General features: G+C 44.4%; 2 protein-coding genes across 3 annotated transcripts; one reads left to right on the top strand and one right to left on the bottom strand.

Moving 5' to 3' along the window:
• The first annotated feature begins 25,934 nt into the window (after window positions 1-25,934).
• On the top strand, window positions 25,935-132,672 carry AGPAT4 (1-acylglycerol-3-phosphate O-acyltransferase 4). Its single transcript, XM_082668548.1, has 9 exons — window positions 25,935-26,027; window positions 59,012-59,275; window positions 108,262-108,431; window positions 122,638-122,799; window positions 123,271-123,424; window positions 126,379-126,481; window positions 127,234-127,309; window positions 129,986-130,184; window positions 132,255-132,672. The coding sequence occupies exons 2-9, from the start codon at window positions 59,098-59,100 to the stop codon at window positions 132,347-132,349; spliced, it is 1,137 nt and encodes a 378-aa protein (XP_082524674.1). The 5' UTR covers window positions 25,935-26,027; window positions 59,012-59,097; the 3' UTR covers window positions 132,350-132,672.
• Window positions 132,673-142,316: 9,644 nt separating this feature from the next.
• MAP3K4 (mitogen-activated protein kinase kinase kinase 4) lies at window positions 142,317-254,288 on the bottom strand. 2 transcript variants are annotated; one of them, XM_082668546.1, is made up of 27 exons: window positions 254,007-254,288; window positions 220,941-221,131; window positions 207,955-209,318; window positions 185,714-185,956; window positions 183,005-183,151; window positions 177,262-177,419; window positions 173,753-173,869; window positions 172,191-172,290; window positions 172,007-172,090; window positions 170,290-170,556; window positions 168,782-168,931; window positions 166,611-166,772; window positions 165,986-166,119; window positions 165,370-165,448; window positions 164,485-164,551; window positions 161,144-161,240; window positions 160,187-160,330; window positions 156,849-156,949; window positions 156,086-156,166; window positions 152,876-153,067; window positions 151,343-151,413; window positions 150,432-150,548; window positions 149,387-149,546; window positions 147,395-147,517; window positions 146,649-146,755; window positions 144,582-144,761; window positions 142,317-142,447 (listed from the first exon to the last, which is right to left on the bottom strand). In XM_082668546.1, exons 1-27 carry the CDS (start codon window positions 254,141-254,143, stop codon window positions 142,427-142,429), a joined length of 4,794 nt encoding a protein of 1,597 aa, XP_082524672.1. In that variant the 5' UTR covers window positions 254,144-254,288; the 3' UTR covers window positions 142,317-142,426. The 2 variants fall into 2 exon arrangements, with proteins under 2 accessions (XP_082524672.1, XP_082524673.1); XM_082668547.1 differs by lacking the exon at window positions 160,187-160,330.
• Between the last annotated feature and the right edge of the window lie 11,777 nt (window positions 254,289-266,065).

The raw sequence follows: 266,065 nt of genomic DNA, 5'->3' as shown, positions 1-266,065 counted from the left end.
CAATTTCCGTCAAATATGAGGGGGGAAAGTCTGCCTCACTGAATGCTGTGCCCCGTGGCAATGAATGTGCTGTCAGTTTCCGCAAAAGCCTCTTTGTGACAGATCACCTCTGACACCATGAATGCCATCACAGCAGAAGCTGTGCCCTTCTTTGTTGTCGGATGTGAAATCCTACAATGCAGAGCTCCGTCCTCCTCCTGCTTTCTTTTTACAATGCTCGTTTGCATTCCCAGTAGCTGGAAGTGATGGTGGAGCCTGGGTGCTTGTAGGATGTATGAGGGATGATTAACAGAGATTCTGACATGTTTCACTTTGAGCAGGTTTGCCAAGTTCCGGATGGTGCCTCTAAGCACCAGTAACTTAAATATCACCCAGCTGAGGACAAAAAGCCACAGTTGCAAAATACGTATCCTGTTGGGTGTGGGGTTTCTGCCAAGATCAATGAGAAGAGCTTGAAGGTCGTGTGATTCCCACATGGAGTTCACGAACTGTGCTCAGTCACGCACCTTTTGAAGTCTGAAGACACATCGAAAGAACTTTTCATTCTTCCATGCATCTCTTCATTCATTCAACTAATGTTTATTTAGGGACTTCTGTGTGTGTCATGTTGTGCTAGGTCCTGAGTTGAGTTGGTTAAGCAGGAAGAGGTAAAAATGTATTCGGGGGAAAATTACATAATCTCTGAAAAAAAGATCTACAGAAACATAGTATTAGATCATAACATTGAAGCAATGTTAAATTCCTGAATATTGTCATTATATTGCAATTACGTAGGAGAATGCCATTGTTCATAGGAGGTGTATATTCAGGGCTAAAGTGTCATGATGTGCACAACTATGAGACAGTTTTGGCAAAAAGTATATATGTGCGTGTGTATACATACACACGCACATATACAATGTATCTACAGTGTATATATATTATGTATAATATATATTATGTGTGTATATGTATCTTTATAAAGAGAGAAAGAAACTTGCAAAATAGTAGCAATTGGTGAATCTAGGTGAAGAGTGTAGGGGTGTTCATTATATTTATCTTGCACTTTTTCTATAGTGTTTAAACTTTTCACAACAAATATTTAGAGGAAAATTCATCATCTCTAGCTTTAAGGAGCTTACAATCTGGAGATCAATTTTCTTTTTCTAATAAAAGGGAAAAGAGGGGAAGATTAGATTTAAAACACAGGGTCACAAGTCACTTGAAGGATGTTGAAACTATTAAGTCAAGACTGGGAATCTTCGGTGAGGAGGTCTTGGGGGCCCGTGCCAGCCATACCCAGAGACTTAAGCGTAAAGAAGGAAGCCCCCTGGCAGACGATGTTGGGTCCAGCTTAGCCCCAGCCTCTACCCGGGGGTCCAGCCGGGTTCCAGCCCACAGTGGGTGCCCTCAGGGAAGCAAACACTGCAGGGCTCCACGGAGACCCCCAGCACCTGGAGACGGGCCCCTGCTGTAGACGAGCTCCTCAGAGAAGACGACAGCAATCCAGCGTCTGATCTATCCTATCAGCCCGACCTTCATGCCACAGATGTCTCCAGTCACTACAGAAATGATGGCTGAACAACACCCGAAAGGGTCTTTAGTACTGAGGAAAGCAAAGAGGATGTTTATGAACATAAATCAGAAAGAAGATGGAACAAACACCCTGGCTTTGTCCTTCTTCAGAAGGACTTTACAGAAGGTGATGGAAAAAGACACAGGGATACAGCAGGCAGCCAGGCCTGACCGGACTCCAGGCCCAGGGGCTCTTCCCTGCTGCTGTACAAGGCTCAGCCCCCCTGCGGGGCTAGGAGAGGCCTGAGCTTCTTAAAACGTTCATGAAGTCGACACAAGATGGGGAGGAGAGAATAGCGGCCACGAGGCAGCCTCCTTTCTCCTCTGAGCTTTTCTGAACAGTACCACCACTCATGTCTTCCCCACGTCCTTCCTCTCTAATGGGTTATTTACACTCCCATTTCAGCTTCAGTAGTGTCTCTTGAATTGGTCGCCGCCTTCCCAGGCTCACTGTCACTACCGTGAGGCTTCTAACTGGACGTTCTGAACTCATGCGCCAGCCCCCTTCCCCATCTCTCTCCTATCTGATTCTTAAAGAGCAGCTGTTAGGCCTTCTCACAATGCTGATTCTTGGCTCATGGAAGTACTGTTTTGTGATTTTAAAACATTTAGGGGAATACACACTACTATATATAAAATAGGTAACCAATAAGGACCTACTGTATAGCACAGGGAACTCTACTCAATACTCTGTAATAACCTATAAGGGAAAAGAATCTGAAAAAAAAAAAGATACATATGTAGGCATCACTGAGTCACTGTGCTATACACCTGAAACTAACACAACATTGTAAATCAACTATACTTCAAATTATATATACATATATATTATATATGTAATATATATATTATAAAAATAAAGCACTTAGGGGTTATTCAGTTTGGTTCCCCAATTTACGGCTTACTGTCCAGAGTGAGAGCAGGCAGCGGACCTGTACCTCTTCTGTCTCACTATCTTCCTGCTGGAGCTACAGGCAAGAGCCTCTCTCCTACCCTGTTCTAGAAAACTGCCTGCTCTGTTCTATGGAGCCAGATGGGGTGATCAAAGCTCTTGGCAAACACAGCCCAGCGTTCCTAAAGGAAGACAGAGGAAATGGCCCTGATGTCCCAGCAGGGCTCTTGCGTTTAAAGAGAATAAGCCGATGGGAGACACATCTGAGAACAGAACCTGGACAGCCTGCACCAGAGCCAGAGCTCGTTCAGTAAGAGCCCACTCTCTTCACCTTCCATCCTTCACACCCTTTGTCTGAGTTTATCCCTTTGGTATTTATGCCTTCGGATGTACCTTCACACAAGTACAAAAGCATAGTCTGATTGGCTGGAACAGAATTCTAATACATATGTAATCACAGTAAATGACAAAAATAAAATCAATTCTTTTTCCTTTTTTACTCGATTTTTCATACAATGTGCTAGCTTTCTGAAGGCAATGGAATCTTTTTATGATTTAGACATTTTCTTTTTTTAAAGCACTTATTTATTATTTACTTATTTGTTTGTTTGTTTATCTGGGCCGGGTCTTCATTGCAGCATGTGGGGTCTTCAGTTGTGGCATGCGGGATCTTTTTTTTTTTTTTCAGTTGTGGCTGAAATAAACATTAGTTGAATGAATGAAAAGATGAGTGGGATCTAGTTCCCTGACCAGGGATCAAACCCAGCGGGCCCTCTGCATTGGGAGTGCAGAGTCTTTGCCACTGGACCACCAGGGAAGTCCTATGATTTAGACATTTTCAACACTGAATACCAACAGTGGTTTTCCAGAAATGATAAGTGCAAAGCTATTAGGTTATTTCCAAAAGATTTTTAAACTTGTTTATCCTTTACCTCTCAGACTGTGGATGATGAGCAGATGACCAACATTACGTGACAGGAACAAAAAACACAATGAATAACCTATGAGCGTTCTTCCCCCTTGGCTGGGCAGCTCCTAACGGGGGAGCTTGGGTGTTGTTGGCTGGAGCGATTGGATACATGGGTCAAGGACACAAAAGAACAGCCAACTGGAAAAGCAAAGTGAACTGGATTGACCTTAAGGGCAGAGATCTTTTTCTCTCCCATAACTGTTTATGGGAGAAAAAAAATCTAGAAAGAGGAGAGCAGAGGAAAGTGGGGTGAGATAGACGAACCCCCATACAAGCTGAAGTCTTGGAGAGTCTGGGGGTTTGGGGTGGGGGAGAGGGAATTAGAAGCAATTCCCCTGTGAGCTGTTGAGATTTTGAGAGTAAAGAGAATGGGAAAGAGGACTTTAAGAAGAATTTGAGTGTTTTGAATGTGCCCCTTTAGAGACAACAGTCAAGCCTTAAGTTACTTTGAATTATCGTATTTCTTCTGAACGGGATTTTCGCCAGAGACAGGCCATAAGATGAACAAGGACTGATGACTTTATGCAGATTAAAAGTGCAAGATAAGGGAGATCAGCTCAGTGCTTTGTGACCACCTAGAGGGATGGGATAGGGAGGGTGGGAGGGAGACGCAAGAGGGAGGAGATATGGGGATATATGTATATATATAGCTGATTCACTCTGTTATACAGCAGAAACTAACACACCACTGTAAAGCAATTATACTCCAATAAAGATGTTAAAAAAATACATATATATATATAGAAAAAAAGGAAGAAAAAAGTGCAAGATAAGAGTAAAATTAATTTAGGAAAATTGGCTTAGGCCCCCGTGTTCCCCCAGGGAAGCGTCAATGTCTGACTCCCAGAGGGAACTTTGTTCCTGGGTGTGGAAAGAAAGACCGATTCACCAGGAAATGGCCAGTGTGAAAATTCAGATTCAGGGATCCTTGTAAAAGGTATTTTAATGTGGACCAGAAGATCTTTCTAACATTGCAAACCACTTCCTAACCCATATGTGACCAGGGCCTAAGAGGTCATTCTGATTTCTTAGTTCATGTTTTCCTTGGTATTTCGTCCTACTGTGATTTCTAAAAATGTATCAACTGATTCTCCACCCCGCTTCCCAGCTTTTTTCTTTTTAAGTAACACCCTTCTTAAGCAACACTTCACCTATACAAGATCTGAGAGAAGGAAATCTTAGAGAAGCCAACACAGTCACAGTCACATTCTCTGAAATTCATGTGGGTTAGTCACACTGAGTTGGGCAAGCACTTCTTAGGCCTCAGTTTACGCTGACAAGCTTGGTCATCAGGCTTCTTAAGTAGTCATCTTCAGAAAATAAAGGGTTTTTAAAGGAATAAGAGTGGCCCTTGGTGCTCTGCTCGTGTTCAGGGTTCAAAGGAATAGATGGATAGAAGAGTGGATGGATGGGTGGATACTGGGTGGGGGAGGGGATGGATGTTGGGTGGATGTTGGGTGGGGGAGGGGATGGATGTTGGGTGGATGTTGGGTGGAGTGAATGGATGTTGGGTAGATGTTGGATGGAGTAGTGGATGCATGTTTCCCTCAACAGCCAGTTTTGGGGTGAGGTGAGGGTGGGAGATGGGATGTGGGGACAGAGAGTTCCCCTGGCAGTAAAGAGGACAAGCAGGCAGGCAGGCTAAGGGCTGGGCTCTGTATGAAGGTGGAACGTGGACAGACAGCACTCAGTGTTTCCAGGCCAGACTTGAAAAGCAGCTGCAGGCGCTGAACATTCCATAGACTCTTATGGCCAGATTTCAAGTGTGAGTCCGCTGTACCTACAAAGGACTTTTGTTCCCATCAAAGAATGTACCTCTTACCCAGTTGGTTTTTAATTGCTCCCCAGCACCCAGGTGACCCATGTTTCTCCTGTGGCCTTTTCTCAGCCAGTTGTCAGTGAAGGGGAAAGGCACAGACTGAAAAGGGGTTTGAACCAGTGGTGCTAACCGCCAGCCCCAGGAAGCCCCACCCCCATCCTAGCCTCTGGAGCCATCATTTCTGTTTGGCCTGGGCTCTGTCCTCTCCCGCCCTCTCTGTGTTCTCCCTACTTTGCCGCCCAGAGGCTGCCATCTGGCCTTTCCCATTCCTCCCGCACCTGCAGGACCTGGGAAACAATCCCCAGGGCTCAAGTTTGTGGTATCAGTCACTGCCTTTGTTGGAACATGAAGGGATCCTTCTGGAATGAGTGAATCTGTCAGTCATTCTTCATTTCAATTACCATCTTAGAAGTAATTCTGAAACTATTACTCAGGGACCTTGGCCATAAGAACTTTATAAAATTCTGGAGCCATTACAACTGTCTGTTTCCCTAGAGTGATTCATGGTAACTTTAAAAGTGCAAAGGGCCTGTCATGGGCTAAATTGTGTCCCAACGTCAAATTCATATGACGAAGTCCTAAGCCCCAATACCGCAGAATGTGGCTATATTTGAAGATAGATACTTTAAAGAGGTAATTAAGTTAAAATGAATCACCAGGGTGGGTCCTGATCTGATATGATTGGTGACCTTTTTAGAAGGGGCGATAAGGACACAGACACAGCGGGACAAGCATGTGAAGACGCAGGGAGCAGAGGGCCTTCCACAAGCCAAGGAGAAGCCAGCTCTGCTGACACCTTGATCTCAGACTTACAGCTTTCGATTGTTTAAGTACCACCCCCAGGTCTATGGTGCTTTATGATGGTAGCAAACAAGCACAGGGACTGAATACCCACATGCAGGGGAAAACAGAAGGCTTTTCGCCCTCATCCTATAGGAGCGGGAAGGGGAGGGGAGGAGTGGGGGGCAGGCCAAGAGGAAAGGGAGAGGCCCCGTCCCCAGGAAAGTGACCGGGGCTCACAGCAGAAAGACCCCTGTGAGATCCCGCCTGCAATATTTTACAGCCGAGCGGAAGCCCCAGCTGAAGAGAGTAGGGTAACGTTTAGAGGCAGAACCACGTTTACACACCCACAGCACTACAGACGATAGGTGAATGCAAAGAGGGAAAAAATATAAAAAGTAGACTCCAAAATGCAAAATGCATTGAGTCTGAGCCCATCTTGCAAAGGGGAAGCTGGCTTTTGCCGCATCTACAGGGTCTCATGAGCGTCACCCCACTCCCCAGTCTGGAAGGCACGAGGCCTCGGCAGGTGTGGCGGTCTCAGCCTTGGACCAAGAATCGAAGCCGTGGCTTCTGGATCAACTCCCTTCAAACTGGCAGCACGGTTCTGCTTTCCACTTAACTCCTGTCACACCTCTGCTTGAGCATCTCGAAAAGGAAGAAATGGAGCTAGCTGGTCTCTAAGGACGCTTTTGTACTAAAATTCTATGGTTTTGACTCATAATGATGATTCTTAGTGAGTCAACAAGAAAAAGGCTAAATTATGTTCTGAATATTCTAGTTAAGAAAACAGGCAGGCGTGAACTCTATTGTATAAATGTCTCCATCAGAGTTATTTGAATTTGAAAGCCATTTTGTCGTTTAAAGGTGTAAACATGGAGAAATTTTAGTGGAGCTTCTCATCCTCGGCGATTCTAAATGGGGACTAGCCGTGCCTGTCTTTGTAACATTACTTCTTCAGGACCCTCTTGGCACAAGGAGATTGTGTGTGGCGCATTTCCCAGGTCGGACAGTTCCACTGTCTGAAACAGCAAGTTGTTATATTAGTGTGTTTAATAGTACTTAAAGTTGACCTGCCACACATAGTTCCAGTTTTCTTTCAGAAGTAGGGTTATCCAAGAAAACAAAAACTGGGTATTTATAAGGCGGTTAGCATCTCCCTTCCTAAGAAGTCAGTGGTTTCCAAATATCAAGAACCTATAGTCTTCTACATCCATCTTACATTTATTTTAAAATTGTAGTTACTTCAAAGCTACAGCAAAGGAATTTGAAGGTTGTGTCTCTGTCCATTCCATTTTCTCTTAGCTAAAGACACATTTACTTCTTGTTTAAATATTTACAAAAGTGACCTCTCCATGTCTGCAGAGACCACCAGCTCCATCTGCCCTGCAGGGTGCAGGACAGACCCCAGGATGGGAGGGAGCTGGTCGGGAGTGAAGAAACATCCCCTTCTCTAGGGACTTCCATCCACTTACACCTCACTTCCCATCACTGCTCCGGACCCCAGGCTCTTCTTTCCTATGTTTTGTTGGTTCCAGTTTCGTGTTTTGTTGGTTCCTTTTCATTCCGTGATGAATATTCTCACTTAAAGGAAGAGAATAATTCTCTCAGTCTGGAACCTTGAACCTCTGCATTTCTTTGGGATTTCCTGCAGTAAGGAGACACCCTCAGACATCCTGCTGACCGAGGCAATGCCGGGAGTCATCCAGGTCCCACTCACCCAAAAAGGGAAGCCTCTGACCCTTCCTCTGTTTTCTCTCAGCAGAGCACAAATACTTCTGTTTCCCATTACTCATTCAACAAACGTTCGTCAGAGGTTTATTATGTTTAGGTAGAGTCATAGAAAGTTGGAGTTCCAAGGAATTTTAAAAATAAGCTGGACCAATGCCTTCATTTTGTGGTGAGAAAACCAAAGGTCTGAGACCAGTGACTTGCCCGACATAGAGATCATGAAGTCTTCTAGTGATGGACAAAACTGGAAAGCAGTTGGCTACATCCTGGCCTGAGCGTACTGGGGCTGACGTCTTTTTCTGCTGGCTGTGGCTTCAGGAAGGGCCGAGGGGAGGGTGGTGCTGCCCCAGGCCTCTGTGCTCACCCCGTTCCTACGTCGAATGAATGCCACCTCCCCACCCAGGCTCCCTGGGCCTGGACTGACCTGACATTCCTCCACCTGCATCGTGCTTCCTCAGCTGTAAACAGGGAGCTGGGCTCAGATGCTCCCAATGGCACCTGCACGGTTCAGCATGGAGAACTTCTTTACCTATAGACCGTCCTTCTCCAGCCCAGCAGAATTGGCATCACCTGGGAACTGGGTAGAAAGGTAAGTTCTCAGGCCCCGCCCAAACCTACTGGATCAGAAACTCTGGGGGGTGGGTGCGGCCCAGAACTCTGTGATGTTACCAGCCCTATGGATAATTCTGGTGTACGCTGAAAGTCTGAGAACCGCTGCTCTAATATAAATAAAGGACCGAGTTGGCAGGCTGCGTGGGAATCGGGCCTCATCACTTCACTACGGGGAAGATGATAAACAGGGACCAGGACTTCTTCAAAAATCATTAGAGCAAGTACATTTTCACAGGCAATTTAAAAACATGTCGTGTCTTCCATTTATTTTACTGTGGTTAAATAATCTTGATTTTTTAAAAGAACAGCAGTGTAGTTAACCAGGCCTCTCTCTCTGATTAAATGTACAATACACAAAAAGCTTTCAGAGATAGTCACACAATAATTAACTTACAGAGATCTGTGCAAATTATTTTTCAAAGCCATGTCATGGAGTTTCTCGGGGTGGGTGGTGACTTATAAAAACAAAATGACTTTAGATTTAAGTAGCTAGACTATATACTTAGTCACAGTATTGTGAAAATAAATATTGTCTTTTTTGTAATTTCATTTTTTACTTGAAGTATAGTTGATTTACAGTGTTTCAGGTGTACAGCAAAGTGATTCAGGTATATCTACATACCTATATCTATCTATATAGATAGACAGAGATATGTTCTGTTTTTTCAGATTCTTTTCCATTATAGGTTATTACAAGATACTGAGTAGAGTTCCCTGTGCTGTATAGTAGGTCCTTGTTGTTTATTTCATATATAGTAGTGTGTATCTGTGAATCTCAAATCCCTAATTTCCCCCAACCCTTTGCCCTTTGGTAACCATAAATCTGTTTCCTATGTCTGTGAGTCTATTTCTGTTTTGTAAATAATTTCCTTTGTATCATGTTTTTAGATGCCACCTATAAGTGATATCATACGATATTTGTCCTTCTCTGTCTGACTTCACTTCCTATGGTCATCTGTAGGTCCATCCATGTTGCTGCAAATGGCATTATTTCACTCTTTTTAAAAAATTTTTTATTGAAATGTAGCTGATTTACAATGTTGTGTAAGTTTCAGGTGTATAGCAAAGTGATTCGGTTATACATATATACGTATACATATATATTCTGTTTTTTTCAGATTCTTTTCCGTTATAGCTTATTACAAGGTATTGAGTAGAGTTCCCTGTGCTATACAGTAGGTTCTTATTGGTTATCTATTTTATATATAGTGTTTCATTCTTATCTTTTTTCTTAAAAGGCAAGTCGAACACCCCTAACAGTTTGCAGTTATGTGCAATCATATTCTGTAGCTCATTTTGTAATACAAAAAGCTGACTAAGGTTTCTAGTCGTGATGTTATTTGGACAAAGATGAGCCCTGGGCTATGAAATGTGAGGCGGGATGTCCTTTTGAGCAGCGGCCCTGGGTTATATCAAGGCAGGAGAATGCCTTGTGTCTGGGTGAAAATCACCTCACCTCCCACTTTCAGGGCCATTTTTTATATTTCAGTGTAGTGATAGTCAAGCTATATATTGAAAGTTTGTTTTTGTTTGTTCATTTTGGTTTTTAACTCTAAGAAATAAGTCCTGCTCCGGGGATGTGACCCAGGGCCCACACCTCATTGCTTTCAGGTGAAGAAAAAATGTTGGTTTTTAGTTGAATGAAGGGACTTAGCAAATGTGGGAACAGCCCCGCTGTAAAAGAATTAAAGAATTCAAGTGGTACCACTGTTGCTTTCTTTTTCCGGAGAAAAAAAAGTGTTTGAACTTGGAGCTTTGGAAAGTGGCTACGTGTGCACTGGGCACCGGGCTACCTTCGCCCTTGGATCGTCACGGTTCCCTGCTGAGTCGGCGTCCTGCTTCCCCGAGCTCCTCCCACACGAGGCAGGCTGCGTGGCTCTGCAAGCCCTGCGGTCCCCGCCCTACCCAACCTCCCCGCCCCGCGCCGGGCAGGCAGCCTCCCTGCTCTCAGCAGAAGCATCCCTGCTCATCACTGCGGTTCTGCGTCTGCACTGAGGGACTGAGTCCACATCTGAGGGAGGCGTCCAAGGAACCTGCTGAATAACCCCGCTTCGTGGTCCTCAAGGGCGTCTTCAGGTAGAAGGAGTGCACTGAGCACAAGCTCGATGTCATCACGACGCTTTCATCAGACCAGCGCCCTGAACTACCCGCCTGCGTTCATTCAGGCGCCCGCTGGAGAAACAGCCCCAACCTGGAAAGAGTGGTCACACTCAGCCTCGCAAAGTGCTCCTGCTTGGACTTCCCTGGTGGCGCAGTGGTTGAGAGTCTGCCTGCCGATGCAGGGGACGCGGGTTCGTGCCCCGGTCTGGAAGGATCCCACATGCCGCGGAGCGGCTGGGCCCGTGAGCCATGGCCGCTGAGCCTGCGCGTCCGGAGCCTGTGCTCCGCAGCGGGAGAGGCCACAGCAGTGAGAGGCCCGCGTACCGCAAAAAAAAAAAAAAAAAAAAAAAAAGTGCTCCTGCTCTTGGAGATGCGGCTGCTCTGCCAGGCCACGGGCAGCCTCCTCATCGCCAAATCCAGTGCTCAACTCCCGACCCCGTCTTCCTGGAGGACAGCTGATCGCGCCCCCCCTCCAGGCTCCAGGACACCGTACCCTCGGGCGGTTTTCTTCCTGCCTCGTTCATCTCTCTGTCCTCTTCCCCTGTTCCTTCCCTCCCCCCAGCCTCTTACTGCTGGGGGCCCAGGGCTCAGTTCCCACCCCTGTAACCTCCCTGCTCTCACTCCGCACTGAGCACGGCCAGAATCAGCAAGCCAGAAACTCAGATAAACAACTACTAATTCCGTAGTGTAGGTATGTCCCCAGTATTGCGTGGTGCCCAGTATTTACATGGCTAACAAGTAAGTGTCGCACGAAACGTACCGCTGGAAACTCTTCATCCGCATTCAAGTGTAATTCAGCCTCCCGTGTTTCATCCGCCAACCCTCAGATGATCTCATCCAGTCTCGTGGCTTTCGATGCCACCTAGACGCTGACTACTCCCAGACGTCTATCTTCAGCCTGGATCTTCTCTCCAGAACTTTACACTCCCACTGCCAACGCCCCACTTCCACAAGGATAATTAACAGACGTCTCTACCTCAACATGTCACAAACAATGCTAATCTTTACCGAAATACCTGCTCTACTCACAGGTAATTTCGTCCCCGAATTTGCTCAGCCGAAACCTCAAGCACAAACCTCGATTCCACTCGTTCTTCAGGCCCCACGTCCAGTCCCTCAGGAAGTCCACTGGTTCTGGCTGGTCTGCACCAGCATCTGTTGCTGGATCACTACAAACACCTCCTGCTCATGCGCCTGCTTGGTCCGTGCCCCATACGGCTTCTCCTCAACACACCAGCTAGAGTGATTCTTTAAAACCTCAGTCATGTCATGTCACTTTCCAGCCCACCGCAAGGCTCCCCAAACCACTCAGCATAAAACCCAGAGGTCTTTACACCGTCCTGCAGAGCCCCACGGCCCACCACCCCATGCCCCTCCGACATTATCTCATCTGCGGCCCTCCTTGTTCCTCTAACAAGCCAGCATGTCCTGCCACGGACCCTGGTCCTGGCGTTCACTCCTTCCCCTTGGAAGGCTCTTCACTTGGGGACACATCCGCCTGGACCACCCCTAGATCCCCCAATCTTTGCTCAGTCCCACCTTCCCAGTGAAGCTTGCACTGACCCCCTGCTTCACATTCCCACCACTCACCACCCCCCACACTGCAGACACTCCTTGCCTGACTTTTCATTTTTCCATAAATATCCAGTTCTAGCATATCATAAACATTTATTACAATTATCACTTGTTTTCAGACCCTTCCCCTTAGAAAGTTCCACAACCGCAGGAATCCTTGTTTGGTTCCCTCGTGTACCTGGCACCTGGCGGAGGGCTGGCCTCACAGTGGGCAGACATAGTGTTGAATGAATGAATGGATGGATGAATGAATCACAGAGGTGACTGCAGGAAACACAGATCCAGGTCAGCCCATGTTCCTTCCAGAGCACAATTCACTGGATGGAACAGAAGAGAAATCACTTGCAGAACTTAAATCGCCCTTCGACTCCTTCCTTCCCACTCCCTCTCTGTCCCTCGCAGTTAGATGCGGGCAGGTTAAATGCAAATAAGACGCAGTTGCCCTGCACCTCCAGGTGGGCAGAGTCCCAGGGAAGCCATCCCAGCAGTTTCCTAAGACAGACCTTCTCGAGGCCAATCATTAACTTCCTGGCTGGCAAACAGCTACTTGTTCTCGGGCTCTACTGCCCCACGTTCATGTCTAAGAGACTAACGACCCACAGGGAGCCCCATGAGGTCGACGTGATATGTTGCAATGAGTCTCACTGCAAATGGGGCCATAAGCCGTGCCACTTGGTTACTAATAGTTATTTTCCTGGGTGAGGTTGTCAATTTTAGTTCAGGAGGATCCTGTGAATGCCACGTTTCAGGGGATGAGATAAGGGAAGAAATGATGGGTGTTGCTTGCTGAAGTGACTTATTCATCTTGACAAAAATCACATGCAAGGGAACCAGGTTGGGACTGGTCCCTGACCGCCTCCCACGACAGCCTCAGGGACCCCTGATCCTGGGCACGGTGACAGGGTGCCGAGTCCACGCTTCACGCTAACTGACTTGGATGAAGGTCCAGCTCGACTTCCCTGTGGGAAATTCTCAGCCTCCCTGAGCCTTAGTCTCCTTTTCTGTAAAATAGGGATGCTACGCCAAAGGGGTGCTGGGAAACACACATGAAATATGAATGTAATGTACTTAGCATGGCGCCTTGAGTATAGCGAGTACACAATCCATTGTAGGTACTTTCATTCTTTGGGAAGAAAGTGACAGATGCTGGCTGCTGGGTCCTAAGAAAACAATTTAACTAAAACAGAATTTCCCAAGCAAGGTGAAACTCATTTGCCTGAAGCGTGCAGTTTTGCTTCGATGAAAATTTAGAAATCAGACAGGAGTCTACATGTGAAACATCTTTGGCCAGATACTTGGCTGTTCCCACAATGACAAGGTAGGAGCAGCCTGTAATCTTAAAGCAACACTCTGGCCAATGTACTTTTTAGTCCAAATTATGTGCATGAAAAACACAAACTCTTTCCAGAACCAAACTAGATTCTGTAATTGGTTCTTGGCAATATTTATCAAACCTGTCTTCAAACAGTTGGTATTAAATAGTAGAGGCGTGATATATATATATGTATATAGTTGTTATAAAGAATGCTAAACTATAGGGCACGTCCTTACAATAAAGGAAGGAATCAAAACAGGTCCACGTGGAAAAACAACCAACAATAACACAGAATGATTACAAAGCATATCCCAACAAATACAAACTATTGTAGTTTATACAGATCATCTTCGGCCACGCTTACCTATGATATTCTTGCTGAAGCCCTTTTCATAAACCAAATTAAGAATCAGTTCCATTCCCGGGTACCTTGAGTAGATTAATATTGGGCTGGGAGAGCCTAAAACCTGTTGTTTTTGAGAGGAGATCTTGAGTTTTCTCTTAGATAACAGATGGACAAATTGGTGTAAATAGATTTTCTTTTTGGCTTTTTTAAAAATTGAAACAACATGCATGTGGAGAAGGGCACCAAACCTAAGTGTATACGCATCAGTGAATTTTTCCAAAGTGAATCCACCCATATAATGACTACAGAACAAGAAACAGAATATTTCCAGTACCCCAAAAGCCCCCTACCCTCCTGCACCTCCAAAGGTAACCCATCTTAACTTACAGTGTGTAGACTGGTTTTCCCCGGTTGTGAACTTACTGATGGAATCACGGAGTAGGTAATCTTTGGTGTCTAGCTTCTTTGGTCAAAATTGCCCTTGAGATATCTTTCCACATTTGTTGCATTCGGTTGAGTTCCAGTCATTTCCTTTGCTGAATAGTATCTTAGAGTCTAAATATACCACCCTTTCTACGTATGTTCTTTATATGTGCTATACACGCTCTTTCACTGTGGATCAGGTCGTTGTTTTTTACTGTTACACATAAAGCCGCTATGAAGACTGTTGAACGTTGTGCGTGCATTTCTGTCGGGCGTGCGCCTAAGGGTAGAATTGCTGGATCGTGGGGTATGCACACCTTTGACTTTTTCGGAACATGTGACACCACTTGCCAGAGCGGCTGCATCTCTTTACCTCCCTCTAGGTATATTTCATCCTTTGTACGGTAGTCATTCTGATGGGTGTGTACTAACAAGGTTAATCATCTTTTCAAATGTGTGTTGATTTGAACATTCTCTCTTGTGAGGTGCCTGTTCAAATTTTTCCCATTTTCTATGAGGTTGACTTTTTCTTACTGATTTGAAGGCTGTTTTAACACATTCCAAATAAGGGCTCTTTGTCAGTCATTCATGTAATAATATCTTCTCACTCTCTGTAGCTTGTCTTTCTTTTAAAAAAAATATTTATTTATTTATTGGCTGCGTTGGGTCTTCGTTGCTGTGTGCGGGCTTTTCTCTAGTAGTGGCGAGCAGGGGCTACTCTTTGTTGCGGTGCGTGGGCTTCTCATTGCGGTGGCTTCTCTTTGTTGCGGAGCTGGGGCTCTAGGCACGTGGGCTTCAGTAGTTGTGGCATGAGGGCTCAGTAGTTGTGGCTCACGGGCTCTAGAGTGCAGGCTCAGTAGTTGTGGTGCAGGGGCTTAGTTGTTCCGCAGCATGTGGGATCTTCCCAGACCAGGGCTCGAACGCGTGTCCCCTGCATTGGCAGGCGGATTCTTAACCACCGCGCCACCAGGGAAGTCCTGTAGCTTGTCTTTTGACTCTTTTACTCCTAACTTTTGATGAACGGAACTTTATTTGGTCATCATCCGGTTTCTCAGTCTTTTCCTTTATGGTACTTTTTGAACCCTGTTAAGAAAACTTACCCTATCCCCTATCTGTATGTGTACGGCTGATTCACTTTGTTGTGCAGTGGAGGCTAACACGACTTTGTAAAGCAACCATACTCCAATAAAGATGAATTAAAAAAAAAAAAAGAGAGAGAGAAAGAAAACTTACCCTATCCCAAAGTCCAGAAGATAGTTTCCTATTTTGTCTTCAACATGCCTTAGTGTTTTGCCTTTCACATTTAAATCTAAGCGCACCTGGTAATGACTTGTGTGTGTGGTGTGAGGAAGAGTTAAGTTTTATTTTTTCTGTGTGGCTAATACCTAATTGACTCAGCACTATTTTATCAATTTTCTTACTCACTGTTCTTTCCTAACTGCCCTGTAGTGCCACCATCATCATAACTCAAGTGCCCATAAATACAGAGGTCTGTTTCTGGACTTCCTGTTCGGCTTCATTGGTCTGTTTTCTATTCTTGCCCTGCTTTAATCAGTGTAGCTTTATCATACGTGCCCCAAGCTCTAGGATCTGCACAGTGGGTCCTCCTTACTGTTCTTCTTGGCTCTGCATTTCCATACACGTGTTAGAAACACCCTCACATCTGCTGACTCTGAATGGATTGCATCAGAACTACAGATCAGGTTATAGAAAATTTACACCTTTATATGAATATTTGAATTTGTGTCTGTGGTATATTCCTTGATTCATTTAAACCTTCTCTAATTTCTCTTAGTAGAGTTTTATAGTTTCCTGTGTAAAGGTCTTACACATCTTTCATTAGATCCATCCTTAATTAAGTATTTGAGTTTTTGGATGCTATTGTAAATATTTTTATTTTATTTATTTTTGTTTATTTATTTATTTTTTGCGATATGTGGGCCTCTCACTGCTGTGGCCTCTCCCGTTGCGGAGCACAGGCTCCGGACGCGCAGGCTCAGCGGCCATGGCTCACGGGCCCAGCCGCTCCGCGGCATGTGGGATCCTCCCGGACCGGGGCATGAACCCGTGTCCCCTACATCGGCAGGAGGACTCTCAACCACTGCGCCACCAGGGAAGCCCCAGATCCTCCTTTTCATCTCAGCAAATACTTGATTTTCAAAGCCTGTGGGATATTTCCCTCCACCTTGTTGTTGGGCCAGCTCCGTTGGGGTCACGGGAAGAGCCACCTCCTATGTAGTGAGCACTTGAAGTCTGGAGATCAACCCGGAAGAAATGTACGAAGGTAACTGAACACCAGCTCATGGAAAATATGATGTGAGTAAACCACAGGCCACAGATTTTAGGAAAGGGGCGTGAGCACGTAGAGACCAGCCCTCCCGATGTATCATATGCCATTCAAAGGTGAAACCCAGCCCTCTGAGGGCAAGGACCAAGTTCTATGATTGCAAAGTGGGACGACAGAGCACCACTAAGTCAGTCCCAAGAACTCCAGGGCTTGAGGTGCAGGTGCCCAAGGGGCAGACAGTGGAGGATCCGGAATGAGGGGTAAAGCCGTGCCCCCCGAGTCAAGAGAACAACCTTCTGAGTAGGATTTGGAAAATGCCGGGGCGAAGCACAGCAACTAGAGAAAACATCCCACAGGCCGCTTCTCAGTGGACAGGCCAGGAAAACACATTTGGTGGCAGCGTAACCAAGGCTACCAAGGAGAGAAACAGCAACATCCAGTGCAGGGTCAGATGCTGCCAGGCCCCGTGTCAGTGTGGGAACGGCCCGGCCACAGCACTGTGCCCGCGGCGCGGTGGGACGGATGCTGCGCAGCGAGCGGCAGGGCGATGTCAGCCGCAGCGGGACAGACACGCCAAGGGGGCAGCCCCACGCCCTCATCCCCCTTCCCGGAGGCATGTTTGTTTCTCTTCTGCTACGTCTGCGTCAAGAGCTACCTGCTTGCCTTTCTCCTCTGGCAAAGGTCCCTGCTCAGCCAGCTGCTCCAGATCTGCCTCTGGTCACTGGCCATGTCCAGTGCCCTGGGCCACCAGCTCCTTTGGGAGATGTCTGGCTGGCACGCATGTGTCCTGCAACTTCAACTTGGAGAAAGGCTCATGTCCTCCAGAAGGGGCCGCCCTGGTGTGGGATGAGGGCGGGGCAGGGGGTCCTTCCGTCTTCCCGATTGTCTTGCTTGGGTCCCACACCCCTGAGCCCTGCAGGTGGAGCAGAGGAGAGGGTGAGCAATCCTTCCCGGGAAAGGCTGCACCCCGCTACCACAAGATTGATCTCCTCAGCCAGGGTCCTGACCCAGATCTGTTTTCTCCAAAAGCCCACACTCCTTCCATGTCAGCACACTCAAAACAGCGGAAGATTTACTTACTACACGGCAGGAGAGAATGGCAGTTGGCTAATATCTTAAACACCTTCCACCATACACGATGGGCGAACTCGAGATAAGCAGTTAAATATAGAATGACAGGACAATGCATGGAAAATAGAATTGAGTGTTGAAGCAGTTGAGATCGTAGAAGAAACAATTGACACATTGAAATGTACCTGCAGGGGATTCCCTGGCGACCAGTGGTTAGGACTCCACGCTTTCACTGCCGAAGGTCCGGGTTCCATCCCTGGTCGGGGAACTACGATCCCACAAGCCACACGGTATGACCCGAAAAACAAATGTACCTGCAAATGATAAATACCAAGACGAAAGCATAAACAGTCGATGCATAAGAAGAGATCTCACACAAGAATACACACAAGTGATAAGAGTAAATAAAAGCAAACTCTGAAAGAGATTGAACTTTACACGTAACTTACAAAAATTAAAATTGGTATTATTTAAGATTGTGAAACTCACCCAAACTTTAAGGTATTAATTAATGACAGTGAAGAGCAGCAACATAGTCGCCCATGCAGTGCAGGAATGAGTCACAAAATCCTCTTCTTCCGGGACGTTATCTTAGGGCATCACCCATAAGCGGCAAGCCCTGCTTGTTGTCCTAGCGGCCAGTGGACCTCAGAGGAGAACAGTGTGCTCTGCGGAGCTGGGCACACCTCAGTGGAGATCCTGACTCTGTGCTACTTACCGGCTGTGTAACCTTGAGGCAGTGACTTAACCCAGCTAAGCTTCAGGCTCTTCGATTAACAAATGGAAGCTAATAATATCTGATACAAAGCGCTACGTGGTCAGTAAGTGGAAGCAGGTGAAATTGAGGACTGACCCACGGTAAGTGAAAGCAGGAGGCAGGCCACATTCAACAGGAGGACAGTTCGGAAAATGATCCTATACTAAGTAGACTACTAGCAATGCATTAAAAAGACAGCTATGAAAATTCTGTTAAGGAAATCTGCTTAGGATGTGTGAAATAAAAAGATGATGGAATTTTCTACGCTACTAGGATTATAGGGAAATAAACTATGCCTGCTTATGAGCAAAGAGTGGAAAGGAACAGGATAAGGGAAAATGAGGGAGGTGATTTCATGGAGAGTTAAAATTTTTTCTTAAATGTATCTGCAATATAGGAAAACCAAGGATAAAAAGGTTTCCTGAAAAGAAACTTCTTCAGTTATAAGAGTGGAAACTGAGAGTCCCACCTGCCCCGTGGGAAAAGGTAACACAGAGATGATGTCCACTGATTCAGTTAGTATTTACGGAGCCCTGTGGCATGTCAGATGTTTGAAAACAAAGATCCTGTCCTCACAAGCTAGTCGGGAGTAAACGTATAAAAACAACAACCGATTAGATGCCATTGTGGCAAGTGCATTAACACAAATACGCTCAGACCATTTTTCCTTTTAAAGAATTGAGGGCTTCCTGGAGGAGGTGGTCAGCAAGTCTTAGAGGCTGGGAGAGGTAAGTCAGCTGATGAGAGGTGAAAAAAGGGGGGTCCTTGGAAAAGTATGGAAAGAGGCAAGAGATGAGACTGGAGGGAGAGGTAGGGCCAGATCATAAAAGGGCATTGCATGTTACCCAAAGGAGTTGAAGTTTCAGACTGCAACAAAAAGTTGAAGAGCGTTTTTTGCAGACAACCAAGAGAAAAGCCATGAGGCCTGGAGCAGCAGCAGTGGCAATCAGAGGAGAGGGCTCTTTATAAATATCTTTGAGAAGAGTATTAACAGGCTGGTGTGGGGAGAAAGAGCTGCAAGAGGAACAGGGAAGAATCAAAGATAACTTTGATGTCAACTCTCACCAAAACAGGGAACCAGAAACTTGCAGGATAGGATTGCAGAACGTTGGCTAGGTTGGGGCCAAAACTTTTTGGGCTTGTTCAATTTGAGAAGCCTTTAGGATGTCTCCCTGGAGATATTCATCAGGTAATTAGGTAAACGGGTCTGAGGTTTAGGAGAAGGATGTCAACCAAAAACATCTGAAAGTCATCTGTATTTTAATGAATGGGGTGAGGGCAGGAGAAGAGAATGATCATTTTTTGTGGAGGTTCTACACTATTAAGGAGCTTCACATACGCCGTCTCATTTAAACTTCACAACCACCCCATGAATTTTATGTAGGAGGAAGCTGAAACTCCAAAACTTTACATGAAGAATTAGGACTCTATTGCAAGTAACAAAGGCAGCTCAATGAAAGATCTGTTGTCAGGATACAGGGGACTCTCATGCACTCAAGGGCAGAGATGAGAGAGGGGAGAATCACATTCTCTTGTTTTTTATTTTACAAAGCTCCGTTTTGCAAAGGCTGCCAGGTGAGGAACAAGCAGATTTGAAAGTGGCAAGAGCAGAAACAAGGGGACCTGTGGAGCACATTTTCCTTTCTGTCGCCTCTTGCAAATCAGTCATGAAGCTAAGTGGGCTCCGGACGCGCAGGCTCAGCGGCCATGGCTCACGGGCCCAGCCGCTCCGCGGCATGTGGGATCTTCCCGGACCGGGGCACGAACCCGTCTCCCCTGCATCGGCAGGCGGACTCTCAACCACTGTGCCACCAGGGAAGCCCCTGAAGCTAAGTTTTATTCAACGAGACTTGGCTTTGGCTTGAAACCAAAATAAAATGAGTGATCATGGAGAAAAGATGTCACCTGCTTTTTGCCAATTTTGGTCTGAAAGTTGCCAAATTCCGAGATTCATTTTCTTTGGGTAAAGCTGACTATGTATAAACTCAAATGCACAGAGTGTAGACTTTTAATAACTACACTTAGAATAATAAACATGAGTTTAAGTAGAAATTCTCTTTTTAACATTTTTATGCCAATAGATTTTCTTTCAGACTTGCTTTTCATCTGAAAGCTGGAGGAATACAGTGGAAAGAATTCCGTAGTAGGAATCATTAAAAACTGTGGTTTTGCTTCAGCTCTATTTCCTGTTTGTTGTGTAACCCAGGACAAGCAGACTCACCCTTCCTGGACTCTGAAGTGTCCTCTGTAAAATGAGAGATGTGGACTCAAGCAAGTACTTCTCAAACTTCCATGCACGTGTGAATTTCCTGGGGATATTGTGAAAATAGTTTGATTCACTAGGTCTGGGGTGGGGCCCAAGACTCTGCATTTCTTTTTTCTTTAATTAAAAAAAATTTTTTTTAATTTTTTGGCCGCTGCACAGCAATTGGGTTCTTGGTTCCTCGACCAGGGATTGAACCCGCGCCGCCTGCGGTGGAAGCATGGAGTCTTAACCACTGGACCGCCAGGGAAGTCCCCTCTGCATTTCTAACAAGCTCCCACCCTCATGGTCCATGACGACACTTTAAGTAGATCAACCTCCAAGGTGCCACTAGGCTATAAGCTTGCCAAATAAAGACAAGCATTATGTCAACAATTGAGAACAATAAAGATTTATTTAAAAAACAATGTTTCACATTTCTGTTTATAAGGGTAATCCATCTTATCAAAACTTAAAAAAAATTACCCAACATATAAAGTACAAGGGCTGAAAGTCATCCAGAGTGAAACACCACCTGAAGTGGTGTGCTTTCTTTTTACTTGGTTGCAAAGAATGCGAGGGCTAAGTCTCAGTAATCTTTTGTATGACCTTGTCTTTTAAAACCAGATAGTGAAGCTGGAACCTTTTTCCATTTGTTGCCCATCAGTCGGGCTTTAATTGATTTGAATTCAGTTCCGCCTGTTGGGGTAGATTTCCTCCTGCATTATATGATTTCCAGTTGCTCAGTGCCTGGATGCAAGAGGAGGGAATGAATGACTTTCCAGGGTCAGCTCTGCCAGTCTGAATGAACCTGGAGTGGTCTAGAAGAGAAAGGAGCTGAGTGAACACTGAGAACAATTTGTAACAGGTTTAAAGAAAAATTCTGAGTTAAGATGTGTTGAGAGCTGATCAATGGACATTAATGTTTGGGGAATGGCTTATTGTAATCATTATTGATCAAGGAGGAATCTTGCCTGATTCCTCTGTATTTTCCTCAATGACAGGTAATGTTAAAGCTATTTGAAAGTACTTAAAATGATTGCAATAATAACAATATAGCCATAAGAGATTACTGGTCGTTAAAAACATATATGTGACACAATTGTAAGGCTCTATTAGAAATGATTGAAATATACAACTATTAAATATAAGATGAAACACTCCAAATATCAAATTGAATTTATTATTTACACTTTTTCTTTGTCACCTCAAAGCAGTAACAATTCCGAATTTAGCATACAGTGAGGTTATTATAATTACAAGTCTGTGATATGTTTATATTTTATAACTTGAGGAAAATTTCAAACTGTGTATATAGATTTATACAGATGTATCTATATTCATGTTCATAAAATAAGCCAAATGAAAAGAAAGCAAAACTATTGTCATTGTGTAGCTAACAATGTGTTAAGAGAAAAAGCTGTTGGAAATAATGTCCCTAATAACTCAACCATCTAGCATGGCAGCGAAAAACACAGTATGCAAGTTAACATTTTAGATAAATGATACTTATCATTCTAAGTACCAGAATTTAGGTTAAAAGAAACTCTTCTGAAACACATAGAATTTTACCTTTAATAGAGGATTCTGAAAATATTTCAATCTTTGGGATTGAACATGTTATAATCTCCATCGATTATTCTTTGCTTCTGTCCTAAATCACCTAAGACTTTAGAAACCTTGAGTCTTTTGTTTTTTAATCATGGTCATTTTCTTTTATAAAAGTTACAAATAGGGCTTCCCTGGTGGCGCAGTGGTTAAGAGTCCGCCTGACGATGCAGGGGACGCGGGTTCATGCCCCGGTTCCCGAGGATCCCACATGCCGTGGAGTGGCTGGGCCCGTGAGCCATGGCCGCTGAGCCTGCGCGTCCAGAGCCTGTGCTCCGCAACGGGAGAGGCCACAACAGTGAGATGCCCGCGTACCGCAAAAAAAAAAAAAAAAAAAAGTATGAACATTTTAAAAGCTTGTGATATACCTTGTTTAAATTCCAGAAAGAAGGTACCAATTCATTGTCACCAGGAAGAGAGGAGCCAGCCCATCGTACAGCATCCTCTTCACATTGTACACTATAGTTTTCTGAATGTTTGACAAGCAGACAGACAAAGAAAGAACATCTCTTCCTTTCTACTTTTATTTTATGTGAGGTTGCATCCTTTTTGTTGTTGTTATTTAATGGCTATTTGTGTATCCTTTTTACGAGTTACCACTTTACGCCTCTTAGCTCCAGCTGTCAGCGTTTATTTCTTGCTGTCTCACCGGTGAATATACTGATCATTCTCATCCCTTTTATAGTTTGCTGTGAATTAAGAAACTATGTAGAGGGACTTCCCTGGTGGCGCAGTGGTTCAGAATCCGCCTGCCAATGCAGGGGACAAGGGTTCAATCCCTGGTCTGGGAAGATCCCACATGCCGCAGAGTAACTAAGCCCCTGCACTGTAACTACTGAGCCTGTGCTCTAGAGCCCGCGAGCCACAACTACTGAGCCCATGCGCCACAACTACTGAAGCCCGTGCACTTAGAGCCTGTGCTCTGCAACAAGAGAAGCCACCGCAATGAGAAGCCCACGCACTGCAACGAAGAGTAGCCCCTGCTCGCTGCAAGTAGAGAAAGCCCGTGCACAGCAACGAAGGCACAATGCAGACAAAACTTAATTAATTAATTAATTAATTAAATTTATTTACAAAGAAGAAAGAAAGAAACTATGTAGACATACACCCCTACTTCCCTTTCCCCATTCTTTGGCTCATCTCTGAACCTTGTACAGACTTCAATTACTGCCTTCATATCTTAATTGCTTCCAGGCCTCTTTCTTTCCTAAGACTCTGAGGCCTTTGGGGCAACGTCCATGTCTTACTTGTGTTTTTGTATCTTCAGCAACCAGCACAGATACTCAATACCTATTTGTTGAACTGAATTGTTAGATTTTGATCTGGAAATTTTCACAGTTCCTTGTTTAGATAGAAAGAGCTAAATCAGGATATCTGAAATAAAGGAGAGATTCTAAATGGGACTGAGTAAAGTGCATAGGGTTTAATTCTCAAAGGTTGTATTTCCACTTTAAATTTTTAGAAGTAGTGTTTTTTCCTCCCATATTTCTCAGCTATATTTCTAAGGTAATTGAGACTGTGAGTAACATCATCTAAATAGGCAAAGTGTTACTGTAGCAAAAATAAGCATAATAATAACAATAATCTTAAAAGGGAACCCTCTGGCACTGTTGGTGGGAATGTAAATGGATACAGCCATTATGAAGAACAGTAAGGAAGTTCCTTAAAAAACTAAAAATAGAACTACCATATGACCCAGCAATCCCACTACTGGGCATATACCCTGAGAAAACCATAATTCAAGAAGACACATGCACCCCATTGTTCATTGCAGCACTATTTACAATAGCCAGGACATGGAAGCAACCTAAATGCCCACTGACAGACGAATGGATAAAGAAGATGTGGTACATATATACAATGGAATATTACTCAGCCATAAAAAGGAAGGAAATTGGGTCATTTGTAGAGACGTGGATGGACCTAGAGACTGTCATACCGAGTGAAGTATGTCAGAAAGAGAAAAACAAATACGTATATTAACACATATATGTGGAATCTAGAAAAATGATACAGATGAACTGGTTTGCAAGGCAGAAATAGAGACACAGATGTAGAGAACAAACTTATGGACACCAAAGGGGGAAAGCCGAGTGGGGGGTGGTGGAGGTGGGATGAATTGGGAGATTGGGATTGACATGTATATACTGATGTGCATAAAATGGATAACTAATAAGAAACTGCTGTATAAAAAAATAAATAAAATAAAATTCAAAAAAAGAAACATGTATAAAATAATTAAATTAAATTAAAAAATAATAATGATAATCTTAATGGAATAGACATATAATAGTATTATGATCAGAATAAGACTTGCAAATGTCAAAAATTTTTATTTCATATTGTTTCTGTTGAAATCAGTGGCTCTACTTGTAGTAAATGTAGCACAAATTTATGCAATTTGTAGATTTTGAAGTTAATCCCCATTCAAACTTCAACTATGAAAAAGCATCAGTCTAACTCTACTTTAGAAGTGCTTTGAAAAACTGGAAACAAATGAATTTTAAAACATAATTTGAAAAGTTATGAGAACTCAAAAATTGCCTTGGCTGCAAGAACTTCTTACAAACATCTTTTATAAACGTGTTTACATGGTCAAATTTATTTTCCCATGAATATTAAAATAAACCATTGCCACAAATGGGTTTTCTGTTCTGGTCCTTTTTTATGCCTTAGATGTCCTTCAACCCCATTCATGCTTTTCCCTCTCTCCATCACAGACTATCAAAACGCCGCACACCCTATAGGACCCAGTCCAAACCATGTTTGCTGAATTCTGAATGCCTTTTTTTCGCTCATCGTAACCCAATAGAGCTCTTTCCATCCTTCTATTTTCTCATGGCACGCTGTTTTTAGCACTTTTGTAGCTCTTAGTAATTCTGCAATATGGTCTAGTTATTTGTGAACATTTATTTTTTTCCCCTGTGGATTGTAAACATCTAAAGAACGGCGGTGAACACAGGAGTCATATGTTAATACTCAAATATTATTTGTGGCAATGGCTCTAATAAAGAACATTTGAAGGGCATACATCTTAACTGTTTGGAGGTTGAAAGTGTTTTTTAGAAACGTTGGAGACCTGGCATTTCTGGAGGTTCAACAGCCCGCCCTCTTTTAAAATTATGAGGACTCTATTTTATTATAAAGATCTGCCCAGACCCTCTCTAACACTGCGCGTGAATGCCACGTGCATGTGCTTGCGTGCGCGCCCGCGCGCGCACGGGGAATCCACCCGGTAGCTGCTTTGCGGGGAGAAAATCCATCGACCTCCAAGCCTCTGTTTCCCAGTTCTTAACATCTCAGATCGCTGGAATTTTCAGTAGTATTTTGTCGAAGGTGCTTTGGGGCTCTTCCGAGTGGAATGCAATCTCCTTTCCGCACCGCGTACCAGTGAGAGGTGAGGGGGGATTGCAGAGTGCGGGTATTTTACCAAACAAAATATGAGCCAGTTTAGGGCAATTTCCAGGTCTCAGCACAGACGGGGCTGGATCTGTCCGAGGTGAGGTTGGAGGAGCCATGTCGGCATAGGGATGCAACAGGATTCGGGAGGCGCGGCCGAAAAAGAAAGGCCACCTAGCGGGCTTTGTTCCGATTCTGGCAGGTTCTCCGGCCAGAGATTTCAGACGTGAAGCCAGCTGAAGCACTTCCTTACACTAATTGGAAGGGGAGGGGGAGGGACTCATGTTACACCAGCTCGTATCTCCCTCCCCATAACTGCTAAATTGTAGCTTTAAAAGGAAGTGACATGGGGTGGGGAGAGACGTCAGCTGAGGACCACTTTTTTTTTTTTCCGAAGAGTCCACCCCATGGGTGGAGTCTCGCTTTTTCTTTCCAGTGTTGGCTGACTTACAGCTCCTATAAACTAGTGGCAATTTCTGCACCCCAGCCTGCTCCCTTTCAGTTTCTGATTTCTAAGTCCATGTGTCCAGGGCTTCCAGAAAGGAGGTATGTGCCGTTCGTGCTATTTCCAGGCGACTTCACCTCTGGGCGTGGCGGATGTTTGCACCCCTCTCTCTATCACCCTTATTCTCTCCTGGGCTGGATTTCATTAAAACCTCTGGAAGGGGTAGGTAAGAAAGAGGAGGAGAGGAAGGCGGAGAAGGAAGTGAGGAGACAGTGGGAACGTGGAGGGGCAGCTCTGGAAGGCAGCGGGGGCTTTGCTGCCGCACAAGAACCGTTTCTTTGTGCTCAGCTGGGGGAGCGTGGCCGTCCGCGCTGTGATTTCGAGCTGCCGTGCTGGGGTTCATTTCCCCCTGCCCAGCCCCCGCCGCCTCGGGTGAAATAATTTTCTCTGCAATAGACGAAGCCGGGGAGAAGGTTCCTGTTACCGATCGGTCTCTTTTGTGTCATGCAACATGTTCTTCCGTCTCTGCCGTTTCTATGGCAACCACAAAAATACTACACCCAAGTGCAGCCCCGATATCCATTGCTTTATTTGTGTTTGCTGCGCGTCGGCTGCTTTCCGCGCTGGTTCTCGCCCAGGCTGCTCGGAGGCAACCTGGCTTCGCGGCTACCCCTCCTCACCCCCGTTTTGGTTTTTCCCTATCACCGGAGGGCTGGGGGAGGGGAGTTGTCAAGGAAACGGGCATTTGTAATTACCTCTTTATTTACTGAATTTTCAGCCTATGAATTTCCTCATCATATCTGGGAATTAGAAAAAGGAATGATCTGATGTTTATGTAAGTCTTCAGTTTCTGGTCTTTTTTGAAAACCTAAACTGTTCTCAAGACGTGATATTAATCCTGTGATCAAACTAAGTGGCGGGGGGCGGGGAAGAGCACTTCTTTAGAGGAGGTGAGATCCTTGGAAAAAGTTGTAGAGGGTGTTTGAGAATTCACACTGACGTTATTGTCTGCCCAGGTCTGCCTAAAAGTCTGAATGTTTAAAAGAGGGGTCTTTGCTCTAGTCTGAACTTACTTAGCACACAATCCAAGTTCAACAAGTGTAAATGAGTAACAAATGTTAACTACCAGCAGGATTCTCAGTTTTTCGGGCGTCGTCCTAATATGGATCAGCTGTCCACTCTCCTTAAGCTGATGGTCCATAGACCTTCTCTTTTTTAAAACTGGGAAGAGATTAACCCAGCTGTGATTGTTAGTCAAGCATCCTCAGTTGGGAAAAAAAAAGATCATAAGGAAGAAAGTGTGTGTCTGTGGTGTGTATGTGGATCTGATGTGTGTGATATGTGGTGTGTGTGTGTGTAGTTGGGCAGGGAAACTACTGAATCTTCTAAGTATCCTCTATGGAGAGAAAAAGTTGATTTTCAGGAAAAATATAAAACATGAGAGAAAAATAGTATCATCTACATAGTATTAAGCAAAGTTAAATATAATTAAAATCAAGTGACACAGCTGTTGAACATAGTCCAAATGGGCTTATTAACAGGTAGGAGTCAAATTAATGCTTTTATTCAGTGCATCTGAGGAGATGTTCGATAACAGACACCATTCTTCTAATGGGCATCCTGAATTACCAAATTAGGCTTTATAAGACCAATCGATAGTAATCTCACCCTTGATTCTTAACATTATCTGTAGTTTTGGATAAAGATTTGTGAAGCTGGCTTAGCCTTCACAATGCCTTTCCACTGTGAAGCCAAAAGCATCACTTAGAAAGCTCAGAGTAACCCCTCCTCAGGGAAGCAGGAAGAAGGGGTGATTTAATGAGGTTCTGCTTGCCAAGATCCTTATCTCAACATGCTGTTGTCTCTGACTTATAAAACTTTTTATAGTGCAAGAGGTCTTAAGTATTTCAGATACAAAAGTTATCTAAAAAAGGGGCTAAATAGCGTGGCACAAAACTAACGGGAACTAAGTAAAGACAAGAGAACTAGTTAAAAAGTCATAAAACACAGAAAAGTGTCATTAAAAAATATGACTCTTGTTTTGAAAAGCACATGTTAGTACATATGAACAGTTGTAGGTTTATAGGTTTGCGATGTTTGCAAAGTGTGGAAACTAGTCAGACTAAGTTACGGTTTTTCCAGCCTGAGATGGTCCTCGAGGATGTGGACTTTACTACATGACCCTGCGGAGCAGATGGAAAGTGTGTAAGTCAAGTGTGTGGTAAGAGTGCTCTTGAGTTTCCAAATATAGGAGTTTCACAGCAAAAATCCTTGTAAAATGGAGTTCAAAGGAAAAGTAGCAAGAATTGTTTGGAATTTCAGCCAAAAAAAAAAAGGGAAATCACTGTCCTATGATCAGACCCTGAGTAGAAGTTAAAAACATAATTAACAAGGGCTTCCCTGGTGGCGCAGTGGTTGAGAGTCCACCTGCCGATGCAGGGGACACGGGTTCGTGCCCCGGTCCGGGAGGATCCCACATGCCGCGGAGCGGCTGGGCCCGTGAGCCATGGCCGCTGAGCCTGCGCGTCCGGAACCTGTGCTCTGCAACGGGAGAGGCCACAGCAGTGAGAGGTCCGCGTACCACACACACACTAAAAACAAAAAACCCCATAATTAACAGTCTTGACCCGGAGAAGGTCAGTGGAGCTATAGATGCAAAGCAAATTCTGGGTCCAGTGAAAGAGGCTGGATGGAGATGATGCTGAGGAAATAACTGGTGAAGCTGGAGTCAGTCACCATCGTGTTGGGATTTCATGGCTCTGAACTGTGTGCTGTCAAGTTTGTGAAGAAAACAGAAGTGGTGGTCTGTGCTCTGAAGTTTAAAATCCTCCAAATAGGGGTGACAAAGTGTGTAGATGGGCACAGAGCTGGAGAGGAGGAGGCAGGGCAAGAGGGATATGAGAAGTGAGATGCTGTGAGTCTGGGAAGAAGTAGAGGATGGTGGCATTGAAGGTTTGAAGGGGAGGGGACAGATGATTCAAGGCGAAGAGGCAAAGGTGTCTCAGGTAACAGGGACGGATGGTGAGAGATGGGTCCTGGTTCAAGGTTCTTGTCCAAAGCAGGGAGAAGTCCATCTTTAGCATGGAAATAGCCCAGGAGCAGTCTGTGCTGGTGGAAAGAACTAGTAGGGATTCAGGGACAGAATTTTGTTTAACCCAGAACGAGACTGGTAGAAAAGAAGGACTGTGTAAGTAGGAGGCAGAATCCTTCGTAATTCAGTTATTCTTGAGCTGAAGCTCTAAGAACTGCAATCAGACTTAAATCAGACTTTAAACAAGTCAGAAATTTGAATGCGGGAACTCCACATGCACCCACAACGTCATTCTAATAATACCGACCATTGCTGTTGCTTTAAATTGTGGGATGCTCAGATGAACATTTGGCAAACTTACTATATTTTGTGCAATCTGCTGTATTCTGAAAAGGAGGTCTAATGGGTATGGGAAGACACTGTGTTCACAGTTCTGAAAGGTTTTTGACGCCTAAATGATCATATGTAATCACGCCGGGCTTAAAAACTATCTCACATCACCCAGAACCTGGGCAACTCTAATGCAATAATCTTCGTCTCAGGACAGAATCCATTTGGAAAGTTTTGGAACTCGGAAATTTGGCTTCATGTATGGACCCGAGAGAATCACTGCTAAGGTTCTGGGAAAGAGGAAGCTTAAATCATGAACTTGTTCTTTTAACAGTATTTCTTGTGCATTTATTGTGTGCCGAGTGCTGTGGACACACTGTGAGCAAAACCGCATACAGTGTAAATAGCTAGTTTTCAAATATCCGAAGGGTTTTTAAGGGAGATACTGTGACTGGGTGATCTCCATTCTCTTCTAATGACTGAATAAGAGGAAATATCTTAAAACAAGAGCAATTTTTGGTGAACGTTATCATGGAACAATCTATCTAACCTGTCTTTCTTTATTTTTCAAGACTTGTTCCACAAAGATTTTCTACTTGTGTTCCAGTCTGGTTTGCTTTACTTCTTCCTTTCACCTTTAGTCCTACCTTTCAGTCGCCATTCATTCATTCATTCATTCATATATATATCATCCATCCACCCATCCATTTACTCATTCACTCAACAACTGATATCAGTATTATGTGTCAGGCACTATATATCATGGATCTAGCAATAAATGGGAAACTATTTCTTCCCTAAAAATGCTCAGGAACTAGCAGAGAGACAGATGTAGAAACAGCCCCTTAAACCAGGGCGTATTGTTCTTTTTTTTTTTTTAATTAAACTATAGTTGATTTACAATATTGTGTTAGTTTCAGGTGTACACCTTCAGATTCTTTTCCATTATAGGTTATACAAGGTATTGAATATAGTTCCATGTACTATGCAGGAAGTCCTTGTTTATCTGTTTTATATATAGTTGTGTGTATCTATTAATCCCATGTTTAAAATTTTTTCCTCCCCCTCCCCTTTCCCTTTTGGTAACCATAAATTTGTTTTCTATGTCTGTGAATCTGTTTCTGTTTTGTAAATAAGTTAATTTTTATTATTTTTTTAGATTCCACAAAAAAGTGATGTCATATAATGCTAGTCTTTCTCTGCCTGACTTACTTCATTTAGTATGATAATCTCTAGGTCTGTCTGTTTTGCTGCAAATGGCAATATTTCACTCTTTTGAATGGCTGAGTAATATTCCATTGTGTAATATACAGGGGTAATTGTTTTTGATCGAAGCATCTGTTGGCTAATGGCACCAGATGCTTCTTTCATTGAACAATTTTATACATAGATTGTTCTGGGCAGAGAGGGAGAGAGTGCTTAGCAGTTGACTGTTCATCTTATAACTTTCTTGTCTCTTCCTTCATTGGTTTGCTTGTTTGATGTCAGTAAACATTTGTTAACGATATGCAAGAAGTGAGGATTTGACCCTGGGGTCACAGAGGCACAGAGGGCGGAAGGCTTGTAAATTCTCTTTCTGAAAAATACAAACTGAGTGAGATAATCTCTCAAAGTTCCCTCAGAGTGAGTTCCCTGTAGACTCCGTGGGACTATAGGTCCCTCCAGATGGACTCAAAATATAACATTTTAAAAAGACAGACTCCCAACTGCATCCAAATTATATGCCCATTGGTTTACTAGATAATCCTCTTGCCATTAGATTTCCCATAAGATGTTGCAAGTCTATGTCTTGTTCGACAAAAGCAAGTGGGTGTCAACACTTTAAATCTAAATACCCCGAATAAATAATGTTAAAACCTTGTTGCAACACTTCCTGCTTGTATTTCCTGCTGTCATGCAGCTCCTCTCAGCAGGATTGTCTGACCGCACGTGATTTCTACCTTCAGCCGGAAATGATATGGGCAACCTAACTGAGTTCATCCGGAATGCCCCCCCTCCAGTGCCCGCCTGACCTTTAGAGAAAAAACCGTTTAGCAAATTCCCCCTCTTCTTTGTTATTTTGATTGTGGGTGAGATCAGCTTCTCCCTTCAGCAGGAAGTTGTTCCAATCTCTCCCCTCTGACCTTGGGTCACACATGATGGCTGTTTCATGGTCATTTCTATGTAGGATCCTACGAGAGAAGAGGCATCTTGTGTACCTCATGGTAGTTTGAAACCGGACACTGAAATTCCTGCAGGAGATTATTCCTCAGCCTGGGGGATGACAGGTAACCTGTAGAAGCCATCAGGGACGCTGAGGTGACTGGCCAACCTGTAGGATATATATGATAATGATAGCAGCCCACCTGTGCTGAGAGCACCCTATGGGCAAGTGTTTTACACAGACCTCACATTTATTCATTCCCTTTATCCTCATAACAAACGAGCAAGTTAAACTGTTACCAGTTTGCATTTTAGATAAAGTAAAGTTGAGAGAGAGTAAGTTACTCCCCTAATACCATAATAAGTAACAGAGCTGAGATTGGACCCAAGACCATGGTACCCCACTGCTGATCCCCTATTTCCATGGTATCGTATTTATGCATCTATGCCCGGGCCAGCCCAGTGCCTGGGACATAGACACACAGTATTTCTGCAGTTGTGAACAGCTCTCTACTGTATGGACTTTCCCTTGCATGCCTTCCATCCTACACTTTAGGAGCTTCAGAAATTTTGGAAGAGAGAGTAGTATTTTAGAACTTGGAGAGGTGGAGGGGGGGGACTAATAGCCGTACTTCTAAACAAACTACTCTAATAGTTTTCAGGGGGCTTTGTTATTTTGTTGTGGTTTAGCCAGAAAGGTGTTACGGTGGGGGAAGGGAACAGGTCCTGTGATGAAAACATCTGAGTGACAGTGCAGTTCATACATCAAATTAAATATGAACTGTTCGCAAAACCAATTTATAACCAAGGATTGAACTTTGCCAAGAAGTTGCTCTTAAGGATATCTGCTATGGCGGATCTCAGTGGTTTCCAAGGCCATGGGTAGATGGAGTTAGCGTTTCTTGTCTGTTGTTGGTTGTCAACAGATCAGTTAGCAAGTTTAAAGGCAGAGTGTTATCTGAAAAGATACCACCAGTGCTTATCTTAGACAGACTTTGAAATGAGAATGGGAGAAATGAACTGAGTGAAGTTGGGTCTTCTTCCCATCTCTGTCAGCTCCCTCCTGAGCTGTCACCTCTCTTGGGGCAGAGGTTAACCCAGGCTGATGAAATTTTAAAGAGTCTATCCATACCTGGCGCTTCTTCCCAGGATGCTGCAGCCGTCAACACACAATCAATGCCATCATCTAAAACCTCCCCTTTCCTCTCTCCTTTGCTGTGGGGAAGGGTAGGTTGAAAGGAGACGAGGGGAGTAGCTTCCTTCCCAAATGTGTGTCGCCCTTTGGGCCTCTATCTCCCGAATCTCTGGCCTCTGCTGGCTTGATATTCTTCCTCAATCCCGTTCATTTTTCCTAAAAGTCACTCTTTCCAGATGCTATTACATTATAGACAATCCTTTACAGTTCTAGCCTCGTGACTGCACGGGGGGCTTCTCATGGAAGTTTCTAGCACAGAGCAGCACGCCTGGCACTGAATGGTTGCTGTAGCCTAGACAAAAAGTGGGCACAAGAGATCCAGGGTCAGATGTGCCTGAGCTGATTCCTTCCAGCCAGGTCCTCCAAGGTTGACATTCCTTTTAGGGCAAGTTCTTTTTTTTTTTAATTTAATTTTATTTATTTTTTTATACAGCAGGTTCTTACTAGTCATCAATTTTATGCACATCAGTGTATACACGTCAATCCCAACGGCCCAATTCATCACCACCCCTCACCCCCCCCACCCCGCGCCCTCCCCTTAGGGCAAGTTCTTAATCTCAGCACTGTTGACATTTTGGGCCAGGTAAGTCTTTGTTGTGGAGCCGTCCTGTGCGTTCCTGGCCTCCATCGTCTAGATGCCACCGCTGCCCCAATTGTGACAGCCCAAAATGCCCCAGTCTCTGCCAAATGTCCCCTGGAAGGGCGAAGTCACCTGCACTTGAGAACCACTGCTTTAGGGAATTGCCACGTCTGAGCTCACGTGGTCGGCTCCCCCATCCAAGCAAACGCGTCCCTCAGGATTAACCTGTACTCCCCAGGTTTACAGACATGAGTCCAAACCAAAGGTGCAATTCATTCACTGAAATTAATAAATAGACAGGAATTGGAAAATAATAATAAAATAAGTGAAAGGCAGACCTGTAACTGGAATGTATTCGAAGTTTAGTGCCCTTTCTCTGGCAAACCTGCCGCAGTCACCTTGTAACCCGAGGCTGCAGGGAGGGAGCTGGGCGGGGCTGGGTGGGGGGACCTGACTCAGAACTCTGTTTAGGGAGACCCTGCCCTTGGGCCTGGCCGACAGGGTGGCCTAAACTCTGGGTGGGATGGATTAACATACCTATAGGAAGATTGCGAGCTGCTTGGCATAACTGACCTCGCCTTTGCTGGGATTTGCTGATTCACCCCATTTCCTGGGTCTACACCGGGAACCACGTGCTACAGGCCCAGGTCTCACTAGTAATCACTTGTCTCTGAGCACAGACCTCCAGCTGTGGTGTGTGTTTTCAGCCTCTCCCTCCTGGTCTCTTGTCTCCAGCGCTTCCCACTGGGTTGGAGGCCACCTTCCCTGTTGGTCCTGGACCGCCCTGCTTCAGGTAAGGCCCGCTCCCCAGCCCCATGCCTGGGGCTCACGAGGTGTCTAGTCTCTGCGCTGTCCCTTCCTTTTGTCTGCCCTTCTCCCTCCTCCCTTCCAGGACCTGAAAGATGGGAGTGAGTGGAGTGAGTCTGTTATTCCCACACCCCACACAATTCCAGAATCTTCTTACAGCGTTTCTGAATCCTTGTGTCCAGCCTATTATTGGCTGGGCACTGAGGGTACACAGATGAGCCAGACAGGGTCACTGCCTGGAGGACAGGACAGAAACCTAAGTGGATCATTTTAACACACTGGCGGGAGAGTGCAGAGCGCTGTGGGAGCATAGAAAGGGGAGCCTCGGATCCTCCATCCAGTCTGGGGCTTCAGAAATGCTTCCTAGAAGCGGGGTGCTAACGCTGGAGTGCTCTGTTTACAGAGGAGCAGGATGTGAATCAGGAAGTGATCAGAGATGAGAGTGTGCCAGGTGGTGAAGGGGCCTGGACAGCAGGGACAGCGAGGTGGGGGACACCCCGTCCCTCGGACCCTGTGAACTGATCTGGCTGTCATCGTAGGCAGGGAGAGCCCCGTCAGGCTGGTGCCTCGGGGCAGGAGACGAAGGTGGAGGCCAGGCCTGGGAGGATGACGCAGAAAGAGCTGGGCTGAGAACTCCGGGAGATGGAGCCCCAGGATTTTGTAATGGGTTGTACAGAGGGCCTCTTTGATGCTCTGGGATAGTAAATACAGAAAGAAACCTTTCCTGTAATACTCTTCCCAAAGGGTCACCTCTATTATGCTTTGTAACGTAGTCATTTATGCACATTAATAATATCAACCCCCGTTATTCAGCATCTGCTACTGTACCGTGTGCTCTGCCTGTCCGATCCTATCTTGTCCTTATCCAGCCTTGTGGGTTGTGAATTCTTTTCTCTAGTCTGACTTGAAACTGAGGCACAGAGTGGTTAGCTAGCTTTCCTGAGTCACAGAGCTAGCAATACCTGTTAGAGGAGCAAAGACTGTGACTTTTGATCTATAAAGAATTATACAGGCATCTTATTTACTTGTATGATGTATTCTTGCCCCCAATTTCCCTGGATCTTCTTTTAGGGGGAAAGGATTTCCATAGCTTCAAAATGTGCAGAAATTCATCTTAACCTCCCAAATCATGCAGAAGTTTAAGAAGTTACTTAAGACCAAGCAATATAATAAAGTTTCATGGTGTCTGTAAAATCCTCATTTGACCTCCATTCCTAGAGGAATAATAGAGTTAACGTTTAAGGGAAGCAGAGAGAGAGGACCACAGAGATATTTTCGATGTGCCTGATTATTTTAATTATTTATGTGGGTTCCAATTTTAGCCAGGTTGGCACTGCCTCCTTTCTCCCACTGCTGCTGTCTTCTGAACTGTGATTTGTCTTTAAGACAGTCTGGTTTAAAAAGCTTCCCTCTGGCCTGACTCCCCAGAGAAGACATACTGTCTGTGCTTTGCAAGGCTGGGAGCTCGCCGTGTCCTGTGGGTGCTGGGCGGGCCCTGAGCTGCAATTTGCTAATGAGCACATGACATAACCTTGCCTGCTTCTCTGGGCAGGGAGAGGATCCTCCTGGCGGTCAAGGTGTCCTGCCCTTGTCAGAGGCCACAGGAGCGTTTCATTAATGAGAGTCCGGAGACTACCAGGCCCCCTTCTCTAGCTGCTTTCTGCTGGGCCTAGTAGGCTGGCAGCCTTTAGGTCCACAGGGAGTAGCGTGGCGTAGGTGGAGCAGGGCTGTGCCGCAGAGCCTGGGTTCGGCCCCAGCTGTGGCCACCTGCTTACTCTCTGTGTGACCTTGGGCTCCTTGGTCTGTGCTGTCCCCTGGCACTGGGAAGTGGCCTGGCACATCCTGGGCCCTTGTTTCCTGATCCCATTAAGGAAGGGTCCAGGCTGGATGCAAATTCTTCATCCACCTCATCCTGGGACCATCTGGGGCATGTGCCAGTCGCAGGGTAAACTGGGCCCAGCTCACTCAAGCATCAATTTTGCCAGAAGATCCAAGGGAAAAGAATTTTTAAAAAGAAAACAAACATGGACATGCCATGACGTAATGCAAAATTTACATGATCTTTTAGGACAATACAGAAGACTTTTCAGGCTGCGTTGTTTAGATGGCTTTAGGCCATAGCTCCAGACCCTTCACAGTTAGTCTCCTCTGCAGAAGGCAATATTTCTGTGGACATTTTTGAGAAGAAAAGACTGAGCTGGATAACCTGTAGCTGGCTGTGGGAAGGAACAGTCCTTTCCCTTCCCCTCCTTCCTACTCTCTCCAGTGGTGAGTCTTGGGGATGGGATGGGATGGGATGGGATGGGGCCGGGCCTGAGTAATCCCTGAGTTTACCCACCTTGACTGTTTTCTTCTCTGTGTCTCTCTGCTCCTGAAGGTCTAACTGATGGAAGGTTGCTTGGATCCCTTTCTGTCTCTGGTCACCCACCTTTTGTGCCCTCCCTCCCTTGATAATGGAGTAATAGCTTCTCTAGATGAGCCCAGCCCTTGTTCTTTTCTTTCTGATCTCTCTTCCTCTCCCAATACCTTGACTATCTCTTGGACAAGGAATCAACTCTTATGGCTGGCTGATATCTGTTATCTTATCGTTTTGGGGTGAGTTATCTTCCTGTTCTCATAAAACCTTCCTGCATGGGGTTATCTTTTGAAATCTGAACGGAACAGTCAGACAGGTGAACTTTGCCAATTCAGATACTAACAAGCTATCATAAAGGTACCCCTCACTCGAAGGGTCTCACATTCTGCAGAGTAACCTCACCCAAACCTCCTGTGTGAAACGAAAAGCTTGGATAGAGCTCATTGTAAGAGATGGAAAGAAAGCCCGATACCTAACTACCCCAATAGACCACTTTTTTTTTTCCTTTACAGTAAGACGTTGGATGAAAAAAAAAATCTGACCTATGAACTTTGCCCAGGCACAAGCAAGCTGTTTTTTTTTTAATGTATTAGAGAGTAATAAGGAAGAAGGGTGGGCCTCTTGTGTGTGTGTGTGTGTGTGTGTGTACATGCTCTTTTTAAAATCATGTTATTAAGTGCATTATATGAAGTGTCACTTGACCCAACATTTCATAATTATCTTTTTTTAACTTTTTGGCCACGCCCCTCGGCACGTGAGATCTTAGCTCCCCAGCCAGGAATCGAACCCGTGCTCCCTGCATTGGAAGTGTGGAGTCTTAACCACTGGACCACCAGGGAAGTCCCCATAGTAATCATTTGAAAATGGAAATAGTGCTGTCAGATTATCAAGGTGCTGTGGGGTCTGTGCATTAGAAGTACTGCCATCTATTCCAGGGAAATTCACATTAGAATATTTGTGTGACACAGGCGATGGGATTGGCATTCTGGGGGGAAAGTGGAGAAAAGGTACTCTCTGACAACAGGGAGTTTATCTAATTCAGATTAAACCAAACGTCTGCTGAAACATATCCCATTTAAGAGATGGTAACGTATCCAGCCATGTGGAACGCAGCCCCAGATCTTAAGTATAAAGTGAGAAACGTTATCATCAAAAGCCTGTGTTCTTCATTAGGCCTAATCCGATTTTTCCGGAAACCTACTTAGCACGCCAGACACTGAAATGCTGGCTTAACAAGCTTGGTTCTCCGTTTTCCTGGGTAAATGGTAGAAAAGCAGCAATTGATGGCAGGGCAGGAAAAGAGAGAACGGGGAACTAAAAAGATGACTACTGGTTGAGACTGACTGATGAACAGCAGAGCCATGGTCCTGAGCTGTCCATGTTGGCCCCAGCGGACTTCATTTCCTAAGGCAGGAGAGTCCAGGTGACACTGGAAAGCTCGTCACCGAAACAAAAGTTCTGTCAGTTTTACCTTTTGGCAACTTAGTTATACATTCTAGCTTTCCAGATAGTTCCTTCATTCAGAACATGTCTCTGGCTGACCCAGGTGAGGGACCCAGTGGGGGTCTGACCCAGTGGGGGTCACGGTGGCCTGCAGCCTGGTCCCGGCTTGGCCCTCATTTCAGAAGCTGTGCTCTGAGCTGGCCTTCCAAGCACGAAATGGAGTCTTTGACATTAAAACAGAAGGAGGAGGGGGTTTAATCAAAGGCAGGAGGAGTGAGCCGATGTGGAGCTACCGGTGGAGGCCTTGGTGACCTGCACAAACACTTGGTCTTCGATGCAGAGTCAGGGGACCAGCCACGGATCCTGTGAAGGGAGGAAACGGCTGCTGTGGCGAAGGGGCCGCAACTCACTCCCTGAATTCAGGTCTCACTGGCAGAGTCTCGGCTGTGGGCTCAGCCTTGCCTGTTCGTTAGAATCACCTGCCTTGGACCGGCTAGTCGACTCACTGGTTCCTTGTTTTTGTTTTTAAGTTTTCTAGGTGTTTCCAAGGGGCTGGGAGAACTTGGACCACTGATGGAAGGAGGGTGACTAGCAGGAAAGTGATGGGACAAAAGGAAAGCCAGAGCCATGACAAAGGCGGTGGTGATGGTGATGGTGACGATGATGGTGACGATGGTGATGGTGATGATGGTGATGGTGATGACAGTGACGATGACGGTGATGATGACAGTGATGGTGACGGTGGTGATGGTGATGGTGATGGTGATGAGGATGGTGAAGATGATGCCACATTTAAAATTGCCACGTACCAGGCAGGGCTCTAGAAACAACTAATCCTCACCACAACCCCGTGAAGTAGGAACTATTACTGTCTCCAGTTTACAAGTGAAGAAACTGAGGTTCAGTAATTTGCCCAGGGTCAAGCAGCTGATAAAGGCAAGCCAGCTGCTGGCTCCTGAGCCCCTGCTCAGGCGTGAAGGTTGCTACCTTTACACTGTGGAGCCCTTCAGGTACTCAGCATTCAAGGTCCCCTGTTATAAGAAGGCAGCAGGAAGCTACAGGCCTCCTTCATAACTAAAGACAGATGAGAAATAAGTCCCATTTTCCTCGTCACTTTATCCCTATCCCAGCATCCCGTTTGGGGACACTAATTTCCATAGCAAGAGTTTAGAGGAAAACTGGGGCAGCTGCCCTGACCCCTCCCTGGCCACAGGGGCTCAGTGACACTAGCACAGCGAACGTTTTGAATTTGATGCAGGACGTTGACCAAATTCACCACGCTGACTTTGGGAAAAGAGAAAGTCTTCTGGAGCTAAAATTGGAGCCCAGGGACATAAATTCTTGATTTCTGTCTTGTTGCTTCTTTCGCCTTCCACCATCCAGAAAATGTGAAGATTTCGATGTTGAGGGACGGATGGATCCATTTCTTTCCCTTCAATTACTTATCTCCCCAGGATTTCATTAACCCACTCTTGGCAACTCTCCAGGTTTCATTCATGAACTCTTCGCGTAATGTCTGCCGTGGTGGCCGGGGGGCGGGGGGGCGTGCTGGCTCCTGGGGGGACCGTGTGAGCCCCCAGACACCACGCCTGCCTCATGGAGCTCTGCTCCGGGGAAGCTTTGTCAGCCTCTGCTCCGCTTGGCATTAAAGGGCAGCTGACCTTATAGCTCTAAGTAGCATTTCTTCCGCCTATTTGAGCCTTGAAGTTTCATCCGAATTTAATCATGGTGAGTCCGCTATAGCAAACACGGTCTACTTCCAACTTGAGTGGGTTTGACCAGAAGCAGAGTATTCAGTCTCAGGTATTCAGAGCAGCCTTGCATGAAGGGCAAAACACCTTTGATCCGCTGAAGATTTCCTCTGGACCTTAAGCCAAAGCCTAGATTGTGGCAGTAGCGGCTGTTGGCGTGTGTCTGGGGGTGAGTTCCCTCTGCTCTTTGGGGCTGCCTGGAAAACTCAGAGGTGGTGAAAATCCTTCCAGCCTTTCCCACAGGCTATACTCAGGATCAGAGGTGAGGTCCCCCCTGCCTTATTTGTGGCCCAGCCTCCCAGAAGTCATGCCAGTGTCAGAAGACCCTCTCTACACCCCGGCAGCGCTCAGGCTGGCGCCAGCGTTGCATCAGCAGACCTGGGCCCCGACATCTTGCTCTGTTCCCTGGGTGAGGGGAGAGCCCCTCTTTCCTGCAGGCTGGAACTCCCCTCGGCCTCATTCACTCCTTCATTCAGACAGTGCCAGGACACGTGGTTCTATCACACGTGGCCTGAGAGCTGACTATGCTTAGGTTTTGTCTTCTGTAGGGCCAGGAGTTTGTTTTGTGTTTTTAAACAACTATGAGATATAATTCACGTGCCATAAAGTTCACCCATTTTAAGTGTACAATCAGTGGCTTGTAATATATTGTAATATATACAGAGTTGTGCAACCATCACCACCACTATCTACTTTTAGAACATTTTCATCACCTCAGAAAGAAACCGTTTACCCATGGGCATTTCCCATCCCCCCCTGCCCTCTGGCCCTGGACAGTCACTAGGCTACTTTTTGTCTCTAGATTTGCCTATTTTGGACATTTTGTGTAAACAGAATCATACAATGTGTGGTCTTCTTTAACTGGTTTCTTTCACTTAGTGTAATGTTTTTGAAGTTAATCCATGTTGTAGCATGTATCGGTAATTCATTCTTTTTTGTGGCTGAATAATATTCCACTGTGGGGCTATCCGTGGGTCAGTTTTTTGTTTATGCATGTGTCAGTTGATAGACTTTGGGGCTGTTTCCATCTTTTAGCTCTTATGAATAATGCTGCTGTAAACGTCTGTGTACAGGGTTTTGTGAGGACTTATTGTTTTCATTTCTTTTGGGTAGACACCTACGAGTGTTAATTTCTGGGTCATACATATGGCAAATCTGTTTAATATCTGAGGAACCTAGAGCTAGGTGTTTTTCATTCACTTCTTTCTCCAAGTCTTCTCTGAGGCTAAGGAAGCATAATATTTTGCATAAATGTCTCAGGTTTTCAAATCCAATACCCTTTGGTATTCAGACCGATATCAAAATGTTGTTATAGAATTAATGCAGGAGAATTTGATCTGTGAGATACCACAGGCAAGGAATGAAGAAGTGACTGTCAGAAGCGTTGTTGGTTCAACTCAAATAGTGGCGATTTTATTGGGTTTTATCAGGGAACCAAGGCTATGTCCCTTTCAACCTAGAGTATTCTTGGACTGGAAGCGCTGTGCAGGTTAGCTGGCTCTGTACCGCCCTCACAACAGTACAAACGGTTTGCTGCGTGTGTGCAGCAGTTTGTGCTTTTCCTTAACAGTTTTCGGGCACCAGCTTTTCTGCGTCCAGGCGTTGTATTTCCAGAGCTCTCCACTCTGCCAGGGTTTGCTTTCTTAGAAACAGGAAGGAAGTCGTGTGAAGAGCATTATCTGAAACCAAAAAGCACTTGCTTTTAGTACTGAATCCATTTTTTTTTGTTCTGTCATTTGAGTCTGTATTTACTCATCTCTAAGAATTAAATTACCGTTAGAATGAAGCTTCGAACAAGGACTAAGGAGTAAATCTCCCGGCAGTAAACCATTGGCTAACGAATACTTCTTTCCTTGGGAAGGAACAGTTGAAATGGTACCCGAGGTTTTGTAAGAATGTACCTTTTCCCATATTCCTCCATACTTAGTTATTTCTCACTGTGTACAGAGCAGGGACAGAGATGTAAAGAACATAATCGTGAAAAAAGATAACCAGTGGATTATATATTTATAAGTCACTTTAAAATTTTTTGGTGTTTCAAGTCAGTTGTCTTATTTTTCACCCTCAATAGTTTTGTGAGGTAGGCTGATGGAAATAATAAAGAGGAGACTGAGACTCAGAGAAGGTACGGGACCAGTTTACTGACCAAACTAAATAAGTCATAGAACTTCCCTAAGCCTCCATTTGCTTATCTGTAGCATGGGTCCACTAATAAATCAGAGAGCGATATCAAGCAATATATGTTAACATACATAAGTAATCTGGATAATGTAGTGTAAAAATTTGAGCTTTTTTTTTTTAACTTAAATATATTACCAGAGTGGCAAATACTCTTGGTTGAATAATTAGAATATACAGGGAAGCATAAAGAAGAAAAGTATTATTGCCCATTATCTCTCTAACCCAGGGGTCCCCAACCCCCGGGCCACGGACCAGTATTGGTCATGGCCTGTTAGGAACCGAGCCGCACAGTAGGAGGCAAGTGGTGGGCAAGTGAAGCTTCATCTGTATTTACAGCCGCTCCCCATCGCTCGCATTACCGCCTGAGCTCCATCTCCTGTCACCATTATAGTGAGTTGTATAATTATTTCATCATATATTACAATACAATATTTCTGTTATACAATATAATAATAGAAATTAGAGTAAATGTAATGTGCTTGAATCATCCCAAAACTATCCCCCCCCCCACAATCCATGGAAAAATTGTCTTCCACAAAACCAGTCCCTGGTGCCAAAAGCGTTGGGGATCATTGCTCTAACCCCAAACATCTTCCGAGCGTGTTAAATTTTGAAAAGAAGTTTGTTAATATCTAGTAAAGCTGGAGGATGTCACGTCAGAATGACGCAGCAATTCCAGTGCTCATTAGTGCACCATCTATAATAGAGAAAAAAGTGGAAATACTCCACACGTCCATCGGTATGGTGATAGATTAAGTTTTGGTGCAGCCATACAAAAGAATGCTCTTCCAAAATTACAACGACTAAACTAGATGCATAAAATTTCAAAAATTTATTGTTGAATGTAGAAAGGAAATCCCAGAAGGATTCGAATATTATTTACACACATCGTTACAACATAAAAAGTATATGTTTGTGACTACATATAGAGTAAAAGAACAAAAACATTGAAGGAAACACACCAATTTCAAGCTCAAATAGCAGAAGTGGCTTCAATATCTATATATTTTATTTCCTAAAAAAATGAAGTAAACGTGACTAGATATCAATGTGGTAAAATGTTTTGTGTATTTTACATATTTTTGATATTAAAAAAAAAGTTTGACTTACCAACCAACTACTTCCTAAGCATGGAGGAAGAAGTAAATGCTGGGGCTTCCTGTTAATATCTTATAATTATTTTTTACTCATTCATTTGTAATTGTTCGTAATTATTTCTGGTTCGTTTATGATATATTTGTTCTCCGACACTGGAGGAGCTCATAACCTAAAAGCAGAGGCAAAATTAAAGTCTGGTTTAGTCAACATACAAAGAATCCATTAGGAGTTAGGAACTCCTCAAAGTTTGGGAATTCACATTGTAGCTTTTATATACTATTACGAAAAATACCAATTAAGCAAATGTCTGGCTTGGCAAGGATTCTCTCGTCCCTGTTTCCAGACCTCAGACATTGGCTACTGCTCACAACTCCCTTCATTTTCCCCGTGTCCCGGGCCTCCCTTCATTTTCCCCGTGCCCCGGGCCTCCCTTCAGTGTGTCTGTGTCTCAGGCCTCCCCTCAGTGTCTCTGTGTTCTAGGCTGTTGGTCCCTTAGCAGAAAGTGGTACAGGGGCCTCGTGAGGCTTTGGCGTCCTCTCTATTCCTGAGAAATTCTTTTTGTTTGTTCGGTTTTTTTTATTAATAGTAATCTTTTATTTAAGTATTTATTTTTGGCTGTGTCGGGTCTTTGTTTCTGTGCGAGGGATTTTTCTAGTTGTGGCAAACGGGGGCCACTCTTCATCGCGGTGCGCGGGCCTCTCACTGTCGCGGCCTCTCTTGTTGCGGAGCGCAGGCTCCAGACACGCAGGTTCAGTAGTTGTGGCTCACAGGCCTAGTTGCTCCGCAGCATGTGGGATCTTCCCAGACCAGGGCTCGAACCCGTGTCGCCTGCATTAGCAGGCAGATTCTCAACCACTGCGCCACCGGTGAAGCCCCCTGCGGAATTCTTGTTCTGGGTTCTTGAGATGCACCGTTGACGAAGACAGCCTAAAACTCCCTGTCTTGCTATGGCTTCCATTCCCTAATCACACATCGGTAAGGAATCCCTTTTAAAAACGTGAGGTACTTTTCCTGTCTGCTTTTCTTTTTTCTCCTGCAGAAACCCTCCCATAGGTAGATTGGTACAACATTAGAGAATCCTTCTGGTCTTTGAATGGGAAAAATAAGGCCCAGCAAGTGGCTTCTGTGTCCACCTTGGTTTCCCTCATTCCCATCTGAGATTATGTTGGCTTGAATGTAGTTCTAAGGTACAGCTTCCTGATTTCCTGCAGATCTTTAACCAGTGATTGGGGAAGGCTGTAATGCACAGTAATATTTTACTCCCTCTAAGAGAGTAAATGTCAGGTGGGCGGGAGCACGAGGGACAAGGGGAAGAAAGAATCCTCAGAGCTTTGTCCCTCCCGTCGGAGGGATCGAGCTGCTCGCTGACTCAGGAGGTACCAGTTTTTCATCTGTTAAATGAGTGGTTAGTATATTGATCTCTACAGTTCATTTCTTCTCTGTTTATTGGTATTTAATGTATGATTATAGTATGAATTAATGGAGGAGGGAAAGAACTTCCAATAAACGCCTTGGATACAGCTCGTTAAATATTTGGAAATAAACCCATTTAGATTGTCGTGGAGCACCATAGCCAAAAAATAAATGTCAGATCTAAGAGTTAAAAATATATAAAATTAATCATGGAAAAAGGAGATGAAATAAGTGAATGTGTACCAGTTTTCTGCAGGACAAGAATTAAGGGTAGAAGGAAGGACTTTCTAAGCCTAAACTTCCTGAAAGAAATCACAGCTTTTACTCCATAATAATTTAAGGCTTTAATGAGCTAAAAATACTGGAAAAATTGGTCACTCTAAATGGAATAGTTAAGATGTTATTCTATTTAATATATGGAGAGCTCGTGCAAATCAATATACAAGAGATAAGCGGGCAGCAGATACAATAGACAAGTCGTGACAGAAAGCAGTAGTTTAATAAATGTTAACACTTATAACCCCCAAAATGCAGATTAAAACAGAGACACAACTTTTAATGTATGAAGCGTTAATCGGGTTTTTGTTGCTTTTAGATGAGAATTCTTATCGCCGACTAACGTGGTGGAATGTCTATTTTTGTAAATTGCTGGTAAGAACATAAATAGCTATAAACTTTTTGGACATCAATTTTGCAAAATTCACTAGATGCCTTAAAATGTTTGTTCCTTGAACCCAGAAATCCTGCATGTAGGAATTTATTCTAAAGATACTACCCAAAATTAAGGGGGAAAAAGGGCTTTATACCCTGAATTGTTAATTGTTGCATTACTAATTATTTTTAAAAAATAAATTTATTTTTGGCTGTGTTGGATCTTTGTTGCTGTGCGTGGGCTTTCTCTAGTTGTGGCGAGTGGGGGCTACTCTTCATTGCTGTGCGCGGGCTTCTCATTGCGGTGGCTTCTCTCGTGGCAGAGCACGGGCTCTAGGCTCACGGACTCAGTAGTTGTGGCATGTGGGCTCAGTAGTTGTGGCTCGCGGGCTCTAGAGTGCAGGCTCAGTAGTTGTGGTACATGCGGTTAGTTGCTCTGCGACATGTGGGATCTTCCCAGACCAGGGATCAAACCCATGTCCCCAGCACTGGTAAGTGGATTCTTAACTACTGAGCCACCCAGGAAGTTCCCTGCGTTACTTGTTATTAAAAAGACAAAAGAAGCCTAAATAATACAATGATGAGGCAATAAGATAACAATTATGATATGTCCAGTGTAACTACTAGAGTATTTATATTGGGATAAGGACATTGAAAATGATCTCACTAAAGGTTAAGGAAAGGTCATGTAAAATTGATTTAACAGAAGATCGCAACTATATTTGAAAACGAAAAGCCTCTGCAATGGTTATTTATTTATTTTTGGCTGTGTTGGGTCTTCGTTGCTGCATGCGGGCTTTCTCTAGTTGCAGCGAGCGGGGGCTACTCTTCATTGCGGTGCCCGGACTTCTCATTGCGGTGGCTTCTCTTGTTGAAGAGCATGGGTGCTATGCACACGGGCTCCAGTAGTTGTGGCTCACGGGCTTAGTTGCTCCGTAGCATGTGGGATCTTCCTGGACCAGGGCTCAAACCCGTGTTCCCTGCATTGGCAGGCAGATTCTTAACCACTGCGCCACCAGGGAAGTCCCTGCAATGGTTTTATCTAGCAAAGAAAAAAGAAAAAAAAAAAAAGCCAGTGTCTTCACTGAAGACTAGAAGAAAATAAACCAAAGTGTCAGTGGTCATATAGGTGGTAAAATTTCTACATTTTAGACTACAAAATTTTTGTAATGAATGTGAATTACTGTTATAATGAGGGAAATTACCTTTAAAAGAATTCATGACTTTGGTTCACTAAGTGACTTACTCTATGAGAGTAATTTCCTTTACTTTTACCAGATTTTATTTTAATAGAAGATTCTTTGTTTAAAGAAAAGTCAACTCTGTTCCCCAACCAACATCTGAACTCCCCTACTGTGGTTTAAGTAGGTAATTTGCTTTCATTTTAGTTATTTTCATGTCAGTTTGATATATTGCCTCATGCAATTTCATGAGGTAGAAGAGGATTCTCTGCTTGGTTACAGGATATAACGGTTTAGAAAGAAATCGTGTGGGTTTATCTGCATGGCTTCTGTAGGGAGAGTAAATTGTTGGGTCATCTGCTCTGTCCTTATTATAATGGGAAAGAAACCTAGGACTTTCTCAGTTCATGTTATCCCTTTGTACGTTGTTTTTGACAATTCAGGGTTATTGGTATGGAGACTAAATTAGGTCGTCTAGAAATTTGGATTGAATCAACATGTATTGAGCATCTATTTATTCTGTAAGAAGTGGAAGGGGTTGGGGGTTCATCTCGGGCCTGGAAATAATTACTCAAATACTTTGGTTTATTGGGCATGATACTCACCCACATAAAACACAGAGAGGGACTCTGTAAGAATCCCCTGTGCTTACTTTCAGCAGACTAATGCAATGGTATAAATAGAGCTGCAACAATAAATATGAATCAGTGAATTTTTGACTTAATGGATGAATGGGTAGCTTGGTGGACAGACGACCTAATGAATGAATAAAGTTGTCAGTGGATTAATGAATGTTTGCATGAATCCCAGAATACCTGTTCCAGATTCTACTTAACAGAAATTGGAAGGAACATCACTGCTTTCACCAAGCATCCTGTATTCCTGAGCTTTGTGACTCAGGAAAGTAGAAAAAGAAAAGGAGAGAGAGAGAAGGCCCTGTTTTGTGTTTTATCACTGCTGTTCTTAATGAAACTTTTCGAGGAATAGCCAGTCCATAATGACCCCAAAAGCATCGTTCATAGCTGAGTACGTCAATATTCTGTGATCGTATTTCAGATCTATCTAGAAACAAGGATACTGTAAGTCAACTTATTTTGAGCGCTCACAGCCAGCAATTCTGTCTTCAATAAATGATTCATGTCAGGAAAGCATTTAAGTGCATTTGTTTTCTAGTAAGTCTCTCTTCGGGTCCATTATGCATGGATCAAGTTGGGGAAATTGCCTGGGTTCATTGGCATCCCTTTATGAAAATCAAAGAAATGAAAGATTTGAAATCTAGTCTTATCGATCTCCCACTGTCCCCTACCCTCCTTACCAGAACATGAGGATGGGCAACAGCAGGGTCTCCGAGAACTCGAGGGTCAAGGGCGCTTAACGAGCAGTGAGGACAATGGAGAGGGACCCACTGGAGAGAAAAGAGCCTGGTTACTGGTGTCTGTGATGCAGAAGAAAAAGAAAGATCACTTGTTGGGGCTTCCCTGGTGGCGCAGTGGTTAAGAATCCACCTGCCAGCACAGGGGACATAGGTTCGATAGTTTGAGCCCTGGTCCGGGAAGATCCCACATGCCGCGGAGCAACTAAGCCCGTGCGCCACAACTACTGAGCCTGCGCTCTAGAGACCGCGAGCCACAACTACTGAGCCCGTGTGCCACAACTACTGAGCTTGTGCTCTAGAGCCTGCGAGCCACAACTACTGAAGCCCACACACCTAGAGCCCGTGCTCCACAACAAGAGAAGCCATCGCAATGAGAAGCCCCCACACCGCAGTGAAGAGTAGCCCCCGCTCGCCACAACTACAGAAAGTCCATGCGCAGCAACAAAGACCCAATGCAGCCAAAAATAATAAATTAAAATAAAAAAGATCACTTGCTGTCCCCACCCAAATTAGCTCCTCTGAGCAGACCCTCAGGGACCCACCCCACCTACAGTGAACTCTTGATCATGACAGAGCCAGCAGGGTGCTTCCTCCAAATCCTACTCCCTGGTAAGTACCCCAGGGTACTAAGGCCATGTTAGTTTCCATGAATCAGAAGCATTCTAGTTGAGGACATCTGGACAAGTGGCCCCATTTTCCATTTTCTGAGCCATAGAACTGAGAGTGGTTACAGGTGCCTAAGCGTCCGCCCAGCAGAGCCTTTGCACATTCTTTTCTTACCTCACTGACCTCTCCCACCACCCTTGTGGGGTCAGTGTATCTGGCAGAGCCTCCCACTGACAGATGAGGAAGCTGAGATTTCTAGAGGCCAGGTAACCAAGGTGATACGGACACACGGATAGATGATCAGTAGTCAAACCCAGCCCCCGACTCAATACTGGTGCCTCCGCTTCTGCATTTATTTCTTCAGCCACTAGTAGAGTCATGATTTCTGGGTTCCCAAGGAGGGCTGTAGTCCAGTTGACACGTCCCGGTGCAAAATCAGTTCCCAGTCATGATGCCTCCTGACTTGTATTTGCACCAGTTAGCTGCTGTGTAGAGCTTCCCACGTCCACATGGTTTTGTGACATATGCTTTTCAAGCTTTGGTTACTGTCACTTCACGTCTGCTTGGCTTTCTGAGATGGCCTGTCTCTGATGCTTGGAGCCCCCCCCAAGAGCTAGCAGTTTGGCCATTTGTCCAAGGCTGGTGACCTCTGCGGGTTACGTGCCCTGCTCACGTGGCCACAGGCAGTGTGTCATCCTCAGAATAATGGTGAGAGTCATCACTCCTGATGGAGCTGGCGACCCAGACAGACTAGGTGGGCCAGGCCAGAAGGAGTGGAGAGATTTGGGCGATCTTCTCAACTTTACTGCAAAACGATGCCGGAGGATGTGCTTGGCTGACTCTGTTCGGTGGTATCCCCACGGTGTCCTGGCTTGGCCACTCACAGACCACGTGCAGTTGTTTGTCCATAGGGGAGCCTGCTTAAAGGTTAGAGCTCCTCAATACTGAAAAGGTTAGGGTTGTACCCCTTCCCCCAATGGGTACTGAAAATGAAAATATTGAATTATAAAATGAGTTTAAGGAAATTTCCAACAATGTTTTGAATTTTGCCATAAGTCTTAATTTTTTTTTTATTTTTATTTTTTTGCGGTACGCGGGCCTCTCACTGCTGTGGCCTCTCCCGTTGCGGGGCACAGGCTCCAGATGCGCAGGCTCAGCGGCCATGGCTCACGGGCCCAGCCGCTCCGCGGCATATGGGATCCTCCCGGACCGGGGCACGAACCCGCGTCCCCTGCATCGGCAGGCAGACTCTCAACCACTGCGCCACCAGGGAAGCCCCATAAGTCTTAATTTTAAAGGCTTTTTATTATTATTGGTTTTCGGTTTATTTTGAAATATCAAAGAGCAGCTTTTATGAAAACAATTAGGTGCCGTGCTTTGCTGGGGACCCGAGCACACGTCTGTCTGCGCTGGTAACTGGCCCCGGCTCCACACTACTCAGAAGCCTGCCCACTCCAACTGCCCCCTTGTGATGCAGACACATCTTTTATCTGCTCGTCCTTTACATATAACATCTGGCGAGAATTGCGTCCTCAGCTCCTTATCGTAAGGCTCCGTGAGGTCAGGGCAATACTGGCATAGTCACAGGGCACCAGAGTGCTGAGAGTCTGCGTCTTGTCAATACCAGTTTTTATTGCTCCTCCATGAAGTCAGAACAAGGTTCATATTTATTGTATTATGTTCAGCTCTTTTCTTTTTTTAAAATTTATTTTGTTGAAGTATAGTTGATCTACAATGAAGTGTTAATTTCTGCTGTACGGCAGCAAAGTGATCCAGTTATACATATATACATTCTTTTTCATATTCTTTTCCATCATGGTTTATCACAGGATACTGAATAGAGTTCCCTGTGCTCTACAGTAGGACCTTGTTGTTTGTTTATCCATTTTATATATAATAGTTGGCATCTGCTAATCCCAAACCCCCAGTCCATCCCTCTCCCACCCCTCTCCCCCTTGGCAACCACAAGTCTGTTCTCTATGTCTGTGAGTCTGTTTCTGTTTCATAGATAAGTTCATTTGTGTCATATTTTAGATTCCACATATAAGTGATATCACATGATATTTGTCTTTCTCTTTCTGACTGACTTCGCTTAGTATGATCATCTCTAGGTCCATCCATGTTGCTGCAAATGGCATTATTTCATTCCTTTTTATGGCTGAGTAGTATTCCATTGTATATATGTACCACAACTTCTCTGTTCATTCATCTGTTGGTGGACATTTAGGTAGTTTCCATGTCTTGGCTATTGTAAATAGTGCTGCTGTGAACATAGGGGTGCATGTATATTTTCAAATTATAGTTTTCCCCGAACATATGCCCAGGAGTGGGATTGCAGGATCACATGGCAGCTCTATTTTTGGTGTTTTGAGGCACCTTCATACTGTTTTCTTCAACTCATTTCTTTAATATAATTTCTATGGGAACTAACAGGTATTACCCATCATTATAAAGAGGGCCTCAGAACAGATGACTGTGAACTGTCTTCCTTTAGGTTGGGAATGGAGACGTGGTCCCTTCGTTAAAACTCGTGAGTGGACTTCGGGGCAGCCTCACAAGGCACTTTGGGCTCAGAGGCATTCTGGATTGTGCGGATGTCCGAAAAGACATGTTCCAATGAGAAAAATTTTACGAAAACAAACAAAAGAAATGGATCATGAGAGCCACAGGCGGAAAGTTTAGTAAAAAAAAGGTGGTAGCTGGTTTTGGGGTGGGGGCACGTGGGAGAAGCAGCTGAAGGAGGGGCATGTCCCAGGCAGTCTGGGAGCCCCGGTGGACCCTGGTACCCAGGAGTGCCCTCCTGAGGCCTGAGCTGGCTGCTGCAGCTCATCAGCGCAACATCCCTGGGGACCGGATTATTGCCTCCATTAAACGGATGCAGAAACCGAGGCTCAGAGAAGACAAGTTCGTCGCCCAGCGTCACACGGTAGGTAGATGGGCTTGACACCAGCGGCCACCTGCCGAGGTTCCCCTTAGGCGGCGTGCCTTGGCCACACGGCTTTGTCACGACCCACGTGGGAAGGAGAGAGGTGGGCAGTGTGATGAGACCGCTGTCCTGACCGTGTTGCCGTGGTGACGGTAGAACTGGAGTAGGAGGTGGATTCTACACTGAATAAAGCTCTCCTTTTTGTTGCGGGTGCCAGCTGGCGATGCACGTACCTCACGCCTGCTCCTGGAGGCCCTGAGCTGGTCGCAGGCCATCTCCCTGCTTGGATGGGAGGGGAGGCGAGAGCGGCCCCTTCCTCTTCCTCAGCCTCCATAGATTTTCAGCCTTCACAGGTGTGTGACTGAGTTGATGGCCGTGCCACGTGGCAGCAATAATGGTGCGAAGATTATAAAAGTCTCCATGCAACCTCCATCAGTCTTCCATTTTTGAAAAGGTTTCAAGATTAATTGGAATAGACTCATTTAAAGCAGAAATGTGTCTGCTTCCCCACTTGGAAGATTAATTTTCATTTCAGTTTTGGGTTTCATGATTTCATGATATTCGAGTTTTATCAGGACTTCATAAAAGTCCTTCATAAAATTTTTTGGAAACTTCCAGAGATCGAACATAATTTAAAAATATATTTTCCACTGAGTATCTTATAAAAGAGTTCACACACTCTTGGTTGTTGGAGATGCAGCTAGGCACCAGCTCGCTCCGACTGCACCAACTCTGTGAGGTCAGAGCCCTCCAATCCCAGGGACCGTGGGAGAGCTGGATTGGGGTTTGGGGATGGCAGACCTTCTACCTGGAAGGAGGGCATGACTGGGTCTCTGCAGGACTGACCGCTGGGGCAGTGACTCAAAAACTCACGATCACCCCAACAGTCAGACAGGGAACCGGGAGGTGAAATATGGAACCAAGTTCATGAAATAAGGCCACGTTCCTGTGGAGTCTAGCTGCCTTGGGCTTCCTGTCTTAAAGGCAGCCTAACCTGAGCTTAGTTTACTCTCTATTTGACTTTTGCATGTTCCCTGGTCTCACTAAACCTCAGTTTCCTCATCTGTAAAATGGGGATAACAATACCTTCCATAGTAGGTTTTTGTGACAGTTAATGAGACAATGTGCGTGTAAAACATTCAGTGGACTTATTCTGCTGCACTGGGTACCATTCAGAAGACCTGATGTTTAACTCTAGATATTTTAATCTTGTAGCTGTCAGAGCTACAAAAGGCCTTGGAGGATACCTCATTTAATTTCCTTTATCTTTGTTTTTTCTTATGACAGGAAAAGTTACCTAGGTTATCCATCTGGGTTTACCTGATCCTGGTTTCCTTGGATTAGATTTAAAACTCTTTAGGATTTCTTTTTCTCTTATAAGCTGCTCAGAAGCAACTGTTAAACATAAACTTAGAAACCTCAGTTTTCTATAGACTTACATTTTTATTATCCTAAAATTAGATTTTGGAGAGAGACTGAGTGAGGGTTATTTATTATTGGATGTAATGAAATAGTTGAGTATGATTTATGACTTCTTTGGAGTTTTTGTTTTAATGGACTTCATATATGGTACAGGGGTATTAGACAAAGGAGTGTTCCATCAATCTTTAAAAAAGCTAATTTTATAGAGGCTTCTGCCAACCCATTAGACAATGATAATTTTTTAATTGAGGAATATTTTAGTAAGAGATGGTCCCAGAGACAGTTAAATTCAGTCTAGAACACTTTCTCTCGTGTTTTGTTTTGGGCCTTGGGCCAGTGTAACTCCCGGGAATCCAAAACTAAATTTATCCATGTTTCTCAGGAGGAAGTGCTAAGTGGCTGCCTCGGGCTGCCACGAGTTCGTTGCTGCCCTCTTGGAGATCTTGCTAAATTTATTTAACTTAAAGTAGAATTCGAGATCTGAAAGTTGGACCCCCGGAACAGTCCGCCACTCATTTCCCCTGGGACCGCATCCATGTCCCTTTCCTGCAGGGCACCATTGTGCCTGGGCATTCTCTGCCTTACAGACCAAAAGTATTCGTCCGGAAACAAAGTCCACCAGCCAGCCCTGCTTGCGTTGTGTGCGCACACACAGAAAGATAACTACTGGTAGTGTTTTTAGAGTTGCGATTATTCTCTCTCTATATAATTCGGTGACATTTATCTCCCAATATCATAATGAAAATGTTTCCATCTTCCTACAAACCTATTACAGTGATACTTTCTTCATTCGATTGTGTGGGTTTCCCATAATTCACTTGATTGTTTGCTCATGTCAGAAAGGTAAGTGGTTTCTAATTTTGGGTGCTTATAAATAATACTGGTTGAATATCTTGGTGCAGAGAGAATTTTCTAAAAGCTAGTTTTATCCTTGAGAGAGATGGTCAGAGGTTGGCCTACGAAATCAAGTGGTGTGAAGATGTTGAGGTCTTTCTGTGTATGCCACGTTGCTTTCTAAAAAGATCGTGTGGTGGTTCTCATTGTGAGAATGAGTCCGTTTCACCCCAACTCTTTTAAAATGGCGTATTATCAGTTTTAGTTTGCAATATAAAAAGTAGCATCGTTTCAATTAGCATTTGTTAGATATCTCTTCTGTTTTGTGAACACTCTTCTGGTGTTTGGGATTAAAAGAGCCTAAATAATGGGTCGTATAGATTTCAGTGATGGTACTAAATTGATCATGGGCATTATCTTAGCAATTCCACCTGGAGTGATTTCTTTGGAAGGAAGCTTTGGCTTCTTCTAAAACCCTGACCTGGTTTAATTCCGTCATGTAAATGTACAAAAAACAAAACAAAAAAAAACCCCCACCAAAATCTTTAGAAACAAGCTAGTGAAAGAGTTCATCCCGTTTCAGGTTTAGTCTCTTCCTGAGTGTGTCTGAAGCTCGTGCTTATTTAATAGTTGCAGCATAGTGACTAGGGCAGAAGACCCAAGTCTTAACTCAGGTCCTCCCGTTGGTTCTCTAATTTGATGCTTTACGTTGAAGCCGCGTCTTTAGAGAAGGATGCACCTTGAATTCTCTCATGGGGAGATTCTGGGCTGCTTTTATTTGTTTATGTTTCCGCTGATGCCATCTGCGTTCCCACCCCTCACCCTGCAGGAGTCCCAGGTAGCAAAGCTCCACCGGTGTGTGCACGCCAGCTTCTCTGCATCTGCCCAGTTTCAGGGTAGAAATCTGCGTGGGAAACACAAGGGTAATGAAAGCATCCTGCTGGCTGGTGCTTTCCCTTATTCCGAAGTCCCTTTGTCATCTCCATGCTTTGCCAAGGTTATTACCTAGTTAAAAGGGTACCATCCATGTGAGTTTTGGTGAACGCATCACTTCCCATTTCAGAGTCACTAGCAGTAAAGGACAGATTAGAATGAAAACAAATGGGGGAGGCAATGTTTTAACACACTTCAAGGTAAATTAAAGAAAACATCAGGCTCTATCAGTAGATAGGGAGTGAGAAGGAAAACTGATTTATATCTCACTGGCTTTCCCAGGGATGCCAAAGTCATACATCTTAGCTGCTCCTTCTTTCTTTTCTTGAAATGAGAGAAAAATTCTCCCATTATTGTGAGCTCCCTGTGTTCCAGGCATCGTGTTAAGTGTTTCAGATGCTTTATTATACGTGAGCCTTGCGGCAACCTTGTGTTGGCGGTCTTGTTCTGGTTTCGCAGAGGAGGAAGCTGGGGGCTGTGGAAGTTCAGTAAGGGATGGAGCTAGGCAGCGGCCGAGCCTGGATTTCTAGCCAGGACTGCCAGATTCGAACGTTCCTGCAACGTCCCTTACCCCCTAGCATCTGGCCTGTATCACCCTCACCGTCAGCTGTGCTTGGATTCAAGGTGGTCTCAGGTTGCCTTCACGTTCCAGAATTTCTCTGGTCCGTTGCTGATCGGCTGGATTTCCACCTTTCCGCTCACCTGACAGGGTGAGCCCACCCCGTGGTTCTTCCTCATCAAGTTTGCAAGCAGCCTGCAGGGACCACCTTCATCATCCCGTGTGCTCCACCCTCTGACCACATCTGACCAATGGCAGGGATGCTGGGAAACGCGTCCATCCAGCTCTGTGCCCAGGAAGGGGGAGAATCTCATTCTCATTATAGAAAAGAACAATAAAACACGGGCAAGAAAAGAGAAACCACCTGTAATCCTTCCACCAAAAATTAGAGGAAAAGGCAAGAATTTTAAAATGCTTTCTCTCTACCTGTTTTTGTCACTGGTCAGATCTTTACACCATCTTTCCTCAGTATGGTACCGAATTGGCAAATCACCACATTAGAGAGAAAGCTTGCCTTTAGTCAAGAAGGGTAGGATGGTCCCCCCAAACTTCTATCTGGAATAAACTTAAGACATGCAACACGTATTCACCCACTAGACACCCCCCCTAAAAAGTTTAGCCTTGTCTCTCTTTTAATAATCAGTTAAATTGTTTCATAAACTCACAGCACTTCTTACCTTATTGTTCATCATGCATTTCCTTTGCTGTTCTTGTCGTTTTTGCTCTTGAATATAAATTTGAGAATCAACTAAAGTTTTGCAAAAAACAATAGCCTCCTTGGAATTTTGATTGCAATCTATTAGCCCTTTTTGTAGATAAAGAATCCGAGATTCAGAAAAGTTAATTCACCTGAGGATACGCAACCCAGAGCTTCAAACCCAGACAGTTGAACTCCAAACCCACACCAGTCTAGGAAGGGGATCTGGGGCAAAACAAAGCCAGCCAAGGCTCGCCTGTCTGTGACCCCCCTCGTGACTCCTGAAGCTCACCAACGTTGTGTTAGACCCCTGGTTCATGCAGTACTAGCGAAGGTTTTACTAAAGGGCATGCTGGTCCCTGGACTTATACAAGGAAAAAAAGAAAAGCTGACTTTTTCTTCGTCATGCCCTACTTCTGACAGGAAACCGAGGAAGGCGGCATTCGATCCCCTGCGTTTCCAGTACCAGCTGACTTCCATTTCTTAGTGTTAAGTCAGCAAAGCAAAGGACTTGGCAAATACCTTCCAAACACTAGGTCCCAGAAACCTAGTGAAGAATCACACTTCCTCTGGCCCAGAGTGTCTGGAAGCTTTTAGAGGCCAATCCAAGGACAAATGAATACAGTCCACCTCGGACTCTAGCCGCTGCTGAATCGTCACCGACGTGCGTCACTTCTATTCATGTAGCTCCTGAAAGCCAAGTGCATTGAGGTGAGCTACCAGCTTAGCGTCTGTGCCTTCGAGAGAGACTGGGTGTGTTGAAACTAAGTAAAGAGTTTGACAACTTGGAGGTGTCCCAGGGCAGTGCTTTCTGAAAAACATTGAAGAAGGGCTGCTTCAGCCCCTGCAGCGTCCTGGCTTTGTGCCAGAGAGCAGGGCTTCTGGGGAGACAGATGGTCTCAGCTGAGCTGAGCTGACTTCAGAGAAATCAGGCCAAAGGTACTTTCTATTCCCCTCGTCTCAGAAACACATAGGAATCACAGGTGCCTTCCAGTTAGTCTAAGCGAGGGTCATGTTTTACAGGAATGCACCTTGTGACTGTCCTTATGCCCAAGACTGTCCTCAGAACCAGCCTAGGAGTCCCAGAAGCGAGTCCCGTGTCCCCAGCTCCGCGCCTAGTTTGGGACTGTGAACCTCACTGAACGCTGCGCTGCTTTTGCCCTGGGCTCCTTTCTGGGCTGCTCTGTGGAGGGGAGTTCTGAGCCCAGGAGAAGCCCCACCTCACACCCCAGGGGTAAAGTCGCCCAGAGAGCTGGAGGAGAAAGAGCTCGGACGTCAGACTGAATCCTTTTAAGCACTTTTAAAATAATTAATTAATTAATTATGGCTGCGTTGGGTCTGTTGCTGCGCGCGGGCTTTCTCTAGTTGCGGCGAGCGGGGGCTGCTCTTTGTTGTGGTGCATGGGCTTCTCATTGCGGTGGCTTCTCTTGTTGCAGAGCACGGACTGTAGGCGAGTGGCCTTCAGTGGTTGTGGTGTGCAGGCTTCAGTAGTTGTGGTGCACGGGCTTAGTTGCTCCGCGGCATGTGAGATCTTCCCGGACCAGGGCTCGAACCCATGTCCCCTGCATTGGCAGGCGGATTCTTAACCACTGTGCCACCAGGGAAGCCCCGTCAGACTGAATCTTAAGGTCAGTTACTGATGGTGGCGACCTCAGGCAAATCGCCCAACCTATGGGGCATCTCAGTTTCTTACTCCGAAAAATGGGATAATAATAATACTCATGGGATTCATCTGAGGCTTAAAATGAGATCATATATGTGATACTGTCGTACAGATTTTTTGCGGGACAGTATTATCCATAAAGATTGTAATGACGCCTAGGGTCTCTTCACTATTACTGTTAGAAAGTTCGTCCTGCCGTTGGAGCTGTTCCTGAGGTCGTTTGCAATGACGTTCTGCTTCTGGGAGAAGCTAGCCTGCTACGCATCATGCTCTCAGACATATGTTTTCTCCAGCAGAGTATTTGAACCTCCTGCCTCCAGGCTGTTCCTCAAAGGCTTAATCTGCCAAACTGGACAGTTATTTCATTATTCCATTCTGGGGTTGGAGACTGATGACAGGGCCGTGAGTCTGGCCGCTGTGCATGTTTTGAGTTTCTGTTCAATCTTAGAACTCTTAAGGGTGCATGTGTGCGTGCACATGTGTGTGTGTGTGTGTGTGTGTGTGTCAGGAGTGTGGTGGCATGTTCCTCTTGCCTTCATAGTTGGTTATTTGTGTTTACTGATATCTCAAAGTTCATCCCTTGTTTCCCTTCATTAAATCATTCCACAAATATATATGTATTTTTTTAAATTCTTATTCATTCATTTATTTAGTTTTTGGCTGCATTGGGTCTTCGTTGCTGCTGGTGGGCTTTCTCTAGTTGCGGTGAGCGGGGGCTACTCTTCGTTGCGGTGCGGTGGCTTCTCTTACTGTGGAGCACGGGCTCTAGGTGCACAGGCTTCAGTAGTTATGGGGCACAGGCTCAGTAGTTGTGGTTTGTGGGCTCTAGAGCGCAGGCTCAGTAGTTGTGGCACACGGGCTTCGTTGCTCCGCCGCATGTGGGATCTTCCCAGACCAGGGCTCGAACCTGTGTCCCCTGCATTGGCAGGCGGATTCTTAACCATTGCGCCACCAGGGAAGTCCCATATATGTATTTTTAATTAAGTTCCAACTCTGTGCCAGTGATTGCTTCAAGGCTGGGGGAGACAGGGATGATCTTCAGAATAGTCGTGTGCCCCGGAGGAGGGACAGTCCAGTGTAGGAAGGCGAACAGGCAAAGCAGTAACACAGTAACGGCAGAGGGTGCCGCCTGGGCGCCCCCCTCCAAACACCACCCCAGGGGTGGCCCCCAGCCTCCCCCGGGCAGGCATGCATTCGGGGAGGTCTTGCCAGAAGAGGTGCCGTTTGGACTGAGATCTGGAGATGACGAGTGGAGGGAGGTGTGGAGGGGTCGCTCGGGGGCAGTAGGCAGGCAGGAGGGAAGGTCTAGAGATGCGGACTCTGGCCACCAGCCTCTTCTTAGCAGTGAGGCCTGTGGAACCCTGACCAAGTTGCTTAACCTCTGTGGGCCTCATTCCCTCCTCTGTAATAACAGTGCCCGCCTCGCAGGCATTAGTGCAGTTAAAGGAACTATTCTTTTTAAAGGACTGAAACTGTGCCCAACCTTAAGGAAGCGCTATTATAAATGCTTGCTGGAATTCCCGGGCGGTCCAGTGGTTAGGACTTCGCGCTGAGGGCCTGGCTTCAGTCCCTGGTCGGGGAGTTAAGATCCCACAAGCTGCACGGCTTGGCCAAAAAAAAAAAAAGAAAAAAAAAAGTTTTTGAAATAAAAATAAATCAACGAATGTACAACGTGTTTAAAATTTTTTAATTTTTGGCCACTTGGCTTGCGGGGACCTTAGTTCCCTGACCAGGGATCAAACCCGTGCCCCTTGCAGTGAAAGCTTGGAATCCTAACCACGGGACCACCAGAGAATTCCTTGTAGAATGTGTTTAATCTCGAGAGTATATTTTTCTTCTAAGAGTTTTTTTCCCCTGCCTGTAAGAGCAGATAATATTTTTTCTCACATTTGACATCGGTGTGTGTTTCAGGCGTATTCCTGAGTCCCGGCCGTCCTGTCCTCTGGACGTGTTCTACGGTGGGCGTTTGTGGTTTGGCGGAGGAGCGCCCACCCAGCATGGACCTCATCGCATTGCTGAAGTCTCAGTTCCTGTGCCATCTCATCTTCTGTTACGTGTTTATCGCCTCGGGGCTCATCATCAACACCATTCAGCTCTTCACTCTCCTCCTCTGGCCAATTAACAAGCAACTTTTCCGGAAGATCAACTGCCGGCTGTCCTACTGCATCTCCAGCCGTAAGAGACTTTCTCTTGTTTCTCTATTTGCATCTTCACTGCCAGTGTGTGTGTGTGTGTCACAGTTAGGACTTCTTACATGGGTTCACTAAGGCTTTTAGTGTATGCTAAGATTCTTTGGTTTGTTTCTGTTTGTTTTAGGTTTGAAATGTCTATTTTGTCCTCACTCTTAAAGAATTATTTTTTGAATGAGTAATGCCAATAGCACAAAATTCAACATGCACAGAGGGGTATCCTGTGAAAAGCAAATAAGCATTCTGTTTCTTTAGTTTTCCTCCTCGGAAACAACAGCATTAGTGATTTCTTAGGTATCCTTACAGAAGTAGCATATATATACACACATATTTAGAAAGACATGTACACACATACAGAGACATATGTATGCATGGCTCTTATGTTTGTACATGTATGCAGGTAAGTCTGTATATGTATAGATACATAAGACATATACATATTTTTAAAAACTAAATGGTGATATAATGTATTGTTGTCTTCCTTGCTTCTTTTCTTTAAATTTTTGAGATAATTGATGCACATGCAATTGTAAGAAATAATAGAGAGATCCCATGTACCTTTCAGCCAGTTTTCCCCAGTGGTGATTTCTTGCATGGCTACAGTGTTATACCCCAATAAGAAAACTGACATTGACATAATCCACCAACCTTTTTCAGCTTTCTCCAGTTTTATATACATTCATGTGTGTGTGTGTGTCTGTGTGTGTGTGTGATTATACTAGACTATTTTAAACATGACTAATTCAACTGGCCTGAATTTCAAAAATGAAAATGATACAAGATGAATCTGAGTATTGGGATGTCTAGAGATGAGTTTGGTGTTGATTGACCAGAAATCTATACCTATTCTCAACAGCACAGAATGCAGTGTACAGCATTACCAGTTACATATAGGAGTGTGAATATATTTTGAAAAATGAGCTCTTTCAAATTAAGCAATTTAAAAACCTCGGCTACCTTAGATTATGCCAAGAGTCCAAAATTATAGATATCTTTTTGAAACCCCTACAATGAAGCAATCAGATTTAAATTTGAATTAAAATAATGCAAGCTGCATACAGTTATCCAAATGGATTACTACTGATTCAGTGAGTTGTTTCTGAAACTTCAAAGGACGATCTCGTGAGGAACAAATGATAAAAACAAGCTTATTCGTAATTTCTGTCACCAGCTCAGAACTGGCAGATGTGTGTGATACTGTTTAAGATGTGGTGTGTGTGCTCGACCTACTATTGTCTTGGATTGTAGTGTTTTACATAAATGTCTTGAGACCGTTCATGAGATCATAAAGCCCCAGTTACAAAAAATGTATCTTTAATCCATGTATCTATGGCCTATTGGGTGCAGCCACTCCTTCAACGCAATCGTGGGTAATGCAAATTTCTTTGTCATACATTTTACCATAACATTGTTTCTAGTATTTAGACATCTTCCATGGTATAGAAAAGGAAACAATCTCTCAGCGCAGGGCAGAAGCAGTAGGAGATGGCCAGAACCTGGATTGTAGCTGTTTGAGGAGAAAAGAGTTTGTATAATCAAGAGAAGGAGATAATAGCCTGAGATTTACTTTATAATTTTAAGTGTCTTTCTACATTTAAGTGTCTATTTAAAGAAAACTTAAATTTAACAAAGCAATGCTGATTGCACATTTCATCAAAACCTGCACTTGTATGATTTGTACACACCTATGGAGATTCCCAAATCTGTCAGTTTGCAATTTGAAATCATGTGTATTTGCACTGTCGTAACCTCTATTTAAATCTCAAAGAGGTGGTTAAGCACTGACTTTCTCATTTGGAGTCAAGAAATAAGAGACAGGATTTAGGACTAGAGTTCCTAAGAGTACTCTGTTTCGCTTTTGGTAGATGGTGAAGACATACCAAGGTTACAGCAAGGCCGAGTCAATATTCTTCTAAGGGCACCGTAGCCTATGTGCCTCTGGTGGAAATTAAGATGGGGAACAGATTCAGAAAGCAAGGTGGATTTTTCAACATGATAAATTAATTAAACTATTTAGAATGATTCCAAATGAAACATAACCATCCAAGCCACTGGCATTTCCCCACCCAGGGTGAAATGGAGGGCAGGCAGTTGAATTTCACAAAAGATTCAGAAGCACATCCATCCAGGCACATCCTATCTCGGGACGTCCCACAGTACTGTGTGCCTACTGCCCCAGATGAAAGCTTCCAGGGGCTTGGGCTGAGCAGAAGCAGAAGCGACCTGAAGAGGGAAGGGAGGGCTTCTCTCTGGAGGAGAAGGACAAGGCAGTGCATCCTGGGTTTGGCCGTGGCACTCACTGCAGTGAGGAAAGCTCCCCCGTGCCTTCCCCGGCTTCTCTACTTCTGGTATCCCAGCATGTGTTAGATACAAAGCTGTTCTCCTCTCTCTCTCTCGGAACTTGTCCTCTGTAGTTAATAGATTTCCTTATACCCTGAGTGTTTCACAGCAACAACCAAAGACACGTAAGAGACAATGATCCACTGAGCTGTTGACCATCAGAGGCTGCAGCGCGTGGGCTATCGAACAGCTTGGAATAAGAGATGGTCAGACCTCTTCTGTTTGCTTTCACTGTCTTCCCCTTCCCTCTGAGTTAAGATAAAAACTCTTCATGGGGTTTAATGAGTCACTGTAAAGCTTAGAAAATCAGTAGCATTCATCATTTGCAGCTGACTTTTAAGAAAAAAATTATTTCCTAGAGACTTGGATCCCCTCCATCACCTGCCCACTTTTTACTAATAGAGCCGTGACGTCACCCTTTTTAAAAACATGTTAAGAGCGGGGCTTCCCTGGTGGCGCAGTGGTTGAGAGTCCGCCTGCCGATGCAGGGACACGGGTTCGTGCCCAGGTCCGGGAAGATCCCACGTGCCGCGGAGCGGCTGGGCCCGTGAGCCATGGCCGCTGAGCCTGCGCGTCCGGAGCCTGTGCTCCGCAGCGGGAGAGGCCACGGCAGTGAGAGGCCCGCGTACCGCAAAAAAAAAAAAAAGTAAAAAAAATGTTAAGAGCTTGCTGTTGCACCAGGTGAGTCCAAAGTAGTCACCAGCCCTGGTGTGTAAAAGGCCACTTGGATGTAAATGACAAATAGAGACGGTTTCCAGCGTGACACACACAGCAGAGAATCTTAGTCTGGTGGCCAGGACCGCCATCAGGAATAACAATTTGAAAGTTTATTTGACCTAAGTGGCTGACTTTGGGAGGGTTGTTGTATTTCCTTTTCGCCTAGCTTTGTGGGCCCAGGAGGCTAAGACAGGCTGGCTTAGCATGCTGGATGAGGAAGGGGGCATGGAGCGAGCTTTTGCAAGGTGTGGAGAAGGAAGAAAGTTACGAGAAGCCGAGTAGCATTGTATTACCTTCCCTCGCGCAGCATGTGTCCTTTAATCTCTTGGGAAAGGTGGCCAAGACCAGCTGCCTTGTTTTCCTTCCCCTCTGACACTGTGGGTTTTAGAAAGCAGGGAAGAATTCGGAGAATCTATTAATGGCAGAGTTTTTTAAAAGGGGAGGGTGCTGGGGAGGAATGCAACTGACCTTACTGTTCCGCGGAGGACCTGGGACACAGAAATGCATGGAGACACCACTGCCCATCCACCCACCAGCCCTGGTGCCTTGCTTCCAAATTCCATGCTGTTGCTAACCAGCTCCATGCGTTAAGCCTGCCGCTTACTGTTTCTGGACCGTGATGCTCATGGGTTCTATGGCCGTCCAATCCACAGGTCCACTAGGTGCCTCTAATGGGCAAGGCCGTGTGGTGGCGAGGACGGGTCAGAATCAGGAGTGCTGAGACGCAACATAGGACATCCTGCCCTCCTGTTTACAGGCTGTCCCCTTGGACGAGCCTCGCGAACCCTATGAGTTCAGCATAGAGTAGCGGGACGGGTCACCGTGACCGGTTGAAAAAGCAGGGTGAGATGCCGTGGACAGAAGGGCCTTGTGAACTGTTTAAAGCACATCAGATTTAGGATGAAAACCGGAATTTGTGTCTATGGAGGGAAGGAGCGTTGCGGGGGGTTGGGGGAAGGGATGGGAGGTGGGAGACAGGCAAGGGTGTCTTCTCATTATGGCAGTTAACCTTGTTAGGTAACCTTAAAAAATGAACTACATTTGAATAAAGGAGAGGAAGTGGAATTGACCAAGATGCCAATCTTTTTCTGATAAAGACTTTAGTTCTTTTCGGTTCTGCCCTTGGGAGATACTTACTTCTCTTTTCAGCACCTCTCTCTTCCGTGTCCCCCCCGCCCTGACCTGAAGGTTATTGGCTGCTTACTTTGTAGTAGGTAGTGGTTGAGCATGAACGGAGCAAGCTCCGTTTCACCGCCTATGACACCGCCCCCGGGTCCTCCCTTGAAACAGATGTCAGTTTTCCTGCTGTGACAGTAACGGACCCCAGCATGTAGAAATCCCTTCCGAGTTGTGACCCAAGGGCGCGCTCGGTAGCGTGACTGACAGACGCCCTCCCCGGAGCCCCAGTGGGAACTGGACTTCACTGAAGATGCTTCCGCGTCCCCCTCGTCCTTGGGGCAGCCCCCTGCTCCCCGCAACTGCGACCACACCATCAATCTGACTCTCCTGGGCTACAGGCTGGTCCCCGGGGCCGTCTGGCCGGCTCTGCTTTAGTACAAGGCCATCTCCCATAGTGTGAATTTGGCTGTTTTTGCGTATTTCTCTCTTTTGTCTCACGTGAAATTGAAGAACGCTTCTCCTACCGTAGCCCCTCCTGAAGCAGGATGAGAATTGCTTTTTAAAGGTCCTGATATGAGTTCCCGATTCTTGGCGCGTATTGGTTTCCTTTCTTTGAGATTAGCTGGTGCTGGTGTGGCAGGGGAGACCGCAGCTGTTGGGAGGCAGTAGGACGGGGGCCGGGATCCCCGGATGGGAGACGGAGAGCGGGAGAGGTGAGGGGGGCATCAGGTGTCCTCAGTGCCTCCCCGCCCAGACTTGGTCCCCGGTCAGTCACCCTGAAGAGGGGGACAGCACTGGAGCAGCTGAAGTGGAAGTGGAGATGGAAGGGGGTCCCCTCGCCGGGGAGGATGGAGGGAACTCCAGATGAGCGAACACCGCCAGGAGCCCCCCGGGATCTGTTGCTGGACTTCCTCCGTGAACTGCTTTCCAGACGGAAGTTGTTGATCCACTTGGCGGGGGATTTCTCAGAGGCACCTGGCTCCCCGGGGAGCAGGCCCTGGGGAAGCAATCCCCCCCTTTTACCCAGAGTATCCACATAGCGATAGATCCTGGCCGGGGTTGGGGGAAAGGGGGAGGGGGTGTCTAAGACAAGGGAGGAGGGATGGGTGTTCCTGAGGTTTCTGTTTCTCAGCAGGACTAGGAGAAGCGGGGATTAGACACGTCGCTGTGTGTGTCATGAGGCGAGGGCCACAGCTGCGTGTCCCCCTGTGCCAGGAACATACAAGGCCAGTCCAGGGTGTCTTTGGTAAGAAAGTGATCCGCCAAGGAGGGGGTCGCTGTGGCGTTTTCCAGAGCGACCTTGGGAGAAATAACACGAGCTGTTCACTTGGCGGCCGGCTCTTCCATATCTTCCCAGCGTGATTAATGGCACGGCTGCTTTTTCTTATTTTAGTCCAAGCTGACTTTTCACTCTTTTCTGTTATGAGCATGTTTGACTCCTTCACTTGTCACAATAGTTATCACCCCCAAGATGTCAGAAAAGGTCTTTGGTAGCTTGTCCCCAGGCCCCTGGTTCTGACCCTTCCCATGGCTATCTTTGATCCCGCTGAAGTGTGGACCTCCTGGTACCTTTGCTGGGGAGTCGCGACCCAGGACCTGGGTATTCTCTCTGAAGGTCTGCAGATTCACCCTTATCAGTACCAGGTGGGGATCACCTGCCAGAGGGAGTGCAGGTAACTGGCTGTCAATTGACCAAAGCAGAAACCCTGGGACTTCCCTGGTGGCGCAGTGGTTAAGAATCCACCTGCCAATGCAGGGGACACGTGTTCGAGCCCTGGTCCAGGAAGATCCCACATGTCGCGGAGCAACTGGGCCTGTGTGTGACAACTACTGAGCCTGCGCTCTAGGGCCCGTGAGCCACAACTACTGAGCCCGTGTGCCACAACTACTGAAGCCCGCATGCCTAGAGCCCGTGATCCCCAACAAGAGAAGCCACTGCAATGAGAAGCCCACGCACCGCAACGAAGAGTAGCCCCCACTCACCGCAACTAAAGAAAAACCCGTGCGCAGCAATGAAGACCCAACACAGCCCAAAATAAATAAATAAATTTATATATATATAAATCGGGTGGCCCCGATCCATGGTGACTGTGTCTTTGTAAAAGGGGGAAACGTGGACACAGGCAGCAGACACAGAAGAAGACGATGTGAAGACACTGAGACCAGAAACCAGGGGGGAGGCCAGAGTGGATCCTCCTGCAGCCTCAGAGGCAAGCAGCCCTGCCCACACCGTGATCTCGGGTTCTGGCCTCCAGAACCCTGGAGGGTTCCCTTCATAAGCCCCCAGTTTGGGGTACTTTGTTACAGCAGCTCCAGAAAACCAATGCAGTCTGCGTTCTAAGTCTTTTTTCTCCCACTGTGCCTGTGAAGTGCAGAGTGAAGGCCATTGCATGGCACCGACACGAGTGATGCTGTTTATTTCTCCCTTCTCCCTCCTCCCCTCCTCGCCTGGCTTCTGCTCCGCTTCCCCCCATTGTTTTACTGGCAATACAGGGAATGAGAGATTATACAGACTGAAGACCTTGCTTTTTATTTATGGACCAAGCCAGAGAATCCCTCTTTCCTGCTTCTTAAAGTCAGGGGTCTCCCATGAGTGAAGTGGGGCTGGTGACACTGGACGTGGAGGAAGGTGGCCAAGTGTAGAAGCCTCATCTGGAGGCAGCAGTCCCACTGGTCCAGCCAGTGACCAGCACGTGTGTGTCCAGGCTGGCCCATGGGGCAGGTCTTCTGATGGATGGAGACGAAGGCTTGTAGGTTTCTGTCATCCTGGGTTCCGTATATTTTCAACTGGCATTTATTTTTATCTCTCTGCATACTCTCTCTCTAAGTCCAGAACTGCTTTGGCTAATCACCAAAGCATTCTGCCTAGGAAAACTCGAATGAAACTGTCCTTCGAACCTGGAAGAAGTTCTCCAAGGTGAATGAATGGGGTAAGGGAATTGCCTGCCCGTAATGCAATGCTCAGGTCTGTCTTAGTAACAACCTCTCCGGCCATAAAGGGGTCACAAATCTTTTCTTCCTCTCCTTGCTTTGCGTAAAGAAGTAACAGGAATGAAGTCATCTGGCCCAGGCGGTGTGCTCCGTTGGCCTGCACACACCTGGATCTTTCATTCTGAAGGATCCCGGCAGCCGACTCCCCGGCTCCCTTCAGATCCAGCGTCTTTTCTTCCAGATCAGTGTTACACTCCGGCTCAGTTCTTAGTGGAACGCTTTTGTTTAGAAATTGGGTGTTTACTTTGCTGACCTTCTCCACGCAAAGCTTGTTACAAAATTAGCCTTTTGTGTCAACACCCTTTTGTTTATATAGGGGAAAAAATCTTGGCATTGAGAGCTGATTATTACATCAGTGTGTTAGTAGCTCAATTCATCAATAAATATCACAGCTGTGTAGTTGATACGCCTGGAGATTGGAAGCATGGTAAATACACAAATGGCCTCATTTTATGCAACTGATTCAGTGAAAGGAGAGCGATAGGTGAGGATGCTGGATTTTTTTTAAGTTTTAAAAACGAGTAATGTGACTATGCTATAGCGTGCCTCGTTTATTTTGAGTAACAGTCCATTTCTGTATCTTAAATATACGTGTGTGTGTACATGTAAATATATATGTTTTACTCATAGTACAGGATATATGTGTGATTCTTCCTAAGAAAAAGTGACCTTGTATTTTAAATAGAGAGCTTAATCACTCAATTTCAAATAGATGTATTAAGACGTATTAAAGAAACAGCAGGTTTAGGAACACAAATGTGATACTGAGTTGTGTGAGCAGATGCTTACCTTAGAGCAAGGTGTCTTCGCCGTTGATGTGGTTTATAAATAAATTAGTTCTCAGCCAAGGTGCCCATTTGTTTTTGCAGGCATTAAATTGCACTTGTGACTTAGGTTACAGCTTTCAAATTAGGTTATAAGTTTGACTTTGGTGTCTTGTAACTTCATGAGACAGCTGGGTGTGATCTTCAAAGTGGGCTGGGTATTCCCTAGGAGGAAAACAAGACGAGCCATTAGGATATAAAAAGAAAACCTTGGGCTTCCCTGGTGGCGCAGTGGTTGAGAGTCCACCGATGCAGGGGACACGGGTTCATGCCCCGGTCCAGGAGGATCCCACATGCCGCGGAGCGGCTGGGCCCGTGAGCCATGGCCGCTGAGCCTGTGCATCCGGAGCCTGTGCTCCGCAATGGGAGAGGCCACAGCAGTGAGATGCTCACATACCGCAAAACCTCAGAGCTTCCAATTTATGGTTTTTTACCATACATATAGATAAGATTTAAAAATTGTATATAAAACAAATATTTATTGTGTTTAAAATTTGCATATGCTAATTGTGCATATTTTTTAAAAATTTAAACAGTCAAAATCATTTGAAGACCACTGCCTTAGCCTATGGGTTTGGGTGTCAGCATACCGGAGATAGAATTTAAATAGCACAGTTAGAAGCAAGGGGGAAACAGCCTTCATAGAAATAAGCTCCAAAGCAAAGGGAACACTGATGGCCAAAAGAATGTCCATATTTTCCTCTGTTTCAGTGTATCTTGGGTACAGGTGGCAGTGGAGGCTTTTCAGACACTTTCGAGCATCCCTTCTCTGGTCCTATCCCAGTTCTCCAGAAAGGAGGGCAGATATTAGATTAAAAGTCTTCCCCACTTCCACATTTTGTTTTGAAGAAAAAACTCCTAGAAATGCTTTGGTGTTCTATCACAATATTTTAAAATATACCCTATCCCACTCTCCCATCTCAGAATACCTGGCTACCTCCTGTGGAAAGCACTGTGCAGAGTAAGTCTTCTCGGACATTCTTAGGCCCCCTGGTGGTTCCCATGTAGCTGTTCTGGAGGTTTGATATGAGCATCCTGTGTCTAGGGCCATGGAGGGGTAACCTGCTCAGGTGTCCCCTAACATAACTGCACTGGCCTGGCCACTTTGGTGACTGGGGCTTCATTTTTTCATTTGTAAAAGGAGGGAAGTAAATTTTACTGTGCTATAAAAATCTAAGGTGAAGGTATTCCTGCCTTAATCCCCACTTAGTCAGCCAAGAGTGGGACGGCTGGGATTCAGCGTGCTTTCAACGGAGCTCTGATACCCGGAATGCGTGAGGATGATGCGCTTGGGACGCGGGACGATCGTGGGAGGAGACACTGGGGGCTGCGGGGAGACGGGCGTGAGAGGCTGCGTGGCTGTCGGTGCTTGAAGAGGGCCCAGGTGTATCTCATAACCTGTGAAGGTAGGAGTTGAGCATCTGGGGAAAGTGACCAGAAACACACGCAAAGACCGCTAATGACAGGAACCATCCAGGAACAGAGCAGGAGCCTTGGGAAGCTGGGAGTCCCTTCTGCGAACTCGGTGGAGACTGGGACTGACGTTCAGGGAGGGGAAGGCGCTCAAACCACTGACCTTCCGGGGGAGCTGCTCAGAGGACCTCTAGGATCCCTTCCAGCTTTAGGACTCGGGTTGGGAACAGTCACGTGGTAGGTAGGGTGCGGGGGGCCTGCCACAGTCTGGGTGCCGAGGGGAGTGTGGCCACGGCTTCCTGATGAGGCCACCCTCAGAGTTTCAAAAAGAATATGAGGATTTGTCTCAGACAAAGTGAGCACAGAGTAGAGAAAGCACTGACCGAGGTACAGGTGTGCTTAGGCAGGGATGGAAGGAGAGGCTGGTGTGGCATCACTTAGACGCTGGAGAGGCATAACACACTGTGTTTAAGACAACAGAATTAAAAACTTTCGGCGATAAAAATGTTCTGAACTGGCCAGAAGGTTAGGAACGTGAGTTAGAAACGAGGCCTGCTTTGGCGACCACTTCACCTGATATGTGTCCGTAGAGCAGGGGCTGGGCAGGGGCCGTGGGAGGCGAGGGCTCAGTGCATTGGGGAAGCTCTCCCCCATCTGCCTCTTCCTCCTGTGTGGCACCCGTTGGCCCCAGGTGGTCTGGAGGGTGACTGGCCTTCCCAGCTTGCCTCCCGCTGACAAGATTGGGACGCCCCAGGCAGACTGACAGGTCGGTCACCTTACTGGTCCAAGTGCGGGTGCCCAGACCTAGACCGTCCCCAGAACAAGTCACCCAGCTCGTGTTCATTTCCTGCTCCTTGTGGGGGATCTTAAGCCACGGGCAACACGTATTAAGGTGCTGTTCGCTCCCAGGCATTAGTTTTAGACTTAACCTGCCTTTTATCCTAAGAATTCACCACTTTGTGTTTTACAAGGAGCTTTTTTGACAGACACTCTAATGGGACGTGTAGTTGGAATGTTCTCTGGGCAAACACTGCAGCCATTCATCCTGTGTTGTGTAAATACAACGCGCGCGCGCGCGCGTGTGTGTGCGCGTGTGCGCGTGTGCGTGTGTGTTTAGCTCGTCGTCTTTCTCAGGGAAGAAGAGCTGCATCAGTTCGGCAATAATGACAACAAGTGAGGTTTGTTTGGCGGGCTCCCATGTCTGCTGACATTGCATTTGAGGTCACGTTCGCGCCGTTCACACTCATTTTGGCTACGCCTCACTGGACAGGACATGTGAAAGGAGAGACTCTCTTTCATGTCGTTTACATCAGAGTAATGTGTGTGTGATGCTTATGATTATTCTCTTGGCGTTAAAGGAGGGGTGACCACATTCAGGGAGTAAAGTGACACCCTCCACAGAAGGCCCCTGGCAGGTGTACTTGGCTAGAGACCTGAGGTCTGACTTGACGAACCCCCATCCAGTCCGGTCACAAAACTGCCTTCGCTGCTTATAGAGCCTGTGCCTGCTCCGTCCCCTCCAGCCCTGGAAAGATGAGTCCCCCTCTCCCCATGCTTCCTGGCTCTTCCCTCCTCGCTGAAAGGAGTGAGCCAGGCGCCTGCACTGTTGCTGCCTAGAGCATGAGCCCCATTGAATGCGCGAGTGGGGTGACCGCTTGGGGCCTGGAGTGAGCCGTCGTACCGCGAACTGTCCAACTTGACCCTGGCAAGAGGTTTATGGAACCTGCAGGATGTCGTTGATTGGAAGACCCAGACGGACGTATTGCATTTTTCTGTTTCTAAGTCATAATTAAGTAATGAGCCCAAACCTGTTTATTGAGTACTAACCTAGATTCAGCCATGAAACCGAATTAACACACTTAACGGGAGACACAAGACGGTAGCTCATTCCTAAGTAATATGGTAGAGACCCAAGGACTGCAGGCTTTCAGAGGGGAGAGAAGAGTTTACAGGGGCTGGACCAGTCAGGGAGGCTTCAGAAAGGGGGTGTCATCAGCTGGACCTCAGAGCACAGAAGTCCTTGCGTGAAGGGTGAGACGGCACAGGAGGGACGTTTGCCAGAGCTCTCGGTGCTGGGGTGCTGAGCACGGATCAGGACCTCATTAGCTCGCAGCGCCAACCACAGGGAGGAAGTGAACACCGGAGTGTCCACTGGACGCAGGAGCTGGCATGCTGTGACGCCCCCTCCCCCGCTTAGCATGTCTATGGTGGTGGCCCTGGTTCTTCACTCCCGCTGGTGGGCTTTCTGCACAAAGCACAGCTGCCTGCAGCTTCGAGCTCTCCTTCCCGTCACTTCTGCCACCAAGGAGGACGGGGCTTCCCCCTCGGCTCCAGCACCTGGCCCAGTCTGAGTCACGATGCTATCGCTACAGCCGGTAGTGTCACCAGAGCCAGCTTCTAGAATGTCAGGACTTCTCCAAGTCAGTTATTATTATTTTTTTTTTAAGAAGATGTTGTGGGTAGGAGTTTATTAATTAATTTGTTTTTGTTGTGTTGCGTCTTCGTTTCTGTGCGTGGGCCTTCTCTAGTTGTGGCAGGCGGGGGCCACTCTTCATCGCGGTACACGGGCCTCTCACTATCGCGGCCTCTCTTGTTGCGGAGCACAGGCTCCAGACGTGCAGGCTCAGTAGTTGTGGCGCACGGGCTTAGTTGCTCCGTGGCATGTGGGATCCTCCCAGACCAGGGCTCGAAGCTGTATCCGCTGCATTAGCAGGCAGATTCTCAACCACTGCACCACCAGGAAAGCCCTCCAAGTCAGTTATTAAACACCATTAGAAACTCACAATAAATTATCTTATGAAACAAAGGCAATAGGTGCTCAATGCTGGCTTTTCTCTCTCCCTAGTCGGTTTACTGCATTTGACTCTTACTCTGGAGGTTATGTTGATTGTGTGTGTGCAGTAGAAATGCTACACAGCTCCGCAGTCAGTGATCACAATTGGCAGCCTGACATCAACCTGGTGAGAGTCTTTACACCATGGAAATTGACAAAGCTGTGAGTCAGGGCTAGGATTTCCCAGCACACCACTTGGTTCTTCAGCATGAGTGTGTCTCTCACACAGTATGGGTAAAAAATTATATTCTAAACCCATGATCAACGTTTGAACCTCAGACGTTCTAGTCTTTATATCCAGGAGCCAAGCACACACATGATTACTGAGACGCTTGCCAGAGCTAAGAGGCCCACTCACTGGAACCATCAGTACAATGACCACCACCCCCCCTCCGCCAAAAAAAAGTTCCCAAGGTTCCCACTGGTGGCTTGAACTCTGAAAGTCCCAATGTACAGTCACCAATCCACTCTAACGTCTCGTTTTTAGGTATATGTGCCCACTCCTGTGTTATTAATACAGCATTACCACTCCATATGCATCTCAAATTGGATGGAGTAGACAAAAGTGAGTCAATCTATGTCTACAGGTAAAACTTTTGTATGTGCATCCTTCCGAGAAGGGCCGCCAGCCTTTCTCTGCCCCCAGAGATGGATGGCTGTTCTGTGTTCTGGTTCAGACCCACTTTCTTCCCTCTTGCTCCATGGCCTGTTGACGGGGATTGCAGAAAACTAACATAAAATGACATTCAGCTAAAGCCAAATTCGTGAGGCTGCCGAGAGCTCACTTCCCTCCAGATCTGACAAGTCTCCTTCATCGTCTGACAAAGGCGACTGGGATGCATTTGGACCCAAAGACACGTTGGTGCTGCCTCTGTTTGAGGAAGAGTCCTGCCCCCATGTTGGGGGTGTGGGCTGAGGTGGGAATAAATTAACAGTTGCCGGGGGAGCCGGGGCCATGCTCTCAGGGCTCCGGGGGGGAAAGCTATAGGAGGACGGGTGGCACCCGGGTGCCCAGTCTCTCCTGCCCTGAGGCAGATAGCTCTCCAGCTGCCTTCCTGCAACCTTGGGCTCGGTTTCATCTGTGCAGTGCAGTGGCTTTCACAGCACCCTTCCCTCCCTGTGCTGCACCAGGGAAAGCTCCAGAAATGCTCAGGCACCGTCTGGTCCCCCAGCTCTCTTTTAGGATGACGCTCCTCCGTGTTTCCATCCTGGGTCTTCGCCTCCGCCCTCACTTCCTAGAGGGGCTGGTCTGGATCTTCTCCCCCACCTGCTGAATGTGCTGTTCTCGTGTTGTGCTTTCCTTGCCTTCAGGCTTTCTTGTCCTAAGTTCCTTGTCACGGTTTCATCTTGGGCATCTCATGGCTGTGGCCTGACTCATAACATTTCCACAATGAAAGATGGGAAGAGTATAAATCAGGAAAAAGAGGAAGAAAGAAAGAAAGAAGGAAGGAAAGAAAGACGGGAAGGAAGGAAGGAAGGAAGGAAGGCAGACGGATGAGCAAGAGAACGTGGAAGCGCAGGGGTGGTGATACGAAAGCACAGGCAGTGAGTCCCCAAGGAGCACGCGGTCCTTCCACCTGAAGCTGAGGGTGGGAAGTGCAGCTGAGGAGAGACATTGGTTGGGGGGTGGGGGGTGGAGGGTGGAGGGGAGGACGGTGCTCAGTACCTGAGGTCAGAAGCTGGGGCTTCTTGTCACTGTGTGCCCCACCCCAAGAGCACAGCGCCTGGGATGTGCTCAACAGAAGGTGCTCAATAAATGCTTGCTGAATTGAATTAAAGGGCATTCCACTGTTGGAGTGTGTGCTTTTAAAAATGTATCGGGTGTCAGATGGAGGATGCACTGGGGCAGGGCTGAGGGGGAGACCTGTTAAAAGCTTCCTGCAACCTTCCAAACCACAGCCAAGCCCAAGATGGAAGCCTTGCCCTGCAGCTGTTGCTACATGAGCATCCAGCCGGGCAGACGCTAACCCGGTGCGAAGGGGCTGGACTCCGTTCCTACGTTTTGTCCCGCCCAGCCTGCCTCTAGTGGGAGAAATGGGAATGTGATCTGTTCCGTTCTGCTTGAAGAAGCTGGCTGCTGGGATAAAAACTGTACATGAATCATCACATATTTAGGAGCAACCTGATTATCCTGGTGGGAGCGACCTACCCAATTCGGCACATGAGGGTCTCTCGCGAGAAGTGACTCAGCCCTGGGAGAGGATGAAAGAGCCCGGCTAGAAACCTCCCTTCCAGCCCGTGCCGGCTCTTCTCTGGCCAGGGGCTGCACCAGCCCGCGTCGACCAGTCCCCACAGCCAGGTTGCAGTCAACGCTGCCCTCTCCCCGCGTGACCCGCGCTCCTACCACGCGGCTCCTCCCTGCTGTCACTCGCACAGTCTCTCTCCCGCTAAGTTGCGGTTGGGTTTTAGGACACGACTCGGTTAATAGTGAGTATTACAATTGTAACTCAGGTCTGTAGAAATGAGAAGACTCTAGATATTCCCCTTGGGGGATTTAGATCAGTATTTAAAATATTATATAAAGAGCATAGCTACAGCCTCACCAAGGAAACACTTGTTGGCTTCAAGCTGGATGTGAACTCTTTACAAAACTGCAGCGGCCGGTCCTGTTGCCTTGATCATAGCCCTGTCTAAGGAGCGCTAGCAGAATAGGTTTGGGAGGCAACAAGGGCATACTTTGGAAAGACTACAACTAGAAACACAATACAATATAGTTTGAAATACTGTCCTTTTCGCAGGCGCTATCCCAGGAGGGATTCTGACGGCCGAGTGCAGGCACCAGGCACATCACTGCTGGCCTGAGGATTAAATCAGCCCTTGGCAGCTCCTCTGAGGCCAGAAATGATGCTGATGGACTTCTTCCAACGCATAAATAGGGAAACGTAGAGTAGATCAGAGAAGTGACTTTCCCCGTATTCAGCTCAGCTCAGGCAGTTGCAAGGCTGGGATTGGTTTCCGCCTTCACAGGATTGCTCCGACGCCCCAGGGCTGTTACCTGGGCCTCTGGTCTCATCTTCCCTCAGCGATGGTCTCAGTGCCCTCCTGCCCTGTCTAGATTTTTTTGCAGTACGCAGGCCTCTCACTGCCGTGGCCTCTCCCGTTGCGGAGCACAGGCTCCGGACGCGCAGGCTCAGCGGCCATGGCTCACGGACCCAGCCGCTCCGCGGCATGTGGGATCTTCCCGGACCGGGGCATGAACCCGTGTCCCCTGCATCGGCAGGCGGACTCTCAACCACTGCGCCACCCGGGAAGCCCTGCCCTGTCTAGTTCTGACTCTTGTTCTCAGTCTCTCCTGGCCTGTGCCTTCAGATTCCCCCGGTTCTGCTGGTCCCAGCTCCTCCGTTTGTAAGGTTGGGTGCAGGCTGTCAGGATGAGTAACAAAGGGGACAGCAAAAACCCCCTCCTCTTTCTGCCTCTGTCACCACCATACACATTTTACAGTTAAATTTGCAAAAACTTTTTCTAGTGGCTCGGCAACACTTTCCTCATAAGCGAGTGGTCATTAAACCCTTTTATCCAGACCCGTGACACATACTGTATCGCACGCTGTCGGAGAAATTGTTGTGAGCTCGCGGATTAATTCCCGCAGTAGAGGAAAAAGTAGCCGATCCCCTTTGAGCCAGGCTCTGGGATTTGGTCTGTCCTCTGGAGGGAGGGGACTCCTTTCACACATCAGGTTTCCAATTTGATGAGGAATCTCCCTCATTCCGGCCCCATTCTGATCTCTTATCACCAGGTTTCAAGCTGATTTATGTGCACCCCAGCTTTTCCCATTTGGTTTGCATTTCTGTGTCCTTGACAAAGCCAGCCTTCCCTGTTGGATGTGATGCGTTTTCCCAGGAATTGACACACAAGATCATGGTGATGTTTGCAGGGCTTTCTTCCAGCGCGTACTCACCCTTTTTGTTTACGTTCTCCGCGGTGGTTCTGATTATATTGCTTCATCTGATTATTAACAGTTTTTTCCTGTTGGGCAGCTATACATTTCATCCAGGCTTCTGTTTGAATTGTTACCAATTATGAATTGATGGAATTCAAGTTAAGTATTTTTGTACCTTATGTAAATACTTGGGAAAGAATTCTTTATTTAAATCCATTGGCGCTCAGTAGTTTTCTTTTGAGCATCTCTAATTATTTTCTGTTTCTTCTAATTTTTTTCCTGTAGCTATGAATCTTGAAAATCTGAGTGATGAATGATAGTTACTTTTTCAGTCAAGTTGCCCATTGCAAGCATTTTTGTTATTGCTGTTTTGAGTGAACTCAAATTGGCCTCTAGAGATAGGAGTTGTTGCATGCCCTATTGGATTCTGTCTTAAATTTTGAGTGTTGTGTGTTCAGGGGAACCCTCAAATCTGCAGATGTTAATACTGTCTGGCGTGTGTGCGTGTGTGTGCACATTTGTATAAGGGGTGTGTATATGTGTGTTGTGTTGAGCTATTAAGAACAAGGGACTTTCAATGACATAATGCCATTTGCAGCAACATGAAGGGACCTAGAGATGATTATCCTAAGTGAAGTAAGTCAGACAGAGAAAGACAAATATCATTTTGTATCACTTACATGTGGAATCTAAAATATGATACAAATGAACTTATTTACAAAACAGAAACAAACTCACAGACATAGGAAACAAACTTATGGTTACCAAAGGGGAAAGGGGGGTGGGGGGGGAGGGATAAGTTAGGAGTTTGGGATTAACAGATACACAGTAATATTATATGAAAGAGACAAACAACAAGGTCCTACTGTATGGCACAGGGAACTGTATTCAATATCTTGTAATAACCTCTAATGGAAAAGAATATGAAAAAGAATATATATGTATATACTTAACTGAATCACTTTGCCGTGCAACAGAAGCTAACACAACATTGTAAATCAACTATACTTCGATAAAAAAAGTTTTTTTAAAGAACAAAGGGCTTTAATGTGGGAATAAAAAAGAAGGGTTGCCAACACTGCAGGGATGACAGACATATAAGCATGTATGTTGGGAGGGTAATTCCACGCAGAAACATCTTGAGAGACTTATCTGAATATCACGTAGCTTACTTTTTAGTACTACAGTGTTTTTCTTGGTAGCTAATTTCATATTAAAAAAACACTGAAATGTAAAATTGGTTTTCAGAAAAATCTGTTTTTTAAACTAACCGACAGTGTCTTTTGTCTTAGAATGTGAACCCAACCCAGCCTCGTTTTGAGCGACACTGACAGGGTCATGAGCTGGGGAAAGTAGTAAGTCCTCAGAAATGATCTCTCCTTCAGTTCTCATTATTCTGCCTCTTCTAAGAACACAAAAGATAAAAATCCTCAGGACATCCCTTGGATCATGCTAAATCTACGTCTCAGTGTTGAGCTCTCACTCAGGCCACGGGCTGCATTTCCCTCACCTGGCGGGGGCACTGCTGACAGACAGCACATGGTGTGGCGCTCAGCATTCCCCCCTGCCCCCTGAACCGCTGCTCGCACTTGCCCTGCTCTGCCGGTGGGTCACACACGCGCAGTCACTATTCATCTCCCTTGCCCAGTAACCAACCTCCACCCATCCCCATCCTCCGTACACTATTCTATCATTTCTTTTTTGTAGCAGGGGAATGTCACTTGCTACTATACTAATTCATTTTTTATATTGATTGTTTATCGTCATCTCTCTCCACCCCTCCCTGCCCCCACTTCACTGGAATTTGAGCTTATTTCAGGGATCTCTGCCCCGAGGTCCTGTGTCTCAGCTGTGTAGAACAGTGCTTGGCACCCAGCGGCACTAATAAGTATTTGCTGAAAGAGTGAATTCATTGCAAGATACTTGTTTTATCAGACATGTTTACCCAGCTTTATAGCATCTCATAGAATAGGCTGGTGCCCTGAATAACAGTTGGTACCAAAACAAAAAACAAAAAGACCCGGGGTACTGATCACGTGACCTGGGAGGTTTGTTTTCCCTGAGAACTGGCCTCAGTGCCGGGGGGAGGGGAGAGGTCCTGGTACTCACCAGAGAACAGGTGGGCACAAGCCAGTCCACTAGGAGAAGGAGGGGCTCTTAGCTCTTCAGTGATTCCATTGCTACTTTTTTTTTCTAATAATTTCATTAAGGTATAATTCACATACTGTACAAATCAGCCATTTAAAAGTGTACATTTTAATGACTTTTAATACAGTCACAGAGGTGTGCATCCTTCCCCATAATATGTCAGTGCTACTCTCTCACTTCAGCCCAGCTTCCCCTTCCCCTTCCCCTTCCCCCTCCCTGTGTCCTCAAGTCCATTCTCTACGTCTGCGTCTTTATTCCTGCCCTGCCACTAGGTTCGTCAGTACCGCTTTTTAAAATCCCTATATATGCATTGGGATACGGTATTTGTTTTTCTCTTTCTGACTTACTTCACTCTGTACGACAGACTCTAGGTCCGTCCACCTCACTACAAATAACTCAATTTCATTCCTTTTTACGGCTGAGTAATATTCCACTGTATATATGTGCCACATCTTCTTTATCCATTCATCTGTTAATAGACATTTAGGTTGCTTCCATGTCCTGGCTATTGTAAATAGTGTTCCATTGCTACTTTTAAAGTGGCAAAGGACGTTTTAGCAATTGTACTTCCAGAGGATTAGTAGAATCACTGATTGAGTGCCCACTCTTTTTTGCAGGAGAGATCAACTCAGCCTACAAAGATGTGGGGAAATGTAAGACTCTTAAATTCACATCTGAAAATAGTGCCCAGAGATAATAGCTTTATACTTTCTAAGAATGCTGGAATTCCTTGGGCTATTCCATTGAGTGACTAGAAGGACTACCTTAGTCTGTCTTTCAGCCTCATTTCTCTCTGTTGTTCAGACTGGTTACTTTCTACTGTTCATCTTCGAGTTCACCGATGCTTTCCTCTTTTGAGTCCATCCATTGTGTTTCTTATTTTGGTTGTTGCTTTTTCAGTTCCTGAATTGCCCTTTGGTTCTTCTTTGCATTTTCTGTTTATTTGCCAAGACTTTCGGCTCTTCATTTACTGCAAGCGTGTTCATAATTGCTGTTGAAGCATTTTTACGACGGCCCCTTTAAAATTCTTGTTACATAATTCCAATGTCGGTTTTGTCTCAGTGTTGGTCTGTGTCAGTTGTCTTTTCTCATTAAAGTTGAGACTCCTTTGGTTCTTGGTATGCACAGTGATTTTTCATTGTATCCTGGATGTTTGGGCCATTCTGTTTTGAGACTCTGCATCTTATTTCAGTCTATTTTAGCAGGCTTCCTCAGACACTGCGTTAGAGGGGAAAAGGGGTATTGCTTTGCTACTGCGTGGCAGGGGTGGAAGTCTAGGTTCCCCACTATACCTCCATGAACACCCTGGATGGGTGAAGGGTTCCTCGTTACTGCTGGGCAAGGTGGGCGTCTGGACTCGACGCCAGGCCTCCACTGACACCACCCTGGTGGGGTGGGGCAGACCCCTCTGCCTTATTATGTCCGAGGCAGGGGGCCTTGTTCCCACTGGAGGATGGGGAAAGTTCCAGCTCCCCAGTCAGCCTTCTCGGACACCACCCGGCAGGTGGGGGAGTTGTAGGGGTGCCTCATTAAAGCCCGAAAATGGTTCCCCACCGGGGCCTTTGCTGATGGGGCTCAGGGTGTGGCCACGGTTTTTTCCGTGATGTTCGGTGGGAGTAGGGCAGTTACCATCTAGAAGTTTTCTGTCTTGCTGGACTGCCTTTTGCCTGGTCTCTCAGGTAGAGAGAGCAGGCTTTTCCGGTCACTGCCACTTCCAGCATCTACAGCGCAGCCTGGCGTACATGAAGAGGTGTAAGTGAGTGCCAGGGACTCACCAGCGTGTCTTCACTCAGATCCTCAGCTGATCCTCACCTTCTCTCCACCGTCAGAGGCTTCTTATGTATGTAATGCCCTCTAGTTAGCAGAATAGGAAGAAGTGTGTCTACTCCGTCTTGCCCAGGAACTAGAAGTGCAGAAGGGCTATTTCAATGTCCTGTGTTAGTAGCAGCTACTTTGAAAAGGAGGCCAAAAAAGAATAGAAGGTTTTCTGTTAGCATGTTTGTTGTTGTTATTGTAATTTCAACTCTTACAATGGCTTTTTTCCTCTACTATTTCTCAAAATTGGTTTACCTTAACTCGATGTTTTGTTTTTTGCCAATAGCGAATTTCATGTTGCCTTTTTCTTTTTCTTCCTTCCTTCCTCCCTTCCTTCCTTCTTTCTGTCTTCCTTCCTTTCTTTCTTTCTTTCTCTCTCTTTCTCCCTTCCTTCCTTCCTTCTTTTCTTCCTTTTCTTCCCCCCCTGAAACTGTTACTGCTTCTTGCTTTAAAACCAGGTATTTATCTAGTTAAACTTCCATGCAAGTTGGGGACATCTTGAGTAGAAATAACAGGATTCCTTTATACTTGAGATGCACTTCAGGGCCTCTGCCCCCTCTGGCTGGGGAGTGTTGCTCTTTCAGGTGTCTTTCAGGACACCTTAAAGTGTCCCTCTGGGTCATCCTTGATATTGCCTGAATTATTGCCCAGAGTTGATGCAGGAAGAGAATGCTCAAGCCTCAGCATCAGGAGGTAGAGGTGAAAGGAACTCGGGTTGGTTCTGGCCGTTTAGCTCCACGGTCTCAGTTTCCCTGGCCGAGCCTGGAGAGCAGCTTGCACGGGACCCTGAGGTCAGGGGGGCGTGCATGCCCCCTGTGTGTGGGGGGGCAGCCTGGAGGGAGGCGGGGTGGACTAGGGGTGGGAGGTATGTGTTTGGGGATCAGTCGTGCCAGTAAATCATGTATCTGTTTGACCCTGGGCGAGTCAGCATTTCTTTACAACATAGAGTGTCCACAGATGGACCGTCACGCTCTCCTGTTCAGTCGCTGGTGGTGAGGCTGAGGCCTGCTGCATCTTGCAATTCTCCCCAGTGCTTTTTAATCAGCAGTGTCATGTAGGCATTCACAGCAGGTGTATTTTTAAACTTGATAATCTTTCAGATTTGGGGGTGATTCTGCTTTTTTTTTTTAAACTACAACTGTAATTAGCTGACTCTAATATTTCCAAGGTAGTACAACAGGGAGGAAAGGAAGGAAAAAATCATTCAAAGTTTTTCTTCACTGCAAACACGCATTTAATTCGGGGAAAAAATTATTCCCGCCTCTTTTGTCAAGCACAGCACAGCATGTATCTACTACTATGCTTGACACCAAAGCATATACATTTTTTGAATTTGAGAAAACACTTTTTTTTTTTTTAAGCAGCTGCTGATGACAAACAACTATAGGTCAGTTTTGACTGACATTTTGTTTGCTTTTTTAGATTTAATTAGCGTTTGTAAAATTTGGGAGAGTTAAACTTAATCATGAGGTAATGCGATGATGCGAGCTGAGTACAGTTTCTAGATAATTGTCTGTGCCTGCGGGGTATATATAGACGGAAAGGGAGACTTGGTGGGGGATTAGTAGTAACTGGAGTATTTACCTTCAGGGCTGGAGCTGGTTATAAAATTGGTTATTTAACTATTAAATTGGAGGTATTTGTTATTAAATCCAATACAATAATTTAAAAAGGCACTGGAGCAAGTGAAAGACATTTTGAAAATGCAGTGGTTGAAACTTCCATCCAGACTAACGTAGAGACCATTTTCTCAAACTTCAGGCATGTTTACAATATATTCCCCCACAAAGAAAAGAAAAATATAATAAAATATATTCCACATTTATGTAAAGATATACAAAGTGTTAACAAACACGCTATTAATCCCCTTTGTATGCATTTATTAATATGGAGAGTAAATGCATTCAACTCCTGGATGCAACTGAGAAAAATTTTAATTTTTCAAACACAACTTCTGGCCTGTATATCTAAATATCTAAAATTAAGAAGGTAAAATCAACTCAAGAGTTTGAAATTGTTTTCCAAACATTTAACAACCTAGCATCAAAATTAAACATAAATATCTTTTTGGCTTTGTGGTCACAACCGTGTTTGTAATCATGATTTGTTTATGTATGTTAACGATATGCATCTTTGCACGAGCAGAGAGAGTCCCTGATTAAATGCTTTCAGGGTGAATTTCAAAGGTCACAAGAAAGGCAGGATGAAACTACAACAAACAACTCTACAAGGGCTGGGAAGATGGGTATCTCAGCTGGACAGGCGCAGTTCTGTTCCAACCGTGGTTCTTCTGAATTCCAGCCAAAGAGAACTATCCTGGCAAAACTCCACAAACTCTTATTCATTCATTATTCACTTAACAAACATTTGTTTAACACATATTACATGCCAGGCACTGTTCTGAGTGCTGGCTTCATAAGAAGGAGTAAGGCACAGCCCTGTGCCCTAGAAGAGCTTGCAGTCTAACGACCTAAGGGGGGAGAGAGAATAAACAGACAGTTATAATGCAGTGTGTGTTCCAGTTACTGATTGCTGTGTAACAAATTACCCCCAAATTTAGTGGCTTGAAGCAACCATTTTATGCCTGTGGATTCTGTGGGCCAGGAATCTGAACAGGGCCCAGTGGGAACGCCTAGACTCTGCTCCAGGACGTCTGGTTCTCAGTGGAAAGACCTCAGAGCTGGGAGCCGGAACCCTGAGGGTGTCATTATTCTCAGGTCTGGTGGGCTGTTGGCTGGGACGTCAGCTGAGGTTGTTAATTGAACACTCTCTCCATGTGGTCTGGGCTTCCTTATGGTGTGGCAGCCTCAAGATAGCAGGTTTTCTTAGCTGATAGTTCAGGGCTCCCAAAGTGAGCGTCCTAACTCATGGGGCGACACGTGCTCTGGGTTTTATGACCTGGCCTTGAAAGCCAGCCGTTTAACTTCCACCACATCCTGTTGGTTACAGCACATTAGTGGCCCTCCCAGAATCAAGGGGAGGGGAACTCCATTCTGCCTCTTGATGGGGCGGTTGCCTCACTCTAGAGGAGCATGCGGGATACAGCTATCTTTGGGAAACACAGTCTGTTGCGGGACGGTTAATTCTAAAGGTATCTAACAATCCTTCTTGCAAAAAGCAGAGCCTAATTCCTGTAACTCTTGGAAGTGGGCAGGGCTTAGTGACTCTCTTCTAGTGACCTGAGCACAGAGACGAGTCTGTGACTTCCAGGGCGAGGCCATGAAAATCTCATCTGCCTGGCTGACCCTCTGTCACCACCATGTCGTGAGGACATTGAAGCCACCCTGGAAGAGGAACGGAGGTCTCCACCCACAGCGGCACCAGCCGACCAGCCCCGTGAGTGGCTGCCTTGGCGCCAGATCCTCTACCCCAGTCAAATTTCTTCTTGATATTTCTTTCTTTTTTAAAAAGTTGAAGCGTAATTAATATACAATGTTGTTTTAGTTTCACGTGTGTGGCAAAGTGATTCATACATAGGATTCATACATACGTATAGAGCTATATATTCTTTTTCAGATTCTTTTTCATTATAGGTTATTACAAGATATTGAGTAGAGTTCCCTGTGCTATACAATAGGTCCTTGCTGTTTACCTATTTTATTTTTATTTTTGGCTGCATTGGGTCTTCGTTGTTGCACGCAGGCTTTCTCTAGTTGTGGTGAGTGGGGTCTACTCTTTGTTGCAGTGTGCTGGCTTCTCATTGCGGCGGCTTCTCTTGTTGCGGAGCTCTAGGCGCACAGGCTTCAGTAGTTGTGGCTCGCGGGCTCTAGAGCACAGGCTCAGTAGTTGTGGCGCACAGGCTTAGTTGCTCCGTGGCATGTGGGATCTTCTCGGACCAGGGATCAAACCCCTGTCCCCTGCATTGGCAGACGGATTCTTAACCACTGCGCCACCAGGGAAGTCTCTGTTTTATGTATAGTAGTGTGTATCTGTTAATCCCAACCTCCCAATTTGTCTCTCCTCTCCACCCACCCATTCCCTTTGGTAAGCATAAGTTTGTCTTCTATATCTGTGAGTCTATTTCTGTTTTGTAAACAAGTTCACCTGTATCATTTTTTTTAGGTCCCACATATCAGTGATATGATGTTTATCTTTCTCTGTCTGACTTACTTCGCTTAGTATGATAATCTCTAGGTCCATCCATGTTGCTGCTAATGGCACTATTTCATTCTTTTTCATGGCTGAGTAATATTCCTGTGTGTGTGTGTGTGTGTGTGTGTGTGTGTGTGTGTGTGTGTATGTGTGTTGTGTATATATGCATACATGCATACACACACCCCACATCTTCTTAAACCAGTCGTCTGTTGATGGGCACACCTCTTGAGAGACTCTAAGCCAGAACCGCTCAGCCATGTCAGTCCTGAATTCCTGACCCCAGAAATTGTCAGAGATAATAAATGTTTATTGCTGTTCTGAGGCATTAAGTTTTGGGGTACTTGTTACAAAGTAATAGATAACCATGCATCCAGTACAGGATATAGGAGTGTGTATTGGGTGTATATAGGAAAGCCAGCTTATCTAGGCTTGCCAGGCCTGGAAGGCTTCCTGGAGGAGGAGACACATGTGATGAGCCTTCAAAGGCTCAGATAGGGAATGACAGGCTGAGGCATGTGCACTTAGATATGCCACTGAAGAACACTGGAAAAGGCATGAATTATGGGTGAATAGTGACCAAAGTGTAATTGATTACCTGTAAAGTGGGGACATCCCCTTGGACCGTTCAGAGACTGAATACAGCTGATGTATTTACAGAGTTAAGAGCAGGACTGGCTTTGTTGGGGCGCATTAATTCACTTACCCCTGTCCCCGAGGTCAGCCTTAGCATCACCCTGGAGTAGTTAAAAGGCAGATTCAAGACCCTCAGACCTAAGAGTCTGCATGGCTAGGTGCGGCCGATGCCTGAGGGAGTTTGAGAAGCTCTGCTTCAGAGTCCGGGCTGGGTACCTGCTGTGGAATTCCTTGCACCTCTTAGGTAGATAGAGCTCGTGGTGGAGAATTCAGATGACAGCCTTGAAAACCAACCAGTGTGACTAATACAAGAAACAGAAGACCATCTTCCCTGGTTGTTACAAATGACTTTCTAACTGCTGTGTTCTATTTTTAACCCAAAGTACTCTTTGAATAAAAATAAGATGTAAAAAAAAAAGTAAATTAATTCCTGTACTTTCCTTTTCTTTTGGTACTTTGACATCTCCCTTGGGACCATGGCGCTCATTAATCTCATCCGGAGGAAAATGGTCCTTTTTCATTAATGACTTCTTAACCTTCGCCTTATCTGATTAGGTGGAGAATTAAGTCTCCTTTGAAAAGCCTCCAATCCCCACTTCCCTGCCAGCTCATTTTCTCCAGGAAGGACCTGGCAGATCAATATTGCAGAGGAAGCTGAGTTGATCAATGGGACAAGGTTTCCTTTGTAACACTGCTGGATGGGTGATGACTTCCTCGGCTCAGCGGTTATCTCTGCGGCGGGCTAGAGGGCAAGGTGCCTCCGCAGGGGGCTGCAGTTCTGCTTCTGCTCTTGGGAAGGGGCGGCTGGCTGGCTTAGCCTTGCCTGTGTCAGCTTCCCAGGCTGGAATGTGTTTCAGCTCGAGCAGTAGGATCTCTCTGTTTATGAGTTTGGGTAGATCAGAAAATGGGGACACATAAAGAATACGCTTCTTAGAGACTAGAGCCATGGGTTGGCGACACTCCGAATGGCCCAGGGACAGATGGGTCTTGGACTGAATGCAGAGTTGCAACCTGCTTGTCCCTGATTCCTTACAGAGGGTGAAGGAGGGACCCCTGGTGAACCCAGTCAGCATAATGGATGTGATTATTGAAGAGGGCAAGTGGCACAGATAATTCCCTCCAAAGTATTCCTGAGCAAACAGAAAATGAGATTATGCTGCACTGTGACATATGCTGAAGGACACACATTTTTTTTTCTTCTTGTCCAGCCCAGTTGAGGCTAGACTCAGGGCAGAGATGGACAGGGAGGAAGAGAATGCAGCTTTTCCCACAGATCATGAGCGTAAGTTTTATATCAGTTATTAGGGGATGAAACGGAGTATTATTTAAGATAAAGCTCTCTGAATTCAGACAGCCCACACCATTTATTCGCTGGCCTGTAAATCCTTTAGGATAGTGCTTGGCACATAGACCTAAATTTAAAATAGTAATAACACTTATTGAATGCCTTCCAGGTGAGCAGTAAATAGTCCAGTGTTAACTATCATTAGCATTTTGCTCCTGTGCTTTTTCCATAGAAGTGATGCACAAGTTTGCACTTTTCACTGGGGGCCGATCGAAGGACTAGTGCAGAATTTAATTTTTTCCTTTTTCCTTCTTTCCTTATTTCTTCCTTCCACTTTATGCCCTGATTCATCCCAATTCGAAGGTGGGTTCCCTAGAAACACTCTTAATAGCTTTCCGTCTCCCCCGTCTTTGTTTCCACGTCACTCTGGTAGTGCTCGAAGGAATCTGTGGCGATTGTACAGGGCAAGCTGGTGTTCTTGGGAGCCATGAGGCATATCTTCTTTATGCAAGAATTCACATCGTGCAGTGGCACATGACCCCAGGCGATGTCCCCAGAGATGGTGGTGAATGTGGCCACTGTTCCCTTGGCCGGTCACCATCATCAAGGGGCTGGCGGGCTAGCTGTATCGATCAGGTTCTCCAGAGGAACAATATACGGATATATATTGATACACGTAGCCACATCTACAAAGTACCTTCACGGCAACCCCTAGGTTAGTGTTTGATGAAATAAGTGGGTTGGTATCACCTAGCCGAGTCGACATATAAAACTAGTCATCACCCCAGCCATGGCCGGAACCAAGCCAAGGTGCCCACCTGTGGTTGGAGCCCTTAACCTTGGCCTCCTTACGCCCTGAGCTTTGCACAGTGAATGAGCTGTAGGAGAGGCGAGCATGACCCGAAGGTACGTGGAGGAGGTGATATCAGATGCCCGCCAAAGATGTCTGCAGTCCTGTAGAAAGGTTTTTATAGGTTTCTGCAAGTCTGATGCACAGTGTTGTAGCGTGCTGTTTAGGCAGAAGAGGCTGAGAGGCCAATGAATGATTTTTGTAATTTCTCTAGAATTACCAGGCTAGAATCCTTTAAAACCTGCATTGGTAGGCATGTCATATCCAGATGTTCTGTACCAGGCCAGTGAAAAATGTTTAGAACATAGATAGTCTATCCCAAAGGCTTACTGCATCGTGGATTTCAAAAACAAACCCTATGACGTTAGAGAATGAATCAGTATTAGCAGTAATTCTGGTATAGATTGGTTTGAGGATTTTCTAGAGTTTAAAATATAGAATCTAGGATAATATAAACAGGGTGTTTTCCCCTCAGCAGGCTATGTAACCTTGTGTTCATTTGAAAACACCTACAAGCTCTAGGTCAGTTTCTCTGTTGGTGTTGACACTTACACACAGCCCAAGTAAAGGGCAAATGAGCAATAGTGCATAAAATGTTTCCAGCACTATCGCAGGCCTTTTCACATGTTCGCTTATTTCAACCTCAGAACGACCATTACAGGTGAGGAGAACCAGGCACAGTGAGGTCAAGTAACTGGGCCGAAGTCTCACAACTAGCCAGTGTTGAGCCAGGATTCAGCCCAGACTGAGCAAGTCTGTATCTAAGTCCAACCCTAACACTGTACAAAGCTGCTTTATCTTCCTCAGTGTTGGTGGCCATAAAGCAAGTTTCTCAACCTCAACACCGTTGACACTTGGGGTTGGAAAGTTCTTTGTTATGGGGACTGTTCTGTGCATTGTAGAAGGTTTAGCTGCATCCCTGGCCCCGACCCTCTGATGCCAGTAACAGCCCTCCTCCAAGTTGTAACCACTAAAAATGTCTCTAAATATGGAAAAAAGGTCCTGTGGATGGGGGAGGAGACAAAGAACCACCTCCAGCCGAGAACCGTGGCCATGGAGGGAAAAATTATTTAAAGATTACAATCAGGTATAAAATAAGCAGTGTAAGTTAGAGGCTTTTATTATATTTTGGAAAGAATATATAAATCATTTTACTTATCCACTTTAAAAATTGAGAAACATAAAACTTGGGACTCCCCTGGTGGTCCAGTGGTTAAGACTTCGTGCTTCCACTGCAGGGGGCACGGGTTCGATCCCTGGTCGGGGAACTAAGATCCCACATGCTGCGCGGTGCAGCCAAAAAAATAAATTAACTTAAAAATAAATTAATTAATTAGAAAAGAAAGAAACACAAAACTCTTCCATAAGCATATGAGTAAGTACAACAGAAGTGTATTCCCATCCTTTATTATAGAAGAGTTAAGGGAAAGATGTAAAAATATAAAAGAAGAGTGAGGCAAGAAAGAAATATGGGACACCGAGGAAGACTGGGGGTAAAAACAGACATGACAGTTACATACACACCGAAGAGAGAAAATATTAAGCTAGAACTAACAAGTTGCTAGCCCTGAGGAGTGTGCGTAAATGCTGTACGCAGTTTATCAGGGCTGTTGATGGTGAGGCCAAGACCATATTGCAGTCAATCAACAGTGAATATCGATTGATGGGGACGTTTCCTCTGAAGCCCGGATAAGCAGTTTTATTCCCAGAACTCGAACGCCCACGGGCACTTAACCCTCCTGGCCCAGTGGCCTCTGCCATGACCTCACTGGGAGGAGGAGGGGCTGGGTCAGCAGGTCTCCTTCAGAGACTCTTCTCTTCCCCCACTCCCCATCCTTCTAGAAGCTTCTACAAGTTGACGGCTCTGGTTAGGAGCAGCGCAGTCCCTGAGGCAGGAGGGGAGCCAGCCTGGTGCTGATTTGCCCGGCTCAGCCCTTGGGAGCATTGGGAGTTGGAAAAGAGAGCCACTGTTATGGAAGATTTTCCAGAAGAGGGACCGACTAGGCTTAGACTGTGAGAATGTTTACCAAGATTACATGGAAAAAAACGTCGAGGACAAAGAGAAGCAGGTGCACTTACTTCATTGGGAGCCCCTGACTGTTTCCTGGAAGGCTAGATCCTTATTAATATCCCTGTGTGTAGGGGCAGGAGGTGTGGTGCTGGGGCCCCTCTCGGAAAAGTCTCATGAGCACACAACGTTCTGAGAAGTCCAGAGGTGAAGAGATTGGCTGGTGTCCTTTTCTCCAAAGGACCGATCTCCCAAAACACTTGCTAGCATCACCTAATAGTTTGTTACTGCATCGGGGCTCCGTGGAACAGAGTCTGGGAAAGTGGTTTGGGGGAATATAGGTAAAGTCTGCGTATGTTTGACCAGCTCTGATAAACTGAAATCCTGCAGACAGGGCTTCCCAGCTCTGATGCTTTCCGCACCCCATTGAAAGAGTCACACAGACGCCTTTGCCATTTCCTGGTTCCCACAAAGTGCACACCACTGTGTGCTTGTCTGTCATTGCCTCCTCCGTTCATCTACAGGTCCTTTGAGGACAGAGATTTGTTTCTCTTGTTCACTGAGTTCCCAGCACCTGGAATGGTGCCCCCTGAATGTTTGCTCAGGAATCTGTCCCGAGGTAACTCTCCCGGCCATCACGCTGCTACTCATTCTTCCACATTTTCTTCTCCCTGTTTCCAGGATTAAACACATTAAATTGAACGATGACCCTTCAGTCTAGCCTTCACCCTAACGCTGTGGCTTCAGGCCTACTTGAGGTGCTAGGTGGCCCCGCACCCAGCCCAGCTCCTCGCAGAGTTAACCCGGTCACATGCTACTGGATGGGAGTTCTCTGTTGCATTTGGCACTGACTGTCTGCTTCTTTCTTTCTGAAACATTCTCTTCTCCTAGTTCCAAGACCCTTTCTCCTGCTTTTCTCCCACCTCCCAGACTCTCCAGTTCCTGAATTTTTATTACTGTTGCTTTAAATGTTGGTAAAAGTGCAACGTTCAGGATCCCACATGTAACTTAGCCATGTTCCCAACTGCTGCATTTCCCAGTCTCTTGGCAAGAGGGCGCTCTAAGGGGATGAACCCAATCGTTCAAGGAAGAGGTCAGCATTACTTTTCTTTCTTGTGACTTGTGGTATCCATCAAGCAATGTTCATCCTAAACTTCTGACATCTTTAAGGGCTCTAGAATATCAAGACGTGCAGCAACATATGAATATGAAACCTGTGAGACAGAGGGAGATGCTCGGGTCACTGTGCAAGAGTTGGGGGGAGCTTTAACAAGATCAGAATGCTTTGGAAGGAAATAGGATTGGAGTGGACCTTGAGAACTTCATATTCAAGACTTGCCTTAAACGCTGAGCCGAGGGAGTTGGGCTGCCCACCAGCCACCGCAGCTGCCAAAGAGAGTTAGGATAATAGCATGTGTAGCACGAGCCCGGGGGAGTGTTAAGCTTCCCTGTGTAAAGTATCTGTGCACGTAGTTTTGGATCTGAGATAAAGGATGGCTTTCCTAGGGTTCTCTCCCGTTCAGAGGAGTTGAAGATGAGTGATGCCTGGCACAGCCTGATGCGTTAGATCTCTCTTTTCTCCCTCTGAGTCTTGACAACTTGATGAAGGTCTACTAAGTATGCTTTTACTGCATACACTGTGGACGTGCTGAGTGAGCTATGACATTAAGTGCCCTCTAGGAAGCTGCTTTAGGCTTTTAAAGATGACTGGCTACTGCATGAGCTGCCAATTCTAAGGATCATGAAATCCCTTGTTGGCTTTAAGCTTCGAATGACTGTATTCATTGCAGGACACGCCACACAATAAATGTTCTCTTAAAAAGTGTGTATAATCCAGGTTTTTTTCCAGTTCCGTTGTTATCCTACTGTGCTTGTCTCCTCTGAATAGTTGCCTTTTCCCCCTTTATTTGGGAAGACTTGCCATTGGAAAGAGAGAGCTGGAAACTCACCCTGAAAACAGTAGCCAATTTCTTGTCTTGAGTTACCCTTCAACTTGATTTGGAGTTCAACGGGACATCTGCTTTAAATTGTGAATAGTGTTTCTGAAGTGGTTAAATTAAATTGAATTTTTTTGAGAAAACAATATATGGAATTTTGTATAATAATTTTGGACATAGATGATACTGACATCTCCAAGAGGACCCCAAAGAATAGTACCCTTCTCGGTTATTTCTCTAAACAGTTTGAGAAATTAAGCAAAGGCATGGAAGATGGTGACCAAAGTATTTTCTTTACCGCTGATAGAGCCTGTTTCGGAAGTTATAGCTGTGTGTGAGAGCCAAATGCGTCTGCTGGCTGAACCCCCTTATTGGGAGATTTACCCAAGCAGCCCAGACACCTCCTAAGGTCCAAGAGAGCACTTCCTGGGGAGGGGCAGGGTGCACAGCTGGGGAGGAGGTGCAGGGCGAAGCCAAGAATGTCCGTTCAACCTTCCCAAACTCACCAGTCATGTGAACTGCTCTACCTCCGGGGTGGGAGAGTAAAGGCGTGCTGGGAGGACAGGCATTTCCCTAGAGAAAGGTCTCTACTCATGAAACCAGAAGTAAGGAGAGGTGCTCCCTGCTGACAGGTCAGTGTATCAGACCATCCATGGGAAGTATTTTAGGGTAACTACTTAGAGGGTAGTAAGACTGTATAACCTCTACACTAGGAAAATGATTTAAAATACTTATTCCAAAAGAAGGCAAGAAAGGAGAGAGAAGAAAGAAAGTGTGGGACAAATAAAATGCACAAAATAGGACGGTGACTATAAGTCCAGGAAGGAGAGCAATTCACGTCCTCATACACTGTACAGTTCTGGTCATCAAGGCGGGGGTGTGAATTAAGAGTTGAAAGCACCATTTCTGTCTTCAAGATTGAAAGAACAATTAAACAACTTGTCAAAGGTCATCACCTAGAAAAACTGGAGTCACTAATCAAACGCAGTGTGTCTTGACTTCAGAGTTTCAGCTTACTAAGGCAACGGCAACGGCCCTCCAGTTTAACTTTGTCCGCGTTAACTGTATCTTGTGCAACCACATCTTTACCATCTGGATGGATGTGGACGCCGTCTCTCAGCTCATATAAACTGTATCTGACAGAATCTTTGTTATTGATATTTTAAAGCTCAATCTACGAAAGTCTAATGGCTGCAATGTAACCTTGATTGTGTTCTTAATTACTCAATCAGTGTCTCCAGGACCATGACAGGTGGGAAAAAAATACACACATCTTTATTTTTGTCTGGCTGTAACTTCGTCAGCCATTGGAACTGCTGGGAGTGGAACATCTCTCCACTTTTATCTAAGATGTTTGGTCCATTTTCTTTCTGCTACTTGGCATCCTTGTCCTGCATACGTCGTCACTATGCAGAGCCCATAATAAGCACTTAGTAAACGTGTCATCATATTTGGAATCTGATTGTTAGCCTCCTTAATATTATATGCTTCCTTTTTAAAAAATAAATAAATTTATTTATTATTTTTGGCTGCGTTGGGTCCTCGTTGCTGTGCGTGGGCTTTCTCTAGTTGTGGCGAGCGGGGGTTACTCTTGGTTGCAGTGCATGGGCTTCTCATTGCAGTGGCTTCTCTTGTTGCAGGGCACGGGCTCTAGGCATGCAGGCTTCAGTAGCTGTGGCTCGTGGGCTCAGTAGTTGTGGCTTGCGGGCTCTAGAACGCAGGCTCAGTAGTTGTGGCACACGGGCTTAGTTGCTCCATGGCATGCGGGATCTTCCCGGACCAGGGCTCAAACCCGTGTCCCCTGCATTGGCAGGCGGATTCTTAACCACTGCGCCACCAAGGAAGTCCCTTAATATTGTATTCTTAAAGGATTCAGAAACCAGTGGAGAGATGCTTGGGAGATTTGAACACCAAGGGTGGCAGTGAGCCAAAGCCATTGACTTTTCTAGTAATTTCCTTTCTGCTTGTCTTTAGAGCTGGGTGTTTCAGGTTGTGTTTAAATCGTTCCTCTTCCCTTCAGCCCTCTTGGGACTAGGCACATTGCTGATCTTCGTTTGTCATCCACGTGATTGGAGAGTGAGATTGGGGTGTTCGGAGGTTGAGGCCCAGCGGGGATCTTTCTACTCCCTTGAACACTATCTTAAGGCCTGAGGGTCTGATAGCACTTCCTTTTACTTTCTTCTAGGTAAAACTCCTGTCACTCCTCCATTGATGGGTCACAGGTAACTGAAACTAGCTGAAAATCTGCCAAAGACAGAAACGTAAAACAAAACTTTGTGTTTTCTGTAACATTTTTTTATGGAAGAAATATAAAATGATCAACTCACCTTCTTGTGTTTTCTTAAAATCAATAAACTTTATTTTTTATGAGCAGTTTTAGGTTTCCAGAAAAATTGTACAGAACGTACAGATAGCTCCCATACACTGGCCACCCCTTGCCTCAGCGCGCGCGCACACACACACGTTTCCCCTAGTTTAACATCTTGCACTAATGTGGTTCCCTTTATACAATTGATGAACCAGTGTTGATACACTGATATTCTCAAGGTCCATAGTTTACAACAGGTTCCCTCTTCGTGTTGTACATTCTGTGAGTCTTGATCAATGCATAGTATCATGTATCCACCGTGAGTGTCTTACGGAATAGTTACCTGCCCTAAAAATCCCACGTGTTCCACCTATTCATCCTTCCTTTCCAACCCCCAACCCCTGGCCCTTTCCAAACGCATGGCCACATACGAGATACATCCCATCTAAGACCCAGCTTGATAAGGTCACCCTGTATTTTAAATTTCTGTATTTCATAGAATCTAAGATGTCATTGATTGTAAGGTGCATCCTTATTTTATAGATCTCTAAGAAAAAGAAATTAAACTAGGCACACCCTGGATAGTAAGAGGCGCTCGACTTCAGGCATGTTAACGTGAGAACAGTATGCATCTCAGAACTGGTAAAATGTGGCCTAGAGCCCAGGGCCTGCCCAAGTACAGCACTTTATTGAAACTAAAACAAATATGCAAAAGAACTGCACCACAGTTCCTGTTTGGCCTCTTCTGGGGCGGCAATGAGGGGGCTGGGGGATGGTAGGTGGAGAAGGGGTGATGGAAAGAGTAAAGCAGAAGGAAGTTGAGCGACAGTGCAAGGCTGGGCCCTCCCACTGACCCCAATGGCCTGGGTCCTGGGGCTGCACAAACCAGAGAGAAACCTTTCCTCTCTTTGTGACCCTGGGCAAGTTACTAGAACTTTCGGAGCCTCAGTCTCTGCATCAGTATGGAGTAATACTAATCCTACCACGTGACTCTGGGGTCAGATAAATGAGCTGCAGTAGGTGACAGGCTCACTGCCCGCCTCCAGTGTGTGCTCAGTAGATACTGGTTCTCACTTCCGCCCTGGATCCTTGACTCCCCCTCTCCCTTACTTCCACCTCCATCTCACTTATGTCCTTCCACTGTCCCCCCAGCAGTCAGCTTGGGCTGGGTGACCCCACCCTCATTCTCGCTGCCTTGCCAGCGCTCTGGGTGCTGGAGACGTCGCATCAGCCTTGGGCTCGGCCTGCGTTAATTAGCCTTGGTAACGAGACGGGATGGGGATTACCTGGGACAGTTCACAGATGGCAGAGCCCCGAAACGCTTGGCCTTGGTGTTCCCAGGGCTGCCAAGCAATTAGGGTTTAGTGGCTGGTTGTTGTGCCCACTCACTGGCTTCACGACTCGATTAGATACAGCTCAGACAAACCCCAGTAAAATGATTTCCCAGGGACCTTGAAGAATTAGACTGAGATATAATTGAAGCACAGGTTCATCTGAAAATTGCTACGATTCTCAGAAACACGTGCTCTGCATATTCATGAGACCGCAGGACGACAGAAATGTGCCCCCGGCTTCCGGGAATTCCAGGTCGCCGAGTGCAGTGGCCCTGCTCCCCCAAATCTGTGTGACCTTGGGAAAGCCCTGTGGCTTCCATTTTGTCATTTGTCAAACGGGGAGTAAACGCCCACGTCACCAGACGACCGCTCTGGCTGTACGAGGTGGTGCTGGTGAGAGCCCCGTGGGGCTGTGGATGGCTGTTCAACGCTGACCGTTAGCTTCCAGCTTGTTCCTAGAGCCCAGCAGTGCTTGTTGCCATGGTTACTGCTGGGTTGATAAGGACTCCGACTGCCAGATTCATAAAATAAAAATTCAGGACTTCCGGTTCAATTAGAATTTCAGATAAACAACGAATAATTTTCATTGTGAGTTACGTTCCAGACATTGCACAGCTCATACGCTAGTATATCTTTCACCAAGTATTGCAGGAGACATACTTATGCTAAAAAATAATTTGAAGTTTATCTGATATTCAGATTTCACTGGGCACGGTGCATTCTATCTGGCAACCTTTAACAGGGACAGAATATTACCTTACTGAAACACGAGAGGTTTCTCGGGAAATAACTGATGTTAGGATAGATCCAGAACTCTCTGGACCTCATTTATTACAAGTCAGGGAAGAATAAACAATCTGCACATTGTCCTCAATAATGAAAAGCTACTCTGGCCAAGAAGTTGGTCCCGTATTGGAAAAGGCCAAAGGGGCAAAGTCTCCACGGCCTCCTAGGCTGAGAGAAGGAAGTGAAGTCTCACGTGGAGAAAAAGTTTTTAAGAAACAATTCCGGCATAGTGTCTCTTTCACACTTCTGGCCCTAAAATTTATTTTGTGAATTGTGTATATTTCAGCATCTCAATTTCTTTTTTTTTTTTTTTTTTTTGCGGTACGCGGGCCTCTCACTGTTGTGGCCTCTCCCGTTGCAGAGCGCAGGTCCATTTCTTTTTATCCTGTTAAAAAATCACAATATATGTATTTCTCTGAGTAATGAATCTGAATTATGAACAGAAGCCTCACTATATTTCGATGAGGGGAAGGTGAGAGAAGACATTCAGTGGATGAACATTTAGAGTAGGTGTTTATCTTCAGTAGATTTTAAACTCTGCTTAAAGTGTTCCTGAGGAGATTAGTCACTTCTTGCTTTAAAAAAATGGTTTTTAAGTGTTTAAACGGGTCCGAGGACTCTGCCATCCTTCACTGATTCTTGACATGATTGGGACCCTTGTGAAGCGTCTCTTAGCTACAAGTCATGCCATCACCAGCTGTGAAGCGTCTCTTAGCTACAAGTCATGCCATCACCAGTCATGCCATCACCAGATATTCGTGGATATCTGTGCCGGTCCTATTCTGCATTCTGTGGGCAGCACGACAACAAATTGGATGAGACGAAACCCTCCCCGAGGGACTGGTCCATGTGGAAGGAAAACCAACCCAAAGCAAACAGCACTGAACATGTGAGAAAGAACATAAGGTCCAAGGAAGGAAGGTGATTGCCCAGCACCGCTGTCAGCTGTAGTTCTTACGCAGACATTGGTCAAACATTAGTCTCATTAAGTGTTCATAATCATTTTGTGAGTGATATTTTATTATTCCTTTTTTATAGATAAAACGGAAGGCCAGAGAGGTTAAGGAATCGTGCTCATGTCATGGAGCTAGTAAGTGATGGAATGGGAATTCAGATCAGGTCTGTCTGACTTCAAAGTGTCATGGGCACAGTGTCCCTAAGGGGGGATTTAGAAGAAAGACAAATTACTTCTAATGGAGGTTGAGGGGTGGTCAAGAGAAACTCCATGGGCAAGATCTCGTTTGAGCTGAAGCTTGGAAGACAGATAAGGTTTGGAAGTTCTATGGAAAAGAAGGGCCTTTCTGGCCAAGAGAAGGGCTTGGCAAGAGGCCAAGGATAGGTACACAGAGTTCCATCTAGCTAGTTCCGGGAGCAGCATGTAGTTCAACTTGACCTTAGCTCAAGTATGTGGCAGAAAGAGGGTGCGCCAAGCAGTAGGGCCTGGTTAAGGAGTCTCAGTTCCTGTGTGGGTGGTGAGGACTCAGTGAGGGTGCGGGCGGGGTTAAGCTGGCACTGGGCACAGACTGGACGAGAGGAGCAGGTGACACTGGAGGCAGAGAGACCAGATAGAAGGTCATCAAGGGATGATGGAGACAACTGTGAAAATGGAAAAGGGATGATGGCCCTAGACACGGAACAGGTGGGCCTGGTGGACTGACGGACTGGCGTAGTAGGCAGGGGTCACTAGAGGTGTGAGCAGATGGCCTGTGAATTTGCTATAAGTTAAAATTTTGGCAACATACACCATGGCTGTTTGTAGAGGAGCTCCAAGCCGTGCGGGGAGGTGGACAGAGTCCCCCGAAGCTGCTTGTACCCTTAAGAGTACCACATTCCAGAGTCTGGGCCCCAGATTTTTAGGCTGAGACGTTTGCTCTACTATTATTTTAATCAGGTTCTGTTGAACTCATACTAAGCAATCTTATGAAACACTGAGGTGTAAAATTAGAATGCAGGTAATAATCTGCTTCTCAGTGGAGAGAATGAGACGGAGTGAAGGCTTCTGTTTGCTGATCAACACACTCTTGCCCCAAGGGCTGATCTGCATGTGAGCTCGGGTCACATCCAGGACGTGGATGGGTAACTTTGCACTGGGTGGCTGTGCAGTGACCCCACCAGGGACTGGGTGTGCAGTGTGAGAAGCGTGTCGGGCTGGCATTGCTCCTGGCGGGGAGCACAGCCTTTCCTCCTGAAGTACCAGTGTGCCCTCTGGTTGGTTTTTTTCTTTCCACCACGTGCCGATGTCTTGAAATAAAGCTGGTGTCTGAGTCTTGGCCTGGAATCCATGTGTTCTCGTTAAGGTTCCTCTTGCATATCTCTGGTCTGTGCCTTGGTGTTTGTTTTTACAGTTTTACTTTGAGAAAACCATCTTACACATCATTTCCAGGTTCACTGGTGGAGTGTGTGTTCGCCCACACAGCTGTAGTGCACACCCTGGCCTCAGAAGGGTAACTTGCATTCTGTGACGTAGGGCAAGGCCTTCCATCTTCAAGTGGAACATTTGGACCCGAGGCTTCACCAGGTTGTAACATCCTTGCGCACATGGGAAGGGAAACACCGCAGAATACGCCCACGGCCTTCACGCTTCTTGGCTTCGAGAGGTCTTTCTTTCCTTAAAACAACTTACTAGTAATCCTGGGTGGACCACTCTGACTGGGACCTTAGGGGGAGGGAGCTTCCAGAAGCTTCTGGGAATTTGAATGACCCCACATTTCAGTCACAACTCAAGAGTGTGAACAAGTCCTGAGGCCTATACCCGCCCTCTCTAAGTAGGAGGCACCGATGAGACCAGAAGGAAGGACCCTGCAGAACTTGGGGTCTGGGCCGCTTTCCAAAGGAGGGCATTTGACGTGTGTCTTGAGGGGCACTGGGATTTGGACCAGGGCAACAGGAGCAGTGTCGGTGTGTGAAGGGTTGGAGGGAGCAGAGGGGTAGGGGTCCCTTGAGTGTCTGCTCTCAGCCAGATCCTTTGCAATGTGTTGAAAAATTCCCCTTTACCATGGACGTTGCTGACGTCAGGTCCTGTAGGAGCCTGGCAGCTTACACGCGCGCCATCTCTCCCCTGTGATGCTGAGACCTGGCAGAGAAAGCGCTAAGTACCGGCTCATTTGACTAAGGTCAGAGACATCGCCCAAAGGCAGTAACTTAAAGAGCAGAGTCACCGCCGGGCACTGACACAGGAGCCTCAGCACAGCCCGCGCGGTGGGCACTGGCTCCACCTTAGCCATCAGGATGCTGAGGCAGGGCGGGGGGGTGCTGCAATTCCTCAGCGTCACTCTGAGAAGGGCTGGGCGCAGGGGTCCAAGCCCTGCGGCCTGAGTCCTCTGTGGCCTGGACTTTACCTGGTGACCGCGGGGACAGTGGAACACTGCCAGCTTCCAAGAATTTCTTACTTCTCCACGTGGCGAGCAGAGAAGTGAACACCTTCGCACTCTGGGGACTTTAGACCTTTTAACTGCTTAATAGAGTGGCAGTGAGGTGCAAGGCATTTTACACATGGGTATGTTCTTAGGGTTTCCGTCTGTGTCTCTCCCACGGTTGCCCCTAGAGACGTGGCAGCGAGTGGTTGAGGCAGGACTGACGTGTCTGGGGGCTGCCTTTGACCCTGGACTCACTCTTCTGAGTAAAGAGGGAACTTGCCTCCTTTCACTTTCCTTTTACGAAACATTTAAATACATGTAAGCGTAAAGACAATAGCAGAAGGATTCCCCATACTCACAGCACTTGGATTTAAATATTGTAAATACTTTGTTATACTGAATTCTTATTCATTGATCAATTGCTGAAAATTTATAAAGCGAATCCCAGATACTTTATGTCATGAATGACCACCCCAAATTATCATGAGGTGTGTTTTATAGAGAATGAGGGCTTGTTTTTAAGATTAAAAACAAGCACATTGTTATCACAACTGTCGAAGTTAGTCATTTTTTTTAGTTATCATGTAATACTGTCTATATTCAGATTTCTCCAGTTGTTTCCAAACTTTTTGTTTTTGTTTTTTTTTAAACATTTGGAGTGTTAAGTTCAGCTTTCAGTAGGGTCCATACATTGCATTTGGTTGTTTCGTCTTTTAAGTCTTTCTTAGCTTAGAACGCCCCTGACCTGTGGAGTGTCCCACCTTCTGGGTGTGTGTGAGTGCTCACTGGAGTGGAGTTTACCCTGGTCCTCCCTCCCTGGATGATAAACTAGGAGTTAGACATAAATGCTGGGTGGGTCCAGGTTCAGATGGGTCCACAAGAACAGTCTATGCACTGCTGCTTTCCCTCATGGTGGGTAGTGTGCCCTGGACGGGAAAGGCGGTGGGGAAGTGGATTCTAGATCCGGGTGCTGACGGTGCTTGCTACTCCCAAGCTTCGGGTGCCTCTAGGCATGGTGACGCCGGATTTCTCGCCTTGCCGAGGGCTGGACGGTGTGGGAGCCTGACCAGTAACTCTCACCGGTGACGAGTGAGTGGGAAGGTGTTGTGAGGAGAATGATTGGCCGGGTCTGGGAGAGAAATAGAAGTGGCCACAGAGAAGGGGAGTGGACAGGGAAGGAACGGTCAAAGGCTGGGGCAGAGCGAGGCCAGGGCAGGGCAGAACCGGTCCCCGTACACCTCCTCTGAGCCAGGATGCTGGCCCCGCACTAGGCTCACATGTCCCAACCCAAGCCCAGTTCCTCTGCCACCTGGCCCTCCCTCCCAGTGCATCCCAGCTCTCTCAACAGCAGGTGCATCCCCAGCCGTTCAGTGCAAACATCTTAGAATCACCCCTCAACCTTCCCTTCTACCACATTCAGCCCGACAGCCAGCCCTGTGCTCCCCACCTTCAGCATCACTCTGAACCTGACCCCTCTTCCACACGACCACCACCACCGAGCCCAGGTCCCCCCTCTCCTGGCTGATTGCAGCAGCCCGCTCCCTGTGGCCAGCCTCCACCCGAGCCTGCTGACGTCATTCTCTACGCAGCAGCCGAAGCCACCCTCTCAGTGGGTCCCCAGCTCTCAGCACTGGAAACACACCCGTGAACAAAACAAGTCCCGTATGTGGGAAAGGCTCCCTTCTAGCAGGTCACATTTCAATTAGATCACGGCAGCTTCATGCTAAACTTCAGAGACTTCTGGGAGACATCCTCTGGGCCATGTGTGAAAGATCAGCCCTCCCCCCAGACCCTGTCCCCCAGCCCTTCCCCTTCCTGCTGCCCTCACAGCACTTGTAGCCGTCCAGCTACCACGTTATGTACATCTATGTGCTGTTTGCTTCTTCACTGCCTGTCTCCCCTGCTAGAGTGTGCTTGTTCACTGCCACGTCCAGGCCCCTGCACTGGTGCTGGGCATCTGGTGGACTCTGCCTCGATATATTTTTTTTAATGTTTTTTATTGTGGTAAAAGTCACAATATAAAACACACTACTTTAACCGTATTTAACTGTACAGTTCAGTGGCACTAAGTACATTCACGTTGTTGTGCAACTCTCACCGTCGTCCATCTCCCCAGTTTTTCACCTTCCTCAACTGAACTCTGTCCCCATGAAACACTAACTCCCCATTCTCCCTCCCCAACGCCCCCCTACCCTCCAGCCCCTGCCATCTACCAACATACTGCCTCGATATTTGATTACTGGGTGAACAAGGAGGGACTGGAAATCGGATGGCACAGGCGTCAGGGCTCAGTGATTTCTGAGCTGCTCTCTTGGAAGGGAATTGTGAGAAGCCAGAGTATCGGGGCACCAGAGTGGGGGGGTGGAGGTGGGGTTCTAGACCCTTCCTTTCCCTGTCCTCCCACCTCAGGGTTTTGATTGAGGGTGGGAAGCAGAGGGCTTCAACCTGGCTTTTATAAGCGTCACTCAGGACAGTCGTACTTTTTGATGTTTTGCCTGGTCCTGAAAGTGAGACCCAGTAATTGGCAGCCGAGTATTGGCTCCACTTAGTGGAAAAAGCTGCTTTTCTGCTCCTAATGTTACCACTCCCTGTGCATAATGTAAACGCCTGTAGCATTCATACCGGCGGCTCTCGGTCCAGTTCTGTCTCAGCGCCAGTTACCCGGTTCCTGTCTCCTTCACTGCAGGGTGTACGTCGGGATAGGAGCAGGCAAGTGTTTTCACGGCCCCTCATCACCCTGACCTGCCGTCTCAAGGCTCAGAGAGAAAGGTTACAGCGTGGCAGCGTTAACTCTTTAAGACTTGAGCTCCAAGAACACAGCAAGCAGGTCAAGTCCATTCCCTCCGTGCCCTGCCAAGGGCAAAGCCTGCCTAGAAACAGGCGCTTCCGCTGGGCTGGGAGGACGTGATGGAGATGCTGCAGGGTTCAGAGGAGTTGGCTTCTTGCGTGGCCAGCTTGTAGCAGGTCCGTCTCTCTCAGAGGTCCTGCAGGGCTTCCCAAACTTCCCTGCGTTCTCTGAGAGGCCCTGCAGGGCCTCCCAAACTTCCCTGCGTTCTAAGGAGCCTTTTTAGGCATTGTTTTTCTAATCATCCTATGAAATGTTAATAGCCCTATAGATACACTGTGCATCTGTTTATAGGCTTCTCGCCTCAGCGTCATTCAATGACCTGGGCACCTAAGTGGGAAAAGCAGCTGCTTGGATGCCTGGGATGTGGACTGAAATGTTGCAGGTACAGCTGGGTCCCTAGTTCAGTGTCATGGAAAGGAAGTACTGAAATCTGGTTGTGGCCAAAAGGTATATGCTGGGGAATTAACTAGAAATAATGCAGAACAAAATACAGGTAAGTGCCCAACTGCGTGGAGCACAGATAGAGGCAGGAAGTTAGGAAGCCCTGTGTCTGGGTGGCCTGGGACCTGCGGTTTCGTGGAAATATGGGCATGTGTTGAGCCTGGAAGGATGGGTAAGGTGAGGTAGGGAAAACAGGCATGAGGAAAAGAGAGGAAGTGATGAGCATGGTCCACGGGGTATAGCTAGGCAGGGAGGAACGACTTCACCCGTGTTTGGAGCCGGTTATGGGGCTGTGAGTTGGTTGGTAAGGCTGGGAGTCTCCACAATAGACCGGCTAGGCAGACGCGGACCGGTTGGCAGCTGGTCTCGCATCAGAAGTCCCGGATTCTGTATCGAGCACCATAGTGTGAAAGTGCGTTTGCTCATTGAACTCCATCCTCTTTTCAGGGTCTCCGTGGGCTCCCTCGGGGCTGGCGAGGTCAGAGCTGGCCCCAAACCTCCCTGTTGACTCGGCTCCACTAACCGTTCAAGTTCATGTTTTTATCCCCACTTTTGAACATGGCCCAGAGAGTGCAGAGACCAAGGCCAGGGCAGGGCGTGTTCCTCCCCGGGGGTGTAGGAGGGGGCGGTCTCACGTCAAACCCCAGAAACTTTCTTCGATTTTGCATTTTGGAAGCTTTTGAGGTAGAGAGGTTTCATGTTTAACCTAAATTATTATCAGCTAAATTATTATCAAAACTATTATGAGTACATAATTATAGATACTTAGCTTATAGATTACATATAATTATGCATGTGATTATGTAATTATTAAAGTTAGATCAAGTTGATTATAAAAATACCATTTTCCTTGGTCACATGTCGCCCGCATCTGCAACGCGGGGAATTCTGGCTGTTTGAACAGTGAACTCCGATCATCAGTCTGGATTCCGAGGCCTTTTCTGCAGGAACTTTGCCCCCTTCTGTTATTAGAATTCTCAGCACTTCTTCCAGAAAGGGCTGGAGAGAGGAGAGGAATGTCATTCGTGGCAGGTGCGAGCAGGAAGCGGGGGGGAGAGGTTTGGTGGAGGAGGAGGGGCCCTCAGCCCTCCACCCACGTGGGCTGCAGAGGATTCGGCGGTGGGCTTGGAGGATCGTTGGGTTTCCAGGGCGCGTGTCGACCCCTGGGACCCAGCACAGAAGGAGCCGGGTCTCACAGCTGCTCAGCATCTGGACTGCAGTGAAAGGAGGGACGTCAGAGCTGAGGACAGGGACATCTGGGGGTGACAGCAGGGCCGCCCAGAAGTCGGCACCCGCCCGTGTGCTGCTCGTTCTTTCCTGGCTGTACTCTCTGTCCCTTCATTATTTCTTCTGTCGTTATTGCTGTACTATCCTTGGTGGTCCTGGTATTGAGGGGAAGAAAAGCACTGGTTCTAGGGCGGGCAGGCGTTACCTGCTTTAATCACTTTAGCAGACTGAACCTTCACAGCAGCCTTTGATTTGGGCATCTTCCTCTCCCAGAGAAGGGCTGCCCAAGGTCAAGGGTGTGACCCTTGTACTCTGAACATCCTCTGATCTCTTCCCTCCCTAAATGCTCTTTCTGTCCCCTCCGCCATATAATCATGGCTTTTGGTGTCCTCGTGGACCCTCTGAATCCCCCTGTCTGGGTTTAGGGCCCAGCACTCCCACCTCCTAGCGGTGGGAGCTGGACCGGCTCCCTGGCCTCAGTGTTTCCATGCCGTCAGCTGTGAAATGGGGACAGTGATGTGTGAGCTGACTCAGCGAATGTTAGTTGTTACCATTTCCTCCTTCTTTACAAATATGAACCAGGTGCCTCTCCCCTCTCCCCCCACTTTCCCTTTTGTCCATCTACTTCTTTTTTCCTATCTGTAATCGAGCTGCACAGCGCAATAGCAAATCGAACAAAAACAAACCTGTCCTTCGGACCGTGTGCTCTTACAGCCCCCTGGGTTTGGTCCTTCCATCAGCCCCTGAAATTGGAGGCAGCAGATTGGGATTTTACAGTCACTTCCTGTGCTTCACAACCCTCCCTGGCCATTACCTCGCCGGCCCCACCTGTCTCCAAGTGGAGTTTGCCAAACAGGCGTCAGTAACTGGCCAGAGCCAGGCATGGCCCCAGATCGCAGGGTCCAGAGGTGGCCGAGCTTTGGGAAGACGCCTGCGCCTGCGCTGGGCTCCCGCCAGCGCCTCCGGCCACCCTGCCCTCGGGGAGTAGCAAAAATAAAGACTGCAAAATCTAGCAAACTGAACATCTTTAAATGGGACAAGAGGCTTCAAAATTGCTGCGTTATACGGAAGAAACCTTGGCCGCAGATCTCGTCTGTAACGAGTGTTTGACAGCCACCGGGGCCCTGCTGGCTCTGCCCACACCTCTGGTGAGAATGGGGTGAGCAGGGTGTCCCCTCTCTCCTACAAGGCCCAGGGATTAATGGACAGGTTGAGATCGCGGTGGGCGGGAGGACCGTGATGATATGAGGCGTCAGCTCCTACCAGGGCCTCGGGAGGGGAGGGCAGGGGAGGGACGAGGGAGGCGCTCCTTTCGGTGATGAGGCGATGCGACCCTGGGGCCCAGAGGTCCTCCCTCTTGAACTAGGATTTCACTTCTGTGTGCAGCAGCCCCTCCCTTTCCCTCCTGTATCCCCTGCCTCTGCTCTAGCTTCTGCTTTGAACAAATACTGACATGTCCATTTAGAGCTTTTTGGAAGGCAATTTAGAAATATATGTAAAATTTTAAAGTATGCATACTCTTATTATGCATACCATATTTTTATGGTTTTTATGGAATTATGCATACCATAATTCTACTTTTTGGTATACCTATATTGGAGAAATACTTTCACAATTTTTTTTAAACATTCATTTTCAAGGATGTTTACCACAGTATTTGTAACGATAAAAAACAAGGGGAAGAAGTGCTAATCGATGGCAGAATGGCTGAATAAATCATACTATAACTGTAGCAGGACCTGCCACGCAGCTAGTTACCCCTCATGACATTGCCATTCTGACTATTTTTGACCTAGAAAATGGCGGTTTCGTAGAGTGAGAGATATCCCTGTGCCTCTATTTCTTCATCTTTAAAATGGGGACAATCATCGTGCCTCTCACAGGGCTAATGTGAGGATTTACTGCCATACCGTGTGGCCAAGGCTGTGGCCCACGGCCAGAGCCCGGTAACTATTTGCTGATACTTCTGTGTATCTGTGTTAACATGGAGAGAGCCCCAAATACACCATTTGGAGAAAATAGCTATACGTATATGTTTTCAAATATCGATGAAGTATGAACCCATTCATGGGGGGAAAACACGTGTGTGTGTGTGTGTGTGTGTGTGTGTGTGTGTGTGTGTGTGTGAACTCCGACGAACAGGACGAGAAAGCCACTCTCCAAGCCGTTCCTAATGGCTAACCCTGGAGAAGGGAGCTGGGATTGGGGGAGGGTGGGGCACGGGCAGAGGACGTGCCCCGCAGAGTTCACCCAGAGGAGCAGAGCTGCTGGCAGACGCACACACCTGTAAAGGGAGCGGCCCTTCGTCGTGTGTGGGGCCGTTTTGGCTGGCCTGGGAGGGCTCTCGTCTCTGCAGCTCCTGCTGGAGCTTGAAGTCCCAGGGAGAGTCGTCAGGAAGGGGTGATGGATGAAAATGGATGGATGATTAAGAGGTCAGGACCCCCAAAAGGAGTATCCGCAGCCCCGTGAGGACACACCGAAACCTCTGTGGGTTCCTGCTGCACCTGGCGTGGGTGACCTGGGTGACCTGGGTGGCCTGGGGTCCTGCAGCAGCCGGGCCCTCCCAGGAGCAGACACAGCCAGGCCCAGGACTCAGAGGGGCTGGAGGGGCTGGAGCTGTTGCAGGTCTAGCTTCTGCTTCATACCGAGGAGGTGAATCAGCACGTCAGCCGCGATGCGTGTGACCTGCAAAACCCGTCAGACCTCCCAAGAGTGTCCCTTGTGGTCCCTTAACTGGAAACAAACAAGAAAGAGGATTCTGCCGGGCACGCCGCAGGGCCATCGAGGGGAATTACACGTTTTCCTCTAAATACTTCTGGATTAATTGAACTGTTTTACATTGTGACTATAAATGTAAATACTGCTTGTGAATTAAAAAAAAAGAAACCTTGGTGAAAAAAAAGGGGGGAAAAAAGAAAGAAGACTCTTTTATCCAGTGAGATTCGGTGTTCAGTTGTGTAGCTAACAGCCTGTTGAGATGAGGGAGAAATCAGGCGTCTCTGCACTGTCACCACCTGGTCCCGCTGCCATCACCTCTCACTGGGCTGCTGCAGTCACCCCCTGACGGGCCTCCCTGCTTCTGATCTGTTCCCACTTCAGCCAGAGTGACCATTTCAAAATGCAAATTAGGTGCTGCTGTGGCCTCTTTAAAAATGTTCCAGTGACGTCTCATTGCCTTTATTGTGAAATCGTAAATCATAAGTGCTTACTCTGGTGCTGAAGTCGCTGTAACTCTCTCTCTCTCTCTCTCTCTCTCTCTCTCTCTCTGTCTCTCCCCTCCCCCGGTCACAGAGCCAGGACTGCTACAGAATTAGTGTGTATAATAGTAGTAAGAAGCTTACTGATCCCCTACTATGTGCAGCGTCATGCTAGGTGCCTTGACTACATGACCTGATTTAATACCCACAGCATCTCTAGAAGCTTTTCCTATCTTTTTTTTTTTTTTTTTTTTTTGTGGTACGCGGGCCTCTCACTGCTGTGGCCTCTCCCGTTGCGGAGCACAGGCTCCGGACGTGCAGGCTCAGCGGCCATGGCTCACGGGCCCAGCCGCTCCGCGGCATGTGGGATCTTCCCAGACGGGGACACAAACCCGCGTCCCCTGCATCGGCAGGCGGACTCCCAACCACTGCGCCACCAGGGAAGCCCTGCTTTTCCTATCTTTATTCACAGACGAGGATGCGGAGATTTAGGGGACATTGAGAAACAGACCAGAAGTCTTACAACCGTTGCGTGGCAGCCGCAGGCCTGGAGCCTGACTGGGTCTGACCCCAAGTCCATGAGCATGGTATTCAGCAGCCGTCCATCCTGTGACGAGCTTCTGCTCTCCTGGCCACACCACCTCTTGAGGGCGCGACTGCCTTCCCTCTGGGCTGCAGGCTCCGGGAGGGTGGGAGCCCGGGAGCAGCTGTGGGTTCGCTACTACACCTCCAGCCCCTCCCATCCTGCTTGCACACATCAGGTCACCAAACAGTGTTTGCTGGAAGCGTAGATGTGCTGGCACAGTGCTGGGTTCTGGAGTGATGGCTGGGGTCAGGGTGTACCAAGCAAGGTGATCTGTGCCTGGCGGGGCCTGTGGTCAGTAGGGGCCGGGGTGTCATCTCACTGTGACACAAGCTGTGATAAGTGCCACGAAGGGCGCTGGGGAAAGTGGAAGGGGGGCCCGGCCTGCCCTGGGCAGGGAGCAGCGTGGCACAGCGAGGCATTCAGGAGGTGTTTGCGGGATGCGTCACAGGGAACGACAGTTCAGCCTGATCTCGCTGCTTCCACGCGCCTCTGCTCAGGGCTTCTCTGGGCTCCGTGGCCAGTAATGGGATAGGTGGGTACCGCCCACCCGTCTCTTGGAACAAATCAGTGCAGCAGTAGAAGCATCTTCCTACACGGTGGGAACTGTCCCGCCGGCCGGGCTGCCCTGCGCCCTCCCCTCCCTGATGGCCACCTCTAGGTCCCACCAGTGTCGCTGCCCGTGGGACAGCTGCCTGGGGGCTAGGAATAGGCAGACTCTTCAGTGTCAAGTAAGGGGTGTGTTCTGGTTCGGTTCTGATGACACTGGTAGATGCTGAAGCCTGGGTTTGTTGGGAGCTTGGCATGTACATTGCACAGAGTGCCTGTTGCGTGTCATGCCCGTTGCTTTTCACAAAAGCCAGTGAGGCCGCCCCTCCAAAGATGAGGAGGCTGCAGTGCCATGCGGTCCATCTGTCCACAGCCCCACAGTGCTCGCGTTTAGAAACTAGACTGTAGCGCCTTCTAGAGAGTTCTGGCTCCAGTCCCTAAGCACAGTCTCCAGCTCAAGGAGAGAGGTTTCCAAGGGCAGCCGCCCAAGCCTTTCACACGTGACACTTGGCTGGAGTCAAGACCACACCTGCTGGGCTGTGTGCGTGTGTGTAGGGGCGGGTGATGAGTGAGTCCTCTGCCTAACATGCACCCCTCTAAGTGGTGATACAAAGGGGTGTGTCCTTCGCAGAGGGCTCACCCACCTACCCACGCATCTGCTGAACAGGCTTAGCTCTAAAATTCCTTTTCAAAGTCACTCTGTAGCTGTAGATCTGATCGCCAAGTTTCGGCTGGTTTTCTGGACAACTTCCACCATAAAGGTTTGTCCTGAGGCCCGTGGGTTGGATGTTGGTGACCTAGGTTAGAAGTATCACTGAAGCATAAAGGCAAGTTGGTCATTGTTGCCCAAAAAAGGACTTTCCTATTTCACAAGCTCCTACAAGAGTGTTTTAATAGTTGCGTTGAGGCCCGCAAGGTAACGGACCTAATTTTCCTTGCCCTTCAGGTGCTGATGTTTCACCGCAGTGCTGCATTATTCCTCGTGCACTCCAGTGTCATAAATGGGAGAGAAAAATTGGGCATTTAGTTCTTTGATGGAGTTTATAAGTATCCCAATTAGTCATTTCCAAGGACGTTAAGAATTCTGTACATCACCTCACACTGCCTTTCAGGGCTCTGGAAACACAAGGGCGTGGATTCTTGATGGATTCAGGCTTTCTGATTTATTTTTTCCCAAGGTACTTAATCAGGGAATGCAAGTCATTTGCCTTCTCGAAGCTTCCTCTCCTCCCCTGGAGACTCGTGGAGTTTTCCCGATCTTTTTTTCCTTCTGCTTCGAAACCCCTTCAAGAACTGGGGTCTGGGCCGAAATGGTCCAGAACCTGACCCCTCAAAGTTGCTTTCCGTTCCAGCCAGGGCGGCAGAGCCTTGCTGCCACCTGGCCCAGCAGACCAGACCCCTAGTCATAGAGGGTGCGTGAAATAAAGGTCCGTCTGTTGTGGTGGTTTGTTCCAGAGCTGGTGATGCTGCTGGAATGGTGGTCGGGCACGGAGTGCATCATCCACACGGACCCCCGGGCCTACCCCAAGTACGGGAAGGAAAACGCCATCGTTGTTCTGAACCACAAGTTTGAGATCGACTTTCTCTGCGGTTGGAGCCTGGCCGAGCGCTTCGGGGTCTTAGGGGTAAGTCGGACGTGCATTTCCCATCTCACACGTCTCTCTCCTTCAACCCTGTAACTTGTCTTTTCGCTCTCGGTCGTTCAGAGTTTGCAGCAGCATCAACAGACTTGTTGAAATGTTCTTAACCAACTGCTTTTCCTCCTTGCTCAGAATCAAGTGAACATCTGCTTATGAGTAAGGATCGTGTTTATTCAGCAGTTATGATGCACTGGGCATTTGACGTGCGATTAATGTATTTAATCCTTACAGAAACATTTGGGAGTCAGGAACTGACACCTGTCCTTTTTGAAAAGCTGCGGTTAAATACCCTGCCAGTGGTCGCACAGCTGTTACGCAGGTTTGCATTTGAACTTGTCCAGCATCGTATTCTTAATCTCTGTGCTCTGCTCCCTCCCTGGCTGACGGGCAGAATTCACCTCTGAATGTTCATCCTCATGGACGTGAGAAAGCTGAGTGCCTAGGCAACAGCGTTTGACCTGCAGAATTCAGAATAAATACAAAATCCTGTTTTTCTCCAACTAGTTTGACTTCTTGCATACCTTTGGGACTGGGACTCCCCAGTTGACTTTTGTCATGGTTAACACATTGAGCTGTGCTGGTTGAGCCCGGAGCAAGTACCAGAGTCCTCGGGCTCAGGTATCCCGACAGGAATCACGGCGTGGACCAGCCCGGGGCTGGGAAAGTCGGAGACCCCTCGCACCGGAACCTGGAGATCCTGTGTTGCCCCCGGGAACGGTCCCCCGCAGACAGGCGGGGCCCGCGCACGTCGCACTTGCTTTTGGTGGCCCATGTAGACAGAATCATAGTGTGTAGAAGGTAGGAGTTTGAAGTCCAGGCAGAGTAGATGTGACAAGAGTCCTGGGTCAGATTCCCTGGGGATGGTCTCAGTGTGTCCAGTCCCAGACGTGCCTGGGAGTCCCAGAGTTGGAAACGGAACTTTGGGTCCTGCTGGCCTCTGCCTGTTGGGAAGAGCCTTGGCTAAGAGACTAAATAGCCTTGGGACACATTTTGTATTTGCTTTTTTAAACTTTTTTTTAAAATTTATTTATTCATTTATTTATTTTGGCTGCATTGGGTCTTTGTTGCTGCACGCGGGCTTTCTCTAGTTGTGGCAAGTGGAGGCTACTCTTCATTGCGGTCCGCGGGCTTCTCATTGCGGTGGCTTCTCTTGTTGCGGAGCATGGGCTCCAGGCGTGCGGGCTTCTGCAGTTGTGGCTCATGGGCTCAGTAGTTGTGGCTCACAGGCTCTAGAGCGCAGGCTCAGTAGCTGTGGCGCACAGGCCCAGTTGCTCGTGGCATGTGGGATCCTCCCAGACCAGGGGATCCTCAAACCTGTGTCCCCTGCACTGGCAGGTGGATTCTCAACCACTGCGCCACCAAGGAAGTCCTAAACATTTTTTTAAAATTTGGGGCCAAAGGTGAGAGAAGGAAATATGCTTAGAAACAGGTTCCAATAATGTCTTTAGGACAAATGATGGTCGTTGTACAGTTAAACTATCAAAAGGCAACTAAGATCGTTAGCAGTTTTTCAAGAGATGGAAACAGTGTGTTAAATCACTGTTGCTACCTTAAGGCTTCTAGAAAACTGGAATGCCTGGGGGTGAGTGCACTGAAAGGATTTCTAGGAATGGACAGGCCGCCCTCCCAACAGTTTTCTCCTTTGCTTTCCTATTTCTTCTTCCAGTACTGACGTGATGTCTGTGCAGGCACACGTGTGTGTGTGTGTGTGTGTGTGTGTGTGTGTGTGTGTGTGTGTGTTCAAACATATTTTCAGGAACAAAACCAGAAATTCTATTATCTACGTTTCTCTGTCGTAGAGGCCTCGGACAGAGATCTTAGCTACAGTTCTGTGGCTTTATTTATTTTTTAATTTTTTTGCGGTACGCGGGCCTCTCACTGTTGTGGCCTCTCCCATTGCGGAGCACAGGCTCTGGACGCGCAGGCTCAGCGGCCATAGCTCATGGGCCCAGCCGCTCTGCAGCATGTGGGATCCTCCCGGACCGGGGCACGAACCCGTGTCCCCTGCATCGGCAGGCGGACTCTCAACCACTGCGCCACCAGGGAAACCCCTGTGGCTTTATTGTCGCTGAGAGGAGAGAAAAATGTCATAATCTGAACCCCATCGTGGATACAGATGATCGACGACCGGATCCTTCTTCCCTTACGGGAGAAAGCGTACGGGGTGTCTTTGCCTCCTGACCGGAACTAGTGCTAATCCCGCCTAAGCTAGCCTTCCTGGAGCGCTGGTTCTTCACGCGCACTTCGGGGGCAGCTGCTGACTTTCTGGGCTTCGCAGGCAGCTTGGGTATGTTCATGCTCAGGATGTGAAACGTGTAATTTGGGGCAACAGAAGGTGTGTTGGACTTAGAGGCACTTTCCAGTGGCCATGGTCCCCCTGGTGGCTTTGTGACCACGGGCTTCTTCTATGCACGTCTTTCACCTTATTTGTGCTATTTTCAATCTCTATGGTATGGTTGTTGTTTACTTTTTATATAGATAAAGGGGCAGAGCCTCCGTTTGGGTGAAGAATTTGCCCCAGGGTATGAACTAGTAACTCTGATTTCCCAGTTGCTGCTCTTTCCTCCTGGAGGGTGTTGAGAGGAAAGGCTGGGGGAGTGCCTTGTGTCAGAGAATGACCAGGGTGATGGCTGGAGGGACCAAGTTTCCAGTCCTGCCACAGCACACCCCCCCCCCCCCCCGGTCTGTGCGGGGCTCGTTCTGAGGAAAGAAAACCCTCAGCACCACCATGGGGTCAGGGATGGAGCGACGGGACCAAGGACGCAGGGGCACAGACAGGGAGGGGGGACCTTGGACCGGACAGGAGACCCGGGACTGAGCAGGGCAGGCTTTCGTGGACTCATGAGTGTCAGCGCCCTTTAGCATTTTCCAGGCAGAGGCTCTGACGCCGATCACTTTACAACGCGGCACACAAGGGTGCAGAGGCATGGAAGTTCTTAAGCAGAATGGCCACCCGCCCACGGCACGGGGACTGCTCGTCTCCAGCCGTGACTGCCTCGATGAGTACCGTACCTACTGGATTTCATTTCTTCCTCTTGAAAACCAAACAGCTAATGTCGTGTGCAAGGGCACGAGCCTTGCCTCTTGGTCTGGAGTTCTAGGAACTCCACCCAGCGGGGGGTGGGCAGGTCTCACCCCCTTAGGACGACACCGCTCCCCTTCTCACTGGAGCCTGGGTAGCCCTGCTCAGGGCGCCGCCAGATGGTCTGGCCCCCAAGTTCCCTCCAGCAGTGGAGGGACAGTGGGGAGCAGGCAGCAGGTGAGCACTGAGCTCCCTACCCCCCAGCACTGGGGGAGCAGCCGGTGCTGGGGCCGTGGCCGTCTGTGCACGGTCTGATGCAGCCGTGAGCTGGCAGAGGCACTGGGAGGGAAGGGAGAGGGCGTCGTGACCTTGCGGGGTTGAGCCAGCTCAGGGGGAAGCTCCAGACTGTGTTCTCACGGGGGATGTTCTCCCTACATGGCAGGGCATGATTTACCCCCCACGTGTGTCTCCTGGAGCACCTGAGGTTTACCTGGAGGGCGTGAGGCCAGGGGAGCTGCCTGACCCCTTCCTAAAGCAGCCCATACATTCCTACTGCCCTTGAAAGGAACCAAGGAGCATCTTGTTATATGAATTGTTTAGCAGTACTTTTGTCTTAATTGACCTTCAAAAAAACTCACCTGATTCACCTCTTTTGTTTGTTTATTTATTTATTTATTTATTTATTTATTATTTTTGGCTGCGTTGGGTCTTCGTTGCTGGGTGCAGGCTTTCTCTAGTTGTGGTGTGCGGGCTACTCTTCGTTGCGGTGCGCGGGCTTCTCATTGCGGTGGCTTCTCTTGTTGTGGAGCACGAGCTCTAGGTGCACGGGCTTCAGTAGTTGTGGCACGCGGGCTCAGTAGTTGTGGCTCGTGGGCTCTAGAGTGCAGGCTCAGTAGTTGTGGCGCACAGGCTTAGTTGCTCCGTAGCATGTGGGATCTTCCCGGACCAGGGCTCGAACCTGTGTCCCCTGCGTTGGCAGGCAGATTCTTAACCACTGCGCCACCAGGGAAGCCCCCATCTCTTTTTTTAATTTTTTTGCGGTACGCGGGCCTCTCACTGCTGTGGCCTCTCCCGTTGCGGAGCACAGGCTCCGGACGCGCAGGCTCAGCGGCCATGGCTCACGGGCCCAGCCGCTCTGCGGCATGTGGGATCCTCCCGGACCGGGGCACGAACCCGTGTCCCCTGCATCGGCAGGCGGACTCTCAACCACTGCGCCACCAGGGAAGCCCCCATCTCTTTTTTTTAAGTAACACATTTTGAGATCCTTCTGGAGTCTGAGGAGTTTGGTTTTTAGAGAAGAGTTATAAAGGTTCCTGACGGGGCATTTTTCATCTTAACATGTAACAACCCAAGAGGAAGTGAGTTGAAATTGAAGCAAGTGAAATTTGCAGAAATCCTTGAGAGGAGGGTTATTAAATGTGAAATTGGATTTGTGGAGAAAGTGATGGGATTCTTTTACAAAGAAAAAAGGGGGAGGGTTTTTAGTCTTTTATAAGCTTTTACCCTGTGTGGTCATTCTGGTGGCCTGTCCCCCAGGCTCTGGTCCCCTCGGAGCTGGCCTTGCCCGGCATGGGCCGGGCACCAAAGGCTCTGGTTATGGTCTTTAAGGGGTTCACTGACTCATTCCTCCTTGGGGTGAGTGTGACCAGTGGACAGGCCAAGGCGTGCAATGCAAAAGGTCACGGCTTCCGAAGCTTCGAGTCTGTTTACTTTTCTCTCTGCCCCAGTAAAATACGCACGTCCTCCTTCACAGTGGCCCCGAAAGGTTACCTGAGATCACGTTTGTTGGGTCTCTGAGCAGTATCAGGGCCTGGTAAGCGCTCCATAGCAGCAGCTGTTCTTGTCCATTTTTATCTGCTGGGTACGTGTGGCCTGGCAGTTACCCCGGAGGCCAACTGGGATGTTCTCTTCGGGTCTTTAAAGAAGCCCTATGTGTTAGTTATCTACAGCAGGTGACAAGCCCCAAACGTAGTGGCTCAAAACAAACTCGAGTTATCACCGGTTGTGTGGTCTGAGATCAAAGCTCAGCTCCGCGGGGCTCCTGGCAGGGGTCCCTCCGAGGCTGGATGGTGGCCTCATCTGAAGGCCGGCCGCGCAGTGATCTGCCTCCAGGCTCACCCCTGTCTGTTGCCAGCCTGATTCTCGCGCCTGGGCCTCTGCTCGGGTGTCAGCCGGTCCCCACGGGGAGCCATGCAAGAGTGAGTGGGAGAAAAAAGCACCTGAAGCAGAAGCCACGGCCTTGTTGCACCTGAAACTTCTGCTGTATTCCATTTGTTGGAGATGAGTTGAGGAGCCCACCCCCTACTCCGGGAAGCAGGGAGGTACCAAGAGGAGAGGCCAGCGTGGAGGCTGCCTGCCACCCACAGCATGACGTTTAGCCTCACACCTCACGTTTCCATTTAGTTGACAATTATTTAGGGGATCCATCACAGCTCCGCCTGAAAATAGATCGAATTCCTGTCGCATGTCTGCGTACATCGAGGTGCAGAGGAGAATGGAATTCTTATTCCTAAGCAGAGGGCGCTCACGAACTCCCTAGTGCCTTCTGGGCACGAGGCCTCAGTTGATGACGAGGGCAGCTGATGCATCTTCAAAATACTTACCCAGCAAGCGTGTTGGGTGTATTTTCTGTGGAAGACACTGCTCTGGGTGCTGTGGAGATACAAGGACAGACTGAAAGGTCCAGCCGTTGCTCTCAGTGACTTTCTAACATATAGAGAGAGGCAACGAAGGGGCATATAAGCCGGTCACACAACACAGGGCTTGAACAATAATGGGAGGTGGGGCACACGTCCATTGGGGGCACCCTGTGCGTGTCCACAGACCACTCAGCCATACAGCAGCTTCCTGGGGGTCCTTTGCTTGCTGGGGAGGGCCCAGAGGTCCCGGCTAGGAGCTGGGGCCACCGTGGTCAAGGCAGAATACGGGGGGGCGAGTTTTGGTGTCTGGGGCAGCTCTGTTTATACCAGCCTGTGGGGAAGGACTTCAGTATTTCAGCAACTGGAGAATGACGTTTCAGTGCTGTTAGCACACTGACTGCTGCACCCAGCGATGCAGAAATTTCCCAGAAGGCGTTGACACAGGGCTGAGGCCTTGAAGAACGGGGGTGGTTTTAGGAGGGGATGAGAGAGAGGTGTAGGTAAAGGGAGAATTATGAGACGAGGGACAGGGGTGCCTGGAGGGAGATCATGAGTGATGTGGCCACCCAGCGAGTATGTGGCCAGCTGCCGTGGTCCTGGGCTCTGCTGACCAGTTCTTCTCCATCTGCCAAGCGTACATTTCAGCCCTCCCACTGCCTCGTTCGCTGGCTGCCACCTCAGGGTCACCGTGGGGTGCTTTTGGACTTCTTAACCCGAATCAGAAAGAAGGTGTCATGAAACCCAAGAAAATCAAGAACTGAACCCAAACCTGTCAATGTTCGGTTTGATTTCGCCAGGCTGCTTCTGGTTATGAACAGGCAATGGGGTTCTTTCTGTGCGAGGTCACACATATCTAAAAACCAGCATTTCTTAAAGTTTGATTATACAAGGACCAGTTTTCTAACTACAGATTCCTGAAAGGAATGTCGATGCAGACTTGTTTACAAAGGCTGCACGAATGTTATTTCCTATAAACCTCCCATCAATGATCACGTTCTCCCAAATTGTAGGTTTCCTGTGTTTTATTTTCAAACGTGTAAAACTACCCAATAAAGTGGATGCCCTGAAAGATGAATGTGTGCTCAGGTCTCCAGAACAGATCTTTCTGTTTCCCTCTGAGGATAGCAGGGGAGAGACAGATGTGTAGGCAAAACTCCCAAGTGGTTTCGAGACCCACACGTGTGACTTGTACCCTGGCTCCTGCGCTTACCAGCTCTGGGACCGTGGGGAGGTTATCTGACTTTTCTGAGCCTCAGTTAACCGTTCTCATTTCGTGCTGTTTAAGGGTTTCGTGAATATAAGTAAAATACCTCATCAATCGCCTAGCACAAAGTAGGCGTGCCCTAATTGTTAGCTCCTTCCACCCTAATTCGTTTCCCTTCATTCAGTGTTTTCTCATGAAAAGTAGGATAAAGTGTAGAGGGTGGAAGAGAGATGGAATGTTTTCAAAATGCCATTTGACCAGCGGTTCTGGCACTGGATCCCGTGCGGCTGAAATCCCCCATCACTTTTACGAACTGCGAGGTATCGTGGCATTTGTTTACCTTCATCCCGGCTTCTTCATAGGTGCCTGTCAGGCTCTCTCTTTGGCTACAGAGAGATTAGAAGTTTCTAGATGTGGAGAAGTGGTGTTTTCCTTACCAGTGGCTACACCTGCAGCCATGGTTTTGTCAGCCCCGTTAAGTTGGGTTCCGGCATCCTCAGGTGGGTCTGCAGGGGACTCCTGCACCTCCCACTCCCACCCCGGTTAATCGGTTAACGGTTAATCCGCAGCTCTGTCGGCATTGCTGCCAGGCGCCGCCAGCTCGGGGAGGAAGCAGGGGGGCCGCCGTTTGCCTCTGTGTGTTCACCAGTTGGGCCAGGCAGGCTCTGGCATGTGACACAGGTAAGAACCCTGAGAGAATGGAGATGACGTGAAAGCCCTTACAATCCCGGGAGCTGGGAGAAGCGTTGGCCACGGAAAGGAGTCTCTGGAAGTACAGATGCATCTTGAGCTCATAACCAAGTGTATTCCTGGAAGTGGTAGCGCGCACTTTATTTTTAAGAGCGTAGCCCCAAGTTAGATGCGCCAAGTCTTCCTTTTATTGCACAAGATCCTCTGGCTTGCCTTTAACAAGCCGAAGTCGGATCACACCGACCGGCGGTAAATCCAGGCTGGCTTGCAGCTGTGGTGCCGCTGGGCGTCCTCCCTCCTCTTCCTGCAACTTGGCAAAGGCCTGTGACGTTTGCTCTGGGAGCCGACTATGCACCCATTGCCCCGTCCGCTGCTGCCTCTGTTACACCCGTCTGCCATCTGCCCAGGGGGCCCCGTGCCCCCGTGTTCCTGAGCTTCCGTTGACTGTTCCTCAAACACCCCCTGGCTGGAGGTACTGAGCACAGGGAAGCGACTCCATGATCTTCTGCCCCCTCCCTGGAAGGCTCTGTCTCCCTGTCTGCCCCGGCCCAGGCCCACCCAGGATGGACTCAGGCTGGCCTTTCAGATCAGAGGCCAGGCAGCACCACAAGATCCGTGCCCAGGAAGCGGGGCAGAGCATCCTGCCAGGAATTCCTCCGGAGCCCTGATCCCACAGACCACAGTCAGCTGTGACTTACTCTGAACCTAAGAGCTGCCTCGTTTGTCCCCAGATGCCCTTCTTTTTCACTCCACGTCTGCACTCTGGTCAAACCAAGAGCAGTTTGGGGCTTGGAAGCCCGTAAGCTGGGGTCCGGGGGAGACGTTATCGAGATCCAAAGAGCTGCAAGCATTTTGCTGGACTTTGACATGTGTGATGGTCTGTTTCCAGCAGATGAATTCTCACACTGCTTTTGCTCTGTGTTTGTTTTCTGCCTTTCCCCTGTGGCTGTGACTCATGGTGGGACAGTGTTCATTTTTCTTTGGGACTCTCTTGAGATTTTTCTGGTGGTTTAAGGTCCCCAGCATTTTCCTCCTTAGCATCAGAGAAGGGAGAAAGCAAGAGAAAGAAATTCAGTGTACGTGAGTTAGGTCACGTGCAGTACCCTAGTTGGCACAGGTTGAGTCTCTCACCTTTCCTCTTTCTCTCTCTCTCTCTCTCACACACACACACCCCTCTGGTTTATTATTTTGAGCTCCAGTCTTTTCCTCTGTGTTTTACTATGGCCAGGGACTTATATCTCAGAGACATATTCTAATCTCATCTTTTCCTGCATCCATTTCTTTTGCTGGGAACCATATCTGTCCAATAACTTATCTGCAGAATTTAGTGGCAGAAGTAACACTGAAATTGCCAGATTTCTTTTTCTTTTTACAAATTTATTTATTTATTTATTTTTGGCTGCATTGGGTCTTCGTTGCTGTGCGTGGGCTTCTCCCTAGTTGTGGAGAGCGGGAGCTACTCTTTGTTGCGGTGTGCGGGCTTCTCATTGCAGTGGCCTCTCTTGTTGGGGAGCGTGGGTTCTAGGTGCATGGGCTTCAGTAGTTGTGGCACGCGGGCTCAGTAATTGTGGCTCGCGGGCTCTAGAGTGCAGGCTCAGTAGTTGTGGTGCACGGGCTTAGTTGCTCCACAGCATGTGGGATCTTCCCGGACCGGGGATCGAACCCGTGACCCCTGCATTGGCAGGCAGATTCTTAACCCCTGCGCCACCAGCGAAGCCCAATTGCTAGATTTCTGTTTCTCTCTTCCCACTATACTTTGGACACCTGAAGGCCGTGGACAGTCCTAGCCATCTTTGTGTTCCCAGCACCAAGGAGGTTTTTGGCAAATACCTGCTGCACGACCAGAGTGGCTTTGAGGTTCAGGTTCACATATCACACGTCATGATGGTGGCTGAGCTGTTGGTTGACTTGCTGGTCCTCTATGGTGATGGGCCTACACAGCTTGGCTGGTCTCCACTAATCTTAAACATTTGCGACTGTGTTTTTAGCTCACAGGCAAGAAAAAGTTCAGAGTGTTAAAGTGTGGGTGCCGTAGCCTGTTTATTATTGAAGTCTCACCTGTTTTCAAAGTTCCACTTAAGATACCCCATTCGGGTATTTTATATATTTAGTGGAAATAAGTGACCTTGGGTGAACCCAACTGGTAACCATGATGGTGGACCTTCAGGAGGGAAGCCAGGAAGAGATATTTATGCAAACAACCCCTTGACCAGGTACCATCTTGCTGACTAGTCTCAGTCCCTACTCGTGTTCTCTGCTGTTCCCTGCAGAGTGGTTGGAGGAGGACGGGACATTGTGGAAAGGTGACTGCAGAGGATGCCCTACTGTTCCCAGCTATCCTACAAACCCAGCATCAACACTTAACATTTTCATCTTATCAGTTGGCATGTGGCCGTGTTGGAGAAAAACCTTAACTAGGAAGTTCTGACTCTGCGCCTTTTTTTTTTTTTTTTTTGCGGTACGTGGGCCTCTCACTGTTGTGGCCTCTCCCGTTGCGGAGCACAGGCTCCGGACGCGCAGGCTCAGCGGCCATGGCTCACGGGCCCAGCCGCTCTGCGGCATGTGGGATCCTCCCGGACCGGGGCACAAACCCGTGTCCCCTGCATCGGCAGGCGGACTCTCAACCACTGCGCCACCAGGGAAGCCCCTCTGCTCATTTTTTAACCACAGAGGCTGTAGAGCGGAGAGAGGTGAGGCGAGAGCCAGCTAATCTCAGGTTGGAATGCACCAGATCTTACTGCATCCTTAGAACAGGCTTTTGTAGCACCTTGTGGTCTCTGCCCAGGGGTCGACCAGTTGGCTGGAGGTGCTGAATTTGGGACTCCTGGGGGTGGCTGCTTCCCTGAGCAACTGGCTGGTCCTGAAAATGGTTGTGGGCTGCTTAATTAGATTGCTTGGGCAGCTGTGGTAAGACAATTCTCAATCTCTCTCTCTCTCTCTCTCACACACACACAGGCTAGAAAGTTTCATAAACTTTTCACCATAGGATGTGATAGGATGACAATGACTCCCTACAGCAGCTAGAAAGTGGCCAGGGGTACATTTCGGCCCCTGTAGTTGTGGATTGCTGTGCTGCCTGGGAACATTTTTTGTTTTTTAGATATGCTTGTGCCTAGATGGCTCTATTGATAAATCTAACTCATCAGTAAATCCCCTCAGATCTACCTTCAAAATTACTCTAGGATCAATGAAACTGGTATATTTTCTTGTACGTTCTCTCTTAAAGGCACTACTACCATCCACACACAGAGACCTTTGCTTGACCTGGGGGAGTCATGGCATTGTTGGCATGTTAAGTTTCCTGGAGGACTGTATGCATATTTGAATAGTACGTTTCTAGTTTTTGGTCATAAATGAGTTAACTCCTGTAAATCTCCCAGCCCAGTGCCTATCACGGAGTGCTTTACTACGTGTAACTATTGTTATTACTACATTCTAAAGCTGGCTTAGGAAATGGGTTGAATTAAAAGGGACATTCCGCTGCTGTGGCTACTTTGTGGTAATAATAATAGCTACACATTACTGAACACCTGTGTGTCCTGTTCTCAGCTAGGAGCTTTGGCATATGTTTCCATGTGTTCCTAGATCTTTACAGCAACACTTTCAGCTAAGTATTACTTTGCTCATAAGAATACAGACAGGAAAGTTGAGGCTCACCATGTAAACATAATCAACAACAAGGCCTAGGCCTAATCATAACATCCAGAATTTGAAGGTTGAAAGATGGATTAATTCAGCATAAAAACAGAAATGGCTCCTCTGTTCCTTTTCCTCATTAAAAACAGATAGGCTGTTTTTGATCCAGGGACTCATGTTCCAGAAGCAAACGGTTGAAAATGTGCTGATATCAACCGCTTCTTAAAAAGGGCGTTGTTAGAGGGACACCAGCAAAATAGTTTTCTGAAAAGTTCAGCGTGTTAGAGTGTGGGTGCCCTAGCCTGTTTGTTATTGAAGTCTTAGCTGTTTTCAAGGTTCCACTTAAGATACCCCATTCAGGTATTTTATATATTTAGTAGGAAAAAAAAACAACAACAGGAAAATCTAACAAAATTGAAGAAGCACTTCTAATCTCACCATCCAGCTATAGCTACTGTTATTTTTCGCCGTTTTACCATTTTCCATATAGTTAGTCATACTATAAACTCAGCTTTGATTACAGATTAAAAAAAAAATTTAGTCTTAACATAAAGCATTTCCCCAGCCATTAAATATTCATAGAAAACAAATTTTACTGGCTGTAAATCAAGCAGTTGACAAAGTTTGTGTGTAATTGTGCAAATAGTGAATATTTTAGGCTTCATGGACCATATAGCCTCTGTCACGACTTTTCAACTCAACTGCTGGAGCGTGGAAGCAGCCATGCTACTAGCAGCCTACTAGCAGTAGGCAACGTGTATGTAAAAGAGAGTGGCTGTGTCCCAGTAAAACTTTATTTATAAAAACAGGTGGCAGAGCAGATTCGGCCCGCCGGCTACGTTTGTATGATATCGTATACGACATAATTCATAGAACTCTTTTTTTAAATTTAATTTTTAAAAATTGAAGTATAGTTAATTTGCAATGTTGTGGTAATTCATAGAACTCTTCACTGTGGGACATTTAGATGGTTTTCAGTGCTGTGACACAGTATGACAGGGATGACACACAGACTGTTGCGGTCACGTCTTTTGGTTTACGTGTACATCCCACATCAGTGTCAAAGTCGCCATTTCCTTTTAGCGGCAGGTCATCAGGGGCCAACCACTAAGACCCACTTGGGTCTTGTGGGATGGATCCATTAATAGGAAGCACCCCTGAGAGGACTTTTCCCCAGCAGACAGCCGTGACTGACTGCACTGGACCATTCACCTTCCAGACCCAACAGCTGCTACTTTGGAGTATAGGATCCTTCTCTTGGCTGTACAATCGATCACCATTCATAGCTCCTTCAAATGGCCACAGATTAATTTTGGAAGGAGTTCAGGAGCAGGTAATTTTTAAAATAATCCTAACCTGCTGAGAAAGTAAGTTTAGTTCTTTGGTGAAGAGTTTTTGTTTTGTTCTCATCCTCAAGGCTGTGATCAGGGAGGTGACTGAAGGGCAGGGAGCAGGGACCATGAAAACATCCCAGCTGACAAGAGGGGACGGCTGAGGAGAGGGCCAGGAGGCCTCCCACAGCCTGAAACCCACCCGTGGACTCAGCGCGTGGCCTTAAATGGCTCCAGTGGGGGAGTGGTGATGCGTAGAAAGTGTAGCCTGTGCCGGGCACTCGTGGGCCCACACCCCTCCCTTGGAGAGCACTCTGATCTTTGGGGACCTGCCTCTGGGCCCTCTGGGGCAGGTCGTCGGATTTTATGGCTTTGGTTCTTTTATTTCTTTTCTTTTTTGTTTTGTTTTTCGTTTGGGTTTTTTTGTTCGTTTGTTGGGTTTTTTTTTGGCCACGCTGCACAGCAAGCAGGATCTTGGTTCCCTGACCGGGGATCGAACCTGTGTCCCCTGCAGTGGAAGCTCGGAGTCCTAACTAATGGACCAGCAGGGAATTCCCCAGGCTTGGTTCTGTCTGAAGGAATTTGCATGTTGGAAATTGGTGTGTGGGAAAAGCAAAACCAAAACCCGCCAAAACGTGGAGACGCTACTCCTGAAAGGTATCTGTGCTTTTCCTTCTCCCAGTGGGGAAGATGCTTGTGGATTTTTTAAGGTCAAGGGAACAAGTGGCTGTTCGCACCTTTCTCTGGCCTGCGTGGGTGGGTCGGGGGATATGGCCTGTTGCCCCTCTGCTGAGCTTTGTAGTTCTTGTGGGAGTGACAGGGAAAAGAGACAGGGCAATGCTGAAGTACGGCTCTTGCTCCCGGGCCTCGTGGGCTCAGGGGCGTGGCCGGACAGCTGCCGCCAGGAGCACAGCTGAGGCTGCCACTTGTCCGCATCACCGCCTCCATCATCTGTGCCATTGATGGATGACGGCTATTTCTAGGAGCCTCTTGGCCAGTTCCAAAATTAGGGGCGAAAAATATAGAACCCAATCCACTAGATCAAAAGCTGGTTCTTGTGTCTCCCCTGCTCCCTCGCCCCACTGGATCCCTGCTTGTCGTTCCCCCCCGCCTCCCCGTTCAGGGCTTGCAGCACCTGCAGCCTTGGGGCTGCGCTGGCCAGCAGACGGGTGGGGCTCTCCCAGCACCTCTGCTGATCCCGGTTCGCCTCTCGGCACCACCATTTCCCAGCTGTCGAACCCGGAGAACCCGCTGGGCCACGTTTCCTGGCCTGTAAGGAGGGTAGGGTCCGCCCACCCGCAGAGCCAGCAGGGTTGCTGCGGACCGGGTGAGGTCTGCGTGGTGGGCTTAGCGAGCACTCCGGGGTGGGCACCTACCTGTGTGAGCGGGTGGAGGGTGATGCAGCATCCCATGGCCCCCAGAGGTTCCCGACTGCTCCGCTGCCCGCCCTCCCCTCGGAGAGCCAGGCCCCCTTGCCCCCTGCCCCCGGGGCAGGGTTTGCACGACCTTGACCTCCAACTGACCGGTGTCGGAGGCTCCCCGCCTCTGCATGCTCGGGAACTGTCCCCGTGCCTGGAGTGCACGTTCACTCCTCCTAGAGATCTCCGGCGGCCGTCGGGGAGGACCCCACGCCCCCTTTCACGGACGCCCCGGGCCCCCTCTGTTTCAGGGCTCCAAGGTCCTGGCCAAGAAGGAGCTGGCCTACGTCCCCATAATCGGCTGGATGTGGTACTTCACGGAGATGGTCTTCTGCACGCGCAAGTGGGAGCAGGACCGCAAGACCGTCTCTGAGAGCCTGCTGCACCTGCGGGACTACCCCGAGAAGTACTTTGTAAGTGCACCCAGCCCTCGGGCGCCCCGTCACACTCACACTCGGGGTGCCCCGTCGCATATGAACTCAGGGTTCCCCGGTCACACACTCACACTCGCTCACGCCTCTGCTTCCTGAGCCTCCACAAATGTAGACCCTCTCTCTGAAGCTCACAGACCCTTGAACACAGTTAGACCGGGGGTGGAGGTCCTGCCTGAGGGGAGAGCAGGCACAGCTGCCAGGCCATCCCTGTTCGGGCCACTTCCTAAGGCTCCTGTGGGACCGTGTGCGGCATTTGACGGGGGATGGTGCGTGGGACCCCGGGACCTCGTGTGATCCCTGGGCTGTGTGTGTGACCTGGGAGCTGTCTATGTGACCTCAGGACTGTGTGTGTGACCTCGAGGCTGTGTGTGTGACCTCAGCTGTCTGAGTGACCATGGGGTGTGTAAGTGGCCTCGGGGACGTGTGTGACGGCCACCCTGTCCCTTCCAGTTCCTGATTCACTGCGAGGGCACGCGGTTCACAGAGAAGAAGCACCAGATAAGCATGCAGGTGGCCCAGGCCAAGGGGCTGCCCAGCCTCAAGCACCACCTGCTGCCTCGCACCAAGGGCTTCGCCATCACCGTGAGGAGTTTGAGAAATGTAGGTAAGGACGACCCTGCGGGGCCCCGTGCAGCGAGGGAAGGGGGCCCTGGCGCCCATAGGAGTAGCTTCCTCCCTGTGCCCCCACCCCCGCCCCTACGACGGAGAGGAGCCAGGGACGGAGGCTGGCACATCATCCCTGCGTAACCTGGGTCCGGGCACCCAGCGTTGGCCGAGTGGCCACTGCCTGCACAAGGGCGCACACGCACCACGCCCACACGTGTAGGCACACGCACGCTAGGCCAACACTGCCCTCTGCTGCTCGGCGCAGGTACTGCAGGCGGCGGGTGGTGCTGCGTGCCTGGGGCCCACGCCCGGTCAGCCCAGGTTTTTGTTGCGGTTTTGCTTTATTTGGCATTTCTTGCCCGTCTTGGCATCAGCTGCCTCCAGGCGATGACCTCTGTGACCTTGCCGTCTGTCGGGCTGGCCTTGAGTCCGGAGCCCTAAATTACTGTAGGTGAGGACGAGAAGCAAGTAGCAACAAGACCAGCCTGCCGCAGTCTCTTTGTCTCCTGTTGAATTCTGGTCCCTTTAGTTTGGAAACAGGTGCTTTACCCTTTCCTGCCCTGCGGGTGCCGGAAGCCCCGCTGCCCTGTCCCTCGTCTCCCAGGAGACGGGAGGGCGGAGCTGGGGGACCTCCCCGCGTCCCTGGCGCCGGTCTGCGCCCGCGGAGGCCCCGAGGCCAAGCATTCTGCGGGGAGAGCCGGCGGGGGCCCAACGCGGTCTCCGCGGCCCCGGTCCCTGGTCCTCTCTGCCCCGTGAGGCCGAGACCCCCAGCTCCTCCCCGGCCTGCACAGGGGATTGGGGTCGGTGCGTGTGGACCGTGCGGTGTTTCCGGTGCTGTCCCCACACCAGGGGGCGGCGGCCCCACCAGGAGCTTTGTCTTTGTGATCGCGCAGACCGGCCACCCGGCTCCTGTGGACGGAGCGAAGGCGGCACCGAGTCTGACTTTAACACGTGGGGACCCTGAAGGTCCCCGACTGCTCCAGGCGGCTCTGGGTCCCTCCCGCAGATTCTTCCCCCTGCCTGAGCTTTGCCTACAGGCCGAAGGGGCAAAGACTGCCCAGCTCTGCAGGCTGTCCCACCCCCGCGAATAGTGACGATGATGACGATGATGACGATGATGATGATGATAGCAGGGCGATTCTAATACGCCAGGCAGCACAAGCACCTCACGCATAGCGTGGCCGCAGCACGTGCCCGCCAGATGCAGTGAAGGAAACTTTTTTTACTTCCAATTTACAGATGAGGAAGCTGGGGCTGAAGGGTGAGGAACTTATCCCAAGTGACTCTACTATTGCACAGCAGGCTGGGGTCACACCCAGGGCGGCCTGGCTGGCGGGGCTGGCAGGGGCGTACCCGTCCTTCTGCTGGGCTTTGCAGGCAGATGGATCTAGTGCCGGGCCCCGTTCTATCACTTCAAGACCTTGGGGCTTCTTCTCTGGAAAAGGAGGGAACGGTGCAAATTTAGGCTGTTCTCTGGGGAAGCCCCATCCTTGATTAATCGAAGTAACACCACCTGTGTTGGAAGCATCAGGCTGCTGTGTAAGGGCAGGCTGAAGAAAGGAGGTGTGAGACCCATTGACGGACATGGGCTCTCACACCCTGGGGCTCTGCAGCCTCACCCCATGCAGCCTGAGGCCTTTCACTCTACGTAATTCTTTGCTTAAAATGGCTGGACGATGTACTAAACGTGAAGGTTATTCTCCTCCAGCCTCACTCTTCCTAGGGAGGGGGACACCTCTTCCCGCGGGGAGGACAGGGGAGTGGTCTCGATTGCTTCGGTGGAGGGGTGGGAAGCTACCTGCCGGCACTCCTGCAGGTCAGCGAGAGGGACCCTCTCCCTTTGGCTAAGACGTGCTCTAGCTGCCAGAGCACCCCCTGTGGACCCCACGTGGTGGGCAGGCGGCAGGTAGAAGCAAATGGACAGTGGTTTTGAACCTTGGTTCTCCACGTTCCCAGCCAGAGCAAGCGACTCTCTACCCGCCCATCACCCCACTCACTTGATTGGTAGTAATTGCAGGTATGCAGAGCTCTCAGTGAAGTCTACTGAGCACAAACGATGTGCTGGGGCCTTTGGGAAGGGCTGACATTCAGCATCCCGAGTCCCATTCCCCGGGAGAACTAGGCTCAGGGAGACGGAGCGGGCTGTTCAAGAGAAGATCCCGCATCTGGGAAAAGGCGGCCCTGGGATTCGCACCCAGACTGACCGCAAAACTTCTGTTCTTTCCACCGTCCAGTCCTGCCTTACTGACTCTGCGGGCGGGGCCATCTGTTTCCACTGCGTATTTCTACCCTGCTCTTCCCTCACTGTTCCTTCACACATGCTGTCCTCCTGCCATCCTGCCATCCAAGAAGCATTCATGGAGCCTGGGCCAGGCCCCGGGGCTGCAGCAGTGAATGTTGACATAACTTTCAATATGCTGACAGGTTAACTCACCAGCTGGCAGACTGGTTAAAAATCACACATTCTTGTTTGTTTCTCAGCTACGTGTCAACTGACTAAACCAGGTTTCAGTCCCTTAGGAAGTTTCCAGTATCTTATTCTAGTTTTATAGCTACCTTATTTTTCTAGGGGAAAAATGCACATAGAATGGTTATGCTGCCGTAACTGAGAAACCTCCTTAGATAGTATTCTTTGGATTGATTTACCTTGCTATTGGTATTTGTTTAAATATTGACATCTGTTGTAATACATCATCTAGATGGGCCATCTGACCTCAGTAGTAACTGTATTCTGTTACTAAGCTGTGTGCTTTTCTGATGATGGAACGTGGTACGTACTCAACGTAGAACATTTGGACAATATAGAAAAGCATGAAGAAGAAATTAGTAGTCCCTTCATTGCAAGATAATCGGCTAGCAACTCAATTATTGTTTTTCCGATATGTGTATCTACAAAGTGAAACTGGGTTCACACGCTATATACTGCTTTGTATTTGTTTTATTTTTTTATAGTTTCAGCTGTATATGACTGTACACTCAATTTCAGAAATAATGAAAATCCAACACTGCTGGGAGTCCTAAATGGAAAGAAATATCACGCAGATTTATACGTTAGGTAAGCTGGCTTCGTTTCCTTTCCAGAAAATAGGGCGCCCATCCCAAAATAGATAAACCACGAACGACCCGCAGACCTTCCCCCAGGGGAATGTATGAACATAGTAATAATTTCTTGTCTGCAGTCTGTACTAAATGGAATGTGTTCACAGTCACGTTTATATTAATGGAGACGCGTGCACTGATGTAAATAAGGAGGTGAAGCCTCTTGTCTTCCCAGACACTTCGTGACTCTCTCACCAACTTGTTCTCATCAAAGAGCTCAGGTCCGACAAATGAAAGACAATTATTTCACAGCCATTTTTGAGACTGAGTGTGAGAGTTTATTTTATCGACCCCCTTTCTTGGAGGATGTGTCTGCTCCGTAGAAACAGACACAGATAAGAGCATCTGTAATTTACAAAGAGGCCTCGAAGCAAATGGAGAACATTTCAGCAGCATCTCACTTGTGTGTTACATTCCAAGCTAGGGAGCACAGAGAGGCAGGTGTCCTCCTTGACAGGTCTTTGTCTGAGTCATTGAATCAGGCTCTGGGCCATTCCCTCGTGGGCCGTGACTGCATTTGGGCCTGTATTTCCCCCCATATGGATGTGGATTTCCCCCTTTTCAGTCAACTGAATTACCCTCTCACTTCCACATTACCTAGACTACTACCTAAACAGAAGCCGAAGGATGGCGAGCATTGTTAGTTTGAACCTGTGTTTGGGGCACCCGGCTGGGCCGCCTCCTTGCTAGCTGCTCTCTGCTTGGCAGGCGGATCCCTTTAGGAGAAGTCCCAGAAGATGAGGACAGGTGCGCGGCCTGGCTGCACAAGCTCTACCAGGAGAAGGTCGGTGCTACGGGGTGGGCTCTGCACCATCTAAGGGTCCTTTTCAAGCGGCAGCTGTGGTGCTTTGGGACCTCCGGGAGTTGATGGTGGAGCGCGAGCCTCTCCCACCGGGCGAGACCTCACGCCCTGGATGTTGACCCCAGGGCCGCGCTCTACTTGGTGACAGGGGAAAAAAAGTCGCAAAATGTTTTTAAAGGGGCCTTCACAGAAAGAATGGAAGACTATTTCATGCGTGTAGTGGACAAAAGAGGGAGTTATGGCCCCAAGAGCCCTTTGTCCATTTTCCCGCCGCTGGTCTGAAGGCAAAATATTCTTGGGGGGTGTGGGCGCTCTCTTTGGCAGTGATGGCTCTGGGTCCACAGTGTGGTTGCCTGTCTGGTCTCTAAAACATCACCAGCGTGAGCAGGACGAAGGCCCACAAGGGTCCACCTGGGCCGCGTCTGACTCCTTCAGGAGTCGGAATTAAGAGGTTTTCAAGCTGGCGGTGGGTTTTCCGCTTACACTGAGGGAAAAGTGTAACACTTACACGCCTTGGAAGGGTGGTGGGCTCGGCCCCAAGGCACGGTCCTCTTCAAACAACACACTCCCAGGCCTGAGCCCTGGCTGATGCCTGGGAGGGTTCCCAGAAAGCGCCCCCTGCCTGGATTTGTTGACACAAGGAGGCGCCAGCCCTCTCTCTGTCCCCCCTTTCGTTTTCCTCTCCTTTTCTTCCCTTTCTACCCAGGGTCATAAGAGAAATTTTATTTTGCTGAGCTGAACGCTGGGAAAGCCCAGTCGGTCCAGCTGTGCGTGGGTCGCTCAGCCTCTGTGCCCTCCTGTCCAGTGCATGGGCGGCAGCTGCACACAGCGTGGACTCAGGGCACTTGTCCTCTGTCAGCAGGTTCTCCTGCTCCTGTAGACTTTTGGGGTGCTGTTTCTTTCTAGGAAATACAGTTCCCAGTTCCAATGTATAACATGCCACAGGATGATAACATGTGGAGACCAAAAAATGGAGGCATCATGAACGAAGTCCCCCTCCCTGACAGGCGGACTTTATTACAAAAGAACACAGCCCAGAGAGGCCGTAAACATTCTGCTGCTGGAGCTGACGTCTGGCCCTGAGCCAGGCGTCTGTGTCCCACCCGGCAAAGTCACAAAGTCACACGGACAGAGCCCGCGAGGCTGGCAGGAGTCACAGTGGCCACCACGTCACTGGAGAGCAGTGGGGGTCTTGGGTGAGGTTTAGTTTTCTAATGAAACCAGAGAAAAAGAAAACTCTGGAGTGAATACAAAGTTCAGAATCCTGCTGACTCCTAGAAAAGGGAGTCCTTTTTCCTCTTGTTAGAGGTTACAGATAAAAGATCTTGGCTTAGCGAATGTCTCACTGGAAACGAGACAGAAAAAGCATCCTCAGTTCCCCATTGTAACATTACAATAGAAAAGCACTATCAAGGCTATTAAGGAAAAGAATTCAAGAAAACTTGCCCATTTTTTAAATGGGTGAATTTTATGGTATGTAAATGACACCCCAATAAAGCTGGTGGTTTTTTTTAAGGCACAAAAGTATCACCTCCTGTTTTAGTCCAGTCAGGCTTCTGTAACAAAGTGCCACCCACAGGCATGGTGGCTTATAAGCCACAGAAACTTACTGCTGACATGTCTGGAGGTTGGATAATCAGGAGTCAGAGATGAGGGTGCCAGCATGGTCAGTCAGATTCTGGTCCCAGCCTGCCATGTTGCTGTGTCCTCATGGTGGGAGGGCTGAGAGAGCTCTCTGAGGTCCCTTTTATAAGGGCACTAATCCCATTCATGGGGGCTCCACCCTCATGACCTAGTCACCCCCCAAAGGCACCTCCTCCTAATACCACCATCTTCAGGGGTTAAGATTTCAGTGTGGGAATTCAGGGAGGCAGGTGCAAATATCCAGTCCACCGCACCCCAGTTACCTAGTTACCAGGCTCCTGATGGCCCTGCTGGGATAAGAAAAGTCACCCAAGTTCTGGCCAGGAGGCGGAATGGGAGGCCTTGGCAGGTTAGCTGCCATCTCTCTGGGCATCCACACGTCACTGTCACTTCCTGGGAAGTCCTGTGTTTGGCCGACTGGCTGTGTCTCCCTCACCTCTTGAGGCTGGGAGCCCCCCGCACGTGATACCTTGTCCAACAATTGCTTGATCGTGTGATTTCCCTGAGACCCGCCAGGCTGGAGGGGCAGCTGGGAAGGGGCTGCAGGGCAGAGCCCCTGAAGTGCCCAGGAAGGGCCAGGGGCTCTCCTTCCAAAGCGGCCCTTTGAGGACTCATTTTAATCATGACCTTGAGTGGTCAGATATTCGCATCATTTAGTACATCCTGATTGGGAAAGAGGACAAGTAAGACAAGTACTTTAGACATCTCTATCTCAAGTTGTTAAAGGGAAAATTAAGCACTTAAGGTAACTCAACTAACTCCCTGCAGAACTGGGCCACGACGGGGTGAGCCAGCCAAGCAGGGCCGCAGATGCTCTTTGTTCGGCCTGCGCGCTGTCGGCCCTGGGAGGATGTTGGGGTATTTGAGTCGAGCTGGGAGACCCCCTCACCCACCCCTTGGCCGTTTACTGGGTTCAGGAGGTTCTGGCCCAGCGGGCCGCCCGGCCTCATCACGGGGAAGGGGTGGGGGGCCCAGGGGCGGGCGGCGGGAGGTCAGGCGGCCCTCTGCCCACAGGACGCCCTCCAGGAGGAGTACTCCCGCACGGGCACCTTCCCCGGGACGCCCATGGTGCCCCCGCGGCGGCCCTGGACGCTCGTCAACTGGCTGTTCTGGGCCTCGCTGCTGCTCTACCCGTTCTTCCGCTTCCTCGTCAACATGGTCCGCAGCGGCTCCTCCCTGACGTTGGCCAGCTTCGTCCTCGTCTTCTTCGTGGGTGAGTACGGGGCCAGCGGGGCCTGGGCAGGGGGGGGAGCATCGCGGGAGGGGCAGGGAGGAGGGAGCACCGCGCTGTCTGTGAGGACAAGGCCCGGCTGCAGATCCCGCAGGTGGACAGGCAGAAGCTCGAGCCGAGCCCAGAAACCCCAGCCTGGAGGGCTTGCGCTCGGGCGCCCCGTCCCCGTGCGCCTGCACCCCTTGTGCCTACAAGCCCCGCCAGGGACCAGGGACGAGCTCCGTCCTCCCCGGGCTCTGCTCATCAGCAAGAAAACTATTTCCTGGGTCCTAGCAGGAACCAACAAAGGCTCTTTGCTATTCAAAGTGGGTCCAGGCCTTTTTGGGGAAGTAAGTGTGGTGCGTCTCCTCGGTTGCCACCTGCATTGAGTGGAGATGTTGGGTGACTCAGTCTTTTCACTCATCCCTACGGGCTTTATTTGACCCATATGTGGTTTCAAACGACTGACGTTTCTCCATAGCCCCAAGCTTCCCTGGGCACTGCCACTTGTTTTTGAAGTGGGGCAGCCAGTTACCACTGTACATGGCCAGTGTGCAGCTTGGCTGGCCGGATGTCCGGGGGAGCTGTGGTTGCCAGGCCCCCAGTGGGATGGGGATAGAGGGTTGGACCCAGCATTTCTGCATGCAGTAGCAGGAAGGCGAAGATGCAGACCACACCCTCTGAAGGAAGCTGGGGCTCCTTGCAGATGATGGCTGGGGAGGGCTGCCCGGGTGTGTGGTGAGCAGAGGCCCAGCACTCTCCCTGGGAGACATGGGGCGTCTCCAGCTTTGGAGGAAGTGACTGCTGTCTCCCCAAGACCTCATCACCCGTGAGCCCGAGCCTTGCTACGCTTTGCCCGGAATTACTCTGTGTCTTGGTCCTCTCACGAAGCCTTTCTGCACTGGAGTCCGAGGTTCACTCTCCACAACGTCATCAACTCCACTGCACGAAGTTCTAATGCTGGGGCAGGGGCTCGTGTCCCAGCCTGTTTGGAGTTGGCCCCAGGCTGGAGGCAGCCCACTGTAACTGACCCATGGGCTCCATGAGCCCCATACGCTGGGCGGACGCTCCATCCCAGTCGGCTCCCTGGTCTGACGGTTCAGTTTCAGCCGCTCCCCATCTTTTGCATGCGTACTGTAAACAGACTGTTGCCAGGCCCCGTGTTCGGTGCTCGGCACACCAAGGTGACTGAGACAGACGTGGGCCCTGCGCCCAAGGAGCTCACCGTGTCTGTCGTCTCCAGAGGGAGCGCTTAAACTGCAGCTTCTGCGCTCTAGACCGTATTTTCCAGCCTCCTAGTGGTTAAACCAGGCTCTGGTGTGCGTCCTACACTTTCTCTGTTTGGGCCAAATCCTGCTGTCGGAGAAAAGGCAGGCAGGGACTTTGCTTGTCTGCTGCTCTAAAACTTGCACCAAAAGCAGTGCTGAGACATGCTGGGCGCTAAACGGGAATTGAGCTGCTGCACTGTCCAGGGCCTGGTATGTCCTTCTTTAAGCCTTGCTGAAGGGTGCTCGTAAGTTACTGCACTGCGTTCACCAAAGAGTCCTCTTTGCCTTAGGGATCGGCACGGGAAGCAGAGGAATTCTGCAAGCCCCTGGGCACAGCGGGGTACGGCTCACCACGTTCTGTTCACCTCCAGTGCCGAAGGATTAAAACGTGCCACCGGAACAGCCTTGCTCTGTTCTAATGTCCCCTAGTCCAGTTAGAGCCCGGCACCCATGCTCACGGGTAACTGAGGCAGGGATTATGAAGTGCACCCAAGTCAGCCGGCTCTCAGCTGATGCCTGAGCTTTACACAGCTCCCTTCTTTGGTTCCCGTCGGGCAGGTCACGCCGGGGTCCCTGCGGGCCTCTCCTAGCCTGCCCTCCCACGCCGGGGCCCCTGCAGGCTTCTCCTCACCTGCCCTCCTATTTCCACCAGCTCTCAGCTGATGCCTGAGCTTTACACAGCTCCCTTCTTTGGGTCCCGTCGGGCAGGTCACGCCGGGGTCCCTGCGGGCTTCTTGGTCCTCGTCGGGCAGGTCACGCCGGGGCCCCCGCGGGCCTCTCCTCACCTGCCCTCCTATTTCCGCAGCTTCCGTGGGGGTCCGATGGATGATTGGTGTCACAGAAATCGACAAGGGCTCCGCCTACGGCAACATGGACAGCAAGCAGAAACACGGCGACTGACCCAGGACGCACCACCGTCCACAGGGGACCTTGGAGGACTGGTGGATGCTGCCATCATCCTTGGAGGGACCCAGTGATGAAGCTGGGTGAGCCCCTGCTGGGGAGGCAGGGGCAGGGTCTCAGCGCCAGATGGGGAGGAAATGTGCTTAAATCCTTCCCCCCGTGCTTCAGTGGGCTTCGGGTCTCTTTCTTTCCGTGTGAGTCTGTGTGAGCGTGTGTATGTGTGATGGGAAAGAACACGTGTGAGCGAGAACGAGGTGCGGGTGAGTGTGCTCATTCGGAGGGTACTTGAGGTGCAGGGGGAGGGCAGAAATGGGGAACACTCGGGGAGTTCCCGTCCATCCTTTGGTGCTGAGTTTTCTGTAACCCTGGATTGCCACAGAGTGCAAGTCACTTTAGGGAAGATGACTAAATTATGCCTCCAAAAAAGAGAAAATTAAAGCGCTTGGCTCCTGTGTGGTGTGTTCACACAGCCCGCTCCCTCCTTCCATTCAGCCCCTGCCTTGCGTTTTGGAGTCTGGACCACAGTGCTCTGGAGGGTGCTCACAGGAGGGGTCTGGCGGGGGAGAGGGCCCGCGGGCCGGGGTGGCTAGACGAGGTGGGTTTGCAAACGCAGGAGCCTGCGAGTGTCTGCGTGGAGACGGCAGGAGCCAGGAGGCTAGCTGAGCCGTGTCCGCAGGACACGGTGACGGGGCCCCTGGGAGGCGGCGATGGTTCCCCGGTCTCCCTGCAGTGGAGTCTCCGGCCGAAGTCCTGAAGATGTGCCCAACTTCCTGAAGAACCTCGTCTTGAAGCCGAACATTAAAATAAAGCCCGGGCGTTCTGCAGCGATTTGAGAGATGACTTTACAACCTCTGCTCATCTCGGTAGCAAGCAGAAATTGGTCCCCAAACAAATGCAGGCTCACTTTAACAGAGGACCACGCCGGAGCCCAGGAGCTCCTCTGAGCAGGGTCAGGCTGAGCAGACACTGTGGTACGTGGTCCCCCCCGGGCTTTTGCTTTCCTTCTGGAAGCCCAGACTGCCATGACGCGGAAGAGCCCTGCTCCTCGGCATCTAGGACGGTCTTTGGAGTCATGGTCCACGTGCAGGATTGCGGCAAACTGCTGCCAGTCAGCAGACGCCAGATGCAGAAGAAGAACAGAGAAAAGCAGTAACGTTTCCGGAGGAGAACGAGTAGACACCACACAGCACGTGTCTCGGGCCAAGCCGCCGCAGCGCTGGGTGGGCCTGATGGGAACGTGCGCCCAGCTGGAGCAGCCTTTCTCCCTGGACTGCCCCATGCCACCCGGTACTTACCTCCTATTTTGCTGCGATTATGGAAGAAGGGATGAACGGTCCCATATAAAAGTTGGCCAAATACCATTTAAAGGCTTATTCTATTCCGAATCATGTCCCACGTTTGCTCTTAGTCACTGAGCACTTACCAAGCACAAGTGAAGTTACGAGAGGGTTTAAGAGAAGCTCTCTGCTTACAGGACCATTGATACAAATCAGCAGAAGTGAAAAGGGGAACTTCCTGGCGTAGTTGTGGGAAGAGAATGTCCGTGAGGCTGGGGTGAGTGGACTCCTACTGGAGTCCCTGAGGGCAGGGTGGGGCCTTTTCTGCCCTGCCTAAGGCGACGTGCATGAGGCCATGTGCATAAGGCCACGTGCCAGTTCCAAACGCTGCCTCCCCTCAAGAGCAGAGCTCTGTGGGCAGCAGCCTGGGGATAAGCACCTCAGGTGCTTAACACGACACCGTGTTCCCGCGTGTCGGCTCACACCTGGGCCGTTCTACCCTGGGGTCTCCTAGCTCCGTGGGAGAAGACAGAGAAGAGCAGTCAGAAGCGCTGGAGATGCTCTGAGCTACAAGGTTCACCCTTACGAAACCCTGCAGCTAAGTCCCTGTAAGACCTTGTGCGAGCCATTTTACCTCTGTTTTCCCAACTGTAAAATGGGGGTGATAACACCTGCCTCTTTGGTTGTCTCAAGGGTGAAATGAAGCAGTATATGTGATCACATTTTAAGACTCCTAAAGCATTACATAAATAAGGGGGACAGCTTAGAAAGTTGCCTCCACGCTGCTACTTCTCAAAAATGCTCAGACATTACCTTGGAGTGTCCAAAAATGTGTCCTTTTCCTCCGTGTCATCTTCCCATTCAACAGCAGTAATCTAAGTTCTAATAACATACACCCACTCCTTCTTCCTGGAACATAAAAGGGACCCATAGACATTTAACCTGAATTGGCTCTGGGACCAAACACAAAACATAAGAAGCAAAACAAAGCTGCTCACCAGTGCAGACGTGAGGGTCCAGGTTGGAGGAAGGCGGGCAAGACATTCTCCTTAGGAGACCAGAGAGTGTGGGCTGCTGGGGAGAGATCCTAACGGCGTTTCAGTTGTTCGGCTCCCTCCATGAAAACACATTGCGTTTGGCGGTACAGGGACATGGTGTTCCTCCTGCCTGTTACCGTAACGGCAGAGACAAGCACCCCTCCCCGAATCCCTTCACCCTGTCCAGGTCTTGCCGATGCCACAATCTCTTCAGCAGAGAACGGTGCTGGCTCCCAGGGCGTTTACTTTTCTAAGAATTAAAAACCTGTGGATGTGAAGCTGGCTCTCTGTCCCCAAGCAGTGCGGGATGAAATACGAGCATCACGTCCTGTCTGACATCTCCATCCCATGGCAGCTTAGGTCAGCCCTGCTCAGAGGCTGCTCTAAACCCAATGTGGAAGAGAAAGATGCAAAGTTTCCTGCAGACTGGAGATCGGTGCAGGGTCCTCCCAGGTGTTAAGGGCCATGTCCGAGACCTGCAGCTTTGAGGCAGGGAGTTTAATGCACTTCTTCTAGGAACCAAGCCCATAAAGGGACTTTCTTTATTTAGAAAACACCAACCATCTGAGATGAGTTTAAGGAAGGTGGACTGATTCTGTGACTGACATGGAGGAAAAGCGGATGCACGTTCTGAGCTAGTCGGCCACCTTGTTTACCTTTTTCCTAGGATCACACAGTCGTACTGGAGTATCTCCTGACTGCTGTATTCTCTAAAGAAACCCTTGTTAAAAAAAAAAAAAAAGTAGCTACTGATGAATGTGTTTTTCTAATATATGCTGAGTGGGTCTGAAAGACAGTGATTTAGATGTAATACCCAGTAACTGCAGCCAAAACGTAGAAATAGCTGATGTGACAGACACACACCAGACCCCGCTGGTTTCCGGTTTCTCTCCTGGTGGAGTGGAACAGTGGCCTGGCTGGTCCCCAAGCCAAACAGATTAGGCTTTCAGAGGCTTTAAGAACTTACCTGTAAACATGGACAGAAGCGAGAAGGCATCCGTGGAGGGACCTGTTCAAAACAAGAGGTTTCATCCAGCACTGTCTAAAGCGCTAGTCAGACTTTGCTCAGGGTTGCCGGGTTAGAGCGGGAAGAACAAACCCTCTGGCGACCGCCAGTCTGCCGGGTGACACAGGAGGGTTGCCAGTGCCACTCTTTCCTGCCGCGGAAGCAGCATGGGCTCCGACTGTGCCTGCAGCTGGCCGTGTACCGCCCCTCCTGCCCTAGAGCTTCTCGGAAGGGCACCCACCAGTGTGACCCTCCTGTTTACTCTGTGACACGTCACTCAGGTTGTCCTGTTCAGTGTCACCTCCTTCAGCAACAGTGTTTCCAACGCCTTAACCGTGCAGTTCCAGCGCGCTGTTTACAGAGCACAAAATAAAGAAGCTGGAACGCATGTGTTCACTGACACGCTGGCCCTGCCTTCCTGCTACGGTGGGTGGGACGGGGCTGAGGTGCCAGGAGCTGCAGATTGGGCAGCCGGTCTTTCTCCAAACAAACAAGCAAGCGGTCTTCCCAGGGCCAGTCCCTCTGCCCTCCGAAACGACCCCGACCCCCTACAGAAGGCTGAGGGCCTCGGCTCTCACTGGGTCACCTGAGCCGCAGCGCCGGACCTGGAACCTACGAGCGGGTGCCCCGAGCTCTCCGAGGCTGCATCTCACACTCCTGCATCCCTGGCATGGGCTTTGAGTATCCAGAGCTTCCAATAAATTTAAATGAAAACCAAGCATTTCGGATGCCCCGAGGCTTCCTGTCCTGCCACACTGGCCTCCAAGGCACCGGGCGGACACCTGACGGGAGGCGACTGAGCACATACTCCTGTTTCTCTTGATCTGTGACATCTGAGACCATTCACAGCATTTGCCACCAACTGGTATCTGTTTATGACATTCAGCTGTTGGAAATGACCATTATTTTGGTCAGAAAGAGCAGAATATCAGAACTTCACCTCAACAGCTAATGTATGTCCCCTCAGTGTCACCTCTGCGGGGGCAGGGCGGGCTCCTGGGCCCCTCACACAGGGTCACAGTGAGCAGCCATGAAGGGACACTGGTTCAGAGGCTTTAAGAATCGACTTTCAATCGTCTTCTTTTGACTCCCTTTCCTAAAGTAAAAATAAAAATCTTTCTCAAGCACAATTAGGCCAAAGTAAAACTGGTCAACCCTCTGAACTTCAGCTGTCAGTGAAGAAAGCACAGCGTTTCTCCAGTGAAGGATAAGCAGTTCCAAAGCAGGCATTCCTCAGCCCCTGCAGCCTTGTCCTATTTGAATATTACGGTTATGAACTGATTAAAAAAACGACAGTAAGCCCTTACTTAGATCTTCGCAGTAGCTAGAAAATATCTCCTGGGGCTGTACTGGTGAAGCTTTTCACTGAGTGAGACTCGTACAATTTTTACCTTTAATATTTTTTTTATACAGTCTTGTTTCACATGCTGGAGTGACTAAAGAGTTTTGAAATTTCTGGCAACTATGTTCTTTTGAATTTTAAGGAGGTAAGCAGTATGAACAAAAAGTTAGGGTTGCTGAATAATAATAATTTCCTTTGGAAGGCGGGCCGGAAACCACTAAAGCTGCACATGTGTTAGGAAGAAGTCACTCTCAAACAGGAATGATTTAAATGGATAAGAAAAAAATCACCTAATATAGGGAAAGAGCTGTGCCTCTAGAATGTATAATAGTTGACTCAAGAAGAAAAAAAGTGATGTGATGAAATGGCAGGCTGCTGGAGCATGTGACTAGAGGACCCATCCCAGAGTAGAAGATTGGTGACCCTTTTGATGTTAAATCAGGATGAGGCTGGGAATTTAACAGGCTGTTGGGCTACAGGGAGGGTGAAAAATTCCAAGCAGCACAGAAGTTTCTATCATGCCATTAAATGAGTGATTTGCAAGGCAGTGACTTTAGACACTGCAGCTAATAAGGGAGTTACCTGCTTCAACACGCTGGTAGGAACAAGCTCATTGATTTTGGAAAAATATGCGATCCTCCACTTACTAGGGGAAAAGGCATGTGCTTCAAGGGCCAGAGCTGCCCTTGTGTAGGCAGACGTGCACTGTTGGGCAGCCACAGCTCAGACTCCTCCTGGAGCTGCCTTCAGCACCTGTGTACAAGCCCACGGGAGCCAGCCCTGTTAGCGCACAGCCACCCGGCCTCAGTTTTGACCTGATGAGTGAATAATTCACCTTTTCAGGGCAGTATATAGACATATGAATAAGGTAGCATTACACATGGCCTTTGAAAGCTTATACTCTTTTGTGTAAGTTCTACTGGCCTAGGAAAATGATGTTTCTTAATTTTGCTTAGTGATCTAGAGCAGCATTAAGCAAACTAAGACCCACTTGCTGCTTGTTTTGTAAATAAAGTTTTATTGGAACACAGCCACATCTAGTCATATACGTGTTGCTATGGCTGCTTTTATGCTACATCAGCAGGGTTGAGTAGTTGCAACCAAGATCCTACAGCCTGCAAAGCCAAGAATATTCAGTCTCTGGCCCTTTACAGAAAAGGTTTGCTGACCTCACTCTAGAGAATATAATGTCAGTAGTTGAGGCTGCTATTTTAGAAGAAAAAGAAAATCTACCCCCTGCTTTTACATTACATTTTTTAAACTATCCTTACAATATGTTCAAGATACATGCTCTATTTGTAAACTATATATATAAAAGGAAATGGTCTTGTGGATTATTTTTACAATAATTTTTACCTTCACCATCTTCTATCTTAAGAAACAAAACAAAACGAAACAAAAGGCAAATTAAACCCAAACCATGCAGAAAGAAGGAAATAATAAAGATTAGTGTGAGGGAAAAAAATGAAATGGAACCCAGAAAAATAATAAAGGATATTAATGAAATAAGAATTGATTCTCTGAAAAGATCTGAGTAAGAAAACACAAAATACTAAAATCAGGACTAAAGAAGTAGACATCACAGAACTTAAAAGTATTACTGAATTATTAATTAATGCCCACAAAGACACCCAGGCACAGTTGGTTTCACTAGTGAATTCTACCAAACATTTAAAGAAGTATGGTAAATAATACCAGTTCTTCACAATCTCTAAGAGGAAAACATCCGACTCATTGTATGAGGCCAGCATTATCCTGATACCAGAGCCAGACAATCACAAGAAATGAAAACTACACAGCAATATCCCTCATGTAATACAGAGGCAAAAGTCCTCAACAAAACATTACAAATTGCAATAGCAATACAAAGACGGGATTATAAAGAATGATCAACTAGGATGCATCCCAGGAATGCAAGGTTGGCTTAATATCCAAAAAGCAACTGATGTAGTACACCATATTAATAAAGCACAAAAATCATCTGATCATCTCAATAGATCAGAAGAACATTTGACAAAATCAAACATCTAGTCATGATAAAAACTCTCAGTAAACCAGGAAAAGAAGGAAACATCTTCAACCTCATAAAGGGCATTTACCAAAACCCCACAACGAACACCATAAATTAAAAGAATGAATGTTGCCCCCTGAGGTCAAAATCATGACAAGAATGTTATTCTCACCAGTGCTGTTCAACATTGTACTGGACGGAGGATCTAGCCAGTGCAATTAGTCAAGAAAAAATATATAAGGCATCCAGATTGTAACGGAAGAAGAAACACTGTCTTTATTCTTGGATGATATGATCTTATATGTAGAGAATTCTATGGAGTCTACAAAACAACTACTAGAGCTATTAAGCAAGTTCAGCAAGGCCATGGGATAAAAGACCAATATACAAAAATCAACTGTACTGATATACTAGCAATGAACAATCTGAAAAGAAATTCAGAAAATACTTTCATTCACAATAGCATGAAACGAATAAAATACTTAGACTTAAAAAGTTCAAGAATTGTACACTGAATTACAAAGCACTGCTGAGAGAAATTAAAGATCCAAATAAATGGAGAGCTGTCCTGTTCATGAATTGGGAAACATAATATTGTTAAGATAACAATACTCCCCACATTGTTCTATATTTTCAATGCAATCTATCAAAATCCCAGCTGATTTTTTTTTGGTGGGGGTTGGGGGGAGAACAGAAATTGACAAGCTGATCCTAAAGTTCACAGGGAAATACAAATGACCCAGAATAGCCAAAACAATCTTGAAAAAGCAGAACCAAATTGAAGAACTCACACTTCCCAACTTCAAGATTTACTATAAAGCTATGTTAGTCAAGGCAGTGTGGTTCTACAGAAGACAGCTATATAGATCAACGGAACAGAATTGAGAGTCCAGAAATAAACCCCTAGATTTATAGTCAACTGATTTCAACAAGGATGCCAAAACAATTCAATGGAGAAAGAACAGTCTTTTCCACAAATGAATGCTGGGTCTAATAAATATCGACATGCAAAAGTATGAACCTGGACCCTTATCTGATGTGATGCACAAACATTAACTAAAAATAGATGATAGACCTAAATATAAGAGCTAAAACTATAAGACTCTTAGAAGAAACTATAGGTGTAAATCTTCATGATCTTGAGTCAAGTCATGATTTCTTAGATAGGATATCAAGAGCACATGCAATAAAGAACAAGTTGATAAACCAGACTTCAAAGTTTTAAACTTCTGTACTTCAGAAGAAACCATTAAAAATGTGAAAAGACAAGCCACAGACTGGGGGAAAAAACAAACATTTGCAAATCAAATATCTAGTAAAGACTTGTATCCAGAATATATAAAAATCTCTCACAACTCAATAAGAAGACAAATAACCCAATATAAAAATGGGCAAAAGATTCACATAGACACTTCACCAAAGAAGATATATGAATGGCCAACAAGCACAAGAAATGCTCACCATGGTCAGAGAAATGCAGATCAAAAGTACAATGAGATAACACTTGACATCTACTAGAATGGCTATTACAAAAAGAAAGACAATATTAAGTGTTGGCAAAGGTATGGAGAAGCTAGAACTCTCTTGTGTTGCTGGTTGGGAATTAAGACAATGCAGCCACTTTGGAAGCAGTTTGACAGTTTGTTAAAAAAATTGAACATGGATTTACCATATGAGCCAGCAGTTCCACTCTCAAGAGAAAGGAAAATATAGGTCCACACAAAGACTTGTATGCAAGTGTTCAGAGCAGCATCATTCATAATAACCAAAAAGTAGAAGTAGTAAATGAATAAATAAATCATGTGGCATATCCATACAGCGGAATAATATTCAGCAATGAAAAGGAATGAAGTATTAACACAATGCTGTAACATGCATAAACCTTAGAATTATCATACTAAGTGAAAGAAGCCAGACACAAAAGACCATTATATTAAATGTCCAGAACAGGCAAATCTATAGAGACAGTAAGTGGCTCAGTGGCTGCCTAAGGCTGGGGGTAGGAGTGACGAGTGACTGCAAATGGACAAGAGCTTTCTTTCTGTGGTAATGGAATTGTTCTAAGGTGGATTATGATGAAGGCTATACACTATATAACTATCCTAAAAATCACTGAACTGTATACTTTAAATATTACATATTGGTAAATTATACCTCAAAAAGCCATTTAAAAACACTTAAAAAAAATTTTACTGAAAAAAAAAAACCTAAGTGTCTGTACAAATCCTTCCGTGATGCCAGCTTTCTCAAGGACATTAATTTCTATGTGAGGGGACCTACTACTCTGGAAGGAAGGTGAATACAGAACCTGCCTGAGAAATTACCTGTCCAGAGTCAGCTGCTATGTGTAAGGAATGAGTCAGATATCTTCTAAAAAGATTTCAGGAAGCTTTAAGGTCAATCTTTAAAAAAATTTAATAGCAGAAAGAAAGAAAAGAACACCATCAATGACATATAATTTGGGCTATTTTAGAAAACTAACTGCTGAAATATTTACATTCTGAAAAAGATGCTTTCTTGTCAAGAGATTATTCAGCAGTATTTACATTGACCCAGTACCTATATATCTTGATATGAAAATAAACTGAGCCGCCAACATGTGATAACAAGGCTTAAACTTTTATCTGTTATAAACTTGCAGTTAATATACAAAGATTTAAAAGGGCCTCTTACATCCTTAGTGTTGTTTCATTTCTCTCTTTCCCTTTGCAGCAAGGCGATTCTAGACCCTAAAGGAACTCCTAACCCAGCGCCCACCTTCAGCACACTTGATTGTACCCCTTCTGTTGAGGAACACATGAGTGACAAGGACAGACCTCTGTATCAGATAATGTGTTGGCTCTGAAGCTGATAACCATTAAAAGACAATATAACTGAGCTTTCCTAAAATAAACCATTTATTGAAAAAAGAACCTTTTTCTTAAATTTCATTAATCAGCCTTTTGCATAACAAACCTGTGGCTTGCCAACAACAACAACAACAGGTAAGGTTTCACAGTCAGTGCACTCGACAAACAAGAGATTAACAAGGCCCAGGACGCCTGATAACACTACAACTGCTTTTGAACCTAGAAAGGTCAAAAATACTACACTGATGTCACGGTTCTCAGTCACCCGAGAAACGGAGGTGACGGAGGTGATGGTCCGTGTACAGTAGTAATGGCACTTAACATGCAGCTTCTTTACCTCGTGGACACCATCACTCAGGAGGGCCCCGTGCCACGTCGAACAAACAGGAGCAGCAGGAGAAGTGACGCTTGTCACCTGTGCAGTCTTCAGTCTTGGAAGGTTAAAAAGGCTTATACTGCTTCTCAGCACAGTCTTTATGTAAATATTACATACAGTAGTGATTAGGAGAATTTTCCGAGTACACACACTACTAGGCCACAGACTGATTAGCTTCATTCTTCATCTGTGCAAACCTGTGAGGAAGGCAGGAGAGAGCTGAACCCTATTCACGCCACATGTAAGATTTACAGGTAAGTCATAATCAGTGCATCCTGATGCTCCCAGCACTGTGCCTGGCACAGAGCAAAGCCGTAATCAATGCAATGAAATGTCAGTGCTAAGTTACTGCTCTATGAATTGACTATTGAAAGCATTTTTAAGAATGTATTTGTGGGGCTTCCCTGGTGGCGCAGTGGTTGAGAGTCCGCCTGCCGATGCAGGGGACACGGGTTCGAGCCCTGGTCTGGGAAGATCCCACATGCCACAGAGCAACTAGGCCCGTGAGCCACGACTGAGCCTGTGCTCCTCAACAAGAGAGGCCGCGATAGTGAGAGGCCCGCGCACCGCAATGAAGAGTGGCCCCCGCTCGCCGCAACTAGAGAAAGCCCTCACACAGAAACGAAGACCCAACACAGCCAAAAATAAATAAATAAAATTTTTTTTAAAAAAGGGCTTAATACATTAAAAAAAGAACATATTTGTACAATGTCAATAAAAATTGCTTATATACTTTATAAAGAATACATTTTTATTTAATTACAAATCCCTAATATCTATGCAGCATATCCAGCTATTGATTACTTAATTTCACTCACCCAGAAATAATGTGACCCCTCTCTTGAATCTTCCTTTCCTGTATCAGGAGCTCCTCTGCAGGACCCTGTAAATGTTTTCTCCAGGTTTCCACTCTCATTCCATGTCTCCTCTAAATGCTCTCCCAGCAATATTTCTCTCTCTCAAATCCGTATCCTATCCCAGTTCTCTCAAGTGCCAGTCCAAAATACCCAAATGCCTGTCTAAAATCCCCCAACAGATACTCCAAATACGCCTCGAACTCAATCTACCAAAGAGGAGACCATCATCTCCCGACGCAACCCTCAACCAGATGCCCTCTTTACCTATCTTGGCAAATGGAATCTCGATAACCTGGTGACACAAGCCAGAGCCCGGGAGCCGTCCTGGACTCCTCCCCGTCACGCACCCTTCACATCCCATCAGTTACTCACTCACGGCCACTCTCACTCCTATATACGGCTGGTGACTCACCCCTGACCTCCCACTCCCAGCCCAGCAGCTGTGTCAGCAGCTTCCCAACTAGCCTCTCACCTCCAGAGTGACTGTTCTAAAACACAATTTAAGCATGTCATGCTTACAATAAAACTGAAATCCCTTCATGTGGTCCCTGCTTACTTTCCCAGCCTTATGTTTTGCCACTTTCCACATCCTGTGCTCCATCAGTATGTCCCGATACACAGTTCTTTGGGTGCTTCACCCTCTTAGCAGTGAGCCTTTCCATGTCTCTTCCATTCTGTCCGCCATACTCCTCCCTGCGTTTCCTGACCTGGCTAAACCCTCCCAAACAGCTCAGGCATCTCACTCTAAAGGAAGTTAATAGGGACTTTCTTAACCACTGCGCCACCAGGGAAGAATCCGCCTGCCAATGCAGGGGACCCGGGTTCGAGCCCTGGTCCGAGAAGATCCCACATGTCGAGGAGCAACTAAGCCTGTGCGCCACAACTACTGAAGCCCACGCGCCTAGAGCCCAGGCTCCGCAACGAGAAAAGCCACCGCAATGAGAAGCCCGCGCACCTCAACAAAGAGTAGCCCCCGCTCACCACAAGGAAGACCCAACACAGCCAAAAATAAAAAGAGTAAAAAGAAAAAGAAGAGTAATAGCTGGGATTACCCGACTGGATTAAATTCCTCTTTTCAGTGACCCTACAACATGGCATATATACCATTATCACAGCTCTTAACATAATGCTTAGTCATTACTCCCCTGTCTCTACTCTCCCAGTAGAGGTTTGTTGTTACTAACCTGTGTACTCTAAAAGAGGGAAAATTGTGCCTTTCATCCAGCCCCATTTAAAATTCCATTTAATAGTCCCAAGTGCACCTCAAACCATCCAAATGGATCAAGGAGGAGAACCTCGACGAACATTTTCCAAAAGAAAAAACATACAAAATTCCCCAGCATAATACATTTAGTTTCTTCCCATTTCAGATACAGATATTTTATATTTAAGTCTCCAAATTTCCTTAAGTGCCAGATGCGATCAAAACTCAAATACTTAAACAAGGAGAGGGCTACACAACAATCTGCCAAACCTTGACGAAGGAATGGTCGAGGAGCTGGCTGGCCGTCCACCTCATCCTGGGCTCGCTTTCTAGGCAGTGAGAAAGGAAGTCCTTTCCTTCTGGGCTTAATCTTTCAGGGATTGGTGGCTTATGCCCCATTCCCACTTTGTACATAATCTGAAAGTTGTGCTCATATTCATGCCAAGGTCTCTAAAAACAGAAAAAAAAAATCAGGTTTCAATACTACATGGCCATACAGAAATGCAACTGCCCAATCTCTTTTTAGGCATCTCAACGTTGATACATATTGAGGCCGGCAAACTTTTACTTAAAGGGCCAAACAGTAACTATTTTAGGCTTGCAGGCCATATGGTCTCTGTCACACCTATTCAATTCTCCCACTGTAGCGTGAAAGCAGCCTTAGGCTATAATATAATAAAGGAATGGGTATGACCATGTGCCAATAAAACTTTATTTACAAAAACAGGTGGTGAGCATAGTCTGCCTACCCCATTTAGGTGTCCAATTAGTCCAGTATTATCTAGATGCCATCATCATGTAAATAAAAAATGTAACATAAAATAATATAAAAATGTCAAACAAAATTCAACAGCTATCATACAGGGATGTTTAATATGCCACACTGTTGAATAATCGGCATCCAATTATTGATAATTTGCAAAGCTTAGATTATTTTATTATGATTACAGGGAAATGAGATTCATGGGGGAAAGGACTGAGTTTGTACGGCATTCTAATTTGTGGACCATCGTTTAGTTATTGAGATATATGTTCTTCAATGTGAGAACTTGTTCTTTTTCTAATGCATGGCTTGACTGAAATAACAGATATCATGGGCATCTTTCTATGTTAACGCTAATAGAAATAATATTAGCTAATAGTTACTAAGCACTTATTTTCAGCAGCTGCGAGGTATAGCTATATAATAATTTCCTACTAGTAACACTTAAGAGGTTTCTAACTTTTTTGCTTTATGAGTAATGGCTACACCCCCACACACGCTGTGCCTCTATATATTTGTAGAATTTTTCATTAGTGGTGTCTTCATCAGAAGATCAATTTTCAGATACTGTGTCATACACAACAGTTTCACTGCCCTGCAAACGCTTGTGCTCTACCTATCTGTCCTTCCCTCCCTCTCCCAGAGGCCCTGGCAACCACTGATCTTTTACTGCCTTTATCGTTTTGCCTCTTCTGGAATGTCATATAGTTGGAATCATACGGTACGTGGTGTTTTCAGATTGGCTTGTTTCTTTTTTTGGCCATGCCTCGAGTCTTGCAGAATCTTAGTTCCCCGACCAGGTATCGAACCCGCACCCTCAGCAATGAAAGTGCCGAGTCCTAACCACTGCACCAGCAGGGAATTCCCCAGATTGGTTTCTTTCACTTAGCAATATGCTTTTTTTTTTTTTTGCGGTACGCGGGCCTCTCACTGTTGTGGCCTCTCCCGTTGCGGAGCACAGGCTCCGCACGCGCAGGCTCAGCAGGCATGGCTCACGGGCCCAGCCGCTCCGCGGCATGTGGGATCTTCCCGGACCAGGGCACGAACCCGTGTCCCCTGCATCGGCAGGCGGGCTCTCAACCACTGCACCACCAGGGAAGCCCAGCAATGTGCTTTTAAGGTTTCTCCATGTCATTTCACGGCCCAATTTCTTTTGGTTGCTGTACAGTATTCCCTCACGTAGATTACCACAGTTTATCCATTTGAAAGATATCTTGGTGGCTTCCAAGTTTTGGCTATTATGAATAAAGCTGATACGGGCATTCTTGTGCCAGTCTTTGTGGAGACATAAGTTTTCAACTTCCTGTTTCTTTTCACAGCTGCTTAATTCTGTGTTTTGAGAATTATGCTTTTTTTGGTTCCTCTGAGGAATTCTCTAAGTCATGTATGTTATAAATATTTGGTCCCTAGTTTGTCACTTGTCTTAACTTACTTATCTTTTGACGGGTCATGTTCTCTATTTTGCAGGAAATGTGTCCACAGTATTCATAATGATAGTAAGACCACAGTTACTGCTCTGTTAACGTAAAGTGCCCTCCTCAGGTCCCCCTGCCCCCGGTGCAGGCTCTGCTCACCTTGCCAGTCACCATCTCTATGACGACACACCCCAGACTCCAGATGTCGGCCGCACGCCCGTGGCCTTCTCCTTTGGCGCGAGTGATGACTTCTGGGGCCATGTATGCTTTAAAAGTCACAGATATGGTGATAAGAATGGGTTATAAATATAGCACCACGTAGTACGAGAGCCAAGCAATACACTAATATCGCTTAATATTCCACATAGAAGAAACAACTAATTTGTTCGGGGGTGGGGGGGGGAGGAACTTTCTCTGAATTACATACTAAGAAACATCAAAACTTGAAAATAAATATTTCAAATCAATTTCTCGGATGGACATTTTAGGAGCCAAAATATCTTCTAAAAGACAATTCTGAATATGCAAATATTCAGGTAAATTGTATCTGCAATGAGAATATGAAATTTAACCTGCAAAGGAGGATGTAGAATTTTATGACGTGTTTCTAAACAGTCAAATAATCACCATTTAAACATGTTGTTTTGACTAGAATAGTTTTAATAAACCCAACGTGAATGACAAGGTTTTTCTGGGAAGAAAAGAGGCCTTTCTTCCCTCCTTTAAGTCTGAGGGAGAAAAGTGATTTCCCAATCTGACAAGCGCTTTCAGGGGTGGCTCCTCCCCCGTCTGGTTAGATGCCCTCACCTGCTCTCCACGTCTGCTGACCAGGAGGAAAAGGGAAAGCCGAGGTCCCAGCACACTGGAGTAAGCCCCGATGCAAAGACAGATCTAGCCGGACCCACCTGCTGTCCCCAGCGTGCTATTCACCTCCCCAGGCATGGTCTGAGCATTGTTTTTAAGCTTTACTGAACATCCAAAATCTCCCAGCTTGATCAGTCCAGATGAGGTAAGGAAGATGTTGGCACCTAACAAGAAATAAGGAGTTGTGAGCCTCTACAACACAACGCAGGCACTTTAAAGTTTACACGGTAACCTGAACCATCAGGAACTTGATTCACAGAAGTTATAAAGACTTACGAAACTTCACTTGCAAAGTGTAATCATAGAAAGATTTTAAGCCTTACTCACAAATGTTAAAACACAGCGAAGATACTTTAGTATCAGTGCAGATAGCTCTGACCAATACATTCTGAACTGAAATACACGCATAAATTCTAACATTAAAAACCCAGGGAGATACTTAAAGAGAAAGTACACATAAAACACAAATGCTTGTGGCCACAGTCCCTGAAAATTAAGTTTATATACGATCAGCAGCGCCTGCAACAGAAAGCAACGTGTAGACAAGACCTGGCACACACGATGCTGGTCTGCAGAGCTGTACCCGAGGCCACCACTGGACTGATTTCAGACTGCCTGAAAAGCACGTTCTGTGACTGTCTCACATCTCCTCAAGCGGTACACAGGCCCGGCCTGTACTCCAGTTGGAACCCGGGGTTACCGCTCATCTCCCAGGGCGGCTCTGCCTCCTCCAGAGGCTACCGGCCGCAGCCACTCCAACCGAGTGGCACGGCTCAGCGCTACGTGTCGACGGCACCTCCTTCCAAAAGCGACACGGAGCCCCTCACTTTAGACAGCAAGCCACGCGATGAGCTGCGATCTCCTGGTCCTCACAGCCTGAGGAGCGCACGGCGCTAACTGCGTGATTCCGGAGCCAGCTCCCAGGCCCACACTCTCAGACACGAGGAGCTATAAAGAATGTCCCAAGGATGCACGTGGGCGGACTTGACTCAGGGACTCTGAGGGATTCTCTTTATGGCCGTGGCCAACGACATGAAGGTACCATTCCATGAGCATGGAATCTGTGTCAGAACAACTGGAAACAGGCAATGCCATGGCCTGACCCAGAGCCATTGAAGCAAATGCCCAGAATGATCCCAGACAGCAAAGCAATGCGGCGGACGGGCGGGCAGGCAGCATGACTGGGGCATGCTGGGGATTCAGGAGGAGCCGCCTTAGAGAGCGCGGACAATCCTTCCACCCAGCAGAGCAGGTGAGGGGTAACCCAGCCCGCTCTGAGGCGAATGCCTGGTCTGAAGTCCGGCCATTCTAGAATCAACCTGTTTAGGCCTCAGATTATGGGACAGAGTGGAATCCTTCAGTCTAGGGCCATTAGAGACAAAGCTAATTTGTCACTTTAATTATCCCCAAGACTCCCAAATACAGAGGTCAGGGGCACGGTGTGGTTAAGGTAAACGCAAGAGGGACAGTTCTGGGACAGAAGCATGGCTACTCACCACACGTGAGAAGGGAACAGAACTTTTAGTCAGTCAGCGTGACCAAATCGATCTTTAGCAGAACTCTACACTGGAGGAGGGTGCTGTAAATAAACCCCGTCCACGTCTCCCCAAGCTCAGCTGCACATCGTAACTTACACCGGCATTCCTGATTCACCGTCACTTTACATATTCACGACGTTTATATATAAATACACGAGGTTCTTGACACAAGGAAAAGAAAGGATGCTCTGAGCACGAATGTCTAGTAAATACACAGGGCAGGCGAAATCAGCCTACAAAACAGCAAGTTTCATTTCGGGGGTAATAGATTTGGCTAAAAGCAGTGCTGAACAGAACAGCGGACTTATACCCTCCTAGACAGAGACATGTGTCCTGCACAGTTTCTTAACGCTGGGTTCTTTACAGAAGACTACTTCAAGTAAAGGTATTTCTTTGTAGAGAAGTGATGTGCGGGCGCGGGAAGAAGCGACATGGGGGCAGCCGCCGTGTGCTGGGCACAGCTGGCTCTGGCGGGGAGCCGAATGTGGGCATTACCTTTAACGTCACGGTGAACTATGCCATGCTCGTGGAGGACATTGATTGCGACGGTGATCTGCTTAGAATACAGCCTGATGACGTGCTCCTGAAGTCCCAGCCTCGACACCTCCTCTAGGGTGCCCTCGTCACAGTACTCCATGAAGATGTACATCTCTTCCTGCGGGAGGAATCAAATGCAGCCTGTGTTTACGTGGACACTAAGTGAAGAACCTGGAACGCTTCACTGGCCACACCCCAGAGGACTCTCCTTTCTAATGGTATGCTACACTTGCCATCCTGAATACTGAATTCGTCTTAAAACGGTCATTTCTAACTCCCCTACAGCCGTGTCTCTGCCTGCCTCCTCTGTCTGGAATTATACAGCTAGTTGGGATAAGAACATCTCCAACTCACAGGTGATAAATGTCTATAATCCTCTGAAATTCAGTCCGCTATATAATCTCAGACAGGGACAACAGGGCTGTCCCTATAAATATATTATTAAGTACTGAAACACATCCTTTTCAGATATGAATTTATCTGTGAAAAACGTAAAAAATCACCAATATCCAAATTCCCCAGAAGCTCATATTCCACCAAGACGCTCCAAGTTATCCTCTTTCCCTCAAAGTGTTTATGTCTAAACACAAGGGGGAAAAGAATCTGAGGTCTTAATTTTCTCTCATTTCACAATGGTTCCTTAAATACATGTAAGAGAAAAAACGTTACCGAACAATGTACTCAACAGTGGTTCAGTAACAAATGGCAGAAAAAAAAAGCGACCCACAGCTGTGTAAGGGGCATTAGAGAAATCTTCTGGTTGGCAGGATGGGTTTCAGTGCTTTATAATGTCGGGTTAATGACTACAGTCTACAACTTACATTTTAGGAAGAACTCCTCTAGTTTCAGAGAGAAGGCAGAAATGATGTAACTCATGGAGATTTCCTGATAATTAGGCAAAGTTACTGTGCTCTGAAATGAGAAGACCTGTGATGTAGGACAGGACTCCATCTGTGCCCTCACTGACCGCTCACACCAAACAGTGTGATCAAAGCTGGCTTACCCTATGCAGCTCCACACCAAAATACCGAACCAGATTGGGGTGCTTGATGCCTTCGAAGATTTTCAGTTCGTCTGCCGTTTCCTTGATAGTTTTGTGGTCATTAGGTTGAAAGCGAATCTGGAAAAGGAAAACTGTTGATTACTGTTGGCAATGTCACAAGCTAGAAAGACGCCGACTTTGAATGCAAGGGCTGGGATGCTGACATGTCCGCTGTCCAGCCCCACGGCACCATGGTCAGTGTGTTTGTGACTTCACTGCCAGGCTTTCTCCTCCTTGTTGAATTAAACACGCCTGCTTTAGAATATGTGGGCAGATAACAGCTAGTGGGATCATTTTCATAACTACAGACTGAATTAACCAAAACATGAAACATTCCTGTGATTCAGGAAGCAATCACAGGTGTTTAGGTTCTGGGCAAGATAAAAAGAGGAGATAAGGTTCTGCCCTCACGAAGTTTACAGCCACGTGGGAATGAGGCCATAAAGCAGCGCGGGTAAGTGCCGCACAGGGAAGATGGGAGATGCCGCAGGGGTTGAGGAGGGGCCACATGTGCCCGCTGCCCCTCACAGCCACTCGGGGACCAACGGTCGCGCGGCTCTAGCCTCACCCTCCACGGCCCTCGGTGCCCCCCCGCCGGGGCCTTCTTCAGGCGCTCCCTGCTCCTGCTTTCTACCTCCAGCAGATAAAAAGCTGTTCGTTTCTGAACCTTATCACAAATCCCACCCCCAACCCCGCTCAAGTCCCCTCTTGGTCCCAATGGTGTAAATGCTAAGAAGCAGACCTCAGGCCTAGACGACTCACTATGGAAGCACTTAGGCCAGCTCTAACCTCATAAACACAAGTTTCGCTTCCAAATCTCTACCACACGGAGGCCTCAGACAACAAGGCCCCCAGAGGGCTGCAGCACCCACCTCCTTCATGGCCATCAGTTCACCGGTGTCCACGTTGATACAGGTATAGACCTTCCCATACTGCCCTTCCCCTGTGAACAGGAACAAACGAGCTGCTCTCAGCCACCAGAGCCAGGCCACTGCAACTCACTGAAACGTACAATAACCTCTTCCAATTCCAAATCTGTATTCATGTATCTATAACCATGCTTACTATAGTCTACTACTTCAAGATCTAAACGGTTTCTGAATGTTCCCTAATAACCGTAATAACTGAAGTCTTAAGCAATCTTTTCACTATGTCTTACCTGTCAATGCCTGTGAATAGAGTAGAACTGACTGGCAAACCCCAGAAGAGGCATGAAGGTGAGTACTAAGTCCCCTAGTGCACACCTCTGAGCCCCTGTGGCCCTCAAGGAGGTCTGGGCGAGGTGGGCGGGCAAGGCTAGTGGCCAGGAGTAAGCCTGACTGTCGTCTCAATGCACCTCATTGCTGTATGGCCAGGCGTGTGGGATATTAGTGGGATATTCTACTAACACACCTTTTGGGACATTAAACTAAGGGGATATATGGCTGAATAAGACTGAAAACAAGAATTAATACAATTTATAAAGGACTTGATTCTTTTCAGTGTGTCTTCCCTGATAGCTCTACGAAAACTTCAATGTCCTGAGGCTCCCAGAGTCTTGTATTACAACTTTGTTTGCTTCTTCAGACCTAAATGCTCAAAAGATAAATGCATTTATTTATTTTTAAATGAGAGTTTTGTTTTTTTTTTAATTTATTTTTGGCTGCGTTGGGTCTTCATGGCTGCACGCGGACTTTCTCTAGTTACGGCGAGCGGGGGCTACTCTTCATTGCACTGCGCGGGCTTCTCTTGTTGCAGAGCACGGGCTTAGGTAAGCAGGCTTCAGAAGTTGTGGCACGCAGGCTCAGTAGTTGTGGTACATGGGCTTAGTTGCTCCGCAGCATGTGGGATCTTCCCAGACCTGGGCTCAAACCTGTGTCCCCCGCATTGGCAGGTGGATTCTTAACCACTGCGCCACCAGGGAAGTCCAGATAAATGCATTTAAATGGGGGAAAGATCTGAAACATAATCATCTCCTTCTCTCACACAATCTTATCACTAGTTATTTTACAAGAAACTGTTTCACTTGGAAATTAATTGATGTTTTAGAAAAGACTGTCCCGTCTTAATTTGTATCCAGTCTCGCTTCAATAATAATCTTGTGGGAATAAGATAAAAAGAATACAAACTAGAACAAATGGGTAAAAGTTGTGTGGTTCTCCACTGGCAACTTCTGGAGTTACCAGGCAAAACCATTCCATTGAATGAACCACTGAAAACTCTCTTTCTAAAGTCTCTTTTGTATTGTTCTTAGAAAACACTTTACAAATGAAACAAAAACCAAACCCCTCTGCAAAAGATACAATGTATATTTGCCACCTCCCTAAGAGAAAAGGACCAACCATGTAAGATTTAACCTAAAGAAGTGTAACTATTGCTATTTCTAACAGAGACAATCTTTGTGTTATGTTCTTTAGTTTCCTTACCAATTTTGTTTCCTCTTTGCCACTTAAAGGTCACCTTCCTCAAGCCAACGTGCATAACATTGTCATAAGACTTAGGGGTATCACAAACTTGACCAATGATATTCTTTCTCCTCATTTCTCGATATCTCTTTTCTTCGAACAGTCGGACTGACTTCTGAATAGCTTCTATGGGTCCTTGCCTAGAAGCAGTATCTGCAGGGAGAAGTGCAAACTCAGTCGTCCCAACCACTATAATCAAGTCAATTTCCAGCAAATAATAATAAAAACAGAGCAACAGACATTAGCACTCCAGCACAGCATTATCTATTCAGATACACAGCAGGTGAATTAAAGTCCATCAAAACCTAGCAACTTCAGAGTATACCACCCACTACAGTAATATGCACATAAAACAGAAGCTACTCAGACACAATCAATGATTTCCTGTAGCAAGAGTGTTGGTTAGACTCTGCAGGAACCACCCGCCTGTCTCCTCTCTCCAATCCGCTCTCAGTGACCAGAATTCTCTTACTAAAACGTAAAATCGGATTGTGTTCTTTTCCCGCATAATTTATTTCACAGTTCATCATGACTTGTTTACCGGAAGTCCGAGGCCACTGTGCATGCAGGCTCCCTTCTCGGTTCCCTTCTCCTACAACCGGCTCTGGACCAGCCCAGCTGAAAAGCCTCTGTGGGTCACCCCAAACCGCTTCTCACCCCATCCCCTTGCTCACACTCTCCTGTCTTCTCGCTGTCAGAGCTCTGCAGAAGTACTACACCTCTTCCAGGAAGCGTCTCTGTTGGGAAGGAAATTAAGTTTTCCTTTCTCTAGAGTAAGGGCTCTGGAATCAGAATCCCTGGAATAAAACCCTGGCTTCACCATTTTCTAGGTGTTTGACAATCAGCAAGTTAGTTAACTTCTTTATACATCAAATTCCTAATCTGTGAAATGAAGGTAATAATATACCTCATTCAGAGATACTGTGAGAATTTAATGAAATCACGCACATAAAGCATTTAGCCCAGTGCCCGGAATATTAAAATATTTAGTAAATTTTAGCGATTGTTATTATTATTCCTTATTTTCCCATCAAGCTATCTCTATTTCTCCAACATATTTTCTCATGATTTACAGTAAGAAATATCTTTTACACAAATAGATATCTAAAACGACAGTTTCGTGAAACACTATTACTCTTTCTACATGTGACTAGGATTCTGTCCAGTTTTTTTGCTTGTTTGTTTGTTTGTTTGCGGTACGCGGGCCTCTCACTGTTGTGGCCTCTTCCGCTGCAGAACACAGGCTCCGGACGCGCAGGCTCAGCGGCCATGGCTCACGGGCCCAGCCGCTCCGCGGCATGTGGGATCCTCCCGGATCGGGGCACGAACCCACGTCCCTGCATCGGCAGGCGGACTCTCAACCACTGCGCCGCCAGGGAAGCCCTGTTTCTTTTTTAGTGCTGATTTTACAACCCACTAAAGGGTCAAAACCCATAATGTGAAAAGCACTGCTTTCTTTACACACATCTCCACTACCACATTTCTCATCCTGTCCCTAACGGGCCATCTGAGAGCCTGAATCTTCTGTCTAAGAGATCACTGAGGACTGTGACGGCTGAACGGTTACTTTGAGAAGAGAAGTTCCCAGAGCTTTATAACGGCCCAATTACAGTGTCTGACTACAATCATTTCTTAAAAACACGGATCCTTGTTTCCCTTACCTCAGTACATGACACATCGCGTCTACTCAGCATTGAATAAGATTTCATAGCTGTGAGGTCGTGGGCTCCACTGTCAAATATTTCTGGGAAAGGCCTATTTTTTTTTAACAGTAAACATTTCTCAAGATTTCCCAGTGTTTAATAGGTCAGTGTCAACTGTAACTCTCCCAAGAGTTCCCAAATTCACTTGACAACAAAGTATTTGTTTTGCAAATTATCACAAAGACCTGGTATCCGTGGGACCTATCGGTTATGTGAGAGCCCCTGGAGGGACCCTCTGCCCTGTCCCCAGGCTCAAGCCGAGGAAACCTCCGCCCAACTCGTAACCCTCCACCGCACCTAAGCTGCCCAGGCCTGTCCAATGTGGCATCACAGCTGTGTTTGCTTCCATGGCTTTTTTAAAATCCCCTTAGTCCAGCATCTTATTTTCCACTGTATCACTACAACGGCGTTCTAGCCCTTCTCCCTACCTTCCTCCCCAATTCAGGCGAGCAGGTTAAAGCTTCCTCAGTGTCCTCCTAACCCCACCCTCGCACTCCCTGAACGTAAGAGGCTTTCCAGCTCAAGAGACTTCAGGGGCTGCCCACCATCGCTGGGTAAGGCCTTGATCACCTAGCCCATCGCTGAAGACTGGCCGTGATCAGGTCTCCCCTACCCTTTCAGTTCCACCTCCATTTACATCTACACTATCCAGGCCGGGCCGGGCCAGGCCAGGCCGGCTGGTCTGTTCTTCAGTCACTGGGCCTCCAGATGTGTTTCTCATTGGGTACTTCTCCTCTTGGCCTGAGGCAGGCCTCTTTCCTTCAGGGGCCAGCCCAAGCCTCAGCCCTCCCTGGAACCCCTCCTGACTGCTCCAGGCCCGGTGATGGCTCTTCTGCTGCTCAGTTTCACACTTTCTGAAGGGGAGCTGTGGTGGGAAGAGCCCGGCCTGAAGGCAGAAGGAGTGCAGTCTGGTCCCAGCTCTGACTTACGACGACCTTGGCCAAATTATCTAGCCCCTCAGAAACTTTTATCATTTACAGCAAGAGAACAGGTTCTATCCTGCCCATGACTCAACACTGTTGTGACGAAGAGTACGTGAGAGCGTCCTGTGCTAGACCACGGACTTTCCTGCTGTTTATTCTTCGGGTTCACACTGATGGACTGCTTTATAAGACGAATGCTTTCTCCCGCCTCTTAGCATAAGAAATACACGGCTACTCACTTCACAGATATTTATCATATTCCTACCATGTATAAAGAATTATGCTAAGGGCCCACCCAGGTGACATATAAAATGAACCATCGCACGGCTTAAAGAATGCAAAACTGAGTGAGACGTGTTCCTGCTCCAAAGGAGTTTGTAAGAAATAGGAAATGCACACAAACACATCAAAGTGATGTCAGAGTTCTAAAAAAGATCACAAAACATTAACGTAGAAGGTCTAATAATTCACAAGCTAAAGCGTATTTCAGCTGAAACTGCTCACCTTATGCTTAAACGTGTTAAGTTCAACATTCTTTCTCTTACCCTTAGTCTGACTGATAAGTGTCCGAAGTTCCCAACTTCTTCGAGTTGACCCACTTGAATCACCTTTTGGATACGCTGGTTCTGCAGAAAGTATTTTTCCATACAAATTAAGACTTATAAAACAAATAAGCTTATTTAATTCAGAGCAAGACTGAAACAGTGAGTAGCGATGATTAGTTACCATCAACCTGTCATTCCTGGTGGTTACTTTCTCTTTGAGGTGAGTGTGAAAAGCTGTTTCTACAATCATTTATAGCAAATTTCACCAAGCTAAAAACTTGTTAATGGAGTTACAGGACTGTAACCACAAAAACTTTCCACAAGGAACAGACCTTAGAATACTGAGCAGAAACTGGATTCTTTGGGGCCCCCCTCCCGAGGCCCTGCCCAGGAGCCCAGCAGAGCTACCGCAGGAGCAACCATGTGGTTTCTGAGCAAAGACTCCTAGTTCTGCATTATAATAAAACTTCAGCATATCATCGACAAGCACAGTGCCAATTTATATTTTTAAAGTGAATAAGCGTGCTCAACAATTAAAATATCAGGAATAATAACTTTTTAAAATTATTTAGCAACAAAAAGAAAAAATGCAAATATAGCTAAAAAGACATTAAAAAGCCAATGTATTCAGCACTAATCCTTCTCACAGGGCTCTGTCACTCCTTTACTTCGTTTCTTTTAAAAGGCCTTAACAGCAGAAGCTGGTGGACTGAGACAAACGGTTAGGCTGACTGGAGATGCAGGTGACACCTTATACACTCACCATCTCGCTCCTCGGTGGGGCTCGAGTGACGACTCAGGGACCTAAACTGCAATTCGGCCGCTATGGAAGCCAATCGATCATTCTCAGGGACGCTGGAACCCCTGTTTTAATATTATTAAAAATTAAGCTATCAATTCAATGGAACTCAAAATGAATGATCTGTGAGATTCTTCCAGAGCAGTGATTCTAAGCTGGGGGTAACTCCCCCCCCCAAGAACACCTGGCATCTAGTGGGTAAAGGACAACACAAAGGACAGTCCCAAACCAAGAATTATTCTCCCGAAGTAGCCGTGCTCCTACTGAGACACCTGTCCCTGGAGTTTGGAAGGAGAACGCATGAGAACCTGACTGCATCCTATATCGTTTTATGTTAAAAACAGCAACAAAAATAAAAACAGTATTTACTGAAGTGTTACTGACATGTGCTGAAAGTGCCATAATTTAAGCCCAGGATGGATAAAAATTATGAGCCAAATCTGGCTAATATTTAAAATCATCACATTCTATTTATGTACTTAATTCTATTTGAAGTGCTAAAATCATTACATGATTCAAAGAGCTCAAATCTCTTAACGAGCAAATGTAAGGGAATACCTAGCAATTTCTCAAGCAGTAGGCAAGCAAAAGTGCAGAAGAGCAGGAAGCTTAACATATAAAGGGCAAAGTGACTTTGCTGCTTTTCCAGAAAAAGTGTTCAGCAATCCAGAATGAATCCATAAAGATTAAATAAAGCCCAGAATTAAATAAGGGAAAGTGTTAAAATTATAATTCAAATCATCCAAAATAAATACAGTGTTAGTCTATTAACAAGTTTAGTGCATATTATTTTTAAATGAATGATATAATGAAGTATGGTAGCATTTATGCTCTTTTTTATTATAGACTGAGTAGGTTTAAAGCAACATGGTCTACTGGACAGACATCCACAAATTATGAAGTATGCACTGCTTTGTCATTTCCCTAAACTCTCAAATCTGGTATAGTACTTGCTAAGTCTGAAGTGAGGGGGACACCTTCCACTGCCATTAGTTCATCAAAGAGTCTTGGCACTGTTTCCTGGAAAAACCACTGATGCTGAAGTGAAGAAACACATCCCACTCCTAAGCTGTGCCAAAGCCTGGGACCACGGAGAAGCCACTCAACATTTCTAGTTTCCTGATTTCCCAGAGAGAAGATTAGCCAATTCGACATCCTCACATTTTTGCCAGTGTAACAGGCAAGAAAACACACTTAGATGAAGTGATGCACGGGTGAACGTTTAACAACCAGTTGCAGGGGGAGCGGCAGGGTATAGACTTCAACAATTTCCGTGGCGTAACAACTGGCTTGCAGGATTCCTGAAAAATGAACAATCAGCTCTTGCAGACCAGTAAGAGGCAGCTCCAGTGAGGAGAACACTGCAAAAATGTTTTCTAAACAACGGTAAAATAACTGAAGCCCAGACTATTTCCTAAGTCAAACTGTATCGAATCAAAATATTTATCAGAAGCTGTGGGGCAAAGTAACATTTCACCGTGGCTGACGTATCTCTAAGACAGGCAAGGGCTGCACACACGCCTGCCGACGTCAGAAAGCGCAGGTACCACCCTGCCTCCTCACAGCCTGTTCACGGCCCAGGGCTGCTCGGAGACCCCGGCTGAGGGGCACGTGTGGCCCCTGCACAGGCGCGGGAGGCTGGGCCACAGGGTTAAGGCTGGAGGCGGCCGGGAGGCTGACAACCCGCGGCTCTGCACGCCCTCACGGCTCTGCTGTTCTGTACCTACGGCCCCACACACCGCCAGGAAGGACAGATCACTTTATTCCTCTGTGAACAAAGGCCTTCAAGATGGCATGTTACAATGGACGTAAAATTTCTAAATCTCAAGGATTGTCCTAAAGCGTAAACGAAGAGCACTTCTGAAATGCTGCTCAAAACATGCTGAGAAACTACGTAATGCAAAGCCTGGGGGACAAAACGCGGGGAGAGGCCGACTGCAGGTATTTTAACTTCTATACTCAAGTACATTCAACGCACACACCACCAACGTATAAAAGCCTCAACCAGAGTTCACGAAACCTCCTGCTGGGGAGAAACTGCGTGTGAACCACAGTCCCGGCTGACTGTTCTCCTCAACTATGACTGCGTTTTAGGGCACATCGCTTCCCTTACTGCATTAAGAATAAAGACAGTTTCAACCCCCTGCAGGGACATGAAGCACATGTGGAAATGTCTGCCGTGAAATGTTCTAAACGTGAGAAGCAGAGGGTAAGTGGGAATCTGTTCAACGTTAATTGTTAATTTTTTTAGTGGACTGCTTAAGCTGTAAAGTACTTCAGCATTTTTTTAGGTTATAGACAGTTGTCGCTAAAAATTAGGAATATTAATTATTTTAGTGAATGAGAAAAATGGAACTATCTGTAGAAATTTTAGACTTATAAACTGTCTAAAAATATTTTAGTCTATTTGAAATTCTAAAAGCATGTGTCATGTTTCTGCCAACATACTAGGATTTTTTCTTAGGAGCAGGATACAGAGCACTGAGTTCTCTCAAGATTGCATCTGTTTTGGTCAGTTTTGTTCGACTCTATCATCACCCTTATGGGAAGATGAGAATAGTGACGGTGCCCATTCTACCAGGCACAAGGGGGGAATTAAGGGCCACCAAATGTCCTTTCTCCATTAAGCATATGAGACCTTGATGAAATCCTCTACCCTCCCTGCCCCCCCCCCCCCAAAAAAAACCCAGCCAGAATGGGAAGAACTGCCACAGCCTCCGTACTTCTACAAAAGACTTCATGCCAGAGACTTAAATTTTTCCGGAGCCTGCCAGACATCTGACGGCTCTCTCCAGTAATGATCTAGTCTCCATATGAGATACAAACCACATGAGCTCATTTTTCCACTACTATAAACCACTTCTCATCAACAACTGTATAAATTAGGAAACCGAGTGAGAAAAGTAATCCTCTTAGAAAAACAAATCACCACCTCATGGTATTACCTAGAAGTCACCTTTGAGCGACTCCTCAGAAACTCCTCAGGAAAGGCGCTATTTGCCAACTCTCCTATCGGTGGACCGGGTCCTGGGCCCTTCCCCTGACACTCTCTTCATGGTTATTATGAGCAGAGACTCTGGCCACTGTGGTTAACATTTGTGCCAAAGAAATGTAAACATCAGGCAGATTACCGACTTGTGCTGGAGCCTTGGGACCACGACCCCCCACGGAGGGCCCCTGAGCGTCACACACCGCGGGGAAGCAGGCCCCACGTGTCCCGGGACACATCCCCAAAGCTGAGCTCACGGCGGCCGCGCACCCGGGGGCGGGGGGAGGAGACGTGACGCTGGTCGGGAGACTACCTGGTCTCATGGGCACTGCTGATGGGTTTGGGCGGCGCAGAGTCGCTGCCGGAGGGGCCGGGGCGACCGCTGGCGGCGGTGGCAGTGACAGTGGCAGCGGCGGGGCTGCTGAGGCTCCGCGTGTCCGCAGGCACGCTCCGGGTGCTGGGAGGAGAAGAAGAGCTTCAGGAACACAGGTGAGACAGCGGATGGGCTCTCACGTGGTTTCCATTAAAAATAAAGTCAGGTGAGGAAGCCAAAAATAATTTTCAAATATAAAATGCAAACTGTTCTTTGAGATTCAGGTCTAGGTATGAAAAAGAAAAATAACTAATTTCGAACTAATTATTTTCAACAATAATTGTGGTCCTTTCCTAGCAAGTAATGTAAAAAAAAATAAACTTTTAAAAACTGATTATACAGGGGAGAAAAGATGCTCACTACTTCAAGATGCAGAAATGCCACCACATTCAAAGTAAGTATTTTGAATGTACTAGAGTTTCCGAACTCCCTTTAGAATTTAATTTGCTTCGTAGTTACATACACACATAAAAGTCAAGACTGGAAGGATCACTCCAGTTTTTTCTCCACTTTTAAAATGACATTTAGTTCCTTTTTTCAAATGTTTACCATGCTATGCACACTCAAATTTGTTTTGCTAAAGTTATTTTTCAAAGAAAGGAAAAGAAAGAATTATTCCAAAGCTGGAAAGCATTTAGTAGCTTGAGGTTATAAATAAGCTGAGAAACTAAGTTATCTTGAAAGGTGCAAGTCTGTTTTAAACTTGCAGGTCTTCTTTTGTAACTAAGGCACTGTGGTACGTCTTCAAGATAACGAAAATAAGAGCTTTTGAAAATGTATAAACAAGAACACAGAAAACAGTATTTGGTATCAGAGCAAGCATCAGCAGCTCTTGAGCGTCAGCACGCACATCAGAGAAGAACCCAGAAAGCAAACAACTAGACAAGCACCAAATACCTGAATCCCTCTGGAGTTGGGATAATCAGATGTGGGTTAGGAGGGTCGCTATGGCATCGCGGTACCTTCACAGGACGGGGGCTGTTCCGATGAATGGCTGCCAGTGAAAAGAGCGACAAACGCAACTTGTTAAGGGGTCAGCAGAAGACTGGAAAACCAGGCAATTCAGTGGAAATGGGAGGTGGCTTACTTTTGCTGGTGATCAAAATAAAACCATTTATATAAGTAAGAAAATCGTACTACATACACAAATGCTGGGAAAATGTCACTTTTTGAAAGTTAATAAAATTATATTACACATTTTAGAGACAGATGAAAATGTGGTTTCTGTGGCATTTCTCCACTAAAAAGTTCCTTATGTTGTCTGAACTTTTAAAAAGATTCTGGTCAGGGGTGATACTTCAATAGGTTCTGAGTTGGGGAGAGGTCACTGTCATTTTCCTGAGTACTGGGAGTTTTATTTAATTCCTTTAAAGCAAATCAGGAGGATGGACACGGGTTTAAATTGATTATTCTTTTCAGAACATGTTTTCTTCTCTTCTTCTTTTAAATATTCTGGTCGAAGGTAAATATGGATAAGATTTAAAACAAAATTTAAAAACTAGATAAAATTTTAACCAAAATTTAAAAAGAGACCTTACCTAGCAATTACAAAAATGCTGACAATTCTACTTCCCCAATGACTAAATGTAACTAGTCATGAATATGATATATTTTGTCTATTTCTCCCTAACATGTTTTCCTCTGATTTTTAACTTTGTTTTAACCCTCCCTAGTTTTTTTTTAAATGTCATATTTTCTCTTCACGTTAATAATTTTAGTCTACATATATATGTTTTATTCTAAATATGTTTATCCTAAATGAAAATACTTCTTCATGGTTTTTGTTTACTTTTAATAACACTACACAGGAGAGAGAGGAGTACCAAAAACGCAGAGATCTGAAGGGAAAACTTGCAAAACAAAAATCAAGTAATTGTTATGAAGAAACCCAGGCAATTTGTATCTCTGGCTCATTATCTCAACTATCACAACCTTAAATGGAAGTAATTCAATAGGCAAATTCAAAGGCAAAAAGAAAAAACAAAAACGATTTGGTGAGAATGCTGATGTCTCTAATGCAGCAAACGTACTGAGAACTACTGAGTCCAAAATTACTACAAAATTTTCCCATGAAGGTATAAAAATAAAGACATTCTGTTAAAACACACACACCCAAGTTTAACATTCTTCATTCATGAAACAGAACATTTCTTTTAAGTGTATGTATATCTAACTGTTACAAAACTGTGCTACTTCATTGAAAAGAAAATCCAAATGGCCAATAAACATCAAATAGATGCTCAAATTTCACTAGTGGTGAACATTTATCATAAAGATGTTTTTCATGGCAAAACTAACCATACAAATAAGGAAATGGTGGAAAGAATTGTAGAATAACCACAATGGACACAATGTAGCCACTAAAGAGAATGAATTGGATCTATACTTGTTGACATGGAGGGATTTCTACAATTGTCAGAGATTAATATCCAATGTGATCCAATTTTTATACAGTAAATGGCAGGAAAAAAAACAATGGCATCTGTGCTTGCGTGATTATATGGGCATAAAGGAAGGTGCAGTAGAATGCGTCCGTGTAACTATATGAGTATACAGAACATATAGAAGGTTCTATACCAGACTCTTACCATCTGCTTACAATGACAGAGTGTCTATCTACCCATCCTTATGAGGGTAGAGCAGGGGGAGAGAAAAGAGTAAGCAGCAACAACGACAACAACGTGCTCTCACTGTCATTAATTCCTCTTGTAAGGAAAGAGCACAAAACCAAATGATGACTCCTGCCATGTGCAGAACGCTACAATTTACAAAATGTCATTACAGTATTGAACCCTCATTAGCATCTGATTTTAAGCATTAGTAGGGGAGGCGCAAAGATGTTCAGTGAGCAGCCCCAGGTCACTCAACTGCCAGGCAACCTGGCTCTCCGTCCAGTGCAGTTTCCACCATCCCAGTGGCTGAGAGGACGAAGGCCAAGTCGTGCCCACAGAGAGTGCTGCGAACCGACTGTCCCGCCCGCAGTGTGGGGCCAGGCAGAGTCAGCGGCTCACACGCTAGCAGTGACGACCTGTGGACTATGTGGGTATGAGGTTTTTTTCCCTTTGTAATATTTTTCTACATTTATGTTTACTACATACGTTTTCTACGTTGTAATGTTTTTCTACAATGAAAATCATTCCTTATGTAATAAAATACTTCAAAGAAGTAATTTTTACTGAATTATTTATCATGTATTCTGAGAGAAATATTTTGGGAAATCAGAAACTCAAAGTATTTATGATAATACGCTTAATCAAAAGATTGATGAGAATATAGCACGTTTTATATAAAATGTTCAAATAGTTTTATAAATGATAACTTTCATTTCATAGCAGCCTTGGGAGAAAAAGAGGTATAAACTGGGTGAATTTTAAAGATTAAAGAAATCAAGCATTAAGACCTGGTCTACTAAACTTTCAGTAGCTAGCAAGTACCCTTTAAGATATAGCTGCTGCTCAATAAATTTACCATTCATGAATTATTTTCTTTTGTGTAAATGAAATGTTTAAGATTTCTAAGTTTTCAGTTTTGGTTGTTTATTACATATAAATATAGTTTTGCTTTGGTTTACTATCTCAAGAATAGGGTAAGACAGCTGTTTTCTGATACATATTTTGTTTTAAAGTTTCAACATACACTGTAAAGCTACATATCGACTGGAACTGAAAACAGTAATTTAAGTATATTATAGCAGAACTTAACTTTTTTCTTTTTCAAGTAACACCAAATAGGAATGGGGGGGAGCAATTAGGAATTTCCTACATTAGTGAGGAATGGGTACTTTGGAAAGCTGTGAAGAAAACAGACTCATTCTCCTTCAAAAGGTGAGAAAGGAAGGGCAGAACAATTATACTCACCCACCTGCAGCAAGAAAGGCCTTGCTTCTTACCAGACAACTATTTCTCTAAGTCTCTCCTCCCCAGGGGAAAAGAATTTAGGGGGGAGAACAGAATGAGAGTGTTGGTGTAACAAGAAAAAACCTGTAGCTAACTAAATACTGTGGGCAAGCATAGACCACCTTGTGCTTGCATTTTAATCTTCCTGTTAAATTCAGAAAGACTACTGTGGAGTTCTCTATGTATATACCTCATTCCTGTAACTTTCATTGTCATTTTCCTGAATATTCTCAGAGAACCTCTATAGCATTTTAAATAACTGCAATGATGAGACAATGTGCTCACCCAAACCAGTAGGTTCTAGGAGAGACACTCTAACTGTTTTCTTACCAAGGTACAAACCTGTAATAGGACTGTGTGGCTTTCCTATTACATGGCCAATGCATTCATTCATCAGGGCTTGTAAACTCTAGAAACCAAAGGAAATGGAAAAGGAAAAGAGAAAAAATGTACACTCAATTATATAAGTCGCACAAATTAGGCTTTCGGTATATTTAAAAGAAAACAGGCTATCCTTAAGTAAATATTTTCAAAGTTAGTTTAAAAGAAAATAGGTATAAACATAAATCGTACATAATTTAAGATAATATACAATTCCATTTTTTATCAGCTCCCCATAATGCCATGATGTACACAAGCGAAGGACTCCTGTAATCTCCTCTACTATTTGGAGGCTAAAATGAGTGAATTCACATTTGAAAAACATCTTTCTGATCTGATGGAATTTATCTGGATACTGGTGATAATACTTAACATTTGCCATTATGCTCTATAATGACGCACACTGGACTTGCCTGGCGGTCCAGTGGCTAAAACTCTGTGCTTCCACTGCAGCGGGCGTGGGTTCAACTCCTGGTTGGGGAACTAATATCCCGCGTGCTGCACGGCGACTAACACTGAAGTGAAACAGCTATTCCTTGCTCGTCATGGAGCTGCTAAAAAGCAGCGGCACTTTACAAAATACAAAACCGACACGTGTTTTGTAAGTGCCAGGCTGCACGAACAACCGTACACTGACGTGGTCAGCTGGACAACATTGTTATAAAAAGAGCACTGAACGTCCTACTCTGCTATTAGTGCTTTAACCTCTCGGCATTATCATGACAATTATGTGAAAATATTTCAGAACCGCTTTTAAATTAATAAAAAGATACACCATCAGAAATAGAGAGTGATCAACTTATTTGGGTTTTTTTTTAAGGAAAAACACTTCAGAATATCCCATACCAGGAAGTCATCTTCTGGTAAAGCTGAAATGAAAGCAGGTTCAATGGCTTGCAGGAAGTCAAAACCTTGAGTTGCCCACCTGTCACGAGGAAAAGTTCAAGAGTCACAAAACCATCAAGCAAACACCATAGTCATTTTAGTCTATACAACCCTGAAAAGTAATCTGATTGGAAAATTACCATCTAGGACAAAACGCATTTGTGTCTCTGTCATCTGCCTCGTGTTGAGTAAGTTTACATCATGTTTTGAGAAAGACAAATAGCTTTTTAGTAAAGGAACAGGTTACCAATTTCTTTTCCATTTACACTAAATAAGAGGCATAAATTTCATGAAGGAGAAAAGAAGATTAGCAATCAGGAAGACCTGTCCAGGGAGAATGTGAACTGCTTAAAGATAACTCATTTTGGAACAATTACAGAAGAAAAAGTTTTCCAAGAGTTATGGGGGTTTCTATGTAAATAGGTTTGTTTTTTAAAAAAAGGAAGAAAAACACTGATCACCAAAGAGTTCAAAATGCTTTTTGTGTCATCTGCTCAGAAATCCCACATAAAACGTAAGAATGAAGTATCAGCAACCCCACATGGCTCATGAAGGAGCCACCCTATGTGGTCATTACCTGGGTCTCGTCCCTCTACCACTCTCACATTTAGTCAGGACGTAATTCATCCATTTCCGGGCAAAGCTTATATACTTGTCTCCTATCTTCTGTCTAAACTCGCCAGACATCAAACGAACGACTTCTTTATGATACTGTAAGAAGGTTTCACGTATATCAAGATTAAGAAGAAAACCATTATACAAATACCTAAACACTATAATGCTGTTTAAATGCCATTTTTCTAAAAACGAAAAGCAAAAGCCAATGAACTTCACATATTCTAAAAAGAGTGTGAAGAGTTATAGAGAAAATAATGTCTTAAAATGCAATTTCACAAATGTCTTCCTCATAAGTTGAAATTAAGAATATGCTTTTATGATATTAAACATCTCTTAAAGAAGGTTTTTAAATGTAAGTGGATAGCTGTTAACACAAAATAAAAACTGAGTAAATATCTGACAGTTTAAAAGTAACCCAGCATTTCTGATATTCAACAGGGATGTAAGATGACATTCTTGACTAAGCTGTGATTACAATAATGAGATCATGAGATTTGCTGTACAAGATTCCTAATGCTTTCTGTAAGTAAGTTACAAAGCAATCGCAAAATTGTACTGTGTTTTTCCTCTTATTTTGTACCTACCTCGAACCCAAAATTGTACCCTTGAATCATGGCTTCTCGATAATACTGCTGCAACGTAGCAGATTCAGATTCATCAACTTCAGCGTCAAATTCTGAAGTGAACATGTGGTCCACTCGGTCAATGGCATCACTTATTCTGTTGCAAAGCTCTAATGCATCGTTCTAAAGAATCCCAAACCACAATTAATCCGAAGTGAAACAAATCACACAATACTTATTGTATTTTAGAGGAAGATTTCTTTCATCATCACACAGACATTGACCATTGTAATATATTCCAGTCATATTTATTTTGGTTATTCAAAAGGAATGACCAAAAATAGAAAAAAAATTAGTATTTTCATTTTTATTTGTATTAGGTATTCTTAAAAACTTAAGAAATACAAGAGGAAAACAGTCCATTTAAAATATGATGCCTAATTACAAGGTGGTCTTTGAATAGATGCTTACAGCTTCGATATTCTGCCTATCAACCACCAGTTGTTTTCTCCCCTCGGTGGTTGCTCAAGTGTAAGTACGGTTTCAATTCCACAGAGTGAACTATGACTTCTAAATGACCTCCACAGTGTTATCAGTCGTACTGTCCTTCTTATCCCCCTGCTCAGGGGTTCTCAACCGAGACCAATGTTACCACCCCAGGGGACACTGGCAACGTCTGGAGATATTTCTGGTTGTCCAAACATGGGGTGGGGGGGTGCTGTGAAATCTACTGGCATCTACTGTGCAGAGGCCAGGGATGCTGCCAGACATCTTACAACACACAGGGCAGCTCCCCCAAACTAAGAATTATTGACTGACCTAAAATGTCACCAGTATGGGGGTTGAGAAACCCTGCCCTAGCTCAAGCTTTTTTCTCTTCCCTAATTAATAGTACAACAGCTCCAAACTGGGTTCCCTTTCCACCCACCCTTAAACACACACATATGTACACGTGTCTATCAGGTAGTTCCTCCACATAGTATTGCAAAATATTCTTCCAAAATCTTTGACAATTCTCTGGGGCTTAGAAGATGACATCCAAAATCTCTCAACAGCCTGATTTTTGCCCACCTGATTTTACTAACCTCCTCTCTCACTACTTTCCACTGTATACACCAAGATCCAAGCAAATCAGACCGCCTGATATTCAGCGAGCCTTCTCATAACCCTGATCCTCACACACCGATGCCCAAATGTTTCTCTTATTGGTCCCTTCCCAATTTGCATCTTCTGAAATACTCCCAAGCTGAAATGCCTCCATGGCAGCAATTCCCAGATGCTACTAGGAGGATCTCATCTCTCCCTCCTCTGTACTTTAGTGTGACAGTTTAGATCCTTAAGGCTACAAGTTCCTTAAGCTCAAGAATAATCAATATCTTATATAATTTTGTACTCTCCAGAATTCATTAACTCAAACTAAAAGAAAAAACAGAAGTCCCCTGCCCTGGTATCTGAGTGGGGTGACAATCTGTAAGAAAGAATGTTTATAGAAAAAAAAAAAAAAGAAAGAAAGAATGTTTATAGATAAATAAGACAAATCAGATTGACAAAAGGAAAACAAACGTTTATCAAAACTACTTGTAATTTCAAGAAGTCCTTCTTCTTCAAGAAGTCAAGCCTTAATGTGACTGAGAAGACTGATGGGCTGCGGGAAAGTGTGCATGAGACCAAGACTGATAAATGGAGTGCAAAATAGGAAGCGGGTGAAAATGGGAAATAATGGCAGAGAAGGCAAGGCTCTGCCTTGTCATGAACCTGAAGGCCTTTCTGCCTGTCTGCAACTAGCTTTCTCAATTAATTTGACTGAATGAAAGAATAACTCACTCTTCTTTTAAATTACACATTTTTGACTTAGGTGCCTCTAGTAAGTACTGGTAATTGCTAAAGGAGAAATAAACTTGGATTAGGAACGAGGAGATCTAAAAGGCCAATCCCAACCAACCACGGGACCATTAAGAAGTCATGTGACGATTCAAATTTTTAGCCTCTCCAATTCTAATGTTACACAGTTCCAAGAAAGATCCAGGAAATTTTTAACTTAGACACATGGGAAAATGGAAGAGAGGGAGAGTGGGGAGGACACTGTAAGAGTTCAAGTCCCTGGAGTGACTTAAGTTATAACAAACTGATTCTTCCCTAGCATTACACCAAACGTAAATAAATTAGTTACGGTAGAGTTGATGGTGAAATACCTTCAGCTGCTGCAAAGCTCTGGCGATGACGGGCTGACTGGATGTCTGCTCCTGGCGTAGAGTCATGAGTCCTTCAGTGGACTGCTGGAAAGTTTTTCTATGAATTATGAGATGCGCAGACTCCATGACAACTAGTAAAAGATTATCCACCTGGGAGGAAAAGCAAGCACAGGGCTTAAACACAGACCCACTTAGTTTTCCACTCTAGTTCAACCCCCAGTCTCAAAACAAGACCAACCTCAGGGCCACCAGGCCAGCAACCATCTGATCAGAAAGTAGTTGTCAAGCATAGCTGCTCCCATGGAGCAGCACACTGCAGGGGGCACTGACGGTTCTGATCTCCAGCGCAATGGGGAGGAGTCCCACGGAATTATGTGGGCATGAAGTCTTTGAAGTATGCTAGAACTCCAAGAGATTCATTACTCCTGGAGCAGAGTGTGTGTTTGTGTGTGTGTTGAAGCCGCATGTGGAGATAGAAAATGCAGGAATAGGAGTGGGATGAGATGAGGGGCCTTGCATGAAACAGAAACCAAGACTTTACTATTTGTCTTCCTGAAGTGATGGTCATTGCAGTATTTTGAGTAGACCTGTGACGAGATGTATGAATTATAAGGATCATTCTGGAAGTACCAAAACAAGCGAACAAATACAGAATTGGAGGGAGGGAAGGCGAGGGTTGAAGCAAGGAGGGCCCTGCAACAGTCCAGGAAAGGGGTGATAAGGTCTGACCACGGCAGCTGCTCTGGGGATGCAGAGAAAGGCTCGTTTACTAGAAAGGCTTCGGTGCTGGGCTAGTGACTAAGTGGAAGTGGGGGGAGGCTGAAATTATATGAACTGTCACATCCTGGTTTAAACAACTGAGTGGACAGAGCACCAGTCACTGAGACAGGGAATACAAGAGAGAAGGCAGATTCGTAGAGCTGAGGGGACAGTTGGCCAGGGTGCCCAGCTCTGGTCTGGCTGAGTTCGAGGTGCACATGTGCACTCACCACCGCTGTTCCAGAGCTGAACACAGAGGCATGAGGAGGCTTCTTACAGTTTGAATTACTGAGTTACCCAGATTGTCATGGGATCCCTGTTAGGTAGGCAGGTGAAAACCTTGACTACAAAAATGAAAACTTAAGTAGCCAGCAAATCAGAGTACTCGGAGAACTGGGATTTCTGCAACTACAAGTTAAAGGAGCAGATAACTCCTTTCAGATCAGGGGTGGTTGGATCTAACTACATACATGGCTGGAGTAAGGAAAGATATAAATAAAACTTTTCAAATATTTTGGTATAATTGAACATACTTAAAGAATTTGCCCGAATATTTTAGTACAATAATGCTACAAAACTATCTATCAACACATCAAGGTCTATTTTGGGGAAGTGGATACTTGAGACTGCTTAAACCAATCATTCACGAGCTGCTAACAATTCCTTTTTCCTAAAAGTATTTTAAGTAAGCAATACTGCTTCCAGGCAGGGTGGGGAACGGTGGGGCAGGGACTGGGAGTGAGACAGACCTGCATGCTTCTCAAGGTATCGACAGTCTCCACCTGAGGCACAATTTTGACAGGCTGTGCCTCCCACGTGGCCCAGCTGCCATCTGAGTCCTGAGTGCGGTCACTATGTTTCGTTAGAAGCAGATAGGCGTCAATTAGTAGTTCGTATGAGTCTTTCGAGCAGTCCTTTCCTGCGGCTGCATTGAGTAACTGCAAAATAATACTCTTCTCCTCAGCAAGGGTGTCTGGAACAAACACCTGCAAGTTTTCTAAGCCAGGAATTTGTACCTGGAAAAGAAACAATCCAAAATCTTGAATTAAAGAACATAGTATATTATAGAAATGTTATTTAAAAAACAAAACAAAAAAAACCTAGAAAAAGTCAAGTGGGTTTGGGCAAGGAGATGTGGGAAAGGCATTAATTAGAGCTATGAAGGGAACGGCAAGTCCCGTTGTCCCTGGGCATCCACAGAGGCCTGGTTCCGGGACCCCCTCGGATACCAAAATCTGTGGATGCTCGAGTCCCTTATATCAAGTGGCGTAGTATTTGCAAGTAACCTATACACAACCTCCCGTATACTTCAAATCATCTCTGGATTACTTATGATACCAAATACAATGTGAATGCTAGGTAAACAGTTGCCAGCATGTTGCAAATTCAAGTTTTGCTTTTTGAAACTTTCAGGAATGTTTTTTTCCTAACTGTTTTCAATTTGCAGTTAGTTGAATCAGCGACTGCAGAACCCGCAGATACGGAGAGCCGACTGTAACTCAGTTCAGTGTGACTGGAGGAGGGAGAGTGTGACTATACTGGGGGAGAGGCTTGGTAAAGTTTCTCCGCATACAAGGAATCCTCCAATCTCTTTATTTTCAACAACAAAGAGAACACTCATCAGGGGAAGAATGTCAGCCTGAAACAACCTCAGTGAATGCCACTGCAGTGCAGTTTTTATGCAAAACTGCTCCCGCAGAGCAACGCCCTGCAGTGGGCACTGGTGACTAGGGTCTTCAGCACCAGGAGCAGAATCCCAGGGGAGCATAGGCCGCACGACGTCTTTGAAAGAGAAAGTCACCTGACTCAGTGAAAGGCAAAAGATGTTAATACAGATCCACTAATTATCCTTGACAGGGGCACCGTAAATAGCCTTTTAAAGATCACTGGAACAAGGTGCATATGTGATTACGTTGTGCGAGTCACACATAAACACATGTGGGATATAACTTCCCGTGACATCATACACATATTCTGAAAGTACTAAGCTCAAACAGCTTAAATGGGAGCAAACATGGTGACTCAAAAAGTGGGTCTAGTGATGGCCAGGACACTGACGTGTCAAAACGTGGGTCTAGTGATGGCCAGGACACTGACGTCAAAGATTCACGTAGAAAATCTGAATTGTTTCAGGAAATGTGAGGGTGAAAAAGCAATTACTTAAAAGCAACACATGACTTTATAGACATTATTATAAATATATATGTGTAACTAATTTGATAAATTATATTGTATGAGTAAATGTTTGGGGTTTTTCTTCTGTATTCTTAAAACAAGTTAGTAAGTCAAGTATGAAAAACTTTTTCTAATTGTTGCATTGGGAAATTATGGAACAGCCTTAAAACTGGGGTCCACATATGGACTGCAAAGCCTAAAATATTTACTCTCTAGACCTTTAAGAAAAAGTCTGTCTGTTTTAGAGTAAAGTAAGAAAGGTAAAATAATTATGCCACCTTAAATACATACCTTAACGTACTGTTTTGATTTCAGGACATCCAGAAGGTCTCTAACTGGGGCTGAAAGTATGAACTCTGCAGCTATTTCCAGGTCCTAGGATCACAGTTACAAAGAAACTTCTTTAGGGTTAGCTTTTTAAAAAATAAAAGAAAAATAAGAAAAAAATAATAACTAATCAGGATTGCTAACTCACCTTTCTCAGCATTTTAGCAAATCCAAGTGCTTTGGAGGCTCTTTCTCTAGCCTCGTGAAAGAGCTCCTTCAGTGCTCGACTGATCTCTATAACAGATCTCCTGCCAAGTTGATTGAAATCCAGTTAGAATACATTACGGTATGCCAAGAAATACACAATACAGATGAAGCAAATTCCAAATCACGTTAATAAAGAACGAAGATTTTAGAAGCTAGCAATTGTTGGGAATGGATTCAAAATATTCAGAACCTTGCTCCCCACAGCCTTCTAGAAAGTACTTGTATTTTTTAAATAAGGAAGGCACACTTAACCTCCAAACAGGAGTATGCTCAATCTTCTAAAGGCTTCATTAGGATAATTCTTGGAGTTTGAAATAAGTTCTTGACTCCCAGCTCATAATCTAACTAAAAAGGAATATATGTATATAATAGTAGTGAACCAGCAAACGTGTAACAACCTGCTCCCCCCAAGATATTGTCTTGTGTGGTGTTTGCCAATTTTCATGGTGGGAATACTCCCATCACAGCTGTTTTCAATCCACCAACAGGCCATCACTGAGCTATGACTCGGGAAGGGATGTGCACAAGGCCCGTGGCCTCTCTGCAGCCAGGACAAGTCAGCCCCACAAATCACTGCACGTGGACCCACGTCTAGATCCATCCCTAGTAAACAATCAGGGCATTATCAGACCCATTCTCTACTTCACCATCTTAATTCTTGAATTCTCGTATTTTGAATCTTCCATGTTTGCGTTCAAAATTGCAAGACCTTCTACAAACTAATTCACCCCATTTCTCAGCTATTAGGTATTTTACCAGGTGAGAGCCTATGTGGTCACTTCTTTCTCTAATCCTGGCATAAAGACATCCCAGTGTTCTGAAACCCAAAAATGTGTTTTTTTATCAAATTTTGGAAAGTGAGAGAAAACATCTCTAGAGAAGTTAGTTCTGTCTGAGCACTTCCTAATGTTGACTCATAGGATATTGCTGATAATTGGCCACTAAATAGCTATATGAGTATTACATATGCCACAAAAACAGCACTTTAACATGGTTCATCCTCAATGCCATCTGCATAGAATTGGAGGAAATGCAGTAGGTGTGCAAGCCATGGTTTCGGGTTCTCAAGCTTAAAGTTCAACAGAAGGGATAAGCTTAGTATAAAAACAATAAAAATGTACCAAATATCAATTAAATGTATTCATGGACTGCTACAGAGTCTTTAAAGGACAGAAACAATTATTTAATTAAAGACATTCCAGAACATGTGAACGAATTCTACCCTACTCATTTTTAGTCAACTTAAATAACATTTTCTCGAAGGACACTGTTTTTATTAGGCTAAATAAAAGTCACCTTCAAAGACAATTTTACATAAAACCATAACTAAGGGATCATATAAAAAGACAATACAGTAGTAAGAAATAAATCCCTTTATGTCTACTACCCAAGTTCTTCAAGTCTAACATGATTTGGTTTCAACAAGGCTCATTTCAGGCTCATTACCAAGAATAAAACTATATGAAATAAAAAATGGGAGAGGAAAGAAAATGCAACTTCAACCTTATTTCATCTGAAGCACTACTATCATCGGCACTGGTCCAAAACTCTGCACAGCTCTCCTGTAAGCCAGATTCTAGAAAACTTCCTGTAGATTTCAGCAGCATTCCTGCAATGTCACTAAGGGAACAAAAACAACAAAAGTAAACCAGAGAAGAAAAACTGTCCTCACTCATTCTAATTCTTGAATGAGAAACTCAAAAGATTCCGCTATTATTTTAGTAGTTTAAAAATCAATGACAGTGAGAATTTTCTTTTAATATAAAATCACGATTAATGTGAAACAAGTAGAAATCTCTATTATGGAATGTATGTACCTTTGTTCAACAACCAGTTTTTCATTATAAACCTTAAAATCTTAAATTACATTCACAGTAGCTATGTAATTATCACACAAATGTTATTTTCATCTTAAACAAATGTTCAAAATGGTGTAAAATGGCCTCAAACATATATCTACAACAAAATATTTTTTAAAAGCTTAATGAACTAAACGATGGCATAAGAAATAAAGTGAATTCCTTAAATGCAATTGTTTTTAAAAACTTCCCTCACAGCTTTCATAGTCAATAAACATGAACGACTCTAATCAGCTGATGCTTCTCATCAAGTATACAATCTAAATACTAGGGTTAAAATGCAAACCCAAGCATATAAAATCCATCTAAATGAGTTTAGTAAAAACTCAACAGCAGCTTACTGGCTTCTATGATGAAAAGGAGCTTATAACCTAGTAAAACAGAGCAGGTAAGTCTACAACCAACATCGGATGGGGCAGACGGTAACTGCTACGGGAGCTGTCTGAGGAGCGAGATCAAACCCAGCTGAAGGTATGAGTTCAATGGGCCTTGCAGGCAATGCAGAACTGTAGCAACTACCACAGTGGGAAGAGTGGCTCCGACAGGAAGAGAATGGAGGAGGGGGAAGGAAAGTCCAGGAAGAACAATAAATATGATCAAAGGGCATGATGATGTGTTAAGCAAGAGGCATGTTTGTGAAAAGAAACTGTCAACCTGGAAAGAGCAGAGGAGGGGGAAATGAGACCAGGAAGGTAACCGGGCCGTGCTGTGGAAGGCCCTGGATGTCATGTAACTGTGTGAGTGTCCTTCGGTAGGCAAAGAGGGTGGGCTTTAAAAATAACCGAGTGGGAAAATGTCCTGATTGGAAACATGCTTTTAAGAGCAGTAGTATACAAGGATATTCAGGATCAATTTATTCAACAAATATTCAGTATCTGTTATGGAGTAAGCAGTACTGAACAAAACAGATAAAATCCCTCCAGTGAATGGAGAAAAATAAATAAATAAAATTTAAAAAAATATATATATAGTATTTCAGATACTGATAAGTTCTATGGAGAGAAATAAAATAGGGAAGAAAGCTAAGGTGTACTTGCAGGTAGGAATTTCAACTTTTAATATGCAGAAGGTAACACGTGGCCAAAGACCTACAGGAAGTGGGGAAATGAGTCACGGAAATAACTGGTGAAGAGCAGTCCCAGTAGAGGGACCAGCAAGTGCAAAGAGCCTGAGGACGGAGCAGGCCCAGCCTACGAAAAACAGGAAGGAATCGCCTGTGGCTGCAGAGTAAGCACAGGAGAATCTAGGAGGTGAGGACAAAGATTAACTGAGAAGTCAGACTGTACCAGGCCTTATGGGCCATTGTTTAGGCATTCTCACTTTAATTTGAGTAAGGAGGAGAGCCACTGGCATATTTGGAGCAGAGGTAAAAATGGTCTGATGTACATTTTAACAAGATCACTGAGAATAAACCATAGAAGATGAAGGGCAGAAGCAGAGAGACTACTTAAGAGAGCTACTACAGCAACACAAGAAATAACAGTCTGGGAAGAGGGGAAATAGGCAGTGGTGAGCAGAGGTCAGATTCTGGATGTATTCTGAAGGGACAGCCACATGGAATTAGAGGTGGTGTATGAGAGAAAGAAAGGAGTCAGGGTTAATGTCAAGACTGACCGAACCTGGGAGAAATAGTGTATGAAGCAGAATGTTGCACGAACACAACAAACGCCCAGAACTAGAACAGTGCAGGTGGACAGTCCCAAAGCAGAGGCAATGGAAAAGCTCTGGAGCTTCTCAGAACACGAATATGAAGTTGAAGGCCAGACACTGCACTGAAAGGAACCTGAAGGACAAGCAAAAGATAAAAACAAAAAGACTGACAGGGTACAAAGAAATTATATAACAAGAATTGGTAGTGAAATGAAACAGTAACCTTGTAAAAAAATTTCCTTAACAAAGCTTGACAGTCTGAGAACAGAAGATGCAAACAGAAGAAATTACAGGCAAAGCAGAACAATGGAAAATTAAGAGGGGGAGAGATGCTCAAAATGGTAGTGAATGCATTTCTTCATAAGGCTGACTATGAGAACCAATCTGAATAGGAAAACAGGACAGACTGGGAACCTCGGCCTGAAGGACTGGATGAGTCCTGAGACAAGAGCAAGTTCACTGTTCACTCAAAATAAAGACAGAGGAAAACATAAAAAGAACTGGTGGTTAGGGCGGAAAAGTAAATACAACATCCTGAGATGCTGAGCATGGAACAAAGACCATCCGAGTGAGGACAATGAGGTTCTGAAGTGAGAAGAGAACTCTGTAAAGGGTGAAGTCCTAAAGAGTGCACATAAAGGGAGGGGAGGGAAACACGAGCTGGGTATAAAAGAACTCATAAAATGGAAATGAAGAAATAAAATGGCTGACGGGGCAAGTGAGAGAAGGCAGCACCAAAGAACTGCAGCAGAGTGTAGAGCCAAGGAAAGGCCCGGTCCTCAGTCAGTCGGCAGGGGAGTGGCCCCCAGCAAACACCACGCACCCCACATTCAACATTCAGGTGCCTGTACTCGAGAAGATACATTCATTTCCTAGAACAGACAGACCAGTGAGCACTCCCCCCTCCCTAATGCTTTTCCTTGGTTTACGTTTCAATTCTTTCACCATATGTAAATACCCAGTTTATAAAGAGATTCTGTGATTAGTATTACATTCCCAAAACAGTATCAGTGAAAATACGTACTTGTTAGGCTTTGGAAGTGCCCACCAAGACTGATACAAAAGGTCTACAGGTCTACTCCACTTGTCAGAGGCCTTAAATTCTCCTTCTTTTGTATAACCAAGAGGGTGTATTCTAAGGCAGGATTTCTCAACTTCAAAATTGACATTTTGGGTGGATCATCTTTGTTTGGGGGGGCTGTCCTGTGTCCCGCGCACTGTAGTATGTTTGGCAGCATCCCTGGCCTGTTCCCACTAGATGACAGTAGTCCCTCCCAGTCAGTACAATCAGAACTGTTTCCAGACACTGCCACATGTCCCCAGGGGGCAAATCACCCCTGGCTGAAAACCACTGCTCTAAGGATAACAACACTTGGGAGAGGGGCACACAAAAGATATGATTATCATTTTCATGTAACTAAACATTCAAACATGTAGAATAGAACTGGTGAGCAAACCAGGAGTACAAGTGAGAAAGGAAGACAGGCGTATAAGGATTCCTACCAGAAAAGTTTTCCAGCCTGTGCTTCTCCTCCCCGGATGTAATGGATTATTTCTTTGGTGAAATTCCATTCTTCTTCTAACAGATTCTTTAAACTATGAGATGCCTGAGGTAATTGCTGTAGCATTTGGATCCAGCTTCTCATGTAATCAAAATATACCTTAAAATACAAAAATGTAAAAGGAGATATTTGAGAATAGAATTCAACAACCCACAACTTTCATCTCTGTTAACAGGAAAGCTATATATCAGAAGGGCGAGTGGAAGAGGGACCACTGAGGCATGAAGCTGAGAGAAGCGAGATTCTGCATCGCTGCTAATTGATGTCTAAAATAGCATTTTTCTTTAATTGTATAACTCAGCTCCTCAGCAATTTAACACAGTATTCACAATTGCTGCAAGTTACTAAGAAAATAACTACAATATTTGCACTGTATAGAAAAGTACGATCAAGTTAAAAAAATCAAAATAGCATACAGAAATTTTCATTATTAATATATTGTGAATAACATTCCTTTAAGAGGCTGGGACCTTTATTTCTTTAATTACTTATTTTAACTTTAGATGGTATCTTATGTGTTAAGAGGAGGAAATGAGCACACTTCTCCCCACTATACCTTCCCAACATCCAGATTTTCGTGATATAATTTTTCAAGGTTTATGACATATAGATTATGATCTATAACCAAAATACCCAATCTTTCTAAGGTGGGGTTTATGCCCACCACAAGTCCTCTACAACAGCTTTCCCAGTCCTAAATTCTTATCTTGACTTATCTGTCGCTTAGCAGGGTTTTACTATCAAGGAGATTTTCTCAAGACAGGTTAACAATTGTTATATTATGAAACATCACTGTTTGTGGATTCTTTTACTGAAAGGATAACTTGACTGGGTATAAAATACTTAAGCTACACATTCTCTCCCTCAGAACCTTGAAGACATTACTCTACTGCCTTCTAACACAGTGTGTCCTGTTAGCATAAAGAAAACTGATGCCACTAATCACCACTCTCCCGGCTCCCTGAAGGTGGCTTCCTTTCCCTGCGTAGATGTTTACAGGACCCTTTCTCTAGTCTTGGATTTCAATTATTTCACCAGGCTACATCTTAGGGTTCACTGAAATGAATATTTTCTGAGACCCAACAATAACTTTCAGCAGGCAAAAATCTGGGGTCTTTATTTTAAGAAAACTGCCAATTATCTTTGGATAATTCCGGGTCCTCCTCCATCCAGGCTGTGCAGCGTGAATCTCCAGTCCTGGGTCCACTATGAATACAGCTGTGTGTGTGGAACCTGCAACTTATGGGTCTATGACCATCTCATCCAAATGAAACAAGTCTTTTGTACAGCGGGCCCAGGACCTCCCTTTCCATTCCTGGAATGCTCCTTCACCTCCTTGGCTTCCCTGAAACCTGGCTGTCCTGAGAGCTGCACTTCTCCCTGACAGCCCTCTCAAGGGACAACTATCTTACAGTATATCTCAAGGGTTGCAAACAGTCGGCATCCTCGTGCACCCCACTGCTACTTTCAAACCATCACTCTTACACAGTCTTACTTAAAAACAAAACAAAAGAAATACCCTACCCCTTTAAGACTGATGTCGTCAGATAGACCATCGACGATGCCCCCTCTGCACACCATCATCTACTGATTTTCAACTACCCGTCAGTTGTCAGACTCCAGCCTGTGACTCAGTCTTCTCTCCATCCCAGGCTCAGCCACCAGCTGTGTGACTTAACATCAGGTGCACGACGCCCTAACACCATTTCAGTTCCGTTCCCCCATGGCCTCCAGTTCCAACCACCTTTTCTCCTCTCTGACAAGGTTTTGTTTCTGATCCTGCCAATACCAGAACCGCCCAAAGCCCAATTCAAACACACTGATGTTAAAACCTCCTCTCCTCGCTCCAGTTTGCCCAACTCCCCCCTCTACACTGTTCTCTTCACTTTATCTGGAACTCCAGTCCCCTGGTTCCTCTTCTTCCTCCAACTCACTCCTCTCTTCCCTGGGTCCCTGTCCCCCTTATTCAGCACTCCTGTCCGTACGCTCATGTCCCTGCCACCGCCCTCCACCTTGCCATTCCTGGAATGCTCACACTGCCTTTTCCCACCTGCCTCTTCTCACCTGCCTGTCAAGCCGAGCCCAGCTCCCTTCCCCGTCCGCACAGCCCAGAAGCTGAGGGCCACGAGTCACACGACAGGGGGGAGTCGCTCTTCTACACAGTCACATTCACCAACCACACGGCACACATTTCTGGTAATACTTGTACCTCTGCTCAGCTCACTTTCCTTCTCTCTACAACCACAAGTTTGAAACTTCTCCATTTTCCTCAAACTGCCAAAACCCATCCCAACCCACTCTCAGCAGATGATCTCGTCTCTCTTCACAAAAAAACTTTAAGTCATTAGATATAAAAGCTCTCATCGTCATGAAACAAGTAACAGAAACCTACATGCTGTTACCTGCCATCCTTCCCTTTTTCACAGTAGAGGAGCTGTGCTTCCTGCTAAGCCCAGCACTTGTGTTTTGAGACCCGTTTCCTCGTGATACCCGAGGAACCTGACACCATCAGTCTTCTCCTTTCTCTTATATATATATACACGTATGAAATTTTCTTTCATCTCTTACCCTTAACAAAATCAATGCCAAAGGCTTTCCAGTGGTCTCAGGTATCTTCCATTTAAAGAACTCTCACTGGACCTACCATCTTCACTATTCATCTTGCTGCACAAACTGGACAGCCAGCAATCACTCTCGATACCTCCCCCATATCCAGTCCAACCCTGAGTCCTGCCAACTTCACTTCCTTCTCTTCTTTCGAATGCTTATGCTTTGTCCTAAATTTATGCTATTCCACTGCAATCCAGGGACTAGCGTGTGCACCACTAGGCTAGTCTCTGCCTGGTCTTCTCCCATTGACTCTGGATCCCCCCAGGCTGTTCCTCTAACTGCAGCCACAGTGGTCCCTTCCCAAGGCTTTCCTGGGAACTTTCATTCCAAAGCTGCTTCCCTTATCCTGCATCATCACAGAAACTTTGCATCTGCTCCCTTCTCTGTCAGCAAAGTGTTCCTTTCAATCTCTCTCGCGCGCTTTTTTTTTAACTAAAAAGTAAAGTGGCTTTAAAATATTTTTACAAATAATATCCAGAATGAACAAATGTTAATATTTGGTCATAATGGCTTTAGATATTTTTTCGATGAGAAATAATACATCACAAAGTTAATTTCTCCTTGGGTTCTTTCTTCACTTCTCTTTCCTCCCTCCTCAGAGGTAACAATTATGCATTTAGTATGTCCCCTTCTGGTTTATATGTTTTTTTAAATAATCTGTTATTACACAAATTACAAGATACAGTATTGCTTTGTGTAAGCTTTCAAATTATTACTACATAAATTGGATTATAACACACACAGCAACTTTCAGATAAATTCCAACTGTCCCTTCCTGAGAGACTTGCCTCACCGCCACGTGAACTCAGACCTTACTGTGAGAGTCCATAAAGGACCCGTGTCTCTCCTTTGATGTTTTTCACCGTTGTAATGTTATGTCTGTACAATTATTTAACAGTCATTTTCCCCAACGTTCTTAAACTCCAAGAGGGCGTTTATGCTCCTTACCGAGCCTGCAGGACCCGGCACGATGCCTGCCTGGTACACAGCAGACACCCAATAACATCTCTAGAATGGAAAATTGAGTCTTCTCTGCTCCTCTGTCCTTTATTCTTCTATAGGAACACTAACTGTGCAAGTCTGAGCTCTCCCTTGTGTGTCTCCTACAACTCTCACATCTTGTTCATCATTTTCATATTTTCACTCCTTTTAAGTTCTTTTTATGTGATTTCCTTCAATCTGTCTATCACATATTCCTACATCACATACTATGTTTATTGTTTTGGTTGTTTCTAAAAGCCAGGACCAGGGAAATGACCTAAGAAAGCTCACAGCTTCCATCTGGTTTTGCTGGCTCAAACCAGTACTCACCAGTTACTTCCTCGGAAGCAACTGCATGCATAAGTTCCTCCGTGTTTCGAGTCAGAAGGATGATGCAGCACAGAGTAAAGACCCCTCAGTCACAGATATCCTGCATCGTAATTTGCTGATCACTGCTTCCCCTCGCCCTTTTAACCCATCTCTCACTCGGCGGTCTTCCCCGGCTTACAGGACAGGATACTGTCTGGCAGTATGTCCTCTATGGGGACATGCCCTGCTGCCTACTGACCATTCACACCCCAAGAGACCACAGCTCTCACTCGCCGTGGACGGGCCCTCCGCATCTAAAGGAGGGCAGGTGGAGCAGCAAACAAGGTGACCGCCTCTCCGAAGGCCACACGCTCCTCCCTTCCTGACAAAAACACTGACTTTGTTTGGGCTCCACCAGTTTGCAAACTATGCCCCTGCACTAATCCATCTAGCACACTTCGGGGCACAATTTTAAAACTATCGATAATTTCTAGTTCTTCATCTGTGAAATTATGGAGATGAACTAAGGCACATGATGCCTCACACAGAAAATTGGCAGCAGAGTCAAAACTAAATCCTAAGCATTTCTAGCTCTAACCAGCTGAGAATTTCGGTACTTCCCTTAACTGAGCCTTCTGACATCTCACAGGCACACCAAGGGCTGGAGGTGGATGACCTGGAAGGCACAGCCTAATTCTCACCCTTCCTGCCTCAGCGATTACGTGGTAAAAGGTGTGGCGTGCGCCTGTAAAGCCATCTAAGACAGTTTGGAAAGCAAAGCACATTTTGTCTTTTTAAACTTCTGGTTTAATCAACCACAGAGAGAAAAATTAATTTCCTTGCTGTTTTTTACCATTAACTCTTCAACGATAAAGACTTTTCTGACATAAGCAATATATACAGTATTTCAAAATGTAGCTACATTTTACACATTCTGGTCTTTTATGTATTCTCCCAAACGATTAGGAAATCATTTCAGACTCAAAATTATTTCTTGTAAGATGCCAAATATAAGTCCCTCCCCAGCCACACTCTTCTTTCTCTCCTTCTACTACAGAGGCTGAAAAGCTAAATCTTTGCATTCCCAGCCTCCATTACAGTGAAGGGGCCACACAAAGGTCTGGTCAGTAGGATGTAGGGGACATCTGTTGGGTGGGGCTTCCAGGAGAGCTTTCGCTGTTCTGGACTTAGCTGGCAAGGAGACTTTTCCCCTCTGCCTTTCTCTTTAGAAAGTGAGGGTGGTGTCTGGAGGTGCTGCAGCCATCCTGAGGCAGGACACAGTGAGATGTCAAGCAAGGGTGAAAGCATTCCAAAAACGATATGCCTACAAGCTTTGCTGTTTTCTGTATTATTTCATCAACCTGCCACATTAATCGTCTGTGCACATACCCTAATGACTCTAACATGGATTTACTATGTACTAACACTCTACCAAACCTTACAGAAACAAAAGCACTTCATTCACAGCCCCTGGCTTGTGCAGCCTTCAGCCTAATTAGGGAAACCTGAGGACAGAGAGGTGGTACATCGCTAAGTATTAAATAGTGTGGTTATGATTAGAACCCTGTAAGAGTTCAGAGAAGGTATAGATAGATGCACATGAAAGGTGAAAAGTGTCAGACAAAACTTGAAAGTAAATCTTCAGTGGGCAGATAAGGAGGAGAGAAGACATCGTGAGCAGGAAGGAATAACCGGGGCAGAAGTACAGAGGCTAGAAGAGCACAGGGAAGCACGGCGCGTGTGAGAAGAGACACAAGTCAGACATCTCTCCCCACTGTCCTGACCATCAGCATTTTGTGCAGATCCTCCTCGAAGGCGTCGATGTTGCAGTCGGTCTCCACCAGGTGGTCCAGGACCTCGTGCAGCATGAACTGGTAGTACTGCTTCATCAGAAGGCCACCCTTCAGCACCTCCTTACACTCTCTCACCAGCTGCAAGACAACAGGCACAAGTTCGACCATTTCACACACTCTGACCAGATTATTTGTCGGTTTTCACACATTTTCCACGTAAATCCTCAAAAAGCTCAGGAAAGAGAAACTTGCCTCTGAAAACCCTAAAATATTTTCCAGATTCTTTGTCAGTTCATTTCACATAAATATCTCAGTGATCTCAACTGAATAATTAAAATAAAACAAATCAGTGAAAACAAAAGTATTTAACAGTACAGCATGAATACACAAAGAAAAACATACAGGCAGAAAACTGAGTTGCTAAAATACGTTGTTCTACAAGTAAATTTTTATAGAAAATAAATTCTACAGAAAAAGATCTATTTTTCTACTAGTTTACATTACAAGACAAGGGATACAAGAGAAAAACTTCCTCATGCGACTGGTCATTTTTAACCAAAAACATAATAAAGATTCAAATATACTTACATACCACAGAGCCTGGTGGCCTTTGTAATAATTTAGCAAAGTTTACCTACCGTCATTTGTGGCTTTTACCATCAAAAAACTCAATCACAAAAACAAACAAACCTAAGATTAATCTGATAAAATTAAATGGAGGTCAAGGGGGGAAAAATGAAAGAAAACAAAAGGATGAGTGAAACCGCCATGTGTAGGCCCAGGAGGTACTGTGAGAAGGGAGGGAAGGTGCAATGAGAGGACCTTTACTGTCCTTCTATCAATAACACGCTGGTCACACGCCCTCGAATTCTAACCAGCAGGGACTGTGAGACAAGATCACAGTTGCACTAGTTTTAAGATACATTATCAAGACACGAAAGGATCCACGGTGCTGCTACAGGGAAAGTAAACTGGTACAAACTTTCTAGAATCTAAAAATGTATGACTCACTAGTTAATTTTTACGTTTTATACTCAAGCAATAATCAGAGAGGCAGACTAAAACTTACATACAAATATATTTATCACAATATTATTCAAAACAACAATGGGGATTAAATAAGTTATGATGCACTTATATGGTAGAACACTAATGCAGCCACTTAAAATCTTATTTCTGAAAAAAATTTAAGGATGAAAACACATATTCTTTTCTTTTTTATTTTAAATTATATGTGCAGAAAGTATGTACATACAGAAAAATAAATGGATAGAAATACACCAAAATGTTACAGTGCTTATCTCTGAATGGCAGAATAATAGGATAACTTTCATTTTTATCTATCATTTTCCGTACTTTTCAAATTTTCTAAAATAAACATGGACTGCTTTTACAACAAGATCCCCTTCAAAATGTTTTTAAAATAATTACCCACAGTAAGAGAGTAACGGCTAGAGTTAAATCCATTAAAAAGTGTTAACATAAATTTCTGTTAAAGATGTCACTTAGGTGCTTACAACTCAATCTGAATGCATTAAAGCCAAAATTTCTATTTTATTTTTACTCTAGTAATGCTATCTTAATCTAAGTATTGGTTTTTTACTTTGCAAAATGTTTTAACATAAATTACTGTTTAATCCTCACAACAGCCCCTTTAGTAAAACGTAAACTCCCCCTTGTTTCAGCAGCTTATGTTCCTGAAGTATGTATTTGTTTTGTGGGGAGGAGAGGTAAGCATTTTACCAAAACTTCCTAAATAACCGCTACAACATGTAGGACAAGTGAAAAGTGTCGCCCAAGTGGACAGAAGGAAAGTAACTAGAACCAAGATGGTGAGAAGGGAGTAGTGCGCCAGTGGACGCAGAGCTCGGGCTGTGCTCGATAAGAACTGAAGCGACGACGGTGAGGTGCAGGACTCCACCTCCAGTTCCATCAGTCGCCCGGCTCCACACCTAACTTAACCAACAGCGTCAAGTCCTCTTTCGTACTTCTCGCACCGCCCGTCCTTCAACTTGCACTCATCCCCTCTGCCCATCCTGCCATTCAGAGCCAAGGAGCTCCTGGCCCTTCAAACTCCACGGGGACGGACAAGCACAGTCCACACAAAACATAGTAACTGTTTTTCATCAAAATTTGAAATGGTTATTTTAGATAGTGAATGTCAATACGGTAATATCATAAGGCATAAATATAAACGCTCTTCAGCACACACTGTGGTAGATACAACTGCTTCTAGCCATTTCTCTGTTACCCTTGGAGTAGCAAACTCACTAGAAAATCCCGCTCCAAATTGATAATAATTAAGAAAGCAGAAGCTGTCATTGTGGCTTAAACCATACGGGTGCCTAAGCCAGCAAAATGGCCAAACACATCCCACCCCTGCGTACTGCAGGCATCTACCTGCTTACGTAACAACAACAACAAGAATTTAAGAATTTAAACTATCTCTTATGAGTGAATTTTAAGTTTCCAGTCCCCAAAGACTGATGCTAATAGGATATGGAGGGTCATATCAGCACCACACTTTCATAACCTTTTCGAATGAGGAAGTGGAAGATAGAGAGGTGGAATCATCATCTCATCTTTGAAGAATGCATGGAGAAAAGAACAATTAGGGGGAAAATCCTAAAAATAAAAGTGCTGAGCCTGTAGGAAAATGTCATAAATGCTCAATATTTTTAAACAGTCTTTGAAACAAACCTGCTTAATACTCAAGAGAGATGGTTCTCCAGCAGGTCTCTGTTCCAACCTTAACTTGAGACATTCGTGTATGACATTCAGAAGGACTCGACAGAGGACCAGGAAGGCAGGTTCGAATGAGGGTAAATCCATGGACTTCAGCTCATCCCACGAGACAGCGCTGCATTTCTGCTCCGAGGAAGGCGGCGTCCTGGACAGCTGCACGTAATCAGAACCCCACATGGGATCCGGAAATTCAGAAAACTGTAATACAAATTCAACAGAGCTGAAAAGAGCATCCAGGAGAACTTGCTACAGTTGTAGTTATAAACTAGGATTCTCTATAGTTTGCTGACAAACCCATAAAAATCGTAATTTTACAGGAAAAATAATCTTTAGAATAATTCACCATTTTCAACGAAGACCTAAAAAGCTCTAAAAGTATTAGAAAACCGTAACAAGAACTAAAATGAAATTGTAATATCTTTATCAAAAAAGTATAGTAGGAAAAGAACCAAGTTCACCTTTTTCATCATACATTTTGTTTATCATACCTAAAATAATCGGAGCATTTAGTTTTAAGGCTATACACAGTATTATCCACAACTATCTCTAGACTGACAAAACCAGAGAATTATTAAATTTGAGAAAAGATTACAAAACCAGGTAGTCATTTGTGTAAACATAAAAACTAGTGGGTTTAACTAAGTCTTTTGTCCACTTGTTCTCCTGACCTATACCAAAGGAGGCTGAAAGAGAAAAATTCATAAAATTAACCTGGCTGGTCCCACTCAAATATATGTTATTTGGTGTTTTCTAGGAATCCTACTGTTGCTCACCCATTCATACAGTTCTCCCCATCAAACTCCTATGCTTTTCCCCATAAAACAGAAGATTTGGAGATTTCTCAGTGTTCTTAAACCTCTGGCAACATCATCCTGACCAATCATTCAAAGGTCTTGCCTTCTCCTTCTATTGAGAAAACTGAAGCCATCCAAAATCTCAACTTTTCTTCAATTTAAAACATCACCAATTTAGTTATTGTGCCTCCAAATGTCAGTCATATCTGTGCTCCCTGACATTTAGTGAACACTTAACTGGTCTCCCCGACTCACATTCTTTTATGTTCAACACATATTTTGGCATTTAAATTAATACATACTTTAGTTTCCCATAACAGGCAAGAATTTCTAAAATAGCTGCATAATTTGAGAAATGATTACTTGTGATAAATGTGGTCAGGGTTAAGACATATCTGTTTAAAAGCTTTAGGCAGTATAAATGCTTGTTTCTTCTGGTGTGGAGAATGACATCAGATAAAATATTTATTTAGAGCTCTACAAAATTCAGCAAGCTTTCTAGGATAAAATTCTAAAGAATTCTTTCGGCATTCTCTGTAGTTCCAGCCTGTTGACCCATCTGCTTCAGGCTAACTGGGAAGGGACAATCCCTCCTTCTCAACAACTGCAAGACAACACCGCCCGGAGAAGCAGCAGCCTGGCAGGCCTACACAGCTGCTGAGGAAACACATTCCTGCTGGTGTTGCCTGGGGCGTCAAGCCCCATCCAGACAAAGAGGAACAGACATTAAAAAACTCCTGAGCGTGGAAGAGGGGATGGCAGTTTTAACCAGGGACACCAACGTGAAGAATCAGAAAAGCTGACAGTGACTGAATGTAGGACACAGGAGAGAACAACAAAAATACTCTAATGCAAGATCTCATTAAAGTCCTCTGGAAAAAAAAAAAAAGACCAAGATTTCTGAAATAAATTCCATAAAGGGAGTGAAAATAGAATGAATGCTGTCAAAGTCTGAATCAATAATTTAGAAATTAACTGCAGAAATGATCACTATAACCCAGAGCAAAAGAAAAAGGAATAGAAATTTTGAGTGAAAAGTAAGAGAAATGGAGGACAGATCTAGGAGCTATAACGTAAGAATAATAGGAGTTCCAGAAAGAACAAAAGGAAGAGGTGGAGGAGGGCTTTCTGCACAGTCAAGATATCACTAATATGTACAGAAGAAGGGAAAAATACTCTTTGAACAGGGAAGAACCCAAAGTACAATTCATTTACCTTCTCTAAAAAACTACCTGAGGAAGAACAGGAGAGTCTGGTCAAATGAAAATTGGATCAGAATAAAGATCTCCAGGTAGAAAAAGAAAAATGCCCAAGGAAATGAGAAGCCATGAATCTCGAAGAATGTATACAGGCAGATATAACTCCATGATGATCACTTGGTTAAGGACTATAATTCAAGTTTTAGTAAGGAATACTGGAAACTGAAAAAAATAAAACAGCATACTGTGAGGAAAAACCTGGATCTTAAATGCCCAATTATTTAAATAAAACACAGGGAGAGAGGAAAGGGGTAATAAGGTGCAAGAATGGCCTATTTGTTATTCTTTCATTCCAGTGAGAAATATAGTATTAAATGTAGTATAAAATCCCTGAACAATCCAATCAAACTGAAAAGACTCGATAATGTAGGGACATTAATAAAAACTCAATGTAATTACAATCATAATCACAATGGCATTTTGTGTGGGTTAATAAATTCATTAAATAAAGTTCAGGTGTAAGAAAGTAATGTACAAAAATAAAAACAGCCCAGAAACTTTTGAAAAGAAAGAATGTATGGGAAGAACTGCCCTACACAATGCCAAATCTTACTAATAAACCTACTGTATTTAAAACAGAAAGGTTCTGGCACAGTAATAAACAGAGCAACAGAACAGAGAAACATATCCAATTACCTATGACAATTCAGAATATAAAAAAGGCAGTTCAAGAAGTTGAAAAATAACAGATAATCCAATGAGTATTTTAGGGAATTAAATAAAGAATAGCTACATCCTTCCCTTACCCTACACACTTATGCCTCACATTATTTTTTTTAATTAATTAATTTATTTTTTTTGGCTGCGTTGGGTCTTCGTTGCTGCGCGTGGGCTTTCTCTAGTTGCGGCGGGTGGGGGGCTACTCTTCGTTGCGGTGTGCAGGCTTCTCATTGTGGTGGCTTCTCTTGTTGCGAAGCATGGGCTCTAAGCATGTGGGCTTCAGTAGTTATGGCACGTGGGCTCAGCAGTTGTAGCTTGCGGGCTCTAGAGCGCAGGCTCAGTTGTTGTGGCGCATGGGCTTAGTTACTCCGCGGCATGTGGGATCTTCCCGGACCAGGACTCGAACCCGCGTCTCCTGCATCGGCAGGCAGATTCTTAACCACTGTGCCACCAGGGAATCCCAACCTCACATTATTAAAATTAATCATTTTTTTAATTATATGGCTATTTTAGAAATTTTTGCCTGTTATGAGCAACTAAACTACAGTCATCCCTCAACATCCATGGGGGATTAGTTTCAGGACCCCCTGCTGATACCAAAACCCCTTATATAAAATGGCACAGTATAGCCGGCCCTCATTATCTGTGGGGTCGCATCCACGGATTTCAATTTGATCTGTGGTTGACTGAATCCACAAGTGAGGAGCCAGTGGATATGGAGGGTCGACTCTAAGTATTAACGTAAATACAAAACTGTATGTTGAACCTATACATTTTGAAAAAGAGATTCCAAATGTTTTAGAACCTAAACACAGAGCTATACCTTAGGTTAAACCATATAAAATTACCATTTTAGTCAATCAAAAATGATCAAGTAGTGGCAATTTGACAGGTCAACATGACAAAAAGATTTCTGAAAAGACAGTGATGACAGTAGGATTTCAATTTCCCTTAGTTCCCCCAAAAGGACAGAACAACTAAGACAACAAAATCAAAACTCCATGAGACACATTTACAATAAAACTAGGTGAAAGGTAACTTCATGAACCCCAAAATAGAAAGGGGGAGGGAAACAGTCCCTGGACCCATGTGATACCTCATACCCACACCCCACCCCCAACCAGTATCCCAGATCCCTATGAGCATTTGTGCAGGGGAAGCAGAGGGGATTAACGGAGTGTCTGATGGGGCTAAAGGGCCAAATTCCAAAATTACCAATGAATACTCAATAGAAAGCTCACTGCTTCTATTTGAGGGCTTCCTGACATTGGGGATGATTGTGGCACCGGTTCCTGAGTGAAGTCAATGGGTGGGCAATAAGGTCTGAAGGGGCTAAAGTGGTTTACACCCCCAAAACTCTTGAAAGTCTCAGCCAAACTTTCCTTCTAGGACAAAGCTCCACACCCAGAAGAAACTGCTGGGGTGAAATCCAACTGACCAGTAAAGGACAACAGAGGTAAAGGAAAGAGAAGGGCCAGAAAAAGGGGGAGAGGAACACAGCCAGGAGACCTCAAAAAATAAGAGATGTATTACTTATCAATTCAGAAGAGAGAGCTTAAAGCATAAACCTAAATGCTTTCCTAACTCTCTCTTTTCTTAAAGTTCATAAAAACAAATATCATGTTTAAAAATGAACAAGAAAAAAGGATTGTGTTAGAATCCAATACATGGTTATTTTAAGGAAATAACCGTGAGAGAGAATAAGCGAGAGAATTGAGAGAGAATAAGGAGCTGAATAACCCTACAGACAATGAACGCTTGCCAGAGACATGCCCACTAAGCAGGTGATACAGGGACCTGATTCTCAAAGTATGCTAAAAGACATCTTAAAAATCTCAGAAAATATAAAAGAACGACACAAATTTAAATTAGAAACACTCACAAACCAAGTGAAAGAACTCAGAAAATAATTCTTCAAAAATTGTACATCATTTCAAAAATAAAAAGCTAGATGGAACACAAGAGCAAATAAAAAGAGATAATGCCTTCATAGAAATACGAGGAAGAAAATTTTACTTAAAAAAAGGAAAAGATTTGAAATGAAGTGAAAGAGAAGATAGGCAAAGTAGATCCAGAATACATACAGTAGTGGTTCCCAGAGAAGAAAACCAAACCAATGAAACAGAAAAAACTAAAACATAAAGACATTCACTTGAATCAAAAAAAATAAAAACAAAACAAAACCCTGAAACTATACGTTGAAAGGACATCATGTATTCAAAAATATCAATGTGGAAAAACCAGCACCAAGTAAAACTAGTGGAATTTAAAGAAAGACAATCTTTTAGGTATCCAGCTTATAAGTAAATTAATTAAATAAATAAACCAAGGTTCTTTTAAGCGGAAACAAAAAAATCATATTGTCATCAGACTTTGCAATCTCAATGCTTCATGGCAAAAGACAATGAATAACATATACTAAATTTATTCGGGGAAAAAAATATAAGCCAAATATATTATGGCCAGCCAAACAGACTTTCAGGTATACATGTTGCAACTGTTAGGAAAATCCAAGAACTCATGAAACATAGTTTTCATGAGCCCTTACTGAGGAATCTGCTAGGGAACTAGTGTCACCCCACCACAATGACCCAAGGGACTCTGATATGAGATCTAAAAAGGAGCCTTAAAACAAAAGACCAAAACTATGTGTCTAAATCTAAATCTCTACCTATCCACCCACCCGCCCTCCACCATCCACCCGCCCTCCATCCACCATCCACCCGCCCTCCATCCACCATCCACCCGCCCTCCACCATCCACCCGCCCTCCACCACCCACCCACCCTCCACCATCCACCCTCCACCACCCACCCGCCCTCCACCACCCACCCGCCCTCCATCCACCATCCACCCGCCCTCCATCCACCATCCACCCGCCCTCCACCACCCGCCCGCCCTCCATCCACCATCCGCCCTCCACCACCCACCCGCCCTCCACCACCCACCCGCCCTCCATCCACCATCCACCCACCCTCCACCATCCACCCACCCTCCACCATCCACCCACCCTCCACCATCCACCCTCCATCCACCATCCACCCGCCCTCCACCATCCACCCGCCCTCCACCATCCACCCGCCCTCCACCATCCACCCACCCTCCATCCACCATCCACCCACCCTCCACCACCCACCCACCCTCCACCACCCACCCACCCACCCACCCTCCACCATCCACCCACCCTCCACCATCCACCCACCCTCCACCATCCACCCACCCACACGCTACTGCAGAACTAAGACTAGGTTAAGTGATAACTGTAAGGGAGAAAGTACTGTCAATAATGGTTACATGACCTAACAAGGTAGATATACCACAATTATCAAAATCTGGGGAGGAAGTGGAGGGCATATGAAATGTCGTAGCATTTCACTGGAAATAAAAGAAAATTACTTCAAATGAGAACCTGGGTTAAAAAAAGAAAAGGATAATTATAATATACCTCACAGCTGGGAACCAACAAATAACAACCAAAAAATGGAGGGGTGGGAGAGACACTAAGTGCATTACATAAAGACAATGAAACAATGATAACCTTAAGGGGTAAAAGTAAGCCTGTCATATATTAAAAATAAATAAGGAAAGAAGATTGCATACACAAGCTTTATATTAAAAACATTTTAGAATAAAACAATTTTTTTAAAGCTTAACTATCCGTACCAGAGAAACCAGGCTTCTTTAAAAATATATTATTCCAGGCTTCCCTGGTGGCACAGTGGTTGAGGGTCCGCCTGCAGATTCAGGGGACACGGGTTCGTGCCCTGGTCCGGGAAGATCCCACATGCCGCGGAGTGGCTGGGCCCGTGAGCCATGGCCGCTGAGCCTGCCCGTCTGGGGCCTGTGCTCCGCAACGGGAGAGGCCACAACAGTGAGAGGCCCGTGTACCGCAAAAAAAATAATTAAAAAATTTAAAAATAAAATAAAAAATATATATATTATTCCACAGATTTTTCTCTTAAAACCAAGTATTTTACATAATTTTTGCAAAAATTAAAAAGCAACATCTAAAAATAAAAAATTAAATTAAAAAAATCTATGAGTGGATAAACAAAATGCATGGTATTTCCATACAATGTAATATTATTCAGCCATAAAAAGGAATGAAGCACTAATACATATGATAATAAAGATGAACCTTGAATACATTATGCTAAATGAAAGAAGCCAGGCACAAAAGACCACATGTATGATTCCATTTATATGAAATGTCCAGAATAGGCAATACAAAGAAACAGAAAGTAGATAAGCAGTTGCTTAGGGCTGAAGGTGATAGAGGGATTGTGGAGGTGACAGCTAAAGGGTACAGGGCTTATTTTAGGGGTTATGAAAATGTTCTAGAATTGACACCAGCAATGGTTGCACAACTCTGAATATAGTGTAAAAACTTCTGAACCGAACACTTTAAAAATCATGAATTTCATGGTATGTGAATTGTCTCATAAAGCTGTTATTTCAAATATACAACAACAAAAAAGAAGAGGATCTAACTGTATGTCTAATTAGTGGCATAACCATGAGAAGAATCATTCGAGTGTCTTTAAAACACTGTAATTCAGGCTTCCCTGGTGGCGCAGTGGTTGAGAGTCCGCCTGCCGATGCAGGGGACACGGGTTCGTGCCCCGGTCCGGGAAGATCCCATGCGCCGCGGAGCAGCTGGGCCCGTGAGCCATGGCCGCTGAGCCTGCACCTCCGGAGCCTGTGCTCCGCAACGGGAGAGGCCACAGCAGTGAGAGGCCCGTGTACCGCAAAAAACAAAAACAAAAACAAAAACACTGTAATTTGATGTTATATCCCTAAAGGGTTGTACCACCTTAAGGATGGGGAAAAAAATCTTAAACTGTTTTCCAGTAACCACATTGTTGATGGTGTTATTCTGAGATTACTGTGAGTGTACTTTGGAATGTGTATGACACTCGAATGCTATCATTCCTGGTAATTTTCAGTGTAAAAGAAAAGTCAGAAGAGATTAAGTAAAAATCTGAAATCCTGAATTTGAATTGTTACTATAGTATTCACTTATTATATATATTGTGTGTGTGTTCTTCTGACTACTGAAGAGAAGTAAAACAAGGACCATTTCAGTTAGAATGAGCAATGCTGGTGCCCAGACTGTAGTCCTGAAATACTATTTCCCAGTAAAAGGAATGAGGGTTCCTTGAAGATACACCAGATTCCCAACCTGGAGTAAATGTACAATACAAGCCTAAAACAGCTTGTTATATCAGATATCAAAGACTATTCACTAGGGTCGTGAAATAAGGACTTAAGCCAACTTGAATATGTTCCCATTGGCCAAAGATGGGACAATGTGAATATCAGTTACCATAATTACTTCAATGGATTACAATAATGAAGTCAGTGAATTGAAACATATAAAATATGTTTCAATTCGTGAGTTCAAATATTAATAAAAAACATTAGTTGGTCACCAATAAATCAACTCATTACTTTGAAAAATGATAAATAAAAGGGAAAGAATCAAGCATATTCATCCTGCCATTTCTGTTCAGTTATTTCACTGGGTTACCAACTAATGGATGAGGACATCTTCTCTTTAAAGCAATATCTAATTAATAAAGCTACTAGTAAAGAAGAAGAAATGAGAGAATTAGAATATCATCACTTTTCAATCTTTAATGAATTAAGAGATCTAGGCAATGATCATCAACCACTACTGTCTCAAATAGACAGACATTACATGTGTCCTAATGAAGTAGTGTTAACCAATTAACAAGTCAATCAAGATCCTGACTCTGATTAGGCCACTAGATCCCACAGTTAATTCACAGAGAACACAGAGAAAAAAGAAACATTGGAAAAGATCACTTGGAGGTACAGTCATCAAAATTCAGGCTGGGGGAGACTCTACAGAACAAAGGACCCAACTTCTTCAATAAATATCAACATATGGCAAAAAAGGGAGGGGGACCTACATAGTTAAAAAGACTTAAAAAATATAATGAACAATTACCATGTGTAGACATTACTCGCAAACTGATTCAAGCTGTAAAATATTTTTTAAAAAAACCATCACAGTTATGTACAATAGAAATATGAACATGAGCTTAAAAGCTGATGATATAAAGAAGTTTCTGCTATTTCTTGAGGTGTGATAATGGTATTGTGGTGCATTTACAAAACATGCCCTCGTCTTTCAGAGAAATACATTGAAATATTTAAGGACAAAATATGATGATATCTGAGATTTTCTTCAAAGTGATAGAGGAAGGTGCCACATGGTAGTAGGTACCGGCCATGAATTAATAACCATGATGCTGGAATACAGATCTGAGGAGGTTCATAGTATTACTGTTTGTTCGGCATATGTTTAATATTTTCCGTAACAAAATTGTTTTAACTATGTAAAAAGAATAAGCAAAATATATAGGAGAAATTTTTTATAATCTTGGAGTACACATAAAATAAGGTGACCATAAAACAGTATGACTACATAAAAAGTTTTTAAATCCTTTCCAGTGAAAAGCATTGTTAAGTTAAAAGACAGTTTGGAAGAAAATATTTACAGCCATAATAGAAAAATGAATCATATACATAAAACATAAATAGTTCCAACAGATCAATAATTTAAAAAAACAGAAAATGAACAAAACAAATGAAAGAAAATTCAAAGAAATGTCAGTGGGCAATAAACATGACAACCACCTCAATGTCACTAAAAATGAGGGAAGTTAAAGATAAAAATGAAATTATAGATTTCCCTGATTATGGCTCTGCAAAAATGAGGGAAAATGGGGTTTCTCCTACACTGTGGGGGAAAGCATACATTAGTACTACAACCTCTTTGGGGAGCAATCTGGCACTATCTAGGAAAGATTTAAATGTGCATACCCTATAACCTAACAATTCCATTTTAACTAACCATTCTTACAAGAAGAACAGACTATGTTCATAAAGGGGTATGTACAAGATTATTTGTGGTTTTATTTTTTATAACCATATAAGTGTCCATTCAGAGTGAAATGGTTATAATCATGGGGGAAATGCAAATCAAAACCACAATGACATATCACCTCACACCTGTTAAAATGGTTATGATCAAAAAAACAAGAAATAACAAGTGTTAAAGAGGATACAGAGAAAAAGGAACCCTTGTGCACTCTTGGTAGGAATGTAAACTGGTACTGCCACTATGGAAAACAGTATGGCAGTTCCTTAAAAAATTAAAAAATAGAATTACCATATGATCTAGCAATCCCACTCTTGGTTATTTATCTGAAGGAAATGAAAACACTAACTCGAAAAGTTACGTGCACCCCCATGTTCACTGCAGCGCTATTTACAACAGCCAAGACACGGAAGCAACCTAAGTGTCCAATGAGGAATGAATGGATAAAGAAAATGTGGTACGCAAACACACACACACGAATATTATTCAGCCATAAAAAAGAAGGAAATCTTGCCATTTGTGACAACATGGATGGACCCGAAGGGCGTCATGCTAAGTGAAATAAGTCAGAAAGAGAAAGATAAATACTGTATGATCTCACTTATATATGAAATAAAAAACAAAAAATGAACTCATAGATACAGAAAACAGATTGATGGTTGCCAGAGGCAGAAGGTAGAATTAAAAAAAAAAGAGTGAAATAGTTAAATAGGTGATGTTAACACTCATGTAATGAAATAGCATGTAGCTCTCAAAGGGAACCGAGGTAGAGTGACACACACCAACATAGACAGACCCAAGGCAGGGAACGTGGGGGGGGTACCCACCAGTCATGGGGTAAATGTAGCATTATCACATGGGGCGTTTGGAAAAAAATTACCTGCATTATATACCAAAGATATACATAAGCACAAAAAGGTTTAGAAGATATAAACCAAATGATTACTCTGAGCAGAGGTACAGGATAAACAGCAACTTTGTTTCCTTATATACTTCAAGAAATGAGTAAAACAAAAGAAAGCAAATTGTTTTATAAAATGAAGGATGAGATCAAAACAGTCTTTACGTTACCCTTCAAAAGTTAGTTTCTATACTGGGGGTCATGTCACCTACAGGGCCTGGTGGGGCTGTAAATGAGTGCGCAAGGGCGGGTGACGGGAAGAGAGTAAGACACCGCGGGCACTGTGCAAAGCTGGAGCGAGCACACCAGGTGCTACCACGTGGGGATGGGGTCCACTGTGAACAGACCTCCCAGTATCTCAAGGAAAACAAAAATCAGGATTTTCATGTGAAATCTTCTATTTTTTTAAATGCTAGCTACTAAGTCAAAAAATATTTAAAGCACTGTGTGGGACAAAATATAACTTGGGGAGGCAGTATACCGTAATGATGAAGAGCAGGCTTTACAGCAAGTTCTGGTTTCACATCCTGGCCCTGCCGCTTACTGGATGTGCGACCTTGACCAAGCTACCTGACCAACCCCACTCCATATATGAGTATTCAACACCAGCTACTAGTCTTGTTGTTGCTGTCGTCTTGGGATCCAGTTCCCCACGGCAAGCCGAAGAGTTCTGCTCTACCTTTCATCTTTTTACATCAAGTTTGATTCAGCTGGCTCACTGCAGTCAAAAATAATACAGTACAACTTCCTATTTTGCCTCACGTAAGTATGCTTCCTTTAAGAAAACAAAAAACCTATAGGCAAATGAGGAAGCATGTGCCTGTTATCTTGCCACTTATTCAGTTAAAAAGTTCATGTATGTTGGTGGGAATGTAAACTGGTACAGCTACCATGGAAAACAGTATGGAGGTTTCTCAAAAAACTAAAAATAGAACCACCATATGACCCAGTGATATATATTGTATATATATACAATATATCTGAAACAAAAACAAAAACACTAATTTGAAAGATACATGCACCCCAATGTTCACAGCAGCACTATTTACAATTGCCAAGATATGGAAGCAACCTAAGCGTCCATCAACAGGTGAATGGATAAAAAAGATGTGGTGTATACATATATATACAATGGAATACTATCCAGCCACCAAAAAAGTGAAATTTGGCCATTTGCAGCAACATGGATGGACTTGGAAGGTACTATGCTAAGTGAAATAAGTCAGACAGAGAAAGACAAATACTGTATGATATCACTTATATAAGAATCTAAAAAATACAACAAATAGTGAATATAACAAAAAAGCAGACTCGCAGATATAGAGAACAAACTATGTAGTGGCTACCGGTGGGGAGAATGGAGGGGGCAAGGACAACGTGGGGGAAGGGGATTAAGAGATATAAACTACTATGTATAAAATAAATAAGCTACAAGGATATATTGTACAACACAGGGAATATAGTCAATATTTTATAATAACTATAAATGGAGTATAACCTTTGAAATTGTGAATCACTATACTGTACATGTGTAACAAATAATATTATACATCAACTATACTTCAATAAAAAATAATTCCCTCTACATACTGTAAAAAATAAATAATAAAAGTGAGTTAGGGCAGCTTTTTAAAAAAAGTTTATGTAACTTTACTAATGAAATCAGACAGGTGATGACTGAAGCAAATGAAAATTAACGATGACAACTGTATTAATGAACAATGACCTTGAAGAGGGGGTAGGGCAGTACTGTAGCCTACTTCAGGTGTTTCCAATGGGCTGACTCTCAACTGCACTGGTGCTGGTCTGGATTCATATAAAGCACCCTGGAGGTTAAAAATGTCAGTACTTACGTCCTACCTTGAGAGATTCTGACCTGCCCTATATCCAAGAAAGGCAAAGGTATGTGTATTTTTAAAAGCTCCCTGAGTAATTCCCTGAGTAATTCTCATTCCAAACCTGCAGCCAGGTTTGGAAACCATTCGCGTCAAGTCTGGTATCCCCAAATACTGGGCTTGAATCCCTGCAACAATCTATAGCTTCTGTGATTTGGGGCAAGTTATCTACTCTCCTTATCTGTAAAATATCGAAAAAACAAACAATGCCACTTCATTTGGTTGTTGTATCTAGCACATGGTAAGACAATAAATGATAGTTGTTATTATCTATCTATCTATATATATATATATATCTCCTAGTTTCTACATGCTTTACCGATTCTGAACATAAGACAACCTCTTCAAGGTTTCTTGTGCTTATGGGAAAAAACAGCATAATTATTGTTAGATCCAAAGACAAACAATATTTCATTGGCTGTTAAACTTATAATAATTACATGATCATTCTTAATTCAAAAAAAGTATTTAATAAAGTAAGCAAAAATCTTCCTAGAATTTGGAGTAATATGCATGGTAATATGTAGTCAAAGTCAGTTAAGTTTTTTGGATATTACATAAAATATAATTTTTCATTTTATCTTTCCCTTCCTCTAAAGATATATAAATTTCATGAGGTAAAGCAAAAATGGAGGAGCATAAAATAACCATATCACAATCTATGGCTCAGATATTTTATGGGTATTTAACATTTTAAATGCACAAAACCCAAAGAACTAACACAAAAAGTGACCTTTATAGTATATAAATTTTAAATGATCAACTAGGGCACCCGGAGACCCCAGGACAGAATGTAGACTGAGATAAATGAACCTAACTATGTTACAAACTCATGTTATAACCTCACTGAAGAGGGTGAAGGAAAAGGTGCCGGCCTAACTAACTGTGGGAACCTGTGTTCTGTCTACATACTCTAAGGCTAAAGACAAAAAGAACTGTACTTAACAATTCAACACCGTACTCTAGTTGGTAAATTTAGTCCTCACAGGGGTACTGGTTAGCAATTCTGAAACTACTTTACATGTCAATTAGGGTTGCACAAATATATAAATACACTGTGGGAATGGGAGCCAGGTTTCTCAGTGCAAGAGAAGTAAGTCACAATCAAGGCTAGGATGAAACCTGTGGTGCCGGATTAGCACCAGAGACCTCAGTATGAACTCACGTTTATTTTTAACAGATAGGTAGAAAGACAGATATAGAAGTAACTGCAGGTCTGTATGTATACATGGGTTAGAAGACATACCTGTATTTTCTAACTCTATCACTGAGAAGGCCTAGAAGCAATTGACACCCCAAGGGTAATGAACACATTCCGTGCCCAGATCTCCATTCCCCAAAACGATTCTCCAATAAAAGGAACCAGAACTCCTTAGAGAAACGGCTGATTTCAGGATTGGAACAGGGAAAATACAAGATGATGCCAAAAAGTACGAAACTGCTCAAAAAGCAAAACCACACACACACACACACACACACACACACACACACACACACACACACACGATGGGAGCATATCACAAGGATACAGAATTCACCTGAAAGAGCTCCAATGGCTAAAGCAGGAACAATCTGAGCAACAACAAAAAATAGCATTGGACTATAACCCAAAATAAAAAATAGACATCTATGAGTCCATACCGAGATAAATAAACGACTGAATAAGAAAATGGGAAAGAAGAGGCAAATCTTCTTTACAGAAGAATTCCAAGTAATACATGCAGATACTCCCCACTCCCGGAGGTGGAGATTAATCCCCGTCTCCTTGAATATGACTCACTTCTGAAGAACAGAGCGTGGACAGGAAAAACTAGTCACTTGTGGAAGAACCCGGCAGACACCACGTTAACCAAGTGATCAAGGTTAACATCAGCAGTGATGCTATAAAGCCATGAGGGCGCTTTAACGCTGTGATTCTCATAACCAAGGCCAGGATTCCAGTCTGATCATGAGAAAACATCAGACAAATCCAAATTCACGAACATTCTACAAGCCATCCAGGTCATGAAAAATAAGGAGAAACAGAAACTATCACAGATCAGAGGAGACTAGGAAGACAGGTCGATCCTGGAACAGAAAAGGGACATGAGTAGAAAAACAGAAACCCAAATAACATCTATAGTTTAGTTAACAGTATTTTGTACCAATGTTAGTATATTAATTTTGACAAACATATCAGAGTCGAGTAAGATGTCAATATTAGAGGAAGCTGGATGAAGGGCATATGAAAACACTGTACTATCTTTGCAAGTTCCCTAAAAAATCTAAAATTATTCATGATTACAAGTGTACTAAAAAAAAAAGAATGCAATTGCATGGAGGTAGTTTTGGCATGAAGGATAAATCTTTTATATATGTTTACGTGGTTTCTTGTTTTAATCTTTAACCTAAAATTGAACTGTAAATAACATAACTAAACCCACAGCTACAGTAACTGTTGGGAAGGACACCTAGGAACTACTGGACTGAGATGATTCTTACTAATTTTTAAGGAAGGTTGGGAAAGGTACTCTACAAGTAGTATCTGATGGAGAAGGAGTAGAAATCGGAGGCAAGAAAATCTCTATCATAGAGGGACACCAGCACATACTATTATGAAATGGCTATCAGACACATTCATTCCTAAGACCTGAGATCAACCATGCTTAGATTAGAGGAATGTATATTATAGCCAAGTGGGAGAAATAAGTAGGAACAACAAGATCCTGGGATGCTCTAAATATCAAGGAAATAAGAAAACCAGGAAATAAATGAGTAAGCATGAGAAAGAACCAGGATCTTCTCTGGGTCCAAAAACAAAGAGGGAAAAAAGGAAAAAAAAAAAACAAAAAACAAAAACGCTTGCTCTCATTTTTGACTCTTACATTATGTTGTCCTTGCTGCCACGAATAAAATTTTGGCTGGCCTTGTTAGTTCAGTTGCTTAGATTTTCCTAAGTTTTATTTGATGGCCTGAGATTCATTTACAGCAGTTTCTCTAGGTAATTATTTTCGAGATCAAAACACCTGTCTTAAAAAGTGAACTTCAGAAACCAACCCATTTGTTATTCAGAGACTGCGTATGTAATTAGAAAAATGTCCTGGGACTTCCTTGGTGGCGCACTAGATAAGAATTTCAAGAAAAATCTCAAATAAACAATCCAACCTTACACCTAAAGGAACCAGAGAAAGAACAAACAAAAGCCAAAGTTAGTAGAAGGAAAGAAATGATAAAGATCAGAGCAGAAATAAATGAAATAGAAACAAAGAAAACAATAGTAAAGATCAATAAAAGTAAAAGCTTGTTCTTTGAGAAGATAATCAAAATTGATAAACCTTTAGCCAGACTCATCAAGAAAAAAGAGGGAGAGGATTCAAATCAATAAAATTAGAAATGAAAAAGGAGAAGTTACAATGGACACCACAGAAATACAAAGCATGCTAAGAGACTACTACAAGCAACTCTATGCCAATAAAATGGACAACCTGGAAGAAATGGACAAATTCTTAGAAAGGTATAACCTTCCAAGACTGAAGCAGGAAGAAATAGAAAATATGAACAGACCAATCAAAAGTAATGAAACTGAAAAAGTAATGAAATTGAAACTGTGATTAAAAATCTTCCAACAAACAAAAGCCCAGGACCAGATGGCTTTACAGGTGAATTCTATCAAACATTTAGAGAAGGGCTAACACCCATCCTTCTCAAACTCTTCCAAAAAACTGCAGAGGAAGGAACACGCCCAAACTCATTCTACGAGGCCACCATCACCCTGATACCCAAACCAGACAAAGATACTACAAAAAAAGAAAATTACAGATGAATATCACTCATGAATATAGATGCAAAAATCCTCAACAAAATACCAGCAAACAGAATCCAACAACACATTAAAAGGATCATATGCCATGATCAAGTGGGATTTATCCCAGAGATGCAAGGATTCTTCAATATGTGTGAATCATCAATGTGATACACCATATTAACAAATTGAAGAATAAAAACCATTTGATTATCTCAACAGATGCATAAAAAGCTTTTGACAAAATTAAACACCCATTTATGATAAAAACGCTCCAGAAAGTGGGCATAGAGGGAACCTACCTCAACATAATAAAGGCCATATATGACAAACCCACAGCAAACATCATTCTCGCAATGGTGAAAAACTGAAAGCATTTCCTCTAAAATCAGGAACAAGGATGTCCACTCTTGCCACTATTATTCAACATAGTTTTGGAAGTCCTACCCACGGCTATCAGAGAAGAGAAAGAAATAAAAGGAATACAAATTGGAAAAGAAGAAGTAAAACTGTCACTGTTTGCAGATGACATGATACTATACATAGAGAATCCTAAAGATGCCACCAGAAAACTACTAGAGCTAATCAATGAATTTGGCAAAGTTGCAGGATACAAAATTAATGCACAGAAATCTCTTGCATTCCTATACACTGACAACAAAAGATCAGAAAGAGAAATTGAGGAAACAATCCCATTCACCACTGCAACAAAAAGAATAAAATACCTAGGAATAAACCTACCTAAGGAGGTAAAAGACCTGTACTCAGAAAACTATAAGACACTGATGAAAGAAATCAAAGATGACACAAACAAATAGAGAGATATACCATGTTCTTGGATTGGAAGTATCAATATTGTGAAAATGACTGTACTATCCAAAGCAATCTACAGATTCAGTGCAATCCCTATCAAATTACCAATGGCATTTTTTTTTTACAGAACTAGAAGAAAAAGTCTTAAAATTTGTATGGAGACACAAAAGACGCCGAATAGCCAAAGCAATCTTGAGAGAAAAAAACGGAGCTGGAGGAATCATACTCCCTGACTTCACACTATACTACAAAGCTACAGTAATCAACACAGTATGGTACTGGCACAAAAACAGAAATACAGATCAATGGAACAGGGTAGAAAGCCCAGAGATAAACCCATGCACCTATGGTCAACTAACCTACAACAAAGGAGGCAAGAAATACAATGGAGAAATGGAGAAAAGACAGTCTCTTCAATAAGTGGTGCTGGGAAAACTGGACAGCTACATGTAAAAGAATGAAATTAGAATACTCCCTAACACCACAGACAAAAATAAACTCAAAATGGATTAAATACCTAAATGTAAAGCCAGACACTATAAAACTCTTAGAGGAAAACACAGGAAGAACACTCTTTGATATAAATCACAGCAAGATCTTTTTTGACCCACCTCCTAGAGTAATGGAAATAAAAACAAAAATAAACAAATGGGACCTAATGAAACTTAAAAGCTTTTGCACAGCAAAGGAAACCATAAACAAGACGAAAAGACAACCCTCAGAATGGGAGAAAACATTTGCAAACGAGTTAATGGACAAAGGATTAATCTCCAAAATCTATAAACAGCTCATGCAGCTCAATATTAAAGAGACAAAAAACCCATTTGAAAAATGGGCAGAAGACCTAAATAGACCTTTCTCCAAAGAAGACATACAGATGGCCAAGAAGCACATGAAAAGCTGCTCAACATCACTAATTATTAAAGAAATGCAAATCAAAACTACAGTGAGGTATCACCTCACACCAGTTAGAATGGGCATCATCAGAAAATCTACAAACAACAAATGCTGGAGACGGCGTGGAGAAAAGGGAACCCTCTTGCACTGTTGGTGGGATGTACATTGATACAGCCACTATGGAGAACAGCATGGAGGTTCCTTAAAAAACTAAAAACAGAATTACCCTATGACCCAGCAATCCCACTACTGGGCATATACCCAGAGAAAACCATAATTCAAAAAGACACATGCGCCCCAATGTTCACGGCAGCACTATATACAATAGCCAGGTCGTGGAAGCAACCTAAATGCCCAGCGACAGACGAATGGATAAAGAAGATGTGGTACATATATACAATGGAATATTACTCAGCCATAAAAAGGAATGAAACGGGGTCATTTGCAGAGACGTGGATGGACCTAGAGACTGTCATACAGAGTGAAGTAAGCCAGAAAGAGAAAAAACAAATATCGTATATTAACGCATATATGTGGAATCTAGAAAAATGGTACAGATGAACTGGTTTGCAAGGCAAAAATAGAGACACAGATGTAGAGAACAAACATATGGACACTCACGGGGAAAGCAGTGGGTGGTGGGGTATGAACTGGGAGATTGGGATTGACATTATACACTAGTATGCATAAAATAGATAACTAATAAACCTGCTGTATAAAAAAATTGAATTAGAAAAGAATCCACCTGCCAATGCAGGGGACACAGGTTCAATCCCTGGTCCAGGAAGATCTCACATGCCGCAGAGCAACTAAGCCCATGCGCCACAACTACTGAGCCTGCGCTCTAGAGCCTGTGAGCCACAACTACTGAGCCCGTGTGCTGTAACTACTGAAGACAGTGTGCTCTGCTGCCTGCATGCCAGAACTACTGAGCCTGCACGCTCCAACTACTGAAGCCTGTGCACCTAGAGCCCGTGCTCCGCAACAAGAGAAGCCACCGCAATGAGAAGCCCGCGTACTGCAATGAACAGTAGCCCCTGCTCGCCGCAACTAGAGAAAGCCCGCGCGCAGCAACGAAGACCCAATGCAGCCAAAAAGAAAAAAAGAAACATGTCCTGAGAAAATGAATTTACAGAAGCTAGGGAGCTATAACGTTATCTAATTTTTAACAAACTATTAAGGCTGTTTATGATATTCATATTATTAAAACAATTTGCAAACAGATTTTTTTTAGTATCACTAGTTGCATTTTTAAATTTAAAGATATTGAAATATAATAATAATTTTTACAGGAAAACTGTTTTATAAAGCATGTTTACAAGCTAAGGAGAATTAAATATTAGATATGTTACTTATGAACACAAGTTGTAAGTAACTTAATCATAAGAAATAAAAATATAGTCATAGATAAGAACAATCAAATATCATGAGTATAATTCTTCTTCTCTACAAAATCCTTCAACTATCTTCATTAGTATTATCACATAAGCCATAAAAACTGTGCACAACAGAAGATATGTATTGGGCACAATCTACAGTACCAGCTGGTCAAGATGTTTCTAACAATTAAGAATGAAAATTGTCCTCAAACCTAAAAGGTTATCCACTGCTTAAAATGTATGCCCTTAAAAATGTACGATTATTTGGCAGAGATTATAAAGTAAAATACATTTAAAAAATAAAAATATAGACTTGTCTAGCCCCTACTGACTTACAGTTAGCTTCAAGGGAGGAACAAAAAGTGTTAACAACACTTCTTAAAAAAAATAGTTTATACTTGACTTCTATAGCATTTTACTATTTATACAAGTGTCTTTTCAAGCCTCACAACAACCCTGAGAGGTAGGTAGGGAAGTATTGTTATACCCATTTTACAGATGTGAAGACTTACGGTCAGAAAGATTAAGTCATTGACATTAAGATATGTGGTGAGAAAGAGCAGCATCAAGGAATGGAATCCAGTTATTTGACTTCAAAATTGTGGCTCTTTCCCAGACACAGATAGTAAAGAGACTAAAACAAAACAAACCCAGAAGGGGAGTGTACATATATTCATTTACATTTGTATACATACACTTCGCCTTATAGAAATTATGTCCCTGAAATAGGAATAAAAATAAAGTCTTACTTTCCCATTGAGTTAATTATAATTTTGGAGCTTATCTTTTATTAGTTTGGATTAGTCTCCAATACAGAAGGATTTTCGTTCTTGGTTACTCTTTCATTATTTTAGAAACACAACATTTTATAAACCAAAATTTAAAACAAGAGGGGCTTCTATACTGCATTTTTTTGGAAAAGTAAACCATCTCAAATAATTCTAATAAACATGTTTAATTCACACACTTTGAATGTGTATGTATTTCTTTTCTTCTATAACAAGGATAACTTTCTCATTCAGTTAAATCTCAACTGGTCAAACCAAAGGCGTACAACTTTGATAGGAATTCAAAGCTAGGGGCTACCTCATTATCTTTTTTCAGCAAGGGTTCTAATAGAAAATGCAGCGCGCTCATTCTCAGTCTCTTTCTTGTTCCAACACATCTAATGGATGCAAAGCTCAGCAGCAGTGGTTCACTGCCACAGAGGGTCCTCAGGGGAGAGGACCAGTCTGGGAGAGCGAGCGTGACGCAGTTTTAAGAAGCCCTGACACGTCTCCCTGAGCTCTCACCATGAGCCCCTCTCTCCTAGGAGAACCAGTGAATCAAAGATGAGGTAATAATGCCAGGACTTTTTCACTGATATTACTTCAAAAACAGTCCTTCGTAACAACCATTAATCAACCCTGTCCTGTCCATACGTGTCCTTGTTAGAACCTAACCACTCTCCAGCCAAAAACCTAAACTAAAGTATGCTATTCAACATCTGAAGCATATTCCAAATCTTTACTACATATCTAGTTCTGCTCTACTATATTATTGCACTATAATAAATTCTTATTATAAAATAGTTATTCATGGACTAAGAGGGGAAAACATCACTTGCCCTAATAAAAGGTGTACATAAAAAATCATTCACAGAGTCAAAACACTGCTCAAAGAAAATTCATTTTTGAGATTTCTAATCAAAATAATACTCAAAGTAAACTAACCGCTTAACAGCTACAAAGTATTGATTCATTCTGCAAACATCCTGCTATATTATGTGAACACCTGACCCCTTCTCCTAAGGGTTCATAATCTGGCCATCAGATTAAAATTTCAAATACCGCAAATTCGGGTTCTCTTCCGATGTTTCACATCTTAAGGAATACCTTCAGTTTTATCATCTGACTCCATAGCAAGCCAGATTGTGTAATAAACCCAAGTTTAAAAAAAGAAAAAGTATATACATATGTATGTATTTAGCTATTAAAATTTAGAATCACAGCCCTACTCAGGTAATTAGGGATCTCAAAGATCTGGGTGCTTTTGCTTTTAGCCAGATGAACATGCAAACTCACCACAACAGAAAAATTGCTTACACTCTTTCACTCTCAAGAACAATATCCAACCACATGCCCCTTTCTAGTTTTACCACCCTTAATGGTAAAGAATTTCTGAGATATAAAGCTATTAAAACCAAGTCTGTACTATTTTCAAATCAACTCCTCTACTAGACATATTCCTCTCACAAAAATCTTCTCATATCAAAACGTGTCTTTGATAATAATACTTCCCTTAAACTTCCAGCAACTACACTAAACACTGTAACCTTACCAAATAGTGTATACTTTTCCCCTTTGATCATTCTTGGCCTTCTCTGTAATTCTTCTCTCCTTAAAATCCAGTGACCAAAGCTGGACATGCAACTCAAAAGGAAGTAAGCTATTGCAAAGAATAGAGAAAGAACTATATCCATGACCTTGGATGCCATACTCATTTAAAAATATTTTAGCATCATGCTGACTTTTTACTGACTCATATTCAGCTTGTGGTCACCCATGATTATGGCTTTCTTCCCTCTTTATTTATACCGAGCCTGTCCTTCTCCATCCTATATTTAATCGTTGGATTTTTTTCCCTCCACACATTTAATTCACTCAGTTTCATACAGTTTTCACAGATCCACTTTCCCTTTCATCACAATGCTTTATAGAAACGTTTAAATCCTCAATTTATAATAACTACCATTTATGCCTGAAAAATATCAAGATTATGAACACAACTTTGTAAATCCGCTATACTTCAATTAAAAAAAAATCGAGACCATGAAAGTACATGTTACATATGACACAACATACATTGTAATTTACAAGTAATAGTGGAACTAAGAACAAGATCATACTATTGCCTACCGGAAACCTACCTCCACTGGACGGTCACTCTTTACCAGTGCTATACGTGCCCTTTGCAAGGAACCATCCATCAGCTTGTGAAGTCTTAAAATTAACTTTCTTAACCCCATCTGCTTCAGTGCTTTGTCTACAAATGGTCTATAAATAGAAGTCAGACAATGTCTACTAAAGCCTGCTTCTGTGCTGCAGTCTGGTGTTCCCCAGCCAACAGAATCGTCCTCAGATTCAAGCCTCTCGAGCTTCTTAGTTACGCAATCCGGTGACTGGATGTTGAAACTGTTGTCAGTGGGCTGCCTGGTTTCTGGTACCCTTGGATCAGAGATTTGTTCTCCTTCACTCTCGTCCGTACTGCTTTCCAACTCTTTCAATTCTCTTTCTGTGTCCTCACCCTCATCTTCGGGCTCATTGCCTTTGGACGGTCGTGGGGAAGGGATTTCAAACACTGGCCAGCCAATGTCGGATAAATTCTTGATGCCCAAAACAGTGCCCATAATCCTTAATTTCTGATTTAAGTCTTTTGTGATGTTTAACCACAAACAGAGTGCCTGCACCCTGTCCTGGAAGTCTTTTGCAGCGTATTTTTCATAGTCCTTTTGAAGAGCCTGCAACGATGGATAAAGTGCCTCTATGTACTCCAGCAGCTCCATTATCCGTTTGACCTGCTCAAATGACACCCTCTGGCGTTGGAGGTGCTCATGATATGTTGGGTAACCCACCACCTTTGTCCCATGAGGGGCTCTGCACTGCCCTTCTACCAAAGTACCATTAAAACTAGCTCCATTTCTAACAAAGGCAAAGCTCCCATAATTAACTTTGAAAGTAAGGATTTCATTGATAATATCTGGGATGGCTTGACGGGCTGTATATAAAAAGAGGTCCTGGTCGTTAATGGTCCGTCCTGCATGCCAGGCTTGTAGCTCTAACCAGATCAGTTCATTAGATCGGTTAAACCAGAAAGCAGACGTATTTTCCTGTCCTCTTTGCTCCCTGTCCTTCTTCTTTGAGACTGAGGTAAGCTTTAGTAGAAGTCGTAGAGTTTCAAAAAATTTTAAGCGATCTGCTGGACAGTCAGTCCTAGAAGTCTGGCGTGCAGTTCTGGCTATCGGCATGGGCACAGACACCGGAAGCTTAGCATTGCTGCAGCCAAGACTGAGGTAAGGCTTATTGAGATCCACATCTGGAATTGATTTTTTGGGCAAAGACCCACCCACTGGGTCCAACATGAACGAGCACTGCACGTTCTTCTTATGATCCGGCTCCGTCGTTCTAAGAGCTGCTCGGACCTTTTTCTCCTGCTTATAGCTGTATTCTTCCACATTCTCCACAGTTTTTCCAGTGTCTTTATGTGGAGGTTGGTTTGGTGCATTCATTTTTTCTATTAAAAAAATAAGCAGAACATTATGTTACTCTAAAATATAAAGTTACTCTCAATATTTCAATGACTGATATTCACATGTATTTATATTTTCAGACTGTTATTGAAGAAAATAATCATATCATATGCTGAAAATTAAGAGAATACACACACACACACACACAAAACATTTCTCTCTAAATCTTTACAAAGGTTTTACCCATTTTCCCTGTTACATAATACTTGCTATATTCTCTAATATTCTCCATTACTAACTTAAAACCATTTGCTTACCTCTCTACTACAAAGTGCAGTCATCCAGCTAGTCAAATCTTCACAAGTCATCACCTTAAACTTAAGAAGGGAGAAACAGTATGGCAGATCGGACAGAAACCTGATTTAGAGAACACATCCAATTCCTGCCTTTGCCATGAACTGAAGTATCAACTTAGAGCAAATCAGTTAAGTTTTCTGGGTTACTTTTCTCATTCGTAAAATCAAGTAGATTGAGGAAAGACCACTTAAGGCACCTTAAGATTATTCTCATAAAACACTGAAAGACAGATAAGCAAAAATGTTTGCCTTAATTTATTCTATTCCTTGATTTCTTCTTTGCCACAAGCAGGTGAACAATAACATTTTAAATTTAACATTAAGAAAACTGAAGACGTAGAGCCTAATTTAGGATAATTTGCCTAGTTTATTATACTGGCACATAAAGTCATTCAAAATTAATGCAAAGGAAGTAGACATCACACTTTCCCTTCACGTAACTGTAAAAGGTTCTATTAACTTAATTCCCAAGCTTTGAGATGAACACACATCTTCCTTCCTGTTTGGCATTTCTGACACTAGGAACCACCCTACCTCACTGAAACCCCTTCAGTCTCTTGCTTTCTACACACAGCACTCTCAGGGTTCTCTTCTACCTTCTGAGTCCCTCCTCTTCAAATTCTCTCCTGGGAACTTGGCTCACTCCATTAAAAAGTTAATGCTTCTCAAAGCCCTTCTCTTAGGTCTCTTCTGTCTCACCTTCCCTCTCCCTGGGTGACCTCCTTCACACCCACGTCATACACTGATGATGCCCAAGCCTATAGCACTGTCCCCACGTCCCCTCTACACTCCAGGTATACTGTCTCACTGAATCTAGGACACACATTTTGTATTTTAACTTCTCTGAAATTAGAATATGTTTTATAATTATGGTGATATAAATAACTTTTAGGAATATATTCACTAATACATTTCATTTACATTTTCCTTTATATATATGCACAATAGTAATAAATGGTTTTTAAAAATCTATTATCTAAATATCAAGAAGTATAAAAGAGTTCTTTAAATAAAAATTAAAAATTCTAAGTGTAAGAACACACTGTCATCAATTATAAGCATTTTTTTCTTAGTATATAATATTATAGTATGCCTTTAGATTTGATGAAATAGAGTATATTTATACGGTTACAGACTAACATACCCAAAATCAATTCACCAAAGAAAATTTGTTTAAAACCAATGTATTTCCAAATCAATTTAAATTAAATTACTTTTAAAATAAGAATTTAAAACAAGTATTTCCAAGAGCACTTCCAACCTGATTTACATTATATTCAATTTCTTTTATGATCCATCAAAAAGGATTTTACTGTCTGTAAGGATTTGTGTTATTTTAATATAAAACTATTATTACTATTATCTTTTAAATTAGCAATACTTTTTAAACAACAGAACTTTTATCTGTAGTTTTAATCTACTTTACTTCTAAATGTCTTAAAACGTTTTACACAGTCCATTCAGGAAATTTCTTCACTCAGAATGGCTATCATCAGAAACAGGACACGTAACAAGTGTTGGCAAGGAGGTGGAGAGAAAGGAATCCTCATACACGCTGGTGGGAATGTAAATTGGTACAGCCACTATAGACGGTTTCTCAAAGAACTAAAAATAGAACTACCACTTGACCCAATAATTCCACTCCTGGATATACATATCCGAAAAAAAACCCAAAACACTAATTCAAAATGATACATGCACCCCGATATTCACAGCAGCATTATTTACAATTGCCGAGATACAGAATCAACCTCACTGTCCATCAACAGATAAATGGATAAAGAAGATGTAAAGAGTGTGTGTGTGTGTATGTGTGTGTGTGTATGTGTATGTGTGTGTATACATACATATCAATACATACAATGGAATACTACTCAGCCATAAAAAAAATGAAATTTCACCATTTGCAGTAACATGGATAGAGGTGGAGGGTATTATGCTAAGTGAAATAAGTCAGACAGAGAAAGACAAATACTGTGTGATATCACTTACATGTGGAATCTAAAAAGGACAACAAACTAGTGAATATAACAAAAAAGAAGCAGACTCACAGATATAGAGAACTAATGGTTACCAGTGGGGAGAAGGAAGCGGGGAGGGACAAGATAGGGTTAGGGGATGAGATACTAATTACTAGGTGTAAAATAAATAAGCTAGGGCTTCCCTGGTGGTGCAGTGGTTGAGAGTCCGCCTGCAGATGCAGGGGACACGGGTTCGTGCCCCGGTCCGGGAGGATCCCACATGCCGCGGAGCAGCTGGGCCCGTGAGCCATGGCCGCTGAGCCTGTGCTCCGCAACAGGAGAGGCCACAACAGTTAGGGGCCCGCATACCGAAAAAAATAAAAAAATAAAATAAATAAGCTACAACAATATACTATACAACACAGGGAATATAGCCAATATTTTACAATAATTATAAATGAAATGTAACCTTTAAAAATTGTGAATCATTATGTCATACATCTGAAACTTATATAATATTGTACATAAATTATACCTCAATAAAAATTTTTAAAAAGTCGAATTTTTTAAAAAAGAAATTTTTTCACAGTTTTATTGTTTCTAGCTACAAATACTTATCAATCCTCATTTATAAAAAAGGTGTCCAGGCCAGCCCTTTGCCTCCTCTTTGCTGTTTTGTTTAACTGTGTTCTTTACACTTTTATTAATATAGCACATATATATCACTCATTTCTACTTAGTAAAGCAATGGTTATTTGAAAGCAAAGCTAACAAGTACTTCCAAATTTAACTCCATTATATTTTATGTTTCAAGATATCAAATCATACTATACTTTCTTACTATGAAACGCAAAATGATATATACATGGTATCAGGGAGTAAGATTGGAGATAAAGATAATGAGTTTGTTTTGTAATATATTGAATTGGAGGTGCCTATGGGACATTCATGTAGAGATGTCTGTGGGTAACTAATATATGAGTCTTGAGCTCAGGAGAGAAATCCAGAGATATCAATTTGGAAATTATCAGTATATACAGATGTTGTTTAATACCAGGAGAGTACACAAGAATATCCAAGAAAAGTGTGCAGAAGAGAGGCAACGCAGGCCTAGGAAAGAATGCTATATTAACTAATACGTGCATCCACGTGGTTCTGAGTCAGAGAAATCAAAAACTTATGTAACAAAAAACTATTTTGTTATCTTAGGGTTTAGGATTCTAAGAAGACTTTACAAAATGAATGTAGGGTAGCATTAGTGACCAAGGCCAAAGAACGTCTGCATATAATTTTTAACTTAAATGTAAGTGAACAGTGAAAAAGTATTACTTGCCTTATATGAATTATAAATGTTCTTCTAACCCATGATTTAAAGGCCCTAAGGGAAACAAAGGGTGAACTAAGAGTAGCTGGGATGACCTGAACAACACAGAAGACAGAGCTACGAACTTTAAGTCCAAATCTATGCTAAATTTACCACACAGCTAATAGTCAAAGCATGAAAATATCAAGAGATGAAGCTTCTGAGCCTTGATCTTTATTCCAACAATTAAAAGGACTTAAGGGGGGAAATGCCACAATCCCACTTTTCTGTATAAACAGAATCGAATTTTAGCAAGCTTAGAAACCTAATTTTTGTAGATTATACACAAATATTGTGAAGCCTATCTTACAGCATAAAAAATGGTATATTACACAATTTTCTGAAATTCTGTATTCAAAATTTTGGTTCAGTCTTTGGACCTACAATGTGTGTAAAGGAAAGCAAATGGGGAAAGGAGGAAGACGGGACAAAGAAGCTATTTTTTTTTTTTCCAAAACAAAAAACCAAGTTGGTTTTTAAAAAAACACACAAATGGAAATAGGTACATCATTAAAATGACATAATTTAAATTTAAAATAGACTTAAGCCCCAGTCTAGCTACTGTGCAAAAAGAAAATACCAATCTTTGTTTGTTTAGTTTTCTGTTAATACTAAATCCCTCTGCAATGAACAGAAAGTCAAATACAGAGTTTCTGTAAAGGAGAATGGATCAAAAGTATAGAGAATGTTTTATACAAGTTCTAATTACAGTACTACAAAACTAGTTCATAATGACTTAAGACTAATGAACATCTGAGCTCTCAAGTGGCTATAAATTAAGTGGTACGACTTTGTAGTACTGTTAAAACAAACCTTCCAAGAAGTTACTGTTTCCTTTGGCCAATCACCAATAACTCCTGCCAAATCAGAGAAACATGAAAGGAAAAGAACAAAAAAATGTATAATGAAACTGAACGCAAACAAATGACAAGCAATATGGTTCACTTGTTTAAACAGATATAAGACAGTCAACTGACTTCCCCACAATTCACACCTAGAAACAGCTCTTTAGAATATGTATAAAATGTATTTTTTATCAAGTCCTCGCAACTCTTATGTTCTTCCATACATGTATGTCAAACTCAAAACACTGGCCCTCCTCGATCTCTCAAATGAGAAAGCAGAAACAGGTATCTGCGCTTTACTTTAAATGTGAGATGATCTTTAGAGCAGTGATGTGCCAGGCTATCAATGTCAGCAATCTGAAGGGACTTAGAGATCTTCTAATTCAAGGTTCTCAAACTTTAGTAAACATTGAGAATCACTCAGATTCTTGCTACAACGCAGATTCCTGGGCCCACTCCCAGTGTCTCGGATTCAACCTGGCTAGAATGACACCACATTTGGGAAAATCCTGCTGTATTCAATCACTGCTTTACCCACTTACGAGGTAAGGGCCTACAGAAACTGTCATCGTCTTTACAACAACACTGTGATGGAGATTCCCGCAGAACATGGACGGCCAGACACATGAGACATGTCGGGACAGGGATCCTAACCCGTGTTTGTGCCGTCAACCACCTTTACGCCTGTCGAGCTGCTCACAGGGCAGGGCTGTCTGACTAAGGAAAGGTTAAGATGCTGAGTGCCATGAAAGACAGATTACAGTGGGCTAACTGATATGCGGAAGCTTTAACTAAGACCAGGTACTCGACTGAATGCCTTGAAGAATGGATTCATCTTAAATAAGGGTAGCAAGGAAGGCAAGAGAATAAACATACAAAAAGACACAAAAGCAGAAAAGAAGAGAGCCTGGCTGGAACAGTGAGTCTGCATGTAGATGGGTAGGCTGGAGATATAAATTAGAACCTTGAAAGTCAGGCTGAGTTTGGATTAAAGAGCTGAAATATAGATTTAAGTCCACTCTAGTTCACAAAGAACATTTCTCTTACTATACAGATTGAATCTGATTTATAACCATTTTACCAGATCAATTTTATAGCAGTATTATATTAAAAAAAATAAAACTTGCTAATCTCACTATGTTAGCAAAAAATCACACACATTTACACACACACACACACACACCTTGAGATATTTGCTAACGACAGGGAGATTAATGTGTACATGTATATGCACACGTGTATATGCACACATGTATATGTCAGATTACACATGACTGTCTCTGTGATCTGGCTCTTGCAGTATTACATTACTCCTGCAAAACGGGGCTGATAATGATTACGAGGCCGATTCACCCTGAAAAGGGCTTTGGCCTGGGTGTCTTCACTCTTGTTCAACCTACTGAAAACTATGAGATGGACTGGATTTACTTCCTTCTGCTAATTAAAAAGAACAAAAATTTAAGGATGAGGTAGTTTGCCTCTTCTTAAACCAGGCTTAAAGAGAAACAGCTACACATGGGTAGCTACACATTATGGTCCAAAATTTATCAAAATCTTAACTGCTGTAGTTTGGTAGTTATTTACCATTATCAAAAAAACATGATCTGAAGTAACACCATAGTTAAGTTCTGTTACTCATCGAAGTATGAAATCAAGCCCGGTCAGTGGGTTAATTTAAGAGCTGAATGGTAGGTTACATCTGTCAGGGTGTCACACAGCTGGCACTTTTTAGGTAATAAAGAGCTAACTATCTTTACCTAGATATCATAACATTGTTATATATTTAATATTTAGCACAGCTTCTAAAAGCAGAAGTTAATATTCTGAAAACAAAAATATCTTTAACATTCCCAGGGAAACAAAATCAGAAAAAGGCAAAAGTCAAATAAAATAATTTTAAACACATCTAAAGTCCATCAGTACAAAGAAATAAAACATCGCGGGCAGTGGTGACCTCACCTTTGTCCTACATCCCTAGGCCCCCTCCTCAGGCCTCCCCTATCTCAGACAACCACTAGGATACAGATTGTTTTGAACTTTCCCGTCTGTGGTTACCCACTTGCGTATTATGAAAGGAAATCACAATGAGTGACACGAGTCTTTCTGCAGAACTTCTCGTGTTTATTTGCAGGAACTTCTCTAAAGTCTAGTCCCAAAAGTGCATTTACTTGGGTCAAGGATATAACCAAGCTCAGTCTGAGTGTATTAACAAATTACTTCCACACAGGGATTGAGACAATTTACACTCACACCAGCCTTGTAAGAAAGCTGCCATCTCCTCATATCTTTGCTAGTATTTGATAATGCTCATCAGGGTGTAGTAAGTATTAGAAAGAAAACCACAGGCCCCAAATGGTGTCAGTCGCATGCTAAAAGCCCATGATGGCAAACCTATATTTTATACGTTACTTCACTGCAGTTCCAACCTCTCCCAGAAATGTAGTTTTAATTGAACAGTCTAGAATTTTCTGGTCAATACCAATAAAGTAACCCAACAAGTAGGCCCTCTACAATCCCCCAGAGGAAGAGGTAATCTGCATGATAAAACCCCTGTCATCCCTCCCCACGCCCATAAAAAAAGATGTCTGGTCAAAAAAGAATCCTTTCTTTTTTTTTTTTTTGCTAATAGCTCCCTTACTCCACCCTTCCATTTTTATAGGAAAATCCATAGGGATTTTCCTATAAAATCCCTTCCATTTTTGCACAACCACTCAGAGCACCCTTCTAGTTGCTGGATGTAATGCTGCCTGATTCATAAATAAAGCCAATCAAATCTTCAAATTTACTTGGTTGAATTTTGCTTTTTAACATAAGAAATATATTTGGGTTTTGTCCAGGTTCCTGACACAGAGCTCCTAAAACCCTTGGAATTTTCTGACAGAAGTGTCTTTTTTATTCATAAGGAGCCCCTGTCAATCACACCTCAATTTACACTAATGAGGCAACTTAAGTGATAAACGTAAGTCAAGTGTGTTCCTGAGTTCTGTGAGCAGTTCTCTCACGGGAACCGTCAATTTATTACCAGTTGGTCAGAAGGTTGCCTGGTACTAAATTTCCAATTATAAAAAATAAGCCAATAACAACAGTCGTTGGTTATTTTGAGCCTAGGATAATAAGAATATTTAAAGAATCATATCCATATAATAGCTCATGACAATGGCTACCATCACTAAAGACAACAGTGTTAGCGGTTACTCTACCCACAGAACCGTGAGCACAATAAAATGGACGCTTTCATAACACTAAGCTTTGGGTGGTTGTCACACAGCAAAAGATAAGCAGAAAAACGAAAATATTATCGGTGATGTTAACTAAAAAGATGAGCTCAACTTTCACTGCAGTTCTAAAGTGAATCGTATGATTCAGGCAGCCTTTGCTTGTTGCAGAGAGAAAGAAATAATCCGTCAGTTCATATTTCCTTGGAAAGCTTTTAAAATAAATCTGGCCAATCTAATTAATTTTAAAAATCTCTTGAAAATACTGAGAGACCAATACACTATTATGATTGACAAATGAGTTTGAAATACTGGTCTCCCTGACTCAGCCTTCAGGCCATAGCACAAAGGTCACTTGTTCCAGCAGTCTTCCCAAGCCCAGGTCTGCTCGATCCCCTCCTGTGGGCACCCACAGAAGCCCCCCCTCTCTCCCCTTCACCCCAGCTCTACCACACAAGATGGGACTGCCTGCTCATCTCTGTGGTTCCTGCTGGAGACGAGCAAGGGCTTATCGATCATCTAACGCAATACCCGCCTATGGAGTCACTGAAGTTGCGAGTCAAGGGAAAGAATGAAGGAGAAATAAGGGAGGAATGGAAGGGAGGAAGGAAAAAGGGGATGCGAAGAGGAGGCAGAAGAAAGGAAAGAGAGGTAAAGGCAAAAGGAAAGGGAGGGAGGTGAGGAAAGAAAGACCCAGAGAAAAAGTAACTATGATGGCAACATACAGAGTGAGAAGAAGAAAGGGGGCTAGGAAGAGCTACAAGAAACGGATAAGCCAGACAGGACTGACCCAGGCTGCAGTCCCAACTCCATACCTTGGTAACTATGTGACTCAAGACTCAGTGTCCTGAAAGGAGGGGCACCAATTAATAAGGGTACAGTCAATGATATAATTATTTAATTCTACTTTGAAATTTAAGGCAAGTGGTGAGAAAGAAACCTTTAGCTCACAATAATAATGACAGCTAGTAGTTACTGAACATAAAACCCTCACAACACCGTAAGGCAGATTACCTCACAGATAAAGAAAATGAGACACGGAGGCGGCACATACAGAAGGTGGTAGAACCAGGATGGGAATCCAGGCAATCCGGCAACCAAGTGTGTGCTCCGGTCCACCATGCTCTGCTGCTGCAGCCGGCGAGTTCTCGAGTACTGTTTGTTCCACCAGCTCAACACAAACACGCCATCCCCAAAACAGTAACATGACCCACTGCCCAACACGGTTGCTTCATTTCCGTCGTTTTTTGGTGTTCATGAACAAGAATGTTGACAAAAACAGTTCACCAGACAGCAAACACACTGCTTTCTAGTATATGCATGACTGCGACAGTTAAAACTACAAGCCCTAGAAACTCTCTGTGTCGTGTCCTCAACCATAAATTGAATAATAATATATAGAACCTACATCTCATTGGGCTATTACTATATTTAAAAGATAACTCTTTTGACGAGCTCAGCACAGTGCTTAGGTAAAGCACTCAAGAACTGTGAGTGAGAACCGGGCAGATGTTGCTACAAATGATTCAGCAGCCATTAAAATGAACAGCACAGGTTATTCTATGGCACAGAAAGTTCATGAGTCATTAAAATGAAAAAGGAAGCCAGCTATAAAATAGTAAAAATAGTATGATATCATATCACAACACAAATATATGCAAGTAAAGAGACCACAAGGCAAAGATGGTAAAAGCTGTTATTTCTGCATATTGGGTTTATGGGTATTTTTCTTTCTTTTTGTCAGTATTTTCTAAACTCCCTACGACAAACATGTAATCTTTTGCAATAAGAAAAAACATAAGTTGTTAGGAACTTTGGTGCCCTAGGTCTGCTGATAGATAGCTACAAATCCAAAGGTTTATGAGCACTCTTTCTTTACCTGCAAAATGGCAGGAATTAACGTGGTCTCTGAGACCCCTTCCAGATCTAAAATTCTGTAATTTTATGAAATAAACAACTGAAAGAAGTTGAGGAGGAAAAGAAACAACCTTCCCTCTTCCTTCTATTTCTGACACAGCCCAGAAGGACAGCAGAGCTCAACAAGTATCCAGCGACGGGTTTTCTGACTGATTACTAAAGACATACAGTCATGTCAAGTACCACATTCAGAGAAGCTTAACCCCTGCTGCTTGCACTGGGAAAAAAGTCCAAACTGAGGACCAGGAGAACTAGTTCTAAAATTAGTCCTGGGAGTTCCCGGTGGTCCAGTGGTTAGGACTCTGCGTTCTCACTGCCGAGGGCCCAGGTTCAATCCCTGGTCAGGGAAGTAAGATCCCACAAGCTGTGTGGCATGGCCAAAAAATAAAAATAGTACCTAAAATTAGTCCTGCCACTATCTCAAGCCTTCTGGCCTTGAGAAGTTGCTTTGAAACCCTGGGCCTCACCTTCTCAATCTATAAAATGGGGGGACTGTGTTCTCAACTCTGGTTCTAAAATAGTATGAACAAGTGAAGACAAAGCAGATATCCTACTGGCACCACCGCATTTCACCACCACGAAGCAAATATGTAGTAACTAACATTGGTTCAGTAGATGCTGCTTCAAAAGGAACTTCTGTAGGCATTTGAGAAATTTCTTTGAGAAAATGGAAAAGGATTGATTTTAAAGATAATATATTGCAATGGAAAGCTATTACTTTCCAACAGGGGTAAATACAGATCATAGGTTAACATCTTACTACAAATACAGTTTTAAAAGAAAGTAAAAAAAATCATCTTCCCTGTGGGAAAGAAGGACTATTTATTACTTAGGAATTCCTCCTTGGATAAGACTTCACTCAAGCAAATAAGTTCAATAAAGTCCATTTCTCTTACCCTTCTTCTTTCTTGAGGAAGGGCTATGATAGGGACACAGAATGAACTTGCCGACATTAACCATGAGAGATCAATGTGTGGAAGAGATGTGTGGGAGAGGGAAAGAGAGGAAGAAAGTGAGCTAAAGAAAGGGAGCAATGGAAATGAGTCTCTTCAGTAGGGAGAACATGTGATAAGGGGAAATCTCTCAGAGGAGGTAAAGAATGATACCCCTATCTTGCACAGCAATAGGTAGCTGAATTCTAGGAAGCTATGCGATCAGTTTCAGGACAAGTGGTTTGCTGAAATTAACAGAGAAATTCTAAAACCGTGAGGCTTCGGTGACCTGAGGTTCCATGCCAGAAAGCAGGCACAAGGAAGCAGGTCAGCACGATTCAGTTCCTCTGCCTCAGAACAGAACAGCTGTGACGCGCTCAGAGGAAGGAAGAAATGAAAACAGAGAACAGTCTCAGGAGCAGGAACAGCTTCTAGGAGCAGAACACTATCTGGGCTTTGGGATTCCAAACAGAAAGAAAAGTACAACACAGATTCTGTGCGTGATTATAAGGTGGGACACCATCCAGGCCCTGTGCTTAGTGGGAACGAGGGCCCTGTACATGAGGGCAGCATCATGGTCACCGGCAGAGCACAGGTCTCAGGCCGCCTGGGGAATCCTGGGGAAGAAAGCCTGGCCCTGCCTCTCCCAAAGTGCCCAATACATCATGTCAGGAAGAGAGAATCTAGAAGTTTCAGCCTAAGAGATTCAAAGAATAAAAGAAGGCCACCTATCCCGTACACCAGCAGCCATCCTGGACAGGCACGCTGATTCATCCACGTTTGTCCTCTTCCACGTCCTAAAAGGAATGCAAAGGCCTCACACACTGACTTTAACAATTACAATTACAAACCTTTCTATCTCTGGAGAATTATTTTCTCTTTTATTAACAATATTGCTAATGGTGATAATTCAAATATTTAAAAATAAAACTTTAAGGCAGCATAAAATCAAATTTAAAAAAAGAGGAATAACATTATTGTAGAAAAAGCATCTATCAGTAGTTACATGTTACATAAAGATTACATACCAACCATGCCACGCCCCCTCAAATGTATCGTTTTACGCACAAGACTTACCTTTCACATTAGCTCGACTGGTGGGCCGCCCTACATTATTCCTCTGGTGTTTGGTTGACAGACGCTTCCTCTGCCGAGGCGTGCTGGGGGGAGAGGGACCGTAAAGGTTCTCTGTATTTGTTTCATCTGAAAAGTCCTCAGGATCAGACTCAGAATTCTTACAAGCTGAATCTCCCAATGCGCACTCTTGTCTACGGAGCACAACAAGCAGAGAAAACATTCAGGAACGTATGAAGGGAATTCAAACTTCAATGACTTAAAATTTCTTTTAAAAACTCTCCATAACACTTCTCTGTGGATATGTCTCTTCCTCAGCCTTGTAATCTTTCTCCTCTATCTGTACTTGTAGAAACTCATGAAGAGAACATAACGACCGTGTTCCTGCTCTCACCACGAATAAAGAGAACTGATGTGCAGTTCCTGTTGTTTAGAGAATTCTTTCTAACATAAATGAAGTTTAAAACTAAAAACTTAAGGATCGGGGAAAAAGAGCAAAGGACTAGAAGATACAAATCAACAGAACTAAGCATCACTTACGTGATAGTTGGTGACAAGCTTAACTGCTGAGTGGGCAACTCTTGCCCTGACGTCAGAGTCCCACTGCTTTTGCTTTGTGAAGCACACAGAATAGAAAGCATGACCTGAGCAGCAAAGCAGAGAGCACTGATGACATGTGGTAGGTCAGGGTTTCTGTGTTCTCTGATAAACACTTCAGGGCAGCACTCAGGTTAGGGAAGTTGAAAACTTCCCTAATATGGGAAAGGAAATAGTCAATCAAGTCCAGGAAGCACAGAGAGTCCCATACAGGATAAATCCAAGGAGAAACACGCCAAGACACATATTAATCAAACTATCAAACATTAAATTCAAAGAAAAAATGTTAAAAGCAGCAAGGGAAAAGTAACAAATAACATGCAAGGGAATCCCCATAAGGTTAACAGCTGATCTTTCGGCAGAAACTCTGCAAGCCAGAAGCGAGTGGCAGGACATTATTTAAAGTGATGAAAGGGAAAAACCTACAACCAAGATTACTCTACCCAGCAAGAATCTCATTCAGATTCGACGGAGAAATTAAAACATTTACAGACAAGCAAAAGCTAAGGAAATTCAGCACCACCAAACCAGCTTTACAACAAATGCTAAAGGAACAACAAATGCTAGGCAGGAAACACAAGAGAAGGAAAAGACCTACAATAAGAAACCCAAAACAATTAAGAAAATGGTAATAGGAATATACATATTGATAACTACCTTAAATGTAAATGGATTAAATGCTCCAACCTAAAGACACAGACTGGCTGAATGGATAAAAAAACAAGACCCGTATATATGCTGTCTACAAGAGACACACTTCAGTCCTAGAGACACATACAGACAGAAAGTGAGGAGATGGAAAAAGATATTCCATGCAAATGGAAATCAAAAGAAAGCTGGAGTAGCAATTCTCATATCACACAAAATAGACTTTAAAATAAAGACTGTTACAAGAGACAAAGAAGGACGCCACATAATGATCAATCCAAGAAGAAGATATAACAATCGTAAATATTTATGCACCCAACATAGGAGCACCTCAATACATAAGGCAAATGCTAACAGCCATTAAAGGGGAAATCGACACAATCGTAGCAGGGGACTTTAACACCCCACTTTCTCCAACGGACAGATCATCCAAAATGAAAATAAATAAGGAAACACAAGCTTTAAATGATACATTAAACAAGATGGACTTAACTGATATTTTTAGGACTTTCCACCCAAAAACAACAGAATACACTTTCTTCTCAAGTGCTCATGGAACATTCTCCAGGACAGATCATATCTTGGGTCACAAATCAAGCCCTGGTAAATTTAAGAAAACTAAAATCGTATCAAGTATCTTTTTGGACCACAACACTATGAGACTAGATATCAATTATAGGAATAAATCTGTAAAAAATACGAACACGGACTTCCCTGGTGGTCCAGTGGCTAAGACTCTGCGCTCCCAATGCAGGGGGCCCGGGTTCAATCCCTGGTCCAGGAACTAGATCCCACATGCCTCAACTAAGACCCGGTGCAACCCAAAAAAAAAAAAAAAAATACAAACACATGGAAGCTAAACAATACACTACTAAGTAACCAAGAGATAGCTGAAGAAATCAAAGAGGAAATCAAAAAATACCCAGAAAAAAATGACAATGAAAACACAACGACCCAAAACCTATGGGATACAGTAAAAGCAGTTCTAAGAGGGAAGTTTACAGCAATACAATCCTACCTCAAGAAACAGGAAACAATGCAAATAAACAACCTAACCTTATACCTAAAGCAATTAGAGAAAGAAGAACAAAAAAACCCCAAAGTTAGCAGAAGGAAAGAAATCACAAAGATCAGATCAGAAATAAATGAAAAAGAAATGAAGGAAAGGATAGCAAAGATCAATAAAACTAAAAGCTGGTTCTTTGAGAAGATAAACAAAATTGATAAACCTTTAGCCAGACTCATCAAGAGGGAGAAGACTCAAGTCAATAGAATTAGAAATGAAAAAGGAGAAGTAACAACTGACACTGAAGAAATACAAATGCTCATGAGAGATGACTACAAGCAGCTATATACCAATAAAATGGACAACCTGGAAGAAATGGACAAATTCTTATAAAAGCACAACCTTCCAAGAGTGAACTGGGAAGAAATAGAAAATATAAACAGACCAATCACAAGCAATGAAATTGAAACTCTGATTAAAAATCTTCCAACAGGGCTTCCCTGGTGGCACAGTGGTTGAGAGTCCCCCTGCCGGTGCAGGGGACACGGGTTCATGCCCCGGTCCGGGAAGATCCCACATGCCACAGAGCGGCTGGGCCCGTGAGCCATGGCCACTGAGCCTGCGTATCCGGAGTCTGTGCTCCACAATGGGAGAGGCCACAACAGTGAGAGGACCTCGTACAGCAAAAAAAAAAAAATCTTCCAACAAACAAAAGCCCAGGACCACATGGCTTCACAGGTGAATTCTATCAAACATTTAAAGAAGAGCTCACACCCATCCTCTCAAACTCTTCCAAAATATAGCAGAGGAAGGAACACTCCCAAACTCATTCTATGAGGCCACCATCACCCTGATACCCAAACCAGACAAAGATGTCACAAAAAAAGAAAACTACAGGCCAATATCACTGATGAACATAGATGCAAAAATCCTCAACAAAATACTACCAAACAGAATCCAACAGCACATTAAAAGGATCATACACCATGATCAAGTGGGGTGTATCCCAGGAATGCAAGGATTCTTCAGTATACACAAATCAATGTGATAAACCATATTAACAAATTGAAGAATAAAAACCATATGATCAACTTAATAGATACAGAAAAAGCTTTTGACAAAATTCAACACCCATTTATGGTTAAAAACCCTCCAGAAAGTAGGCATAGAGGGAACTTACCTCAACATAATAAAGGCTATATATGACAAACCCACAGCCAACATCATTCTCAATGGTGAAAAACTGAAACCATTTCCACTAAGATCAGGAAAAAGACAAGATTGCCCGCTCTCACCACTATTATACAAACTAGTTTTGGAAGTTTTAGCCACAGCAATCAGAGAAGAAAAAGAAATAAAAGGAATCCAAATCGGAAAAGAAGAAGTAAAACTGTCACTGTTTGCAGATGACATGATACTATACCTAGAGAATCCTAAAGATGCTACCAGAAAACTACTAGAGCTAATCAATCAATTTGCTAAAGTAGCAGGATACAAAATTAATGCACAGAAATCTCTTGCATGCCTATACACTAATGATGAAAAATCTGAAACAGAAATTATGGAACCTCTCCCATTTACCACTGCAACAAGAGGAATAAAATACCTAGGAATAAATCTACCTAAGGAGACAAAAGACCTGTATGCAGAAAACTATAAGACACTGATGAAAGAAATTAAAGATGACACAAACAGATGGAGAGATATACCATGTTCTTGGATTGGAAGAATCAACATTGTGAAAATGACTGCACTACCCAAAGCAATCTACAGATTCATTGCAATCACTATCAAACTACCAATGGCAACTTTCACAGAACTAGAACAAAAAATTTCACTATTTGTATGGAAACACAAAAGACCCTGAATAGCCAAAGCAATGTGGAGAAAGAAAAATGGAGCTGGAGGAATCAGGCTCCCTGACTACAGACTACACTCCAAAGCTACAGTAATCAAGACAGTATGATACTGGCACAAAAACAGAAATACAGATCAATGGAACAGGATAGAAAGCCCAGAGGTAAACCCACACACATAGGTCACCTTATTTTTGACAAAAGGAGGCAAGAATATACAATGGAGAAAAGACAGCCTCTTCAATAAGTGATGCTGGGAAAACTGGACAGCTACATGTAAAAGAATGAAATTAGAACGTTCCTTAACACCACACACAAAAATAAACCCAAAATGGGTTAAAGACCGAAATGTAAGGCCAGACACTATAAAACTCTTAGAGGAAAACACAGGAAGAACACTTCATGACATAAATCACAGCAATATCCTTTTTGACCCACCTCCTAGAGAAATGGAAATAAAAACAAAAATAAACAAATGGGACCTAATGAAACTTAAAAGCTTTTGCACAGCAAAGGAAAGCATAAATAAGATGAAAAGACAACCCTCAGAATGGGAGAAAATATTTGCAAATGAAGCAACTGACAAAAGATTAATCTCCAAAATACATAAGCAGCTCATGCAGCTGAATATCAAAAAAACAAACAACCCAATCCAAAAATGGGTGGAAAACCTAAATAGACATTTCTCCAAAGAAGATATACAGATTGCCAACAAACACATGAAAGGATGCTCAATATCACTAATTAGTAGAGAAATGCAAATCAAAACTACAATGAGGTATCACCTCAAACTGGTCAGAATGGCCAGCATCAAAAAATCTGCAAACAATAAATGCTGGAGAGGGTGTAGAGAAAAGGGAACCCTCTTGCACTGTTGGTGGAAATTTAAATTGATACACCCACTGTGGAGAACAGTATGGAGTTTCCTTAAAAAACTAAAAATAGAACTACCATATGACCCAGCAATCCCACTACCAGACATATACCCTGAGAAAACCATAATTCAAAAAGAGTCATGTACCACAATGTTCACTGAAGCTCTATTTACAATAGCCAGGACACGGAAACAACCTAAGTGTCCACTGACAGATGAATGGATAAAGAAGATGTGGCACATATATACAATGGAATATTACTCAGCCATAAAAAGAAACGAAATTGAGTTATCTGTAGTGAGGTGGATGGACCTAGAGACTGTCATACAGAGTGAAGTAAGTCCGAAAGAGAAAAACAAATACCGTATACTAGCACATATATATGGAATCTAAAAAAAAAAAAAAAAAAAAAAAGATTCTGAAGAACCTCGGGGCAGGACAGGAAAAAAGATGCAGACGTGGAGAATGGACTTGAGGACATGGCGGGGGGAAGGGTAAGCTGGGATGAAGTGAGAGAGTGGCATGGACATATATACACTACCAAATGTAAAACAGATAGCTAGTGGGAAGCTGCTGCATAGCACAGGGAGATCAGCTCGGTGCTTAGTGACCAACTAGAGGGGTGGGATAGGGAGGGTGGGAGGGAGAGGCAAGAGGGAGGGGATATGGGGATATATGTATACATATAGCTGATTCACTTTGTTATACAGCAGAAACTAACACAACATTGTAAAGCAAATATACTCCAATAAAGTTGTTTTAAAAAAAAAAAAGCAGCCTGAGAAAAACAACTTAGTTTGGAAGCTTTAGCTAAGAAACAATACATAATGGGGGGAGGGGTAGGAAGAGAAATCAAGCTAAAGTTTATTCCTTTAAAAAAAAACCATTTAGACACAAAATCTAGGAAAATAAATACTAGTTCTAAGCTCAAGAGAACTTCCATCATTTCAATTAACTAACCAAAAGCATCCAAAACCTCATTCTGTATCAGCTCATGTGAGATGAGCTAATGTGGTCAGTTGACTGGTTCAGAATGTTCCCATGGATACCAATTATTTTGGATGGGGAAAGTAGTACAAGGTCTACATCAGCTGCCCTGAAACATTTTTCTTGTGTTTGAAAACATACAAATGTGAAATGTCTTTCTGGTACTAAACTTCTGACAGTCACAGAAAACAATGTTGCATTCTTTTAAAATAAAACTTTGCTCAAGTACCCTTCACTTGACACAGAATCCGGTCTAAGAAAAGCATGTCTTAAACTCAACCCACGGGGGGTTTAGTGTAGTTTTTAAATGAAACATGTGAAAGACAAAAATTCAAATAACTTGGGGTTAAATAGTTCTGCTCTGACATAGTAGGTGAAACCACATGGTGCCTGAAATAGCTCAAAAATGATGAAGCTGGATTAGATGAGCTTGAGAACATCGGTGGTTTTGCAAAAGCCCTAAAACACAAACAAACAAAATAGTTCATTAAAAGTTCTTTAGCAAAGCCCTTAAACATAAAATATTTCATTCCAGGGCTTCCCTCGTGGCGCAGTGGTTGAGAGTCCGCCTGCCGATGCAGGGGACACGGGTTCGTGCCCCGGTCCGGGAAGATCCCACATGCCACGGACCGGCTGGGCCCGTGAGCCATGGCCACTGAGCCTGCACGTCCGGAGCCTGTGCTCTGCCACAACGGGAAAGGCCGCAGCGGTGAGAGGCCCGCGTACCGCAAAGAAAAAAAAAAAAAATTTCATTCCACATAAGCGCAGTTCTCAGCCGTGTGGCGCTGTCTCCGCCACCTCCACCTCCCCATTAACCTATTCCCTATTAAGTAATAATTAAAGGCAGGCATTTGCCACTGTGGGAAAGGGAGGAGGGGTAGGCAGAGGGGTTGGATTTTCTAAGTTTCTTTTTTAAAGAACTTATACACAATAGCTTGCTTGGCTTCAGTATAAATTAAAAGGAGCTAAGCTAAGTTTGAGGTGGCACAGGTCGGTGTGTACTGTAAGAGCCAATACTTAGCTGATCTTTACTATCGGCTGGCAGTTGAACATTTATCAGCCTACCTCCAGGTAAGCCGTTATCAAATCTCAAGTTCATCCAACATTCACTATGTAACTTTTGCATTGATTCAGAGTGTAGGGTCTTTACAAACCTAGCATGCCTTCATTATTTTTCAGTACAGACACTCAAACTTTTTTCTTTAACTAAAATTCTTTTTTTTAAACGAAAGTAGATATTTTAAAACAAGATTGTCTATGGAAATGAACAAGAGACTATCCCCCCAACTAGACCTGAAGCTCCATGAAGGCAGGGACCTCATCTGTCTTTTTTACCACTGTTCCTCCAGTGTCTAGAACAGTGCCTGGTACAGATGACATGCCCAATAACTGTCTGCTGAATAAACGGATTTGTAAGGTTAACAATTTTATCTCTGATACTTCAGACATAATTATTATCTAAATTGTATTTTAATAAAATCACATTTAATAATTTGAAGAATGTAAATTTTTAAAGGCTACAAGAACTAAAGATAGACTTCTGACAATAATATTGTTTAACTGACACTGTAACCCTAGGTGCGAACATGACTATTTACTGACCAAAACAAGAGCAATGGAGTATGGTATAAGGAATAATGGTTTTGGAATCAGAATGACACGGGCTGAAATCCCTTCGTTCCCACATTTAACAGTAAGAATACAAGTTTTAATCAAATTATTGTTTGCTTACAAACACTTTCATTTATTGAAATACATATTAAAAGCATCAAAAATGAGACATGCAAATAAAAAATCTGAAACATCTGTGTTGGCTGTTACTTTGCTGGCCTCCCAGCATTCACATCCTTGTATAATCATCTCCTCTTGAATGTGGGTTGACCCTGTGACCTGCTTTAACCAATGCAATGTAGCAAAAGTGACTCTGGGTCAGTTCTGGGCCTAAGCCTTAAGAAGGCCACCTTTGTACTCCAGGGCATGCTAGCCACCATGTAAGAAATTCAACTACCCTGAGACTGCCATGGTCTTCAAAGCCTAACTAGCCAGGTGGAGAGGCTGCATGAAGGAGAAACCAGATAGGTCAAAGTCTTGCTAAGCTCCCATCCCAGCTGACAGTCAGTGCCAACTTGCTAGTGTGTGAGTGAGGCTATTTTGGACCTTCCAGCTGTCCCTGAGCCCAAGCCAACACCACGAAACGCAGAAGAACCACTCAATACCGTAACAGATAATAAATGGTTTTTACTTTAAGCCATTAAGCTTTGGTATGGTTTGTTAAATTAAAATAGATAACTGACAAACATAAAAAGTTAAACATTTTATTTTTACTTTAAGCCCATGAATGGGTTTAAATCTGCCACGACTTTGATGAGGCTACAGCCTTGTCTTTTGGTGTGAGTCCCTGAGAAAAGTCACGAGTCAACTTTGTCACATATACCACAACCAAAGCACTGCATCTGCCATCCCCACTCTCTAGTTCTTTAAAATGGAACAAGAATTTAAAGATTTTCAGAGGGTAATATTTCTGGATTACCTAAACTTCAACAGTTCTCTCCTATCCCTAATTTGATGGTAAGTTTCTTTTCACGACCTATCTTTTGGAGACTTTCCAAAGCATTCCAAATTAGTTTATACAGAAACTACAATTCTCTTTTGCATTCACATCTCATATATTTGCATAATAGTTTACTAAATTCTGCAATTACAATTAAAGCGTACAATAGACCTAAAAAGATTTAGGAACAAACCAGGAACTCCTGATAAGCATATAGTTCAATTGATGGGAACGGAAAATCACAGGCATTCTAGAGACAGCCTATTAGTCACAGGCATTCATGATGCTGTGAGCGTCAGTCAATATGTCTTATAGAAGAAATGGATAGGGTTAGGTCTTGGAAAGGGTTACATAGATGAGTGTATAAGGCCTGCCTGGCTTAGATCTTCTAGAAGTCTTTTATTTCACACAAAGATTTTTACAAGGTATACTTTAGCAGTCCTGATGTAGGTCAAACAAAATAGAACACAAAGATAGAAAACATATATATATATATATATATATATATATATATATATATGAAGAAAAATTATCCCACATGGATAAACTTTACTCATCATTAGAAATAAAAATAATTACAAGCTATTTTTAAAATATTTTCAGATGAAGGCTTTCAGAAAATAAAATCATATAAACAAATATTACAAAATGCTTTAAAGACTTCACATTATTATTCTTCACTTCTGGTTAACCAGAAGATATCCAAAAAGAACTAGAACAAAAAAAAGAGAGAAAAGTTTTAGGTATTCAAAAACATATGAGTCATGCTATAGATAAAAGACAAGTGTGATTATTTCTATTATTTCTGCAATTTTACTGCCAACAGTTGAGTACTTAAAAACAAGGGGACAGGGCTTCCCTGGTGGCACAGTGGTTAAGAATCCGCCTGCCAACGCAGGGGACAAGGGTTCGAGCCCTGGTCCGGGAAGATCCCGCATGCCACGGAGCAACTAAGCCCGTGAGCCACAACTACTAAGCCTGCGCTCTAGAGCCCGCGAGCCACCACTACTGAGCCCGCAGGCCTAGAGCCCGTGCTCCTCAATAAGAGAAGCCACCGCAATGAGAAGCCCACGTACCACAACGAAGAGTAGCCCCCGCTTGCCGCAACTAGAGAAAGCCCGCGCGCAGCAACAAAGACCCAAAAACAAGGGGACAAAGAAAAAGACACTTTCAAGTGTGCGTTCTTATTTTTGCCAGTTCTAATGACCCCCAAAATGTGAGTATATCTATTGATATATCTTTATCCAAAGCTTTGCAAATCAATACTAGATTGTATGTGTACAGATTAGCAAGGAGAGAATCAAAAGGGAATAAAAACTCTTCTTAGGTGCACCTGGTTGTACAGGAGTGGATGCAGGGAGCACTTCTTTCAATACAGGAAGTGAAAATAAGCACCACTTCAGTCTCACTGTGGATGCAATTTACAATGAAATGCCAAAGAAAAAAACATTTAAAGAAAATCAACATAAAATGATGATTCATTCGAAGGTTTTTATAGGCTTAAGTAAAGAGAACTCTGGGACTAAGGCAGGGACATCTGAAAGATGAAAACCTGCGTCAAAGCTGGGAGGAAAAACAAACAAAGAGGCTTATCCCTATGCCAAGTGCACCCAAAACATTTAAAGAGTTTAAAGAGACACAAGACAAATGTTTAAAACTTTAAACATAGCAAAAAAGAATTATGATCTCCCTCTACTTTCTTTCTTACAAGTGAGAACATTTAAAAAATCCCCTTATTGTAATTTGAATTTATATCTGAAAAAAGTATTTTATGCCATTACTTCCCATGTAATTCTCAGAAATCAAGTAACTGAAGAGCCACTTTCTGTAGGAAACAGATGAGTTGTCTGCATCGCCTTATCTTTTTTCTAATTTAAATTTTAAAAAGTTACTATAAATATAAATATGCTCTATGACACACATATCCTTTCAAAAGATGAACTCCAACTGTTGAGGGGATAAATCGAGGAAAAAATACAAGCGTATGAGATACTCTCCCAGGGTTTTCAGTGAAGAAAAATGGAAAGAAAAGTGGGAAAAGAAATTAGGACCATTTGGACATTAAATCTCTCACCTCTGCTTTGACACTAGCACAGAAAGAGCTCATTTATCTGGAGACCAGATCTTGGTTTCCAATACCACGCATCAACAAAAGAACAAGGACTTCTTGGAGAGATGGCTGATTCCAGGACGGGGGCAAGGAAGATGTAATGTGAGCTTGAAGTATCTTGTAAGTGCACCAAGTGAGGAAGTGTTCAAAAAACAAAAAAGCAATGGGATCATGTTAAAAGGACACAGGAGCAACTGAAAGAGCTCCCACTGGCCGAAGCTGGAACAATCTGAGCAAGAAAATAAATGACAGAGCACTGGATTCTAATCATGAATCCATGAGTTCATATGGATATAAACAATCACTATATAAATAACCAGGAGAAGAGACAAATCTGGACAGAAAAAACCCAAACAATTTACGCAGCCAAGTGATCAAAGTTAACATCAACAGTGACAAGTCACGTTGAGAGCATGAGCTCCTGATCTGATGAGAAGGGCACTTCACCTCTATGGTCATCTTCCCAAAACCCATAACTACAGCCAAACCATGATAAAAACAGCAGACAAACCCAAACTGAGGAACAGTGTAGAAAATACCCGACTGGCACCCCTTAAACTGTTCAAGTCATCAAAAACAAAGAGGGTCTGAGAAACTGTAACAGCCAGGACACGGATAAGGAGACATGATGACTAAATATAATGTGGTGTCCTGGATGGGATCTGGGAAGAAGAAAAGAACATTAGGAAAAATGAATGAAACTGGAATAAAGTACAGAGTTTAAGTAAATAATAACGTGCCAATATTGTATCGTTAGTTGTAACAAATATACACTGTAATGTAAGATTTAACAACAGAAGAAACTGGACACAGGATATATGGAAATTCTCTGTACTATCTCCAACTGTCGCTAAATCTAAACTATTCTAAAATTCAAAATTTATTTAAAAATTAATTAATATAATGACATTATATGGAAGAGTTCCATGACAATGCTGAAGAAATTTGGGTTACTATACAGGTATAAAAGACTAAGAGCCAGGACTAAATGAAAAATGTAACATTAATTATAAAATTAAGCCATTCTTTATCAGTATAACCAAGATTGCGGTTGTAAAACAATTTTTAAATGGTAGGTGAGGAAACGCCATTTAAAGCAGTGACTTCCTAAACTGGGATATGCATCAGATTTCTATTTATGCTTTTCATCAGCTATATAATTTGTCACACAGTAATGAACAATTTTCATTGTAACAGTATAACTACTACCTTACATACCAGATACCAACCATCTGCCAGACACTGTGCTAAACATTCTACACGATCTCATTTACTCCCTATGGATTAAGGACTATGGCACCATTTTAGGAAAGGATACTTTGCCCAGAAGGCTCATCCTCGTTGATTATAAGAATTACCATATAGTCTCATTATCAAATACCTATCGCTCAATTAGGCAATCTACAAATGCTATGCCATTTGGTCTTCCCAACACCACTGCAAGTACTATCACAATCCAATCCCTATGTTGCAGAATAGGAAAAGGAGTTACAAAGGTAACTTGCCTGTTCCCTGCGAAGTGTCTGTGCCGAACTGGAGCCCTGGTCTGACCCCAAGGCCCGGGACCCTCCCAACTTCAGCCCACCCCTCACTCCTAGGTCACTGGGATGTCTGCCTTCTCCCAAAGGCAGGCACAGAGGAGTACCTCCCCTGTGGAAGGAGGTCCCTACTGGCTGGAGAAAAAGCCTGGGGACAGTTCAGGGACTGAGTTCTCTGGCCAGCTCTGGGGCTCCCTTCTTTGGTGAAGTCTTTTAGCCACTCTAGGTCTATACTTCCTCACCTGTCAGCCTAGGTAAGACGCTGAGTCTAAATTCCAGCCTGGGGAGACACAGCGTGCTTATGATACAAATGACAGGGGGAAAAGTGAGAGTTTTGTTTGGCCTGCTTATGTCTGCATATCAAATAAAAGGTGTAACTCAACTCCACTCTCCCTCTGGTAGCTTCCTACAGCCCCTAACAAGTATAGGAACCACACCCTGTCTTCCCTGGAACACCAAAGTACTATTCCTCTAACAGAGGACTCATCAGACCAGGCTGCTGTTTCCGTTTCATGTAAATCTGTGTGTGTTTAAGACTAAAAAAGTGTAAAACTACCCACTACAGGGAAAGAAAAACAGGCCTTTTAAATTAGAGGCCAGTTATTTGGAATTAACAACAATTAACTTTGTTTGAGAATGGATTTTGTGTAAGAGATAGAAAACGATATAAAATTTTTAAATGTATGTTATTTTATTTCATTCCCTTTCAGTTTTTTGTTTCTTGGGTCTCTAGTCCAATGATTTATTTATTTACAGTTGAAAACACATATTAACTGTTTCATACTGCACTATGTGTGCATGTGTGTCAACTACACCATTAGACCTTCACTTCATTCACCATCAGCCCTACTGGACAAGCGCTGTGCTGGGAGTTGAGGAAACATACAGTAGTGAACAAGAGAATCACCATTCCTTCCCTCTTAAAGTTTTCGACCTATAGAAAGAACGAGGTATTTAGCATATAAGTACACACACAAAAGTCTTTAAAGTGCAGTTCTTCATTATGCTGTGAAGGAAGATTACAAAGCATACCAGCAGACAGGATCTAGCCTGAAGAACCCACAGGGTGATAATAAAGAATACATCTCCAAAGAAGGAACACTTAAACGGAAACTCAGAAGCTCTGAAGGCACTGACCAGAAGGGGGGGGGGGGTGGCTGAGACAGAAGAGCCCACAGCTCATTTGAGAAACATAAAGGCCATGATGGCCTAGAGTAGAGGGCAGAGCAAACAAGAGCACCCAAAGGGGCAGGCAGTCATCAGATTACGCTAAAGCAGATTCATCCTAGAAGAAAGGTGCAGCCGCAAAGAGCATTAAGTAGGGGAAGGGCATGAGTGAGCTGACCTTTCTCGCCAAAGTATTTCCCACATCACCTTACACTAGCAGACAGGCATAAAGATATAACACAAGGCCTCTCAACTATTCAATCTTAAAATCAATCTAAACAACTATTCTGTCTACACTAGGCCAACAAGCAAGACCAATTCACCTGCCAGGAGCCAACAGAGGAGGAAAAAAAGAATTGTTCACTTGAGAGGAGTTATGAAATCCTTAAAAATGGCAAGTTAACATCTAAGAAATAAAACACTATTCAACATCAAAGATGTAATTAAAGACACAGACAAAAAGTTTGTCTCATGGGCTTCCCTGGTGGCACAGTGGTTGAGGGTCCGCCTGCGAACGCAGGGGACACGGGTTCGTGCCCCGGTCCGGGAAGATCCCATGTGCCGCGGAGCGGCTGGGCCCGTGAGCCATGGCCGCTGAGCCTGCGCGTCCGGAGCCTGTGCTCCGCAGTGGGAGAGGCCACAACAGTGAGAGAGGCCCGCGTACCACAAAAAAAAAAAAAGAAAAGTTTGTCTCATGAAAAACATAACTTTCTTCTAACTAAAAACTATATAAACTGGGGGAAATAATTATAATGTACCTAAAAAAATTTTAGAAAGAAGCTCCTATTTTTAATTTTATAGTTTTCTTCACTAAGAACATAATTGGTAACTGCGGTTGAATACATAAGGCTAATGTGAAATTAACTGGAAATGTCGGGCCTGAAGGCCCGTGAGTATATAAATACCACTCACAGTTTCCGAAAAGAAGTATCTCACAGTATATAATTAAATGCAACATGTACAAAATACAGGGAATGTAAAAATAAAGTATCAAAACTATATTACTTTATATCTCCATCACAGAGACTATGAGTCCTTTGAAACTGAATGTAAATTTTAATCACATCCATTTTTGGAGTCAAGAGTCCATAGCTTTATCAGATTCTCAAATGTAGTCTATGACCCACAAAGGGTATAGAAGCATGGACCTAGACAATATTTACCACACAGTTAGCAGGGTTCTCCTTTCAAAATATCTCATCCTGACATATACTAAACAGACATTCAAAGGATAAAGGTATCAGATGAATAAGTAATTCAAATCAATACTCAAGCTACAAGGTTGCTTCCACCCGCACTAGGCAAGAATAACAACCCCCCTCCAGACCACATACACTGGCTTTGCCCAAAGCTGACTTCTAAATCACATCAATGTCAAGTGCACCAAATAAGACAGCAATTTTCAATCTTTTGTGACACTCTGTTGTTTTACGTTTGGAATGACACCGTCCTCCATGCTTCTTGTAAAAGTGGTTAATTAAAATAAATTAACATTTAATTTAACAGCCCAATTAATTTAGGAATAATTAGAAAAATCCTTAAATGGTTCATAAGCAAGGCTACAACTAAATACAATAAAGGCAAAGCCTCTTGGAAAAAAAATTTAAGCAAACATGGAACACAATGGTTTGGTGAATGAGATAAAAGGAGAATGTTTCATATAATACATTACTAGAGACGTGAACGCAGAAGAAAACAATTACAAGAATAAAGTTATTGGGGCTTCCTTTGTGGCACAGCGGTTAAGAATCCACCTGCCAATGCAGGGGATACGGGTTCGAGCCCTGGTCTGGGAAGATGCCACAGAGCAACGAAGCCCATGCACCACAACTACTGAGCCTGCACTCCAGAGCCCGTGAGCCACAACTACTGGAGGCTGCGATCCACAACTACTGAAGGCTGCGATCCACAACTAAAGCCCATGCACCTAGAGCCCATGCTCCACAACGAGAAGCCACGGCAATGAGAAGCCCACGCACCGCAACAAAGGGTAGCCCCCACTCGCCACAACTAGAGAAAGCCTGCGCACAGCAACAAAGACCCAACGCAGCCAAAAATAAAGAAATAAAATAAATTTATTTTAACAAAAAAAGAATAAAGTTATTTATAAAACTGACATACAAGGGTAGAAACCATGGAAGAAAAAGAGATTTAAGCAGTGATTTTCCAGTGATAATTTTGGGTTTATCTTTCTTGACGCTAATTGAACTGTTTGAATCTATGGGTTTATAGTGTTTGTTCATCAAATGTGAAACATTTACAGCCATATTTCTTAAAATATGTTTTTCAGTTTTCCCCCCTCGCTTTCCTCTTTCAGGAACTCCAATTACAGATATGCAGAGGGCCTGATATTATCCCATACGTCGCTGATGTTCTATACATTTTTTTCTAGTCGGTGTACTCTCTGTACTACATTTTGCATAGTTTCTATTGCTATGTCCACAAGTTCAAAATTTTTTCTACAGTGCCTACTCTGTTGATAATCCCAACCAGTGTATTTGTCATTTCAGATACTGTATTTTTCATCTTCAGACATTCCATTTGGGTTTTTTTTAATATCTTTTATTTTTCTCCAATGTTCATGCTCTCCTTTAAATATACCTGAACATAATTCAATAATAAAAAGACAAACCAATTAAAAATGGGGAAAGGATCTGAATACACACTTCTCCGAAGATATACAAATGGCCAACAAGCACCTGAAAAGATGCTCACCATCACTAGGAAAATACAAATCAAAACCATGAGATAGTACTTTTCATCCATTAGGGTGGTTATAATCAAAAAGTCAGAAAGGGACTTCCCTGGCAGTCCAGTGGTTAAGACTCCGCACTTCCAATGTAGGGGGCACGGGCTCAATCCCTGGCCAGGGAACTAAGATTTCACGTGCTCTGCAGTGCGGCCAAAAATAAATAAATAAATAGTTTAAAGTCAGATAATAACAAGCATGGGCAAGGATGTGAAGAAATCAGAACTCTCATACACTGCTGGTGGGAATGTCAAGTGGTGCAGCCAGTTTGAAAAACGTATGACCCAGCAATTAGACTCCTAGGTATATATATGCAAGAAAAATGAAAACATATGTCCACACAAACAACTGTATAAACACTTGAATGTTTATAGCGGCATCACTCATACTAGCCAAAAGGTGGAAACAACCCAATGTCTATCGAGTGAAGAACGGATAAGCAAAATGTAGCATATGCATTTAGTGAAACATTATTCAGCCAAACAAAGGAATGAAGGACTCATACATGGTACAACATGGGTGAAACTTGCAAACATTAGGCTAAATAAAAGCTGTCATAAAAGACCATATATTATATGATTCAATTTATAAAACATGTTCAGAACAGGCAAATATACTGACACAGAAAGTAGACTAATGGTTGCTTAGGACTGGGAGGGATGGGGGTTGGGAGGCAGCAGTAGCTAAAGGGTACCAGGTTTCTTTCTGAGGTAATTAAAACACTCGAAAATTGACCAGGTGATGTTTGCACATACCTTCGAGCACACTAAAACAACCGATCTGGACACTTTAAATGCGCGAACTGTATGCCATGTGAATTACAACTCAATAAATTTATTTTATTTTTTTTTCCCCTTCCCTTTTTTTTTTTCGTGGGGACACCTCGGATATGAACCAAGGACCTCTTGATTGGCAGAAAGCTATTTAAAACAAAATAAATACGTAAAGGCAAGATACCTACTCCTATAGTTCTCTTACTCTCCATGTAAAACCCAGTTTCAGTCAGAATACTTTCTGATAGCCTAGAAATGGAATGTTTAAGAATTCAAATATATATACTTTAAGGTCAGTACAAGCTTTTAGCACCAAAAAAAAAGGGGCTATCTCACTTGTTCATGTCCTGAAGAAATTTTGAACAGCAAAACACTTGGGAAACTGTATGATACAGATCTCTACATAACCAAATTACCTTACTTTAATCACCTATTATTCAAATTCTAACAAAATAATTTGAAAAAGCACTAGCAAATGAGCAGGATTTGAACAGAAGGCAATCCTATTTCTACTAAAACAAGGGGAATTAGGGATCTTATGACAGGTTCTACATCAACTCTCATTCAGAGAGCGATTCTAAGAGGAGCGCTCTTACCAGGTATGTAAGATGTAGTATCCAGCGATGCAAAAATGAATAGAAATCTTGCATACGGAACCTTAAAAAAAGACACTCCTTTGTCTTTTATTAGTTCACAAATTCTCAGAAAATGCGAACAGAAAGGGAATACAAAGGAAGAGGTGCCAAGAACCAGTAAAATTATTAAAGTCTTGTCAGTGATAATTCATTGAATTAACTCATTCATTCCATCAACAGATACTTACGCAGTATCTACCATGTACATAGCTATTAGAACAAGATTTACAGTGATATAAAAATACATACAACCTACATTATAAGCTCTTTTATGGCTTACAGTTTATGTAAGCTATGGTATTTTTCCATAAAATATAGAAAATGGTACTTATGGTATTTTTCCAGAAAAAAATGGGTCTGAAATGATTTTCCCTTAATTACATGTGTTGGACTTCCTAGCTTTAAAGAAATGGAAGAAAATTTAAAAGAAAATATTTAACTATGTGAACATTTAAAACTTCAATATATAAAAAAATAATAACTAAACATATTAAAAGTTAACCTGGAAAAAAAAATGTCCTTAATTTATAAAAGAGTCATTATTGTAAAGCAATTATACTCCAATAAATATGTTAAAAAAAAAAAAAAGACTCATTAAAACTGGCAAGAGGGCTTCCCTGGTGGCGCACTGGTTGAGAGTCCGCCTGCCGATGCAGGGGACACAGGTTCGTGCCCCGGTCCGGGAAGATCCCACATGCCGCGGAGCAGCTGGGCCAGCGTGAGCCATGGCCGCTGAGCCTGCGCGTCCGGAGCCTGTGCTCCGCAACAGGAGAGGCCACAGCAGTGAGAGGCCCGTGTACCGCAAAAAAAAAAAAAAAAAAAAAAAAAAAAAACTGGCAAGAAAAACCCTAAGATACAAACAGCAAAATAAGCAAAGAATATAAAAAGATAATTCACAAAATAAATTTAAGTAGCAATAAAACATGAAAATAGTTCCACCTATTTAGTAACCAGACACTCAAATTAAAACAAGATAACCCTTTCCGGGCTATTAAATTAGCAAAGACTTTTTATAATAATACTCAAAGCTAGAAATCTAGTAAGGTAAGCACTATTTGTGGCCTATACATTCACATAATCTTTTCAGAAGAAAATGTTTAACAGTAGATATTAAAACTCTGAAATGTGTTCAAACTCCTTTCAAATTCTACATTCAGGAAATGACTTTACGAGAGCAGCCAGAAGAGCATTAAGAGTTGTGGATCAGCACGTTCACGGCAGTGCTACCCAGGACAGCAAGAAACTGGTAATACGTAAATGGTTTAGAGCATGACCATAAACTGAAATTATAGAGCTATTTTTAAATGATGTTTTAATATTTTTACTAACATGGCAAACGCTCACAATATGTTCAGATAATATATCATGCCCACCTCAGTCTAGAGGGACCTCTTCTCACCCCTGTATAATTTACTTGGCAATTAATCATTCTTTTGATATCTTTTACTGCTATAATAAACTATTATTTAAATCATTCACCACATCCTTTCACATTTATGCCTAAGGAGACAGCATATAAAATACAGGACCACAGACTCTGAAGCATAACAAGGATGAATGTGTCCTGACTCCAGGTATTCTAAACTAATACATCCATCTCTCTCTCTTTCTCTCTCTCTCTCTCTGTCTCTCTCTATCTCTCTATATATCTATCTATCTCTCTCTCTCTATCTATCTCTCTCCCCTTTATTTATTTTTTTGGCCGCACTGCACAGCACACAGGATCCTACTTTCCAGACCAGGGATTGAAACTGCGCCCCCTGCAGTGAAAGCCAGGAGTCCCAACCACTGGATCACCAGCGAAGTCCCCTGAACTAATACATCTCTTAAAGACTCACTTTCTCCACCTGAAAAATGCACATCTATTTTACAAGTTCATTGTAATCATTATATAAAACATGTTATACTATTTGAATGATGGTACACAGGTACATGATAGATGTAAATTTACCATTTCTGCACCAGACCATGAATTATAAAGCTTCTATTTACCTTATCTCTTCTCCTTAACTAAATTATAAATCCTCTGAAGACAGGGCATGTTTTACGTTACACTTACACATAATACAAGTATTATCTACCTGCCTAGGCGACTGTGAGAGGATTCAGAAGACAAGTGCCATTTGAAATGACTGCAGTAGAAAAGTGAGGAAAGGGTAGTTGATACACAGGAACCAATCTACTCAAAGGCAAGAAGTTGAGAAAAAAGATGCCATGTTCAGGAACGGGAGAGATGTTCAGTGTGGATGACGTCTATTTGGCCTGGACCTTAAGCTTAAAGGAGTTTCAAATTTAGCTACCTTTGAGTGGCAAATTTGTTTAGGGATGTATTGAAAGGTCCGCTCACAAACAGACTTTAAGTGAAATTCATGGCCTCCCTATTTCTAGCTAAATCTGAGGGTAGGGAGATCTCCAACCCAGAAAGCTCCCTGGACCAGGGGGTAGGGGAGAAGAGAGGGGAGTTGTTATTTACTGGACACAGAGTCTCCGTTTTGCAAGATGAAGAGTTCTGGAGATCTGCCACAGTGTGAACGAATATACTTAAACACTACTAAGCTGAACACTTAAAAATGATTACAATGGTAAAAAACAACCCCCCCCAAAACCCTGAGTGAATAAAAACACCCTGGGATACGTTTACACAATGAAGTACTTTATAGTAACAAAAATAAAAGAACCACTATCACCCAAAACAACATAGGTGAATCTCATGAACATCATGTTGCATGAAAGATGTGAAATATCACTAAGTGTCGGGGCAGTGAGGAGAGGAGGGTAGTGGCCGTGAAAGATGTGAAATATCACTAAGTGTCGGGGCAGTGAGGAGAGGAGGGTAGTGGCCGTGAAAGATGTGAAATATCACTAAGTGTCGGGGCAACGAGGAGAGGAGGGTAGTGGCCGTGAAAGATGTGAAATATCACTAAGTGTCGGGGCAACGAGGAGAGGAGGGTAGTGGCCGTGAAAGATGTGAAATATCACTAAGTGTCGGGGCAGTGAGGAGAGGAGGGTAGTGGCCGTGCGGGGGCAGAAGGGGTCTCCAGGGTGCTGCTTCCTTCACACAGGCGACCTTTACAAGAGCAGGTTCACTTCCAGACAATTTACCAGGCTATGCATTTCATATATATATTATACAAATGTCTGCATTACATATACAACAGCAAATATTACACAGAAATTTAAAATAGAAAAACCTGAGGGAACCCACCAGGTCCCACCTAATTGGTCAACTGGCCTCTCTTTCTCTTTCATCTCTGTATTATCAAATTCTGTGAATTGCCTATATAGCTGCCTCTATTATATATAATTCAATATGTAAAATTCTGTACTTAGAGAGGAACAGATTATACCTAAAATATATATAGGTATACTCTTTAATACTGCAATTTCATTTCCAGGATTTTATCCTAATAAAATATCTTGGATACACATAAAGACTGAGCCAAAAAGAACGTTCATAACATTGTTGCTTATAATAGCTAAAGAAATGGAAACACCCTAAAAGTCCAACAAAGGACTAGTTAAATTAATTAAGATCACAAGCAGCTTCCTGGAATAGAAACATCAGAAAACACTCAATGGGGGTCAGGAGGCAGCTGCTACACAACAGGGGCTCCCACTGGCAGACAGAGATTACCCCCAATACTATGTAATAAGAATCACTACATCCCACTTTAAGTTTTCCATCACCTACAGACAGGTGCTTGTTTTACTCGGCTGCTTCCCTGAAAGCACCTAGCATCGGCTACAGTCCAGGGTGCCCGTCTTCAACAAAGAAGGGCCATCTCAGGGCCGGTGGAAAAGGACTCTCCCATGTGTTATACTTTCAGGTACAGGCTTCTGATGGCCTCTTTAAACAGCTCTGAGATCACATCAGTGGAATGAGTCAGGATTTATAGAACTCTAGTCAAAGTAATTCAAAAACAGTTAAATTACAGTATTCCAATAAAGAGGAATATTGTTTGTCATTAAATATGTTTAAAACATGGGAAAGTGCTCATGATACAGTAGCTTCTAAAGATAAAATGTATGGAGGGGAAATATATATATATATATAAACATATATATAATATATGTAATTTATATACTGGATTGGCCAAAAAGTTCCTTCAGTCTTTAAGTAAAATATAAGACACATTCCTCATTTTCACCAAGAACTCTATCGAACAGCATATTCACCCTTTTGTTCCACTACCTTCTGCCATTTTTCAGGCGACTTCATAATTCCATCTTCCCAAAACTTTTTACCTTTTTGAGCAAAGAACTGTTCCAGGTGCCTCTTACAGTCTTCCGGGGAATTGAAATTTTTTCTATTAAGAGAATTTTGTAAAGACAGAAATAAATGGAAATCCGAAGGTGCAATGTCTGGTGAAAACGGCGGATGAATCAGAACTTCGCAGCCAGGCTGTAACAGTCTTTGCCTGGTCATCAAAGAAACACGCGGTCTTGCGTTATCCTGATGGAAGATTATGTGTTTTCTGCTGACTAATTCTGGACGCTTTTTGACGAGTACTGCTTTCAGTTGGTCTAACTGGGAGCAGTACTTGTTGGAATTAATCGTTTGGTTTTCCGGAAGGAGCTCATAATAGAGGACTCCCTTCCAATCCCAACATATATACAACATCACCTTCTCTGGATGAAGACCGGCCTTTGCTGTGGTTGGTGGTGGTTCATTTCGCTTGCCCCACGATCTCTTCCATTCCACATTATTGTACAGTATCCACTTTTCATCACCCGTCACAATTTGTTTTATAAACGGAACGTTTTCCTTACGTTTCAGTAGAGAATCGCATGCGGAAATACACTTAACTTATGTGGAACCCGAACATCAAAGCGATTAATGTAACCAAGCTGGTGCAAATGATTTTCAATGCTTGATGCAGGTTATTTTGAGAATTCCGATATCTCCCTCGTGGTATAACACTGATTGTTCTCAACTAATGAGAACAATCAACTTCAGCTGGTCTACCTGACTGTGGAGCATCATCCAGCGAGAAATCTCCAACACGAAACTTCGCAAACCACTTTTGACACGTTCGATCAGTTACAGCACCTTCTCCACACACCGTACAAATCATTTTTGGGTTTCAGTTGCGTTTCTACCTTTCTTGAAATAATAAAGCATAATATGCTGAAAATGTTGCTTTTTCCCTCCCACCTGCAATATTAAAATGGCTACACAAAAATCCACCAATTTTGATAAGTTTTTTCTTTAAATGCACGCTGATATGTTAGGGTATATGTCACAATGCAACCCAACAAAATTGTCTGGAATGAAATTAAAGACAACTAAGCACTGCTAGTTGTCGTAACAGGAAAAAAACCGAACGAACTTTTTGGCCAAACCAATATATAAATCACACACACACACACACACACACACACACAGAGGTAAAGAGGTAAAGCTCAGGAAAGAAATATGCCAAAATGTTAATGGTGACTATTTTTAGATGGTAGGATTATGACTGGCTATTTTCTTCTTTATACTTTTCAGATTTTTCTACAACTGACACGTGTTGCTTTTATAATCAGAGAGATTTCTAACTGATTTAGAAAAGTGATTTCATTCACTTTTCTAAGGCAACAGCTAGACCGATTTGGAAACTATTACTCTTAAACATAATGCACAACATTTAAAAAAATGAAAACAGTCGTAATCTAAGTTGTAAAGACACGTCAAGTTAACCAAACAACTAAAAAGAAGTTCCAGAGAAAAAAGACTGAGCTGTGCCTCATGACCTAAAGGAGTCATTCAACCTGTAGTGTAAACACTTCTGATTTTAGTGTCATGATTTATGATGCTCGTGTCAAAATTCATGATGCTCGTGTCAAAATTCCAAACACCTTTAGGAATATGCAAAATAATCACAGCTGAAGCAAAAGAGGGAATTTGGAAAAGCCAGGTCCCCAAATCCTCTTCCTCCTATGACTTCAACAGACATGGAAAAAACAAATGTTTCTTGAATAAAGATTACTGCAGCTATTTTAAAATGTACCTAGCCTCAAAACATACCTGATGGCTTTTTATGAAAATTAATTACAATGGACTTCCTCCCTTTTCACTTTAAATGAAAAAATAAAAGAAATTAATAAAGAGAACTAAATTACTGAGCACTTTATATAAAAGGCCATTATCTCATTTAATTTAGTAACAACCTACGAAGGAGGTGCTATTATTATTTGATTTTCAAAGGAGCAAACTGACTCTGAGAGAAGTTAAGTAACTTTCCCCAAATCAGAGGCTACTAATTAAAAGGTAAGATTCAAAGCCTGTCTGTCTAGTACCAATACCTCTGTGCCCTCCAATATATCCACTGCCTCCTCCATCCAACAAGTACCTGTGGAGAGCCTACCACTCATTAGACACTGTGCCAGGAACGGAGACCTAAAAGTGAGCCAAACAACCACATCCCTGCCCTCCTGGAGTCTGATGGCTATTGAGGCCAAGAGACAATAAACAAACGTTCATTCAAGTAGATAATTACAAATGGTGAGATGCCAGAACATCTGGGACTGGGAAGACTCAGAACAGAGGGACTTAATCTAACTTCTAGTGAAGGGGTATGAGGTTAAGGGAAGGCTGACCCTGAAGTAAGCAATGCTTAAAAGAAGACCAGGAGGAGGAGGAAGAATTAACAAGGCAAAGAAGGAGAGCAAAATATAACACCCCAGGTCATCCTTTTCTTAAAAATATACTTGGGGGGCTTCCCTGGTGGCGCAGTGGTTAAGAATCCACCTGCCAATGCAGGGGACACGGGTTCCAGCCCTGGTCCGTGAAGATCCCACATGCTGCAGAGCAACTAAGCCCGTGTGCCACAACTACTGAGCCTGCGCTCTAGAGCCCTTGAGCCACAACTACTGAAGCCCGCGCGCCTAGAGCCCGTGCTCCACAAGAGAAGCCACCGCAATGAGAAGCCCACGCACCGCAACGAAGAGTAGCCCCCGCTCGCCGCAACTAGAGAAAGCCTGCGTGCAGCAATGCAGACCCAATGCAGCCAAAAAATAAATTTTTAATAAATAAAAATATACTTCACTGCAGTGAAAATTGCTGTACCCTAACACACACACACACACACACACACACACACACACACACACAGAGCAGGAGAGAATGAGTTCCTTTTTTTTCTTTTCTTGAGGACTGCTCTACTGGAAAAAAAATTAAAATACATATTAGTGTTTCAGAGAAAAATGAACAAATTATCTAATGTACTCATACAGTCCAACACAAATTTTACTGTAAAATTAATACCAAATTTTAAACTCATCTTTACAACCCTTGTGTTTAAGGATAAGCAACCGAGAGAACAACCTTGAGACACAGGATAAGATGCATTCTTACTCCTGCCTTTGGGGAATAATGCTGTTTTCAAAGAAGAAACAGTCGGATCCAAATCGTGCCTAGCTTCTTCAAAGCGCCTTTTGACCATTTAGTGGATAAGCACAATACTTGTTCTCCTGACTCAATCTCAAGGGACAAAGGACAAAGTATTTGCAATAGCATCTTTTTAAAATTTTGGTGGAGCCGTGTTTTTCAAAATGAGGGTCACAACCCATTTGTGGATAATAAAATCAATTTAATGAGTCATGATGAACAATTTTTTAAGTAGGAGAACAAAACAAGAATTATCAGCATATATCATATATTACAAGGTCAAACACTGTTTCATAAATTTTTGTTTCAGTTATACAGCACCCACATACTGTTGTAAAACATATTTCCTACCATAGGTCACAAGCACGGCCAGAGTTTCAACATCACCACCCCGGGACAGAAATTACAATCTTACTGCCTGATTGACCTAAAGACTGAGCACAGAAAAACTAAGGCGATCTCTAAAAAGGTTGATTCTTTATTCTGTGAACTTGAAACAAAGTTTCATGGGAAAAAAAGGTGCATACAATGAGTTTGGGGGAGATTTCAGGGTTGGGTGTTTCTTTTGCATTTTTTTTTTTTTCTGAAAACAAATCTTTCATCACTTCTCCACCCTGTAAAGTCCACTTAATCCAGAAAGCCTAGTATTCCATCCACGGTTGGTGTGCGGGCCTGAGCTGAAGAGCACCTTTAGCTCTGGACACTAACGGGAGCACAGAGTGACAGAAGGAACGGGAGGTGAGAGCCTGGAGACCTGGGTCCTAGGCTGTGACCGTGGGGAAGCTGCAGCCTCTGTAGGCTGCTTTTCTCACCTCTAAAATGAAGGGCATGGCTCAGATGCCCTGGTCCAGGAAGATCCCACATGCCACGGAGCAACTAAGCCTGTGCGCCACAACTACTGAGCCTGCACTCTAGAGCCCGTGAGCCACAACTACTGAGCCCGTACGCCACAAGTACTGAAGCCCACACGCCTAGCGCCTGTGTTCCACAAGAGAAGCCACTGCAATGAGAAGCCTGCACACCACAATGAAAAGTAGCCCCTGCTCACTGCAACTAGAGAAAGCCCGTGCACAGCAACAAAGACCCAACCCAGCCAAAAAATAAATAAATTTATTTTAAAAAAATTTTGTGAGAAAACCAACTTATACCTATATTTTTATGTTCCTACACAAAAAGACTTCAGAATTTTAATGGTACAATAAATTTAATGCATGTATTAAATTTTCTTCCAAACTATTTCCACTGAAAGACTAAAAAGGCTGACAATTTCTATTAATTTTACATCTCCAAACTAGTTGTCCTCTAATAAGCCCTGCTGAGAACATTCTACAGTTCAGCAGTATCCTCAAATAGCCTGCTCACATGCAAAAAGAAAAAAAAAAGCTCCACTGAAAACATCAAATCTGATCAGCTTCAAAGCTTAGCATCTACTTTTTTCCACAGAAGGCTTACTTCCTCTGAAATTATGCTGAAAGGAAATCCTCTTATGAAACGCTTTCGAAAGAATGCCTAATGTATTCTTAATATCTTCCCCTGCTACTTTATGAACACTTGGCACCCATACGATCCATGAGACTAATACTTCTACTGATGTCTGCGAAATACGACAAACGAACGTTCTTACAGGTCAGAAACAAATTTTCATTTTGCCTATGCCATTAGTGAATAAATATCTAAAGGCGACTTGCACTCCATACGTGAGGGTGAGGTCTGTGGGAAATGTAAGACTGTACCTACCACACCTACTTTCCAGAGAAATAATGTTCCTTTTAAAATACAGTGGTTTCAACCATGCCTCTTAAAAAGGGTAAAGTATTTTAACATAACATACATGTTGAGAATATAGTTATAGATCGAAGTAATAATTCTATGACTATAAAGGCCACCACAGAGCAAAGCCCTTTGTTTGTTACTGCTGGTGTTGCTTGTACCTCAACTACAAACTCTGTTATCCAGGATGAACTAAATAATTAAAGAAAACCAAATGGATATCGTCAGCTCAGTGCATATATACTAAAATTTTAAAAAGGAAAATTTAAATTAATTTAAAATTTGGCAACAATAGTCTCTTTATACAACATATAGAATCTTATCAATTTCAATTTTAGGAACAATGCAAAGTAAAGAGACTTAAAATGATAAATGTACAGGAATTTGGGCTCTCTAGCTTTTTATTGTAAAATAAAAACATGTAACGTTCATTATAAAAAATTTTAGGAAAAAAGTAGAATGTATCCCTTCAACCTTTTTTCTAGACACATACATACTTTTTTTTAATGGGTTCATACTAAGTATAAGGATTTTAAGAAGCCCAACTCAAATTATTAATGGTTTATGCAGAAATAAAGAATTTATCAATTCACATATCGAATCAAGAGAAAAATGGGGGTGAATGTAGCATAAAAGGACAATAGCCAAAGACTTCTTTTGGTCTCTTCTTTTCTCTGGGGTTCAACGTCACTGTCTGAAACCAAACTAGTTCTCTGTGAGATGGTGACTACGGTTCGGGGAGCTAGCTCTAGGCTCAGGACTCCACAGTACACATTTCAGTTACTAAAAAGAGCTTTTCTGTCCCCCAGCTCCAATTTGAAAACTCCTAGGAAAGAACTCGAATGGCCTGGCTTGCATCAAGCGCCCATCCCTATAGCCAGGAGTGCGTACGCCGAGGGCAGCTCCAATCTGTACCATGGAGCTAGAATCGAGAGGGGGGGTTGGGTGAGGGGGCAGGACAGTCACAGCTGGTGGAGAGATCTGTACGAGCTGCGCAGCCACCTCAAGTATTGGCTACCATCTTCTGCACATGCTGTTGTATAATCTGCTTTTCTCATTGAACACAGGGGTGGGTATGTATAAATCTGAAGTACCTGAGAATCTCTTTAAAAGTAGATACTCAGGCTCCACTTGTATGAAGCCTTATCTAGAAGGAACTATATCATGACCATTTGCCCATGTCACTGAATATTCCTTAAAAACATGGTTTTTAATAGCTGCACAGAATTCTCATGTAGGTCTAAATTTTTTAAATTTAATTTTATGGACTTCCCTGGTGGCGCACTGGTTGAGAATCCACCTGCCAATGCAGGGGACACGGGTTCGATCCCTGGTCTAGAAAGATCCCACATGCCACGGAGCAACTAAGCCCGTGTGCCACAACTATTGAGCCTGCACTCTAGAGCCCACGAGCCACAACTACTGAGCCTGCATGCCACAACTACTGAAGCCTGTGCACCTAGAGCCCGTGCTCTGCCACAAGAGAAGCCATCGCAATGAGAAGCCCGTGCACCGCAAGGAAGAGTAGCCCGCGCTCGCTGCAACTAGAGAAAGCCCGCGCAGCAACAAAGACCCAACGCAGCCAAAAATAAATAAATTTATTTAAAAAATAAAAATAAATTTAATTTTATGACAAATCCAGAAAAACCACATACCATCATGATCTTTTTTGAACACAATACTCACAAGAGTCAAAAAGCATTTTATGAAAGCACCAACCACTGACATCTTTGCCACACCTTTTCCAGAAACTACGCCAAAGGACTCTGTCGGGGGCAGGGTCAGAGGAGTGGATTATGAGGGGGTGAAAACAGTTAGGTGATCCTCTGAGACTTACCATTAGTAAAAATCTACCTCTGAGGGTTTTTTAAACAGATGTCTTTAAGGGACAATGATACAATATACCTCAAAGTAAAGCAGGAAAAGCAAGGTTTGTCATAATCTAATTAAAGTAAGACTGAAGATTAAAAACAAACACACTATAACCTAACAAACTGAGGGAAGTTAGTGACCAGAGGGAAAAGAAAAACAACAGCTCTTGTGAAGTCTAGGGAAACGAAAACCTAAGAGTAAGACTCTTGTTACCTGCCTCTCATCCTAGAAGCAGGGGGTACGCCTGTTAGGGATGCAAGCCAACCTGGTCTGTTAACATTAGTCACTGAGATCATTCAACTAATTTCCCCAGCTGATGCCATGCTTACCAATCAATCTCTTAATTATACTTTGGCTTTCTACAGGCAAAAGAATACACTGACCCACCAGGTACAGACAAAGCCAAGTAGGAGCTGAAGCACAGTACCTGCACCTCGCTTACCGTATGCTGCCCAGGGAATGCCGGCTTATAAAGACCCACCGCAGTCACTGGCCAAACTCTTTTTCCAACATTTCCCCCATTTTCTCTTTAAAGAAATTATTTCCAATGGCCTACTGACTGGAGGCATCAAAGTGTCTTTATAAACAATACACACCACCTGGTCAAATGAGAAGGCTAAAACAACAGCATGCTATGAGTAAAAATTATAACCACTAAAGAATGAGGAATTATTAAGTAGCAGGAAGTTATTAAGGCAACGTATCCAGTAAACAATCAAGACCTTATATCCCCTTATTTCAGCAGGGCTCAGAACAAGATCTACAAGACATTAAGAGAACACAAGTGAAAGAATTGAAGCAACTTCTAACAATATGACAATTAAAGGGAACCACAAGGGCTTCCCTGGTGGCGCAGTGGTTGAGAGTCCGCCTGCCGATGCAGGGGACACGGGTTCGTGCCCCAGTCCGGGAAGATCCCACGTGCCGCAGAGCGGCTGGGCCCGTGAGCCATGGCCCCTGAGCCTGCGCGTCCGGAGCCTGTGCTCCGCAATGGGAGAGGCCACAACAGTGAGAGGCCCGCGTACCGCAAAAAAAAAAAAAAAAAAAAAAAAAAGGGAACCACAAAGTCCTTCTTGAAAGATGAGCTGTCCCCATTTCAGAACATGAAGGAGCTTCTGCTATCACTGGAGCCCTTTGTTACTGCTGTGTGGTCACTGCTTCTCTGCCTAAAGCCACCCCTGCCAACAGTATCTCCCCTAGTAAGGGTCTCAAGCCACGCCCATCACTGATGCTGCCAGGAGAGCCTGCAGCTGCACCATAAGGTGGGTTTCGCTAAGGAGAATAAATAAGTGACATCCAATGGCAAGACTGAAACAAGCAGGCTCCAAGGGGACATTCAAGGAGAGGGAGAGATCAAACCACCAGGAGGGACAGAATATTGAAGTACTTTTTTAGTAGTGAAACCCATTTTTTCAAATGAACTTATAAGAACCATATTATAAAAAGTAAATAAAGTCACTGGTTAAAAAAGGTTATTTCATGTAACAAGTACTTTACACGGGTCAATAAATGAGAACAAGGAGGCTATTTTTTTAAAAAAATTATTTAAAACATTTTTTTTTAATTTATTATTTTGGCACTGGGTTTTTGTTGCTGCACAAGGGCTTTCTCTAGTCGCGGTGAGCGGGGGCTACTCTTGGTTGTGGTGCGCGGGCTTCTCTTGTTGAGGAGCGCGGGCTCTAGGCATGCAGGCTTCAGTAGTAGTTGTGGCTCACGGGCTCCAGAGCGCAGGCTCAGTAGTTGTGGCGCACAGGTTTAGTTGCTCGCGGCATGTGGGATCCTCCCGGACCAGGGCTTGAACCTGTGTCCCCTGCATTTGGCAGGCGGATTCTTAACCACTGCGCCACCAGGGAAGCCCTGACATAAACATTTTTATGAAAGCTTACAGGAGATAGGAGCAGTCTCGTATCAGCCTTAATAGCCAAGACCTGTGTTTCTTTTAAATGCAGATTCAAGAAATCACAAAAGTAAATTGTTCCAAATTAGTTTTAAAAGCTCTCCTTATAATCTCAGGATCCTCCTACAACTGACCCAGAAGCTTAAAAAAGAAATTATGAGGAATGCTTATTTCTAAGTTTAATCACTAACAATAACAACTGCTATCCTTATCATGAATTATTTATCAAAAACAAGGACAAGAAGTATCCACCACTGACAACAGGCAGTAAACCCATAACAGCACTATCGCTTCTCAACCTGTTCTGTGTTCCCCGGTCATTGCATAACTCTCACATCAGCACACGCGGAGCAGATGTACTGGGCTGGCACCTGCCGCACTGCTGCACTGGCCAACGTGTGCGGGCCTGCTTTCCACAAAAGACCTGTGCATCAGATCAGCCTTCCTCATCGATGACACACCGACATGAAGTGCATGAACAAAGATGGCAGCTGGAGCTTTATTCTGGTCTGTCCCAGACCAGTTAACCTAGTAGCACAAGTCACGTTATTGGTCTCCTATGCGTTAAATGTGGCATCTAGCATTATTTGAAAATGCATGTTGAGCTTCTTTAAAATGGTTAAAAACACAGGTAAAAGAAATTCAAATAAACAACTGCAGAGCACCTGAAGCATCTTTTACTAATGATCTACAGTAAGTTGGTCAGAGGTCAGCTCTGTGTATTAAAGAGGTGGTGGTGACAATAAGGGCGTATAAAAGAAAAAATAACAGCTTTGTCAAGTAATGTTTTACAGATTTGCTATTGTAAAATTAACTGCAATGTTGCTAAGAAAAATATTTCTAAGATCTTCTTGTTCTGTACAGTGCTGTTCACTTAAAGTTGAAGCCGATTATCCTGACCTATTTCTACTATAACAAAGACAGAAATCTGGCTGAAAACTCAAGGTTTCTTTTCATCATTAGAGAAACAGTCATTTTTTACAGCACATTTGCAATTCTCTCTGTTCCTTTTACCTAAGAATGTTCACATCCATTTTTTCCCAGAGTATAGTTATACAGAATTATAACTTCTGATCTGCCCGTTTGTATAATGAAATCAACTTTCTTCTTCGTGGCGGTTAAGAGCAGGGAATGTGCAGCCAGACCTGAGTTCAGCACTAACTGTGAAACCTTGGACAAAACACTTTACTTTGTGCCTCAGTTTCCTCATCTTAAAAAGAGACAGTAATAGTGTGCTCCTATTAAGGTTGTTGGTCAAGATTAAATGGGTTAATAGAAGCAAAGGAAATGGCACATTTTAAACGATTAGTAAGTGTTCGCTATTATTATTTTTAAAGAAAAACTTAAAGGAGTCAAAATACTCAAAGTATGAATCTACTACCAAATTTATATAATAAACTTTCTGACAAAAGTTCTAAAAATGTTAGATGTATTCCAAAGGACCAAAATGAATTCTCATTACACCATGTACCATTATTTACAGAAGCTGTTCCCTAAAAGTTCACAAGAGTATCTCAGAAGTACCTCAGAGTTAAGGAAAATGAAGAACGACTTTCTTCACAGCCTGTAAAAACAAAACAAATCTGTTTGGGCCGACTGGGTCATAACAAGCACGAATGTGGTTCCTGTATTCAGTTCTAACTACAGCTGCAGACTTTGTTTAAAATTTCTTTAAGGAGGAAAAAGAAAGAGGACACTTAACTCCCTTATTCCTGCAACTACAGAGCAAGATAGCAAGATGCAAGAGGAGACGTGGAAGTATTTTCCTTACAGGGGACAGGGGGCAGCAGTTTGCAAGTTTACACTGGGATGCAAAAGACAGGGGTAAGAGGGCATTTGAACATACAAACGGAGGCATATAAGAGGGAAATTCTTAGTTATGGTGAATTTCATCTCCCGATCAGAAAAATGACATAAGAATTCAGTAATAGAGCCCCTAGGGAACAGAATGCAACGAATGTTTTGGGTACCAAAGTTCCATATTAGAGCTTCCTGTGGGAGCAAAGTTTTCGACAAATCAATCCTTCACTTGATGTGCACGTGTGAGCAACAATCTGCACAACGCTACTACTCACGGCCGGTAAAGGGCCCTCAGAAAGAGAAACCAACCTGTTTGCACAGCCTAAATGCAGTTTCTCACAGGAGAGACAGCAGGCACACTCGGGGGGAGACTAACGGAGGGCAGGAGGAGAACGAAGGGGAAACAGCCAGTGTGCATCTGCTTCACGAGCGTCTACCTCTTTACTTGAGCGGGGGCGAGAGGGAGGTAGCATTTTCGCTTAGTAACGAGGGGCGTAGTTTCAGCGCGGCGCCGGTTCGGAAGCCTTGGAGGGGGAGGGGGAGGGGTGCCAGTCCCGGCAGGACCAGGGGCGCCCCGCTACGCTCCCGCCCCAACGCATTCCCGGCGCGCGGCGATGCTGCAAGGAGGGCCGGCGGGCTGAGCGCTCGGCCGGACCCGCGGCGCCCCGGCAGGAGTCCCTGGGCCGACCCGGCCGCCGTGCCCTCCGTCCAGGGCTGCACCCCGCCCCTCCGGCCCGGCAGCCTGGATGCTCCCGCACCACCTGGCGGGAAGCAGAGGCCCCCACGCCCCCTCGTGCCCCCGACCAAGCTCGGGCCAGGACGAGACCCGCTTTCTGCGCCGGGCCCGCCGCGGCAGCCCCACTCACCTCGCCGCCCTGCAGCGCTCCGGCTCGGGTTCGGGTTCCGGCGGCGGCGGCGGCGGCGGCTCCTCCATGGCGGCGGCGGGAGTGACGGCGAAGGCGGGCGGCGGGACCAGCTCGGCGGCGGCGGCGGCTTCTCTCATCCGTGCACGGAGCCCCGCATGGCCGCGGCGGGCAGTAAGCTGCAGCCTGGCGCGGGGGACCGGAGCCCCGGAGTGCAGGAGTGACTCGGCTCCGCCTCCGCCTTTAGCCCGCCGCAGGAGCCGCTCGCGCCGCGGCCATCTTGGAGACGGCGACCGGCCAGCGCCGGGCTACGGCGGGTGGCGAGGGACAAGCTTCCCAGGGAGGCGGCGGCGGGCGCGGGGATGGACCGGCGGGGAAGGCCGGGGAGGGGAGGGGAGGGGTGGAGGCGTGGGAGACCGGGCGGCAGACAGCTAGCAGGTTGGGGTAGCGGCGCTCTGCCCCGGGGGCTGGGTCTCGCCGCCGCCGCCGTCTGGCTCCGCTCGCGGGGAGTGTGCGGTGGGCTGTGCGCGCCGGTGCTCCCAGGTGGTCAGCGGGGGGCGTGCACCGAGGGCCCCGGGAAGGGCATCGCGGCCTGGGTTAGGCGGCGACTCCTGACTTTGAAGTGCTTTGTGAACTTTAGCAAGAGGATCGTCGCCAAACGTAGATCCCATCCTCAGAAACAGGGATGGATGTAACGCTCACAGCTCACACGCGGGCGTGGAGGCTTTGGGAGACCTGTCAGTCCTGGGGGGCCGGGGGTGCACTCCGATGAAAGAGAAATCTTCAACACACACACAAGACTCAGGGTTCTGAGACTGTGTAAACAGACTCTGGAAACGCACAACATTAAAGTTACCCTGCTATCAGCAGGGCGGGAAAGAACACTGATCTAACCTTCTAACCTCTGGAATCTGGTATTGATCTTCCAGAAACTCGGGCTGGAGTGCTCCTACACTAAAGGAAAAAAAAGAAAGAAGAGAACAGTTCTAAAGATTATTTCAGAGTTGTAAAAATACTGTTGAAATATCACCGCCTCATTTACTCTGAGAGCATCTGAGGCTTCACAGTTTTAATTTGCAAATATTTACAAAATTTCCCTTAAGGTGAAGTCCAGAGTTAATTCAAAAGCAGTATCGTTTAAAATTAAGTACATTTCTGTTGATTCAAATGCACTGGTTTTCAAAAGCTCATTTGGTGGAGCTTGAGTATGTAAAATACACGTTTTGATTAAACGTTGGTAAGAAAAGTGGCCAAGATGGAAAAGTTTAAATGTGATTACATTTAAAGGCCAGTTAGCTATGTCGCATTCATAAGTACATTATACTGTATATACATATTCGTGTATTTCACATATATGTGTGAAATTAGCTATAGTGCATTCAAAGTACGTTACAGAAATTTCTCTGTAGTTTAAGAACTTTTTCAGTCTATTTTCTTTATTAAGATAGCCTATTATTATATGACCTGGTAGTGCTGAATTTCCAAATTGACATTCATTTTATTTACTCAAAAACAGTTATTCAACAAATACTTACTACATGCATATATGTGCCGGGAACTAAGCTAGACGCTGGGGATATAGTAGTAAGCAAAACAAAGTCTTTTCCTGGTAGAGATAACATCCTAGATGAGTAAGGGGAAGAGAAAGGACAGAAGAAAAACAAACAAGTAAATACTTAGCATATCAGCGGGTGATAACTGCTATGGAGAAATGTAAACTGAGAAGAGGCTGGAGGGGACGATGCTATTTTACACAGATTGGTCAGAATAAAGTTAAATGATTTGGTCATAGCACTATTTCAAAAGAAAATTGTGATAACTTCTTACTTATTGAATTTCAAATTTTCTTTTGAAACAGTGGTATGACCAAATCACTTAACTTTATCCTCACTAACACATCTTTAAGTATTGTTAAGAGTCTGAATCAGTTATAGTTCACAAATAACTCCTGAAGACAGTCAACCTGGGGCCTGTCCTCAGGTCTCCCCGCTTGTAAATCTATAATATTTGATGTATAGACCAGCATTTGAGAGATGTATGGTTTGCTGTTGTTTTAATTGCCACTTGAGGGTACTATTTTAGCAGAAATCAAACAAATTTACACTTAACTAATCATGTAAGGCACGTAGAGACCCAAGTTAACTAGTACTAAGTGTTCAATTTAAGTGCTGTGAATCTTTTCTTCATTCAAGTTAATTTTGTGTCCCGTATCAGCCTTTTTTTTTTTTTTCTCCTCCTATTCTATGCCACTTCGTTTCTGCAATTCAGTACTCCAGATTTCAAGATCTGAATTTGTTTCCTTCTTACGCACACCAACCTCACTTCCACTCCTTGCCTGTGTTCTCTGACTTGATGAACTACAGCACCTTAACCCAGTCAGAACTCTGAACAACCACCCACTCAGCCCCTGACTGATGGGTCCAAGTCCCATCAAACTCTCCCTCCCTTTGGAATCCCTTCACTTCTCTCCATCCTCGCTAGCTAGCTCAGACCACTGTCGCATCTCCCTGGATAACCGCGACAGTCTCCAGCTCTCCCTGCCTGTTGGAGTGCTCACTCCCCAACCAATCTCTTCTCATGCTGCAGGCCACAGTAGCCTTTCTGATCTAAACTGATCTAAACATGTCACTCTTATCTAATTCATTTTCCTGACATCTCGTTGCTGTCACAATAAAGTCCTTACCGGACCTTTTTGAGCTCTTCACATGCTCCACACTTGGTCCTGCTACTCGGATTGTGCAAAAGGAGGTTCTGTTCCATCACACTACCTTTCCACCTGGCCCACCCTTCCCAGTCTAAGCCGTGCCTGCTTCTTCGGAGGCCCCCTCTCACCTGGTGACGAGCTCTCCCTAGGGCAGGAACAAGATGCGGGCACACCTGCAGGCTATGAATTGGCGTCCATTCAAATGGTGATTTAAAAATAGTCCAAAAGGGAAAAACTGATTTCATCTTAATAAAAACTATTCTTTACACACTAATTCAAGGCCACTGTGTGAAGAAAACTCTGCAAAGTATTTCCCAGCTTTCTGTAATTCTAGTTTTCCTAATGTTCCTTTACAATCCTCCAAGCCAGAATCCTTCTTGGAAGACATATTAGCTTTACATGTTACAGAATCAAACAGATCCCTCTCCTCTAAATAACACTATACCATGTATTCTTCGATGCTGGTATTCAACCAGCTTTGACCACTGACTTTGAGGGAACAGAGAGGCACACACATGCACCTGCCACAGAAACACTCAGCAACACAGACCAGCGTCAGGGAGACTTGTTTTCATTTCCACCCGAGGGTACTGTCTGTTTCAGCAGGAGCCAAACAAATTTACATCGAGCTGATCAGGTAAGGCTTCATGCGTAGGAACCCTACTTAGCTGGTACTAAATGTTCAATTAAAGTGCATGACTTTTTGCCCCTGCCCAGGCCCTCACAGCCTTCACTCCCTCCAGCCCCCAGATTCCTTCTCTGCTGGGGTGTCCACTCCTCAGGACAGACACCTTCTGTGGGACCCAAATCATCCCTTATTTCACTACCACTGACCTCCGACTACCACGGGAACAGTCCTGGAGGGAGGTGACCAAGGCTTCATTGGGTGCCCCAAACATCGGAGGAACTCAGTAAATATTATTGCTTTCAGAAAGTAGGATCTTTTATTTTAACATTAATGAACTACTATTATAATTAGATTTTTGTCTCTAAATTTATGACCGTTTAGCATGTGGCTGATCTCATTGCCTTTAATCATGTTCTTAAAACCAATGGCAATAAGATCTTCAGAGGACTGCCTCTCACTCTGTCCTCGAGACTGAATCCACATAGCCCTTATTAACTTTCTTTACTTTAAAATGAGTTACAAAAGCCAGATTAAAGTTCTACCAAAGGTCCAGTTTAGGTTAAGCTACAGAACATTCTTAACTTTGCTTACCACTAGTTTCAGGCCCAATTTTGACACATTCTACCACTATGATAAAGCCTTAAACCAACATAGGTATAGATATCCATCTGTCTGTGTATCTATATCTATGTATGTATCAGTGTTAAGGGCATCATTGTAATGCCTTAGCGTCTTATCAAGGCTAGTGTATTAGCAGAAAGTTAATTTTATGGTTCTGTGAAAAGATAATTCAAAAAGAATGTTTGTGCTCAAGCTATGCTGTAAATAGGGTTATGTCTTTGTTTAAGAAAACAAAACAAAACCTCTAAGGCTGTAGGTTTTTAATTATTCTGAGCATGGGGCTGCACTTTACCTAGAATAAGTTTCTCGCTTCCCTATGGTACTTGTGAGCTTCCCACCTAGATTCTTCACCAGCCCTGCCCTCTCCTCTCTGGTGGCTCCTTAGCAGCTCTGCAGAGGCAGAAAGACAAGAGTACAAACCTCCCAATCTGCTCGTGACCAGAGGGGACCGATTCCTGCTCACTCCAGCACACACAGAGAAAGGCCAACTCAGTGACAGAGCAATGAAAACCTTCCTCCAAGCAAGGAAAAACTAAACTGGGCGTTTCATACCTGGATTTTTTTTTTTTTCCAAAATGATACTATGGCATCTATTTCTACCTACCAGTAAAGCACACAAAAAATTGGATACATACAAAGGATAATTAGTTGCCACACTTTTAACTGGTCCTTGTAACATTTAAGTATAGTCTTTCTCTTTTGAATAGTGGCAAGTTAGATAAAATCTCCCTTGGTTTTTTTCTAAGAGGTGATTTGACCATTTTTTCTTATTTCTCCACCAGGACCCAAATCATCCCTTATTTCAGAGGTGCTTCTCTGTGCAAACAAAGGATCTAAAGAGAGTGCATCACCCCGCCAGCTCTGAATCATTAAACAAAGCACAAAACATTACTCTCGCTATTTTTTTCAATGGTTAGAATAGTGTGAATGAAACTAATTAAGAGAAAGGAAGTGGCCTCCAACAAAGAACGAGTCGGACTCTAAAGGGTGAGAGATGCATTAGCGGAAATCCACACAGTGAGGAGCCCTCCTTCTGGAAGCTTCCAGAAGGAAGCGCAGGCAGCAGACGTCAGGAGAGCCCACGTCTCATCTCTGCTCTGACTTCTTATTCCACCTCTGCAGGATCCTGCCAACGTGAGGAACGGGTGGATTTAAACAAAAGAAATCTCCGAGAGCCCGCTCTTCTTGCTGGCCAAACATTTCAGTTATTTCCCCACCAGAACGGCCACAGAACTTGCCTGATTCTCATCCTTTCGCTTCTCTTTCAGACATCCAGGTGTGACTTTTAGAGAATTGTGAAGCTGCAGTTCCTAAATTATTTTCAGATCCCTTGAAATCAAGAGGCGTAGACTTTGCACACAGCCCGGAACCAGCACTCGGAGCTTGTGTGGAACAAGCGCCAAGCTCCCGCACCCTCTACCAGGGGCTTCTGCTCTCCACTGCCACGTGGCAGTGTCACCTCTCCTTCCAAATGAAGTTCAGGGGCCTCCCACCCGCTCTGGGAAGACTCCTCTGAGCTCCACCACTAGCCTGCCCTACCCTGACAGTGAGGTGCTCCCCTGAAGGCCCCCGTAACATCTCGGGCAAACCCTTAGTTTAGCACCATCTACATTTCCTATCTGGTTGATGACATGTGTATTTCTTACCCTGTGACCTTCTCCAGATCGGGCAATATTTCTTGCTATCGCTGTACCTTCAGCACCTAGAATAACATCCTACACATAGTACATGTTCAGTAAAATGTCTGTTGAAAAAATAAACTGGATGGATCTAATTGGGGAAATAAGCCTAAGGTAACAATTACTGTGGTTTAAATAGACTCTGAGAAGCATCAAAAGGCAGATTTTTTAAAGGGTAACAGATGTTGTGAAGAGACACAACCAAAGTAGACACAAGTAAGGAAGAAAAACTATATAAAATAGACATGCAGTATGAGGCATAAAAGCAATGTTAACTCATATCATGTGAGGTTTTAATTGACAAAAAGTATTAGAAAGAAAAGAAATCACCTGTATTCTTATATTGACAGTGGACCATCTTAATGGCTCTTTGGGCTATTTGCGTCTATACACTTACACACCAACAAATAAAAGGCTCTTACATTATTCTGGTTGAAGTAAGAGAGTCGTCAGGATAAATACTGACATGGAGCTTAAAACACAGATTTTTACTGAGCTATGACTCTGATGCACATTAGAAATATTTCAAGGCAATGGACTCATAACCAAAGGCCAGAAATAAGTTCCAAAAAGAAAAGAGCCATCCTTCTGAAGTTTACAGTTTCAGAGTAGTTTTGCAACAACATGAAATCTTGAATTGGAAACATCCTTGGAAGCTACCTAATCTGCCTTTTCAGAACAAGATTTTTCTCTTCATCAATCACAAGTGTCCCAGTTTCATAAGGCAGTCTATCCTGTATTTTAACAACTCATTCTTAGGAAATCACTGTTTATAATCCTTCCCAAAGTGCCTCCCTAATACGTCTATCCAGTGTTCTAGCTAGGGCTACATAAAATAAACGTTTGACATTTGAGAACAGCTATTTTGTGGTTCTCCTCCAAAATGGTAACAAAATTTTTTTTTTTAATTTCCAGAGTAATCATCCTCTTCCCTCACTCCATCCAGACGTGGGTGATATAGGCTGGAGATAATTCCATTGGAAGATTTTTCTTACAATGATTCACTTGATAATTCAGATTTGGTTCATTTTGATTAAACTAATCAGAGCACTTGAAATCATAACCTCAGAACAGTTTTACTTCAAATACATTTCAAAATATAATTAGAAGGTATTTAAGAAAAGAGTGTTTAATGGTTCATTCCTATTTAAGCAAAGGACATTATGTGCTCATAGCAACCAGAATCATTCAACAGTGTAAAAGGAAGCTGAGCCTTTGGTTTTTAGGCACTGCTTTTCAAAACGTGACGTGTGTATGCATCACCTGGAGATCTTGTTAAACTGCAGATTCCCAAATCAGGAGTTTAAGGTGGGGCCTGAGAATCTGCATTTCAGACAAACTCCCAAGTGCTGTGGAAGCTGCCTGAAGGTGGACCACACTTTGAACTGCAAGGATAGAGCACTCTGCTTGGATAGCCAACAGACCTGTGCTTAAAGAAAATGACCAAGAGAAAAGACGCAGGTGTTCCTTTCAAGCAAAGGTAACTAAGCCTCCCTGGCCAGGTGCAATCAGCACACATGTGGTAATCCTGGTGTCGTGGGTTAATTGTGTCCTTCTAGAAGATTATGGGGAAGTTCTAACCCTGGCACTTGTGAATGTGACCTTATTTGGGAATGGGATCTTTGCAGATGCATTTAAGATGTAAATTACGATGAGGTCCTACCAGAGTAGGATTGGCCTTAATTCAATGCAAGTGGCATCCTTATAAGAAGAGTAGAATCGACACAAAGATAGACACACACAGGGGTAAGGCGACGTGGAGGGACGGGGGAAGGCCATGTGACAATAGAGACAAAGATTGGAGTGATGTATCTACAAGCCAACGATGGCGGGCAAATACCAGAAGCCAGGAAGAGGCAGGGAAGGATCCTCACCTAGAGCCTTCAGAGAGAGCATGGCCCTGCAGACGCCTTGAGTCTGGACTTCTGGCCTTCAGAACTGTGAGAGCATAAATGTCTATTGCTTGAAGCCACTCGGTCTCGGTGCTTTGTCACGCAGCCCTGGGAAACTAATACACTAGATTTCTCATAGTGGCCAGGAGGACCTACAGCCACTCCAGGGAATCACTGCCGGAGCATCAGGAAGCTGTGCTTCCTCTGAGGAAAAGTTCCCAGAGTGGGCTGGGAGGACACCAACACAACAACAGGCATGAAACAAAACATCCACCTGCTTGGGCGAATTCGAGGATGGGTGCACTTACATTACAGTAGAGGAGTAACTTAGAAGACGCCTACACGAAGAAGCGCCTGTTTACATTACGTTTTAGGAGCGTTGTTCAAAACAGTCTGGGAAGTAAGATACAGATCAGTGGGTCTTCTCTTTGGCTGCATGACAGAATTTCCTGGGGAGGTTTTAAAAAACCTTAATGCTAGGGTCCCGCCCCTCTCCTACACCTGAGTTGAACCGGTTTGGGATGGGGCCCCAGCATCGATACACTGAGAAGATTCCTCAGGTAATTCTAAATTCCAGCCAGGGTTAGAACCACTGTTACAGATCCGAACTTTCAACTGCAGGATGACCTTGGGAAACACGGTCCAAGAGGATGCCTCACTTATTTACCGAGGGCTCAGTCGGAACAACACTGCACGGGCTAGAGGTGGGAAGACAGAAGTCTAGATAACCAGCTGGCGACTCCACGGGAGGTGCGATCCAGTAGGGATCCAGGCGCCCAAACACAGAACTTTCCAGCTTAGCCTTGACTGCACTGGTTGTCCACATGGGTGCCCCCTACGCAATTTATGTATCTTTCCCCACAGAGAGTAGGCCTGTGCTGCCAGCTGTCCAATATCTGCAAACATTGTTTGATATGTTTTGTCCAATTTTCTAGTCGTTTATAGTGGGTGGGTGTATTCGTTTCCTAGGGCCGCTCTAACAAAGTACCACCGACTGGGTGACTTAAGACAACAGAAATTTATTCTTTCACAGGTCTGATGGCCAGGAGTCCAAAGTCAAGGTGTCAGCAGGGTTGGCTCCTTCTGGGGGGCTCAGAGCAAGAATCTGTTCCACGGCTCCCTCCTGGGTTGTGGTGGCAGACAGCAGTCCTTGGCCTTCCTTGGCTTCCAGTAGCATCACTCCAATCTCTGTCTCAGTCATCACATGGCCGTCTTCTGTTTGTCTGTCTCTGTGTCTCTTCTTATAAGGACACAGTTATATTGGATAAAGGGCCCACCCTACTCCACGATGACCTCATCTTAACTAATTACACTGGCAACCATCCTATTCCCAAATATCGTCACAGTCTGAGGTTCCCAGGAAGGACGTGAATTTTAGGGTGACGCTATTCAATCCAGTACAGTGGGTCAGTGTGGTTCCTGTCACTCCCCAAATATTCCAGAATCGAAGTCCTCACTTGAATTGCAAACTCCCTGCCAGAAGGATTGGTTCTTATGTCCTTTTGTGCCATTCACCACACTCTCCACTAGTGCGACTCACATTTTGAAATGAGTTAGAGTCCTATGCTAAACAATAACCAAGTGTTCTGTAAGTGCAGGTTTCAGGGCCCACCCAGTCCCTGCTGGGTCAGTGTCTCTAGGGATGCAGACTGGGAACCTGCATTTTCTAGGGCTCCTGGGTGGTTCTGATGGGGTTGAGCCTTGTTCTCCACACCGAGAGACTCTGACATGGTGTTCAACGGCATATGCTTTGCAGTAAAAGGGAGGTGAGTTCAGATTCTCACAGGGTGTATTAGTCAGGGTTCAAGAGAAACAGAACCAATAGGATACATATATATTTATGTATAAATATATATAAGAGATTCATTTTAAGGAATTGGCTCTCACAAGATTACAGAGTCTGTGGGCTACCAAGCTGGAGACAAGGGAAGACCCAATGTGCAGACGAAATCCAAAGGCCATCTGCTGGCAGGGTTCTCCCTTGCTTTAGGGAGGCTTTTGTTCTATGCAGGGTGTCAACTGATTGGACGAGGCCCACCTACATTATGGAGGGCAATCTGCTTTACTCAACATCCACCACTTTTCATGTTCATCTCATCCCAAGAAACCTCACAGAAACATCCAGAATAATGTTTGACCACATATGTGGAAAATGCAGCCCAGCCAAGCTGACACAAAATTAACCATCACACAGGGACTCACCAAGTCCAGCACTGAGAGCTAAATAAGAGAGTAGCAGGAGGAAGGAGGGGGGTAGCAGCAGGTTGGCACACCCTAGCTTTGTGTTTCTCCAAGCAGGATCCTTCGGCCACTGGCATCGCAAGCTCTATACGGAAATGCAAATCACTAGTTCCCACCCAGGAATCAGTGAATCAGACCCCTGGGTTAGGACTCAGGCATCTTTTCAACAAATTCCTGGGTTATATTTGTTAATAAATGTAAGTAATACGTGTATATTATAAATATTATAAAATATACTGTATATTTATTATACATATATAATATCATTATACTATAATAAAATTAATATTTACATATAAATGTGATATAAACCTATTGTAGAAATATTATATTATAATGTATTTATATTAGAAATCATATAAATCAGTGTGAGAACAAGAGCCAGTAGTCACATTAGATCTTTGGTTTTCTTTGCATCTTTCTTCTAATTTTACACATGGTGCAGCAGAGGAAGTTTAAGACATTGTATTGACCAACTGACTGCAGAGCTAGAATCGTCTGTGTCTCAAACATGACTGTCATAAAGCAACATATGTGGGCCCTTCTGGAGGGAGGCTGATAAGAGACAACTTCGGATGGGAGGTGGCATTTGAGCAGGGCCTCAAGAGACCAGTGGGCTGTCACAGGTAGGAGGCTGGGAGGGCACTGAGGGAGAGAGAAGGACAGAGAGCAAAGGCGCACGCACTTCAAGATGATGTGGTGATAAGGGTGGGACGGGTGGGGCTTAGGAAGTGAAGCCTTTCAGATGTCATTCTCTACTTTGTGTGCAACCCGCAGTGGCTCCCGGATGGCCCCCAAGTTATTCTTCTCAGTTTAGAGTGGTTTTTCTTTTTTCATATTGTGATTTTTATTGATTTTGGAATGTTTCTTTTTTTAATGTATTACATTTTACATTTTATATGTGCTTATTCTTAGCATATTTTAGATTTTGCTTCATGTACAATTGGAGGGTTTGGGGAGGGGTTATGGTTTCTAACTTTTTATTTATTTATTTTTTTTGTGGTACGCGGGCCTCTCATTGTTGTGGCCTCTCCCGTTGCGGAACACAGGCTCTGGACGCGCAGGCTCAGCGGCCATGGCTCACGGGCCCAGCCGCTCCGCAGCATGTGGGATCTTCCCGGACCGGGGCACGAACCCGTGTCCCCTGCATCGGCAGGCGGACTCTCAACCACTGCGCCACCAGGGAAGCCCTAACTTTTTTTTTTATACAACTTTTAAAGATTGTTTTCCGTTTGGTTATGACAAAATATTGGCTATGTCCCCCGTGTTGTACAATACAGCCTTGAGTCTGTCTTACACCCAGTAGTTTGTGCCTCCTACCCCCCACCCCCTATGTTGCCCCTCTCCCCCGCCACTGGTAACTAGTTTTTTCTCTATATACCAGTTTAGAGTCTTAATTTTAGATTCTTAGTGCAATACAAACTGTCACAACGAGAGGGCAGGTGAAAATGCATGTGGGAGTTGCCACCGTTCCCCAGCAGCAGCCCAGGGGCCTGAGCCTGAGGTGCTTGGGCCACTCCAGCAGAGACTGTTAGCCCCCATCCATGGCTAAAACCACAGAGGACTGAGGCCTAGGGACTGCGAATCTCTCTCTCCGCTGGCAGCCTGGTGTGATTCACTCATCCCAGATCTCCAGTCTGTCAGAACATCCCCAGGTCCCGTTTCGTTGGGCGCTGGGGAGCTGTGTGAAAGCAGAAGGCAAGCGGGTGGCTTGGACATGTCAGAGCACTTCCGGCCAAACTTCTCCTGTCCCCACTGCCTGCCTGACGCTTCTGTTAGGATTCGGCCTTCACTGTGGGTGTTTGCAAAGTGGCCAGACACCTTGGCCACATGAGGGCGGATGTGTGGGAGAGCATTCTGGTTACTTTATCTGGGTTCTGGGTTTGCTCCCATTTCCTCTTTGAAAGTGAAAAAGAAGGAATAACGCCTGAGTGTGGAGACAGCCCTTGTCCTCCAAATACAGGCTTGGTCCCCTTCCTTGTCTCTCCTCTATTCCCTGAGTCCAACAGAGTAGATGGGACGGCGAGTCTGTCCCCTACATAATCCCTGCTTGAATGGACACCATGTACCCGTTGTAACCCCACCCAGGGGCGTTCTTACATCTGCGGTCCAGAGTCCACTGCCACAGCTCTCAGGCTTCCAAATTCAACTGTCTCATCTCCTGATTATTAACATTAAAAAAAGAAAATCATGGGACTTCCCTGGTGGCGCTGTGGTTAGGAATCAACCTGCCAGTGCAGGGGACATGGTTTCGAGCCCTGGTCCGGGAAGATCCCACATGCCGCGGGGCAACTAAG

The sequence above is a fragment of the Grampus griseus genome (genome assembly GCF_964374135.1).
Source record: "Grampus griseus genome assembly, chromosome: 13".
In the NCBI taxonomy this organism is placed as follows: domain Eukaryota; kingdom Metazoa; phylum Chordata; class Mammalia; order Artiodactyla; family Delphinidae; genus Grampus; species Grampus griseus.
The sequence above is the reverse complement of the archived record's forward strand: the minus strand, read 5'-3'. Positions and strand labels throughout refer to the sequence as shown.

Excerpts from the sequence above, each read along its gene's own strand:
- AGPAT4 (XM_082668548.1), top strand. The coding sequence starts at position 59,098 with ATGGACCTCATCGCATTGCTGAAGTCTCAGTTCCTGTGCCATCTCATC. Across the intron at positions 59,276-108,261 it reads GTCCTACTGCATCTCCAGCC|AGCTGGTGATGCTGCTGGAA; the intron begins GTAAGAGACTTT and ends GGTTTGTTCCAG. Across the intron at positions 126,482-127,233 it reads CACGCAGATTTATACGTTAG|GCGGATCCCTTTAGGAGAAG; the intron begins GTAAGCTGGCTT and ends TCTGCTTGGCAG.
- MAP3K4 (XM_082668546.1), bottom strand. The coding sequence starts at position 254,143 with ATGAGAGAAGCCGCCGCCGCCGCCGAGCTGGTCCCGCCGCCCGCCTTC. Across the intron at positions 209,319-220,940 it reads CAGTCGAGCTAATGTGAAAG|AAAAAATGAATGCACCAAAC; the intron begins GTAAGTCTTGTG and ends TTTTTTTAATAG. Across the intron at positions 144,762-146,648 it reads TAGAGATGGTGACTGGCAAG|AGACCTTGGCATGAATATGA; the intron begins GTGAGCAGAGCC and ends TTCTGTTTTTAG.